Source organism: Lepisma saccharinum, chromosome 6 (genome assembly GCF_977018435.1).
Source record: "Lepisma saccharinum chromosome 6, izLepSacc3.1, whole genome shotgun sequence".
In the NCBI taxonomy this organism is placed as follows: Eukaryota; Metazoa; Arthropoda; class Insecta; order Zygentoma; family Lepismatidae; genus Lepisma; species Lepisma saccharinum.
This window is the reverse complement of record NC_139234.1, coordinates 7588228-7876585: the sequence shown is the minus strand read 5'-3', so window position 1 is coordinate 7876585 and position 288358 is coordinate 7588228. Positions and strand designations below refer to the sequence as shown.

The following is a 288358-nucleotide window of genomic DNA, read 5'->3' as shown; positions in this document are numbered from 1 at the left end:
ATTATTGCATTCAAGCTGTCAGGCGTGAAAATTGGAAGCCCATTAGCAGGAGTAGACTTCGCAGCAATGACAACGGATGTGCAGGAACCCAAAAAGTCGGGACCTGAAAAAAATCCCGTTCCGATGCAGACTTTGAAAAAAATGATAGTTTAAAAATAGTTTATTCCCTACATAATTTTTTGTACTAAATGTCCGAAATTTGATGAAATAAGCAGTTTTTATTCCAGAAATGCAAAATAAATCATCACCAAAGGGTGAAATTGTTTGTATAATTAACATTTTTTTTTTAGTATCGGGTAATGTCGAATATTTTCCGCCCCTGTAATTTCCAAATTTAGTCGTGAAATAACATTATTTTGCCCGTTTTGAACGTCAGGACTTTAAAAATACCTCGTCCTGTTTCCTTTCCAACCAAAAATTTTGCGTTCCGCACCACTTGCACTTCATTAAAAGTAGAAGAGAAATCTTTCAAATCTCGATTTTCTCTCTGTTTTGGTCATATGAGCAAAAATATTACTTTTCCTTTCAAAAGATGCTCGGTCATAGTCAGATGGGTTACACGTTACGTTCTTGAAGTACACACGAACTGTACTAAATTTTTGTGTGACCAGAAAATTAAGTGCGGGTACTATTATTATTTTGCAATGGAAATCTCTTCAACATTGATAGAGAAGAGGTCCTAGGTTTGAACACTGGTCAGGCAATGGTGTGTCATTGTGTTTGTTACATTATTATTTTTTCCAGTTTATTATTCATCTTCATCGTCATGTTCAACACAAATAGCAGAAAATTGACTTAAAATAACAATGGGCGTTTTGTATTTCTGCGTTCAAACGGGAACGAAACCAGCAAGTGTGCATTACCGCATCCCTCTGACTCGCCCTAACTGAAGAAAGAAGAAGAACAAAAAGCTTCTTTTTCCGTTTTTTATATGTCCGTACATCTCGCACTTTTTCACTTAAAACATAAATGTATGCATCCAAAGATTTACATGCTTTAAGCGCTCTCGCTGTGTAGGAAAAATTACTTTCTATTAAATATGTAGGCTACAAATATCACCAAATGCAACGACGATCAGCAAATGAATCTCATCCTGGAATAATGCCATATTACTTCCTAGTTTCTCATCCAATTGATATGCAAAGGCCTCTACTTTGCCCTGATATCTCTTATTCTCCTCGTCGTCAAGTGATTTTATATGATCCATTTCATCCGATATACAAAACGAGAAGAAAAATCACAAGTACGCACTGAATTACCCGGCCGCTGTCAACCGGAAGTTGCTGTGTATTATTTTTATTTAATACCGTTCCACAAGACGAAGCTTGTTCTTGAAGACGCAGTTCACCCCCCGCCCCTCCTCGTGCGAAACAGATGACTGACCGCCTGCTCGATTCTGAGAACCTGTTTACCCTGGCTGAAAATGAGGAAGAAGACGCAGCTATTAGGTTTCAGCAATTGAGACCATTTCACTCGCAGTTCTGCGCTGTTGCCAAACTTAATGTAAATAAAACCAAGTATCGAACCATTTGTGATACAAGAAATTTACATTTACGCACCATGAAATACACCTTTCAATAACGTCCGTTAAAAATTTGAAGGTCGCAAGTCCAATAGTTCAGGAGAAAACGTAAAATAGTTATTTTCTTCAATGTAAGTAAATGGGGGGAAACTCGTCTCTCTCTTCGCAAAAGGGTGGGGGGAAAGGGGAAACGGCCGCGCTTGAACGAGGGGCATGATTTCCGAAATTGTAAGTAATAAAATAATCCGTAATAACCAAATACATTAGGGTAGGCCCGGCCTCCAGGCCTATTATGAGGCTTCGCCACTGCTCATTTTGCAATTTTTTCCTACCTTTTGTTGTATCCTCGGAGAGTCGAAAGAGGTACTATCCAAAAAATTCACACTCACAAAAAGAAATTGTTCGTTGGTCCTGTAAAAGCTTTATAGCTACCACCAATTAAAATGCTAGATTGGAAGATTAAATTTTTCTTGATTGGTATATTCCTACAAAATCACAATTTTACATAAGATGAAGATATTTACAATAGATGATTAAGTTCTTCACAATTATATATATAAGTAAATTTCTAGTAGATAACAAAGACCAGACAAGTCACTGAAGCAAGAGTCGAAACGATGACTTTAAACTAAAGTCGCTTATGACAACTCCAGTAGCTAGAAAGTGGATGTTCAGCTGTGTAGCATTACCTTATTACCATCTTTTTATACAACCTCACACATGGGTGTCCTGACCAAGTGAACTTTATCTATTGTTTACAAATTTTGTCTCTACCACGATGTCCAGAGGACTACGTGCCAGGACGCTCAAACTCTTGCATATTTCGTTTGTTTCTTGAAAACTAGTCAAACTACAGTTACACTAGTTTTATCATAAAAGCTTTGTCACTCTGTTATGCTATTTTGTACAATGGTCTATTTACATGGTTACATCAACATACTCATTTACATTGTCTCGACTAACAGTTGTGTAGTATTTTGTTATCATGACTGGCAACTCACTATGTGTCACTGTCTTTGCTGACTAAGCAACTGCCCGTCTCGCAACTGATACAAACATTTCATAGGTCAGTTCTGATAAGCTACACAACACAGCTATGACCCAAAACGAAGCTTCAAAAGAATATATTTTTAACACAACCCAAATCACCTTTATAATAATTAATCTAAAATAAATCCGTTTATATTATTTATATGGCAGCTGTACCATCCACTTTCCTGTTATTCACAACAAAGGAGGAGGAGAAAAAATAAAATGTTGCGTTATACATAACACCTCCTCTCATTTTTGTGAATTTTCACTCACGTACAATTTTTATACAACCTGATGATTGAAAATTCAAAATGAAGAACAGTTTATCTTTCTTTTCGTACATTTGGACTTCTCTTAGAGATGCAACAGTTAATTCATCTGTTAGTTCAGATAGTTGAGCAGCTATTTTACTCATTACTGCTGGAGTGTCTGAACCTTCCTTTTTGCTATTTATCTTATTTTTTATCAAAGGTTTTTTGCGTATTTGTTTGCAACAAGAGCCTTTATCATTATACCATTTTTACATGATCTGATACATTCACCTTTATAGCAACAAGAACATATTATTAGTAGTTAGTACAATAATTAGAGTTAACCCTAAATACGTCATCCAGGATAAGTGTGAAATCTTTGAAGAGTGGAGGAGTTTCCACTGCTGTTCCTCTATTTTTCAGCTTCTTGAATTTTTGATCCTGCGAACCGTAATACAGAAGCAGAGTTTACTACTCGTTCTAATGGTAAATGTACTTGTACGTGTATTTGGTATTTGGTGAAAAGGAAGAGAACCTTTCTCGGATATACAACAATCTTCTGATAAGTTGAATTTTGGAATAATATCCTTATTAGTTACATTTCTGGGACACTGTCTGCTTCTGAGCTTCACTTATAGATTTCACACTAAATGCTTTACACATATTCTCTAAATGGATTATTCCGTAATCCTTGAGTACAACAATATCTACGGTTCAAGGTGTTCACAGAATATTGTCACCTTTTCATTAGAAGGTGTTACATATATCCAATCATTATTGTTTAATGGCAAAAAGATACAATAATTAATTTTTACAAGATGTCTATTAAAATCAGATGGCACCTTTAGTGGTACCTGAAGCAATTTTACTTCACACTCTATATTACTATGAGTGTTTTGAATAGAGTAAACCCTTTTTTACAAAGTTTCCAATATTATTTTAATTCCAGACACTTACTATACACTTTCTCGGTGATTTTGCATAATATTGTTTTGTATTTTCTATTCAAAGATAAGGTTTCTCTGGTTGTAGGAAAATGAATGTATTAGAAGTGTTTCTTAATTTACTAGGGAAAGGAATAAACGTTATATCGTACGTTATTATCGGTTAAGGGAATCTTAATTACATAAGCTAAAATATCTTTTCCAATGTCATAAGTCATAACCTTTAATAACAGATAACCTTGAGCCTTGCTAAGACTCGTTGGTAAAAATAGCCCATTACGAAAATTACCTTGACTTGCTGCTTTAAACTCTTTAAGATGGAGGTGGAGTTTGGCGAAGGTCGCCGTAGAAAGCGCTTATATTTAACATCGGCTCTTTTGGGGATGTTATATGCACTTGCAAGATGCCCTTTTGAGCATTTAGAATGGCTTGTAGTATAATTGCATATTTTTCTTCCAACTCATTCGAATAATAGTTAATGTTTTGTATGTGGTTATTAATAGCTATTGTCCTCCTCCGTAGCCGAGCTGGTTAAGGCGTTCACTCGTCTTGAGATCGTTCGCTGCGGGACGGCGTAGGTTCGAATCCGGCTCTGGTCTGAATATATTCGGCCTACGTATAGGGCCGGTGGCAACCCACCATCGTGAGGAAATTGGGGAGCTCCGAGTGAGTGAGCGTAATCCGGTCGCGAAGTCCTACAACGGCTGGGGGTCGGTCGGGCTGACTACCCGTCCCCCTAGTCTGGCTGCAGATCTCCACGCCCCCTTGGTGGCTCCCGTGGGAGGGAGGCCAGCAGTCGGTAGGTAAGCCTTGGCCCGATATTGGGCTGTTGCGCTATTGGATTATTATTATTATTATTATTAATAGCTATTCTTAATTCTAGTGAGAGAAATGCCTCTGATAATTTTCTTTCGTTTTCATTTACCTCTGTTGTTAGTTTCTCTAAACCGGAAGTTATAGATCTTTCATTTGTCTCAATTGAATTTAAGGTGGTATTTATACCTCTCAAAGTTGATTTTACTATGGATAACTCTTCCTTATTTAATCAAACATCTATTTGCTCTTTTTCTAGCTTGTGAACTGCTCAGAGTAATATTCTGCATCTTGTTCGTCAAGATACCTCCCCTTCAAAATTTAAAACACCTCTTTTGTTTCTCTTGTCGTTAGACATGTGGGTAATTTCTAATATTAATTGCTGGATCTCCTTAATACTTGAAATTCTTACTAGTACTCGATTGGAAAATACCGTTGTACACGGAGTTTTACTGTTTTTTACAATAAGATTAGTACACGTCACAATGCATGAGTGCGTTCTACATACTGTTGCACCTTGAAGAAGCTTAGATTTAACTCTGTAAGTTTTACAAAAGTCAGAAGTTTCCATTCAGTTGAGTATAACTGTACTTCCCCTCAATGGTCGTAATACAATCCTGACGTATCTCCCAATTGTACTGTCTTTCACCTAAACCATTTATGATTCTTGACACACACGTCAATAATAATATGCTTATTAGCACCATCCTGTAACAATGAAAAAATAATAATTGTAATTAGATATAGATTTTGTTTTATAGTAGTACAATTTCAATCTGTTATCATGTACTGTAGTGGCTTTCTTACCAATGTGTATAGTGCAGTTTACTCCTTTGATGGCCACTATCTCAAATGGACCTCTCCATTGTGAGTCAAATTTCTTTGATCTCCCACGTCTGACTGATTCATCAAATAGTAAGACGTTGTGTCCAATTTGAAAAATGTGTTCATTTTTGGTCTTATTATAAACTTACTTACTCCTTTTCTTAGAATGTTTTAGTTTTGAATTTGCCAAAGTATGCAGTTCCTGTAGTTTCTGTCGTAGGTTTTTTATGTAATCCTCATAGTTCACTTCTTTCGCTCTCTTTTGCTCTCTCCTTTGTCCTGATCTGCTAAATACATTCTGCCAAGACAATCTGCATTCGTGTTTTGTTTGCCCCTTTATGTATACTATTTCATAGTTATACAGTTCCAATAAGATTTTTCCCTTTTAGAAGCCTATAGCTGGGGTTCTTTTACACGAAAAATCGAAGTTAATGGTTTACAGCTTTGTTGAATTTTCGACTTGCATAAAAAAATGGGTAAATCTTTTCCTATTTCGCCCTGGGATAGAATTGCCCTACAAGCTGTGCCACTAGCATCTGTTGTTATAATGAATGGTTTACTAAAGTCTGGATACTGTAACACAGGAGGGTTAGTTCGTTTTTCTTTCAGTAATTGAAAGGCTACGTGTACTCTTGTACCCATTGAAAATACTCAGGGAGTCTAAAGAGATACTATTCAAAATATTCACAATCACAATGTAAAAGCTTTATAGCTACCTCCAATTAAAATGATAGACTTGAAGATTAGATTTTTCTTGATTGGTGTATTCCTACAAAATCACAATTTGACATGAATATGAAGATATTTACAATAGATGATTAAGTTCTTCATAATTATATTTATTTATTTATTTATTTATTTATTTATTAAACACTACAGGCAAATGCCCAGTTACAGTGCTTTGAGGTTAACTGAGTTCAGTTTACATACATATTGACAAAACAAGTAATTAAAAATTGGTAAGAGAAAACAACAAAGACAAGTAGAAAATAACTACGTATAAGACGGAACAGAATAATCATTACATAACAACAATATATAATACAAGGGTGGTATATCATAAAGTATACAACATATTTGGTTACAATGCTATTATATACAGGGTTCACATAATAAGTTTGCTTTTAGGTCTAAATAGATCAATGTCAGGGGTATTATTGGAGACTATATTGTACAACGCGCACATCCTCCTCATGGGATCCATTTCAGCCATCCTGGTTCTACCGCGTGAAATTTTAAAGAGGTAATTTCTGGGTCTTAATTTTGAGCATGGAACGTAAAAGTTTATTTTTGCGAGAAGTGCGGAGGAATCTGTTTTTCCATTGACAAGTTTCGAAAGGAATGTTAACTGGTGCATCTGTCTTCTTCTTTCAAGGGACGGGACACTCAGCATGTTGCGTAAGATGTCACCCGAAGTGAATTTTGGATAAATGCCATCTAATTTATATACTAAATACCTTAAGAATTTATTTTGGAGTTTTTCTATTTTTTAGATTTCCTTTATAAATAACGGGTCCCAAACGACTGAGGCATATTCAAGTTTTGATCTGACAAACGTATAGTAAAGTAGTAAAAAGGTATTTTTTTTCTTAAACTGGCTACACATTCTCATCACAAATCCTAGGTTCCTGTGCGCTTCACCGAGGATGCGCGCAGTGTGTTTCTGGAAATTTAAAACTTTGTCAAATGTGACTCCAAGATCAGTTACAGTATTCTCTCTTAGGATTTCTACGTCGGAAATGTTATATGAATATTGGATGGGATGTTTGTTACGTGTGAATGACACTACTTTGCATTTCTTGAGATTGAGATTAACCTTGTTGTTCTTGCACCAATCAAGTACTTCGTTAAGTTCGTCTTGTAATTTCGTACAGTCGTGATCACTTTTGATTTGTTTGAAAATTTTGACATCGTCAGCAAAGATGAATTTTTCGGAGTTCTTTAGTGCATCTGGTAAATCGTTAATGAAAATCAAGTACAGCAGGGGGCCTAGATTCGAACCTTGGGGGACACCGGAGCTGGCTACGTAATAGGAGGACCTTAGTCCTTGGTGCATGACATATTGTCGTCTATTCTGTAAATATGAAGCAAGTAGTTTTATAAGTTGCGGGGAGAGACAGATGTAAGCTAGTTTCTGAATTAAAGTATCGTGGTGTACAGTGTCAAAGGCCTTTTAAAAGTCCGTGTATATTACATCGACCTGTCCTTTATCGTCAATAGTTGACGCAACGTAATTTGTTAATTCGACGAGATTAGTCACAGTTGAACGGTTTTGTACAAATCCATGCTGGTGTGGAGAGAGGATAGGTTTGACATGAGAGTAAATATGATTATAAATTATTTGCTCAAAGAGTTTAGCTGGAGCTGACAGTTTCGCGATTGGTCTGTAGTTACTTATGTCTGTCTTATCTGCTGCTTTGGGGATTGGACAAATCTCCGTCGTTTTCCAACTTGCGGGGAATTTTTCTGTTTTCAAGATTAAATTAAAGAGGGTGTGGAGAGGGAACTTGAGTAAATTTCTAGCAGATAACAAAGACCAGACAAGTCACTGAAGCAAGAGTCGAAACGATGACTTTAAACTAAAGTCGCTTATGACAACTCCAGTAGCTAGAAAGTGGATGTTCAGCTGTGTAGCATTACCTTATTACCATCTTTTTATACAACCTCACACATGGGTGTCCTGACCAAGTGAACTTTATCTATTGTTTACAAATTTTGTCTCTACCACGATGTCCAGAGGACTACGTGCCAGGACGCTCAAACTCTTGCATATTTCGTTTGTTTCTTGAAAACTAGTCAAACTACAGTTACACTAGTTTTATCATAAAAGCTTTGTCACTCTGTTATGCTATTTTGTACAATGGTCTATTTACATGGTTACATCAACATACTCATTTACATTGTCTCGACTAACAGTTGTGTAGTATTTTGTTATCATGACTGGCAACTCACTATGTGTCACTGTCTTTGCTGACTAAGCAACTGCCCGTCTCGCAACTGATACAAACATTTCATAGGTCAGTTCTGGTAAGCTACACAACACAGCGATGACCCATAACGAAGCTTCAAAAGAATATATTTTTAGCACAACCCAAATCACCTTTACAATAATTAATCTAAAATAAATCCATTTATATTATTTATATGACAGCTGTACCATCCACTTTCCTGTTATTCACAACAAAGGAGGAGGAGAAAAAATAAAATGTTGCGTTATACATAACACATTGACGTTCTACTTTTAGGAACACTTGGCCGGGGAGTTTATGACTGACCCACACCATCCCCGCCTTGGACACACCACTAAGAAGCCTGTTTCTGTGATATACCTAGCGGTTGTTCGTATGGGGTGTTCCGTTTTATTGTAAGGGGTGAAATTGATTAATTGACCTTTAGGGATTACAGTAATCCATGGTTTCGTCAATGTTACATCAATTTTAAAATTTTTAAATACGATATAGTATCATTTTCTTACAATTGAAAGTTATTTTTACTTAGTGGCTTTTTAAGGCTATGTTGCCTAGATTTACGCACATACATACATACATAGATGGAATCTTTTAAACTGGGCACACATAGATGTACTACGTAGAACTTTCAGCGAAAAATGCAGGCACGACCAGGACTCGAACTCAGGTCTCTGGCATACCGTGCCATTGCTCTACCACTTTTTATTTTTTAAAGGTATACCCTTAAGCAGTAGTATCCCCCGTTTTTCACTTATTTCTCAATTTTTCATGTCTCGGTTTTTCTCAATTTTTCCATTTTCTCTTTGGACAAACATAAATGCCCATGCCTTATCCAGGACTCGAACCCGGAACCCCTTGTTGTCGTATTGCGCTGTGCTAACCACTCGGCCACGAAGGTCAGCTGGTTTTTTTTAAAAAGGGAATATCCCTAAACGGTAGTATTCCCCGTTTTTCACACATTTTTCTCAATTTTTACATTTCTCGGGTTTTCTTAATTTTCAGTTTTTCTCATTTAGACAAACAGAAATATCCATGTCTTACCCAGGATTTGAACCCGAGAGAAAGAGGTAATAAAGAGGCGAGAGATTATAGGTGCGAACACAAGAAAGGGAGAGAGTTGAAAAAAGGTGGATAGAAAGGTGTTTTTTGGTATTTATTCTGAGGGAGACACAGACACAGAGAGAGAGAGAGACAGAGAGATATGGAAAAGGGAGACCTACTGAGACACAGACAGAGATGGAGACACAGAGAGAGATGGAGAGACATAGAAAGGCAGACATAGAGAAATAGAAAGAAAGAGAGAGAGAGAGAGAGGGAGCTAGAAAAAGTGAAGAACAATGATTTTTGGACATATTTTTGTTATCTATCACTCAAACCACAAAAAAAAACAATTAGATATAGAGAGATAGAGAGGAAAAAGAGAGTGAGAGATCATAGGTGATGAACAGGAGAAAGAGAGAGAGCTGAAAATGGCGGAGAACAATGTTTTTTGGACATGCTCTTCACACCTACCACTCAAAAAAGAGGATAAAGAGAGAGAGAGAGAGAAGAATAAAATGAGAAAGAGGGTGAAAGAGAAAGAGAGAGAAATGAGAAAGAAATTTCCGTGAAGGTACATACATTTACATTGTTGACACAATATTATATTCCAATGCACATAACTTTATGCTAAAAGATCAGATTCCAAAATATCCTACGGCTTGGTGAAGTGGTTAGGACAGCGCCAGAGATCCTTGGTTCGATTCCGGCTTTCTGCATTGGCGTTCTTTCATCAATTGTATCATATCGTCATTTATCCTCACCGTCGCGGTTACCCAACGGTAGAAAAAGTGACATTAAATTACAAAAGTTATATTTTAAGAATTCTGGCGCGCCAAAGAGGTTCCTTGTTCGAATCTCGACTCAGAGAAAAATATTATATGTAAGTATCCCTTGATCACATCATCACTCATCGTCGCGTTTAGCCAAAAATAGCAGAAAAAATAACATAAAATAAGAAATAACATAAAATAAAAGAAAATCTTGGTGCACGTCAAAATAAAAATATATATTAGGTTCGAATCGTAAATGTGCCATTTTCTTCAAATTTCTCTGTTTTGCTAAATACAAATATCTATCGTTTTCAAATAACGCCTGCTTCTTGGGTAGTTAAGAAAAATCCTCACTGTAATACAAACTGTTCTATTGTGAATGTAATTAACACATTTCATCTTCCACCGACCCCTCAATACGCTCAATAGTAAACTCCGAAGCAACATCACTCGTTTTCATAGTAATAAAAATAATTATATGCACCACTCTGTAACTGAATCTATTAAAAAATAAAACAAAAAATATTGTTCTTGTTTAAAAATTACTTACCTCTTCGTATTATCAATTACACTTCAAACAAAATAGAAAAGTTGAACCGCACAAATAATCTGAAAAGAAAAAAATGATATTAGTGTTTTCGATACATTGTTGAATTAATTAAAACTCTAATAAATTTAAACAGATTATCGTATGCAACAAATTTTATTTGAAAATTATTTGCATGCATTGCCACCATTCTTCCAGGCGGGGAAGGTAGGTACAAAGCATAGAATTCAAAATCGTTGAAATATCGGACCCCGTGGCCGAGTGGTTAGCACATCGCGCTCCGACGCTAGGAGTCCCGTTTGGGCATAAATGTTTCTGAGTGTCCATTCGTCAGTTTTCATCCCATCATCACTCATCCCCATCATCGCAAATGAGGCAAAAAGCACAAAGTAAAATAAAGCAAATCAATCAATCAATGAAAATCAAAATCGAATGCTATAATGCCAAAAGAATCTAAGTTCGACTCTTGATACTCGATGATACAGTGATAGCCGTGATGTATCTTGGCGTAGAAACATTGCACACTAGTTACAATCTGCATTTAATATATATAGATCCAGTCACAATTAACCTATGCGAGCATAAAATAACCTTAATAAAGCAGTTTTCATATTGTTAACGTTCAGCCTCATGGATCGCGATGTATTCAAGGAAATCTCGGTCTAGAAAAATATTGCACACTGACTCGTTTCTTCAAGTTAGCAATAACCAATGCATAGAAATAATATAAATATATTCACTGCAATGTTCACTGATTCCTTAATTAAAAAAATAGTGTTCTTTTAAAATTTACTTACCGATTTTTTTATTTTCAATTATGCTTCTTCACACAAAGTAGATGGACGATTCTTCAGTGTTAATCTGAAAAAAAAAAATAATATTAGTGATTTCGGTAAATTTTTCAACTCATCTTTGCTCTAAAATAAAATCACAACAAATTTTATTTTGAAAGACATTCAGATGTCTTGCTACCATTCTCCGAGACAGTAGCTACAGAGCAAGAAGTTAAGAATCGTAGCGGTTGGTTAACATCATACAGTGCCAAAAAAATTCTAAGTTCGCATCTTAATTTAAACTATAAACCCAGTCCTGATTAACCTATCCGAGCATAAAATACACTCTAGAAGCCATTTTTCATTTTGTCATCATCATCATCATCGCGATTAGTATAATAAAACATTAACAAAATGCACAAAATTCGCATTAAACTTTTATCTCAAATACACAATGCAATGTTAATCACAGATACAATTTACAGATACAATCATCTAATTTTATACTGTTGTCGATACAGTAACTACTTCAACGTCATCGGTGCACAAAATTTTCCTCAAACACATTGTGCATGTTTGTCTCCAATTTTAATCCGACGACACCAAATTGCGGGAAGTCAATCTTCCGAAATAGTGCGTCCCCGTTAACACTTCAGGGTATTAACAGACAATCGACATCAAAATGTGAAATACACTTCCTGTCGATGAACGGTCATAGATCCAAGAAAGTGTGTCATTATACTACCTTTCAAATACCTTCCCGTTGGAAAACAGTTAATGTGCTGGATAAAAGGTGATTCATTCTTGTAGCATTTTCAAAACAACATCGGGAATTTCCTCCTTACTTTCAAAAATCCAGCACAACACAACAGTTCAACGGATGATCAGCAATGCCATTCTTCCTATATTTTCAATCAGCTCAGATTTCGTTCTCGCCTTAAACTGACCACCGGGTTCGACTCCCAAACAAAGCATGGCTGTTTTGTGTGAGTATTCTTCCATCAATTACTATTTTATTCAATTCTCTCTCTCTCTCTCTGTTTTGTGTGAATATTCTTCCATCAATTACCACTTATTCAACTCGCTCTCTTCACCCTCTTTCTCATTACCCTTTCTTTCTCTCTCACACTCTTTCTCATGTTCTTCTCTCTCTCTCTCTCTCTCTCTTTTTTTATCTTCTTTTTTTGAGTGGTACGTGCGAAAAGCATGTCCAAAAAACATTGTTCTCCGCCATTTTCAGCTCTCTCTCTCTCTTTCTCCTGTTCATCACCTATGATCTCTCACTCTCTTTTTCCTCTCTATATCTAATTTTTTTGTCTTTTTTGTGCTTTGAGTGACAGATAACAAAAATATGTCCAAAAAACGTTGTTCTCCACTTTTTCTAGCTCCCTCTCTCTCTCTCTTTCTATCTCTCTATGTCTGCCTTTCTATGTCTCTCTTTCTCTCTCCATCTCTCTCTCTGTGTCTCAGTAGGTCTCCCTTTTTCATCTCTCTCTGCCTGTGTCTCCCTCAGAATAAATACCAAAAAACACCTTTCTACCCACCTTTTTTCAACTCTCTCCCTTTCTTGTGTACGCACCTATAATCTCTCGCCTCTTTATTACCTCTTTCTCTCTTTGTCCACTTTCTATCGTCTCTTTTATTCTTTGAGTGTTAAATCTCAAAATAAACGCCTAAAAACACATTTCTACCCCTTTTTTCAAATCTTTCTCTCTCCATCTCTCTCTGTATCTTGGTTTCTCTCTCTCTCTCTCTCTCTCTCTCTCTCTCTCTCCCCCAATCTCTCGGATCCCACTTTAAACTGTAGGTTCAGTCTCGATTAGCCTTACTGTGCATAAAATGGACTTAAAACACAAACTCAATCAATCTTTACCACTATTCCTTTACAATCGCGATTATCTTAAAGTGGTAAAACATAGATCACACGACATCACAAAATACAGAAGGTTGATCCGTCTATCTGTGTCCGTTTTTGACGTCTCACCTACTTTAGGAAAAACCACGGGACCACCAGCGGTTGCCCTCCATGTGAGCACCATGGGTTCTGGCAATAGCCCTGCACCGTAACTTCCATTGTAAGAGGCTCCGTTGAAGTACAGGAACGGGAATATTGAGCCACTCCTCCTGGCAGGCTTTCCAGATGCCACGGACAGTGGTGACACGACGAGATGCAAGTGCTCTTGTCAATAGGCCAAACCCGCAAAAATCAATGGGAATGGCATCAGGTGACTTCACTGGTATGTCCTGGAAGGGAATAACCTGGATGCCGATGTCTGCCGCCATTTGTTGCAGAAATCTCTGTGCAGATCGAGATGTATGTGATGAGGCCTTATCCATATGCACACGGACCTGATTTATTGCATTTCCATACAAACGGGGCAGATCGTCTGTATAAATTGGTGTGAGGATATGTTGCTGATAAAATGCGGAGTTGATATAGCAGTTTTTAGGCACCTGCCGAAACGTTGACTTGCCTTCATAGCAGTATCCCGCGAACCAATTCTATGTTAATTCTCATTTTACATTTGCTTCTGTCTACCTGATCTCTGCTATTTCAACAGATATTGTCAAAGGAAAAAAAACTTTAATATTGAAGATGAAGGTAATTAAATAAATTAAAATTTGAACTAGAAATTCAAGAAATTACACCGACCTCCGTTGCGGAGTGTTAGCACAGCTGGATTCGACGCCAGAGCTCCAGGGTTCGAATACCGACCTGGGCATGGGTGTTCTTTGAAAATGTCCCTTGATCAATGTCATATCATCACTCGTAGTGATTAGTTAAAAGTGGCAGAAAAGCGACGTCAAATAACAATTTAGTCAATCGATTAATGAAGTAATTAAATTATTTATTTGCTTACTTTTTTTTCATTTTTGTATTTTAAAATGCGTGATTACTTTCTTTGTAGCCTTCAAAACCAGTGAGAGTACTTCTTTCACAGAAATGAATATTTTTAAAAGGAAAAGCTATCAGAAATAAATAATATATATACGTACACATATATTAGTTAATTTAAGTTGCTTTTTCCCCCACTTTAGATTAATAATGATCATAATGATAAAAGATGTTTGAATGTAAAATATATAAACAAAAAACGCAATGATTCCAATTTATAGAACCTCACGCATCGCAGGGAATATAAAGCTGGGAAAGGGAATTTTTCACCATCCATAGGGAATTTAATTCTGTGTCAAGCAGGAAGGAACCACAATACAAGATTGGCGCAGGGAATTGAATGCGTGTTGTAGCAATTCGAGAATTTAATATTTGTTTAGCTGTTAGTGGTTTAGTATTCGTGCTAGTACTGTGTTTACTGAAGTTAAAGGCAATGGATATAATACAATATTTGCGTGTGAAAATATTTGGAACGGGTTCTTTTCCGGAGAAATTGGAAATAGTTAATGTAGGTAGGACAGTATCATCTCTTGTACTGCAGGTCTTGAACTTAAACTTCCGTGTATAAAAAAAATCGGGAATGCACGAGTAACTGGGTACTGGGGTAACTTTGAATTTTACACTTCAATTATTGATTGATTGAGTTTATTTATCTTCGCGTTTTGTGCCTCTTGGCTAATTTGCGAAGATGGGGATGAGTGATGAAATTGATGAATGGACATTCACAAACAACGAAGCCCGACCGGGATTCGAACCCGGGACCCTTGGCGTCGTAGCGCGATGTGCTAACCACTCGGCCACAGGATCGGGCAACACTTCAATTAATATTGAGGGTTTTTATTTCACTACCGCATTCCTTTCATATTTTTTGTTACAGTTTTTTTCTAGGACAGGACTCTACAGGAACTTCGGGCAGGTATGATAAGTGTGGAGAGAGCATTCTCACTCACTTATAACTCATCTTTTCCTTCATGCCTGGGCGGGCCCTTTTACAATTCTTATGAACCGTATACCTCTCGCTTTATAATTTGATACATCCCGGTGACTCTTGATCCCTGATCTTGATTTGAGTTACACTTCAATATGTATGTCTATACACAATCAGTAGAGATTTGACACCCAACACTGAAAGAAAGAGGATAAAGAGAGAGAGAGAGAGCGGGGATCAAGAGTCACCGGGATGTTTCAAATTATAAAGCGAGAGGTATACGGTTCATAAGAATTGTAAAAGGGCCCGCCCAGTCATGAAGGAAAAGATGCGTTATAAGTGAGTGAGAATGCTCTCTCCACACTTATCATACCTGCCCGAAATTCCTGTAGAGTCCTGTCCTATAGTCGTTTTCACGTTCAGAAGAGACAACGGCGCTTATGGAGAAACCGCACAGTGTTGCCAATACAGAGCTAGCTCATGTCGCCGGGAAATGATGACCTTCCTTCACAATGAAGGTGTTACATATTTTGTATATATAATGATAATTATATGTAATTATTAATATTAATATTATACTGTGAACGTTACAGTTATCCATTGCGATCACTACACACGCGAGTGTAATGCACGAATATGACACTTCAGAAATTACTCAAAAAAGTAAAAATCACTGAGCGCTCACACAACTGAAAACACTTTTTCGAGAGAGGGAAAAAGTCTACTCTCACTCAAGTAAGGGGAACCTGGCAAATGGGTTTGATTCAAGTTGCAACCCAAACAAACAAATGAGTTATAGCCCACGTGAACTGAAAAGAAGTAAATGACTCAAGCAAGGCATGTCATATTTCTATCTTGAAGCCCCATATTTTGTCACGTGTTGGAAAGCCTTTCAAAGGTTAATATGTCGTCTATGAATTTCTGTGTACGTTGGAAACTGAAAGGTTTTCTTCATTTCAGTATTAATGTCGACAGTAATGTAAACAAAAACAACGTGTATTTGCGACAGCACTAATGTTGCTCACAACAGCAGCATTGGAAATAATTGTCAGTTATTAAATTTAAGTAATTTCAATTCTATTATAACAAACTGCATGAAGTTCATATTTTTACTGAATGGAAATAAAATAACAACTCGAAAAGTTGGTGGTGATTAGCCGGAATGCTGCGGTGAGCCAGCTCAAGATGACCAGACAACGTCTCCTTACTTCGCGCGCGGTTCGGGTTAAAAAGAAACTCCAAATGCATGGAAGTAATATTTCTGGGAACCTTTGAGTGGTTATAAAAAATAATTTCATTATTTTCTCCACAACTTTGTCGCTGGAAGTTTTTACTTGGAATTACAGAACAAGAAATGGCCAGCGACGACATTTTCTACTACACGAATATAAAAAATTTCTACATACTTTATTTGAATATTTTTTAATGCAAATATGGTTTAAAGTATTGATAAATTCTGAGTACCACCATCACCTACGACAATTAAAAAAACAGTGTCAATTTTTTTAATAATGAATGCTTCAATTTTACGGCATGTTTCAACGTTAGGAATGAAAACAATGTAAAAATTGTGTTTTCACAGAAAATTTGCGTTTTTAATTTATCTAAAATTATGTAAGCAAGTTACCAGTTTCTTGTGTTCACCATCGTATTCTCTACAAAATTTCCTGCAAATCTGCAGGTACCGATTTTACTTAAGCTAAATTTGTAAATCCAGAAATTTCACAACAGCGCGCTCGTATTTCCCATAAGAAAAGCATTGCCCATAAGAGCCCATTGTGTCTTCTGAACGTGAAAACGACTCTAGATAAATATGTATGCCGTGACCATAACGTGTCAAAGTCCGTGCTTCGACTCTGGCCAACTTGGCCTCTGTTATCCCGCGCCAAGTTTGTCGAAGAAGTATCTGAGTAAAACTGTGAGCGAATGAGAGCGATATCCTTCCGGACTTCGCATATATACTCCTGCCGGACTAGAAGTTGTTACTCCTCCAGTCCATGATACTAAGAGACATGGTAGGCTTATGCGCAACGCCGGGGGTTCCCCGGAGCCGCTGTGACGTCAACTGGTGAGCAACTCGAGATTTCGCCCGCTACATCTGGCAGTGATTCTTTGTCTCTCGCTAACAAAAAGACGTTTCTTTCTTTACTGAGAGTTTTCCTCAAAATGGCTTGTGCTGTGTTCGGATGTATAACTACAACCGTAAGACTAAAGGAGGAACTGTTAGGTATTTTAGATTTCCGAGAGATGAAAATGTACGAAAATAGTGGATTTCGCTTTGTAGAAGAGCCGACAAGATTGACACTAATACAGGTAATATACACTTTTTTCTTTAACTAATACATGTAAATAAAAAAACCAAATTATGTTTTTAGTGCATGGAAATATATTAACTACTTTGAGTTATACATTTATTGTAAATATACTATAAGTTTGTACAATTATAGAAAATGCACTAAAAATATAAATAATCTAAATTCTACACTTTACACCAACGTTAATATTTATCTTATAGTTTGTTTAGATCAATAATATACTATGTCCAACGTAAGTAAACATTTTTTTATCCATGTAGTTCATTATACTTTATATGTATTTCCTTTTTGCAGCTCGAGTGTGCTCGATCCACTTTTCTGAAGAGTGCTATCATAGAAATTTACAACAGCAGTTATTGAATTATTCGCCCACTAAAAGAAGACGACTCAAATCTAATGCAGTACCACCCTTAGTACTACCGAAATGCAACTTCAGTATCCTCTTTCATCTAATGCTACGATAAAAAGATGGTTGGGTAGGTTTGATTGCAGTCCAGGGATTTTGAATAACATTAATGAAATTTAAAGGTCAGAGCATGAGAGAAATGGAAAAAATGGTTGTTCTAAGCTACGACGGAATGAAAATTGAGAATAGAATATCTTTGGACATTAAGCAAGACATTATATTAGGGCCATTTGATTATGTTCAGATAGCAATGGTTCGTAGTGTCTTTTCTAAATGGAAGCAGCCGGTTTATTACGAATACGATACACCAATGACAGTTGGTACATTAAAAGAAATTATCAAAGCCGTGGAAGATGCTGGTTTCAAGGTTATGGCCCAAGTGAGTGACCTTGTGATGGCAGCGAAGTTAAAAAGGATTACATTCAACAAATTGTGAACATGTCGTCTGAATTAAATATTATTTCCAAAATTACAGATGGACATTTGTTAGTAAGTAACACAAAAAGACAGAAGGTGAGGTTAGCTGCTCAACTCCTCTCCAATACAGTTTCCAAAGCAATTCTTTATTGCATAGAAAGAAAACTTCTGTCAGATAATGGAATTGAAACAGCACAGTTTATACAAATTTTTAATGACTGGTTTGATATATTTAATTCATGTGTGTCCTTTGGACCTAATAAGAACAGATGTGGGTACGGAATAAATATTAATGATCAAAACACAGTGCTGGAGAATACATATACATTACTGAAAACTATGCGTGTAAACAAACTCAGAGGTAAAGTTTGTCTGGAATTATGGTCAGCATTGAATCCTTGCAAGGATTACATCAAGATTTCAGCGAACGATTGGGAACTAAATACATATTGACTACAAAATTAAATCAGAACGTCTTGGAATGTTCTTTTTCTTTCATCCGAGGATTGGGCTCCACGCACGAACACCCAGACGCTTTGAGATTTAAATTCAGGTTGGGTGCGTATGTTATGGGAAAACACACTGCAGCCGTGTTCTCTCAAAATATGAACGTCGCTGAAGAAGGTTCAGAAAATTGTTTGGTGACTGACGAAGTGTTTCATCATCCAGTGAACAATGACACTTGCTCCAGGAGGAACTTTGCGCCACTGCCCAACTACTGAGCACCATTCTCCCATAAAATGATGAAGATTTTACGGAAGCATTACCGAGGAAACTACAGATTTAATACACATTCCTGATTCTGTGAATCAAGAGCGTGATTTTTCACTTGAAGGACTGAGGTATATATGTGGATATGTAGCATATAGGTACAGAGAAAAATATCCTGAACTGCATTCTGCAGATGTAACATCGTCACGTGATTGGATTCAGGCTGTCTCGAGGGAAGGATTACTGCGACCATCACAAAACTTTCTGGCCTGCATGATGACTGCTGAACGATGTTTCCAAGAATTTCATGGAGAAGCATTGAGCAACAGGAAACACGTTCTTAAAAATCTAACCGATATTGTGTGCCGTGAAATAGGTGAAGGAGTTCCAATAAACGTTATTTCTTTCTTTGTAAGAACCAGAACATTCATAGAAATAAAACATCTAAACAGAAGCCTCATAAAAATTTCCGAACGAAGGAAACTAAAGAGAAAAATGGGTAAAATTGTAAATTAAACAAGTATCAACATAACTGAAGTTTCATAATTTTCTAGTGTCATAACTTCACAATTTCTTATTGCACTTGATTGATAGAATTGTTGTTTTAAGTCCACTCTATGCACAGAAAGGCTAATCGGGACTGGACCTACAGTTTAAAGTGGGTTTGATTGATTGATTGATTTAGTGTTTTAAGTCCACTTTATGCACAGTAAGGCTTATCGGGACTGGACCTACAGTTTAAAGTGGGATCCGAACCACTATGTGCCTCCACCGAGTATCGAACCCGGGACCCCTTGATTACAATGCGAGGACGCTACAACTGCGTTATTGCATTTGAGTAAGCCACATGTCATAAAGGTATTATTTTCTTAATGCAACGTGTAATATAATTATGTTTTGTGTGTGTATGTTAATTCTGTTATTCTGGTAATTTTGTACGTGTTATGTTTTTCTATGTAAATTAAGTTCTTATGTTCATTTGGACTATTTCAATTATGTACGTATCATTTTCCACTATGTTATGGTAAATGGAATATGTTATTATGTAAGTATATTAATTTCATATATTTTAGAGAATTGTGAACTCTAATATGTGTGTGTTATTTTAATTCAATGTTATTCTGGTAAATTATTGTGTGTTATGCTCAATTCCTTAGGTTCTTACGGGTTTGATTCTATGTTAAGAAGGATTACGTCAGCACTTGTGCTTGTACGTGTGGTACTGTAATGTTGTTTGTGTACTTTATAAAATTTGTGTTGAACTAAAATAAAATTGCAGTACAAACTTACATTAGAAATAATGTAACTAAACATTTGGCGTTTTGGAAATATCGTTTACAAAATAGAAAAAAAATGCACCATATAAAATTTTATATTTATATTCTTCATTCTTACATTAAAGAAAATAAAACATTGAATTTAAATTTTTGTTGTTTCATTGATACTTTTTCCACCCGACGAACTGTATTTTGGATGACTACCGTGACTACCTTCCTATGTACTATATTTAACTTATTTTTTTACTACTTTTCCCAAACACTAATATGGGTATATTAAACTAACTGAAATTAGTACAATGACACTGAAGGATCTTAGAATGTGTTTTAACACGTTACATTTTAGGAATTTAAGTATGTAGGCCTCATTTTAAATTTACGTATCATCAGACAATATGTCATTTAGTAAACGCAAGTAGTGTCTAGTGAGTTACGAAAGTTCGAATATCGGGTAAAGCATTTCTGTTACGTGGCTTTCCGAAATATAGAAGAAGAAAGCAACAGCCATGGTGAAAATGCGAAAATATTAACACAATGTCCAAACACTTACAAGGATCAATACCTGTTAACTTGAGGTACAGAGGAAAAAGCGACTAAATTAGCTACAGATTTTCTTCTGTATGTGGTGCCTCCCCTACGCTCTATTGATTCCTACTTTTACTGACTTTGTGCACAAAGAAATAGCGGTCCTTTTAAGCAGTAAATAAGGTCTTAAACCTTCCCCGGAAAACTTCATTCAATGAAAAAGAACTCCTGCTATGTGTTTTCTACCCGCTGGCTGCGACATTTGCTCACCAGATGACGTAATGCGCTGGAAGGGACGAAAGTCGTCCGCCGGATGAGCCAACCTACTCAGTGTTGCCACAATCTGTAAGCACAATTTCCCTTTTCAAGGGGTAAAATTTCCCTTTTTCGCCCATTTTTTCCCTTCATCTAAAGAATTATTATTATTACTAATAATAATAATAATTAAATATTATCGTTGACGTATGTTCGTATGTATGTATAAAATTTTAATCAATTTAACTTTTAAATGCTACGACGCCAGAACTACCGGGTTTGAATCCCGGCCTGGGCATGGCTGTTTGTGATTGTCCATTCATAAATTTCATCATATCATTACTCATCCCCATTTTTGCAATTAGCCAAAAGTGGCAGAAAAGCGAAATAAACCAAGTAAAATAAACCAAATCAATGAACAATAAAATCAATAACTTATAAATGTTTTTTTTTTGGAAGATTTAGATTTTTTCATAACCAAGCTAAATTTTTTGTTTTGAGATGAAAGCTAAAACTATGTTATAGTTGGCAACTGAAGATTTTCATCAGTAAAATGCAAAACACACAAACAGAGATTGGATTTAGGGAGGCTAATGCCCCTTGTCTTCATCACACCATCAGAGGAAAATTAAAAATATTCTACACAAAATGCTGTTCTAGTAAGGCGCACATATGAAGAGTTTGTGTGGAAAATCACATTTTTGCCTCCTCATAAAAATGTTAAGTTCGGCGCATGGATATACGCGTTTTATTAAAAAAGATACATAGTACATACCTGAGCAAATGTTTTATTCTGGTAAATTTCACATATTAGGTGGAAACTTCTAAAACAGAGCAAGTTTTTTATTAAAATTTAATCCATTTTTGGTCACTTCTTGCCACTCTGCACGGAATTTTTTAACTTGTTTCCGCGGTGTTTTTTCATCTTCCGATAATTCTCCACGACGTTTTCTAATATATTCTGGAGTTGCAGATAGTTTCCTTTGCTTCCCTTGTTCTCGCGTCGTCGAAGACGGGCACAGCCTTCCACCAGTTACCAGTTACCAGTTACGAGTCTTGGCTTGCTTTGCGCAATATGATGTGGAGTACCAGCGTCTGTGGACACCTTGCCTCCTCTTTGAATTGTTTTTGAAATGGCGTGCGATGTTTTCGGTGTTGAATTCCACTCCTGCAGCTGTCGCTTGGGGTGGGAAAGTGAGGGTGGCAGTGGCGGTTAGGCTGTGGTCACTTTTCACTTGTCGTGGCTGGTCGGCTCAGGGTCTTGGTAGACGATGAGTGTGTCTGTGTGGGTTGGCGGTACCAATGGCTCGTGCCGTTGGATTTGGGTTTTCCTGGAGTTTGGCCCACCAAACACTCGCACACGACGAATAACCCACCCACTGTCCAATGAAGACTGAAGTAAAGATAGGTTTGCGACAAAGATAACTTTATGGTTTGCACGTGTAGTGTTTCAGGCAAAATTCAGAGAACCAGGGAAGGCTTAAATAAACATTACTCTCGGACTCCCACTCCCATAAGGGTGAATGGCCAAAGACCTCCGGCCCCAAACGGTAGCCAGATGTGGGACAACCCAAATTCCACCCTTCCTCTCAGAACAAAGTATACTATAAAATAAAAAAAAATAATAAGTTCTCATTTTCGAAACTGGAATCTGTTATAATGTTTAATATAATTAATGTTTAGTCTGTCTTAAAATTTCCCTGAATATTCCTTATTTTTCATCGAATTTCCCTTTTCCCTTTCCACTTAAAATTAGCTCCAAATTTCCCTTCAAAAAGGGAAATTTCCCTTCATGTGGCAACACTGAACCTACTAGTCTTAGAACCATGCCTCCAGTCCTCTATCGGCGAGGCTACTTTCGTAACCTTCCGTATAACTTCAGTATTGAAGCAATATGAAATGCAGCGCATTCCTGGGATAACTTGGAAGCAATCGATGAAGGCGACAGGTTAATGAACAGAGTAAAGAGAGCATCTATGATCTTACACATCATATGTATGCTGATGATTTTCATTGTTATATATCAAGTTCATTGTCGAATTTATCACGTGGAATTGAGCTGATTAACATGGAACTGTCAAATATTAATAATTGGGCTGCCCGTCATGGGTTATATATAAATTCCAATAAATCAAAATGCATATGAATTGGATCACGTCAGCTTTTAGCACGTATAAATTCGGCTAATATCCCAACTGTACAACTAAACGGTGCATGCATACCATTTTCTAAATCTGGGGTGATTATAGATACAAACCTTACCTGGTCTGAACACATTAATAATATATGTAAGAAAGCCTATGCCTCCTTACATCTATTATACAAATAAAAAAAAATCTTCCGCCTGTTATTAAAGAACGACTTGTACAAGCTTTGGTCCTCTCACATCTTGAGTATTGCGATAGTGTATATGCTGATTGTAATGTAATGCTGGCAATGAGAATTCAAAAAATTCACAACTCATGCATAAGATATATATTTAACCTTAAGAAGTATGACCACTTAACTGAATATTATAATAAATTAGGCTGGATTAAAATGAAAGAAAGACGGAGGTACAGAAAACTAGTGTTGCTATATAAGTTACTTTATACAGGAAGTCCTTTATATCTCACAGACAGATTGCTTCCCTTAGGAAACTCAGAGTTATCACACACGAGGTCCCAAAGTTCCAATCTTCTGACAATTAAAACTCAAAAAATTGAATTTTTTAGTAACTCTCTTACTGTATCAGTAGTTAGCGACTGGAATGTACTTTCACATGAAATGAGAAAATCAATTTCCATAGGTATCTTCAAAAGAAGATTAAGAGAAAGTTTTATGGAGTGATTTTTTTTTGTTTTGTCAAATTAATACATGTTTAATAAATAGTTCTATTGACCTGTTGTGTATATGAACCTTTGTATGAGTGTGTGTCATGTCAAACCAATTTCTTTGAATTAATATTTTTACCGCTGTTGGTTTGACATGAAAGGTATATGTGTGATCGTTATTTGCAATGTTTATATATGAATCAATTTATAATATGTTCTATATTATGAAATTTTGTATGTGGTTGAGTGTAAGAAAAGGCATGAGCCTTAATCTCCGCCACAAATAAATAAGAGACAAATAAATAAATAAAACGAGCCTCTTCTCTAACTTCACTCATTATACCTCATCACAGTGGCGTGCTCAGGATTTTCTTAGTAGTCAGTCCTCATTTTACCATCTTTTCCTGCCTTTGATGTTCTTTGTTAGGAATTCTGGGTCAAAGGGGGGGTTATGACCCCCCACCAACCTCCCTTGGGCACGCCGCTGCCTCATCATTCCCCTCACTATACGCATCCATCCTCTTGATGGTTGTGACATGACCAAGGGAAGGTAAACTACTACTGTTATTAACAAGAAAGAAAAACACAAAAAATAAGAACCAATACATCGGTCACCTGCCAAAGTGACATAAAAATAAAAATCTTCACCAAAATATAAGAAATAAGCCACGCACCGTAGGAAAGTAAGCAAGTGTTCATTTGTCATTTAAAAGAATTGCCTACGCGCATTGGTAACGAAGATAAAAAACAGTCTATGGCAACATAATTCAGGTGCCATGGGTGGGTGTAAAAGAAAACACCACAAAAATTGAAAAATCATGGAATGGCTTTGCACATGAAAGTCCAAGTAGAAATCACAACAACGAAGTAAGAGAGACTGTGAGTAGTGTCTCATTAGTGAACGACGATAGAGAAGGACACTGCTCATCGACGAGTCTGATGACACAGTGTGTCGCACTGAGAAGCACAATCTGACGGTCACCGACACAATGGATTCCACTGTGACACACTACAGTCGGAGACGCACTGAAGAAGGGGAACACAACAATATGTAGATTCAAATAAAGTGCATGGTTCCCCTTATACATGCGCATGAACAATTCAGCTACGGAACAAAAATAATGTTTTGGTAAAAGTTCTTTAATGCTTTTCTTAAAATGTGTATATGACCTTCGCTGATTTATGAGGCAACTGCGATGTGTATTTAATTGGTAAAACACGATTATTGTTATTTTTTGTTACAATAACGATACACTTATGATTACAAAATTGATTCTGCATCTTATATTCCTAACGGAGCTAGTTTTCGGCTTCCTTATAATAACCCTGTGCGTAACAGCTCATGAAGGGCCTTGGCTTGGGCTTACCTACCCAGGGCCGTATCAAGGTTTGTGGAGGCCCCCATTTTTTATTATTTTTTACTAGGAGCTCAATATGCTAACCATTAATTTTCAGCAGTTGAAATGGTAGACCTGATTTTAGAATCAGTAGTCATTCACAGTCGAACATATCGCAGATAGGTTTGCAGGGAGAATGGCGCAGTAAAATCAAGTTACAGGACGAAAATTGTAGCGCTATAGCAGCAGTAAAATTCTGCGTCTAAATGTCTACAGTATATTATAAAGAGTGAACACCGTATAGTAAATACTAAGGGGTTCAGACGGAAACAGAGAAATGAGCAGTAGACTGTACTTACGTACATAATTTATTATAATGATACTACATATTTACAATTAAGAGTAAATATGTCACTACATATGCATTGAATAAGTGTGCCTTATTTCCACACCACAGCTCAGTATAATTTAATCCATGGTATAAAGTATACTGAGCTTCAGATATCTACAAAGAGATCGACTGAGAGCTGTGCTACAATTGGATCCAGAAGAGTGTACACATACAACAATATTGAAGTTTTTCTGATTTTCAAAATACAACTTCTTATGTAATTTTTCACAAGCATAGCCAGCTGGTTATAATTTTTTTTGGTGGAGGCCCTTCACAGCTTCCTTTTGGTGGGGGCCCCGGGGCAATTGCCCCAATTGCTCATAGGTTAATCCGGCCCTGTACCTACCGCTGCCGATCTCCCTCCCACGCTTTCCTTCGTCATCTCTAAGCGTGGAGATCTTCAGCCAGGATTGGAATAGTCGGGTGGTCAGCCCGACGTATCCTCAGTCGTTGTAGTAGGTCTACGCGACCGGATTACGCTTACTCATTCGAAGCTCCCCAATTTCCTCACGATGGTGGGTTGCCACCGGCCCTATACACAGGCCGAAAATTCCCGGAGACTGAACCCGGGATCGAACCCATGCTGTCCCGCAGCCGCCGTCCAAAGCAAGGTGCCTTAGACCACGGAGGAGGACTTCGGCTTCCTTATAAACATTACGGGAAATATAGCAATAGACACAGAAAAACGCATTAAATTAACAATTTCGTAAGTAGGCAACAAACTTTGAACAAAAAATGATAGTGACTGCTTTAAAATTATTTTTGAATTGTAGTAAAAATACGGTGTTACCTTTTGGTCACGTTGATCGCCACCGCAAATGGAGAAGCAAATAGCTTTGTTGGAATAATAAACTTACTTTCACATACATACGCTTTTTTTTTTAATCATGCACTGTCGAAATATAAATTGGAGGTGGGAAAGGGGCTACTTACGTGAAGGTTGATAAGGGGTCCGCAGGAATTTATCCAGAATTTTCCATTAGGGGGTGTAAATTGAAATTTAGGAGGGTTCAAGCTTAACCTTTTGTTTACCAAGCTCATTTTGCCAAGTAAACTCCCTGGTAGCGGGCCAATTTTAAGCAAAATGCAGAGTTTCATTTAGATGACTGTAGATCGGAGGCTAATTGCCCTAGACAGACGACTGATATATCGTTATACGCGGAATGAACCATAGGATCGGACTATATAAAATGTATGCACATTGAGTGTATATATGGATGCGGGGGGAGGGGAGAAACCGAAAAATTCCAAAATTTCTGAAGCAAAATGTCCCCTCCGCCCTTGGACAACAAAGTACAGGACATTGTCAAAATACACATGGAAATGATCGCTGGCATGTCTGGAACAAGAAAATAATTGCACTATTATCATACAAGCAATAGAACACGACTTGTGTATGCGCCACTGACTCAGTTTCAAAGGAAGCCGCCATTTTCTCGCCATTTCCCCTGCCTTTTTATAGAAGAACAAGACGTGCAAGAGTCTTTACGGTGCAGAATATGTGTTAACAATAATATAAAATAAGAAAATCGCAATTACAGCGAACAATAGCGACCTTATGAGGTAAATATCTCGATCGAGTTACGTATTTGGTAAACAAGAGGTTAAATTTAGAATCAAAATGATGACAAATCGAGCCCTTTCGCAGGGACGTCGTTAGGGGGGGGGGGCACTGGCTCCCGCAAACGTCCACGTGGCCCCGCCAAATGTTTCTGTATATTACTGGAAATTTTAATTTGATGGCAAAAAAATATTGCACAATTGTTCTCCAGTAAATGTATGTTGAGAAGGGTTAAATACTGGGCGACATTAATATCGAGAAGGGAGAACTCGGTAAAAGGGCAAGCGCTGATGCAACAGGTGCAACAGGTGCAAGGGGAGGAAATGGGAACATGGGCGAAAGAGATCAGAGGTAAACTATACGAAATTGGACTGGGATGGATCTGGGAGGGGGAACACGTCGACCAGGGGACATTGCAATTAGTGAAACAAAGATTAGAGGATATAGATAGGCAGGAAACAATAGCGGAATGTGAAACCAAGAGATCGCTCGAACTCCAAAGAAGGGGACCGCGGGAATGGGGACAGGTACCGTACATCAAGAAGGTGAGCATGGTGGCAAGAAAGGGGTTGGCATGGATCAGGCTAGGGGGATGGAGACACAACACAGTAAAAAATGAGGAAGGGATATATAAATGCGTATTATGCAATGGTGAGGATGGGACAGAACATTTATTCTTATGTCAGGACACGCGCGTTCTGCAGGAGGAGAAGCTACGCAACATCAGCTTGGAAACTGTGTTCAAATCAATCGTAGTGCAAAGAAACATGGAACTATTGGAAAAAGTGGGGGTATATTTACAAACAGTTAGGGGGAAAAGAAGTGTTGCACGGAGACGGGATAAGGAAGAGGAATAAGTGTTAGTTTAAGTGAGAACAGTTAAAACGACCAGAACTGCTATTTAATACATATACGGAATGTAATGGAAAGTGTAGTCTGTAAGGAAAATCATAGTTGTGTAATACAAATAGATGTAGTGCGTACAGCCGATGGCTCGCACATGAGATGAGCAATAAATACCTACTTACTTACTTAAATTATTAACAATGATCTACACGCTTTAGATACATTAGCTTTTCAAATTCTAAAGCGCTTTCTGTTATCATTTGTATAATTACTCAAGAAAGATGGCGGACTGGTCAGCACATCGCGCTACGACGCCAGGGGTCGAATTCTGGCCTGAGCATGGATGTTTGTCAGTGTCCATTCATCAATTTCATCATATCATCACTCATCCTCATCTTCGCAAATTATCCAAAAGTGGCAAAAAAAAAAAAAGCAAGTCAATGAATCATTACTCATAGAAGCGGAATTCTTCTTCCCATGGGGTAGTGTACTCAACTTGTGCAATTTCGAGAGAACGTTTTCTAATACCATTTCTAGGTTGGTTATTTTTCGTTGCTTTTCGTTAATCGCGGCGGTGAGGATGAATGATGAACTGAAGAAATGGTGATGGGACAAACATAGTACACCCATGCCTGACCAGAGTTAGAGCCTTGGGCGTCTGATTTAATAGCGTATTAGGCTTACACGTCGGAAGCGGAATTTTGTAAAAAACTGTAAAAGTGGGCTGAAGGAAAGTAACATCGCTGGGTGCATAAAAAGCCACGTTCGACTCACGCATACAAATAAAATTAGCCAATAACTGTGCGAAATCTGTGATGTCCAGTGCCATCAAATATTTAGTTTTGCACTAAGAATTTAAGAAATTATACCATAAACGTATGTAAAATTTGTTATCCAGCGTCATCATTCTTGAAGTTTACAAACAGTTGGAAAACAGACAGGGACCTCCACGAAGGGTAGTGGATGTGTTACCTCGAAATAAAAGGTGCTAGGTTCGATTCTGGTACAAACTACATACATAATCAATGTATATACTATTGTATACTATATACAATATCATCTCCGGTTAATGCTTCGGATTATAGACCAATTAGTATTCTGCCTGCCTTATCGAAAACCCTAGAGTATGTTGTCCATAGCCAAATAAACAAACATCTTGTGATAAATAATATGTTAAATCCTTTCCAATCAGGCTATAGAACTAACCATAGTACTTGTACAGCCCTCGTAAATGTGACAGATGATATCCGTGAAGCGATGGATAACCGCCAAATAACTACATTGGTGTTACTGGATTTTAGTAAAGTCTTTCAGACTGTGGATCATGATATACTTTTGAGTAAACTAGGATTACTACTTTAATTTTTCTGTGGGTGCAGTTGATTGATTGGGTTAAATCGTACTTATCTGGTAGAAGTCAATGCGTTGCATCATCGTCTGGAAAATCTGACTGGAAATCTTTAGACTCTGGTGTTCCTCAGGGTAGTGTATTGGGTCCTTTGTTATTTTCAATGTATGTAAACGATATAACAAGAACCATAAGAAATCTTACACATCTTATGTATGCTGATGTGTATATCAAGTTCATTGTCGAATTTATCACGTGGAATTGAGCTGATGAACATGGAACTGGCAAATATTAACAATTGGGCTGCCCGTCATGGGTTATATATAAATTTCAATAAATCAAAATGCATATGAATTGGATCACGTCAGCTTTTAGCGCGTATTCGGCTAATATCCCAATTGTACAACTAAACGGTGCGTGCATACCATTTTCTAAATCTGTAAATAATCTAGGGGTGATTATAGATACAAACCTTACCTGGTCTGAACACATTAATAATATATGTAAGAAAGCCTATGCCTCCTTACATCTATTATACAAATCAAAAAAAAAATCTTTCGCCTGTTATTAAAGAACGACTTGTACAAGCTTTGGTCCTCTCACATCTTGACTATTGCCATAGTCATGCTGATTGTAATGTAATGCTTGCAATGAGAATTCAAAAAATTCACAACTCATGCATAAGATATATATTTAACCTTAAGAAGTATGACCACTTAACTGAATATTATAATAAATTAGGCTGGATTAAAATGAAAGAAAGACGGAGGTACAGAAAACTATATAAGTTACTTTATACAGGAAGTCCTTTATATCTCACAGACAGATTGCTTCCCTTAGGAAACCAAGAGTTATCACTAGGGAACGGAACTTTATGTGCTAAAAAACTCAGAAATATTTATTTTTTATGTGTCATAAATGTTGAAAATATGTGATAAAAACAGGAAAATATGTGACAAAAATAAAAACATTTGGTAACAAAAACAAACTATAACATGCATTTTAAACACCTGAAATCAGTTTCTAAATGATTACCTCTTAGTGAGCTATTTTTAGGAAGAGTTGCAGTGGATCACCATAGTTTGTTTCCAAATTCTCCATTGTAAATCTGTCACGATTATCTCTAAATAGCATCTTATATTGTGAGAAAGATCGCTCCACGTCACAAGAAACAATTCTTGCATATTTGAAGCACGAAATGTCACTAACGCTGAAATTTTCCAAAGCTTCCTCTTCCTCTACTTCACTTTCCAAAACACGTGCAATTTGGCACAAAGTTTGAAAACCTTGTTTTTTCCCAAAAAATTCTGTACATTTAGACATTTGCACTCGTGCGTTAGATCCAGTGAATTCTTTCAGTTTCGTTTCTACTATACGCGGACGATTCAAGCTTTCATATGGAATTGGAGAGAAAGGACAGGTTTCTTGAGATGTATGCCAATTCGACTTTTAAGGAGGGCTCCATCAACAGTTCTTGCAGAATTCTTCTTTGTCGAGATCATTTACAACAGATACAATTTTTTTAAAGTTCTGGGCATAACATCTGCATCCAACCAAGTGCCCCATCGCGTAACTACAGGTGTAGGGGGAAGGGGAACTTCTGGACATTTTTGTTTAAAAATGTCTATTCTTCTAGGCGACTTGATAAAAACTTTCTTCCCATTTGAAACCAGTTCATCGACATTGGGATAAAGAGCTCTTATCTTTTCACATATTCTATGCAACGCATGAGCCACACATGTAACGTGCACCATTTTGGGGTAGCTAACAGCAAGGCCTACTGCATGTAAGCTGCAGCATCTGTCAAGAGAAGAACATTGTCAAATTTTATGCCTTCCGGCCACAATAGTTGCATTGCTTCATTAAAAAGCCTTGCTATCGTTACGTGTAGCCAGCCCCAGCTACTTACAGCTATTTTCTCCCAATAGGATCGTAGGCGAGGTGCCAGAAGTCTGCCAGCGAGGGTGCTTGAAGACAAAACAAACCTAACACTCTCGATATGAAAGAGGTGCGGAGAATAAACATTTTTCCTTCGAGGATTTCGAGGTAGATGAAGTCAATGAGCGATTTTATGCATTTAAAATGAAAATTCGCAAAATATGTATTTACATACGGAAAACTGGAAAATATGTGTTTTTATGTAAAATAAAATTTGCTGTGTTGACATATAAGGCTATGATCAGAATTTTGGCAAAAATGAGGGTCTCTATCTTATCGCAGAAAAAACATTTATTTACCTGAAGTTCCTTTCCCTAGTTATCACACACAATATCCCATAATTCCAATCTTCTGACAATTAAAACTCACAAAACTGAATTTTTTTAGTAACTCTTTTACTGTATCAGTGGTTAGGGACGGGAATGGAATTTCACATGAAATGAGAAAATCAAATTCCATAGGCATCTTCAAAAGAAGATTAAGAGAAAGTTTCATGGAGTGATTTTTTTGTAGTGGCCTGTTATGTATATAAACCTATGTATGAGTGTGTGTGTACATGTATATATATATATATATATATGTTTTATGTATTTCATTGAATTCTACATATTTTTACCGCTGTTGGTTTGACATGAAATGTATATGTGTGATCGTTATTTGGAATGTTTATATATGAATATGTTCTATACTATGAAATTTTGTATGTGGTTGAGTGTAAGAAAAGGTATTATACTTAATCTCCTCCACAAATAAACAAGAGACCAATAAATAAATAAATAAGATGCCCAGATGAGGATTTATTGGATTTAACTTCCCATATTACAGATCCATCAAAGCATGGAAGTGCCAGGGTGAAAGAAAGAGGAAGGGAAGTCTGTAGTTCCGATGTTTCAGTTATCTTGGCGGCGGCGCAACCGCTCAAGGCTTATGTCGGCGTCTATGTTACATTATGAAGACTTAAATAACAAACATCCATTTCTAGTAAAATTCTACTCTCAAAACCAACATGGTTATTAATATTGCGTAATGATTATTTTTTGTTACACTCACGCATTAGCCGCCCCCGTGACGGATTGGTTAGCAAATCGCGCTACGATCCATACATACATATATACCAGTGGCGGTCCCTCCATGGAACAGAGGGAACAGGGTGTTCCCTCCTACTTACTACGCTTTTGGGCTATTTAAATTATTTATATTAACATAATAAGAACACTTCTTTCTCTCGAAATCAACGTTTCCAAAAGTAACACTGAAGAAAATCTTTCACCGTGGCTGGACCTTTGTTGACGTCACCTACCCCCAACGCATCATGGTTCTCACCCCATGCTCTACCATGGTCTCTTAGTATCATGCCCTCCACTGTCTGAAGCCGAGTATTTCCGACCACGCGCGAAGGTAAACGATCCCCACAGCACCACGGAAGCTGAACACTCTAGCTGTTCCCTCAGAGAGATATTGCGGATTCACTTTTCTTCCAGTTTTTGCTATGTGCTGAAGTTTAATCGCGTCATAAGTGATACTTTTGAGTGTAGAAAGTCCATAACTTCCTAATCTCGTTGAGAACTTGCGTCTGACATTGATAACGAACTGAAAAAATCTTCTACAGTCTAAGCGTCTGCTTGGCTAAACTCTGCGAAATAGCTTCCGAGGGAACAGCTCACATCCACCTGTTCCACCAACCCCAAGACCAAAGTTCCAAGGCACGCAGCGGCAGGACAAGAAAGCGAATGTTGCGAGTGTTGTATGATCGACCGGTTGAGTACGAAAGCCTGTAGTTCATTGAACTTTGCAGAAAATACAACAAACCAACACACATCCTTCCTGAATTAAAAACTAAAACGAAATCATACACAAGGCATTTTCAAACGACTTACTAAAACTCTGTAAAATGATTAACTGGATATTCTTCCAGTGGCAAATTATATTGTTGTCCTTGTTTGATCCTGAGAAGGGAGTCTGGAACAGGTCGGGTTTTGTCACATTAACAACTTCTACAAACAGGGTGGTTACTCACCGGGAATTTCTTGAATTCCGGGAATTATGCGTGAATTATTGGCTCCGGGAATTGTGCGTGAATTCCGCTTGAAATTTTCTCCGTAGACATGAAAAATTGCAACTTTTTAAAATCCTATTCCATTGAATTTATACATATTTATTAATGACGTGAAACAAGTTTTTCACAGTTTAGATTTTATTTTTATCAAGGAAGAAAAAGAAAGCTGCGTGGAAAATGAAACAGAATTCTCCCAATCCGTTTACTTTGTTAGTGTTCTTTGCGGAACAATCCATCTGATGGACGGAAGATTATTGCAAGATAACATATCTTGAAGTTGATTAGGTAAATTTAAAATTCTTATAGAATTAACAATTTTTCGTAGATTACTATTTCCCGTAACATTTGTGACTTGTGTTTGTAGATGTACAGGGTTATTATAAATGATTGACCCGATTTCATAAATTCACTGTAACTTTATTATTTGACATATTGTCACAAAAACTTTGCAGACGTATAGGAAAACTCAAAACGTTTTTTTGTGTTGCAGGTTCGCTTCTGATTTCTGCCACGAGAGCACAGCGGTGAGCATTTATTCAATATGGCGACAGGCAGAGAGAAAGCTTATGTTGTGCTCGAGTTTCATTCACATCAGTCTGTCGTAACAGTGCAACGACACTTTCGTGAATTCCTAAATAGGAGATTGACAAACCGATGGATTGGTCGTGGTGGGGATGATGATCAGCAATTCCGGTCATGGCCTCCACGCTCTCCGGACCTAACCCCATGCGATTTTTTGTGTGGGGTTGTGAAGGATACATTGTTTACGCCTCAGCTACCAACAAACCTAACAGAACTGAGAGCTCACATCAACAGTGCTTTCCAACGGATTGATAGGGACATGCTGCACAGAGTGTGGGAAGAACTTGATTATCGACTTGATATTTGCAGAATTGCTAGGGGAGGACATATAGAGCACTTGTAATATGTCACAAAAAAACTTTTTGAGTTTTTCTAGACGTCTGCAAAGTTTTTTGACAATATGTCAAATAATAAAGCTACAGTGAATTTATGAAATCGGGTCAATCATTTATAATAACGCTGTATTTATAGTCCCGAGTAGCAGTGGCGTGCCCAGGATTTTTGTAAGGGAGGGGTTACCTATACTTTTTCTTGGTAGTCGGCCCTCATTCTGTCATATTTTCCTACCATTGACGTTCTTTTTTAGGAATATTGGGCCAAAGGGAGGGGGTATAACCCCTACCACCCCCCCTGGGCACGCCACTGCCGAGTAGCTATGTGAAATGACAAATGTAAACTCCGCGCCTTAAATTATATGTATGTACCGTTCAAGTGAATTAGAATTATTGGATTCATTGGAATCGCACAAACCATATATTGTTAATATAAGTATTTGTTTGTGTGTATGTGTGTGGGTGGTGAGAGACTGTAAAACCTTAGTTTGAAATAGAGAAAACATCTGCTTGAATTTTTGTAAAGTTCGCCTTGAAAACCGGGAATTATACTTGAATTTTATTATGGTCCTACCGTAGCCACCCTGACTAATCTAGCGAACGTCATGAAAAAACTCAACCATCTGTGTGCCATTATTGCATTGAGGAAGTTTGAATTACAAGAATACTCAACTCTATGAAAAAAACGTCAACTTAATCTACGAATGAAGAGATGAAACAGGTCACGACAAAATGTTATTTTCTTTCTCTGATGACTCATACATTTATATTATCAATTTTTTCTTTGTTGCGCATCAACAATTTTATTTTTAATGTTTTCTTTATATTATATCACATTTGCTTTAAAATTATTATTGTCATATAATTTTAACGTCCCTCATGTTTGTCACTTCTGACATTTCAATAAGGGTTGAATTTTACTTGATCTATTGTATTATATTAAGACACCCATGCGAGGGGGAGCAAGTGCAGGTGACCTGTTCCCCTGCCTGATTTATCACAGCACGCCACTGATATATACTCACATACATACATAATGTTGGTTGTTGTTAATTTTCTTAATGATTTGATCGAGAAATTTCTGACATTTGGGACCCCCCAAACTGATCAACCTTTCCTGAAAATTTAAAGGGGTATTGAGGAATTTTTAGGGTATTGGGTGTGCGTAGATAAATCACTGCCCTCGTGACCACTGCTGCCATCAATGTTTTGGTTTCATGTGAGAAGAATGTATTGTGAAATTCCCCCGTCCCGCCCTAGGCTTCCTTCTCGTTGCCGACACATCTCGCCAACTACGATTCAAGAGAGAACAATTGCAATGGCGCACCACGCCAGTGACCCACAATGCGCAATTAAAAGTGCGTAGAATGCATTCGGTACATTATATATACAACGTATATTGCTTGTTTTGCGTTGGCCTTATGTTGCCTGGTCACAAGGAGAAGGTAAAAGCAACGATTGCCTCTACCGCAGCCGCCCTTTGATTGAGCACGTGACGGATTCGAAAACAATGCCTGGTTGTCATTCCTCAAGCTGAAGACTTTATTTTTATAAAGCCAGAAGTGTTTCCAACATGGAAGAGAAAAGCCAAGCATGAGATTCGACATGTGTGCAAGGGCTTCCAAAAACAAATTTCAATACCATGGGTTCCAAAACATTTTGAATCGGGGGGGGGGGGGGGGGCGGAGAACTTTTCAGGTGAGAAGTTCTTCACGAAGCACTAGTCACCCTTACCCCAGTTGTTAGTCGATAATTTATATATCAAAAGATCCCCGGACCCTGTGGCTGAGTGGTGTCGACCTCCGTGGCCGAGTGGTTAGTACAGCGCGCTACAACGTCAGGGGTTCCGGGTTCGAGTCCCGGGTAAGGCATGGGTATTTGTGTTCGTCCAGATGATAAGAAACTGAGAAACTGTAACAAATGAAAAAGTGAAAAAGTGTGAATGGTGGGGGATACCTCCGTGTAAAGGGCATTTCCAAAAAAAAAAAAAAAAAGTGGTTAGTATATCGCGCTGCGACGCCAGGGGTCCCGGGGTCGAATCCCGCTCGGGCTTGGTTGTTTGTGAATGCCCATTCATCAATTTCATCATTTCATCCCTCATCCCCATCTTCGCAAATTAGCGAAGAGGCACAAAACGCGAAGTAAAATAAAATAAATCAATCAATCATGATCGAATTATTTTTAGATTTTTTAATAGATTAAATTTTGATCTAAATTTATATTCTCAAACATTTGCGCATGTTAAACATCACGTTTTATTTTTTCGAAACGTTATTTTCTCCACTAATTTCAGAGAAATGAGGAATGTACTTAACAAAAATACATTAATGAAAACACCAACAAAACTAAAGTATAGCAAAAACAATAAGTAATTGTTTGCAATTAAAAAAATAATACAATCCTCACAAAAAGTTTGGAATATTGATATATTAGGCAATAGGTGATAGGCACGGTGGCATATGTCGGCGAAAACACAGTAACGTCCAGTAGACAGACAGATACCATGTGTTCTGTGCCTATCACATAATATCTAACATGACAATATTCCAATCTTTCTATGATGAGCTTTAAAGCTTTCAGAAATAAATTTAGAATCGAGCAGAAATTTTCTAAATAATTCGGAGAGGTTTCGAAGATAGTAACTGGCGTACACAGGAGGGAGCTACTGGGCGACAGCCTTTCTCGAAAGTTTAACAAAATTAGCATTCTCAAATGAAGGCAGTATACCAAAGTGGTATATGAAAACCCCCTTAAAATGACCCCCTCAACAATTACTATTTGTTGTCCTTGAATAACTATTGAAACGAAGTTTAAAAATGATAATTACAAAATATTTTATTGTGTATTCCCCCCCCCCAATATGTAATATCCACCTTTAGAGAAATCTAGCCTTCCGAAAATAAATCCTGCGTGATCCAGTGAGGCTATCGGGGCAAAGGAAAATTCTCGCAGCAGAGGAAACTGACTCAGCCGTCGGGCAGGACCGGATTTACCTCTTTGTCGCCCCTAGGCCAAATAAGCTCTGCCACCCCCATACCGTTTATCGAGAATGAAAAAAAATATATATATATTTTCTATATTACTATTTTTACTATTAACGGCATGCAGTATTAATTAAATGATAGTTACATACAAAAAATGAAACAAAGCGATATGACATAAATTATATAAATTACATTTTAACATTTACCTTGTTTTTTCTTTGAGAAGACTTTCATTTTTACTTCATTTAAGTGATAGGACAGAACACGCACTGGGCTCATCAACGGCACTTTCTTCACCTTTTTCCTGATGACACTTCTGTATAAAAAAGAAGATCTGATTTTCGGAACATTCTTCAGAAATGCTTCCTGCTTTTCATCTTTCTCTTTTTGTATTGTGACCCACTGAGTCTTACTCTTTGTTCACTCGTAATGAGCCGTAATGACTTTTTAAACTTACCCCAACAAACGCACGTCGGACACTGACACACGGAAGACGCAACACACCACCTTCTTCTTGAATAATAATCTCGAGCAACTAAGAGTAGAATAGTACAATGCGAAACCCCTTGAATAATGCTTGCGCCGACAGTTTAATTCTCAACAATTCAACGCGAATCACATGCTTTTAATATGCGGCCAATGCCGGCAATAACAAGGAGCGGCGTTCCTGGAATGCAGCCAAGCCGGTGTTGTCTTTCAAAAGCAAACGGCAGGCTCCACGTTCTTCCCGTAATCGCCGACCCGGCTCAGCACAATACTGTACATTCGAATCAACAACGTCGGTAATTAAAACAACAAATTAGTAAACTAGTTCGAGCCCTGCTGGCCTATCTCTCTTAAGAAATATTCTTCGTTAACTTACATTTACGAGGGTTACTATTTATATTTTGAGCCTTGGCAACACTGATTGAAGTTAGGCACGATTTGACGTTTGAACGGAATCGTCTGGCATTATTGACCATAACGTACTTCAAATGTTTTGTCAATAGCTTCATTTGTGTTGTTTATGTCTTGGAGATTGCGCGACAACAATAAAATGGAATTTACTCGTGAACATTTTCGTGCGATGATTTTTTACGATTTTCGACGTGGATTATCAACACAAGAGTGCATCGATCAACTTACTTCCACATTTGGGGATGAAGCTCCATCCTTTGCCACTGTGAAACGCTGGTATAACGAATTTAATCGTGGCCGCCATTCGCTCACCGACGAGATTCGCGAAGGTCGTCCAAAATCGGTTGTTGTTCAAGAAAACATTGATGCTGTGCAAAACCTAATACTGCAAGATCGTCATGTGACATACTGGGAGATTGAGGCAACCATAGGCATTAGTTCCACCAGCATATATAAAATATTACATGATCATTTAGCTGTGAGAAAGGTATGTTCTCGTTGGATCCCACACAATTTGACAAAAACTCAAAAAGACGCTCGCGTCAATTGATGCAAACAAATGCTCAATAAATACAATCGTGGTGCTTCAAAAGACGTATATAAGATTGTAACAGGTGACGAATCATGGATATATGCATATGAGCCGGAACGTAAACAGTAGTCGACTGTGTGGGTGTTTCAAGATGAACCCAATCCAACAAAAGTTGTTCGCGCTCGAAGCACATCGAAACAAACGGTCGCCTGTTTTTTCGGGAAAACTGGTCATGTTGCAACTGTGTCTTTAAAGGAACGTAGAACGGTCAACTCTGAATGGTACACAACAATTTGTTTGCCAGAGGTCTTCGGTCAAATACGGAAAACAAACAAACGCCGTCGGATCATTCTTCATCAAGACAATGCCAGCTGTCACACATCTCGTCTAACAACCGACTTTATGAACAGTCAAAAAATCGAATTGATGGGACATCCTGATTTGGCACCCAATGACTTCTTCTTGTTCCCGTATGTCAAGAATAAATTGCGTGGACAACGATTTTCGTCGGCGGAAGACGCCGTTGATGTGTTCAAAAACCATATTATGGAGTTGTCTCAAGAAGATTGGAAAAACTGCTTTGACAAATGGTTCGAACGAATGTAAAAGTGTATTGACCATAAAGGAGAATACTTCGAAAAACAATAAAGCAGTTTTCAATGCCAAATTCCTGTTTTTTCATTGTTAGGCTCAAAATATAAATAGTGACCCTCGTACAATACAACTACTTAAGTCATTCCATTCGTGTGTCCGGAGATAAAAAAGAGGCAATCCGAGAATTAGGCATTCCTTATAAATTTAAAACAAAACAATCGTGCCGCCCCTGCCAAAGTGCCGCTCTAGGCCCGGGCCTATGAGGCCTATTGGGAAATCTGGGCCTGCATCTGGGGTATCTGCTTTCGTCGCGTGCAGTTTGTATGATTCGTCAACTTTCACTCTTAATATTTGTCCCCACTCCCAATTACGTTTGTTACATTTATTTAAGCAAAGAACAAGCGTAACCTCAGCGAACGCATCAATATGTATCTTACCTTAATTGCGCTAATGGGATTTTCGGGGGTGTCTAAAACATAGGCGTGCGCATGGGGTGGGGCAAGGGGCCCCCCTAATCACGGACGTTCCCAGATGTTTTCCACGAAGGGACAAGCAAGGTATTTTTCCATTGGGCATATTACCCGATAATAGTGTTGCCCTCAAAAAACATAATTTGAATTTGAAATGATCGTATCTCTGCGTCCCCATTACATAATAATTGTTGTAATTGATTGATTGATTTGATGTTTTAAGTCCACCTTATGCACACTAACGCTAATCGGGACTGGACATACAGTTTAAAGTGGGATCCGAACCCGGGACCCCTTGATTTCAAGGCGACGACGCTACCACTGCGCCATCGATGTAAATTACTATGATTGAAATCAAACTATACGTGTGAAAAATACGTTTTCGAAGGGGGAGGTGTGGCCATCCTAGCCCCCCTTCCATGCCCCTATATTATTATACTTTCACTTAGGAATTTAGGTGGAGGAATCTAACTAACTAACTTTCTAGCCTTCTTAAACCCGAAGATTCATGGCTGCAGCAACACAGGCCTTCCATCTGTCCCTATCTTCAGCAAGATCTATATACATACTTATGTCCATCCCTACCGATTTCCTTTAGGTCTATCTCAACGTTATCCCAACATCTTCGTCTTGGTCTTCCTACAGGTCTCTTACCATCAGGTTTCCCCACAAGTATCCTGTAAACTCCTCTTTCCTCTCCCATTCGTGCCACATGGCCTGCCCACTTAAGTCTTCTAGATTTAATCATTCTAATAATATCTGGACATGAACACAAATTATGTACTTCTAAATTATGTAACCTTCTCCACTCACCTGTCTCCTCATCTACAGGTAAAATTACTGTTTCGTATATTTTAACTTTTAGTTTCTTAGATATTAAACGAGAAGACAAAAGTTTATGAAGAGAGAAGTAACATGCATTTCCTGAATTAAGCCTACTTTTTATTTCCTCTTTAATATAATTTTCACATGTTAATATTACTCCTTAAGTATTTGAATTTGGAAACTGGTTCAAACGAGTTGTTATCAATAATTAGATTTTGATTATTACCTAACACTTGGTTTCGGCCTGTAAGCATATATTTAGTTTTCTCTTTGTTAACTTCGAAACCTATCTCTTTAGCAGTTTTGAAAAATATTTTAGCATTATTCTTAATTGTATTTATATAATCCCCTAATAAGTCTACATCATTTGCATATGCTAACAACTGAGTCGCACCATTTAATTTTAGTCCTTCGTTAGTTTCTTTTACCTTCCTTACAGCATATTCTAAGGCAAAATTAAAGAGCAATGGAGATAATGCATCTCCTTGTTTTAACCCATCATGAATTGTAAATTTGTCAGACACATTACGAATTTTACTTTCTGTTTCACTGGTGCATACTTTTATCATACTAACAAGCTTCTTAGGTATTCCAAACTCGACTAATATTCCCACTTTTTGGTGTCTGTCTGATGTGAAAAATTTGATCTGTAGTTGATCTGTTACGTTTAAATCCACATTGATAATCACCTATAATTTCATTAGCATATGGGGTTAGTCTTGTTAAAAGAATGTTAGATAATATTTTATATGTTGTTAAGAGTAGAGAAATTCCACGGTAATTATTGCAGTTCATTTTATCACATTTTTAAACACAGGAACAATTATGCATTCTTTCCACTGTTGATGGATTTCTTCTTTATTCCATATTAAACAAATTAATTTATGAATTTGACATATTAACAAATTTCCACCATATTTAATTAACTCAGCTGGTATTAAATCAATGCCAGGTGCTTTGTTATTCTTTAGCCTTTTAATAGCATCTTTAACTTCAGTCAAGTTAGGTTGTGGAACTAAAGGTTCTGCTGTGTGCACTTCATTTACTTCTTATTTATCTCCTACATGAACATTTAAAAGGTCATTAAAGTAGTTCTTCCATCTATTTAGAATATCGCTTGGGTCAGCTAGAAAATCACCGTCTTTATCTTTTATCAAGTTTACTTTAGGTTGCCACCCCTTTCTAAACTCATTTACACCTTTATATAAATCTCTGATATTTTTATTTTTGCTGTTTGTTTCAATTTCGTTAATTTTGCTTTTCAAGTAATCTCTTTTTTTACTTCTAAACGTGCGGTTAACTTCTCGCTTTATTCTATTATAATTGCTTAGATTTGTATCATCATTGTTATTTAACCACCTAAGTCTAGGCTGATTTCTTATTTCTATTAGATTATGACATTCATTATCAAACCATGGCTTACTTTTTCTCGGTTTATGGTATCCTATACTATCTTTAGCTGCTGATTCTATTGCATTCCGTATGTAGAGGAATCTAATCGCTATTATTAAACGATATTATACTCTTAAAGAAAATGATGTATTTTCAAGCCGATGAAAGTTCAAAGCAACTACCGGGAAAAGTGATGCAGTGGTGCAACCACAAGGGGGCAGAGGGGAATTGCCTGATCCAAACCTTGGACGGAAATCAATTGTAGGGGACAAACATAGAAGTAAAAGAAAGCAATACATAGGCGGTATTAGGTGGGTCGAAAGCCTTGATGAATGTTCAGTCGGGAAACAAAGACCTCATTTTACGAAGTGTATTTTTATTTGTATAAAATTTGATAACAAGGGGGCACTTGCCCCTCTGTGTCTCCCAGCAGGTGCTCTTGGCCGTCTGGAAGAAATAATGCAAGAAAGACGTGAAAACTAATTCCATCATGAGTAACCTTTTGTCCTGCTACTCTTATATTCTACTAGTCTTGCTTCCTTTAACTTCAATGTTTGCCCCGTAGAATTAACATCCGTCCAAGATTGAAGAGGGGCAATGCCCATTGCCCCCCTGTGGTTGCGTCACAGCACTACCCCCGTACTTGCTTTGAACTTTAATCGGCATAAAAATACTTAATATTGTTTAAGAGTATAATATCGTTTAATAACGGCGATGAAATTTCTCTCCACTAAATTTCTAGATGAAAGTGTAATAATGTAGGAGGGACGTGGACGTCTGGAATGGGGGGGGGCAAGGATGGCCACACCTCCCCCTTAGAAATCGAATGTCACCCTAAAAGTATACATTACATTAATGCGATAATTTCAAATTCAAGTGGTGTTTTTTGAGAGGGCAACAGTATTATCGGGGTAATATGCACCATGGGAAAATACGTTGTTTGTCTCTCTGTGAAAAAATCTACGGACGTTCATAATTAGAGGGGGCGATTGCCCCCCCCCCCTTGCCCTCCCCTTGCCCACGACTATGAATCAAGTCTAGCAGAATCTACGAGTATCAGGACAAAACGATACTCAAGATGCAATTAGATTTCACGTCTTTCTTGAATTATTTCTTCCAGACTGCCAGGAGCACCTGCAGGGGGCACAATGTGGCAATTGTCCCCTCGACTTCAAATGTTATACAATCTTAGTCTTGTCAAGTTCAGAGCTGTAGCTAGGCAGCGGCAGGAGTTGTCCCTAGAACCCGAACAATCTGATTGCGAAAAATTGTAAAAGATGATTTTTGCGCTCCATTAAATCAATACTTTTACTTGGAAAAATTTGGATCGAAAATTTTCTTGCTCGCTTCCCTCACAATTTATTTGTTTCTTTGCAGCAATGCATTGTAAATTATCAGAGAGAAAAGTAAAAACAACTAAGTGCTTCAGAAAGTTGCTGCTATAACAGCTTGGTTTGGAGGAAAAGGAGCGCGTTCATTTCAGACAATTTATATCATTTTTGCTGTTGGTTTGTTATGGGGCGGATGAATTGGTTATGTAATGTGTGTGTGTATATATGGCTTATTGCAGAAAGGGACCTGAGTCACTTTTGCACAATTCTGAGAAAAACAATGAAAAATCGTATAATATTAATAGTGTAAGAAAGAAATGCAACCCTCAATGCACCCCCCTGCAGTATGCTGCTAGACACAGTGGAGATGAAAAAATTAACTCCGATACCTCAAATATATATATACATATACATACACACACAAACATACACAGAGATACCCATTAATGCAATAAAACTAAAACAGAAAGATAAAATGAGGTTTTTCTTTCCCGACTGAACTTTCAAGGCTTTTGCCCCCCCCCCCCCCCAAATCAGAGGGTCTGGTCTGGCACGCCTATGGTGTAAACTCACTCTATACACGCCCCTGTTTCGTACCCATCAAGACAATAAAATAATGAGATCGAATGAGAATTTTTGCTACTTCCCCCCCCACCACCCCACCCACAATCGGAAAGTCTGAGCACGCGTATGACACCGCATACCCTCTGGTTAACCTTATGACTTCTACTTTCGATCTCTTTATATTTATTTATATAATTTGACAATTACTCCAGTCAAATTCTATGGTTTCACGTGATCGGGAAATTGTGAAGTGGAAAGGGGATGAATACACGTGACCAGACATACTCTTTTTAAGAGTATTATATTCTTTAAGAGGTTTATATACTCTATTTTCTTTTCAATTTGCAAAAATCCCCAAATATACTATTTTCCTTACTATTTAATTTCATTCATTATTTTACGCGTAAAAATTCGTTAAAATCCCTAGAACGGAAAACACATTGCAAGTGGTTGCAATTCCGCACCCTGTGTTGGGACCTCTCTCGCCCAGCAGACGAAAATCAAAGGAGTTGCTCTGTGCGTAAGACGCCCGGTGGGAGAAAATCTGGAAGATCTGGCATCGCTGTTCATCGGTGGGGGAATGGTCAGAAAATATTTTAAATAATTGTTTAAAAAAATCACCCTTCGTTGTCATTTCTTGTGATGCTTCTAATAGAAAAGCGACCAAACTTCTCCCTGTGTTGGTGCGGTACTGTGAAGTTGACACTGATATTCATATTAAAACATGCCTTTTGAAAATCCATAGCTTACCCGATGAAACCTCTGAAACTGTGTCAAGTGTATTGATGGATACAGAAAGTCAATATGGTTTGGAAAATAAGGTTGTTGGATTTGTAGCAGACAATGCACCATTAAATTTTGGTAGCATAAAAAATACAACATCAGGAAATAAAAATGTACACAGAGAGTTGGAGTGCAGTAGAAAAAAATATTTTGCCTATTGGTTGTGGGGCTCATATTCTACAGAATGCAATTTCTGTACCTTGTGCGAAAATAATACCCATAGATGTTGAGAACTTGGTTTTCAAAATATACAATCAGTTTAGTATTTTTACTGTCAGAACAGAAAATTTGAAACGTTTCTGTGAATTTATTGGGTGTCATTATGGGGGCCTTTTATACCACTCAAAGACAAGATTCCTCTCTTTACTTCCTCGTGTAGAAAAAATTATACGTCAATATGAAGCGATAAAGGCCTATTTTTTGAGTGAGGAAAATGCCTCAATTTCTATAGTCAATTTTTTACAGGATGATACAAGTGAACTGTGGCTATATTTCCTGCATGCACAGCTACTCCTGTTTAATGATACAATTTTAAAAATTGAAAAGGGTGATATAACAGCAATTTAAGTTTCTGTTCAATATTTTCAACTCCTACAGAAATACAGGGACAGAATAGAACAGAACTTTTTCCCATTCTCAGCAAAAAGTTTACTTATTAAACTTGTAAAAGAAGGGAGTATGGAGGAGGAATATGCATACTCTGTTTCAAATAGGTTTTATTGTGAAGTGGTAAAATACTTAGAAACAAGGTCACTTCGTTTTTTTGAAGATGTCAACAAACTGAGATATTTACTCCTTGACTCAAGAATTTCCTATGAACAATTTCAAGAGTCATTTTCATATTTCCATCAACAAACGAAACATATTTCAAATTCATTGAAATTTAATGATAATTATATTTTTGACATTTAGTGTGCAATTTCAAAAGCCGCTGAAAAACATCTTGAAGATTGGGAGGAAAGAAAAGAAACAATGATGGATAAGTGGAGGTCAGTGTACAAAGATTTAGTGCAGGCTGGGTCAAATTTAAAAGTTATTGTGCCTCTTATAAAATTCTTGTTTACTCTACCTGGTACAAATGTTGATTGTGAAAGACTCTTCAGTTTTATTAAAACTTATTGGCGAGAGGAAAAAAAGTACACTCCTGGTGTCAACACTCGAACAAGTAATGAAAGTGAAATTCAATGTGGACATGACCTGTGAAGAGATTGGACTGCCAATAAAGGACGATTTCAACATACCCAAGAAAGCAAAATCATCCCAGAAGTATGAATAATGGTGCCCATTGGTGAGGAAGTATTTGTAATTAGCTAATTACATTAGACCCATAAGTAATTTGAATCTGTAGAGTGTAGGCCTATTTTATAGGGGCTATAGGCCTAATAGAAGCAATAACAAATAGCCACCCTTATTTTCGTTTTCTTTTTATATTTTGTGCATGCGCACCTTCAACCTATAGACTATACTCTTTTTGGTCAACAAATATCTGGTCACCGATCACCATTTTTATCGCCATCATTTGACTGCTATAATTTTGTAAAAACGTGTACGGTTAAATTCAACAAAACCTTGGTTGGTCTCTTTGTGCAAGTTTTGAGTAATATGGGACCTGCATTTGGTTATAAAGTTGCAGAAGTTTGACTGACTTGAGACTTGAGATGAGATTTCGAAGTATGGAGTAAGCAGCATGCAAGTCTCAATATATTCTTACAACACTTGCGGCGGACTATAAAGACTGTCTGTTATCATTAAACACGACAATGGAGGTTTGTTGTATTTCAGTTTTAAAAACGGAGGGAGGAATAGGTGAGAATTATTGCTATATCTGTTTGTTGTTTCTCTTTTTCATGTTTTTCCAAGTTTTTAATTGTTACTGAAATTGACACTATTATTTAAGTTATCAGTATACAAACCGATAATTCACAAAAGCAATATTAACAAAGAGTAAAATACAATAACATAATGAATTATAGCGCATAAAATACTATAGTAACCTTCATGTTCAAATGCAATAATTAAAATACGCGTCTGGTATATATTTTTTAAAATACATTCTCTATTGTAATATGCCTTTTAAGTTCAATTATAGGTGTATAATCATCTTCAGTATTCTAACGTGCATGACATTTGTTGTAAAGTTAATTATTTCATCCATTTTAATCCAATCATAATCCAAAATTAATGGAAAACATCTCCAGTTAAACGTTTCACGAAATTTAGCGTATATCCTGTGAAAATTTGGGACTACACCACTGAAGTTTAGGTATAGCAATTTTTGTTCCATTTTTCTTACAACCCTTCGTCTATTTTTTCTTTCTTTCTCTTCCTCTCCGCTAAATCTTTTGCATAAAATAGCGAAACACAAGATCAGAAATTCACATCGCGCTGCGACGTCAAGGGTCCCGGGTTCGAATCTCGCTCGGGCTTGGTTGTTTGTGAATATTCCTCATTTCATCACTCATCCCCATCTTCTCATATTAGCCAAGAAGCACAAAACGCGAAGTAAAATAAGCTAAATCAGTCGATCAATCAAGATCAGAAATTGTATCACAGAAAAAGATGAAGGTTAGTATTTTCGCATTCAAATGCAAGTGATTTCTCCGAACAGTGAGTTGGCAACACTTGTTTATGACCGTCAAGATTGAGGGGTAAGCTGGTGCTAGGTAGTAGATCAGACGAGACTTGTGATTTGACATAATGAGTGCTTCTAGGCGTTGCATTTTTTGTGAAGATTGTTCGCTGGAAAAATCCTACAGGCGAGGATCAAGAAGAACCCGCGAGGTAATGTACACAACAAGCATGTGTTGCTCGCAGTTTAAGCTTCGTCTCAATAGTTTTGCCGCGTTAGAAGATATTTTCAAGCGTTATCGGTTAGCGATCAACATGTTCTTGCATGTTCTTGCGTTTTGCCACGTATCGTATCCGGTCAGTTCGAAACAAGTTTCACTTGTCGGACATATTTTTGAACACCGCACGTTGATAGGTTAGGTGTGGTTCTATTAGCATAAATAAACTGAAAATATATTATTTATGCTAAGAGAGCTAAACCTACATAGCATAACCTAACAACTTAGGCATTTAACCTAATAAAAGCATTGCCTAGTAAGGTCTGAATGCAATGTTGCTCTAGTGTTGCGCGATAAGGGAGACAAAAAAAAAGGTGTTTCCAAATACTAAATGTTTAGTGGCTGACAGTATTAGTTGAATTTCGTTTACAACTATTTCATAATTTTCTGTGTCATGTACTTACCAAAATTGATGGTATTGTACACTTCAAGTCATGGTGTCCGATGAGATTTAATAATATTGCGACTTTTATCTTGTTGGTTTTTCTGGCGCCATTAAATAAGTGTCCAGCTCATTTTTGACGTTTTTACCAGTAAACGTTTCCCTGTCTCCGAACACAACCAAGTATTTTCTCATTTCAACTCATCCACTTGTTTTCAACAGTCGATCCTTGAGCCTGACGCCATGTTTCGCGCTTTCAGTTTTTTTTATAATTAATAAATACATAGTTCACGCAACACGCAGTTCGCCATGTTCTGTGTATTCAGGTTTCAACTGCAGTCTAGTGGCCAGAGATGCCAACTTCTCAGCCACTTTCCTCCGGGGGAACATAAGACTTCCCGGGGTGAAATGTCAAAGGCAGTGGCGTGCCCAGGTGGGGTTGGTGGGGGTTAAACCCCCATTGGTGTAGTCATTTAAAAAAAATCAAAGCAAAAGTGAAATAAATTTTAATTCATAAATGTGTTAGAGTACCAAATCGCCAATATTGTAAAATGTTTACATTCGGCAATGAGAAATGTATTTGCTTCTTCAATTACTTTTGATATTATTGGAGTTGAGTGACAGCAAGGAGAATTCCCTTCTCAGTATGGTCAAGAAAAGAGCCGTAACCCTTGGAATGTGAACTGAAGGAATCCCTCTTCCCCCTTCTTTCACCCACGATGACCCTCTTAGGAGAATGACCCTCCCTTTCCTGTTACGACAGTGCTGCAATGGCACCAATTTATAATACTACTGTACGGACGCGATAAGAAGCGGCGTGCAATCAGAACGCAGAACGGCAGAACGTGACCAAATTCTGTCTCCTCGTTGGCTGCCATGTGGCTGGGGGATTTTCTACGTTGCCACGTTCGCACAAACACACGGACAGGCTAGTCAGCTGTTGGCAAGCTCGGGCATTCTGGCAAGCATGAAACATTTTATCTTCCTGTTCTACACAGCAACCGAAAACCTTCACCGAAAGAACCTTTGTTGTGTTTTTATTAAGGTACATTGAAAGCATCAGCTACCGGCATCTTTTTATTTATGTTGTATCGTATCACAATTACCAACAAAAGAAAATGCGTCTTGTGTTATGAACAACACTGTGGCAAATCGTTCTCCTTTGATTTCATGCCGCCTCTCTTTGCCTTCTTTGTCACGCCGCGATTGTTGAAGCTTCAGAACGTCCAATGAAATGTATTTCTTGAAAATTAGGGCAAATTACGTACAACTTCGTTTCGTTAACACGTTTTTAAATTATATTTTGAGGAACCTACAAAAATTCACGTCCAAAACAGAATTTTACAGAACTGAGTTACTGTATTACGGAGAAGAATTTATCAAGAACAAATCAATTGTGTGTGAATTGATTGATTGAGTTGGTGTTTTAAAGTCCACTTTATGCACCTTACGGCTAATCTGAAATGGACCTACAGTTGGAAGTGGGATCCGAACCACTATGTGCCTCGACAGGGTATCAAACCCAGGACTAATTGATTACAAGGCGACAACACTTACCCTACCACTGTGCCATCGGGGAGGCACATGTGGGTGCGTGAAGTGAGATAATTTGGAGCTATATGAGAATACAGGCTCTGGATACAGAGTTCAATAAATTACAACGAAACGCTTGGCAATTGCTCGATTTCCTTAACATTAATAGTAGTGGTAGTGGGCGGGTTCACAAACCTCTATTGGGGCTCGGTGGGGCTCGCCTTAATGGACTTGTCTCGTAAGGCATGAGCCCCAATAGAGGGCAGTGTTGCCAGGTGCTTACTCGAAAAAATCACCAAGAGTTTTTTTGGGTCTAACGTAGCCTCAAGCAAGGAGCTGGCAATCTTGCTTGAGGCTCGTCTTAATAGATTTTTCTCGTAAGGCATAAGTTTTATTTTCTCGCAGTGGTGCTAATATTTTACTCGAAAAAAATCACCAAGGTTTTTTTTGGGGGGGGGTAAACCTAGCCTAAAGCAAGGAGCTGGCAATTTTGCTTGAGGCTTGTTTTACAGTGCATAAAGCAAGAAGCTGGCAACCTTGCTTGAGGCTTGTCTTACAGTGCATAAAGCAAGGAGCTGGCAACCTACTGCTATTTTTGCCATAATTTTTTACAAAAAAAAAGAGAGGAGAGAGAGAGGGAAGAGTTAAACAACCGACAAGTACCAATACCCATCTACAGCTTTTTTGGTCTAACCTAACCTAAAGCAAGAAGCTGGCAATTTTACTTAAGACTTGGTTTACAGTGCATAAAGCACTGGTATTTTTGCCATGGCTTTTTACAAGAAAAAGAGAGGAGAGAGAGAGAGAGAAGAGTTAAACAACCGACAGCTGCCAACACCCACCCTAACCTACTCTAACCTAACCTAGCCTAACCTAACCTAACCTACTCTAACCTAACCTAACCTAACCTACTCTAACCTAACCTAACCTAACCTACTCTAACCTAACCTACTCCAACCTAAACTACTCCAACCTAACCTACTCTAACCTAACCTACTCTAACCTAACCTAACCTAACCTACTCTAACCTAACCTACTCTAACCCAACCTAACCTAACCTACTCTAACCTAACCTAACCTAACCTAACCTACTCTAACCTAACCTAACCTAACCTAACCTAACCTAAAGCAAGGAGCTGGCAACCTTGCTTGAGGCTTGCCTTACAGTGCATAAAGCAATTTGCCAACCTACTAGTACTTTTGCCATGGCTTTTTACAAAAAAAGAGAGAGAGGGGGGGAGTTAAACAACCGACAGCCCACCTACAGTTTTTTTTGTCTAACCTAACCTAAAGCAAGAAGCTGGCAACTTTGCTTGAGGCTTGCGTTACAGTGCATAAAGCAATTTTGCCAACCTACATATACTAAACAAGAAGATAGGTTAGGTTAGGTTAGGTTAGGCAACAAACATATATACTGCCGTAAAAGAGAGGGAGATATGGGTGGATGGTAATATAGTATGCGTGTGCGTGTGTGCGTATAATATGTAGCATTATTAACTAGAGTGTGTTGGCAATTTACTTACAACTAAAAAAAAATAGAGATGCCAATTTTGCTGTAAGATGAAGAGAGAGATTTATGGCTGGCAACAGTGGTGAGCGATGTTCTCTTATTGTAAATTTTTTCCAAGTCCCAAAAAAAAAGAGAGAGGCCAATGTTTATATATCGTGATTTTTGTAAACCTCTCTCGGAAAAACGATATACCACACACACGCGCGCGCGCTTATGTATTGTGACGCAAACAAACAAACAAAATAATAATTGTTGTTTTTTAGGATACCTGGCCCCTAACCCCGCCAGGGTGCGTGGTGCCCAACCCAAAAAGGTTCTAACGGCTACGGCTCTAGATAACCGCACCTCTGTAGGGTTTCACGTGTTTTTTTTTTCCCAAACTTCCATGAAACCCTACAGAGGACCTCCGTAATGCATGCAACGTGTACTAACGACTCTAGTGTTATTTGATGTTGTGATATTTTTGGATATAGAGTTTTATTGTGAGATATAGATAAAAATAATTATGTTTATTATAATATTTTCCTGATGAAGATGGAGAATATGTGTGTGTTACAAATAAAGTTGCATGCTTTTTTTTCTAGTGTGTGTGTATGTGTTTTTGATGTTTCGACAGCATCTGAAACGATAAAAAAAATTTTTATTGTTAATTTTCACGTGTAAAAAACAACAACAAATTTTTTTGTGCAAATTTTCTGATTGTCTCGTGCTATAGTGCAAAAAAAAAGATATTGTAACTGATAACTAACGAAATTGACATTTGTAACTGATCTGAACTAGTGAAATTCGTATTGTGCCATTGTAACTGATTGTGCCAGTGCAGAAAATTTCTTATTTGTGCAAGAAAAGATGTTAAAGAAACTTGTTAAAACTGCTCTGTGACCCTCTCGTTCTTCACGTCGTAGGCGAAGGACTTCTCTGCAATCAGGATGACACTGCATAGGGTATCCTCGGGCAAGGCATCGTGGAACTCGCAGACGACTTTGATGTTGGTTCGATCGTTGACCACAACCTTCTTTCTCTTAGATGTGTTGATGACGGTCATGGGTCTCCGTGCTTTGAACTCGCTGGGCGTGTAGAACATGTCCACGCTTTCCTCGGTCACACGTTTGTAAGCCGAAAACGCTTCGTAAAGTTTGAGGTAATCGTTTTTGGTCATGTCGAAGTTGTAATTCTCGCGCGGGAACACTTCGTTGCGTTCATTCTTTAGATAAATGTTCTTGATCTTGCAGTCGTCGAACTTGCTGGAATCTTTTTCCTGATTCTTGTCCCTCCCGGTCTGAAAAAGCACTACGACGAAATCTGGCATGTCGAACTGTATGTTGTTGAACTGCGTCGTCACGTCGAATTCCATGTGACTTCCCGACGCCATTTTCTGCACGCACTGGTAACCGTGAAAGTGAATCGGCACCTGCGGACTTTTCAAGATCTCCGCTTTGTACTTGAGGGCGTAGTTCGTTTCGTATTCCACCACCGGCATTCTCAATTCCATGCTCCGGATGACGCACTTGGCTGCTTCGGGTAAAGTGTTGGGCAGTGGCGTGGTGCCGTCCGGACCCAAAGTAGCGTATCGCATCAGTACGTCGTTGTCGTTGGCCGCTCTTCGAAACGTGACCCTCAGTCCTCCCTTCCACATGATCTCCTTGTAGTCCGAGAAGAAACCAGGCAGCAGACGCATGGGAAAGAGCACCGTGTGACTTCTCGTCGATATTTTGGTCCCGGCTTCGAATCCCCCGGCCTGGTAGTACGCTGCATCCGTTTTGGATAATTTCAACGTTCCCACTGCCGTCGACGTGATGCCTGGATAATCTATTCTGTCGATGACGGTGTTGTGTTTCCTCACCTCCACCTGCGAGAACAGGTGAGGCACGAAGTTGTCCACGAGTATCAAGTTTGCTGCTGCGGGAAACACGTCTCCGCTTTCCTTCTTCACCACGTCGAATTGAAGGTAGAGGTCCGCTCTGTGAGGATGAATGAACCCGTCGCCTACGTCCACGTCGTATTCGATCTCCCTGTTCGCTTCGTTCAGATTGGCGAACGTACGACGGTTGGGAGGGAAAGATTGCAATTCGTAACTTTCGATTTGCTCCATTTTACATGTATGGTTATTTATTATATGTTGATCTCCACGATGGCCGTCGTAGTGGCACCTGCGAAATCCACCACGTCTCCTTTCTCGTTCGTCACCACCAACTCTATGTCGTCTATGCGGTTGCGACATACTGGAAAATAGATCGGCGAAGAGGGTGTGTAGATGATCGGTTCCATGAACTCGGAACTTGGTTTGAAAGTGGCTATGATTCCCGTCTCCTTGTGACTTCCTAACAATCCGTCCGAAGATTTCGTGATCATGCCTTCCGCCACGTTGCAGTGTATGTTCAGAGTCTCTATGGCCAAGAATTTAGGAATGTTGGTTGCCACGTGCTTGATGCCAGCTTCGAGTTTGGTGTCGTTCTCGAATCCTAAAAGTTCTCCCATGGTGCCCAGGTCCACGGTCTCCGTCGCGGATAGGATTTCCACTCTGTGCGTGACCGAATTTTGAGAAAGGTATGTACCTTTGGGCAATTGGGCTTGCAAAGTGGAAAGATTGTATTGTCCTGGCGTGACGATGATGTGTTCGCTTCCGACGCTAATTTTGTTGTTGTGATGCGTAACATTGGGTATGAGGTACATGCTGTAGAATGCACGCAGAGCCACGGATTTAGGATAGACGATGTCGTCGTGCAGCGTGAGTTTCAAGATTGAAGATTCGCTCGTGAGATGGAACACGCCCATCCTAGTGATGCTGTTTGAGGTTCCACAATGCTTTCTGGAAATCCTCGATCGTAGGGTTATTTATTTTAGAGAGAAACGCGAGCACGGAGAGGCAGAGATGACCGCAGTTCACGTCTCCGAAATTTTGAATGCGTTCGTCGTTGTAGTATATAGAGGTTTTGCTCGTTTTCAGATAATGAACTAAATTTGTAGGTGGAACACCTCCGAAAGAATCGAAAACGAATGCTTTATCATCATTTTTGTGGTAACATATCCAATGCGTGCCTGGATTTTCTTGACCGTCCAAGTTGACTACTCCGCATTCTCTTCTTTTGACGGTTGAAGGTAACGAGTCGGATATGAAAACTCCTCTGAAGTGTTTGATTCGTAACGGTTCGATCAGAGATTCAATGTCTCGGTTGGTGAGTGCTTCTGTTTCTTTTTTTTAAACTTTTTCATCACGCCCTTCCCCTTCTTCTCCATGGCCAGGTTGTGACGTTTCTGTTCTTCCAATTCCGCCTTGTTCTTCTTCGAGTCGATGACGGATTTCGCGATGGCGGCACTTCCGCCGGCCAAACTTCCAACGGCCCCAATGCTGCCAGGATGGCCGGGATGCTGAATATGAAACCTCCGACCTTTTGCTGTTTCCGCGAACGCTGCAATTTTTTCAATTGAGGTGTGCTGAGCAGTAATTTCATTCCGTGTCCTTTCGACAAGCAAGAACGTTTCTTCTCACGTTGTTTCTTGGTGAGTAACCCATCGAGGGCACCTAGATTTTTAAGATTGGAGTATGGTATCTGGTACACGACACCCTTGGGCTTCATGTTGATGCTCTATGTGTTATTTTCACGGTATGTTATTTATATATATATTCTGAGATTTTTTCTTGTGTAGTTTTTTTACGGTATGTTATTTATATATTTTCAAGGCCTCGCAGTCGTTACACAAATTCTATTACGTGCTTCGTTTTCTTGCCAAGAAGTTCCTTTGTCCCCTTGTACACGATTCGAGTTTTGTTCTCGATTAAAATAGATAGCTTCTCGTCAGATAACATGTTAGCGTATCGATCTGGTAAAAATAGACTGTATTGTGCGTTGAGCAACAGGCGTACCTTGGGACCATACTGGGTAGAAACGATTGAACCGGAAGTTATCGTGTAAGGTTTGTCGACTTCCAATTCCTGAATTTTTACATACTCGACTGACAAATTTAGCATTTGTTTTAATGCTTGGAGATCACTTATTTTTTCAGTCGTCATATCAAAAAAAATTTCAGAGTGTTAGAGAGAAATTTAATTGTTTTTTTCACGTTGTGTGTTATTTATATATACCGAAGATTATTTATTTATATATCAAGTTTTTTTTGACACGTATATATATTATTATTTTTTTAACAGAGGAAGAAAGTCCGTGCTTCGGAAAACGCGATGATGTGCGTAATGATATCTTCCGTCTCCTGCATAGACTTGTACCAATCTACTGTGTACCGTCTTCTCCCCTGCCTTGCCTCGTGCAATTCATCGAACTTATTGTTTAATTTCTCCCCTGCAGCCAAAAGCAGAATGTTGAGATCACCGCACCTCAGGCCACTGATCTCCCGAAGACGGTCCTTGAGAACTATTTCACACGGAATTCGAAATGCCGGCGTCGTTCTTGCTATGATCACAAGTTTATTAACATCTCCGTTAACTACCTTTTTGAATATTTTAGATAGTAGTTCGTGCGGCAAATCAGTTATGCGAGACATGTTGTTATTATTATTATTTTTTACTCTATGTTATTTATATACCCCACCCCAATTTTTGTTTCGTGTTCATGGCGATGGTGGTGCCTAGTGCGGCGACCCGTTCACCCAACGATGCGTCTCTACTCACGAACCTTTCGAAAGCTGCGTGCTCTAACTTTCTGTCTGCTTCGTGACGTGCATCCAGATCCGTCTGCGTGGTGTTGTAGGCGATGTCGTGATCTTTGCATGCGGCATCCAATGGATTCACACCCTTGTCTCCTCTCTCCAATCTTTTCTCGAGTTTGGTGCCCGGTCCGCAGTACTGGTAGCCAGGTAGATGCATCTCGAAAGGTAGCTTGTTGATGATGTCGTTCACGAGTCCCTTTCCTTCGGCCACGTTCCAGAATTTCGGAGGCAGCGTGTTGATGATTTTGATCAGGTAACCTATGCCCTTGTCGTCGTTCACGATGAAGTTGGAAAGTTTCGTGCTGATCATGTCCACGATGCCAACCTTCTCGTTGTAGAAATTACGATTGCCTGCATTCTCTTCGCCGGCTATCACCAACAATCGGTCCACGAGTTTCCTAACGTCGTCCACCCAAACGAATTCTTTGGGTAACGTGTTGTAGCGTTTGACGCCGCTGCCTGTTTTGACCTGGTTCCAAATCGGTTTGATGAGATTCCTGTACTTCTCGCCGCTGCTCGATTTCACCCTATTCTGCGAGGCGTCGTTGTTCTGGTACAAGGCATCCGTCATGATCAGAATTTCCTTGTAACTTTGGTAATCTTCGTCGGTGTAATCTTTCGGCTGCTTTTTGGCAACGAGTTCCCACAGTCCCACCGTACCCGGATACCTGTTCCAACTATCCTTGTCGCCTAAATTGACTTTAATGTCGTTGCCTTCGAAGGTCACCTTCGATTTCCCAATCTTCCATACCACACCGCCGCCTTCGCTGGTTTCCATGCTGGGATACAATCCGAACACTTCATCCTTGTCGAATTTCCCCGTGCTCAGGTAGTCTCGTGCCAAAGGTCCCAACTCGATTTTATCCGAAGATGTGCTACCAATGGCTCGACGTCGTGCCGGTGCATCCTTCAGTTCGAACGGCGTCGAAGGAATGCTCGAAATAGGCGTGGGTACGGCGTAACTTTTAGCTGCGAGCGGTACGAGTTCATTAATCAAATTTTTATTTTGTTCCGTGACACTTTTAATTTCTTTACCTAGACTGCTGATGGCATCGATCACAGGTTGATCCTGACGTTTCTTCTCTTCGTAGAATCCGCGATTCTCGGATTTCCAACCTTTGAAGCGTTTCGCGAGGTAATCGCGAAGCTTGAGATTTTCGTCTTCGATTTTTCGTTTCGTCATGACGTTATTTATATACGTCGTTTTCTCACAACGTTGCAACGTTTAGAAAGTCGTTGATTTTGTTTCTGTATTTTCCGTCGTTGGGTTTCCTCGTTATGTCGATCGTCGCGAATCCGAAATCGTCACCGTTCCAGCAAGTAGAGCAGCAGCGTTCCGAAAATTGATTGTAGTTCATGTCTCCGCCTACGTAGTCATCGTACGCGTGCTTGAGGTTGGTGTGATCTTGACGAAACAAACATATGAAATTAGCGTTGTCGCGTACTAACTGTTTTGGAATTTTGGAAAACGTTTGAGCTAGGTAGAAGCAATCCATTCCTTTGTGACGACCTTGCGTGAAAAAGTTGCGAATTTCATTTTGATTTTCCAGGATGGCGTCGTCGAACACGACGACTGAATTTTCACGACAATCGTCGAGCGGTTTTATTTCCGAGGCGAATGTTGCAATGTCCAGACCATCGTACAGTTTCATCAGTTGCTGGTATTTGGATTGCTCCAAACTTTTCGAGAACACGTACAGGTGCCTGTTCTTCCAATTTAACCAATTCGGTGCGAGGAGAAAATTGTCCACGAGCAGTGTCGTTTTCCCACACCCCGAAGGACCTACGATCAGACAGCGGATGCTGTCGGGAAGCAACTCGCCGTTCTTTTTTTTTCTCGTTTGACTTTCCGGATCCGGTAGACGCTTCACCACGTTCCACGTACTCACAAGATCACTTCGTTCGCGTCGATCCAACTCTTTTCCGGAAGTCCCAGCCATTTGACAAACAGTTTGTCACCTTTCCTACGCAATATTTTCTCGATGAGGTACGTGTCGGGGTGTTTCGTTTTAGAGAGTTCCTCTTCGTAAAATCTCCCTTTCAAAATCTCGCCGCTACTATCTTTTATTATATACGTGTGTCGGTTTCCAGGTAAAACTCGAACCACCGTAAAGAGTTCCGTACTCCAATTTTTTGTGAATCCCTTCTCGAAGGTGCGTTTGAATTTGCTGATCCTCACCTGGTCTCCAATTTTGTATTTAGCTTTTTTTGTCGTGGGTGTGTACTTTGGACAGTAAACTGTAGAAATTAAACGCTGCTCGTCGGACTTGGTAACGTCGGCTGGCTTCATGCCTATCGTTCTGTGTGCCGTGTGATTATAGGTGTCGACGAGTTCCGGCAGGATGTCGACCCATTTGTAATTTCCCCGAAGCGTGAATCGTTTCCACATGTGTGTTTTCAAGGTTCGATTGAATCTTTCCACGATGCTGGCTTTGATGTGACTGAAGCTCGAATAATGTCGAATCTTGTGTTTTTGAATAAATTTTTGGAATACGGCGTTGTAAAATTCTTTACCGTTGTCCGTTTGCAGAAACCGTGGTCGTCTGCCACCGCTTTCGCGAAAAATTGTCTTGAATGCTTCCGTGACGCATGTTCCCGTTTTCGCCTTCAAAGGTAGAGCCCATGCGAATTTCGAAAACGTGTCTATGACGGTGAGAAGGTACTTGTTGCCCTTGTTCAATTTATGTACGTTTTTCAAATTGCCGCTACTTATCTCCACAAGGTCACTTTGCCAGAGGTCGTCGATGCCCTTGGTTACCACAGCCAAACGTTCGTAGTTACGGCGTGCAGGTTTATGCAATTCTTCGACGATGGCTTGCCTAGACATTTTTTTTTTAGAGATTACGTTTCAAGAGAAGCACAAGCGTGATGGGATTCAAAGAGGGTGGCACTTCGCTCGTGTTTTGAATGATCAGCTTATCGCCGGCACTCACGTCGAAAACGGTGAGATCTTCGTCTTCGTGTATTTCATATATGTTGCGCGTTTCGTTCCAACGTGCCAGAGGAATGTTTCCCGCTTTCTGGACACCACGATTCGATATCAAGGTCATGGTGGGAACGCTAGCTTTTCTGCCGTGAGACCAGTACGAAAATTCGTTTATCTGAATCGTGCCATCGAGGAGAAACTTGTAGTACGGATGATAAGGATGTAACATGTACAGTTTGTTACCTTCGACGAACGTGGAGATTCTCTGTTGATTGGGTACGCTGTTGATTTCGATGGCTTGCAGAGAATGCAGTTTAGCGAATTTAGTGTCGACGCCGAGCAGATTACTGTGAACTTGTCCGAGTTTATTTTCGATGGGCAGCAGATGCTCGACTATGGTATCCGTTACGGCAGAAAACGACGGTTTGACTTTCACTTCCACGTTCAACTGCTTGTAGTTTTCGTTGAGTTCTTGCAACTTGGCACCGAAAGAGGTCAGCGTCGATTCCTGCGTGGATTCCAGCACTCCAACTTGATCTCTGATGTTGACGACGATGTTCTGAAGGTTCTCGACTTGATTCAATTTCGAGCTCTTCTCGGTAAGATCGTTCACGATGCTTCGCATCTCTGTAAACTGCGTGTGAAGGTCGGCTACGCTCTGCGAAGTGGGCAGCGTCGACACCAGCGAACTGATTTCGTCTCGAATTTCTTCCACGTTCGCCGTTTCCGTTTCCAGTCGTTTCAGCATTCGAGATATGTTTCTTTTCAAAACGTGCAATTCTTTGGAGGTGGGGAGATTGGCCACCCTACTCTCGAGATCGCTCAATGAATTTTTGATGTCGCTCGAATCGGATAGTGCCGTCACCGCCGTTTTCAATTTTTCCAAATCTTCGCTCGAAGGCACGCTCGTCCGTAACGATTCCAAGTCACCCTGTATGTTGTCTAGTACGTGATGAAAATGAGCGAGATTCGTTTCGACGTTCAAATTTTCTAAATATTCGATCTTCTGCTGAACCGTGCTCAACGTGTCTTGAATGCTCGTCAGCGCGCTCGCTTCAGCGTGAATATTTTTAATTTCTTCGTTGATCAATTCCAAGGACGCCTGAAGCGTAGCGATGGTGGTTTGAATGTGTTCGAAATCTTGATAGGCCTCCAATTGAATTTTTATGTTCGCGACGCTTTTACCGATGACCTGCAGTTCGTCCGACGATGGTAGGTTCGTCATAGTATCTTCCAAAGTCTGCAACTTGGATTTAATTTCTTCCAACGTGCTGGTGAATTCTTCTTGTAATTTGGAAACAACAACATGCAAGCGTTCTGCGTCTATATCGTTCACGACGGTTTGAAGTTCGGAGAAATTCTTTTCTATTGCGGAAGTTCGTTCTTCGATTTCGAGTTTCAATTTTTCCAAATCTTCATTTTTCGATTGAAATTGCTGTAATTTGGCCAAATCATTTTGAAGCGAATCCACGCTCAACTGTATATTTTGAACGTTGTCGTAAGAAGGCACGTCGACATAATTTTTTATCAGCGTCTTCAGTTCGGAATCGATTTTCAGAATGGGGTCGAGACATTGCGTTTGGAGCGTAGCGATTTCCGACTCTAAACTTTTGTTTAAGGTTTCCTGCAAAGCAATCAAATCGGTCCTCAACTTCTTAACTCGAATATCCAACATGAGAATCTCTTCTGCGTGGTCTACACGCTTGGTGTTGCCGAAAATGTCGTTAGGCATTTTTGGTTAACGGTTATTTATAATAGGATAGACGATTCGTAATTCTACGAAGAGAGGAATAAGTTTGTCGTAATCTCCGAGGAGTTCCATGTAAAGATAATCTCCTGCGGAAACATCGTACGTAATGTTAGAAAGCATCTTGTCGTGCTTAATTCGAAAAATGTTCTTGCCGGTAGAAATTTTGATTTCGCCTGCGTTTTCCGGATTCACGGTGATTTGAAGTTTCCCGTCGATCGGAATTTCGTAGAAATGTAAATTGTTATTAAAAACATAAAACATCTTGCCCACATCGTCATCCAATTTCGTCCAAATGCTGTTGAGGTGAATGATCAACAGACCGTTGAGTTTAGGTAACACAGAAGGTAAGACTTCATGATCTGGTATGGTTTCCATAATGATCTGTTTTTTGAAACCGAACAAATTCATTGGCATGCTGGTTATTTAAGAATACGGTCAAAGTTTTTTGTAATAACAGTCAATGTTTTTTTTTGTAATAACAGTCAGTGTTTTTTTTTTGTAATGACAGTCAAAGTGTTTTTTTTGTTTTGTTTTGTTTTTTATGAATCTTCTGTTGAAGATGGGCATATGTTGCAGGTTTTGCTTTCTGCTAAGCGATAGTGCCCCCACGGCAATGTGTGAATACCACACTCGAGGACGCGCCTCTTATCGTCGTTGGGATCCAGCGCAATTTTTCTAACTTTGTTTGTGGTCAACACATGGTCGACGCTCTGGATGCGCTGTTCTGCTCTTAGAACCGACGACCTGGTCTTGACGCAATCGACAAAGTCCTCGAATGCGAGATGCTCCCGAACCACCTGTCTGCCGACACCCTTGGCCTTCTTGGTAACGCTGCCCTCGGCTTTGATGGCATAGGCCTTGGCGCGAAGACCTGCAAACTCGAGAATTACATCACCGTCCTTCTCGTCTTTGAGTTTGCCAGGCACTTTTTTGTTTCGGGGCAGGATGCCGTACTGGTTCGGCTGGGGATAGCCCGAGGTGTCGAAGAGGTTAACCAAAGCTGGTACCGTGACTATATCCCTGTATGCATCGGCTGAGTGGACGTGGTACACCAAGCTGTCCGTGTCCGTGTAGAGAAGCGAGATGTTGTGGCTATAATGTGGACGTAATATGTCGTAGTACGTCTCGAACATGTGCAGCTTGCTCAGGTCTAATACTGAGGCGCCAACATAAATTGGCTTGTCGAGTTTCACCTCGCTTTTCCTAATATGCACCAGAGCAAGCTGTTCATTATAAATGGTCCTCGATTTGAATAACGGGTTCGCTACGAGCCTGCGACATTGTGCTTTCCTCGTTACCATTTTTATGTCCATGCGATTCCGTACATTCTCCATAGTTTTGCCAAACACCGCATTATTCATTAACTTGAAGAAATCGCGATCAAAATCAGAAGTGGCGACTGTGCGATGTTCGGTGTTGAGCTCGATGTATGACTTCAACCACGGAGAATGCTCGAACTTGAGGATGCGGTGAACTGCGTGGACGGTAACCCCTTGCTTCATCAACCACCGGAGGTTTTGGTAGTGCAGGACATAACGCTCTTTGGACTCGAAGTCCATGACGAGCTTCTTCTGGTTGGAATAGGGTGGACACTTCTTCAACTCGGGTGCAGAGGGAAGATCGCTGAACAAATCCTGCAGCTTCTCGGAGAACTCAAGGTCCACCTCGGCGAAGAACCCATGTTCCGAATCGTCGAAGCTTTCGATGTCGAAGTTGGAAGGGTCAGCCCACTCGAAGCCTCTAAAGGGGAGTGGCTGCATCATGGAGTGTCCGTAGAGGTTATTGACGTCCGTGTACATGATGTAGCTGGACGGTTGTGAGGGGTCGTAACCGGTGGCCATGTGGTGATTGTTGGCGTGCGAGTGTCGCTGCGACACCTGGACCATTCCACCCCGCACGGCACGTTCCACAAACAGCATCATGTCCACGTTCGAAAGAAGCTCCAGCTCGATCTTCGTCACCAGAAACATGGCTGACCACGCCAGTCAAGGAAGACTGTAGAAGTAGGCAGGGTCCAGCTTGTAGATGGTCTTCGCAGTTGCACGGAACGTCTGGAACACGTCAGCGAGGAGCGTCACATCAAGTCTGAGGTAGGCGTCGTGGTAGTCCCCGAGAGTTCGACAGCCCAGCTTGCGCCACATGGACTGGGCATGGTGATAGTCATCCTCAGAGATGCCCGAGCCTCGCAGCTTGCTATAGAAGTTCGCCTGGGGAGGTAGCGACGTCTCTGCGAACTTGGAAGGGTCTGTAAGATATTCGTAGGGATAGACCCCCTTACGCTTGAAGAGGCCGGCGTCCAAGTTCGGAAAGTTTCCGGAGGTAATAAGCATTTGCTCGTCGCTAAGCTTCCCTGCGAGAGCATCGAGGCTGGCCGGGAGGAACCTCAGGGAGTCGAGGAAGCGAAGTTCGACGGTAGAGTGTGATCCTGGGATCGACACTCGTTTGCTCACACTGATGTAACGCTCCTCGTTCTGGGCGAGAACGTTGATTCCCTTGTTGTCGTATCCAAGATGCTTGACGAGGTGGTGGAAGTCGTACCCCGAGCCATTGTGAAAAAACACAGGGATGAAGCGCGGGTCCCGGGCCATGAGGTTGCATCCGTTGCACCAAGGACCAACATACCTACCGTTAAAGTGATCGTGGTGTTGGACTTTACGGTTGTTGGCGGTGTACTTCTTGTCGCAGACAGGGCAAGCGATGGCCTCGTCGTGTCTACGTTGATCGTCGGGGGACAGTGGGAGCATAGACTTGGGGGCCAACAGTACCTTCCCTATCTCGTTGGCCTCGACAACCATCCTCTCGAGGAAGTGTTTGGCTGCGTCGGGACCACGGTACACGTAGGGCTCGGGGGCGATGTGCCGGTCACGTCGCACCACAACGTATGCGAAACTGGATGCCTCGTGGAGTTGGTAAGGGGTGGTGGAGGAAACTTCGGGATCTGGATCGCAAGTGGACAGGGGTTTGAGGAAGGCCTCGAAATCCGCGATGATGATAGCGGGGTGCTCCACCATAGCACCGTGCATGTGGAAATGCTCCACGGTGCCAGGTTTGGGCAAGACTGCCACACCCGGCTCGTTGGCATTGCAGTAGATCTTGTGGCTGGCAAGCTTCTCTGCAGCGATGTTGGGACCTCTGATGCGCTGATAATCCTGCTGTTCTCGATTATGAAATATTGACAAGCACCTGCGACACACCTCGACGTGGTGACTATCACTGCTCCGCTGGCTCGAAACAAGTCTAGAAAGGGAACGGATAAGAGTCTAGTGGTGATGGGTCTCGTCCTTGATGAGCAGAAGGTGAATTTCCTGCGCACCATCAACGTTTACGTCGCTCACCCGGATGGGGTACACCATATTTTCGTCAGTGAGGCCATAAACGTTGATAGCCAACCGCGCACGAGCCTCGAACTTGCGAATGTCCTGGACCTCCACCGGGTAGTCGATCCCAACCATAGCATCTTCCAGTTCCGACTCGTAGGGTAGGTAGTGGTTAACTCGTTTTGGATTATTTTTTGGCTCAACTGGGTGCAACGCTGCAAGCACACACCATACGAAGCACTTGGCGTCTCCGTTCTGAATGTTCAGGACGGCCTTCTTTGCCGCAATAGTAGGTGGTAAGGGGACGTAGCTGGAGGCGGAGAGAGGCACGAACTTACAAATTTTGACGCACAGTTCGTGAGGCTCGCCACACAGCGAACCCCCCGAGCCTTTAGCTTGATGTTCTTCTTGTTTTGCCACCAGCTCATCGGCAAACTTGTTGTAGATGACCTTGAGGTTGTCAACATCCGCCAGATGCAACGTCTTCGCCTTGGTGTTGTGGCAGAAGCTGTAAATTTCATCGGACGGCTTCTTGTACTGGCAACGTAGCGATGCGTAGAATTTGGTGGAGTGCGTTGCAAGCGCATCACCGAGGATGGAAATAATCTCTGCTCGCTTCTCCTCCAAAAAGCTACGCACGTCGCATGAGCCCTCCGAAGTGATGACAAAATCTTCTAACAACCGCTCGAAAGCAGTCTGGTTCGCTTTCGCCACAGGCTTGACGCGTTTGGCGGATGGTGGCGAGTCGGCTTCCGCTTTCCTCTTGGTCGAGCTGGTCGACGGTTGTGGAACAGGTGCTCCGACGACAACTTTGCATGATGTTATATGCCTCTTCAAATTATTAATGGTAATATGTATACCGCACCTGGGACATGATTTTTTAGCGGTTACACGCTTACCAGGTGCGCAGGTACGACAATGTCTTGCAAAATTTTGGCTTGATATGGTTATCTTGCACACAGGGCAACTTTTCTCAGATTGCATCTTGTTGAAAATATTTGTGGGTATGTTATTATATATATATAGTGGAGTGCCACAAAATAAATACTGTGCAATAATTCACAATAGTGTTGGGTTTGATGGGAGTGTGTTATTTATGCTACTTCTTGCTTCTTAATAAATCCTGTAAATAATTGAAAAAAAATAATTAAGCTTGTGTATAGAAAACACAAAAATATTATGTGTGCATAATTCTACCAAACAATCTTTTTTTTCTAACCCTCAGCCCTCTTGGCGTATGAAGTATAAATCATAATTTCAGAAAACATAGTTATTTTCCGCTCGCCATTTTAAACATCAAACCATAAGCATTATTTATGTTTATAGTATTCGTCGAGCGATAGCAGATAGAGCAAGAATCGTTTTCCTACAACCCATAGTTGATGAATTACAAAACATCTTAGAAATTACATCTTGAAATTTTAATCCAAAATAACTCGAAAACAGTAGGCAGTAGTCATCATCCCTCCAATAAGTTGTAGAGTACTTCTAATTTTGTATCGAATGCTATTAAAATTTTCGAATTAGAGTAAAAACTAAGCCGGCAAATCAAGTTTCTCAAAAAAATAAAAAATTATCTGTATTTCCGAAACTTGAGGGGGTAGAAACGATTTTATTTGCTAGTCGAATAGTTCTCGTCGAATCCTATCCAACAAACCTAAAATCATCATCCTAGCTCAATTAGGAGCCGAGAAAATCAATATCTTGGAAAACGTCTTAAGATTTTTGTCTTAAGAAAATTTTCTTGACAGACCGGAAGTAACATCTTGAGATACCGGAAGTCGACTTTCTTAAAGATTGAGATATTTGTCTTAAGACGTTTTCCAAGACATTGATTTTCTCGGCTCCTATGGGGCCTAGAACCATGTAACTTTGGTCTATGTATATACCAACACTTGCCCGACCCTGTGGCCGAGTGGTTAGCACATCGCGCTGCGACGCCAAGGGTCCCGGGTTCGAATCCTGGTCGGGCTTGGTTGTTTGTGAATATCCATTTCATCACTCATCCCCAATCTTCGCAAATTAGCCAAGAGGTACAAAACGTAAAATAAAATAAACTAAATCAATCATTAAGTTCCGTGTTGCAATCATGAAATTAAATTTTAATTAACTTTTTTTTATCCATCTCTCTCTCTCAAATCTATATAGCCTGTTCATATTTGGCATGTCAGCCATTTTGTTTACGTAGCAAAAAAATCTCAATGCTCGTTGTAGCCATAAGTATAATTGGATATAATTGGCGGATTTTATTTAATTTTAGGTTTAAAATCAATAAGCGTGCATAAAAAAAAACTAAATATTTTAAATAAATAAGATTCGAATAACTATGTACTTCCACTAACCTCTGCGTTAGCACAGCAGTAGGCTTGTATTCAAGAGTTCGATACCCGTACAAGTAGTTCTTGAAACTGTAGGTCCAGCCCCGATTAGCCTTACTGTGCATAAAATAGACTTAAAACATCAAATCAATCAGTACTTCCACTAACCTCTGCGTTAGCACAGCAGTAGGCTTGTATTCAAGAGTTCGATACCCGTACAAGTGGTTCTTGAAACTATAGGTCCAGTCCCGATTAGTTTTACTGTGCATAAAATAGACTTAAAACATCAAATCAATCAATCAGTACTTCCACTAGCCTCTGCGTTAGCACAGCAATAGCCTTGTAATCAAGGGTTCGATACCCATACAAGTGGTTCTTGAAACTGTAGGTCCAGTCCCGATTAGTTTTACTGTACATAAAATGGACTTAAAACATCAAATCAATCAGTACTTCCACTAACCTCTGCGATGACGTAGCGATAACATCATTGTCTTGTAATCAAGAGTTCGATACCCGTACAAGTGGTTCTTGAAACTGTAGGTCCAGTCCCGATTAGCCTTACTGTGCATAAAATGGGCTTCAAAAAAAACGCCAACTCAATTAATTAATCAGTACTTCCACTAGATATCAAAAACACGCAACTCTTTTCTATTTTTTCTGTCTTTTTTCTAACAATTTAACACATTTATTTTTTGAAATATGCCCCGCACACATATTTCCTACCTACCAACAACGGCACACGGAAGAAAAAAAATATTCCAGCTACCAAGATGCATGCTTCAAATATATAAAAGCAGAGAGAGACATGAAACACCTTCTATATTCTCTCTCTTTTTGCATGTTTTGTAAGTATATTTTCTTCCACAAAAGCAGTGCCATACTTATAAATCAAAGCCAACTCATGCGAGCTAAGAAACAAAGTTACTTACTTTTAGAAATTCTGCGGAAATGCTCTTCACTGACGTTGAAAATAAAACAGAACTTTCTACACCAGCGCTTTAAGTTTTATACGGTTTTCTAATAACGTCAAAAATAATATGTTAGCCAACGCAACGTGGACCAATAGAAATCCAAGGGCAATTTTCTCTAGAACATTCCCCCCCCCACTACATTTCAGCCACATCATTTTAACTAGCGTCACTAAAGAAAAAACAGGAAGTATAACTTCCGTCGTCCCAAGACCTACGTATTGTTGAATTTGTATTATTGTGTTTACGAGCGACGGGTACAAGAAGCACGAGGTTGTTGCCTCGTGTAATTTTTGATTTCGGGATAACTACTTGGGCGGCGACTGCTGCAACAGGATGGGGGCCCATAAACATCCGGAGCACGTACGGATGTAATAGCAAGCAGGCATGACGGCGTCCTATTCTTCGAGTGGTTTGGAGCGGATGCTACTAGATGCGAAGCCGGATGGGTGTGTTCGACCGACAGTACGACTAGCTGCAAACAAAAGGTTTCGGAACAATCGGCGCGTCGTGGGAACCAGCGTGACTAGCCGGATGTAAACGAGGTACAAGAGTAGAATTACGCGTGGTACATTCGACTGAGAGGTGTTTGGAAAAATACGGGAGCCAGTGCAACTAGCTTAGATGCAATTCAAACAAACATATTTATTCAACGCGCGTGTTAGTTGAGGCTACACAGTATGTACAAAATTTAATAAACTCTAATCATCATCTCCCAATGTAAACGTTATTTTTATTTTCTACATTTGATGTTATATTGAGCAACCTGTTAGGTTTTAGCTAGTCAGCTGGCAGATTACTCGACGTTATGCATTGGTTTTAGCTAGTCAGCTGGCAGATTACTTGACGTTATACATTGAACAGTCTGTTGGGTTTTAGCCTCCGTCAGAATTATTCGACGTTATGCATTGGGTTTAGCTAGTCAGCTGGCAGAATTTGTTTTTACAGCTTTTTTTTTTAAACCTTGTGTTACCAAACCAATCTACCTCAAACTGGCACCTCTTCACTCACGCATACAAATATACAAAAAATGCACAGAAAATGTACAACATGCAGGTAGCGCTGTTGGACCATACATGATATGGTGCATCTACCGAGCGCATGCGATAGTGGGTGGCGTACGAAGCATTCATCCAAATGAAATATGTATTTTTGGGTGCGTTTTGTACTCCTCTCGTTATCGCATGCTCATCTTCATCTGCAAACTTCGAAGTTGTATGACAGTCGCTTTTCGATACCGAAAAACTAAATACAATAAGTATATATATATATTTACAATATTAATATTTATTTAACAATATCTACCTACGAATTTGCCTCGAACGAAAACATGTCATAGAAAAACATTTTTCCAGCCGTAAATTCAAAAATTTTGGCCCCGCGCGCGCGTGCGTGCGTGCGTGTGTGTGTGTGTGTGTGTGGCACATCGTTCCCCCGAGAGAGAGAGGTTTACAAAGGTCGCGATATACAAACATTGGCCCCCGGGAGTTGGAAAATTACGATATGGCGCATTCGCTCATTACTGTTCCCAGCTATAAGTTTTTCTCTCTCTCTCTAGCCCCTTGCCTTACAAGAGCAAACCATTAAAGCAAGCCCCACCGAGCTTTATTTTCGGGTGTAGTGTTGCCAACATCTTACTCGAAAAAATTGCCAGCCCCTTGCTTTAGGTTAGGTTAGACCAAAAACCTTGGTGATTTTTTCGAGTGAGGAGCTGGCAACACTGCGAGAAAAAGATTGCCAGCTCCTTGCTTTAGGTTAGGCTAGACCAAAAACCTTGGTAATTTTTTCGAGTAAGAAGCTGGCAACACTGCGCCATCAAATAGAGCTCATGCCTTACGAGAGAAATCCATTAAGGCGAGCTCCTCACTTCAGCTCCTCACAAGAGGACGTTCAACCGGGGCACTACCTCTACTATTAATGATACATTTGGTACATGTGTTATTAATGCTTTGAGCTACCTGTATGTAAAAACATAAAAAATGAATGAAAGAACAGAAATAGTAGTTAAAGAATCAGTTGTTTTTGCTTACTGACTACCATTGCAGTGGCGCTATCCCAAGATCATCTTCATTGTTGGTTGGTAAAGGAACATCTTCATCTGAGCTACTACTGTCACTGTTGTCTTCCCGCCCAAGTGAAATTACAAAATCCTCCATTTGCTGCTCTTCAACTCCCTCCTTTTCCCATGCTTCAGAAATAATCTTCCTTGCGTGTTCAATAGCCGAACGCCACCTATCTGCTGTCACATCCCCGATAGCCTGTTCTGACAATTGCAAAATTTTAGACGGTGTAAAAGGTGGCAAAGTGTTCTTCTGTGCTACCAGCCCTTTGACCTGTCCCCAAATAAGTTCGATTGCATTGTACATACAATGATAAGGCGGGAGACGGACCACCGTATGTCCCGCTTCTTCTGCAAGCTTGTCTATTCGATATATGGGGAACTGGGGTTTGTGTAATATAAGGAGCTGCAGTAGTTCAGCCTTTCTCATGTTTCTGTGGGCTCGCGAAAATCCTGAAGTAGGTCAATCCGGCAACAGCGCCTAGCTACCAGAGTGGGTGGTCCCACGCCGCTTGCTAGCGCGTCCCGACAATAATAAAAGCAATATTGATATTATTAAATTGGGCAAGAATTAACAATACCGAACCCTTCTGTAATTTCTATGCTACTGCTTATACTCACGAAATAATTAGTCGCGATGATTTATCTGAGGTTAATATGTTGGGGTGAGGTGTGCACATTGTTCATTAACGTGTAGAAGTTGTAAAATAAGCTTTTCTTTCTCGCAATGATTCTCCGTATACAAGTATCGTAAAATTGCAGGATTCGAAAATGGCGTCTTCGATGAAGAACGTTTGCTGTTAAAGTGCTACGAAAATAAGATTTTTTTATCGGTTCGTTATCACAATTAGCGCAAAACCATTCACGGATAGCTCCACTCACCATTCTCGGTAAGGTTAAGTTAGGTTAAGCAAACATGGTTAAAATTTAACATCGTAAAACCATGCACGGCCCACGAACCATTCACGGTAAGGTTAGGCAAATGTCAAAGCTTTTGCTGTTATAAGTTTCTTCTATACATATATAGACAGTGGCGCAACCACAGGGGGCAGGGGACAATGCCCCCCCCCCAACCTTGGATGAAATGAGTTCTAGGGGGGCAAACATTGAAGGCCAAGTGTACCTACAGGGGGCCAATTACCGCCCACAACTACACTATTCGTAAAATTTTCTTGCTCGCTCCACCTTCTTTTCTTGGTCTTTTCAAGTTCAGAAGTGTCGTTAGGGGGCGGCCTACCTTGAGAATGCTTCGCCCTACCTTGAGAATAGCGAAGAATGCAAAGAAGGTAAAGGAATACAGAGAAGAGGAAGAGGAAGGTATTATCTACGAAGTGAAGTGTAAAGAATGTCAGAGTGTGAAAAACAACATAGGGATAATGTAGGACATGACAGAGTGGGATGATGCTAAGTAGATAGGAAGCAGAAGAGATTGGCTATTAGTGAAAAAATGGAAGGAGGCCAAGGAAATAGACAAGAAAGGAGAAGAAGACACAATGAACTGGAATGCGGGACTCAAGATAAACAAAAAATGGAAGAAGGTGTTAGAAAGAGTGGAAAGGACAAGAGCGAAACAGGAGAGAAGATGGAAGAGGAATGAAGAAAGAAAGAAAAAAGAGCGTGAGATAAAGAGGAAATGTTTAGCTAAATCGCCTGTCAGGTGAAAGTACAGTTGACAAGGGAAGGCTACCTGCTGGAATGTTACAGAAAAAACAACTATCTAGTAAGCTTGTGTCTGGAGGGGAGTGATTTCTGTGTATATATATCTTCCCGTTTTGTATCTTTTTTCATTTGTACTTGGTACAGAGTCTGAATAAGACCTTGCTAGAAGTTTGAAACGTTACGTTTAGTTCATGTTTTAAAAAAAAATCAATTTCTGCCTTGGTCAGCATGTTTAGTTTTTCATATCATGGAGACAAGGCTTAATGGTGTTATGTGTATGGAGTACATGTGTAATACTATTCATCGCCAGGATAAGTGGAAGAAACACTTTCAACTTAAACATTTATTATATATATAAAACTAAAAATAATCTTCCCATAAAGTACAGAACTAACTAACAAACACTCTAGCCTTCTTAAACCCGAAGGTTAATGGCTGCACCAACACAGGCCTTCCATCTGTCCCTATCTTGAGCAAGATCTATATACTCTTTTCCATCCCTACCGATTTCCTTTAGGTCCATCTCAACGTTGTCCCTCCATCTTCGTCTTGGCCTTCCTACAGGTCTCTTACCATCAGGTTTCCCAACAAGAATCCTGTAAAGCCTTCTTTCCTTTCCCATTCGTGCCACATGGCCTGCCCACCTAAGTCTTCTTGATTTAATCATTCTAGTAATATCTGGACATGAATGCAAATTATGTAGTTCTAAATTATGTAACCTTCTCCACCCACCTGTCTCCTCATCCCTTTTAGGTCCAAATATTCTCCTAAGGATCTTATTTACAAATACTCTCAATTTATGTTCCTCTTTCAATGTAAGGGACCAAGTTTCACACCCATATAATACTACAGGCAAAATTACTGTTTTGTATATTTTAACTTTTAGCTTCTTAGATATTAAACGAGAAGACAAAAGTTTATGAAGAGAGAAGTAACATGCATTTCCTGAATTAAGCCTACTTTTTATTTCCTCTTTAATATCATTTTCACTTGTTAATATTACTCCTAAGTATTTGAATTTGGAAACTGGTTCAAACGAGTTGTAATCAATAATTAGATTTTGATTATTACCTAACACTTGGTTTTGGTCCTAAGCATATATTTAGTTTTCTCTTTGTTAACTTCCAAATCTATCTCTTTAGCAGTTTTGAAAAATATTTTAGCATTATTCTTAATTGTATTTATATCATCCCCTAATAAGTCTACATCATCTGCATATGCTAACAACTGCATCACACCGTTTAATTTTAGTCCTTCGTTAGTTTCTTTTACCTTCCTAACAGCATATTCCAAGGCAAAATTAAAGAGCAATGGAGATAATGCATCTCCTTGTTTTAACCCATCATGAATTGTAAATTTGTCAGACACATTAATACCCACACGAATTTTACTTTCTGTTTCACTGGTGCATACTTTTATCATGTTAACAAGCTTCTTAGGTATTCCAAACTCGACTAGTATATTATATAATTTATCTCTTTTGACCGAATCATGTGCTTTTTTTAAATCAATGAATAACTGATGGACATTTTGATTATATTTCCACTTTTTGGTGTCTGTCTGATGTGAAAAATTTGATCTGTAGTTGATCTGTTAAGTTTAAATCCACATTGATAATCACCTATAATTTCATTAGCATATGGGGTTAGTCTTGTTAAGAGAATATTAGATAATATTTTTATATGTTGTTGAGAGTAGAGAAATTCCACGGTAATTATTTCATTTTAGTTCATTTTATTAGTTCATTTTATCACCTTTTTTAAACACAGGAACATTTATGGATTCTTTCCACTGTTGATGGATTTCTTCTTTATTACATATTAAACAAATTAATTTATGAATTTGACATATTAACGAATTTTCACCATATTTAATTAACTCAGCTGGGATTAAATCAATGCCAGGTACTTTGTTATTCTTTAGCCTTTTAATAGCATCTTTAACTTCAATCAAGTTAGGTTCTGGAACTAAAGGTTCTGCTGTGTGTACTTCATTTACTTCTGATTTATCTCCTACATGAACATTTAAAAGGTCATTAGAGTAGTTCTTCCATCTATTTAGAATATTGCTTGGGTTAGGTAGAAAATCACCTTCTTTATCTTTTATCAAGTTTACTTTAGGTTGCCACCCCTTTCTAAATTCATTTACACCTTTATATAAATCTCTGATATTTTTGTTTTTGCTGTTTCTTTCAATTCGTTAATTTTCCTTTTCAAGTAATCTCTTTTTTTACTTCTAAACATGCGGTTAACTTCTCGCTTTATTCTATTATAATTGCTTAGATTTGTATCATCCGAGTTATTTAACCACCTAAGTCTAGCCTGATTTCTTATTTCTATTAGATTATGACATTCATTATCAAACCATGGCTTACTTTTTCTTGGTTTATGGTATCCTATAGTTTCTTTAGCTGCTGATTCTATTGCATTACGTATGTGCTCCCAATTCTTATTTACGTCTGTTTCATTTATATTTTCATCATCATTTAAATCCTGCAAAACCTCAAATCTATTTGACAGTTTAATTTGGTAATCTTTCTTAATTCTTTCATCAGCAAACTTTCCTGTATCAAATTTTATAACTTTTAGATTTTGTTGCTTATGATTTATCACTGAGAGTCTTTCTCTTAATTTAGCAATTACTAAATAATGGTCACTGGCACCTCTATGTGTACGAACATCAATTATAGTAGTATGCCTTCTCTTATCCATGAGAATATGATCTATCTGATTATGAGTTTTACCGTCTGGAGAAGACCATGTATATTTATGGATATCTTTATGTTTAAAAGTTGTACTTTTCACAATTAAATTATTCGAGGTTGCGAAAGTAATCAATCTTATACCATTATCATTACTTAATTCATGAAGACTTTCTTTACCAATCGTGGGTTCAAATGTCTCTTCTTTGCCAATCTGTGCATTACAGTCACCTAACATAATTTTCATATCATACTGAGAAAAATTATCAAAGACCTGTTCTAACTCTGTATAAAAATCATCTTTAGTATTATCATCTTTATCTTCCGTTGGTGCATGTATGTTTATTAAAATAATTTTACACCACCTACCCTGTAAAACTGCATATGAAATCCTATCATTAATAAATTCTACTGTTTTAAGAGCTGAGATAATTCTATTATTTATGAAAAAGCCTGTTCCAAAATTATGATTTTCAGTACCAGCATAGAAAAAAGTATAATTTTTAGTTTTACAATTCCTTTCTCCTGGCCACCTAACTTCCTGGACAGCTACTTCATCTAATTTATACTTAACTATCTCATTAACTGTACACTTAAATGACCCAGGCCGGTAAATGCTCAGAACATTCCAGGTGCCTAATTTAATATCCTTATTCCTAATGTAGATCTTATCCTTAGTCCAGGGACCTCCCAAAGTAGTCCCCGCCCGGAGATCCGATTGGAAGACTATTTTACCTCCGGAATATTTTACCTTGGGAACATCCATGGCCTCATATTGCTGTTTCTTGACATGTCTTTTTACAGTGCAGGGTTGTCAGCTCTACGCCTAACCCCCAATATGAATGGAGAACCGCACCTGTCGTTGGTCAGCGGATCCCTCAGATCTAGCTTGGAGGATCACATTGTAGTCCACCAACCATACCCCACTTCTGCCGATTGTGGGACGCTCATAGAGCCATGACAGGACAGCTCTGTAAATCCCAACAGAGCAAAATGTTGACCATTTCACTCTGTTGGTTGACTAACTGCAGTGAACAAGTCACTGGGCGTTGAGGTCGTCACATCCCTACGCCTATTTTAAAAAAATAAATTTTAAAAAGCCAATTTTTTTCACTTTTTCCCTCAAATCGGGTTACAACACACATGTCCTCTTGATCAAACTTTTGAAAGTATAAAACCGAGTATCATAATGAGTTTATCTAATTTTTGCCGATTTGGATAATGGTTCCAATATACCATATTGACAGATATGGTTGACAGAATCAAGGGGTTCGGGGTTCGATACCCGCTGGGGCACATAGTGGTTCGGATTCCACTTTAAAGTGTAGGTCCAGTCCCGATTAGCCTTACTGTGCATAAAGTGAACTTAAAAACTCCAAATCAACAAAAATTAATGCGCCCCCGAATCTCGGCCCCTCCCCCCGCACGATGGGGGTTGCGGGGGTGTTATTTAAGCCACTGGTTATGGCTTATACTTCTTAGCACACAGTCTAAAATTTTGCCATCTTCTCATATATTCGACTTCTTCAGAACTGTGGAAGTTAAATTTGGAAGTGGGCCTTGACAAAGTCACACCAGTGATGGAAGTGCTTCAAGTTCAGGTTCAGGACCAGTTTAACAAAATCAGCTTAGTGCAGTGGCGCAACCACAGGGGTGGCAGGTTAGCATTGCACCCCCCAACCTTTAATGGAAATGAGTTCAGTTAGGTTACGGCAGGAGTCGGCCCTGGGCGCCGAACGATCTAAATGAAAATAAGTAGTAAAATTGATTGATTGATTTGTGGTTTTAAGTCCACTTTACGCACAGAACGGCTAATTGGAACTGGACCTACAGTTCAAAGTGGGATCCGAACCACTGTGCCATGTTCCTCCACCGGGTATCGAACCCGGGACCCCTTGAATCACAAGGCTACGATGTTACCATTACACCATCAAGGAGGCACGAAAGTTGTAAAAGAGAGAATGCATTGGCGTCCCGTGAAATTATTTGCACCCTATTAAATCAATATTGATTTCAGCTTGCAAAAAAATTGGATCCAAAAATTTTCTTGTTCGCTTCGCTCGCATTACCAGACTGAGAAATAAGACTTGTGTCTTAATTGATTTTGTTTTAAATGCATGAACAATTTTTTTTGAGGAAAGGGAGCGTGTGCACATTTGAGAGTCAATTTATGTAATTTTTGCTGTTCGTTTATTGTGAGATGGATGAATTGGTTGTGTAATGTACAAAGGCTGTCGCAGAGAAGGTGAGACTAATTCCTGTATAGGAAAACAGCGACCTCCATTGTACTAGGGTCAAAATTTGGTTCATTAGCTGCCGATTGAGACCAAAATGAGCGCAATATGTCAAAAAGTCGTGACTTCGTAGCAGTTTAAAGACAAGCATGCACATGGACCCCTCCAAGAATCATTAAAATGAAAAAAATTACAAACCACAAATTTTTTATTCAGAATCTGCCATATCGAGTAGACGTACATCTTTTTCAAAATAGGCACCATTGACAGCTAAGCAAGCGTCCATACGCTCCTGCCACTTTGTGAATGTCTTTGAAAATTCGTCGTCAGGTAGCGAACTGAAGAAAACTTGCGCTGCAGTGATCACTTCTTCGTTCGTCATGAAATGACGACCACGTAAAGCGACCTTTAAAAGTGGAAATAGCCAAAGGCCGCAGGGTGCAAGGTCCGGGCTGTATGCTCTATTCTATGTGCACTTAGCTCTCACACAGACATATGCCTATCATCACGAATAAATGCTGCAACAGTATTCACTAGCGTCTCGTTAATCACGGGCGGTCTTTGTCCAGGATACGGAAGCAAAGCGCCTGATTCACACCCATCTTCGAACAACTTGTGCCATCGGTATACTGTGGCTCTACTCAGTCTATCTTGATCGGCATATGCCTGTTGAAACATTGCATATGTTTCCGCAACACTTTTCCCTAAACGCCAACAAACTTTTATGGCATGTCGTTGTTCATCTTGAATACTCATCGCGAAAAGCAATGTTAAACACAAAAACCTGGAGGGGTAAACGAAACACGTTCCACGTAAATCAACACAGCTGCTCACTAACGTGGTTTTGCAACATGTGACAACTTGCTACGGAAACAGAATGAGTCATCCTACACAACGCGACTAATGCCGAAACCATAGACAGTGTTGCCAAGCCAGGAAAAAATTTGTCTCACCTTCTCTGCGACAGCCTTTGTAGATGTTGTATATAATATGAATGTGTACACAATTTAGTGTCAACGTATCTCCATGTTGCATAATGTGAAACATATATCGTTCATGAATGTTATACGGGCGGGCCTCCCCGATGGCGCAGTGGTAGCGTCGTCGCCTTGTAATCAAGGGGTCCCGGGTTCGATACCCGGTGGAGGCATATAGTGCTTCGGATCCCACTTTAAACCGTAGGTCCAGTCCCGATTAGCCTTACTGTGCATAAAGTGGACTTAAAACACCAATTCAAACCAATTCAATGAAAGTTATACATGTTAATGTAAAAAATAATTATATTTGGAATTCATTTATCAATCATTTTCTGTCTTTCAAAACTAGTTTGTGTGCTTGCTTTCCATTATTAATGTGAAATTGAACTTGTTGATAAAATAATTCAAATCGTTTGTTCGAACACAAATGCTTTAGCACAAACTTCTACCCCCTCTGGCATAATTTACGAGGGTAATAACGTACTACTTTGGTACTACTACTACTACTAATAATAATGAGGTTGGTCCCGGGTTCGAATTCTGGCTTGGGCATGGATGTTTGTGAGTGTGCATTCATCAATTTCATCTCATCACTCATTCCCATCCTCGCAAACTAACCAAAAGTGGCATAAGAAGCGAAGTAAAATAAAGCAAATCAATAATAACAATAATAATAATGTTATTAACATTATTGTTATTATAAAAATATTATTATTATTATTGGTACGTTTATCCTGGTATTTGCCCCACCCCAGACAAAAATTCGTAGTTATGCCTCTGGCTTAGTGAGACGAGCCACGAGAAACATGATAGGTAATTATTTTAAAACTTGTTTTATACTATGCTTTCTATTCACATGATTTGATTTCTGAAGCTTTGCAATGGAACACATTATTCATCTTGAGTTATTTAACGTCGCTTTTCTACCTTGTGGTTAATCGCGATGGGATGATGGGATTCAGAAAGAAAGTGAGAAAGTTCCGGTACAGACGAAATGATGAATTCTGAGTAAGTTATGTATCAGCAGAAATGGCTTAGAATGAATGGATTTCTTAAACCATACCGCCCTGTTGTCCAGTTTTCGACATTTCCAAATTTGGAGGTATTATACAAAATAAGTGGACAAGTTGCTCTGCACAACGCACAATGAGTGTCATTAGAACCATTAAAAACAAACAACGTGTATGGCTGATGAGTGGTTAATGTTTACCTTACTTTCATCCTGTGAGTCCGATATTTTAGAAGTGGAGACAATTTAGAAACTTATCAATATGCTTTCTGCAACGAATTTGCCACGTCAGTTGTGTAAGACGTCCTTTCAATCAACGTCAAAGTAATATACAATATACATGCAATTGTCTACATTGTAAACAATACTTAAAGTAAACATTTAAACATTAAATTTTCTGACCAAAATAATTGGAGTAAATTTATCGGTATAAAGGGGGGGAAGTGCGTCATAGGCCTTGTGGGGGGCGATGGGCACCCCTGAATACATGAACAATTGTTTGGAGGAAAGGGAGCGTGCACATTTGAGAGACAATTTATGTAATTTTTAGTGTGAGATGGATGAATTGGTTGTGTAATATATTTAAATAATATGTGTTGTATATAATATGTATTAAACAACCTTTGAATACGCACACTTAGTGTCCACGTCGCTCCATGTTGCATATGTGTGAAACATATGCATGAAAGTTATACATGTTAATGTATTATATTTGGAATGCATTTATCAGGCATTTTCAGTCTTTCAAAAATAGTTTGTGTGCTTGTTTTCCATTATTAATGTGAAATTGAACGCGTTGAAAAAATAATTCAAATAGTTTGTTCGAACACAAATGCTTTTGCACCAACTCCTACCCCCTTTTTGCATAATTTACGATTGGTTTTGGGTTTGAATCCCGGCTTGGGCATGGATGTTTGTGATTCTCCATTCATCAATTTCATCATATCACCACTCATCCCCATCTTCGCAAATTGGCCAAAAGTGGCACAAAAGTGAATTGAAATAAAACATAATAATTACATTATTATTATTAACATCATTAATATTACCATTATTATTAAAATTATTATTAATATTATTATTGGTACGTTTATTCTGGTACTTGCCCCCCCCCAAACAAAAATGCGTGGTTGCGGCTCTGTATATAGACACATACACACAGCAGATAATGAGGAACAGCGAAAACTTTGATATACGTACACACACACACACACAGATTTGTCTACCCTACCATGCGAGGACATGAGCAGATCACATACAATACGAGGACATGGCTCAACTGCAATTAGTAGCGCTCAAGAAAGACGTTTTATTGAGATGAAACACCACGCGCGTCGGCATACTAAATGGCTAAATAATAACAAAGATATGACAACTTTTCTCCTTACAGGCATGTAACAGACATTACGAGGACGGTCCTCTAACTGTTGGTCATCTGTATAACCAAATGTACACCTGTGTTTTGTGTGCACAGGTCCTCGCATCGCACATAATTCTATCAACGATGCGAGGACATTGATGTCCTCGAACTGTAGATTCTGCAACAAACGAAATGAGGACCTGAGTGTATGTATGTTGCCGCAGCTGGTGCACCGCAGGGGGCAGGGAGAGGGTCGGATAAGGAGGGATGTGGCTATCGCGAAGGGAACTGTTCTAAATGAAAGCCACATGTTTCCTTCTTTGAAGTAAACCGTGTTGCGGTTAGCAAACTTACAACTTAAAAAGACTCCTGAGGGTCTGGGTTCCATTTTAGAAACAATGCCAGAAATGGAATTTCTGATAAAAGAAAAAAAAGTTGTCCAGGTAGTTTCACTGAACCTTCTCAGAATGTATAACGTGATACTGTTTCTAATTATAGTCTAATTTAATATAATTCATCTTATGTAATAAATTGTATCTCTCTTTTAATCGTACTTGCAAGCAGCTCCCTTTCTCTAGGGATGGCCAAAAAAATCCGCATTCGGAGAATTTCAAATCCGGATTCGGAAAATATAAAATCCGGATTTCGGAGAGAATCCTGATTTCAGAGCGAGAAGAATACCGGAAGCAAGACAGGTTCTGGAATGATAACGGATTACAGAGAGAAAGCTAATTTTGGAGGGAAACTGATTTCGACCCATATTTTCAATAATTGTCTCATGAATTTAACAATATACTCTAATCTACCAACCCAATATCAGACTGTCTTCCACGTAGTACACCATGGACTGCATTTAGCAGACTAACAAGACTATGGCGTCTGGACTCACAGCCAGTACAATCCTACGTGGAGCTTTTTTGTGGTTATGTGATTTGCCCATGTGTGTTTGTGATTGTCCTTTCGTCTGCTTCATCTTATCACAATTCATACTCAATGGAGCAATTGAAGGACATCAGGGAAGGGACACATAAATGAGAGAAGTAGGGAGGCCATATCAAGATTCACACAGGAAAGATAGATTGATTGAGTTGGTGTTTTAAGTCCACTTTATGCACAGTAAGGCCAATTGGGACTGGACCTACAGTTTAAAGTGTGATCCGACAGGAGAGATAGGAATGATAGCCAAGAGGCTTTACAACAGGTGACGGACGACATCGGTTACTTTTGAAATCTATCAAAATATCGCTCTTGTGCAACTGCTACGACAGATAAGGAGTCATCGAGCAATGTGGGCATGTTTGGCGGAAAGAAAGAACTGTTGTACAATACTACTGCACATTGCTTTTCAGTTAGCCAACTATTCCTCTTTCTCAGCTTGGAATTAGCTTCAAACATAGTCAGTAGACTTAGTTACGTATTATTTAAACATTTAAAATAAGCGTGAGAGAGGATGGATAGAATTCGAAATCTGGATTCCATTCAAAATCCGGATTCCCTCCGAAATCCGGATTCTCCGTTTTAACTATACGGATTCCGGATTTTTTTTTTTTAAAAAAAAAAACGGATTTGGCCATCTGTACTTTCTACATATGTATGACTTTTCCAAAAATATTACATGGAAACTTTCTTAGAAATATTAGCGAAAGTAGAAATCTTCCTTTCTACTTGTATTCCATTCATTTGCACTGTATGGATATTTTATTTCGTACTGACGTGTATGAGACTTTACGATCATCAGAAAATACATTGTAGTGCATGCCAGAAGGAAAATATATTTATTTCTAATTTATTTTTCTTATTTTACGTCGCCATTCTACCTTTTTGTTTAATCGCGACGATGATGATGAATGATGAAATTGTTATTTGAAAGGATTTATCAAATTACTGAAATCCGATAAAGTTAAAGATAGAACAACATAAATTTCATGAATAAAATTGTCCTTCATTGACATCTGACAAAATACAATTATGCCAGATATTAGCTCATCAGGTGTTTCGAGTGGATTGATTGATTGATTGATTTGCTTTATTTTACTTCGCCTTTAGTGCCACTTTTGCCTAATTTGCAAAGATGAGGATGAGTGATGATATGATGAAATTGATGAATGGACACTCACAAACATCCACGCCCAGGCCGGGATTTGAATCAGGGACGCCTGGCGCCGTAGCTCAATGTGCTAACCACTCCGCCACGGGGGCCGGCTGTTTCGAGTAGAGAAATGCACCAAGTTTATAATCATAACATTAATAATAATATATAAAAGTAATGGTTTCATTGCAAATGATGTATTTAGGGGGGGCAGGGGGTATTTTTTCCCCAAAGTTAAAACACCATCCCAGTTGTATTATTAAGACACAGAATGTCCACATGATTCTGATTCCGAAGCTTTTGGATATATTCATACAGTAGTTCCCAACCTTTTTTTACTGACCACACCCTTCACCAAACCCCTGCAATCACGACACACGTTCATTTGAATTTCTAATTATTATTTTTATTATTATTACATACAATTATATGTAGTATCAGATATTGAACTGAAATGAAGTACGCCCCAGTAGCCGAGCGCTTTGAGTATACTGATAAACAAACACTGTAAATTCAACTTACAGGGGTGACTGGTTTGTAACAAATAGACGTCCACAAAAGGCAAGTTTCCTCGTTCTAAACAAAGGTGAGTTTTCTTTCATGAACTTGGGAAGCGCATTTACCCGCCCGCGAAATGAGGGGTTGTTATACTCACCCGAGCTTAGGGGGTGCATTTGCACTGTATGCAGATGAAAGGGTGTAAATACACTCCTTTAACCAGGGCAAGCATGTTCACCACATACATTTGCTAGAGGAATAATTACAAAGCCTAGACTAGTGTGAGAAAACTCACCCCTGCTTAGAAAGTGGAAACTGGCTCTTTGGGGACTCCTATTTGTGACAAAACTCGCCTCAAAAGTCGTAAACTACTGACTCTTCATGCAGTTCATCAGATGATCATTCATCTTCATCGTCGCGATTAGTTAACATTGGTAGAAAATCGGCGTAAAAAAAGATCAAGTCCAAATTGAAATTAAACACTTTGGTAAAATAGTTGCACTGCTAGCACACGCATATGCCGAGTATAAACTGACTATTACAATCGCACGATAGCAGCAAGCAGGAAAATTAAACTTATCATTGCTACCGGTGTTGACCGTTTGGTATAGATATTCTCAAAATAAAACGACGTATTATAGGGTAGGTAGCAAATAGTAGAAAAGCAGTATGGAATATGGAACCATTCCAAATGAAATTATATGTATTTCGCCATACACTTACTGGGGTTTCTACACTTTTTTTTAATGTCGTGTTGTCAGACCCGTAGCTAGGCATGGGCGAGGGTGGCTTAGCCTAACCTGGATCGAGACCCCTTTCATCGTATTTCACAATGTCCTTCCATGCTTCTTCTTCACATGCATGTCAGAAAGAATTTATAAGTTTATTGATATCTAATAAATTTGCATCTCTTATATCGCAAACGGGAACATTTACTAGGGGCAAGTGAGACGGAACAATGCATTCCCTTCAATTTCAAAATTTTAACTAATAATTCAATTTAAATTATCGATTTCTTTTCAAAGAAAAAATAGTAATTTGTTCTTGCTCAATACGCTAGCACCACGTTGATTTGTATATTAGTCATATCAACTTCATACTTATTACTATGAAAACTAGCCCTCTCACCGGTAAAATTAATATTGTTGTTCATTTTTAAAAAATAGAAAGAAGAGTAAAAATCTTCTCACTTGCTCTCCTCGCAATGAAAGTGCTCTTGAAACCACCACAACAGCTTTTCTCAAAAGTAATACAATTCTGATAGAATAATTTAGTTATATGTATGAATTCAAGAAGCACCGAATTCTATTCTAACTTTGAACAAAAAAGAAATAAAAAACATCTCTAGTTGCAGTTCATGTTTCATTTCTGTTTAACTATTGAAAGTAAAAGTATCATGTTTTACATGTTTGAAACAAGCTCACCCCCACTCACCAATAACCCTTGAACGTCTCCTCAAGAGATCACTCCAAGCTACAGGCCTGCGTGTTGTCAGAGTTTGGCATCTACTTTACCAGAAACACGACCGAAGACACAATTTCCGTTTGCATATTCATATTGGTCTGAAAGAACTCTTTCACGATAATTTAAAAACGTCAGAAGGAAATATTCTGAACGTGCGAATTGAAAAAAAAAGACTAAATAAAAATAGCAATGAAAGCTAAGCAATTTGGAACAAGTAACATATGCACTGGAGTATATAAAAACATGAATATTTTCAGTGGTGGTTGTTCAAGAGAATACTCACCCTTCAGTACGTATGATTCTTCCGTCCTCTGAACACTCCAATGTGTGAGCAAATACTGATTAGTTTAAATAAATTCAGGCAAGAACTTTAGAAACTCTAGTGCAGTTTAGAGTCATGCGATTGGTCAGTGTAGGGACACTGAAGACAAACCTTTCAGCCTTATATTGTTTTTAGTGAAAAGCGTGGAACTACGGGGGAAAAAGGGTGCGACTCAACCGAAATGCGTTAGGGGTCAATCAAGTAATTTTCGAAAACTCACTAAAGATGGGGAAAGCTGTCATAAATTACCGATCTTTCGAACCAGAATGTCCAACCCTTCTGGTAAAATTGATGAGGCTGTGATAGGGATGAAAATGTTAAAACATTTAAGAGAGAAGGGTCGGCAGAGAAAGCGTGCAGAGGGATGGGGAACAAGAGGGGTGTTGCACATAAACTCTCAAAAACACAATAAAATGGAGCCTGCCTTTAAGAATTGGCCTCAATGAGAGAAACATCCCTCAGATGGTTAAGGGGTTACATAACGGCACGTGTGGAGTTAGCAGGCTGGGGCGCAAGAAGAGAAAGTGAAGAGATCTCCCTTTCAGAAAGTGAAAACCGTCACTCTCTTCACATTTATTGTACTTCCCTTGTTAGTTCTAACACTTTCCCTTCTTGGAGTAAGCACTCTACGAACAAAGGCGGTACCAACTTTACCCTGTGGGGGTACCACTTCGTGGGGCTTCTCTTAAGATATTCAACGATCTTCAAAGGGCCACAAAGATTATAGATTATATTGATATTGACGGTATTTATGTGCAACCTGATTATCTTTAACGATACAATAGTAAATCTAAATGTTGAATTGCATGATTTATTTATATTTCTGGCTATTTTACATCAACGTTTACAGGTTTCGCTTGACCATGAGAAAGAAAGATGTAGTAATAAATTACGGAAGTGCAATTACCGGAATTTGTTTCACGGCACAGAGAACGTCACTGGCATGAAATTTTAAGGGCCTTTGTTGGGTCACTTGCAGCAGAACATATAGTACGAGATTGCGACTATTTTAATCTACTTTATTTACTTGCTTTTCGATCGTTAGGGGTGAAATTTGAAAAGTCAATGAGGCAACGAACGAAATGATGAGTCTGAACCACTGTGCAACGTTCCTCCATCGGGATCAAACTCGATAAGCCTTGATTTAAAAGTCACAATGTTAGGTTCTTCATTAACATCGAGATCCATCGTGTACCTCCGTGTCAACCATAGCTTCTGAGACACTCATAAGTGAGTATCTCAGAAAATACAACAGCCAGAGAGAGAAAATTTGGGGATTGTTAAATTTAACACACAGCTAAAACACCACCACTAGACCCTGTGAAAGTTCGGCCCCCCAATCCCTGGTTTAACTCCGGCCCTCGGGATTACTTCCCTTCCCTTGCATTTTCCTTTCAATCTCTCCTTCCACCTCACCTTGCGTGCCAAGCGAGCAGATTATATTTGCGCCGGAATTACGAAGGGGGGGGGGGGGGGTTCACATAACATTTATATTTTTAGTCCCTGGTTCGTTACACATGTACAGAAAGTGAAAAAATATTTTGTTAAAAATGGACAGTAACTGTAGTTCTTGGAGTTACTTCAGCAAATCATAACATTTCTAGTAGGATTATATGGATTTATTATACGTTGCTATTATTTACATATTTACAAAGCGTTTCCATACTTATGTGCATTTACATAATCAATCAATTTCCTTAATTCAAGCAAAGGTGTACCTATGGCCTAACCATTGGTACTTTCATTAACACAGAGTTAGCCTAACTATCTCTGTAGCCTACCCTCGACTTACTTGATATTCCGACTAGTCTTGCGTTTCCTTACGCAGCATCCTCATTCAGCCCGCTAGGCATTATGATGCGACTCGGCAATATCGTACAAATGCAAATCTTTTGTAATTGGGAATCTTGTGGTTTTTCAAACAGGGGTTAGCTTTACCAAATGCTACATATATTTTCCATCATTAGTTTAGCCACCATAAGTGAATTAAACTTTCGAAGTAGGTTCCTTGGCCAAATGATACATTAATTTCAGTCACCAGTCTAGCCACCATAAGTGGACTAAGACTCTCGAAGCTGTTCATTTGCCAAGTATTACATTTTTTTCTCAATCATTCAGTCTAGCCACCCTGAGTGGACAAGACTTTCGAAGGGTCTTCGTCGTTGTGAAGGTAGTGAAGAACTGTTTTTTTTTCTAAAGCCCAACTGGCCCTTTTTCATAGTCGGGGTAAACGTCCGTGAACGTGAACCCCGTAGCTTCCCCCAAACCGGGAAGCTAAAAAACAGTGGAATCTAATATCCAGCACAAATCACAATTCATTAAGCACATACACTTACATGTAATAATATCATAGAAGTACACACATGGAAAACATATTACTTAACACTACACCTTGTAGCTGGCCGGCAATTAATTAATACAATAATACAAAACTAGTAATGGTCAACCCGACCATTACAACTCCTACTTCTTAATTTCTGTCTAGCTTGGGTATTGCTTGACCTTTTATTTGAAAGATTGGGGGGCTCCCCGATTTCGCAGTGGTAGTGTCGTCTCCTTGTAATCAAGGGGTCTCGTGTTCGATACCCGACGGAGGCTCATAGTGGTTCGGATCCCACTTTAAATTGTAGGTCCAGTCCCGATTAGCTTTACAGTGCATAAAGTGGACTTAAAACACCAAATCAATCAATCAATCTTCAAGGATATTCGAATTTCGAAGATTGCACCTGACAAGTTGGATTGTGGCACGTAATAATAATAAAATGTCACATTGACGAGTATGAAGTGGAACTCTAGAAGCTGTGAAAAACATCTGAATTTTTCAATCACATGTGATTACAAACGCATTTCAATGAGTGTACGTAACTATTAAAGACCGTACCAAAGATGTGAAAAATACTATACGGCCGTAGGACGGACTGGCTATTGGGACAAGCATGCATTTCTTCCCTTGCCCCAACACAATAATCGTCCCTTGTACTTGGCATCAGTCAAAAGAAGAGAAACGTAAACAAGGGGTCTCGTGTTCGATACCCGATGGAGGCACATAGTGGTTCGGATCCCACTATAAAACCAGTCCCAATTAGCCTTACTGTGCATAAAGTGGACTTAAGACACCAACTCAATCAAAACTCAAAAGAAGTGAAACGGAATTACTAAAACAAATGGGTTCTAAATCAAAATCTAATGTCCGTGTGCAAAGGCAACAGTTGTCGCTGAGGTTGTATTAACATGTTGCTAGAAAAATTCTGGATTCCTCCCTACTTACACGTTATTTTTTCTTTAAAAAAAACTGGTCACCGCACCACAATCCAAAGAAAACCAAGCGCATCTGGACTACGCAATTATGCTTGCAAGGTAAAGCACCCGAAAATATAAATTTGTGTCTGATATTTTTAAATTCCTTTGAAACAATGGCCATGATTATGACAAAAATAAATTGATTTTTTTGCAGGAACAATATTAAGATGATGGAAATAACCTAAACCTGCTTTTCCTAGACCTATTTGAGATTACTTGATACTAGGTTATTTACGTCGCCTTTCTGGCTCTTTTGGCTAATCAAGACGGTGAGTATGAGTGATGATTTATGAAATTGATGAAGGGACACTCACAAAGAACAATCAACACCAGACAGGGATCCGAACCCAGGACCCCTGGCATCGTAGCGTGCTCTGAAAACCACTACGCAAGGAAGTCCGCTCCTATGCCTACCTGAATTGATATTGGTTTATTTTGGGAATCTCTCACACAGTATGGTGTTACAAGTACAGACTTTTACAAGAAAGTTCTGTTCTCTTTGGTATAATGATACAGCATCTTTTACAAACATACTGTCATCGCATGAATTCCAAAAAAATATATAGTGGCGTGCAAAAATAGGGGCTGGAGGAGATTATTATCCCCCTTTGGCCCAGTAAAAAGAATGTCAAAGCAGAAAAAGGTAGCGAAATGATGACTGACTATTGTATAAATGTATAAGTGCCCCCATTTCGTAAATCCTTGTTACGTCACTGTATCTAGAGTTTTGTCTTTAAACCCAGTTTATACACAAGATGGCTAATCGGGACTGGCGATTTGCAATTTAAAGTGGAATCCGGACCACTTCTACCTCCACCCTGCATAAAACCCGGGACCCTTTGATTGCAAGGAGGTGACATTACCACTACGTTATCCATCAAAGAAATAAAAGCTAAAACTATCCCACAACTTTTCAAGACATGGAGTGTTCCATTTGGAACAAAGAAATGGAGGATAAATGGCCGTTCCACTTTCTGATAGGAGAGGAAGCGTGATAATTTACATTGACATTTCTTAACATTTTGAATTTTTTTTTCTCGAAAATGGGACGAGCCCCAATGATTTTATATTTCCGTGTGTTAGTACATGTATTCAGCTATAAGAAGGCATACTACGTTTTTTGCTACCCTTCCGCTGTTTTGAGATAAGCCTAAATCTAAAGTTCCCGATTTCGCAGTTTTTGAGTGTTTAAATCTGCGTCAATATCCAAGTAATGTGCTATATCAGGTAGCTTGCCCTAATAGTGAGTTTCCATGCCCAGTAAAAAAAAATGGGGTAGTGTTACTTAACCAAGATATTAAGGGCCGAAAACAGGCAAAAACTGCATTTTGGACCCTCTTTGTTGCCGCATAACAATGGAAAGCAACAATACCCCATCAAAACAATTGAATGTATACAAGCAGTCTTATACTAACAGTATATCAAAACAAAAGTTCGGGGTGTTGTTGCTTTTCAAAGATACAGCACTCCAAACGTACTCATGTTTCACTTTTCATGAATAGTGGACGGTTTGACCTTGAACTTTGACATTTTCTACAGGGTAGGGAAAATTTTTCCAGCGTCTGAAAATTCCACAAAATTCATTTCTCATGACCAACTTCAACATATAAAAAAATCACGGAGAACAAAAAATACAACTATCCAAATATAACTTTTTGGTTTGAATGTCAAAGTAATGGCTCTTAAACACATTAAAAAACGTTATGTTCTTTCCTATTTCCCTTTGACAACAGACACATTGCAGACATAAAAGAACGATAGATAATGCATTTATGCATTCTCACTTTCATTCAGCTATAATTCTCTTAGGTCACCTTTCGTTACACTTTTCATTGTATTTTATCTCCCTTTTAAAAACAAATAAGTTCCCTGAGTAATTTTGCAGCTGACTTGCTAATTAAGAAAGTCATAGAAGTTTTCTTCACTAGTTCGCACTAGAAACGTTTCTCTAAAAATCCCATCCCGACACCCTTCCTTCAAATACACTACTGTCAAGAGGAACTAATAAATCTTGTTTATGTTCCTAGACAGAAATTGAATAGTTTATTCCAGAAACCCCCCATTTCCACAAATATCGTTTGTGAGAAAACAAAAAAAATGCTATTGTCCCACATAATATTTGAGCGCAGTAAAACAAATTGGTCAAAATTAAGTCCCATTGTCCAAACACATTTACATGGTTTTTGAATGTTTCCGATATTAAGTAGTGGGGGAATAATTATTTTTCCAATTTCACAGTTTTTTTTTCAGTGAACCACTTCTGTACATTTATTTTGCGCCATTATCAGCGAGATTTTATAATGCTCCTTTATTATTATTTTTTGTTGATGGAGGGAGAAAATCGCAACGAATCACAATAAGACTTTATTTGATTCATGGAATAAATGAGCGTGAAGAAAAATGAAAAAGGTTGAAAACACAAATGTATTGTTTTCTTCATAATAATCATTAGCTATTCAAATTATTTGAGCTAAACTTAAGGGGAACAAAAGAAAAAAATCTTCTACGTAATCAGTTAAAAAATTCACATTTTCAGAGAACAAAATAGGTAGTAATCTAACGTACCTAATCTTTCTCCTAGACCAGTGGCGTAGCGCAGTTCTCTGCCCCCCCCCCCCCCGCAAGTAAAATATTGGGGCTCCCTCATTGGAAAAGAATGAACATCGAGATGATGCCAGAGTGGGACAAACCAAGCCCGTAGCCAGGCAGGGGCCAGGGGGGCTCAGCCCCCCTAACAGGGTCGCCACCCCCCCCCTTGGCACTGCCGCCAGTCCCTTGACATTAGGTAAAACTAAATTGTATTCTAATTTGAGGTGAAGAGCGAAAATTTAGACAGAATATATAATTTTGTTCATAACTTCGTTCGTTCATCTTGCTTATGAGCAGAAGTCTAAGCAGCGGCAAGTGTTTACAAGATTCTCAAGACTTTAGAATGTTCTTTCATAAGGAGCCTTCTTTATCTGTACCTTCCTTGCTCCTGTTGCAACCTCTCGTTTAACAGAAATCTGTGACTTTGATGTCATTATCCACATTCCTTCCGCATCTACGTCAAATGTCAACAGATCCCAAGTTTTATTGCTTTGGGCGGGGGTGGAATGTACGGTAGGCACTATGATTGAAGTGAATATTGTACATTTTAACATATGATAAATATGTTTGTATCATGAAAAATAGTATGGAGAGTGTGTTAAGGGATGGTGTCAGTGGCAGTCATTAGCACTTCAAGAGATGTTTAGAAGATATATAGAAAAAAACTGTAGTATTCGTATGATATTTCTAAATTTTATATTTTAATTTAACTTAATGACCCCCAACACACATAATTTACCTTCATTTAATACTATTGAACTTTTGAAAAATGGACTTGGTTCTCAAAGCCCCACCTGATACCCATAAGCCCCCCCTGGAGGTCAGTTCTAGCTACGGGCCTGGGACAGACGCACAATAGTTACCACCACCCCCCCCCAAAGTTGTAAAATGAATTAACCCTTCCTTCCAATTTTTCGACATCAACTTAGGCTATATATCAGTTTAGTAATTTGTCGAAACTAAATCAGGGTTGTCTGAATCTCTCATAAATAACTGGATGAAGAAATTAGAAATATTTTCTCTTACTTCAACGCGGTGGCAAGGCCAAGATTCTTTTTTTAAGGAGGGTGGAGGCTTCACATAGCCAACTATTTTGTTCGTGATCCTTTGTATTTTTTGTTCGAAGCTTTTTTTCTTTAATGTAGGTTACATATAATACACATATATTTAAAAAATACTTTTTGGGTAAATTGTTTAAAGGATAGTAAACACTCCTTTTTTGGACTTAGAGGTGGATGCACCTTCAGCCCAAAAAGCCATCCACTGGCTATGCCAGGCCAAGATTCAACGTAAGAGCCTTCACATTAAGCTTCTAATACTAATAGTGAGTTATATACTCAAGCAAACTTATCATTTCAGTTACGGGGATTGAACTGGACCTCTACATTGTCAATGGTGGCCTAATATCTTCGGGTCAATTGCAATCTGCTGCTAAGAAATAGAGGCGGACTCAAGTCTTGAGAGATAGAAAATTAAGCAGCGACTGGACTTATTCACTGAAAATTTGTCACTCAATGAAATGCCTATTGGAGCGATTGGAGCACTTCGAGTACTGTATACGTTGTATACCCTGCGTGGCGGAATTGGGGCTATCGGACCTAAGGGCAAAGGGAAAATTACCCCTGGGCTCAACATCCCGAGTTTTTGGGCCCCTTTGAAGTAAAATGTAATAGGTGTGGACAATGTGGGAAATTTATCTTATTTCAATCTCATACTGAGGCTTGGGGGCTTGAAAATATTTGGTGGGAAGTTACATTTTAAATATCACGTAATATTACTGGTAATAAAAATGTCATAAATTATCAAGTTTGCTTGTTTAGGTATTGTGTAACAATAAGACATCAACCGGTTGAGCAACTGAATCTTTCTACTCGATTCACAACTGTACTACACTACACTACACTACTATTACGAAAACCACGTAGGTATAAAGGTATGAGATGAGAGAATCTTCCTACCGATTGCCATCTATGAGCAAGTAACTTAATTCTGATTTTCGGAAGAGATCCATAATGTCAAGTTGCCCGGGCCCTTCTGCTTATTTCTGCTTATTATCGCAGACGTCGTCATATGATATGTTACTGGGAACCAACTTTCTGTTTCGTAAATCCATTCTTTAAATAAGCGACAGTAACTCTGAATTTCTGGGATTATATAAAATTTCAGGATGACAGAGAGATAACATAGTGGGACCCCTATAACTCCCCCCCCAGCATTGCGGGGTTTTTGCAGGGGCGGCTGCTACGCCACTGTCCTAGACCAAGTTGAAGCATTCAGCATGTGTTGTTATCCACAGAAGAATGTTGTCGTAGAAGTTGTCATATTCTCGTGTGTAATCCAGCAACTTACGAATATCGTCCAGTTTCTTCCTGATTATGGGAACCTTTCCTGTTGGCTTTTGGTGAATTTAGCTGAAGATGAACTTTGTCAGGCAACAATTCACGCAGTGGCGTGCTCAGGATTTTCTAAAGGGGGAGGGGTTTACGTATACATTTGTTTAGTCGCCAGCCTTCATTTTGCCATCTTTTCCTGCTTTTGATGTTCTTTTATTCTTCAATGCTGGGCCAAAGGGGGTGGGCATGACCTCCACCAACCCCCCCCCTTCCCCTTGGGCACGCCACTGAATTCACGACAATGTTAAACACACCACTCCACAGGAGAACACTTGTTCTTGGATACAATGTACGTAGTATTGCCAACTGTACGGAACGTCCGATTGAATCAGTTGGTACCAACTGAGTTACATCTTTACTGTAGAAACCCTCTATGTTGCGGCCCCTGAGGAGTTTCTGCAGTAAACGGATATTTCAAGGCCACTTGCCTTCGTTACGGATGCGGTTATATGAGCGGTTTCTACATCAAATGATGCATCTTGGTAAGGGCTAAATGAAACTGTAAAAATGTCGTTTTGGCCAAAAGTGGTACATAGGCGGTTTCTTAAATAAACGATTCAATTGTGTACTGAATGAGCTTTCAAATTGTTTTTTCTTTATATAATATTATGATATATTGCAAATGCAGGAAATCAGGTTCATGATTGATGACCATGACAGCAAGCGCACGCAGAAAACAGCAAAGGTGTTGTATATAGTATTTCGGCAATGGAAACCTGGGGCTGACGCGACCCTCATAAAACTGTCATCAGTAACCTTGTCCCTTTGCCAACCATTCCCCCCGAAAGACATCTCGTCTGTCCTTCCACTGCCTTTGTCGCCCGCTTCAGGCGAAAAAGGACTGGGATAATCGCAAGCTGAGGATGAATGATGAAGCGATGAAAAACATCATTAAATAGACACAAATCCAATACCTCCCCAGGATTCCAACATGACAGAGAACCTCTGGCGTCGAAGCCTGCTACACTCATGACATCGTAACGGAGGCGGAAAAGTAATCAACCTGTACAAATTTTATATTATAATTTTCAATGTATGTTGTATATTGTTTTGATCATTTAGAAACAATGCAAATTATTTTTTAAAAAATAACACACGGACTTCAGACGTTTCTGAAGCAATGGAACTACAGTACTTTTTCTTATTCGAAGTTTAGCATGTTGCTTGGAATATAAATTAGTAACAAACTTTGAGACGAAAATGCGTAGTTTAGAAGGGGAGAGAGGTAACAACATTTGTAACAACGAATGGTTTAAATGTACTGTAAGCACTGGCGTACGCAGGATTTGTTTTCGGGAGGGGCTGGAAATTAATAACTGGATGCTTTCAGTGGCGCAAACTTGTAGGGATAATTTGTCGTGTTATTACTATTATATTTGTTATTATGTATTTGCGTAATGAAATCAGTAAATAACAGATTGAAAATAGCGAGTATGGTGCATTAATATCATAATACATGGAAAGGAGAATTTCAGATATTTTCTTAACTTAGAACCCAATGTTATAAAGAATGGCAACTGGGGGTCATTTTATGGGGCTTGCATTTACCACTCTGGCTTTTCCCGAGTATTTACAGGGTGTCTACCAGTCAACAATGTCAAGAAAATCAAGAAAAAGTCAAGAAATCAAGAAGTAGGTCAAGAAAGTCCAGAAGAAATTATTCTTGTAGTCAAGAATTTTTGTCTATCACTAAGGACGAGAGGGACTCACTAGCGTCCTCGCCTTGTAATCAAGGGGTCCCGGGTTAGATATCCGGTGGAGGCACATAGTGGTTTGGATCCCACTTTAAACTGTAGGTCCAGTCCAGATTAGCCTTACTGTGCATAAAGTGGACTTAAAACACCGACTCAATCAATCTATCGTTCCTATGTGAATTTTGATATGGTCTCCCTACTTCTCACATTCATGAGTCCCTTCCCTGATGCCCTTCAATTGCTCACTATGTACTTCGCTTTGTACAGTCATGGACACTTCTGGGTTGTAACAATTGCATTGCAAGTTAATGGAATTGTTATAACCCGTGTCCGTAACTGTATCCCTTTAAATTAAGAAGAAATTTATCATTTCCCTCCAAAATTCGCTTTCTCTCTGTAATCCGCTATCCTTCCAGAACCTGTCTTGCCTCCGTAATTCTTCTCGCTCCGAAATCCGGATAGTATATTTTTCGAACCCGGATTCCGGATTTTTTTTGGCCATCCCTAGTTTGAAGACTCCTCTCGACGAGACTACCCAGGGGAGTTCCAGGCGGAACTAAATAATGTAAGGTGTTTACTTACTGACAGTGTTCGTTCGTCTACAGTGCACTGTCTCTCTCCGACGAGACTATTCGTTGAGTGAATGATTTCTGATAATTAACTGTCTATCACTAAGGACGAGAGGGCCTCTCAATGGCGCAGTGGTAGCGTCCTCGCCTTGTAATCAAGGGGTCCCGGGTTCGATATCCGGCGGAGGCACATAGTGGTTCGGATCCCATTTTAAACTGTAAGTCCAGTTCCGATTAGCCTTACTGTGCAAAAAGTGGACTTAAAACACCAAATCAATCCAATCCAAGTAGCTTTGTAATCAAGACGTCCCGGGTTCGATACCCACTGGAGGCACATAGTGGTTCGGATCCCATTTTAAACTTTAGGTCCAGTCTCGATTAACCTTACTGTGTATAAAGTGGACTTAAAAGACCAACCTAATCAATCAGTCAACTAAGGTCGGGAAAGGTCTAGTGCTAAAGTGTGGAAGAAAAGTTTCAGTGTGAAGAGTATTAATGTGCCTAATGTGTTGCTGAGAATTATGCTGTGCAACCTTGCATGACGCTCATCGCAAATGGTGTTACCTCGGGACGAAGTCCCTTTCTTTTATTTTGTTTCTTCCGAACCAGTGATGGATAATTTTGGATGAAATGCTCTGGTATTTTATTTACTTTTGGAGAAACGTTCCTTGTGCAATTTGTGATGTAAAATTACACTTCTTAACTGTATTTGCTACTTTGCTGGTGCATGAACGATGCGTAATGATAGCATGTTAAGTATGTGTATTCTCGGTGAGCGATAAGTGTGTTTGGGAGGGGTGGCGTAATGTTCATATCAGTGTCAACGCTAAGGGGTGGCCAGGGTTGGCCACAAACCGCCAGACACACGTCTACCTCCTCTCCCCACCCCCACACACACTTTTCCTGACTCAAAACTCGCAGCGTAGATCAAAGTAACTTTAAGAAAACCGTGGATGTAATTCCTACCATAGATTGGAAGCTCGGTATTTGATGTAGATATGATAGCAGATCAGTAATGTACTTTAAATTCAGCAAATTTGCTTGTGCTTACTCCTCTCGCAATACAAACCTTTGTAAGGGAACCTCCGATTACTTTGAAAGTATTAGTACATCAATACATTAATATTGTTGTCGCTTTGCTCGCTGCTCTCACAATACAAATGTTTCTGACTCATATCAACTTAATATGCATTACTTGCCCTATTATTGCTGAAACAAAGAATACCGTTATTTATTTATTTGTTCGTGCACGTACAATAATAATGATGGTGATCCTTAACCGGAGTATGTTTTTATGTATTATTTGCCTTGAACTCCCTGGAAATCAAAATAGATCGGCTAATATGTCTGATTGCCACGTTTCAATTCCATGGAAAAATGTATTCAGACCCCCTTCCCTCCCCTCCCGTCTATCGTTCGCATCAGTTACCTTTCGGTCCACCTAATGGATATGCAGTTCCTTCCAAATGAAGTAAAAAATAGCTAGTTTGAAATGGATGTCATGTTGTTGTTGCACTAAAAACAGTGGAAGCATATTAAATACAATTGTGAAAGTATGGAAAGATTAAATTCAAATAAATAATAAATTCTATGGAGCAAAAATGTCCACTGTGGCTATGGCCGAGAATATGTGGAGCCCTATCCTCTGTCTCATGTGCGTCTGGGGCACGTTGCAATGCACGGGGGATTTATTTACACATATCCCACAGTCCTGCATGAGGGTAGAGAAGCCAAAACAAATAGACTTTTTACTATATTTTTTGTGCCTCCTCTCCTTCACTTGCCGTTCTGGTCCTCTCTTGGCCGCTCTGGTAATTTATTCCTGACTTAGCCACTGGTTCATGTGGTTTGAAAACTGTTAGTCCTCTTTACAATTTTAATGTTTAACTACCAAAATTTAATTGAACCTTTCTCTTAGTCACTTTAATTACCTTGGTGGCTTGTTACAATTGTTACAATTGTTACAATTGTCTGTGCAATCATATCGATCACCCTTTGAGCCTCAGATACTCAAACAGGTATCTTCTTTCCTTTTATTATTTGAATTACCCTTAATACAAATAATGGGTACATTGTCTTAGACACCTGATATCATATTATTTTAATATGCTTCCGAATATTTGATTACATGACATTATGCCTTCTGGCATCAGTCCGGTTATTGATTTAAGAATTGGGGAGCGAGTGGGGGGGGGGACTTCGTAAGCTGACGCAACTAGCATCACAGTGTTTGCAATAGTTACTACAACTTGGAAAAATTGAATTCACATTATCGTATCATTGGACATGAATAGCGGACAATCCATGTGAAGGGGCTATAGGTAATATGAAATTACTTTCTCTTAGCGTAAACCAGTTTCAAGAAGACAGAATGAGAGTGTAAAATGAAGGCTTAATTTAAGATCTGTCATTGGTTCTCAGACAATGGTCCATAAGAAGGGATTTTCTTCTCATCGGACACCTTGAATAAAAGTAAAAAAAAAAAAAAGTAAAGTGCTCCCCTGTGCTTTGCACCACACCATGAAGGCGTATAGGGTGTGTGAAGAACAGAGTTTCAAGGAGAGATCTTTCAAGGAAAAGTAACGGCAGACAATTTTATATTTGAAAAAAATACAAGTTCTGAATTTAATGAATTTTCGTGCCATTACAAATAGATCACGTAAGATATATTATTGTCCCTTATGGACAGACGATGGAAGCTACAAGTCTTTCATATTCCAACGGACTACTAATTTGTTAATAAATCAGTATACTAAATTTCATCTTTGTAGGTGTGGTTTGTTTCTGAGATGCTGTTAGTTGATAGTAGAACGGATATGACCGTTGCCTATTCAGTTTTCCTGCTTATGCTGATTAGAGAAACGATTCAAAATCTATACTTGTGCAAGAAGAAGAAATTTGAAAACTTCCCTCGCAACATCCTTTGTAGGTAAAAATAAAATAAAACAAAACCATATCCACTGGAATTATATTCAGTCATATTTTTGCCTTCTTCCGACCGTTCATTATGCGTGGTATGGCCGTTGGCAGGCATGTATCCAGGAATTCCTTTCGGGGGGGGGGGGGCTCAACACCATTTTTTTAAAGGGGTATAGTAAGAACCTCACAATTGTATGTGGTGGCAATTGGGTTCCAAAACAGGTAGGGGGGGGCAGAGGGCGGTGCGAGGAAAGTTTACTTTCTCTTGGTAAACAAGGCTTAACATTAAGAGGCCATAATGTTGAGGCAAAAAAATGGGGAGCAACTATCCCTTAAATCGTCGCCACTGTGAGGCTGTCAATTTAATCAGAACGTGAAATCGGAACATTTTTTACCACTCGACTTCTCTGTTTCCATGCATTAACATTGTGTGCCGGAACCATCTCAGTATGTGCGTCTGTCCATTTCTTCTCATCAGGCATAAAAACATCTATGGTGTATTTGAGTGTTTTTACGAAGCTGTTACACATGCACGGGATGGACAATCCACTCGACAACGTGAGATTCAAATTGTGGGCTGCCAGCTGGACGCAGACAGCTCTCGAATATGTATCTCTGATTCGAGCCTGAACACCACTAACGTGTCTTGTCCTCCCATGTTTGCAGCTCTTATAAAAGCCGAAACCTACCAAATTGTTCAGATTCAGGCCTTAGCACTCACAAGGGTTCAAAAATGCCTGTCACAGCTTCCGCTGTCTTGTCATATATCGGCACGAAACAAAGGAAGTCTTCTCGAATACAGCTGGATCACGAAACAGTTAATGCACAGTGAAAACCCTTCCGTTCCCAACACATCTAATGTTTCGTCTCCCAGTATGATCAAATGCTTATTCATTTATCTCCAGTGAAAGACAGGAAAAAATGGCAAAATCAGGACTGACCACCAAAAATAGTATCCGTAACCCCTCTCCCTTCCGAAAATCCTGGGCACGCCACTCTTTATCTCGGACACATTCTTTTAAAATCAACTCACCAGAAGTTTTTATCATTCCGTTTTGGAGATTGAAGTAGATGCGTTCTTCCTACAGGTTTGGATATGATCCTTTAGGGTGCTGTCGTCTGCCTGCCTTCACACCTAACCTTAACAAGGCCCTAATATTCCATCCTTGTGACTTGGATTTTTAAGATTTACTTGGAAGGTTTCAGACCGAAAGGAACACGCGATACATGTCGATTGGAATGGGCCAATCAACAGCAACGTTTCACACCGCAGCGACACAAAAGGCCGCAAAAACCTAATTTCGACATGTGAAATCCTCAGGTGGCACGGTGTGAAATCTCCCTTATTAGGCCACTGTCATTGTCACCTCGAAGTAGTAGCTCTTGTTAACCACAGAAGAAAAAAATTCTCCTAAATCGGTGGGAATGCTCCTCAGTTTTCTTCTCTCTCCTATATTTTCTGTGCTTTTTCACTATACAGGCAACACCTTACGATTTGATATACGCAGGACATGTACTATGTAGACATTTTAACGAGAAATCGGTTGAAGTGAAGGATGGCTAGGTGGCTCAGTTGGTAGAGCCCTGATTCGGGTCCTGGTAGAGCCTGCAATTTCCGCCTAAAATGTCTACATATGGAACATCTTCTTGCTTTCTCTTCTCGACATTCATAAAATTTGTGGCTGTCTCTTTATGGTAGTTAAATGTTTGAATGTGTTTTGAACCCAGTAGGCTTAAACAAAAGTATTTTTTTATACCATGAAATTCTCGGACTGCATATACGAAATTTAGTTCTGGCAAAACTAAATCATCACTCAAAACTTTGATTTTCAGTTGATCTATGCAGCTGATTTCTGTTTTAATAAACCACTCCAATATCCGGTACTGCTGAAATATTCACTTTAGAGAGAGAGAGAGAGGCGCCTTGATCTCTTCGGTCCTCGACCCGAACTAGTCGAGGGCCGAACTAGTTCTAATGTCGTCAATGTCTTCATCATTAATCGATTCTTTGTAGAGATGAACCGAAAAACTGAATCCACGTATTTATATCCTAATTATATTGTAGAATGTTCTGCAGATAAAACGATTCGTTAATATTGCCAGTAGTTGACTTCTTCTCTCATTGAAGAACGTAGCCTCTCCCGCCTTCCAGAGATTAGAAATTACAAGAAATCGCCCTACGTGTGGCGCTACCTTTGTTGTGCAGCTTCCAAATGGTGACAAGTTTCTACATAGTGCTCAAGTGCGCTGCAACAACACCGAAAGCGCAAGAAAAGTTTACGTGCAATATTATCAACAACAGGGTTATAGAACATTCTCCGCCTTGCCTCGATAATTGTCTATCTCTTTAAATCATCGTCACATTATTCAAAAAGCCAAAAACCTAATTTTATCTAGTGAAAAATAAAAAAAAATCCTGGGGGGGGGGCTCGAGCCACCTCAACCCCACCTTGGATACGTGCTATTAACAATGACAGGATTATAGAATATTCTCCGTCTTGTCTCGATAATTATTTCTCCCAAATTATCATCACATTATTCAAGAAGCCAAAATCCTAATTTTATCAAGCGTAAACAGAAACATTACCTGAAGGGGGGCTCGAGCCTCCTGTTTCCCACCTTGGATACGTGCTATTGACAATAATAGGGTTATAGAACACTCTCCGTCTTGTCTCGATAATTATTTCTCTCAGATTTATAAATTTATTATCTTCACATTATTCAAGACGCCAAAATTCTAATTTTATCTAGTGTAAATTGAAAAATTTCCTGAGGGGGGGGGGCTCGAGCCATCTCATCCCCACCTTGGATACGTGATATTAACAATAATAGGGGTATAAAACATTCTCAGTCTTGCTTCGATAATTATTTCTCTCCTTAAATTGTTTTCACATTATTCAAGAAGCCAAAAACCTAATTTTAACTAACGTAAAGTGAAAAATTTCCTGGGGAGAGGGTCGAACCCCCTTTGCCCCATCTTGGATACGTGCGATTATCAATAACAGGGTTACGGAACATTCTCCATCTTGCCTCGATAATTATTTCTCTCCTTAAATTATTATCACATTATTTTATTTCACACCACAAGAAACAAAAAACCTCATTTTATCTAGTGTAAACCTAAAACTTTCGGGGGGGCTCGAGCCCCCTAAGCCCCCCTCTGGATACGTGCCTGGCCGTTGGCATGGGTGACATACTTTTTGAATCAACATGGATGGGTGGTCCACAGACCTTGGAATACTAGGCTCGTTGGGAAAACTCTTCTGGTAACCTTGAGCGCAATTGTTGTGCGAAGCCCCCATCGTAAAGCCAGGCCAATGTGTGTTGCTTTTCGGATTTCACCCTTGTCGAGGGTAACACATTGTTTGCTTCGACAGGGATGGCGAGGGTGAGGCCAGAGGCGAATCCACGAACAAAAGAGGAAAGAAGCTTTCACTTACATCAACCATGTGAAATTCAGTTTGTAAGTAGGGCCGCATATCTTGGAGGTTGGCCCAGGCGGGAGGATTCTAGTGATTACTGTTCCAGCATCGGTATATTATATAAAATATATAGAGAGTCCCCACCCACCCTCAGGTGCCAAAAAATTAGCAACCAGAGGAGGACGCAACAACCAGAAGAAAAAAATCCTCCTCATCCGCCTTCACAAATAACCCTGATTAGAACTGAATGACTCCATAATTACGCACGTATGTAATTGTAATGAAAAATATTTTAATTTTAGTTCTTATATATAATAAAAAGTAAAAAAAAGTAAAGTGCTCCCCCGTGCTTTGAACCACGCTATGAAGGCGTATAGGGGGTGTGGGGTTATATATTTTATGAAATAAAATCAAACTGAAGTATATTTTGGCAGTTAGTGAAAGTATTTTACATGTTTGTTTCAAGCGTACATCGGTTACAATTGCTGAAAACACAAACAAATAATAATAAAAACGGGGGGGGACAATTCTAGTTTCATGTCCCACACTGTTTTAGAAACCAGATTCTCAATGTCCCAATGTCCGTACTATTTTTTTTATTTTTTTTGTCAGTAAAAAAATTCTTAATGCAGACAACAAATGTGTATTAGTCATTGTTGATCGTTGGGCTCTTTCATTTATCTTCATAATGGAGAACAGGTGTTCACAAAGGAAAATGCTTCTAACATCACTAAAATTCCAGCACCAAAATGACTTTTTCGAGGATGCTGCTCTGGGAGATAAAGAAAAATCTAGAAACGCTAACCTTGTAATGATATTTCTCTCTCAATGCGGAGTTGCGTTGTATTTAAAAAAGTTCCATTTCAAGGTCGGACTTTCACACACACCATCAAAGGAAAAGGAATTAGCGAATAAGAAAATTCCCCTTAGAAGCCTTGAACCCTGTTTTCAAATTCATCAATGCCGATATCGGTGACAGAGTGGTTAGCACAGTGCGCTACGACGCTGGGAGTCCTGTGTTCGAATCTCGGCCTGGGCATCAATGTTTTTGTGAGAGTCCCTTTCATTATATCATCGCTCATCCCCATCTTCGTGTTTAACCAAAAGCAAAAAGCGAAGTAAAATAAAGCAAATATATAAACAATCAAATTAATCAAGTTTTAAGTTACTTATAACTTGTATGTGTAAATTATAAAATATATATGTTACTAACTTAGATAAAGGAATACTGTATCTTTGCTAAATGATCTCTACGTCAATATAAATATTTCTGTTGTGTCACGGAGGGAAATCATGACAAGCAGTTATTCTGTCACACTGAGATGAGACTCGCATCCACGAGTAAATACAGCTAACTGAGCAAGCCCACAGACGTTCATACTTTCATCTATTTGAAGCAAAAACGCAACAAATCCATAAAATTATGATTTCAATTATTCGTTTTGACATAGCTTGTTAAGTGACCAATCCTCTCCTCATCTGTAATTCTGATATTTTAACCTTTGATTTTATTTCGATTTTTGTTATCTAGCATCGCTTTTGTGTCACTTTTGTCTAACGGCGACGGCGATGATGCGTGACAATATGATGAAATGGAAGAAAGGGCACTCACAAAGAACACACATGTCCAGGCCGGGATTCGAACTTGAGAACATTCGAGTCGAGTCGCACCGCGGCACTGTCATAACATAACCACTCCACCAAGGCGGTCGACAACTTTATTTCGTAACAAAGAAATATTTTTGAGTGAATACACGTTATCAGGAAACAAAATATCAACACTTTTCACAACAAAAATACGCAATCTCCTATTTCGTTTGAAAATTTCTACATTCCTCTTCTATAGTCATTTTCTTACTACCGCAAGTATTACGCAGCGGCAAGGTTGTGTGAAACTTTTCCAGAAACTGAATTTTCTTCAAGGCAAAACCTTCGCAATTGACTCGTTGGCGACAGAAAGTATCCATGCTCGTCTCCACCAGCCAGCAAGATATTTCTATACTTCAGAACCAACCTGTCAATAAACTTGCTTAATAGGCAGCCTCCTTCCCCTTTTAATGGAATGCAAAAATGTAGGGAAATATGTTAATCTGGTGAAGTTTCGATGAGTCGACGCTTGTTTTAGGAGGAAAAAAAAGGGTAACTTCAATTGTACCGGTATATATAGTCCTCTATGCATGAAATGTAGGTAGGACCAAGGCGAGCCGCATCAAGAGATGCTGCGGGTCGCGAGCTTGACATGGCTGACTTACATCAGTGCCCGATGCCAGGGCCGCTGTTAGGAAGCGCGAGGCCCTTATATTTTGAAAAATGAATATGTATACACCTTCAATTCTTCGTAAAATTATACACTAAAACTCACATAATTATTAATAGGGTGCGGATATGTAGGCACTAGAAATATCTCAAATAGGCAGGCAAATAGGCGCCCAAAAGGATGAAAATACACTTAAAAAGTATTGAAGTAGGCACTTAAAAGGCATCCTAAAATTAAAAATTAAAAATTGCACTAAAATTGGCTAAAAATTCTGCCTTTAAAAAATTGTCACTCTTTGTGAACCGTTATTTCATATGCATCTTATCTTACGTTACTTTCCGCCATTTTACTGAATCGCGACGATGAGGATGGAGGATCATTAAATGAAATTGCTGAAATGCCGAGTACAGGAATCGCACGCGGAACCTTGGGCTGCCTAGTCCTTTGGTATTTTGAAACCAAGGATATCTTCACAAATTTGAAGCGCAGCCACCTTATATCCTTTTACAAGCACAACAAAACAAAGGAGTACGTACTTTGACTCCTACAAGCTTTCACTTGAAATAAAACAGGAGAAGAAGTGGTGGGCCAGCTTCGTTTTGTCGGAGTACGAGTCAACAACCTATTTCCAGTTTGCTTACCCTGATTAAGCGACATTTGGAATTTGCAAAGACCTGACATTCCCTCAAATCTGTCGAATATCAGATTTCAGTCAGTTCAAATTAAACAAAGGCTTGCCTTCTACAATGCAGGGTAAGTGAAAGGGGGGAAAAAAGCCGAAGTAAGCAGAAATTGCAGAATAGGCATTTCAGGCACGGTCAAGCAAAATAGGCACTAACCCAAAAAAATAGGCAATTATGGGCAGGATGAAAATGCGTTCTTGAACTCGAAACGCCATGAAACGAACTTAAAACATTGAAGCCTACGTTATGCTATAGAAGAATAGAAAAGGCAAATGGGCAAAAATCTGCACACTAGTTATTAATATTGCGTAATTATTATCCCCTTTCAATTTCCCTTCAACCATCAAAGAAATTTGGCTGCGTGTAGAGGATATCAAGACAAAAAATTTCCGTAATAACTATTGCTACTTTAGGACCTATTTCAGGTCCATCAACCCTCGAAAAACATAATATTCTTATCTTGTGTATATGTAACCATGCATTGCAGATTCATCGTTTCCAACATACTAAAGACATGAAGCGGGATCATAGGCCAGTCAACAAGGGATGATTTTAGGGTCCAATAAGAAAAGAAATCAGGGAAAACTGAAACAAATTTTATTGCTTTCCTGAAAGGGTTCTTAACAACATATTAATTTTGCACGCCTCTACAACCCGGATTTGGCCGCCATCTTGAAAAAATGGCGCCCAAAATAGGTTTTTTGCAAATATCTATCTCACTTGGAAAGCATTGCATAGCAAAAGAGGTTATGAGAAAAATTAATCTACATAAAATTCTCTACAAAAAGGTTCTGTGCATTTTTCTTCTAGGATGCGCCTTTTGGGTGCTAGATGAGAGAGAAATTTTACTTTTTTTTCCTCACTCCACTTTGCAAGAGAGAAAGACAAGGAAACGTTTTTGCACTGTAACTTGCATAGGTACTAAAATACCTATTCTAAATGTTCTAAGGACTTCCTTGAAAATGTATTTTCAAGTGGTAATATATGTATATTAATCACTCGTAAACAATAATTTTATAGTATTTAATACAAAACAAATGAATATAATGTCTGTATTTCTTGCTACTGTTAGAAACCAAACCATCCCTTGTCTTTTACCAGCAAGAATTCTTGTAATAAATATGAAAAATATCATCACAGTTGTCGTGAGCTTTCAGATCGAAGCAAAAGTTACAGACCATAAGCTACCCAGGGATTTCAAACAGAAGTGATGATGACATGTCCCCCGTTAGTCTATAATAAAACATTCCCCGTGCAAGCGCGAACAACAGACGTGCTAGGATGCACGGTATTGAGAACACAGTGCAGTTGGAGCGACACGTGCAGCTTGCTTCGAAAAGTTGCATTTATCTCTTAAGATTAGTTTCCAAGAGACACGTGCAGCTTCCGTCTCTTCTATACTCTGTCCCGGGAATCTATGGAGCCAGCGAATGAAAACAAGTCTCTGCGCAAATAGTAACTCGAGAGGGCTCGACGAATGAACACGCGAGAGGAAACGGGGTTGCGTGGCGTGGGAAAATAACTGAAAGGACTAGCCGTTTACAGGAGCGTGTACTGCTTCGCTCCGCCCACTCGCTTTCTTCTCTACTCTACTGTAATACACGACCTTGCTCCAGAGATTCCCAGGACAGAGGATAGAACAGTGTCGGATTTTGAACACATGAATATATTGCAATGTTCACAGATCATTGAACACTTTAGCCCAATTTTCCTACAGCTTCAAGCCCCCTTTTAAGGCTTTTACAGAATATAATGCGAAGAAGCTCAGACTGTGCAGTTTCTTGTCTGTTGTGATACTTTCAGAGAGTGCTACACAGAGATCATAAAGATAAGACTTCTTCGTTTTCCACATCCTTACCTCATCAGCTATAAGGGGTACGGGGCAAGTTTGTACTTAAAGTTTTCTCTGAATTGATCTTGATTTTTTAGTAAAATATTATTTAAATTAAAACTGGATACAACGCATCTCTGATTTTTACTTCAGAAGTGATCGCTTCTGTGAATCTCTCTCATTTTGTTCAAACTTGACATTTGCCAAATGCTCAACATTGAAGACATTCCAACATCGTGAGCATTGGAAGGATTGGTTTTCTTATTCCCTATTAATCTTGTAACTATTGGCTTTATACAATCAAAAGCAGGGATCCCCGATGGCGTAGTGGTAATGTTGTCGCCTTGTAATCAAAGGGTCCCCGGTTCGATACCCAGTGGAGGCACATAGTTGTTCGAATCCCACTTTAATCCAGTCCCGATTAGCCATATTGTGTATAAAGTGGACTTAAAACTCAAATGCAATCAAAACAATCAATCAAAAGCAGGGAATGGTGGCTAAGATGAGAATCACTGACAAAAGAACTGAGAGTCTTGTTTATCTCTTTATGTACGAGACTTTCGTGCATTGACATGCAGCTCATCCATTTTATCTGTGAACTGGTAACTAACTAACTAACTAACTCTCTAGCCTTCTTAAACCGGAAGGTTTATGGCTGCAGCAACACAAGCCTTCTGTCTGTCTCTATCCTGGGCAAGATCAATCTTTCCCATCCTTACCGATTTCCTTCAGGTCCATCGCAACGTTATCCCTCCATCTTCGTCTTGGCCTTCCTACTGGTCTCTTACCATCAGGTTTCCCAAACAGTTTCCCAATTGCCTATCTGTGAACTAGTAGACATGCCAAAAATCCACTTAGTTAGCATTGAGTTGATCATTCCTCTGCCATCCCCACAAGTGTTCTTGGAGCGCATCACGGACGGCTCCATCGTCATATCTGACAAGATCCCAGACCAAACCTTTTCTGATCGTGTTATTGTGGTTTGAATTGTTGTTTTAAGTTTACTTTATGCACAGATAGACAATCGGGACTGGACCTACAGTTTATAGTGGGCTCCAAACCACTGAGAAATGTGCCTCCACCGGGCATTGAATACAGAACCCCTTGATTACAAGGGCGTTTTATTGTGAAATAACCTTTTCGGACCAAGTCAATATGTTCCTTTGAAGTTATCTTCTATTTTTGACAAAATATATTATCTCCTGCACTCAGGGACGCTAAACTATATCCTGTAAGTACTGCATGCAGTGATAAAAGCAATTGAACCCATAAATGACATTCTATGAGAAAGAACAAATGTAAAAAATCTAGTATTATAGAAGAGAATTACCACAAAACTTCATGTAAAACATGTTTCCACGAGCTCCGCACTTCCAAATCGGGGCGGAAAAAAAATACTTAAAATTTCTAGCTCATCTAGCACCCAAACAGTGCATCCTAGAAGAAAAATGCACAGAACCTTTTTATAGAGATTTGTATGTAGATTAATTTTTGTTATAACCTCTTTTGCTCTAAATGCTTTCCAAGTTAGATATTTGGAAAAAAAAACTTATTTTGAGGGCCAATTTCCAAGATGGCGGCCAAATCTGGGGTGGTACAGGCGTGCAAAATTAATATATTGTTAAGAACCATTTTATGAAGATAATAAAATTTGTTCCAGCTTTCCCTGTTTTTTTCCTTATTGGACCCCCTTGTTGACTGTTGGTAGCAGAGAATCTGACAGAACGACATTCCTGATTTTAAATTTCGTTCAATTCACGTACGTTGCTTAACGTGTTTGATACCTTTACGTTACATATTTTATAAGTTTTATTAAGATATATTCATATCCTGGAGGCTATCCTTCCTTGTCTGTCAGTAGCGTATTAAACATTTTGTCGTTTTACAATAGAAAAAAATGTTAGTGGCATCGGCATGTGATTCATGGCTGTAAGCATACAGGATAAAAGTGGTATATTTTGAGGGCTCGTACTGTCAAAATAAGACCTCAACGAACAAAATGTTATCGAAAAATTTCGTTCACATTGATGTCGTTTACATGCTGTGGAAGGATGTCGGTGTTTCACAACGACACCCTGTGTTAGTGTATATCCATATACGTATATAAATATAAATGTGTTTGCTATTATATCTTTACCAATGCTCTAAGTATATTTGGGGAGTTGTATTCCCCTCCTCAATAGAATATTTTATGCAAAGAATACCCCCAAGGCTAGAACAACTTCTCTCACCTAACAATTTTCCAGTACGAGCGCTGATCTTTACACATGGTATCGAACAAATATGAATATTTCAGTTAGTATGGTATAGTTGCGTATTTGTAGAACACAATGTAGCTTAGCTCTCCTATAACATTTCTCTCTCACCTTTCTCGCTCACCAAGGCCGATGACCCCCCCCCCCCCGAAAATCAACAACTGTTATTTTTAACGTTTGAATATCGCGGAAACTATTAGTTTTCTGATTTTGAAATTTAGAATACTGAAACACCTCCTGAACACGAACATGATGCATTATATATTCGTATATTCTCGATTGACCCTTGATAATCTTCATTAGATAACATGTCCTCGTTGGCACGCCCGATCCTTCTTTCAGGTAAATAACGGAATCAATTACAGATACAGAGATAACATTCTATGAACTAAAAATAGTATCACTTTCTACAATAGGATATAATATATCGACCTGCTCGTCTGTCTATCTGAAATGACAGTTATATATTGATATTTCCAATTGATAAAGGCCTGTGGAGTATCGCGTTTACCTTGTAAATGCTGCTGCAACTTGTTTAGCTTCTACTGTCACAGTAGGGCGTAATTTTTAGAATTACTAAAAATATATGCTTTTGGCTTCCTGATTTGTCGGCAGAATAGTAAGAACAATTAAATCCTAAACACGAAAACGATATAGAACACGAAGAAATGGAAGTGTACAGTGTACGAGTTACAGAGGCTTAACTACAAACTTAGAGACCCCTGCCAATATTTCAAGATAGGTCCCCAATTGATTTGTACAAATTGTTCGCAAATTGAAAGATCGTTGAATTTTCAACACTTACGTGCAAAAGAGATGTTCTGAATTGATTTCTATGCCACGCATATGAAAAATACATTACTGAAAATATAATATATCCAAAAATAGATTATATTAATTAATTTCAATTTTCCGGAAAACTGGATGAAGGAAAGTGATTTTCCTCTGTAAGATATTAGAACTCATGCGCTATGTATTTAATTGAATGGTTAAAAATGGTTTATTGGAAGGAAGGGAGGGAAGAAAGAAACATAAATAGCGAGAGAAAAGCGGGTTGGCTCACTTCATATCACGACCCCTGACTCTTGTCATTCCATCCATCCTGCATTTACGCCCCTAATGAGCTACGAATCAAGCGTTGAAACCACTGGTAAGTAATGTTTTTGTCCTCTTTGGTGTGTCATCCAATTGAATAATTCATATGCGTCTGAGTGAAAAGCAAAGAAAAACAAAGAAGGGTATAAAAGGGAAAATGATTTTTAAAATCATGGTACAGATTACAAAGAGAAGTAAAACTGGAAAATTGTCATTCTTAGTGGTTTCGTCGACATGAACAAAAGGCAAACCTGAAAGGGCATGGACTCGGTGGAAGCTTTCTTCCCAGAAGCGAGGCGAAATTATAGTAAACACATGTCCACGGTGCACCCTGGGAGGTCTTTGTCCCCTGCGTGGAGAGGAGGTGGGGGCGGTAGAGAAGTACTGTGACGAGCACGCGACATTCAGTCCGAGGACTTCACCCCCTCTCGCCCCGGACCCTTGGCGGGCTTTCGTGACCTTGAGGAGAGCCGAGTGTGAAATCCGAGATGTGTTACTTATGCCTACAGACCGTTAATATAGGGACATTTGTGTGAGTGTGTATATCGCTACTGGCACCAGACCTACGTTCCGAGCCACGCCTGGGAAAAGGACCACAGACTGAGAAAGCATTGGAATGCTTGAATATATTGTCGAGACGATCCGAGGACGTCCTCGCATCTACGGTCGGCAAAAAATGTCCTCGGACTGCTGATGTGTTAACACATGGAAGTCCTCGTTTACACGGGTAAACCAACGCATACACACACACACACACACACACACACACACACACACACACACACACACATACACACACTGATATGGAAGTATGGAAGGAAAGGAATTACTTTCAGGCGTAAGTAAGATAAGATTAGGAAGTAAAACAGGTAAGATTTTAAATGAGATCCACACAGCACACAATCTTTTGGATATTTGTGTCCAAGTTCTGGATATCCAATAGATATCCATGAATATACAAAAGACATCCATTGGATATCTCCTGGATATGCATTTGTCCGCATACGTGATATCCAAAAGATATCCAGAAATGGATATGTTTTGGACATTTCCGGATCACTTTTGGACATGTTTTGGACATCAAGTGGGACGTAATCTGGTCATTATGTTTTGACTTTTTTGTACGTACTTTGGATATTGTATGGACACGAAAAGAACAATTTTTGGATCTCATCTGGATATTATTTCGATATGAGAGGATGCATGCAATAGTCAGCCACCAATGTTTGTTGTTGATTTGCTTGCTCCCCCTTAAAATAGTCACTAGTCAAGTTGGATAGTTGAATGAACTAACCGATATGTAACTACGCACCTATAATGAGAAGACTGGAAAGTTCATATGAACTAACGGAACTATGAGTAAGTGTGTGGATAATAAACCTTTTCAAGCAAGGATCATCTCCAGGAAGCTATCATATCGCGGCAAGCCACAGCACCTAGCGACCTATTGATTGAGATGAGTCAAGGCAAAATGGATAATAAACCTTTTCCTGCTCCCACAAAAATAGGCAATAATTAGGCTGGAGAGTTCAATGAACTAACCGATCTCTGACTACACACTGGCAATGATCAGGCTGGAAAGTTCATACGAACTAACCAATCTCTGATCCATAAAAAAGCTTAGTTGTTTTTTTTTCACCACACATAGCTCCTGATTATATAGTCATGAATCAGAAGGGTTGGTCATGGGAGATTCACTTTTATTCACTGCATTACATTTTCTTCTCATCCTTGTACGTAGCTTATTGTTCACACATCTTTCGAAGAGTGTTAAAACACAATTTTCATTATATTTATAATCAAACATACCATTATTTGTGTTACGAAAATGTAAGTTTCTTTTATACATTTTGCCAGTGCCATCTAGCGACGACAGGTAACATCATCATCATAATGTATCCACATTTCACTTCATAACGCTGTATTTCGGTTTTATTTCATTTTGTCATTATTGTTTATGTCTAATGAGTATCTCTATTGTTATATTAAATGGGTGTGTCTATTGTTATATTTTTAAAAAATGTACCCACCCACGCTAAGTAATAATTACTTCAAGCTTGCGTCCAGCTTGCCATAACAAGCTTGCTATCGTAAGCTTTCCTCAAGCTTGTGTGTTATCTGGGAATATTCCTTGAAGGTTTGTGATGCTATAAGCGAGCATTGGCCCGATTCTTGTATGCAGTGTATTGTAGCGTTTCTGATTCTAAGATTTTAAAAAGTTTCAATCGCTAATAGTAGCAAATAACAAGACGCTCACCAACAAGGAAAACAGTCACAAGCTTCTCATTCACTCAGGCCTCAGGCGTAAAACACACGAACTGAAAATGATGTGTATAGTTACTGTCTATGCTAAATATATATATATATATAAGGAACCGGTTTTCCCGGTTGAGCTAAGTAGGATTTACTCGGTTTTAGTCTCAATTGTATTGTAGCGGTTAGTAAGACTAAATCGAATATTTCTGGTTCTAAGAAGGAAAAATATTAAATCACTAAATATAACAAGTAAATAAGTTTAGAAACGCTAATGCTTCAATGCAATTGTTTCAATTTCAAGATAAAATATACAGAACGGGAATACTACGAGCATTTTATAAGGGTGTGCGGGACAGAATATTGTGGGTGGGGACGGGTATATTTTTTTAATCCCGACATTCGGGACGGAAGAAGATCGCAATTTCCCGAAGCTCTGAAAATCTCGAATTCTACACGTCATTTTCACTTTAAGTGATTGTTTTCGCATTTTTGGTACAAAAACTAACAATTTTCGATAAGTTCCAGACATTTACAATGCAGTCTAGAATTAACGACATTTAAAAATGACCATTGTGTATTTTCCGCCTGCTCGGGATCCCAAAAAGTCGGGAATTCATTTCCCGAAGTCGGGATCGGGACGGGAAATTTTTTTACCCGATCCCGGTCCCGACTTTTCGGGATCCCGCACACCCCTACCATTTTCTAATATTCGAAACATAGCCTATCCTATTTATGTTCATTGTTGGATAACAAGTTCTGGATCAGTTCTAGACTTGTATTAGATATCCAGAATTGTATGTATTTTGGATATCCAATTTTGGACAAGATCTTGATATGTTTTGGATATCCAAAATTGGATGCGTTTTGGATATTCATTTTTGGAAGAGATCTGGCGACGTATTTGATATTCGGAATTGGACAATGTTTCTTACAACCAGTTCTACACACGTTTAGGTTGTATATTAGATATCAAGAATTTGTCGATTTTTAGATGTCCAGTTCTGGATATCCTATAGACGTCCAATGGATATCTAATGGATATCCCTGGTAGATTTGTGCTGAATGGGTACTTAGTAATATTTTATAATACCGGTATAGCAATCTCAGTTTGAAAATTAATGCATAAAGCATTATGTTGTTTCAGCAGTTTTACTTTGGATTGATCCGTCTCATTTTTTCTTGTTTTTTCTACTATTACATCACACAAAAATACAAAAGCAAAGCTTTAAGTACTATATAGATAAAAAAACAAATCAATTGACTTCTTGTAATACATTTAAAATGTCTTCTTTCTTATATCATGATGACAAAGTCAAATATAAATTATGTTTTTATTCAAAGCAATTGCTTCTTCGTTATTTTTTGTTAATAATATCAGATTAGGTCACTGGTGGTGGTTAGGCAAGCAAATTAGGTTTCATGGACCCTAAAATAATAGTAATTTCATTCCACCCACGGGTTTTTCGTCCCTTGTTCCATAGTGTTGAACTTCTAGGAAGACCTGTTTCACTTCTTAAGTCAATTATATTTACATTCTCAACTAGTGGCAGCGCACCAGAGCTTGGGAAGAAAAACTAGAAGTTAGAAAGTAACAACTGCCTGTTAGGCAACCTGAAATGAGTAACAAATTCTTTCACCTTAGAGTATCTAGGTGCTCTTCCTTTGCTTTGCGGTGATGGACAAATTATTACGTTCTTTGTTTTACATATACATATTCGAGTAAGAATCCTATATTACATGCAAGGCCAAGGTCCCCTATAGGTAGGGATATTGAATTTTCGCGATGCGCGAAATCGCGAAATGAGAAAAAAATATGCAATTTTTTGAACATTCTGCACGTAACTACACCCCCAATGATGAAATATGTATGAGTTTTATTCGCGAAGTAATGCGAAATGTGTGCTTTCTCACGAAACGAACGCTTTTTCGCGAAATAACCGTGAAATATCATCAAATTAAGTAGAAAACACGCAAAAACCGGCAATAGAGGTTGTGCGCGCAAACTGTCGATTTGTAACGATACGTTTGCGTAAAGTTTCCTACCACTTGCAGCTGAAGAACGTTTTATCTTCGATCACATCAGGAAGACGCTGCAAATTGGGATTTCCCATGGACACACATAATCTCAGTTCGAAAACTTCGCTCTCTGTCAAGTTGTATTCCTTCCTTCCCCCGAATGTCTACTCAACTTCCAGTTTCATTGAACTTGCTAGCTGTAGCAGCGATAAGATTAGTCTGTTCCCGCACATCAAGGGAAACAATGGTGTGATTTGTGTTCAGTCATGAATTAATTTTGTTTATCATCACGTGATTTTCAACATGTGTTTTTTGTGTATGTGCAGTAGTGATTATTTTATTTGTTGGACAGCAAGACTATCCTTTAAATACATACAATGAATAAATCACTTGAGATATGCAATTTAGAAATGAAGTGACTTTGTGTTGATGTTTTCTTTTTGGTTGGACAGCTAAGTACTTGTGTATGTGTACAGTATATAAAAATGAAGTACTTTATCAATTTATAGCTCTTTTGTATGTTGTTTCCTCTCATAATAAAAAAGTGTGTGCCAATTTTTTTTTTTCACCGCTGGTATATACCGCTGATCTAACATTTTATTTACCGCTCTCCTCAGTTTTTATTGACCATAAATATGCCTCCCTACCTATAGGATTGCTCATCCCGTGCAATATTCTGCCATTTTATTCTTGAATTAGTTTTGTTATTGGTATCAGAAATTGAACCGATATTTTTTTTTTGTCAAAACTGATAAACTACTGACATAAAATTTACTGTCACTGATAACTAGAATTCTACTGATGCAATATAATATTGCAAATGCTCATTGAAGAACATTAATAGTTCATTCACCTCCTTAATGCACGTGACTTAATGATTGCAATAGGAGTTTTGCCTTTGAAAAACTAAGTGCGTATTTAACAGTTTACTTTATAAAACTATGACAAATGATTGGTATGTTTTATTCATAAAAAATAATAATAATAAAATGACCGACTGTTTGATTCATTTGCGCTACTTTTGGCTAATTTGCGAAGCTGGGGATGAGTGATGAAATTGATGAAGATACACTCACAAACATTCATACCCAGGCCAGGATTCGAACCCGAGACCTCTGGCGTCGTAGCGCAATGTTCTAACCACTCCGCCACCGGGGCCGGCACACTGTATATACGTACACACACACACACACACACACACACACACACACACGTGTGTGTATGTATGTGTGTGTGTGTGTGTATATATATATATATATATATATATATATATATATATATATAATAGGGTGACTGGTAATTAGATGTATTCCCTGAAAGGGGTTAAAGTAGAGGAAATTTGCAATAAATTTGACCATATGATATCCCGTCCGAAAATTAGTAGTTTACGAGATAATCGAATTTCTATCGTTTTTTTTTTTTTAAAAAAAATGACAATTTTCCACAGAAAAATATGAATTGAGAAAAAACTGCTCATTGTATTGAACTTATTTCAGCGTTTTCTGATAGCTAACAAATAAGTGGTTCGTTGAAAAAAAAAGTTTTTCCCAAATAACAATCACATGTAAGTAACGGGTGGGTCTAAACTTACAAGTGATAATAAAAAAATACACTCTCAGTTTACTTGGCAACATATTAACAACAAAAATGGTATGACACGAAGCGTACAAATTACTTAAATTTCTTCCTTGAGTCATGAGCTATCCAACAAGTTACAAATGTTGCTAACATTCACATTTGTGTACAAGAAATAATATTTCATTCATCTTCATGTGAATGGAATCAATGAACAATACAATTAAAGAACATTACACGTCTTGCTCAAAGTGGGCACCTCCGTTACGAATGCAGGCACGCAGGTTTTTACGGACATTTGGTTTGTTAACTCGTGATGTGATGGTGTCCTTGATGTGTTGACCAGCTGTTAAGATCCTCTCCCTGAGCTTTTCTTGCGAGTTTACCGGCGTCTTGTAAACTAAGTGTTTCATGTGGCTCCAAATGTAATAGTCGCAAGGCGTCAAATCGATCGGGGGATCGAACTGGGCAGTCATCATGCTGATAAATCATGTCACGTCTTGTAGCTAGAGGCACATCCTCCAACAACATTGCCATCCCGTTCCTCAAAAAATGTTCATAAGTGATACTACATATTTACTATTTTAGGCAGGAAAAATGACTCGATCAAATGATTGTTGATGACACCCATCCATACTTCTGCCTGGGCGTGCGACAGTGGCTGGATGAAAATTACCCAAAGAAATGGATTGGCCGATGCGGCCCGATTCCCCTGCCGGCTCGATCCCCCGATTTCCGATTTGATGCCTTGCGACTTTTACATTTGGAGCCTCATGAAAGACTTAGTTTCAAAGACACCAGTAAACTCGCAAGAAGAGCTCAGGGAGAGGATCTCAACAGCTGGTCAACACATCAAGGACACCATCACATCACGAGTTAAGAGACCAAATGTCCGTACGGGGATCGATGCCCCGCACCTCCACCATGTAGCGTGACGTCGGGTAAGGTACGGGATCGAGTCACGCCGGGACGTAGCTCAGATAAATACGATAGGTCTTAAGTTTGACTTGGCTAACCACCTCTACCCTTAAGGGAGCTGATGAAGGATTGTTGGGAGCCTGTGATGTTGAACGCTACTCACCCCTTGCTGTAGGTCTGGCCCTCGGCTTCTGGCGTCGGCGACGGTGACAGGTGATAGGTGCCCGCTGGAGAGATCGAAGATGACGATAAGAGACGGCAGGCAATTCGGCGACTTGAATTGTAAATGAACTGCAGATTCTTCGGCTGGCTTAATCCGGACTGCTTATGGACTTCTCGCTTGTTGCCGCCTCGTAACGTAGGGATCTCTGAGCAGGCCGTCGTCGTCTTCTCGTCGATCAGTTTGGTGGTGATATTGGAGCGAAGTGAGAGATCGATTTACCGTCTCCAGGGGTTTTATACATTGGATTTGAGTCATAGGTTGGTGGACTTTGCACCTCCACTGTACACCTGGGGTATCCCTGGATGCAGATGGAAATTTACAGTGGAGGTGCACTCACCGCTGGCGAGGGCCGTTGCCTTGCTGACTGTGCAGAGCCAAGTGGAAAATTCTTGTTGCTCGGCTCTGCATCCGGTGGAATGTGGGGTGAATGAGCGTTCAACTTGAGAGCTTCTGAGCGATGTTTGAGGCAAATTAATGTTTCTACTTTTATGCTCATCATTATTTATTTGAGGACATGATTGTTGGTGGGGAAAGTACCCTCTCCCATCAGGATTTCGCACCCTGCCTTTCTACCTACTTGTTTTGTTCCTAAAATATTTATTTCGTCCCTCTCCTTACAGGAACCGAAGGAGGAAACCTGTGAAGGTGGCACCTCGGAGGATGATTTCCAGGGATTCCGGGAGAGGGACACGGAACTGGCCGTGGAGAACCAGCGGGTGGTAGACAGCGTTCTGCATGTTCAGGAAGCTATGGCCGACGAGAAGGTAGGTGACGAGGGCGAAAGGGATTGTGGGTATTCCTTGTAACTCACATGTTTCATTCTTGCAGCTTGATAAGACTTAAATGATAAAACAGCTAAATTACAGAGCGAAATTGTAAATGCAGATATCCCGATTTGGTTTTAAACGAATAAGCAAATTATATTGTTTTATTGTTTTATTATTGGCGGAGCACAGGGACGTCGTTAGGGGGGGGGGCACTGGCCCCGGCAAACGTCCACGTGGCCCCGGGAAACTGTCCTGTATTTGCTGGAAATTTTACTTTGATGACAAATATTGCAAAATTATTCTTCAGTAAATTTTGCTTGCAGTTTGGAACACTTCTTCAATTTCAAGCAAGGCATTTCTTTATTTCCCTGTTTCTTGCTTGTTGAACACAAACAGATGTATTAGCAGATAGCAGAGGATGCAGTTAATGGCTTTGTGGTTCGCCCCGGTCAGGGAAGTCTGACACCTATTGAAAATGCACTTTTCCTCCCTGCTGCACACCAGATCCAGGTTCCCTCCACAACCCGCACTTTGTCTTCATCTGGCTCTGCACTGGCACCATGGGTGCCGAAAGGACTACACAAACAGGAAGATTTAGCTGCGGGTGGCTAGAACGTTCTGGGTTTTTTTATTTTATGGTTCAGAAAAGATATCCCCATGCGTTTCAAATTCCAAGAACAGAATTCTATTGCTTGTCACTTTTTCGGCGCGGGAATGATTGACAGCGGTTCTTCTCACATGCACTCAACACTCTACTTTCTGAAAATTCGGAGAAACGTCGAAGCAGTCGTGACATTCGGGAACAAGAAGAAGTAATTGGGTGCCAAATCAGGACTGTACGGCAGATGACCCATCAATTCGATTTTTTTACTGTTCACAAAGTCGGTTGTTAGACGAGATGTGTGACAGCTGGCATTGTCTTGATGAAGAATGATCCGACGGCGTTTGTTTGTTTTCCGTATTTGACCGAAGACCTCTGGCAAACAAATTGTTGTGTACCATTCAGAGTTGACCGTTCTACGTTCCTTTAAAGGCACAGTTGCCACATGACCAGTTTTCCCGAAAAAAAAACAGGCGACCATTTGTTTCGATGTGCTTCGAGCGCGAACAACTTTTGTTGGATTGGGTTCATCTTTAGTGTTGCCCACGAGACGAGACGAGACGAGACTTTGGTCTGTTCCGTCCCGTCTCGTGAAAATGCTGTCCCGTCTCGTGTCTCGTCTCGAAAATATTTGTTTGTCCCGTCTCGTGTCCCGTCTCAAGGGTTCTGTCTCATCTCGTCTCGTCCCGTCTCGTTTTGACTCGTCTCGTCTCGTAAAAGTGATCCGGGATATCATGCCAACAAAAGTCAAAAGTAGCAGAAACACGAAATGCGTGGTGAGAATAAATAAGGTTCGTTAATCATGAAGACATTAATATTAAAAATGCAGTTTGTTGGTTACTGATTGCTAGGTATCTTATGAAATCTACCTTGTGGTTTTTCTCGCTTCCATACAACTGTCTGTCTGTCATTACTGCTATACCTTTTGGAAGTCTTGAAATGTTTTCCAATAGACCTTCTTTCTTTCTGAATGTCGAACTTCCGTGCACTATGAAAATGTACATTTTTTCTTTCAATTCTAAGCTTGGCGCTGGGGAGCAAAAAAAAAGTTTTTAAATGTGTAGTACGAACACAAAAGACTATTTAAAATTTCAATATTTAGTATATTACAAATAGAAAGCATTTATTGTTCTTAATATTGTTAAACATCTTCTATGACATAAGTTTCAAAGTGTTTCTTTGTGATATTGTGCTGTTTCTTATACTCAGCTTATGACGCACATACTTCTTTGTATGATCCCAATAGAATCCTTGTTTTCTAGTAAGTTCGGCAGGAATATGTAACCCTCGGTTATGCTAAACAAATATATTTTTTGTTTAGCTAGAGCAAGGCCCCAGGAGGATGCAAGAAGCCGTTCCTGCAAAAGTGTATGTTTTACGAAGCGAAGAAACGTGACAAAACCACCACGTATGAAAGGCAAACCTGCATTTATTTTATATCGCACATTTACAGAGCCGTGCCTCCTAAAGTTATAAAAATCCCAACTTCAATGATTCTTTTAGACATGCTATAGTTGAAAAAAATATGTTTAGATGCACCAAAAGTGCATCATTATCAGATTATGCATATAACGTGTTATTGGAATCAACATATTTGTGTAAATTGGGTGCCTCCCCGATGGCGTAGTAATAACGTTGAGGTCTTGTAATGCCTCGCGTCGATACTCGCGTCGAGGCACAAAGTGGATCGGTTCGCACTTTAAACTGTAGGTCGGTTCGCGATTTAGCCTATTTGTGAATTAAGTGGACAAAAAAAAAAAACTTAAGAATATTAGAATCCACTAATTCACCCCTCTTCATACTCGTTCATAGACTTCCTGCAATACTCTTGTGCATGTGTGTTGCATCCCACGAGGTTCGAGAAATGTGAAGTTATTATTTCCCTGTACATACTGCGTTATTTCTTTTCATAACAGTAAGGCTAAATTCTCGTTTTATCTGAACTTTTAAAAAATGTGCAAAATACGTCTCTATCTTTAAACAACCACCCTTTCTCATGTATGTGTAAAATAATTCCACTCTGTCTCAGAAAACCTCTTCCTACGATCAAATGAAGGAAACAGCTCTTAAGTCTCAACAATTATAAATTTTTGCTAAAATTTCCTATCATTTATACAAACAGTAGCACATATCACGTCCTGTGGTGCAACACTGTCAACAGCTAATGTTACTTTCCTCGTCCTAATAAATTTACTTCCAACCAGTGACGGAGCCAGGGAAATATGACTGGGGGGGGGGGGGCTGGCAACAAAATATTGTAAGAGGGCAGTCACATTAAAACGCCCGAAAACACTACACATATATATACATATATAATAATACTTATAATAATAATAATTATTATTATTATTATATTCATGTATGGTGTTTTGTGTTTGTCTTTTATTTAGAGTGGACGTTTACTGCCTAAATTTACTTCTTGATTACGAGTTTATCTCCACATGATTCGTTTTAATAAAGACATTAATTCTTTTTACTGGTAAGTTGCGTTGTCTCTAGTGGCCTATTTCAGTAGTATTGAAAGACATTCATAATTTTATAATTCATCGTCTTTCTTGAGATGAAACTACTGATATAAATATTTAAGTTATAAGATAATAATATAAATGACGAAAAAAATGCTTGGAAGAGTTTAATTTTCTTGCAAAATAAACGTGACGTTGGAAGAAATTAATCTTCTTAAGTATTAGAAACAATGTGAGGCACTTAGTAAAGTGCAATTCTCCTGTAGGAGAATTCTGCTGTATGAGCTTTGGAGAACACATTGCCCACCTTTGGTACGCCCAGGACTTGACATTTCTTCTCATTTTGCATCCAGCATCCTGTTTCGAGCAAGCCTTTTCAAAGATTTTAAGGACAACCATCTTCGTAACGCTGAAGAGTTTTGGGCAAAATTTGTGTTTCACCTTTGAGGGAAATGTTATCACAGGATAAAAAATCAGACAAAGGTTACAGTTATCTCATAATTCAAGAAATATTCTGACCCTGACATTACTTACTCTTACTCTACCACTCTAACGTATGTCTGTGCTACACAATTACAGGCACCTATGGAGTTCGTGGGAAGACGTTCTTTGATTTTGATATGTACGAGAAAGAGCGAACCTGCATCTAATGATTGAAGAGTGGCAAATCCTAATTCTTTTACCTGCCCGCGATTAGTTTTGAATTGAATTTTAAGTGTAATTTGCATTTTAAGGTTCACGTTCAATACATTTCCAAATAATATCCCCTCATTAGCTTCAAGAGTATCGAAGAAATCCCCTTTGTTAAGGTTTCCTCAGAGTCATCATCTCGAAACTCAAGTCCCTGAATAGTAAGAAACCGCGATGAAGCCACAACAACTGACATGTAGTGTCGGGTTTTCTTAGATCATTTTTTGATCACCCAGTGGAGGCACTTTAAACTATAAGTCCAGTCCCGATTAGCCTTACTGTGCATAAAGTGGACTTAAAACACCAAATCAACCAATAACCAAATCTTGAATCAACTTTGAATGTCTTTTAATAATTAGCGTTGTCACTAACAACCACGATTAGAATAATTTGCCCGTACTACAGATGATGTCTTGTGGTCCTGAAAATATTCGTGATGTTTTAAAACCATCCACATTCAACACTTTTTCCCAGTTCTTAAGACTGGTTAAAACTTAGGTTAATCTCGGCTATTACAGGACATAAATGAATGAGAAATCACCTATGCCCAGGTCGGCGCTCGAATCTTGGACGAAAGTCACACACACATAGCTATATATATACTAAACAAATTAATATTTGTTAATCATGTTGGTATTATAAGCAGAATACACTACTTTGAAAAGGTCATACTCTTATAAATGAACTCTCTTATTATTCGATATTTAATTAACTTCAGTTGCGTGGCCCGGGGGGGGGGACGAAGTGTCTGACATGGGGCATCCCCCTACCCCCCTCTGGCGTCGTTACTGATTCCAACCCTCTAATAACTTCACTGCTGATAGCCTCACCTTCGAAATGGAAGCTTGTGTGTCGGCGAATAATACAAAGAACTTGTGTTCTTTCATTCAAAGTCTGCCGTTTTCCTTTTCAGCTTTTCCTGCAAAACTTCCTGTCAGCAAGCAAACCAAATTACAGAATTTTTATTGCCCCTCCCTTGCATGAACTTTCATTCCTACTTTAGGCCTGGATTTATGGCACTTACCCGCTACTGCAGGTCAACCTCGCCCTATGTTTGGGCAGGTCAACCTCGCCCCCTGAAGCAACGGTGTCCATTGTTCAAAGCAAAACCTCTGTCAGTGTGGAACGGCGAAAAATAGTCTCGGAATACACCCTGGTCGTAAACAAGCTCCCGCCACCCTGATATTGCTGTCAGCTTCCCTCTGAATTTCGATAAAACTACTTTGTGAAATGTGTTTAGTAACGAGTGAAAATGTAGACAGTAGATACTACATATATTTTGATCATAAACCTGAAGGCTAAATTTACAGAATAAAAAGAACAGCTACAACATTCCTTCATCTGATTTACAGAAAGGCTAATCGGGACTGGACCCACAGTTTAAAGTGGGATTCAAATCACCATGTGCCTTCACCGGGTATCGAAAACGGGACCCCTTGATTACAAGGCGACGACGCTACCACTGTACCATCGGGGAGCCCCCTCATAGAACAAAGTTTCCTTCTACGACGATTATACAGAACTTAGTGCACTTCCTTCATTTGAAATCTATTCTATATCAGCCTCAGTATTTCGTTATTACAATCCAAGGAATAGTATTCTCCCTAAATAAGAAATACATAAATAAAAAAAAACATTGGAAATAATCTTCAAACGGACGTAAAAAAATCTAATCCAACCACCTGTAGAATGCCTGAGGGAAACAACAAGAATTTTCTCAACAAAGACATATCCGAAATTTCCATAACATTCTAATAATTTCGTAACCTGTGCAAATAATCATGTGGTAAAAATCTTGTCGTGGTTCCCCGTAAACACTAAAAATCACCAAATTACTTCTTTCCATATTTCCCGTATTTTCTCCTCCTCTTTAGCTCTCAGCTGTTCGGAGTGGGATAATTCAAGATTATTTGTACCTAATTATCTCCTTCTCTTAGTCTTGCTAATATCTTGGACTCCTTAATAACTTTCCCAACAACTCCTTATCAATTTGTACTGCCATGTTTCCTACAATGCTTTTCATACTTCCTAATAACAATCACTTCTGTACACCCTTTGATGTAAAAATTAAATAATAATAATAAACCATATCTGTCGGTCCGTTTATCTTTCCAACCTATAGAGCTGAGACTATTTTTACAAGATAAACCTCGGACGCAGACATTCCACGATGTTTTGGACCCTCCTTCCACGTTCTCTACCTGCGCTTTTACTTGATGTTATTCAGAATTGTATTAGTATCTGGAGTACTATCGTACTCGTAACATAAAGTTATTAACCTGGAATAAATTGAAAAACAAAAATGGGGAGTAATGCTGTGTTTTGAAAGAGTATTGAAAATAAGTTTAGGTATTCAATTCATTCATTACTCTCTCTAGAATAGCCTTCTTTTGACTTAATACACGCTTATCAACGTTTCTAATTGAACTACTTTATTCCAAGCAAACAAGCATTTGCAACTGATTAAAAAGTTTGCTTGTATTTTTTCGAGACATTCGAGACGAGACGAGACTTTTCAAAAGCCGTCCCGTCCCGTCTCGTGTCTCGTCTCGAAAACGAGACGAGAAAGGCATTCCCGTGAGCAACACTATTCATTTTGAAACACCCATACAGTCGACTGCTGTTTACGTTCCGGCTCATATGCATATATCCATGATTCGTCACCTGTTACAATCTTATATACGTCTTTTGAAGCACCACGATTGTATTTATTGAGCATTTGTTTGCACCAATTGACGCGAGCGTCTTTTTGAGTTTTTGTCAAATTGTGTGGGATCCAACGAGAACATACCTTTCTCACAGCTAAATGATCATGTAATATTTTATATATGCTGGTGGAACTAATGCCTATGGTTGCCTCAATCTCACAGTATGTCACATGACGATCTTGCAGTATTAGGTTTTGCACAGCATCAATGTTTTCTTGAACAACAACTGATTTTGGACGACCTTCGCGAATCTCGTCGGTGAGCGAATGGCGGCCACGATTAAATTCGTTATACCAGCGTTTCACAGTGGCAAAGGATGGGGCTTCATCGCCAAATATGGAAGTAAGTTGATCGATGCACTCTTGTCTTGATAATCTACGTCGAAAATCGTAAAAAATCATCGCACGAAAATGTTCGAGTTAATTCCATTTTATTGTTTTAATTCCATTTTATTGTTGTCGCGCAATCTCCAAGGCAACATAAACAACACAAATGAAGCTATTGACAAAACATTTGAAGTATGTTATGGTCAATAATGCCAGCGATTTCGTGCAAACGTCAAATCGCGCCTAACTTCAATCAGTGTTGCCAAGGCTCAAAATATAAATAGTGACCCTCGTAGAGAGAGGGAGTGGATATTTGATTTTTGTTACTTAGCGTTGCCTTTCTGCCACATCTAGCTAATCGTGACAATGAGTGATGACTTGAAATTGATGAAGAGACACTCGTGAAAAGTGTTGCAACCACAGGGGGGCAGGGGCATTGTCCCCCCCCCCCAATCTCGGACAGAAGTCCAATCTAGGGGTGCAAACATCGAAGTAAAGAAACATGACTAGCAGAATCTAAGAACAGCAGGACAAATGGATACTCGAGATGGAATTAATTTTCAAGTGTTTCTTGCATTTGTCTTCCAGACGACTAAGGGCACTTGCAGGGGGCACAGAGGGGCAATTGCACTTTCGATTTCAAATTTTATACAAATAAAAGTACATTTCGTAGAATTTCCTTGCTCGCTTCGCTTGCAAGCTAAATGTCTCCTATTCTTATAGTCCAAGTTCAGAGCCATAGCTAGGGGGTGGCGGAAGTCAGCCTTGAGAGCCAAAACGATCTTTAAAAAAATGTTAAAGATAATGCCATGGCGCCCCGTGATATTATTTGTGCCCTATTAAATAAATATTGTTTTCAGTTTGCAAATATTTGGATCTAAAGATTTTCCTGCTCGCTTCGATCCCAATATGATTATTTTCTGTAATACATTCTAAATTACCCGAGAGAGAAGTAAGGCCAGATATATACTTCAGATTGTTGCTGCTTAAATGAATGAACAATTGAAAAAGGAGCGCTCACATTTGAGAGACAATTTGGCGGAGGAATTGATCATGTAGCCTAATGTATTTAAATAATATATATATATAACATTAAAGAAACTTTGAATACGTACACAATTTAGTATTAACATGTTGCATATGTATTTTCTTATTTTACGTTGCTCCATGTTGCATATGTGTAAAATATATGTTCTACATGGAAGTTATACGTGTCATATGTACAAAAAGAATAATGTTCGTCATGCATATTCTGTCTTTCAAAAATACAGTTTGTGTGCTCGTTTTTCATTATTAGCTAATATGAAATTGAACGTGTTGGAAAAATATTTCAAATCATTTGTTCAAACACAAATGCTTTAGCACCGACTTCTACCACCTTTTGCATGATTTACAATGATAATAACGTATTTTAATGCTACTATTATTACTACCACTATCACCACTATATTAATATTATTATTATTGGCACGTTTGTCCTGGCACTTGACCCCCATTCCAGATAAAAGTTTGTGGTTTCGCCTCTGCTCACAAAGAATACTCATGCCCAGGCTCGAACCTGGAACCCCTGGCTTCGTAGTGTGTTATGTAACCATCCCACCAAGGAGGTCGGCTAGTGAATGATGTAGGGCTGCTTACTGGCTCAAATTAATATCAAACACGATGAAAATGTGATAATGTTTCACATTTATTACTTCGGTTAGAAAGCGATAAAATTTGTAGTTTGATACAGGTTACACTAAGCATCTGATGGAGTGTAAATATCAATTTCAAATCTTATGAATCATTTCTCTATGCAAACGCATCAAATATGATAAGCAACATAGGTGTGTGTTATGATATCCATTTTATAAAGAAAAAGTTAAGTTTTTTAACCCTTACTGTTTGCATGATATCGTTTCCATAGCATGTTATATATTGCTCTCAGAATTTTAAACGGCAGTAAAAATTAATGCCATTTGCAACTGCGAAGCTATCAATGGGATTGCATACATTAAGGTCAGAAGATGCCATATTTCGATTGCTTGTAACATCGAAAGTAGAATTAGACAAGTAAATAGTGACTGAGAAGAGTTGCTTTCCTTGATGTCCTGTACACACTGTGAAAGTTGTCTGAGTTATCAGGCGGCACCCTATGAATATAGGTTCAAGAAAATTACAAATAGAAAAAAGCTGCAGTGAAATAAATACGATTGATTGATTGAATTGGTGTTTTAAGTCCACTTTAAGTAAGTGCACAGTAAGGCTAATCGGGACTGAACTTACAGTTTTAAAGTGGAATCCGAACCACTATGTACCTCCACCGAGTATCGAACCTGGGACCCCTTGATTACAAGGCAACGACTCTACCACTGCGCCATCGGGGAGGCCCTAAATACGATTGAAAATCTCTCAAATTATATTCTATTTACATTGTGTCTGTTGTAGACGTTGTCTGTTAAAGTACCTCAGGCACAACCTAATTTTTTGGACAAATTATTATGTCAACTCTTGTGCTAAGGAGTGGATTCTCCTAATTTTATTCATTCTATCTTAAGCCATTCTGTGACTGGCAGAAATCAGTATCAGCATTAAAAGAAACTGATATTTGGGGTTTGCACGCTTCTGCTCAAATAGTGGTGGCGATAAGCGGCCCAGAGACCTCGTGTCGCGGAAATGGGGTAAGGCGAAGGAGGCCTCTTACATCGTTCGGTTTCGTACCATAGTCATTAAGGAAGGTATTTTTCATAATGTAAAGAGGATACATAATTTCCCTCTATAAAACTTGATATGAAATATTAATGATGACACTGTCATCCAAGAAGTCATTGATCAATCAAGGGATTTCTATTTGTTTGTCAGGTGTCAAACACATGTATTTCAACAACACAATATTTTGCAAAATGGATATCGTAACCAGTAGGAAAACATTGTCTGTAGTGATGCAAGAGTCTTTCATTTGAAACAAATAGAATCTGTGATGGAGTAAGGGACCCATGTTTTAATGTTTTAGGAAGTAGGCCTACAAAAAATGTATTACAAATTTTTACACAATTCATCAAAGTCTAGATAATATGTAACCATTATTATTTAATTAATTCAATTTTTCTTGCATAACACAACACAATGGTGTTGTTGGATTTTCGTTAGATTCCTTTGTGCGTAAAAATCTTGCATGCTGGAAACTAGAGGGAAACATTATGAAGCACAATTTATAAATGACTTCCTTAATCAGTTCTGCAGAGAAGCCCAAAGCTGTTGGTACATATTAATCGTCTATTAACATTATTGACCTGTAAATATAAAGTAGATACAACCTTGATTAGCCTATTTATGTTAAACTTTATCTTTGTATTCTTTGGTAGTCCGAAAGGTTATTATCGAAATATTGTTATTTGATGTTGCTCGAACTTTTATTGTTCGTTCGAGTTTCAAGATATCATCCCTTTCCTGTTACTTATTACTTTTGGAGGAGGGGGGAAAGTGCCTCTCTGTACCTTGCTATATCTGTCAATTCAACACAATATATTAAAAATTTGCCCCCTCTAGGATTGACTTCGCCCCCCTCCCTATTAACAATTCCTGGCTACGGGCCTGCATCAAGGACACCTTCACATCATGAGGTAAGAGACCAAATGTCCGTAAAAACCTGCGTGCCTGCTTTCGTAACGGAGGTGCCCACTTTGAGCAAGACGTGCAATGTTCTTCAATTGTATTGTTCATTGATTCCATTCACATGAAGATGAATGAAATATTATTTCTTGTACACAAATGTGAATGTTAGCAACATTTGTAACTTGTTGGATAGCTGATGACTCAAGGAAGAAATTTAAGTAATTTGTACGCTTCGTGTCATACCATTTTTGTTGTTAATATGTTGCCAAGTAAACTAAGAGTGCATTTTTTTATCATCACTTGTAAGTTTAGACCCACCCGTTACTTACATGTGATTGTTATTTGGGAAAAACTTTTTTTTTCAACGAACCACTTATTTGTTAGCTATCAGAAAACGCTGAAATAAGTTCAATGCAATGAGCAGTTTTTTTTCAATTCATATTTTTCTGTGGAAAATTGTCATTTTTTTAAAAAAAACAACAGATATTCGATTATCTCGAAAACTACTAATTTTTGGACGGGATATCATATGGTCAAATTTATTGAAAATTGTCTCTACTTTAACACCTTTCAGGGAATACATCTAATTACCATTCACCCTGTATATATATATATATATATTTGAGGACATGATTGTTGGTGGGGAAAGTACCCTCTCCCATCAGGATTTCGCACCCTGCCTTTCTACCTACTTGTTTTGTTCCTAAAATATTTATTTCGTCCCTCTCCTTACAGGAACCGAAGGAGGAAACCTGTGAAGGTGGCACCTCGGAGGATGATTTCCAGGGATTCCGGGAGAGGGACACGGAACTGGCCGTGGAGAACCAGCGGGTGGTAGACAGCGTTCTGCATGTTCAGGAAGCTATGGCCGACGAGAAGGTAGGTGACGAGGGCGAAAGGGATTGTGGGTATTCCTTGTAACTCACATGTTTCTTTCTTGCAGCTTGATAAGACTTAAATGATAAAACAGCTAAATTACAGAGCGAAATTGTAAATGCAGATATCCCGATTTGGTTTTAAACGAATAAGCAAATTATATTGTTTTATTGTTTTATTATTGGCGGAGCACAGGGACGTCGTTAGGGGGGGGGCACTGGCCCCGGCAAACGTCCACGTGGCCCCGGGAAACTGTCCTGTATTTGCTGGAAATTTTACTTTGATGACAAATATTGCAAAATTATTCTTCAGTAAATTTTGCTTGCAGTTTGGAACACTTCTTCAATTTTCAGTAGCACGAACTCAAGCAAGGCATTTCTTTATTTCCCTGTTTCTTGCTTGTTGAACACAAACAGATGTATTAGCAGATAGCAGAGGATGCAGTTAATGGCTTTGTGGTTCGCCCCGGTCAGGGAAGTCTGACACCTATTGAAAATGCACTTTTCCTCCCTGCTGCACACCAGATCCAGGTTCCCTCCACAACCCGCACTTTGTCTTCATCTGGCTCTGCACTGGCACCATGGGTGCCGAAAGGACTACACAAACAGGAAGATTTAGCTGCGGGTGGCTAGAACGTTCTGGGTTTTTTTATTTTATGGTTCAGAAAAGATATCCCCATGCGTTTCAAATTCCAAGAACAGAATTCTATTGCTTGTCACTTTTTCGGCGCGGGAATGATTGACAGCGGTTCTTCTCACATGCACTCAACACTCTACTTTCTGAAAATTCGGAGAATCGTGGAAGCAGTCGGTTCATCTGTTGATTTGGTTGACAATTTATGTCTGTCAGTGGTCCGAGCGGTGGTTAACTTCTGTAAACGCGAGAAGATAGAATCACGAAGTGTTTGTGATCTCGTTTTCCTACATCGCGAGTGAAATGTCTATTGATAATCTGCCAGATTGTCTTCCTCTGGATACAATAGATCAGGATCGACTGATCGACCAAATTTCTAACATATTGACGTTCTAAAAAAAAATGAGACTACCACACAAGATCCTGGGTTCGACTCCCAGGGTGGTTGATCTCATGTATAATGAAGAATAAACCACTTTTCAATAATGGAAGAAAACTAGGTATGTAGCAATTTATTTTACAGCCGTCTGCATGCTCTATATTTATTATGTTCCAAAATTTCTGTATCTTCCTGACTTTCTGTAATTTTTCTTCATTTAGCCTCCACCTGCAAATGCAGAAGCTGTTGCTGCTTAGGTGGCAAGGTTGACTAGACATACAAATATAATTATCTCTAGTCATACAGCGAATAATAGTTATATAATATAAACATGAGTAATGGAGAAGCAAATAACTTATCAAGCATTTTCTGTTTCTATTTGTTGTGCAGTGGTTAACAAGGTGCATTACGATGCCAAGGGTCTTGGGTTCGAATCCCGGACTGGACGTGTGTGTTCTTTATGATGGTCCTCTCATCAATTTCACATCAGTCATTTTCATCTTCATCTTCACGATTAGCCAAAAAGTGTCAGAAATGCGATGTAAAATAAACCAAATCAATCATTTATATATTTCTATATTACGCCGCTTTTCTACCTCTTGGGTTGAATGCGACGATGAGGATGAATGATAAGCCGAAGGAATGGCGATGGGACAGACATGATACAACCATATCTGTCCAAAGTCCGAACCTTGGACTTCTGGTTTCGTAGCGTGTTATACTTAGTGGAATTCTTAGGAAGAAAAACTGTAAAAGTAAGGTGAAAAAAATCCATGTTTCGTTCTTCTAAAACCTTCCAATTATCGAGTTCGTGTTTTAAGTCCATTGTATGCATAGTAAGGCTAATCGGGGATCCGAACCACTATGTGCCTCCACCGGGTATCAAACCCGGGACTCCTTGATTACAAGGCGGCGACGCTACCACTGCGTCATCGAGTAGGCCCAGAAAAACTTACAATTAGTCAGTAAAATTAATATTGAGAGACAAGGTCTGCGAAGGGTTCTTTCATTCGGTTGCGCGTGGTCATCGCATCGAGTCCCAATTGTTTCGAGAGCAGAATTTGCTTCCATATCGCTTTCAAGTACTTTGCAAATTGTCCTCACGATGTTGGAACAGCACAGAAATTTTGGAACTAATACAAGCAGGCACATACCCAGGGAAGGGGCTCGGGGGCTGCAGTCCTTTCCCGAAATCCTACAAATATCTGATTTTAATAATGTGTAGTAGTAATTAATTTACTTCATTAACAGGATTAAACATCTTGTATATGGTAAGTTGCAATATATCAAGAAATTGATCTTCAGCGCATTTACTCTTCCCCCCAACCTTTTCGTCTTTAGATGGCGGCTGCCGATAAGGGATAAGCCCCTTCCGAAATCAAATTCTGGTTACCGGCCTGACCACCAGGGATCGAACCTTGAACCTTTCGATTGACTGATTAATTGAACTGGTGTTTTAAGTCCACTTTCTGCACAGTAAGGCTAATCGGGAAGGGACCTACAGTTTAAAGTGAGATCCGAGCCTCTGTGTCTCCGTCGGGAATCGAACCCGGGACCTTTTGTTGAACCTGCCGAACCAAAATACGAGAGTGTAATTATTTGAGCGTGTGAGAACTTTGTTTTATCCAGTGCCAGTTTTCCACACACAAATAAGATTCATTTTAAGAAATTAGACGTCTGCATAAAATTTCTTATCGTCATCATTTCCCAAGTGAACAATCAGATGCCATAGAAGACTCGGGCCCGCCCTTGAACTAAGAGAAACAATTGTCCGGATGCAATTCATATATAAAAGTCATTGTTGTCCGCATTCCCTAATGTCGGAAGAAAGGGATACAGTCCGGTTTCCATATTTACGGAGTACAGGTATAAAACAGATGTTCGGATCTACGTGGCATAGTGGTAAGCGCAGCGCGAAACGACGCCAGGAGTTCCGAGTTAGAATCCCAGTACAGCCATGGATGTTTGTCTTCCTCTGTCCTGAATGCTGAATGAATAAGAGAAATGAGATTAATTGATTGATATGAGTTTGATGTTTGAGAAAGGTTGCCGCGTAGGGGTCTTCCAAAAAAAGAAAAAAATGCGCTACAACGCCAGGGGTCTCGGGTTCGAATTCCGGCCTGGGCATGGGTGTACTTTGTGTGTCCCTTCATCAATTTCACCATTCACTCATCCTCATCTTCGCGGTTAGCCAAAAAGTGGCAAAAAATGCGAAGTAAAATAACCCATATCAATCAATTTTTCAATGCATATGCAGATTTTAATGCTGTCCGGATTCCCTATTGACGTAGCGTAGGGATATAAGATTTCAGTTCACATGCAGACACCAGTCGTCCGGTTTTCCCATTAACACAGCAAGGGATAACACAGCGACCGAGTATGAATTTTCAGTCCACTTGCAAGATTGTCCTGTTTCCGTATTGCGAGAACCATATACACCAGCTGTCCGTGTATGGATTATGCTTATGGAAATTTCTATTGTCGTCTGCTCCCTACTGACGGAGTACACAACTGTCCGAATACGTATTTTCCGTTCATGTAAAATTAGATTCTTGTCCGGGTTTTTGTTCATAGAGTAAAAGGATAGGAAAGAGCCTATTCAGGGTTTCCAGTTCACATGTTAAGCACATTGTTCTTCAGATCCTGTATTGTCGGAATAAAACAGGTGTCCGAATACGGACTTTAAATTATCCAAATTCTTTTGTTGTCCAGATTCCTTATTGACGGAATAATCCGTATATGGATTTTCAGTCAATTTGTAAATTGTTTTCATGATTGAATACTGACGTAGTAAAGAAATAAATGAACTGTCCAGATCTGGATTTTCCTTCTGTTTGCAAATTCCATTATTGTCCGGATTCCCCATTGATTGGGTTCCAAAACGGGGGGGGGGGGGGGGGCAAGTAGCCAAAACTTGTTACAACCTGTCCCGGTTCCCGCGCCAGCTGATCGCTGGCTTTTCTCCGTGCTGGGGAAAGTCAAAGCCAGGCAGCCAATTAAAATACGCAACATGGCAACAGCGTCTACGTAAGCGCTTCTCTGCTGGCTTCCATTCGCTCCTCGCTGCCCAGCAGACGATTTTTTTCCTAATTTCTCATTGGCACCAAAACTGTCGAGCGATCCCTAGCGCGGGAAACGGGACAGGTTCTAACAAACGTGGTATAGGGGGGCAAAGACAGTATATTTCCCTTCGTAGATAAGATTTAGCATAGTGCGGGGGCATAAGTGGCGGAAACTGGGGGGGGGGGTGGGCAACTGCCCCCCTCGCCTTCCCCCTTATCGCCGCCACTGAGCGGAGGAATAAAGCAGCTGTCCTAATATGAATATTCAGTTCACATATAAGATTCGAGTGTTGTCCGGGATTCCTATTGACAGAGTAAAGGGCATTTAACATCTGCCCGAATGTGGGTTTTGAGTGAATTAGTAAATTGCATTGTTGTCCATATTTTGTACAATGTAAGTGAAGGGAAAAACAGCTCTTCCTGTATGTTTTTTCAGTACATGTACACAGTGGCGCAACCACAGAGGTATACACAGTATACTGTGTCGGAAATGAGTTCTGGGGGGGGGGGGCAAGGGGTCAAACATTGACTGCCAAGTGTACCTGAAGGGGACAATTACCGCAAGTTCAAATTTTATGCAAATAAAAATAATTTTCGTAAAATGTTCTTGCTCGTTTCGCTCGCAATACCTGCTTTTTTTAGTCTTATGACGCTGAGGATCGTAGCTAGGTGACGGCGGGAGACGGCCCTGGGTGCGACCCAAATTACAGAAAGTTGTCAAATTGATTGATTGATTGATTTGTGTGTTTTTAAAGTCTACTTTATGCACAGTAAGGCTAATTGAGGCTGGGCCTATAATTTAAAGTGGGATCCGAATCACCATGTGCCTCCACCGGGTATCGAACCCAGAACCCCTTGATCAGAAGGCGACGATGTTACCACTACACCATCGGGGAGGCACAAAAGTTGATATAATGCCATGGCGTTCCATGAAATTATTTGCGCCCTATTCAATTAATATTGATTTCAGCCTGCAATAAAATTGTATCCAAAAAATGTATTGCTTGCTTCGCTCGCAATTTATGTTATGTTTGATCACTGTAATGTATTGTAAATCACCAGACAGAGAAATAAGACTTGTCTTCATTGATTTTCTTTTAAGTACATGAACAATTGTTTTGCGGAAAGGGAGCGTGCACATTTGTAGACAATTTATGTAATTATTGCTGTTGGTTTATTGTGAATTGGTTGTGTAATATATTTAAATAATATATGCTGTATATACTATTTATTAAAGAAATTTTGAATACGTACACAATTTAGTGTTCACGTCACTCCACGTTGCATATATGTGAAACATACATCGTGCATGAAAGTTATATTAATGTAGGAAAGAATTATACTTGGAATGCATTTATGAAGCATTTTCTGTCTTTAAAAAATAGTTTATGTGGTTGTTTTCCGTTATTAATGTGAAATTGAACGTGTTAAAAAATAATTCAAATCGTTTGTTCGAACACAAATGCTTTAGCACAAACTTCTACCCCTTTTTTGTGTAATGTATGAGGATAATAACGTCTTTGATAGTACCACTACTAATAGTAATAAAATGTTGGTCCTGGGTTCGAATCCCGGTTTAGGCATGGATGTTTGTGAGTATCCATTCATCATTTCCATCATGCCATGGCCATCACTCAACCCCATCTTCGCAAATTAGCCAAAAATGGCACAAGAAGCGAAGTAAAATAAAGCAAATTCAATTCAATTCAATTTTCCTTTATTAAAGGGCGAGGTTCAGCCTGTGGCTGTTTTACCACCTAACCCCGATGGATACATATACATACTAAATACATTCTACCTACTAAATGTTTGTACAATAACAAACAAAGAAGAAAGAGAGAAACATAAAGAAGACACAAAAAGAATAACAATAATAATAATGTTATAATAACATTATTATTTTTAGCATTATTCTTATTCACATTTTTATTAAAATTATTATTATTATTATTATTATTATTATTATTATTATTATTATTGGTACGTTTATCCTGGTACTTGCCCCCCCAGACATAAATTCGTGGTTGCGCCTCTGCATGTACCTATTGTTGTCTGCGTCCCCTACTGACGAAGTAAGGGAATTAAACAACTGTCCGATCACGAATTTCCCGTCCAGGCGCAAAATTCTGTCGTCCGGATTCTCTCTTTGCGGAGTATAGGGTTATAAAAAGCAGCCCGCATATAGATTTCCAGTCTATTTGCTAAGTCCATTTTTGTCCAGTTTGCCTGTTGTCTTAATAAAGAAACAAAGCGGTTGTCTAAATATGGATTTTCAGTATGTACAAATTCTATTGATGTCCAAGTTCTTTATTGACGGAACATAGCAATAGAACAACTGTCCGCATCTGGATCTTGAATTCATATGCTATAAAGATTATTGTTCACATTTCCTATTCATTGAATAAATTGATAAAACGGTTGTCTGTAAATGTATTTTCAGCCATTTTGTAAATTGCGTTGAATTCTGGAATCCATATTGACGAAGTAAAAAGGTATGAAACAGATGTCAGGTAATTCAATTCGCATACAATAGGTGTCCGGACATGTTACTTGTAACCCATTTGCAATTACCAAATTGTCCGTATTGCCTAGACAGATGAATGATATAAAACAACTGTCCGGTTATAGATTTCCAGTCCATGAAAATTGCAATGCTGTCCGGTTTACCTAATCCGAAAATAAAGTGATTGAAACAGCTGTCCGGATATGGATCTGCAGTCCACATGGAAAAACTCATTGTTGCCTCTTTCCCTGTTGAAGGAGTAAAAGCATAAATCAACTGTCCGGATTTGGATTTTCAATTTACATGAAATGTCCATAGTTGTTCAGATTCTCAATAGTCGGAATAAGACAATAAAATGGCTGGCCGTATACGTATGTATTTTCAGTTTATATGTCCGGATTCCTTATTGATGTATTAATAGAACAAACGACTGTCCGAATATTTACTTTTACTGAATAATTATGCTAATTGGATTGTTGTCCGGATTCCGAATTACCGTAATATGGGCATAAGGAAGCCGTCCGGATATGGATTTCAGTCAATTTGTAAATTGTATCGTTGCCCGATTCCCTATTAGCAGAGAAAAGGAAGAAAACATCTTTCCGAACACGGAATTTCTACATGGAAATTCTATTGTTGTCCACGTTCGCTATTGGAGCACATGGAAAAAAACTGTCCCTATGGGATTTTGCACATATAAAGATCAATGTTGTTCGCATCCCCTGTTGAAAGATTACAGGAATAAAACAGCTGTCCGGATATAGATTAGCACCCCAAACAGTGGTGGCGATTAGGAGGGGCAAGGGGGGGCAGTAGCACCCCTACTTTTTGCCACTTTTGCCCCCGCACTATGCTGAACATTATGTACCAAGGGAAAGTAAACTGTCCTTGCCCCTCTAGTTTTGGCAGTTTGCCCCCTCAGTTTTGGAGGCCAATCGCCGCCACTGAGCCCATACAATAATTGCATCATTATCCAACTCCCTATTGATAGAGTAGAGAAATAAAACAGCTGTCCGAATATGGATTCTTAGTCTGTGCAAATTCTATTGTTGTCCGGGGCTCTCCCTGTTTCTACCCAACATTCCGTCCCCCTTTCCTCTCTTTCTCCCTCTCCCCCCTCTCTTCTTCTCTTTCTCCGAGGGGGACCTTCCAAATGGGGGCTAACTCACTCTCTTTCTCTCTTGCACACACCCGCCGGCCCCCTTGCCGGACCTGTTAGCACATCGCTCTACGACGCTAGGGATCCCGGATTCGAATCCCGGACTGGGCGTGGATATTTGTGAGTGTCAAATTAGCCAAAAGTGGCACAAAAAGCGAAGTAAAATAAACTAAATCAATTAATCTTGCACACAGAGAGAGAGAGACACAGAGAGAGAGGGGGGAGAAAGATGTAGACACTTCTTGATATTACAACACCATTAATGCGGAGAAAATGTTGACCCGGTGTTCAATTCATTTCATTTTCTGTGAGGGCAGTGTCCGCTTTTCAGATTCTGAATTTTTTAGTGTCATGATGTGATTTGGCTTCATAAATTAAAAAAAATATATATTATTTGAGAGAGATAAAACTTGTTTGGGTGACTTAAAGCATTAGCATAAGCTGCAGGTCTAGTGCCGTTTAACCTTTGTACACAAAGTACATTTACACTTGCACCATAAGTTTTTTCATACATATACACATACTTCCATTCGTGTCCAGATAAGCAAAAAGCTGGTTGTAAACAGCTACTTTGTTCTAACTTGTCTTTTGTTGTCATGCCGTTTCATGTTAATTTCACAGAAACGATTACATGTTCTAGAAAACGTCGCAGTAGGAGATACTTATCAAACTGGTTTTCCGGTGCGTCAGTGTCGAGTGGGGGCCAAACGAGTTTTCCCCTTCCACTTCTTCCTCCGCGGCAAGTTGCCAGCATTTTATTATCTCTCCCATATATCACAGCTATCCGTTGGCCCTTATCCGTAAAGCATGAACCATGCCCTCCCTGTTCCCAGATGGCATTTCCTGTGAGACCTCTTTTAGGCTCTCCCAAGGCTTTCAACATTCTGGCGCCAAGGCGGGGCAGAGCGCAGGCACGCAGAACTTTCTCTTCCCTGATTGGTCGAGCACGAGGTGGCGTGATGCATAATCAGCTTCCCCCTTCCCGCTCTGACCCGTCTCGGCATGATAATGATTGTTTACAGCAGCTGCTTGCGCAATGGGAGAGGAAGCCGAACCTTTATAAAGGCGAGTTCGGTCGACATCTAAGTCAGATGTACAACAGGAGAAACAGAGTACGTATCTCTTCTGCAAGAACTAGTAGATCCGTACGGAAATAAATCAAGGAACCAAGCGGTCTACCCAACCTGATATTGAACCATATATACGAGGTGTGATCGACAACATTTGCACAGAACAGATGGATCCTGTGTTGTTTAACACCCGTTTTAGGTGCTACTAGTCAGTACTCGATATCATAGCTACAGTGCCAGATAGCTTAACACTTAAGTATGTATATATTAACTGTGTAATAAGTTTCCGCGTGTAAAGAAGTAGTGCAATTTGTGACTTGTGTATATATAGAAGTCGCGTGCTCGTGTCGTGTATTTCAAGAGATGTAGCTGTGGCTGTTAAAAGGTAAGGGCCTGTTTTATTTCCCAGTAAAGCTTACTTTTTCACGAGTGACAGTGCAAAGATTTCGTATTGAGGTCAAATTGCGAAGAAAAAAAGACCCTCACTTGTTATGTGAAGTGCTATAAAGTGACTGCCAGTGTAGTGCATGGTTAAAAAGCATGGCGGGCCTTATCGATGTGTCTGTGCAATCTAATAGGTTTCTCTTGTTTTGTTCTTCATTTTTAATTGTGCGTTGTGCGATACTACTTCCAATAACTTTTTAAGTCGTGTAGCATTAGAATTTTGTTAAACGCATGTTCAGTGACTAGGAACTTGAGGACAAAGCTTTAATTTTGCATTTACGATTTTCAGTAGTTAACCCGTAAGTAGTATGAAGTGGCATGTTTTAGGCCAAGTATCTTGTCGAATAGTTTCAACGTTTTTCCGTATACGAAGAGTGTTTCATACGTTTATTGTGCTATAAGCGGACACTCGAACAAAACTAATGTCTTTAGAGTATGGTAGTGATAATTAATAATTCCGGTTTCATTTACGATTAAGCATAGTTCTTTTTGTTAATTTATCTTCCATCATCTATCGACAATTTAATCATTCGGTAAACTTTCCGTATCCGGAAAACTAATTTCATAAAATTTACAGGAGAAATTACTTACCGAATGCAGTTTCTTTAGATTTATGGATGTTCGGGGAAGTGTTTTCTCGCATCGTTCATTGAATTTTGCCGATAAATCATGGTATTTTTCGATATAAATGTGCTGTTGCATCATTTCCTTAAGCCGGATGTTGCGTGTGTGTGATGACGTAATCCCGGTTAGTGTTTCCAAACTTGTTTTTGTAACTGAAGAAGGTACGTTTCCGCAAATGGTTTGTGGGGCTCTGTGTCATTGGTTTGTGGGGCTCTGTGTCATTGGTTTGTGGGGCTCTGTGTCATTGGTTTGTGGGGCTCTGTGTCATTGGTTTGTGGGGCTCTGTGTCAATGGTTTGTGGGGTTATGTGTCAATGGTTTGTGGGGTTGTGTGTCAATGGTTTGTGGGGCTATGTGTCAATGGTTTGTGGGGCTATGTGTCAGAGGTTTGTGGGGCTATGCGAGAATTGTGTGGGGCTACGCATTTTTTTCTAATCCATTTTTTTACTATTCTACTAACGTAAACGTGACCCAACCTAACCTAGCCTTACCGGAAATGGTTCGTGGGGCTATGTGTCAATGGTTTGTGGAGCTACGTAGGGATTTTTTGGTGTAGTGGGGTGGGAACACTGCATGCGGACTACGGTAGTGAAACTGACCGCCATTTATCGTGTTACCGAAGGGAAAAAGAAAATATCAAAACTTACATCGTACGTCGGAAATATACATTGTTTCCGTGAAAAAAGCGAAATGCCACCTTCAGCAATGTTTCTCAATACAGAATACGTAAGTAGGATTATGGAAAGTTACGCAAATAGCGAGTTTCAGGCGTTTTCCGGATACTAAAAGTTTACAAACAATTCTCATATTTTGATACCTTTCAACCCACTCGAAAACCCAGTGCACATGTACTTGAACAACTAGACAACAAGTTCAAAGTTGATTTGTTGTGAAGATAACGATATCGTTCGAGCTTCGACTCCTTTTAAGTGCATTATTACACAATAATTTATTAATAAATTCGTGACTAGTATAAATGTGATCTCTCTTACAAACATCGGTTCTCTGGCACTGTAGATATCTATGTGTTACGTCTAACTAACTGTGAATGGAACTTACTTTGCTTTTTGCCTGAGGAGTCCCTAAAAGATGAGAGCTCCACACCTCAACAGTTTTAAACATCTCTTCAAATAATAAATGAATAAAAGAAAAATGATAAATATGCGAAATAAAAATTGTTCCTTATAATTTTTTCTTCCACAAACCTCGCGCCACCACTGTTGACAGTGTCGCCATCTATGCGGGCAGACGATTACGTGTCAATACTATGGGGATCCAAGGTCCTAGATTAAAGTCCAGGCATTGGATTTCCGTGTTTGCTCAACAGCTTCATGTGATCACTTTGAATTAACATCATTGTTGTAATGCAATTCGAGTAAAATTTGAGAAACTCCCAAAGAAAGAAACGGTGTTGCTGTTTTTCTTTTATACAAGGCTAGTAATTTTCTATCATTTTAGCGTTAAAATTCTGAATACGATGTCTGCCCAAAAAGAAACCGAAGTCAATTGACATTCTCTTTATTAACATCTCATTCAATTTAATCAGATATATCCCCTTGAAAGTAGTCCTCCTTCACTGTAAATACACTATTCTATGAAAAAGGGCTTCTTTGGAAACAATAAATTAGCATGTCCCAAATTAGGCAAAAGGGGGTGGTGGGGTACGGCACTTGTATTATACCTCACCAAACTCGAATAAGGAGCGCCGAATGCGCTGGACGATTGTCGTGATGTAGCATTGTTTTTCTTTTTGCTCATATTTCTGGCCTTCAAACGTCGTATCACTGTCAACAGTTGTTTGATCACGTGAGACGTAATGAACAACACCATTCCATTCGAAAAATACGACAAACATCGTATTAACTTGCGAGTGACTCCACACGCTTAACTCTACCATCAGCTATTAAAACTTCTTCAATAAGCTGTCGTCATTTGCCCGGTTCAAAAGTTCTTCACTTATTTCAACATTATTTTCCTTTTTGATCTGTCAGCAACCATGAACGACATTTTCCGGCGACACAAAGCATGTTGAATTTTCTCCTTAAAGTCGTATGGCACGAACCTTGACTTCTGGTATTTCACGGACCGTCAAATCGACCTATTTTTGAGCACGAAAACGCACGCAAGCTTGTCGTCACATGGTGTTGACTCCGACCATTTTGCATCAGCTGCAATGGGAATTTTGCCTGATTACCGTTCATGACACTGCATCCGACTCGTACATCTTATTGCAACAATAGCGTCTTTAGCCTTACTGTGCATAAAGTGGACTTAAAACACTAAATTAATCCATCTATAGCGTCTTTCTCAATTTGAAAAAAAAAATCACATTAGCACGTTGTTCTTCAACCTGAAAAATCGAGGCATGGACGAAACTCATACTCTAACCTCTTGCAGATTGAAAACAAATCAACGTAGTGACTCGGGAAACGGCACGCCATTATATAACTTCCCACGACGTGGCGCCACTAACCGGAGTAGCGAGTATGGATACATTGGTGGCCTATTTCAAAGGTTCCTTTTTTTTTTAATTATTTTACAAATGTACAATTTCTTTCCCGTATACGTCGTGTTCTCTTGAAACAATTATAGGAACAGTTAGGACACGATAACATTTGCTATGGCACTCAATCCTAAATTTTGACAACACTACTTTTCCATGGCCGTACCCATGATTTTTTTAAAGGGCTCGGTCGTAACCGAAAATCTGGACCAGAAAGATGATCCCACATGCTGTTACAGTATTAGGTGAGACGGTATTGCTTGTTGTTTACAACAAATTCTCAGAAGTGGTCGAATAATAGAGTATTCCGCTAATTAACAATGTTTTCATTTCAAATATTATGGTAGCACGATTGAACAGCCATGATAATTATATTTATAAAATAATATTTATGCAAATTAAATACATTAGCAACGATGTTTGTTATGAATAACATATCTAAATGTGGGTAAAAAAAAAAACATTTTTCTCATCATCAGTAAAGTTCCAAAAATTTTCGGGAGGGATTAAAGAGAATCGACTATCCTAAATCTGCCAGCTTTACATCAATACCAAATATTGTAGACTCCTGACTTATGGAGCCTGTCTCTCCACAAACAACCCATTAATTTAAGCAAGGATACTATCGAAATTCTTGCAAAATTTGAAAAATTGTCCAACTTATTTTCGTAGGCTTTTATTGGCTCACATTAAAATATTGAGCTCGAGGAGGGACATGCCTCTCTCTGGGTACGGGCTACAGTTGCAGGGTCAGCCAAGTATCGAACTGAAACTCTTTTGCAGTTGGGAGTTCTGGTTCAGGTCGAACTGAAATCAAGTATCCCATATCAGTTCAAGGTGGAGTGACTAGCACCTTAGCAAGTGTTAAGAGTTGCGAGAAACTGTTTATGTACGTCCGTGACATGTCCTGAATATATATTTTTTACGCATTCGAAATCGCTAAATAATGCGAATTGTGCCCTTTTTAGCAACTTGGAACCTTTTCTGTGCTTTAAAAAAATCCGCAAAAATTGAACACTCCTTATTTAAGCTAAACAAATAATACTCCACGATGACTCGTGTATAACGCGCACGGTTTCTAAAATTTTATCCCACAAATATCTGTGGTACATGTTAAATATGGAATAATTCCGATAGCTACATGAAACCGTGTGCAAGTGGATGTTATACTCCTCGTCCTGATTCCAACCTCAATTTACATCAAAGAAAGTTCCGAAAGATCAGTTTTCCCCCCTAACAACCACATGTCAGGTCCACATGGAGTCCAATAAATCGTCCCCTGAAACCTTTCCCACCAATGGCGTTCATCCAAGAAATGACAGCACTCCACCTGGACTAAATGAGATGTTGCTAATTCAGTTTCTTTAGAGATTTCTAAACGCGAAGTTGCGGTTCTCTATATTTGCTAGGTTGTGTTATTGTGTTTTGCTATTTTTTTATACAATATAAAGACATTGGGAGTAAAACGTCACAGTGAATGAATGGATGTCTAAACACTGCAGGTAAAAGTGACAACAGCACTTCGCCGAAAAACAGGTGGTGGCTTCAAACCAGATACGGGTCCGGTCAGCTTCCTCTGGGGTTCTGTCCAAGATGCGAACTGGTGATACGTTCAAGACCAGCACTATACCCACCATTTTGCACCTTCTATCGGAACGTTTTTCAACACTGAGCAAAGTGGTGGAGTTCTGTTGAGGGACCAATTGCGCACAGGAGCCACATCATTTGTATTTTGCGCACCAGAAACTTTTTGCATTAATGAGCACATTGATGCGGTTTTTTTGGCGAATATCGAGTGCGCACTAGAAAAATTAATACATATATCCTGCACGTTTCTATTATCAGCGCAAAACTTAATGTTTTCTTTTAATTGCCCTTCGTTTAGTCTTGAGCTGCTTTAGGGCCGGTTTTTCAATGTACAGTTAGCTCGTAACTGGAACTCTGGTGGGGATTATCTTTACCGCTATTCCTTCTTTCAGTTACCAGCCTAACTGCATGTGGAACAAAATGTGCAGACGGTACTGACCATGGCTTACGTTTTCGGTGACGACTTTATCGTTCTTAAGGTTCAGCTTGGGTAGTGACCTAGAGTGCGACGTCGAGCCATATCTTAATGCATACGCTAACGTTATCTTGTTGTTCTAATTGCAAGGGTTGGATCCTCTAATTTGTTCTCACGTGACGTCATTAAAGTGTGCCACAGTTTCAACTATGTGTTGATGGGAAATTGTTTGCTGGATCTATTTTTGGTGGCAAAATATCCAACATCTTTTCTTCCAGCAATTACGCTGGTGTTTGGTAGAGTACCATGTTCCCAATTTCTGAATACTCTATTATAGTTGTCCTAAATGATAATTGATGTGTGGTTTTGGGTGAATTTTAACATTTTTTCCAATTATGGTAGCAGAGCAAATGCTGGTGTTCTATTTCATTCTTATGGTAAGACTGTGTTAATTATAATCTACTTCTTACAATCTCTTTAATAAAACACTTAAATTGAAATCAATAAAATCTTCTTCCCAAACTATTCTAATGTAGCACTACCTTGATACTACCTTGACGTAAATTTATTACACTAAACAATATTATTTCTGCACTTCGTTAGAGTAAAGCTTTTTTTTTAAAAAAAAATCTACTTGTGTGTTTAAGTATTAATATAATTCTCAAAACTGTTGTTTGACCAATCTTGGACGTTGTTTCTTTGACAATTCAATTAGCAGACAACTACTTGTCCATCCTGTAGCATTGCGCATGTATTTTCCTTGTCTCACTGTGAGTGATACTTCAAGGTGATCTTTCTCTCTTCAGTTATAACTGAACTTGGAACTCGAAGGTCTCAGGCCGTCGCTATTGTATTATCGCAGGAGAAAACCGTAACTGACTGGTTGCAAATGAAAGCCCAGTCTGAGCTCACTCCCCTTCAAACATTTTTTTTGTCCCTGGGGCATGAAAATTGCGAAGCACGACTGGACTTCGAAAGATTGAAGACGCGGATATTCTCCAGCGTACTTTTCCATTCCCCATGTCCCAATTTCTGTTGCCTTCGTGCTGTACCAACTGTTTGCCTTCTTATAAGGGGAGTGGAGAAACTATAGGACCATTGTGCAGAGTTAGACACACCATTTTAACATTAACATTGATATTGGTTTGCAGCGCTGCCGTCTCGATGTAATATATTAAACTGGAATGGTATCACGTGATGTATGGAATAATTAGAATTGCACAAGGAATGCAATGGTGTGCTTGTTTCGACCTGAATTGTAACCTGGCAGAGGTTATGAACTGACGAAAATAGTGTTACATCTGTAGATCGTAGAAATCACATTCAGAGTAATCCATATACTGAAAAAATGAAGATTATCTAAGTGTTCTGTTAATGTGCTGGTGCCCCATTCCACTGAAGAAAATGGATATAACATTAGAATGACAAAGGTCGTTCATGTAACATTCATAACTTCTGATCACCAAAGATTCGAAGGAGCGATCGATACCAACACTTGGTAAATTAAACCAACTGTACTGCCACTGCTTTCTCATCAGAACAATTTGTCGGGTGTTTGAGTTGGGTTAAAAACAAAAATACTTTTGTATTACATGTGGAATTCTAACGGAAGTTTATGTATCGCATGATCCCATTTCCATTTTTTTTTAATGGAATTGAATTCAAGTTTGCGGTTTTCGAATTGACGAAGAGAGTTGCTTCGACTTCTATAGGAAAGTTTCATACGTAGTGTTGCATTGCCATTATATTGAACCTGCTTCGTTTATAAGTATCAGCGAATACACTTGCAGTTACTAGCCGTTAGCAAATTGATATGTACGAGTACGCGAGTAATGGTCGGTCTGAACACACTCTCAGAGTTGTACCTTACATAGTCCTTTGGGAGGCTTTATAGTTTTTCGGGAGATATTCCCAAAAGAAATGAAACCCACAAAGTTCAGGGTAATGTTTACTGGTACACATCGAACTCTTACATGATGAAAATATACTTTCATGTTGATGGTGCATGGTGCCTCCTGCTGCTTCCATGCTAACTCACGCTAACACAGCTACGGATCCACAATAATTGTCAACTGTACTCGCCTATCTACGTCTCACCTTTTCATTCACTGTTACTCATGGAAGTAGGGGACCATGCACCGTCGGATCTGCTCGTAACATGAGGCAGGAAGGGATCTAGGGCAGCATCCTGGCAAATCATGACGCACACTACTTCAAAAATTGTGGATTTAATATTTGTTGTTTTGTAACTTTTGTTTTTGCTAATTTTTATTGGTGGTTATAATGCCATCTTACTGTTAAAGTAGTATTGTAGTACTTCAACTAACACAACATTTATCATGCACTGGTATTTTGTAGAGCTGTATTTTTAATTTTGTATTATTTGATTTTATTGCATGTTATACTGTATTTGTTACTAAAATTTTATGTTAACCATGTAGAATGAATAAAAGCATGATTTGATTGCTAATTATGCAGTTTTTATTCTGAAATACGGGTTAATAAAAATCTCACATTCATGAGGTATCCAGCAGCTTTACTCATTCATTTAACAAATTAAAAAGCATGTACTCGAATCGAATTAAAATAGTTTTTTTTATTTGTATGAGATCGAAAATTTGTAGTGTTCTTTGTGAACTGATATGCATTCTTCTTTTCATTTTTTGTAATTATATACCTACACTTTTATACATATCAAAATGGATATTTTTCTGTCCACCTTTGTATATCTGAAGAAATGTGTTTGATTTTTCGTCTTAACGCATTTCATGTTTGAATAATAAATATCTTTAGTCGGACGTCCTTTCTGTGAGCCTAAACCTCACTCTGTAGGAAATAAAGAAACTATTCTATCTATGTCATGTATTCTTTATTCTTCCTCAGTGTTGCTACTAACTTAGAAAAGTTGACAAACTGTTTGAAAGACAAGTATATAATGCACTACTTTGTGTACTTTGCAATACTTCAATATGAAATCTGTGTACTATACTCGTGTATATTTTGTTGGTTATATGTTCAGTGATCAGAAGATTGGAGATAAACTACCTCTTACTAAGACTCCTCAAGGTAAGCAAGTATGAGATGGTGCTATATTGTGTGTTATGTATTCAGGGTGGATGAAAATATCTTGATTCACATTACTTAAAATTATAGAGTAACGAATGTTTACCCCATCGCAGTTCAGCACTCGAAGAACCCTCGGATTCCCTTCTGTGGCAAACCTCCTGTTTCTATCATTTCATTCCGCTCCTGCTTTCTTCAGTCATCCATCTCTTTGAGACCTCTTTGAGCCGTGTTAATGTTCGTGTTGGGCCTTTCGCTTACACCAGCATAGCAGTTTTAGAAAAATTGCTCTCCTTTTGAAAAACCGCTACGATTTTCCAAATTCTAGAAAGGTAGGGTAAACCGACATAATATCGGATACTTTTTGAAATCACCATAATTAACCCAGCATAATTTTTGGTAATATGAACTATTGGTACCTTACCTTTTGCCTTGTGATGTGTTTATCTCCCTTATTGTTAAATTATTTGTTGTACAGTACAAAATAAAAAAATGCAAATTTGGGGAATCGGAAAAAAAGCCGTCCGAATATCGGATAGTGGGTATGCCTAATATCGAATAGGAATTTAACATTATATAATATATATATTAACATTGTATTTGAACTAAAATTACATCTTATGATAGAAGCAACCTATTATTTATTTTCAAAGTAGTGTCAGATTCTTCCGAGTCAGATTGCTCTGACATATTTTGTGCCGCAATTTGGTCTAGGGGAATGTCAATTTCACCAATTTGATATCCGATATTTGCAGGCCTCCCTATCCGATATTAGGCCGAACACCTCGTGGGAAATATAACCTTAATCTCAAACAAGACATTTACCCGAATAGGACTAGTATATCAACATACTCTAATATTCCATCTTTCTATGAAATATAAGTAAGCTATAGTTTCTCCTTACCTTCAATGTGAAAACCTTTGATGATGAAATGCTTCCAAAAACTCAGAAACTGAAAATTTCTGTTTTCGTCGATCGTGCACGCACAGTGTGCTCAACAGTGATCCCACTCACGAAGTATTGGCAGCAATCGACGAACGTAGTTCAGTGGATTGTGGCAGATGGCAGCACCCACGAGCCGAGAAATGATGATATCCGATATTGGGTGGGTATCCGATTTATGGCAGTTTACCTTACATCATCTACAATTCCTTCTAGAATATTTAGGTGAATCTTTGTTGGTACGCTATTTTGTAAAAATCTTGAATAGCTTCGTGGCACCTACTATTTTACAGATATCTAGTCAGCAGGGAAAGGAGACCACAAGTAGATTATATTGAACGCTCTGGAAGGAATTCTAAACAAGTGAGAAATCTTGAAGATTTTTCGAGGGAAGAAATTTGGAAAACTGCTCTGTTGCCATGGGTCCATCATGGCGTTAAAATGGTGTATTCCAACATGAATGTGTTAAGATAGTGAAAGTAGAAGTTAAATCTTCGGAATTAGTGGAACGTATGCATTCCAGAATGTTATTTTACTGTTAACACATAATGTTATGTCATTCTTGTAAGAGGTTTGGTATTCTAAATGTATGTTTATAATTGCTCTCGTTATACCCATGTTCAATAGCTATTTGATTTAACGGGAATGAGTCAAGTACAGGAAGAATTCACATAGTACTGGCTAAAGGGCTCATATACCACAAAAGATCGTTTTATTTATTCGTTATTTCTCTAATGTTCAAGGAACCCTAAAGAAACTAATATTCCTATTGAGCAATTACAATGTTCGTTACATATCTGTAGCCCTGACCTTGACGAAAGAAACAGAAAATCCTGTCTCGCTCAGGAAAAGGGTCATGGTATTTCTGTTTCCAGATGTCGCAGAGGATGTAGTATCATACACCATATTGCACTCTTAACTGTTTCAAGCCAGAAAAGCTTCCTCGCGGACTGCTCGTAAGTTCCGTGGCAAACAGCAGAGCACGTTTTTTAACTTGTGCGAATGGGCCGTCTACACGGAAGAATTACAGACGCTGGTAAAGCAAAGCAAGTGGCAGTTGATGCGTCGTCGGAAGATTTGATCTTTGAAAGAGAGAATAAAAGAGAATTGCATTACTGATTTATTTTGGGTGTGAACGTGCGAATAGGCAAAAGCCGCTACTGCCGATGGCGTATTCTTGAAAACTTGTACAAAAATATGGGCGGTAGTGTTACTACACTATGCACATGTCATAAGCATAACTGAATCGCTTGCAGAAGTGCTCATTTCTCGACGTCATTTACATTTTTCGTCATCCTACTATGTACAAAAAGTATTTATTTGTGAATAAAACCCAAAATACGTTGTTAATCATCAACATTTATTTTGTCTCCTTCAAAATAGGCCCCATCAGATGCAACACACATATGCCAACGCTTTACCCAGTCTTCAAGTTTAAACGCAGAAGACTGTTTCGCCCTGAGTTTTTTCTGCGAATTTCCTTTAATGGATTCAATTGATTCTAAACGCCTTCCCCAAAGTGGTAGCTTGAGTCGCGGAAAGAGAAAAAATCACACAGCCATATCTGGAGAATATGGTGCTCGGGCGAGGACATGTGTTGAGTTTTTGGCCAAAAACTAGCGAACAATAGTCGACGTGTGCGACGACACATTATCGTGGTGCAAAATCCAAGAATTGTTTTTCCATAATTCTGGTCTTTTCCGGCGAACATCTCACGCAGACGCCTCATAACATTCACATAAAACTCTTTATTCACAGTTTGTTCCGCTGGAAGGATTTCTGAGTGCACAACACCACGATAATCCAAGTGCAATAAATTTGAACTTTGTGTCTTGCCGCAAGATGAAAGAAGGTGTTCTTTACTAAATCAAATACGCTGATTACGAAAATGAAATCATAAATGTTCCATGACGTACCAATTTTTCTGGAAAATATATGCCACATGTACCACATGTAGGCTATATTTCATGTAGTTAGCAATATATTGTAATTCATGAAAAACAAAGTAGCAACTTTCCAAACACTTGGAAACTACTCCATTACAGTACAGGAGGATCCTGTAGCTAGAATAAATACAGATCATGGAACATAATTGTTTGTATTACAAAACTTTAAAAAAGGTACGAGAAAGCTGCAAGAAGCTTGAAATGTACCTACAAGTTAGAAACGTGTCCTGGAAACTTTCCGTTTGTGGGTGGATGGTGAAACTTCTTGTAGGTGTCCAGCAGTAATCTGCCAAAATGTTTGGTGACCATCTACCCATATATCGTCTTTCCATGTCAGCGATATCTTGGTGAAATCGCTCACCATGTTGGTCACTCGCATCTCCGAGATTAGGCGGGAAAAAATCCAAATGAGAATGCAGGAAATGTACGTATTTTCAAAGACATGTTGCACCCCATAGCCTTGTACAGTCCAGCATGTGTTCCGTGCGTTCCCTGTAATTGTCAGACCTGACGTTACCCAGGAAATTGTGCATACATCTTTGAAGACAAGACAAGCTGCCTTCTCAGTATCTGTCAGCAACTCTTCAAAGGTTACGTCTTTCATCAAGTCAGGAATCTGAGGCCCAACGTAAATACCTTCTTTAATTTTTGCAGTACTAATCGCAGGAAATTTGGACATTATAAACATTGAAAACCCCTGCCATGTTTGTCCATTGCTTTCACAAAATTCTTCATGAAGCCCAATTTCAGATGGAGCGGTGGTATCAGCACACTGTCTTTGTCAACAAGGGGTTCATGCGACACATTGATTGATTTTCACCCTGATTGAAGCTTTCTCTCAATGGCCACTGTTTCACTTCATAATGGTCTTTCCTTGCCCTACTGTCCCAATGGCACAAGAAACAGCAATATTTTGTGTAACCAGTCTGCATCCCCAGCACAAGCCCCAGAACTTTGAGATCACCACAGATTTTCCATTTGTGGTTCGAATAGCCAATATACTTCAGAAGTAGTGACATGTTCTCGTAGGTTTCTTTTAACTGAACGGAATGGGCAGGTTTATCGTTTCCGTTATGCAAGAGAACAGATTTGAGACTAGTTTTTGAGGAATCTATGAATAGGCGCCATTTTTCCGGATTGTGAATCATTACAAATTCTGTAAACAGCCCATTTATGTCATTACAATATACTAGACACTATGCCATTGATAAAAAAGTGGATAGACCAAGCTGTCGTGTACGGAATGATATACTAGTGTTTGGTTGTAGCAGATTTTTTCTTGAAGACGAGACCCAAGTAAGTCTGCTTGCCTTTCTGAAATATTCCAATCTCTTACAAGATCGTTCAATTCTGCCTGTGACAATGGCTGTGGTGTAGATGGCGTGTAGTCAAGATCTTCGTGATCACTACCATCGTCTGTTTCATCTTCCAGTGTCCATTCCACTGGTGGTTTTGGAACTGGGAGAGAATCAGAATGCAGAACTGTGCACATTGCAGATTCCAAATTTGGATATGAAACTGTGTGTTTTGATTTACTTGAGATTTCTGTTACTTTCGTTAAACAATCTGTTATGTGGTCTCTAGGTTTCTTCCACAACTGTGGTACGGCAAATGGCATAGATGGGTGGGTTCCATGCAACCAGCCTCTTAAATAGCGGGAGCAACAGTTCTGTCGTGCCCAACACTTACCCTCATCTACCTTTGATTCAAAATACAACTCGTATGCCTTTTCGACGAGCAGAGAAATGGGATGGATGTCTTTGCGAGTCGCAAATTGCGACTTCGTCGTATAGTCACCACAGACATAACAGAAATGGTTTGGTGAATTAACACATATCCTAGACATCGCTGAACACAAGAAACACGTATAAACAGTGTTCTTCACGTTAGGGGATTTGCACGACACACACTGCAGGAACAGACGCTGCTTTATCCCACTAGCAACTGACTGATGCAAATAACTGCAACTCCACTATACCACAACCAAGTGGCTATCTATCCCTTCCCTCTCCAACCCATCTTCTATGCAATGTCGAGCCCTAGTAACAGGCTGGGTTGATAAGCGCCGCGACAACAAAAACATGCAGTCGTGCGCTGATAAATTTGTGTTTCCAGAGAAAAGTTTAGGTGATAGTGAAAAACAGTTTTCACTATCGTCATCAGGGCACTAAACTCCATAGGAATCACATGCTTTTGTTCTGCGGCAATTTTCATTGTCGCACAGATAATCAAAGAAAACAATGAGCACGACCCTAATTTTTGAGCGACTTTGGCGTGGTTTTTTGGTTTTTATTCATTTTCGAAGCGCCATTCCGAAGATTGTTGACCTGTTTGTATGTCATACTAATACACCCATGTCTCATCACCAGTTATGATGCTTTTCATGAAGGTTGAGTGACTAGAGGCTCGCGAAATCATGTCTTCAGCAACATCCCTGCGATGTGCTTTTTGCAGGAAATTAAGCTCCTTCGGAACAAGTCGTGCCGCGACGCGTTTTATGCCTAACACATCAGTCAAAATGTTACGAACGGACATGTCTTATATGCCAAGCTCACGAGCCACCTCTCTCACAATCACACGCCAGTTTTCATGCACCATTGTCCTGATTTTTCCGACGTGGAAGTTCGACCAGAACAGGGCAAATCAGCAACAACTTCTCTGCCTTCTTTGAAGCCTCGTACCACGCATACGCTTGTGTTTTCGACACACACGAATCACCAAAGGCCTTTTGTAGCATTTTCAACGATTCAGCACACGACAGTCCGTTGGCAACACAACATTTCAAACAAATTCTTTGCTCGATATTTGTCTCCATTCTGCAAATCGTAGGACACTCGTCAACACAACTAACGTTTTTGGTACGAGTGGTTGCTCCAAAATTTCGATATTAGTGACGACAATTACTGTCTGATTAAAAATTATAGATACTCGAGTTCGGACTGCAATTAATAATTAACCAGTAGACATACATATAAACGAGTTACATCAAAATTTAGCTTATTCAATTCTGCGTTAATGTACCCTAAGCAATTTTTTTTTTTCGGGTTGCCATATATTTTTGTTGTGAAAACGACACTTTCGGCGGACAGCTTTACTCCGCTGTATGAAAATCTGTATAAAATCTGTTTCGCAACCGATTGACAATAAAATGGATTTTAATAACACAATACGAAGAAAAAGTTTTTTCACAAAATTGATGGTAACTGTTTTTTGACAAATTATAGAAATCTGAATATAAATATTTGTGTTTAATACCTTTGTGCCTGCACCATACAAAAATTTCATCACGATTGAACAACCCGTTTTTTATTTATAAAATTTCAAAGAGAGCGATCTTTTGCAAAACTAAAAAAACGTTTTTTTTTTGTTTTCACGACGATAAAAAATATGGCATACCCGAAAAAAATTGGTTAGCATAGATTAACGCTGAATTGAATAAGTTAAATTTTGATGTAATTCGTTTTTCCCTAGGTCTACTGGTTAATTTTTAATTGCAGTATAAATTCTAGTATCTATAATTTTTAATCCGGCCAGTAGCCACGCGGAAGCAATAGTAGCGGTCTCGAAAGCCAAAGAAAGCAGCGGCGATGGGATGCGTTGGCTACGTGTCACCCAATGAAAAGCTGCTCTTGGCCTTTAGAGGACTGTTGCTTCACACAGTTTAAGAATATATATTTTTCCGAAGGGTTTATCTAGCTTTGTCCAGTCCTTGTATTTGAGATGTTCAAACAACCGTCGTGTTAACATAAAGCTTGTAGAATGAATGAGTCCTCCCTATTTGGCATATTACTAATAAAAAGGATGACTTAAGATTTTTTTGATTTGATTTATTTTATTTTACTTCGCGTTTTGTGCCTCTTTGCTAATTTGCGAAGATGGGGATTAATGATGAAATGATGGAATTGATGAATGGACATTCACAAACAACCATACCCCGAGCGGGATTTGAACCCGGGACCCTTGGCGACGCATCGCGATGTGCTAACCACTCAACCACAGGGTCCGGCGGATGACTAAGAGATAAGAGTATGTGTACAGTGACTTCAGTAGGAAAGACTTGTATTACGCATGGGATTAGTCATGTTAGCATCGCGCGAGATGCAAACAGTGATGGATTGACGACTCTGGCTCTGTCCGAAAGGTACAAAGTACAGACTTGAAGTATGGTCTTGGCGGAAGTGACGTCACCTAGTACAGTTCGAAAGCGCCAAGAACAGAAGTACGCAAGTGCACAGCTTGCAGTACAGATGGTTGGTGACTAGGTCACGTGGTTTCCGCACTCGTTGTTCATTTGTTTAAAATCGCGGAGGTAGAAGGCGAGCGACATAGGTAGATATACTTTATGGGCCAGCAAGTTGTTGGTTATAGTTCTTCTGATGTGTGGAAATGTATGTGTACGAACATTTGAAAATGCTATGTGATTTTTATGGTGAACAAATAAGTGTTTAAAACGCGAGGAAAAAACTAGTATTCAGTTTTATCTACTGATCGTATTTGGCGCTGCAGTCGAAGTGCAATTCGAAAGACAAGACTTCCAGTCCACAACTTGAAGACCGCACGCCAAGACCATGCTCAGGGGATGCTCGCTTCAAGTACGGTCTTGCACCTTTCAGACACGGCCATAGTTGAGCCTTTGTTGTCACTGCTCTGGACTGGTAGCACCATAGGACGGTCGATTTTCATTAGCACGACTCTTCGTAAACCCCCTCCCCCCGTCAGTGTTTCTTTATTTGTGGCATATTTTATGTCTCTTCTCTTTATCCCTTTAAGTGTGCATAAAATGGCGTATTCTTGAAATTCGATCTGATTTTCCCCAACAATTCGTTTTCATTCTACATATTTATTATGTATTAATTGGATGCAATACAAATAAAATATCAATACAGGCATGCAAGTAAAAGAAAAACAGAAATCCGACAACATAAGTTTTAACTGGATAGGCATTTTTTTTACACCTCATGGATTCACCACAGTTCCCTTCTTGTGCTCGAGTGCCCCCCCTCCCCCTGCCGCCAAATGTATGTGTGTATTGTTTTCCCCTTCATAATGGTACGGTACTATCGTAACTGTAGATAATGCAACAGTAACATGGGCGTCCGGAAGGGGGGCCGTGGCCCCCCCTGGAAAATGAAAGTCAACCAAAATATATGTATTGCACACACATAATTTCATTTTAGCCACAATAATATGTGTTAATTATAGCATGAACACCATAAATTCAAATTCAAGCAATGTTTTTTAGGGAACAACACTATTTTTGGGGAAGATTTTCCTTCGTTTGCCCCCCCCCCCCTGGAAAAAAAAATACCTTCCTTGCCCCTCCCTGGAAAAAATCCTGCGGACGTCCATGAACAGTAACATTCCTTTCAATTGTGGAGGACAAAGAAAAAGGAAGAAATAGATAGACCAAGGATTTGTTGTAAAAGCTTTCTCCTTGGCAGGTACACTCTCTCTTTTGTTCGAAACATGTCTGCTTGTGACGAGGAAATGGACGTAATTTTATTTCCTCAGAATATCTTCAATTTAACTCAAATTTCTCCGTACCAGGGATGCGCTTGCAGATTATGCTATAGATTTTGCCATTAACGACCTACGATATGAAGGAGCAGACGCAGGCATTTGGGATCAGTGTTGCCACACGAAGGGAAATTCGGACCGAAATTTTAGCCAAAAGGGAAAAGGGAATTTTTGATTAAAAATACCACAATTTCAGGGAAATTTTAAGACATCTGACTACATTATTACAGTTTATGTTAAGTTCTAGTTTCATATTCACATTTTCATTTTTTCTGTTCTTTTTTCTGCTCCCTTGAATATAGCCTGCATCTATTTATATTTCTGTTACGTACATCGCTTTTCTGCATCCTCGATAATAGTAACGATGATGATTAACGATTAAATGGATTCCTGACCAGGATCTCAGCCCTCACCTTGTACTTCAAATCATTCATCTCCCCAATAATAGAATACTGCTCTCTCGCCTGGTCCATGGCATGTCACACTCAGTTCTCTAGAATCGATTCTGTTAAATTTTTCTTTGCTATAGTTCATTACAGGGTTCCCTCATTACGCAATTTTCCAACACCACATCTCCTGTCCTTTCTAAACCTACAGACTCCCTGTCAGCGCCGGTTACTGAATGATTTTAGGTATCTTGAAAAAATTGTCAATGGCAAAATCCGTTGCAACACGCTCCTCCAGGAATTCCACTTTCGAGTGCCTATGCGCACAACACGCAACACAAATCTATTTTACACAAAAAAGCCTAGACTGGAAATTCAAAAAAGATTGCTCTTCCACAGACTTCCCACTCAATATAACGACCTCCCATCAAGTGCTCATGTATTTTCCACAGAGTACGCTTTTCGGTCAATCATCGGAACATATGTTGCTAAATAATATTTAATTGTGCTATCTTGACTTATTTATATTAATATTTTGTCTTATTTTGTTATTTTTATTTTTGTTCTTTTTTGTTCTTTTCATTGTTACCGATTTCAGTGCAACATCGCTACGTGCTGTATCTGAAATTTTCTCAATAAATAAATAAATATACGAACGAAAATGCTGCTGCTGTTAATACTACTACTAATACTAACTACTACCACTTTCGATTCCCGGGATAGTAATTTTTCTGACCTTGTCCCCGCTTAAGGCGGGGGGGGGGGCGCATCCGGAATCAAATCAATGCGTACCTTGAGGAGGGTAACCCTGGAGGGTAAAAGCGGCCGGAGCTTGGTGCTGATCACATTGCTTCCAAAATTGTCGGGATCGAGAGTGTGTGGGGCTCTCTCTAGCCCTACATCCCCTAAAATATGCCCTTCATAGCACAATGCGACATGCTTTTACTTATTATTATTTCATGTTTTTCTTAGATGAAGTGCAAAATTGGGTGAAAAAGGGAACTTTTTTGCCTTTTGCAAAAGAAAATTGTCTCGGACTGTGGCAACGAAGTTCATGCGCTGTGTTCAGTACCATTATGTTAGGGTTGGGATCGCTGGAGCTGTCACTCAAGCTATGTGGGCTATATTGTATATTCCTCCCTTTGTTTCTTGAAGCCAGCATGTGCCTCCGCGATGGCGTAGTGCTAACGTCGTCTTGTAATGAAGGAGTCCCGGGTTTATCCAGGTGGAGGCGGCACAAGTGGTACGGATCCCACTTAAAACTGTAGGTCCAGTCCCGATTAACCTTCCTGTGCATAAAGTGCACTTAAAACCAAAACTGGAAACTTGAAGCCATGCACGGCCGGGTATAACGACCACTTTCGATCGCTCAAACTCGATCGAATCTGCCCCGCTCGAGCGTGATTCGCTCGAATATATAGAATTTAGTGTCCGAAGACTAGGCCCATCATAATATATGTTAATTTTGGGTCATTGTAGGTCAGAAAAAGGTGGGTTTTCTTTGTCCAATTTTGCCTATTTCGGTGTTATTTGGCTTATTTTCCTTTTTTAGCCTTTTTTTTTAGGTCTTAACGGCTTTTTTTTGCAACTTCACCTTCTTTCGACTACGTTTTTACTGCCCATTCTCAATTCGAATCATCATCAGTTCGTCACCTCTTAAACATCCTTTCTGTAGTAAAGACATAAAATAAATAAATATATTTTGGATGACTGAAGCAGGTACGGTACAAGATTCTTTAACCGTAACTTGTGTGGAAGGTCGCGCTGTAAGTGGCAACTTTCTCTTATTTTGAAGCTTTGTTTCTCGCACTGTGTGTTCCATACCACCAGAATTGTGCATTTTTTAAAAAAATTCATTAAATATGTAATTAAAACTGGTTATTAATTAATTTGGATCACATTTATACGTCCTTTATTCGGTTTTTAGGTGTTTTTAAAAAATATTTTTAACTTTTTTTTTTTTGGCTACTTTAAGGTCTTCAAATTCCGAGCCCTACTTATGACTATTTAAAATTTCACACGTAACGCATTTTCATGCAATCTGAGTACAGTAATAATGGAAATGCATATTTTTTTAGGTGCTTCTCGTCAATTACACCTCATTTGACATATATTCATTCTGTAAAGACCAGCGCAAAAATGTTCTGCTATGTGAGTTTACTGTTTCCGATAACATTCGGGCAAAACAATAATTACAATCAATAGGCATAGGAACAGGTAGATTGCAAGTTGTCATGTCATATCAGTATTAATTTTCGGAGCACCGCCTGCTGGAACCCGGTCGATCGTTTCGGACAGTGTTGCCACAATATGAGGGCACAATTTCTCTTTCCAAGGGGCAAAATGTCCCTTTTTTGGGCCAATTTTTCCCTTCACTTAAGCAAATCATACAATAATAATAAGTAGTAGCAGTAGCTGTAATTATTATTATTAGTGGTGGTGGAAGCAGTAGTAGTATTTCCGTTAGTCCATGTCCGTGTGAATAAAAAATGTTAAATTTTTCACATACATGTCACTTTCATCGCTTCCTGACCAGATGTCGCAGGTTTGGATGGTCAGGAATCTATATAATCGTTAATCCTCATCGTCACTATTATCCGAACGTGCAGAAAAGCGATGTACTTAACAGAAGTATAAATTGATACAGGCTATATTCAAGGGAGCAGAAAAAACGAACTGAAAAAATGAAAATGTGAATATGAAACGGGAACTTAACATAAACTGTAATAATACAGTCAGATGTCTTAAAAGTTACCTGCAATTGTGGTATTTTTCATCGAAATTCCCTTTTTCCCTTTTGGCTAAAATTTCGGTACGAATATCCCTGCATGTGGCAACACTGGTTTCGGACACACTTTCCACTAAAAAAAAAAAAAAGAAAGAAAATCCTGGCCAAGCTCAGAACAACCCTCTTCAAAAATTCCTAAGTCAGCGGGCTCTGAGGGTAGGAACAAAGCAACGTTTGTGTGGAGACGACTCCCGGCTAGCTTACCTTCCCCCGGGGGGTCCGGAGGGGAGACGGGTTCATTGCACTTTCTCTTCCAGACATGTAAAGCTCCGTTGCACAAAAATCCAAAATAGCAGTGCTGCCACACTAAGGGAAACTTCCTTTGGTGGAGATAAATGGGCAGACGACGGAGCACGTGTTGAGTCGAAACAAAGCGCCAACGTGTCGTTGTCCTATTCAAATCCAATGAATAATGAATTTTCCATCGGAAGTGGTAGCTTTAATTATTGTGATAGCAGATATGGAAAAGAAATAATTGTGATGCGTATCGTACATCAATGTAAAGAGAGATTTCGGAGAATACGTCACACGTTACACCGCATACATGACTCGCATACAGTTACAATGGACCCCTTGCCTCCTCATCGTTGCTTTTAATCGAAGATACAGGAAAGCGTCGTAAAAGAAACTGAAGTAGGTTGAAAAACGAAGTCAGATTTTGTATTTAATCGAATTTCCTTTACGGGTGAGGGGGTGTTGCAAGGCAAGGCACTTTCTGCTTCTCCAAAATTCATAGACAGATACACACACACACACACATTTACATATATAAAATATATTTATGCCAACTTTGCCCCTCCTCCAAAAAAAATATTTTAAGTTGTCAACATTACGAACTTTTGACGTAGATAAAGGGAAGAACTTTCATGACATTTTCATCTAACGTCTCCCTTCAGTGCGGCCTGGATGTTCTTCGTGAGTGTTGCTTCATCAGTTTTATCATAGTATCACTTACCTGCGCGATTAATCAAAAGTGGCAGGAAAGCGTGGTAAAATAAACCAAATCAATCAATCAAAAAGTCTTCCTTCGATGCTACGAACCCTCGAAAAACCGGTATGGTATCCTGAATGTATGCAACCAAACTTTGCAACCACCCTAAACGAAGTATTATAAGAAATTATAAATCGCTTGGTATGTCTGCATAGGTCGCACAGTAAAGTAAATTTCGTTTAGGTAAATGTTTCAAATATCGTATCAGTCTCTCAAATGTGACCAAGCAAAATTGTGTCTGTTCGTCCGTTTGTATGAGTGTTCATCCTCACTGGTTTTTGTTTGTATATTTCGTGTTTTTTGTTTTTTGTGTGTGTGTGCGTGCGTGTGTTAGTATGTTGTGGGGTGGGGTTAAGTGGGAGAACAGCCACAGGTCGATAGTGATTTTGTTTTCATGCACGTCTCCTCAACCCCTGTCCCTCGGAGCGTAATAACATTGACAGACACCGCTTCTCGGAACTACATTCCTGCCAACATCCAAAGATCTACTGATGTAGCAGAAGATAAAATGTGAGAACGTCTACCTTGTCTTCCTGTATTGAAGTTTCCTGTAGTCCACAAGCGTAACTCTATAATATTCGGGCTGGTCCAAGTTGATCGATGAAATGGCAGTGAGAACGCATTACATGTATATGTGTGTTGGGGGCGTGTGTGTGTGTATATGTGTGTGTGTATATATATATATATATATATATATACACACACACACACACACACACACACATACACATATGTATATTTGTTCCCCCCCAATGTCGTAGTAGTAGCGGCGTCGGATTGTAATCAAGGGGTCCGTAGTTCGATACCCGTTGGAGGCGCAAATACAGTACTCTTTCCCGTTCTCGGGAATATCTGTAGCGAGAGCAAGTCTCTGCGCAAGTAGTGACTCGAGAGAACTCGACCAGTAACACGTGCAAGGGAGCAGGATTGCGTGGAGGAGGAAAACGACTGCAGATCCCAGCCTTTGCAGCGCTCCGTCTACTCACTTTCACCCCTTCTCTGCCTTTATGCGCGGCCTTTATAGAGTATAGTGTGTCTGATCCCACTTTAAACTGCAAATCCAGTCCCGCTTAACGTATCAGTGCATAGAAACAAACTTGAAACGTTGTCTCAAAAATTCTTACGCCAGTCCATGAGAGTTCTTTCACATTCTAAATTTTTGTCTCTGAGGTGTCCAGACAGAAAATTCCGGGGATTTAATCTTACCAGTTCAGACGTTCAATTCCACCCAAAGTATCCTCAACCATCCCCCTTCCCCCGGGGTGTGAAAGTCTTGGGAGAAACTGTCGGAACTGTCAAGCGTTCTCATACCCTCTGAGTTCCTATCCTGTCAGACGAGGATCTGCCTGATGTACAGGAAGATAATTCCTGCCGAGCGACGCCCAGTAACCCTGCCTATTCTTCCCGTGTTGCACTTTCCCGCAATCTATCAAGGCGCGCGTGTGTTTGTTACAGTGTGCCCACAGGAAGATGGAGAATTCTTCTGTGTTTCAGAGTGAGTATTTCTTTATTGTTGTTGTTGTAGTATCATATTTGACCGAGCCCCGCTTCCCAGTCCTGAATTAAATATCAAACTTAGTCTGAAGCGTGTGAACGATATTTTCCCACCCTGTCCTGATCCTGAAGATGCTGTTAAGACAGAATCTTTGTTTTATCCAATAGTGAAACTTCACTATGAGAGTTCTTGCATTTCCAGTTGAATTTGATTTGATTTGATTTAGTTTATTTTACTTCGCGTTTTGTGCCTCTTGGCTAATGCATTTCCAGTTGAAGATTTTGTTCTCCTAATTTCAGGACTGAAATTTCCACATGATTTTCCATTTTCAGTTGACGAGATCATTAATTCAGTCATTAAATCCGTACTGAAATTTCCATATGTAGAGTATTTCCAGGTTCAGTTGATCTTTGTTTTAAACATTCTTGCTTCAATCTCTAATTCAGGACTGAAACGCCACTTAGTTTCCATGTTAAGTTAATTTTTTTTTTGTTCTTAATTCAGGGCAGCAATCTCAGAAAATTCCGTGCAATTTTTTCCATCCTCACTTCAGATGTTCACTCAGTTTTCACTACCTTAATTCAAGACTGGAGGCCAAACTGAAACTACTGTGCGCGTTTTAATTTCTTCCGAGTCCTTCATTCTGATGGTATCTCTCCACCCCCAAGGTAGCAAAGTATGTCGATGAAGGCTCACGAGAAAAAAAGTCAGATTAACATGACCCAATTTCCGGGTTTCTGTGCAACATGTATTGTCCCAAGTAATTCACAATGTTTTATTTCATAATCCATCAAAATTATCTGTAGCATATTCGATTATTTTGACTTGAAACTAATTTATATACATCCGTGTTCGAATCGAAGGATAATATCCAGGACCTTTTTTTTTAATGATTGTCATACGAAACTACATTTCCGTTCTCATACTAAAGGTCCCGGGTTCGATCCCCGGCCGGTTAAAATCCGGGAACTTTTCTAACGATGGAAGCGGTCCCGGCGCCCACCCAGCGTCGAATAACATGGGTACCTGGGGGAAACCCTGGGGGGTAAAGGCGGTCAGGGGCGTGATGCTGATCACATCACCCCCACTCACGACCGGATCAAGAAAGTGTGGGGCGTTACCCCCACACCCCCTATACGTCTTCATGGCGTGGTGCTAAGCACAGGGGAGCACTTTACCATTTTTACCTTTATCCACTGTAAAAACGAAAGTAATGTAAACAAAACCACGTGACTCCTAGAGAAACAGTTCTGCTGTGTGTAACTCTGGTGATATTTTATCCATGTATGTATTATTGGTCGTACCTACACAGCTCATAATATAAGGTCCCACAGCTTCAGTGCAGCAACCATGTCGAGTGGCGTGACTTTATCACACGCACTATATTCGTACGCACTGGGGTATCTGCGTAGGGGGTGGGGGTGTTGAAGGCGCTACAGACACCTCCGAATTTTTGAAAATATTAACATTTTTAAACGAAAGTCGGGAAGAAACAGAGTTTGAGTTTCGGTTTTAAGTCCACTTTATGCACAGGAAGGCTAATCGGGACTGGACTTACAGGTTACATTTGGATCCGAACCACTGTGCAAAATGCCTCCAAAGGAGATCGAACCCGAAACCCCTTGATAATAGTTTTCCCCCCTTGTTTATCCACTTTACTCCTCATATATGATCGTTCAGTTTACCGTGGCAATGATAGCATTTATGATATTCAATAGTAACCATCAATTCCAGTCGTAGACCTCTTAATTTTACAAAACCATAATCTCTAAAATATAGAAGTCAACTCAATTCTTGTTCAGTGTCATTTATTGTTTACAAGAAAACAGGCAAGCGTAGGTTGGAACTGATTTTTCGGTGAGGTGAAGCACCCGACTGAAATTCGCCCCCTCCCAACTGCAACTTCTGGATCCGCCACTGCTCCCGAAATAACATCCTGCGGACGCCAGTGTATCGTACGAACTGATGTGGAACTGACGCCGTGCATGATGAACTCCCTTTTCGTGTGTTAACCTCGAACAGCGTGCATATGGCGTGGTAGGAAGTCGAGTGACTGAGCCATGCAGCAGTTTATGATTTGTTTCTCTCATCTGTTGCTATGGGAACCGAGGTGACTTATGATGGAATTTCAGTATCGATATTGATTACTTTAGCGGCTGTTCTACCTCAGGCATCTGATCATAGATCTATCTGGTGTGTAGACGCGTGCTGAGTGTCCTGATTTTTGCTAACGTTGCTGTTCTTCGGATTCTTGCGTTGCAGTATTTCCACATCGTCGTCATTGGCTCCAGTGGCTTGTAAGACGACCTGTTTCCAGCCCTATCATAGCACAACTTATCAGTCTGCATGGAGCAGTGTTGCCACATGAAGCAAAATTTTGTTTTTTGTAGGGAAATTGGGAGCGAATTGTTAGGGAAAAAAATCGACGGAAAATATAATATTTCATGGAATAGTTGAGACTCAACTCATATTATTTTTCCATTTTCATGTGTATGTCTATTTTTATTGTGTTATTTTATGTAGCTTTTCTACACCTTCGGCTAACAGTGACGATGAAGATGAATGATGAACTTTTGAAGTACTTCGGTCTCCCTGACGGCGCACCGGCAACGTCGTCTCTTTGTAGTCAAGAGGTTCTGCCTTCGATACCCGGTGGAAGCACACATTGGTTCGGATTCCACTGTAAACTGTAGGTCCAGTCTCCCATTAGCCTATCTGTGGACTTTAAACAAAATAATTGTATATTCGTGCCTTACAAGGTTCGAACCTGGAACATCTGCCCGGCATCGGGGGATGGGTATAACCATGTATACCATTACAGTGTCATAACATTTTTCTTAACATACGAAGGGGAAAAGGGAAGAGAAGTTGTGCCCTGAAGATTGTGGCAACATCTCCAATCGCATTTCTCCGAGAGGTAAAAGTTAGGGCTGTCGATTTGATCGATAAATCGAACAGCTTAACCGATCAAATTTGTTTAATCGATAGTGATTCAAATGTTGCAGGGAACAATTGCTCTTTGAATCCCGTGAAGGGCAAAATCTGACCATTTGGTGATGTAGAGTTATAGCAATTCTACATATATTGCTTCATGTTAAATATACTTTCCTTCGGAAAGATGTGAACTGCGTTTCTTCCCTCCCCAGCCAGGGACCAGGACGAAGGAATGCGAGGAGTGACACATGAGCCCTGTATCCCTTCGACTGGACACTGTCCATCGCTAGTGTAACTAATTTCGGGAACATGTGGCAGAAATTGGAGGATCCAGGGAATGACCAGGGGATGCTGTTCCACGGGTTTAGTAAAAAAAAACAAAAAAAACGGACGATTTCATTGGCCCAGGGAGACACGTGATCCACCGAAAACTGAAAGTTTGGGAAAACAGTTGGAAGACAAAGCAGTACCCGCCAAGAGTTTTTACAGATCAGTGTGCGACGAGGCTCGAAAAGCATTGTGCGCGTTTGGAACTTCTAGCAGACAGTGTGCGCCAAGATTTTTTTAGATAGACAAGTGTGTGAAAGAACCCGATACTAGTTTAGATGGTATTAAAACTCGTGTGATAATAGAGTTTGAACCATGGACAGTGCGGTACTATGTCTGTACAGGCGTGGGTGGCAAGAAGTGCCAGTTGGAGAGAATTGTAGAGAGAAGTTTCTGTTTACCAGTATGTCCTTCTTGTGTAAGTATGCCAAGATCATATTTTATTAATTAAATATTTGGAAATCCATAATCTGTTTCCCTTGTGAAGAATATACGAGGATACTGACTAGTGGTAAGTGCAACGGGTCAGCAACACTAGGTGCAGTTAGGTCAAGCCTGAGGCTTATTAATTCCGCTAACTTTCCTGGCCCAATCCTGGAACTAACCGTTGTAGAGTGTAGACTCTTCAGCTGTGAGTGATAGGTCCTTGGCGTGAACTAGTGCTTCTTCCCTTCTTGCACGGATGGGAACTCCACCCCCCCCCCCTACCACCGATGGTATAAGAAAACTCAGTATTCACTATGGCTTCACGGTGTTTCTTATCACGTCTGAAGAAACGATGCCTTTTGTTCACTGCTATTTAAGTATTTCTTGGAATCTTAAATTTTAGACATGTTTAGTCCACATGAACCTGACTGCCAATTATTTGTTAGCAGAAAACGAAACTGTCTGAGCTCAACTTTCAGTGACCACGAGGGGAGCTGCCCTTGTTGTAAGTATGTAGACGCATTGTTGCCACAATCTGAGGGTACAATTTCCCTTTTGTCCCAATTTTTCCCCTTTTTGGACCAAATTTTCCCTTCACCTAAACAAATATAATAATAATAATAATTATTATTATTATTATTATTATTAGCAGTGGTGGTAGTAGTAGCAGAAGCAGTAGTAGTAGTAGTAGTAGTAATATTTCCGTTATTCCATGCTCGTATAAATAAAAAATGAAACAAAATTTTCACATACATGTGAGCATCATCGCTTTCTGGTCAGATGCCCCAGGTTTAAATCTTGGTCAGGAATCCACTAAATCGTTAATTCTCATCGTTACAATTATCCGAAGGTATACAGAAAAGCAATAAACATAAAAGAAATATAAGTAAATACAGGCTTGTGTTCAAGGGAGCAGAAATAAGAAGGAACAGAAAAAAATAAAATGTGGATATGAAACTGGAACTTAACATATAATGTTATAATGTAGAGTGAGATATCTTAAAATTTCCCTGAAATTGTGGAATTTTTCATCGAAATTCCCTTTTCCCTTTTAGTAGTAGCAGTGTGTAGACGTTGACGCCTTTGAAATCTTGGGGCAAGAGATGTGATCAGTGTTGCGACAATATGAGGGCACAATTTTCCTTTCCAAGGGGCAAAGTTTCCCTTTTAGGACCAATTTTTAACTTCACCTTAGCAAATCATACAATAATAATAATAAGCATTAGTAGTGGTAGTAGGAGTAGCTGTAATTATTATTATTATTATTAGTGGTGGTGGTGGAAGTAGCATTAGTAGTATTTCTGTTGCATTTCTAGTCTTGTGTTCATCGCTCCTGACCAGATGTCCCAGGTTTGGATCTTGGTAAGGAATCCATTCAATCGTTAATCCTCATCGTTACCCGAAGGTACAGGAAAGCGATGTACTTAACAGGAATATAAATAGATACAGGCTATATTCAAGGGAGCAGGAAAAAGAACAGAAAATGTGAATATGAAACTGGAACTTAACATATACTGTAATAATGTAGTCAGATGTCTTACAATTTCCCTGAAATTGTGGTATTTGTCATCGAAATTCCCTTTTGGCTAAAATTTCGGTCCGAATTTCCCTTCATGTGGCAACACTGGATGTGATTGTGAGATGGTTGTCCCTCCACCAGGCACCTCAACAACCGCCCACCCTCTTGCTTTCATTTTTCCCGCCATTTTGGAGGAAGGGGGTGGGGTGGGGTCACTTTTCTCAGCGCCGCCACAAGAGTTGGCCACGTAGGGTACCTGTATTTTCGCCAGGAACATTTTATGACATGAAATCCTAGAAAGTTGGCCTCACAAATAAGACTAATGTCCTGCCCAGTTTTCAAGTCAAATTTTCTGCTGGTGTCCCGTTCGGTTTCCGTCCGTCGGAAGACGTTGCATTTGCCGAAGAAAGAAGCGTATGAATAATACGGTATATACTTTTGACCCATGTAATTATAATTTTTCGTGCGTCTCTCTGAATTTTTGAGCTTGTGTTCGTGTGCGTGTTTCTCTTGAAATTCTGATATTTGTGTTTGTACATGCCAACTCCGGTACCATACAGCAACTGCGTTATTACTGCAGACAAAAAAAAATGTAAGGGGGGAAACTTGTTCAAGATAAGTGATTTTCAGTGTAATAAATTTTCAACGTAGAATTCACCGTTTTGGCTGTACTCTCTCATTGACAACGGAATATGCCTTATTGCCTCATGTTCCGTCATTAAAGGGCTATTTTAACCCTTTTTTTACTTTACTTCTCACCAACAACGCCTGGGAGGGGAGGGGGGGCTATCCTCCAGTTAGGGACATTATCGTAAGGCAAGGTAAAGTTTCGTAAAGCATTCCTACACCTAGGAATTTTCACTTCCAGTACTGGTTTATATTCCTGTATGGGACGGCTCTGGGGTTCACCAAGCCTTTAATAAATGGGTAGTGGAAATAAAGGCGACCGGAGCGTAGTGCCGATCACATCACTATCACAAATGGCCCGAGAGTAGAGTGTGGATGTGGTTTCGTTTCAGTTGTTTCAGACGATTTCATAGTATTGTGAATCTTCCACATGTGGTGAAAGTCAATGGACAGCTTACCTCGGGTGAAGAAAAAAATCTCAATTTGTTTATAATTTGGAGACGGAGTGACGCAGAGTGGACGATTTGTTGTTTCATTCCCACCAATACGTTGATAGGATCTTCTCTTTGCAAGAGGCTGACACATAAAAAAATCACGATCAGATCTATGTTGCACTTTATGCGGGAAGATAGGATGGCAGCACTGTTACCATTTGACGGTACGAACGGCAATCCCGCGCGTGTAACATTAATCTATACTCTATCCCCGGAATCTGTGGAGTAAGGTCACGCATGGCGACAGGGAAGGGGAGGAAATCGAGTGCGAAGGCTGGTATCTCTACGCAATCCCGTTCCCTGTCTCGTGTTAATTGGTGGAGCGGACTCGCGTTACTACTTGCGCAGAGACTTGATTTCGTTCTACAAAACTCGTGGCTGTCCATTTGATGGCAGTTCCTCCAAATCGCCTACAGTTCAAAATGACGTTGGCAGTTCGTAATCAAGAGGCCATTTAGCTTTTCCACAGCCAAACGATCCGTCTTTACTTCCAAGTAAAATAGAACCTATTTTGGTGAAACGATAACTCCACACGATTTCCAGGAACAATGCGTTTCTTTGTTCGCACTTCTGCGAAAGGATTCTGTCATGTTTCTGGAATGCTCTGTTGAGCGACCCCGGTGACTCCGCACGTAGTAGTCACCCAGCCATGTCTTTCTCGTTGAAAGAGCCACAATCCGAACCCCACACGCATGGTGTTTCCGCCGCTACTCCAGGCAAATTCTGATATTGTATCACTGACAAAGGCCACGAATGATTTTTTCCCATCATCTTCTCGCCTTTCACTTCGCAACAGAGCCGAGAAAATCCCTTACGTTTGCAGAACAGTGATTTGACGCGACGATTCCGCCAAGATAACACTGCTGACAGCTCTTGTTTCATTCAAATTTCACACTTGGGGATGATACCTTGGACAGGATATGTGAAACTGTGAAGCGAGTCGTGAATGTCGACAAGATAAAATGACCAAAGACCGGAAGGAACCCTCATCTGCCTCGTTCGTTACCTCGGCTCGTTCAGAGTTGCTAGACACCTGGCTTCTTGTACTGCAAAAATAATTTGGCAGAACTAAATCTCAATCTTTGTTTTGCTTTATTTCTATCTCAACATTTCCAAAACCTTGGTTATAGCATTTATGAAGGTAATGCAATCCCATTTATATTTAATACAAGCTGCTTCAATGTCTTGTCTGTGTTTACTAACAAACATGACCAATTTCTTTTCAATGCTTTACCTCTCTATTTACAATGAAAAAGAATCATATTTTGTAATTGTCTTATGCAAATGTGTACTTTGTATAAACATCACCAATTTCTTATTATTTTTATTTGAAAAGCTGTATTTTAATTTTTACTGTTGCTTGCTGTTCATGTAAATCAACGATATATTATTTTACGTTTAACAACATGCACAACTTTTTTTCATCTTGTATCTAAATGTATTTTTCTAAGATTGTTTCTATTATTAAAACACGGTATACTTACATTTCACAATACCACACATATATAGCAACAAAGTCAAAACACAAGTTGCAATGTGATTGTTACGTAAAATATGGAGTGATGGACGCTTATTTGCCCTCATGCTTAACTTAATTGTGACTCCAATTTTTACTTACATAAAGTGATTCTCTGTCGTAGTAATACCTAGAATTTTATTTTCAGACCAAAGGCAATGCAATTGAATCAAATTAAAGTAATAAAATCCATAAATATACAAATATATTAAGTATGCATTTAAAAACCTGGAAAAGTCGGTGAAAAATTATCAAAAAATAACGACCTGAAAAAATTAACTATAGTCACTGCCATGAAAATAGGCAACTGGGCAGAAGCTGGTGCCACATGTGGGAAAAGCAAACCGAGAGCGGCTGGTTCCCGCGCACTGTTTCGCAACCAACCGGGCTGCATTGCCTAGTTCGAGGATCAGATCGACCTCTCCGGGGCACTTTTGTGTCATCCCTGACCTTTCGAACAAACAGTGTCAGTTTGTATCACATGGATTGCAGAGACCAACTCTACAACGAGATCCTTCAATCTCTTAAACCTTCGAACACAGGGAGTTGTGCTCCGACGTGGCAGTAGCGCGAACTTCTGCCACCCGCCTAATTTCATTGCCGTGCGTTTAGTGGTCGGTACTCGTTAGAGCATGGCTTGCACATCAACACAGCAAAAATCCAGCGTATCTTCGTTGGTTGCTCCATGATATTGAACAAAATAGACAAAATAAAACTCCCTAAGCTCACAATCAATGAATCACATTTGCCTCTTTCAGATACAGTTAATAACCTAAAATCATCATCATCTTACCTGGACAGAGCACGTTAACTCACTGTGTAAAAGAGCTTTCGGCGCATTACACTCTCCTCTCTCTACCGGCTGAAAATAACTTCTTCCCGAACGTATAAAAGCGAAACCTCTCCAGTCTCTTTGTTTTCCGCATCATTGGCCACTACTGTGACACGGTTTATTTGGACCCGCATCGAATCCAGAGCGTTTGTGTTAGTTTCGTTTTTAATATAGAATATTCCGAACACTTTACACCGTAGTATGCGAAAGTTCAGTGTCTTGAGTTAATAGAAGATTCAAAATACTTCTCCAGGCGTTTCCTACTTTCACCGCCGCAACACGAGATCACGCGGAAAATCTGGCAAGACATTTCTCTCCGCAGCTTCATCTTCTAGGCCAGTGGCGCCTGGTGGTCTGGCTTCATGGGCGTGCACTTCAGCCTCGTGACTGAAAGTAGTGTTATCATTCCTCTCAATTGCTCACACTCGTTCTTGCGTACCTAATTGTTAAATGTATTGGCAACCCAAGTTGATAACCCACCGATAATGAAACTATGGCAAGGTCGATTTTTTTTTAAATTTTGATTTTTTAGCAAATTGAAATAAATACCTCTTGTGATTTTCCTGTCGGTCACCGGGAGAAAAATATTATTTGACGAGTGAGTTTCGTTTGAACTCCACTTGCACAGAAAGGCTAATCGGGACTGGTCCTATAGTTTAAAATGGGATCCGAACCACTGTGTGCCTGTACCGGGACTTTTAACAATTTAGCATTCTGACAATTCTGGCCGCGGTGGCTCAGTCGGTAACGCGTCTGACTACCATGCTAAAGGTCCCGGGTTCGATCCCCGGCCGGTTCAAATCCGGGAACTTTTCTAACGTTGGAAGCGGCCCCGGCGCCCACCCAGCATCGAATAACATGGCTACCTGGGGGAAACCCTGGGGGGTAAAGGCTGTCAGGGGCGTGATGCTGATCACATCACCCCCACTCACGACCGGATCAAGAAAGTGTGGGGCGTTACCCCCACACCCCTATACACCTTTATGGCATTGTGCTAAACACAGGGGAACACTTTTACTTTTACCTTTAGCATTCTGACAAGATCACTCAAAACAAAGAAATACCGATCTACAATAACAATATTATTGTCGATTTGCAAAATATTTAGTAAAAACTTTCCACCTCGCTCCACTAGATAATAGTGAACAAGGAGATTAATAACATTTGCATACGCCAAACAAAGAAGCCGATCAGACTACTACATGCAGAAAATCAATTGTAATCTAATCTAGCAGTTGTTTATTTCTAATGACCGACAGACTGCCACCCCACACACATTATATACAGGGTGACTTGTAATAGATGTATTCCCTGAAAGGGGTTAAAGTAGAGGCAATTTGCAATAAATTTGACTATATGATACCCCGTCCGAAAATTAGTAGTTTTCGAGATAATCAAATTTCTATTGTTTTTTTTTTTTAAAAAAATGACAATTTTCCACATAAAAAGATGAGAAAAAACTGCTCATTGTATGGAACTTATTTCAGCGTTTTCTGATAGCTAACAAATAAGTGGTTCGTTGAAAAAAGAGTTTTTCCCAAATAACAATCACATGTAAGTAACGGGTGGGTCTAAAGTTACAAGTGATGATAAAAAAAATGCACTTTTAGTTTATTTGGCAACGTATTAATAACAAAAATGGTATGAGACGAAGCGTACAAATTACTTTAATTACTTCCTTGTGTCATCTGCTATCCAACAAGGTACAAATGTTGCTAACATTTACATTTGTGTACAAGAAATAATACTTCATTCATCTTCATGTGAATGGAATGAATGAATAATACAATTAAAGAACATTACACGTCTTGCTCAAAGTGGGCACCTCCGTTACGAATGCAGAATGTTTTTACGGACATTTGATCTCATAACTCGTGATGTGATGGTGTCCTTGATGTGTTGACCAGTTGTTAATTATATACACACACGCTGGTCTGCCACTTTATAATTTGCCTTTCCCTTCCGTCGTATCCTTATTATTATTATTATTATTGCAGTCGTTGCATGCTGTGTAGCTAACTTTCTTTCCTTGGTTCACTCCGTCTACAATGCAAGACAGGCTTCGCTTTTAGTTATCCCCCCCCCTTTCATGATACCACGTGGATCTTCGTCTGGTTTGCTTTCACCTTTGTCTAGATATTATTAAGTTTTACGCAACCAGGAAACTATGCCACCGAAGTTCACGGGTTCGAGTCCCGACCTGGGTGTACTCTTCATCAACGTCATCACTAGACCTCTGATTTTTAGGTTCTAAAAACTGTGCTTTTAGGTTTCTAAAATAGGTTCTAAAAATCCTAAAAATCTTAAGTTAGGCTCGAATTCAAAATTCCTGAAAAATGCTGATTAGATATAGTCACCGGGAATGAACATGCTGCACCTGTATCTCGAAATACGCACTATTTTGCATAACGTTATGTGTTTTGCCTAACCCTACAGCGATGGCAGAAGTTACCATTGGAAATTTACTATTAAAATCTACTCTTCGCCGTATAGTTAGGCAACAGTGTTTTTCATTTTATCCACAGTCATACTCCGAAATTTTGTCTGTGAGTGTCATCTTCGTTTCAACAAAAACATAGTCAGTGGTGCAAACTTCAATGCCGAAATGTTAGTTTGGAACACGTGAATGCCGCAAAGCACCGATGACGCGAAATTGAGCAAGACCACACGGATCAGAAGTATGAACTTTGGACAGGTAACAGTGGCGCCAGACATTTTGCCTTGTTTAGAGGTTTAAAAAAATATCGTGAACCTGGAGGAAGGGAAATTGACAGAGAGTATGTTTCAAACACGTTCGTAATTGAATTTTTTCGTGACCAAACAAAGCAAATGCCTCTGTGTGACATAAAAATCCTGTAAAGCCTTTAAAAATATATAAAAACATTAAAAAGGGCTTGATTTAGGGGCATAAATAGCTTCTAACAAGCAAAATAGTTTTATAGGCACTATAAAACTCCATTAGTTGTGTTTATAAACGAAACGCTGACATAACTTACTATTTCTTACATACCTGTAAAGGAAAAAATGGGTAAAAAAACCTAAAATCCGACGTCTAGTCATCACATCAATCATGCATCCATCCTCGTCGCAGCGACGAGCGAGAAGGGGCAGAAAAAACAACTAAAATAACGAGATGCATCGTTCAATAAAATTGTCACAATTTTCGGTTTGTGAGAGAACGAGATGTGAACCTCTCTTACACGTAGTACATCTTGGATTGCATTTTAAAGGCTAACGAGGTGTCTGGACTCGCAGCCAGTGTAATTCTCTGTGGGATTTATCTTAGCCATACCATCTTATCACCCATCGTCACGATTAACCAATAGTGGAGGATATGCGACGTTAAATAAACTAAATCAATCAATCTGTAATTTTCATAAAAATCTTGATTTTGTCCATCAAAAACTCTGTTTTTTTTTTCCATGTGTCGAGGAAAACTTCCCATATGTGGTAATACTGCCTTGGTATCTATAGTGGAACCACAAGGAAAGAAACCTGCGCAGACCCCATCGCGCTGGCGGGTGGGGGAAAAAGACGGGAGGAAGGAGCCTTCAGAGCGGCCAACGTCAGTGTTGCCAGACCTATTGATTTCTAGGTAGGATTCCATAATAAACTATTGCTATGGCACCTCCGACGGCCTGCTCAAAAACAAGTTTCCTGGTCACCTTACTTGAACATGGAAGGGAGAGTGGAACTCCACTCAGCCATGAAAAGTGCTGTTTGAACTGTGAAATTATGCCAAACTATGTGCTAGGACATTATTATTATTTTATTACTATTATTACATTACCATGGGCGTCCGGAGGGGGGGGCGTGGCCCCCCCTGGAAAATGAAAGTCAACCAAAAATTATATATTTTTCACATATAATTTCATTTCAGCTGCAATAATGTGTGTCAATTATTGCATGAATATGATACATTGAAATTTAAGCAATGTTTTTTGAGGGAACAACACTATTATTGGAGAAAATGTGCCTTCTTTGCCCCCCCTGGAAAAAAAATATCTTCCTTGCCCCTGCCTGGAAAAAATCCTGCAGACGTCCATGTACATTACTATTTTTAGATGGTTGTATTTTATCCCACCCGAAAATCTATTTCTATTTTAGTTATTTTACGTCGCTTTTGTGCCTCTACGGGTAAGTACGACAATATGGATGAATGAAAAATTGATGAAATGGATGAAGTGATGCAAACACAGTGAAACGTCCTTGCCTTACTAAGTAGAAATACTGACTTCGTAGCGTGGGCAAATTATTTTATAAATGTATGTGTGTGTGTGTGTGTGTGTGTGTGTGTGTCTATTATATATTAAATGCAGCAACATAGAGGCAGCATAACTGACGAATAAAGCATGTGAGTGTTAATAACAAGAAATTTGCTAGAGAACGAAGCGGCATAGTTCAATTACGAAGGAAATAATGCACCCCCTCCCCCGTAGTTGCTTGGAACTTTCATCGGCTTGAAAATACTTAATTTTCTATCCTTAATATACTATTCTATACTTAAATACTTAATTTTCTACAAAATTATAAAGCGGTATGGACGTCCAGAAGGAAGTGCAAGGATGGTCGCCACCCCCTCCCCTTCTGGAAAATGAATGTTGACATAAAAGTACTTATTATTTCAGACGTATGAGTTGATTTCAGTCACATTAATTTACATCCATTATTATAATAGGGATGTAGGAACGTGATAATTTCAAACTCAAGTGGTGTTTTCTGAGAGGGCAACATTATGCTGGGTAATATGCCTCGTTTACCCGCCTGATAAAAATACATTGTTTCCCCCTCGCTGGAAAAAATCTGCAGACATCCTCTTGTCCCCCAGTGCGCACGCCTATGCCGCCCCCGAGAAGGTCGTTCATCCGCTACAATTAGATCATCGGATTTTGTAGCAGATCTTCTGGTTTCCCAAGGAACAATCCTCGATTTTTTCAAGTCTGACCTGGCAACACTGCCCCGAGCACCGATAACGGCAGGGAATATGCGCGAACGCTTTTGAGGGAAGGTTTTTTCCCTTGTGGTCGAGCTATACTTACATTGCTTTGCAGAAACTAGGAGAGTTATTTCTTGTGAGACAATACTCGTTTTGCCGCTGCACCTGCATCTTTGAACGCACGTGTTGTAGCTTCTACACAATCAGTCTAAGTGATTTGTTTCCGTGAAAATAGAAGGACCATGTGTGGCTGTCAATAAATCAATGGGGTGCTTCGACGCCCGGCGGGGGAAGAGGGTGGGGGAGAAACTGGCCTCAAAGTTCATGGCCATGCTAATGGCATTCTTTGCACCAGTCGCAGTGGTTTGTCTTGTCGTGGTAGCTTGTAGTTTGTGAAACGCAGTGGTCCTGGGTGAGCGTACAGATAGCCGTGAAGATACGCGAATTGTGAACGTGGCGCGAGGAATACATTGTGTGAAAATGGTTGGTGTTCCGTGCTGTGTACATGGTAAGTATTTGTTTGCACTTCCTCTCCTTGTTGCGAAATTAGAGTATTGTGTTCGGGAATGTTGTAAATGAGTAGGTGCATTCTATTTTGCCTATTTTCTGTCGTTACTCGTATCCATATGGGTAAAGGTTATCATAAATGTCCTTCGGATTTACTAGAAAATTTCATTCGGGGGAGAGGGGTATTTTCAGGTGGGCTCTGCTTCAGTGGTCATGGTTGCATATATTCTCTTTCCGTATCACTTCTCTCTTTGTTATTGTGTTGCTCTGTCCATCTTTCTTTGTCTTTGTTCAAACAAGATTTCATTCCCGGTGGAGGCACATAGTGGTGCGGATCCCACTTTAAACTTTAGGTCCTGTCACTATTAGCCTTACTGTATGTAATATGGCCAATATGTTTAACTTTAATTTGTCCTTGTTTTGTTACGTGGAAAACAGTGTGTGTAATAAGTAATAACGCACTAATCCGAATCATCTCTACTCACTATCCTATCTTTTATACACAATAGGACACTTCCCTAAGAACACAACAATTACAAGAGGAAAAGGAAAACGAATCCTCTTCCCTTCTCTCCTATGCACACGTATTCCAACTGGACGTCGAACATATTCTAGATATTTGTTGTAAAAGAAATTGTCGAAATGTCAAAGGAAACTCGCATCGCCATAGGATTGTTACTTTTAGAAAAATATAAAAGTCTGTATGGCCTTTTAGACGAATCTAATATCTAAATGTTCATTTAGCTTTGCATAATTACTGCGTTCGTTCTTCCAAAAGTGGGCAGAAAAGTAGATAGTATACTTGTCCTGATTCCAACCTCACTTTACTTCAAAGAAAGTTCCGAAAGATCAGTTTTCCCCCTAACAACCACATGTCAGGTCCACGTGGAGTACAATAAATCGTCCCCTGAAACCTTTCCCACCAATAGCGTTCGTCCAAGAAATGACAGCTCTCGTCAAGTCCACGTGGACTAAATGAGATGTTGCTAATTCAGTTCCTTTAGAGATTTTTGAACGCGAAGTTGCGGTTGCGTTATCTTTGCTAGGTTGTGTTATGGTATTGTGCTACTTTTTTATACAATATAAAGACCTTGGGAGTATAACGTCACAGAGTGAATGGATGTCTAAACACTGCAGGCAAAAGTGACAACATCACTTTACAGAGAAATAGGTGGTGGCTCGAAACCAGATACGTTTCTGGTCAGCTTCCTCTGGGGTGGAGTCAAAGATGCCGAACTGGCACTATGTTCAAGACTTCAGCTATACCTTTCTCACGAATTACTTCCCAACCGGTCTTTCAAATCAGTCATATTTAGTGACTTATCTGTAAAGGTGGCAACTTGTTTTTCGTCGCGCCAAGCGAAAACGGGCTCGGCTGGTGTCTTATAACCCCCACCACCTTTTTAGCCTCCCCGCTGAGACTTCTTCAACCCTCTGCACGTGTGTCAAATTGGTTAGTCCAGCTCTTGGACGGCTCGGACCATTGCCTCGCGAGGGGACGAAACAGGTGGCTATGCCGCGAGGGGGTTGACCCAAGTCTCCCACCATGAACTTGACCGATTGCGATTCGAATCTCCCTTGTTTGTAAATTATAAATGTATTAATTTAACAATACTTTGGCGAGGTATGCGTTTCTTCCGAGGTCAATCAATTTGTCTTTGCGTCTCTATTTCATTCTTACCTCTTTCTTTTGCTTTCTTTCTGTTCCCTATGTCTTTCTTTATCTCTCTTTTTACACTTGTTTATTTCTCTCTACCTTCCGCTCTTTCTCTATTCATTTGTTTCCTTTTTTCTGTTTCCCGGTCGGTTGCTTTTCTTCTCTTTCTCGCTCTTATGTTTTCCTTCTCTCTCTTCCTCAATTTATCTTCTTTCATCCTTTATGTGCTTCGTTCCCTTTTATCTATTGCACATTTCCGTCCCACTCTTTCCTTTCCTAGGCCTACTTTTTATCATAAATGCTTCCAAAAAACTTGTAGCATTTTTTATAGCAGACAATTCAGCAACATTATGTTGATTTTGTAATTTATTAAAATGGAGGTGATGGAGGTAATAATATAAGGTTGGTAGTGACATACTGATTAGAACGGTAATTATTAGTAATTGTTTGTGATGCGAAGTGTGCAGAGAACGTTAAATAATATATATATAGCACGAAAGGCACACGGGAAAAGCCAGTGACCGGTGTTCAGCAGTGGCGCCAGGATTAACCATCTAGGGGTGCTGAGGGGGTGCGGAAGGAAATGTAGATGGTGCGATGTTGAAAGTAAGGAAAACATGAAACGCGCATGCAACCTTTCAAAACGGGGGGGGGGGGGTGGGAGGGGCAAGGACAGTTTACTTTCCCTTGGTAGATAAGATTTAGCACAGTGCGGGGGCAGAAATAGTAAAAAGGGGGTGGGGCAACTGCACCCCTAATCGCCGCCACTGATTAACATAAATTACTGACTGAAATTAAAATATAGGTGTGTGAAACATATAACTTTAGATTGACATTCATTTTCCAGGGAGGCTGTGCCCCCCTTGCCCTCCCCTTGGACGTCCATGATGATATGTATTATGTCTTCTACTCCAACAAAGTGGTCAGGTCATACAGTATAAACATTCAGATACACATTGCAGTCTTATTGAACTATGTTGTGAAATACAAAATAAAATCATCCTGTCCTTAAAAACACAATTTTTGAACCTTTTCAAAGTAACCAATGGAGGTACAAACCGCGAAGAGAAAACCACAACTGTGTCATCTTTAAAATCCCTTCTGCCTCACTATCCCCAACAACGAACTGGCAGCCGCCAGTACAGAAAAATATCGGCATCTCCTTCAGTGCTTGCCTGTTGCATACAATAATAACGGTCTTACTTCAGTACCTATCATTCGGCGCTCAATATGACGACATTATTAAAGTTAGTATTTTCAGTTGAACGTAGGGGGTGCGGAAGAAAATTAAGGGGCGCGCAACCACCCCCTCGCGCCCTCTTCGCGCCGCCCCTGTCGGTGTTTACAATTGAAATAACTAATTTATTCTTCCATACGTGTACTGCATACATTGTAAAGTATGTATTTAAGCAGCGCCATTGATTTGTACCTAATACCTTTAAAAATGTGGAGTGATACATTATCTACGTCTCACTCGGCCGCCATTACATCTGCACTCGTGACCCATAGTTTACTTCTGATTGGCAATGCTACGAAAATAGGACCGATTCTATCCTTGAGAAATGCCATAGTATCTGATTTTTCACTTACACGGTAACATTTTGGTCATTGCATAAAATGTTAAGAAAGATGGTTCCATCTAAAGCGTGGGGTCTTGTTGGCTGAAGAGCCCCCCCCCCACCCTTTCCCGCCCGATCGGAACTTCCCTGGCCTTGGTCCTTCTTTCGTGCTGTCAGCGTGGACCAACCTGAAGATGACAACCTGGGAAATAAAACATTGTTGTGGACTAGGGATAGCCGAATACTAAAACCTAGAGATAGCAAAACCGACTAGGCTACTAGGTCTCTCGCTTGTTGGCATCTCTCCGTGTATTTGCCGGACACCACCAGTGTTGCCACAATATGAGGGCACAATTTCCCTTTCCAAGGAACAAAAGTTCCCTTTTTGGACCATTTTTTCCTTCACCTAAACAAATAATATAATAATAATAATAACAACAATAAGTAATATTAGTAGTAGCACAAGTAGCCGTAATTATTATTATTATTATTATTAGTGGTGGTGGTGGTAGTAGTAATAGTATTTCCGTTGGTCCATGTTAGTATGAAAAAAACAAATTTTTCACTTTCCTGGTCAGATGTCTTAGGTTTGAATCCTGGTCAGGAATCCACTTAATCGTTAATCCTCATCGTTGCTATTATCCGAAGATGCATAAAAGCAACGTACAATAAACGTAACACACATATAAATAGATGTGGACTTATGTTGGTTGGTTGAAAGTGGACTTATATTGAAAGAAGCAGAGATAAGAAGAAACAAAATATAAATAAATAAAATGTGGATATGAAATTGAAAATTAACATGAACTGTAATAATGTGGAGTTAGATGTCTTTAAAATTTTTCTGAAATTGTGGTATTTTTCATCGAAATTCCCTTTTCTCTTTTGGCTAAAAATTGGTGGGTGCGAATTTCCCTGCGAAAGCGAAATTTCCCTTCATGTGGCAACACTGGACACCACACGATATCACCAAGAATTCGTGGCGTCAGAATCTTGACCCAGCTCTCTCTGCTTGAAATGCTCCAACCCGGTGATAACGATCGAAGGGCTTTGAAGGGCACGCTCATTACTGAAAGCTCAGCGACCGGACGGCATGTACCCTTCTGGAGTGAACTCGTCCAGTAAACATGCAACCGTGCCAACTTTATTGAATAAAATTACGGAAGATCTTTAGATTAAAATGTTTTGAATGTCAGCTATTATCGTGGACGTCCTGGACGACAGGGAGGTGAGGGGGAACAAGGGGGTCGGTAGCCAACCTCACACAGACAGTCATTTATGTTTATTATTAAAAGTGCGTTGCAGAAACATGATGACTTGAAATTGACGGGTTTTTATTTCAGGGAGCGACGCTATTATGGGGAAATATGCCTGGTTTGCTCCCCCATGAAGAAAAAGTACCTTGCTTGTCCTTCTCTGAAAAGATCCTGCAGACGTCCGTGGCTGTTATCGGTTTTGTGTTCTTGCTACTCGGAAAATAAAATTCAATCAACTTGATCAAAACACCCAGCAACGACAATGGTTAATTAGACAAAGCAAAATCAATATGCAGGTACATGGACTCCTCTGAAGCCGCAATACTACAACAAAATTCTTCATAATGAAGTACTATGAAAAGATAATAATAAAGAACAACACTAAATCTCGCCATTCCCGAAGATAACATTCCGGGAGAGTGAGTTCGATTCCAGGAGACTCCCGGCTATTCCGGGAGGGTTGACAAGCCTATAAAACATGCCGGAGAGGAAGAACGCCAAATCCACGATATCCTACTAATTTCTGGATGCAAGTACACCGTCACAGCTAATTTTTAAAGAACAGAAAAAGGGGGAACCCCCTGCATAAAGCCCGCCTACTTTGAGGGGTAGGCGCTTATGTCCTGCAACCAGGACATCAGTTCCATTGAATGACGGTTTCCCCGTATTTCTGTGTTAATTACAGTGGGATAATGGAAAAATCCAAGTTGTGTTTAGTATTTATTAAAAATGAAGTGCTACTCTCAAGTTTTACTTTATAAAAATTAGTCCCGATTCGCTTCAGATATGTTGGTTCGATACCTGGTGGTGGCACATATTGGTTCGGATCCCACTTTAAACTCTTTATGTCCAGTTCCCAGTAAGGTTTAAACAAGAACTACATATCCATTTCATATCTGGCCAATTCATTCCTTTCCGCAAGTTGGTTGGAGCTTATTCTGGGCTGTTTGCCAAAGAAAAATAGAGATTTTATTGTCTTGATACTAATGGGTGTATCGTAGATTTGGATACACACGTCAATAGACACTATTTTATCAGCTGTTATAGAAGAAAGGAAGACATTGTTTACTGTATTCCGAAGGATTTGACAGTTCTTTAAACGGAGGCAGCCTCAAAGTGAAATAATAATAATATCTTTATTCAGGGAGCGAGCTTCAGCATATGCTGTTCTCCCACCACACATGGGCTGAAAATTATGTTTACTGGCTTCTGTTACACATAGTGGTAAGCATATCGCACTCTGACGCTAGAGGTCTTAGATTCGAAACTGAAGCTTATGGATATGTATTTGCTCCATCGTTTATTACATCGTCGCCAGTTAACGTAGGTAAGTATCTAAAGTTTTAAGGCTAATTGGTATTGGGGACATACACCCCATGTCCCTTTCCACGGTAGTGGGGGAGATAGAAAGTAGCGATATTACGATACATAATATAACTGGCTTTTCAATTACATTTATAAGTATGTCCTAATGCAAACATTCTAAATAAATCATAACAAAAATATCGCATGAGAATGTGGTTGCCACACAATTATGTTTATTTTCCTTTTTTTTATAAACATTATTGTCCAAAACTTGCGGAAAGTTAAGTAATTGATTGATTGGGTTTTATTGTACTTCGTTTTTTGGCCACCTTTGGCTAATCGCAAACGCGAGGATGCTGGAATTGATGAAGGGACACACAAAGAACACGGAAGTCGGCTGAAGGCTAAGTAAAAATGATGGCTCAGTTAAGCATCGAACATGGTTCTTTGGTAGTCAAGTGCCAGTGTTTTACCATTACAACGTCAAAAATCCGGTTCGATATCGGTTTGAATTTCAATTTTGACAGTTTTCAGTAATTTTTACATTGGTATGTAACCGAATTGTTTATCTCCATTGTCGCTATTCATTCTGAAATGGTTCTGGTATTCATAGATTCATTTGGGCTTGTAAGTTCAAAATAGTTTTCATTTCGTACTGGGTCTCTTTCATCTGGCACGTTTATTCTTAAATTGGGCATGGTAGCATTTAATACGAATTTATATCCAACCCACCAATCAGTGACGGAGATTGGGTTCCAAAACTAGGGGACAAGGGGGCAAGGACAGTTTACTTTCCCTTGCTAGAAAAGGTTTAGTATAGTGCGGGGGCAAGGGGGGCAACTGCCCACCATCAAAAAACTGTAAAAGATTCGAGAAAAATATGGTTATCCATTACAAACTTCAACATCACAGCTTTCTGTCCAGCACGACGTCCTCCAAAACAGTATGGTAAATAAAGGGTGTTTTTTTTAAGAGTGATAGAACTTTCGATAGGGATAGCTGTCATTTGTTTTGTTTTGATGACATGTTGTTTTATCATTTCATATCAGTGAGCATTGGCAAATTATCATGGAAAGACTGACGCCGCAACAACGTTTACAAATTGTGGAAATATATTTCCAAAATCAATGTTCTGTTCGACAAACGTATAGACCACTTCGGAAATATCGGTGCTGTCAGTGAATTGGCCTCCCAAGATCATGGGACCTAACGCCACTGGATTATTTTCTTTGGGATATCTAAAGTCTCTGGTTTATGCTGATAAACCAGCAACAATTGACGCTTTGGAAGCCAACATAACTCGTGTTATTAACGACATACGTCCCCAATTACTTGAAAAAGTGGTTCAAAATTGGACTGATCGAATATTTTACCTTGAGGGAGGTGTTTGGGAGAATGGACGTTCTTCCCAGTAGCAATGCTTTTTGTAAAGGAATCTTTATAGTGTCCAATAAAAACCGGGGAAAGGTTAACCATGTGTTCTCGCCAGGAGCGGGGCTTTACTATGCCCCCCCCCCCAACCTGGAACTCGTCCCCGCGAATTTCAGAGGATGTGCAAAAGTCCTTGTTCCACCTCCATGTTTTTACCCTGAAGAAAGCTTCCGACAAAATACTTTGGGTGTTTCAAGGCCATTACTTTCGTTGTGATAAACATTTCATGAACAGAAGGTACCATTTTGGAAGCGGTGGTAAATAGCAGTAATAAAACCATCGAAGTAAAGTGATGAATTGGCGTAGACAGCGGCAAGATGTCTACATAACGGTTAGTCCACCAGCAGTGTTGCAAATTGAAGGGGGATATAGACGTTTTCTGAAATTTGGGGAACTGTGGGTAACTTTGTTTCTCTGAGGGAAGACAAGGTATTTTTTGTTATCTAAAACTTGCATAAAGGTGAAATAGAATTTCAAGGAAAACGGTTCAGCGTGACTGTCTTCGTTTCTTAATTTACGTCGTCCCTTTGTCGTTTGTGCTAATCTTGGCGATAAGGATGGATGATGATTAGATGAAATGTATGAAAGGACATCCATGCCAGGCCTGGACTCAAATCCGGAACATTTGGCGGAGGGTTCGTATTTGGAAGGTCAACCGATTATACCGTAGTGGGCTATCGTGATTGAAGGCTTCCCGTGAAACCTGGAATGTTACATTTCAAGCTAAAATAATTATATGCTTATCGTTGGTTACTGCCTCCTTACTCAAAGTAAAAACTTACAGCCCATTTTTTATGTTCCATTATTTTATTATAAAATTAATGGTGGTTTGACGCCTTAAACCCTTCCCTTACATATCGCCATTATTACAGTGATCTCGCTCAAGAAGTAACACAGTTAAATTACCGTTAATGTAAAGGTAATTTTCCTTTATAGTTACTGTATTCCAGAGAAGTTAATACTGGTATAACGCTTTTCATGCATCAGTTGCAATGTAAATTTAAAATATTTTTTTTCATTATGTTATAAACAACCTCATTTCTAAATATGAAAATACAGAGGTAAGGAAAATCAAGAGTAACATAAAACAAAGTAACTGTAAAGTGAAGTGTTTATTTCGTTACTTGGCAAAAGTAACTGAATTATAGTTACTGACCGTTCCCCGAAAGAAGTAACCGTTGCTCTTCTTCCAAAGGCTGTTTCATTGCTCTGTGGAATTGTCTTCCGGCCGCCAGTTGGTTCTGTAGATCAAATCATAATATTAGCACGCTTATGCTAAAAAAAAGTGAGCTGTCCCATCCTGACATAAGTGGTAGTTTCTGTTGTGACGTTCAGCATATTTTCCATGTTGAAAAGGAGGAATGTCCGACGTGTTAAAACGGAAACGGTAGGACACGGACCTCTTCACACGAAAGTGATGAATAAGGGAGAAAAAAACGAATGCATTTGCATGGCAGACTCTTCTAGGTGGACAGTGGACGTGGAAGCATGTGAACAACATGTCGTGCGCATTTGGGGTGTGTTGGTGGACTTGTGTTTTCGAAATGTGTTGGACTGGGAAACCGGATGTTGTGTTTATGAAAGGTAAGGCAATGTAGGTTTGCTTTGAATTGGGCTAGTTTACGTCGCTTTTCGTCCACTTTGGCTAATCGCGACTATGAAGATGAGTGGTGATATTATGGAATTGACGAAGGGACACTCGCAGAATGCCCAGACCGGGATTCGAACTAGGAACCCTTGGTGTCGAAGCGCGTCGTGCAAAGCACTCCACCACGGAGGTCGGCTGTGGAAGTTTAGCATCTGCGGTACCAGGACATACGAGTCTTAAGTTCACTTCGTGCACAGAAAGGCAAATTGGGACTGGAACTACAATTGAAAATGGGATCCGAACCACCATGTGCCTCCACGAGGAATCGAAAGAAATGCGGGTAGAAAATGAATGTCTTAATTATCGGTGTAAAGTCTGAAGCTACGATGGAATTTTGCCAATTGAAAGATTCAAATTATCAGTCTAGTCCGTTTTGTCGGTCCGTGACTACCAATTTTATGCGACTCACATTTTTATAATAACTACAGTCACCGGCAATAAAGAAAATGGGACACCTAGATATATTCTGCTCCCTGCAAGATGTTGTGTGTTGCCTATGTCTAGGGCGATAAATGGACTTTCTTAGCAAAATTCCAATGGCAACTTCTACCACCGCCGTCGAGTTAGGCAACACACATAACTCTTTGCAGGGAACCGAGTATTTCAGGATCTAGGTGTCCCATTTTCTATTGCTGGTGAGTGTACACACACATACACATGTGTGTGTGTATATATATATATAGTTTATTTTTATTCGCTTTTGTACTTCTCTGTTTGATCGTTACCATTACGATGAAGAATGCACCGACAAGATTCAGAATGAGACAACACAATGCTACAGCTATGCCTTACGGTGGTTTGAACTGGGGCCCTTGGCTTCCTATAATGACACCACAAGGGAAAAAAACCTTGGACGAAAAGTCCCCACGCAGCTTTCCCTTCTTCCCTCCACCTCGGGCCATAAGGAAGCATAGTCCGCTCTCCCCCTCCCCTCCTCGCGGGAGTATGGTGCACAGGAGTCGCGGGTCTGCGCAGGTTTCTTTGCTTGTGGTTCCACTATAGCACGTTACTCACCACTACCATGGAGGCCGGTTATATACGTACACTCACCTCAGTTAGTATTCCGGCAGTTTGTTTCTTTAAACAGCATATTTGCACAAGATACAATTCAATCTACAGGTGTATCAACATACGCTGTAAACTTATTACTAACTTCGATGACCCGTACGTACATATGTGATGATTTCCTCGGTGACTTCTGGTGATTGCAGGCGGTGAGCTTTTACTTCTGACTTACACTTCACCCTTTCCATTCATCTCTCGATCCTGTTGCGGTTAACTTCATGTATAGCTGTCTCAGCCACTGTCACACCTCACGTTCAACCTCTTTATCATCCGCGAAACATTTGCCGCCACCGTGCGCACACTTTTCGGAAATTCAAACGATCATGCATTATTCTGTAGGCTAAACCATTAGAGCACCCTATTACAGTTGCTATAGTGTCCATCATCACTCGCCTGCCAGCTCCAATCACCTCCTCCATCCGTAGCTACTGCTAACCGAATATCATCAAGCTGGATTGTGCCGCCATCTAATGGCACATTTAGTAACTACCCAGTACTATTTTCAGATATTACCAAGGTTAAGGCTCGGCTGGACCTTTGGCATGCGAATGGGCGATTTTTTTCAAAATTTCCTCTCCATTCGAAAAACCACTTGGATGAAAAATTACATCAGCTTAGAATTCCTTCTAGAGCATTGACGTGAATTTTCGTGTAGTTTTCTTTCACTGTTGTCGAGATATTGTCAATAGTTTCGTGATTACGTAAGTCTATTAAACTATTAATAATATCTAGACAACAGTGAAAGAAAACTACACGAAAATTCACGTCAATGCTCTAGAAGGAATCCTAAGCGTATGTAATTTTTCATATTTTGAAATATCCAAGAGGTTTTTCGAATGGATTTGAAACAATTCGTCCATTTGCAGCCAGCCGAGCCTTAAGTTGATAAGAAACAGACGCGTTTAGGCTACTTGTTCGTTTTCAAGCGACCCGCACTTGAGGTAGCATCGAGGTACAAGGTTTGCAGTCATGCAGGTTCTGTTCGATCGCTGAGGCGGTGTTGCCACGTCCATGGGCGTAGGCAGAAAAACTCGGGGGGTTCATTCATAAATGACAATACTTATATAATAATTAAAATTTCATAATAATAAACCAACTTTATTCCAAAAATAATAATTATTATTATTATTGTTGTTGATGTTATATCCTTGAGGAGGCTTACTCAATCCAGGAGATGAGTGAATATCCAACACAAGTTTTTATTTTTCTTAACATTTCATTCAGTGTGTACTGAAACTCACAATTATTATATTTTGTTATTGCATTTAAAATACCTTCAAGATAGAGCTTTAAAAGTAAGATTGAAATCTTAGTCATAAAGTTCTTGTTGTTTGACATTAAAACTTAACTTTTTGAATTTTGAAAACTGTGTGTAGTAGCCTGGTGCAAGATCATCTTAGAGGCTCCAGTTTGAGAAGGTGATGCCTGGTGCATGTACTGTAACCTCAATCGCGAACGTAACTGGAGATCCTAGGTTTGAACTCCCTGTCAAGGGGGAATTTCAACTTTATCGAACAGGGAATTTAAAACTTGGAAAGAACATTATTTATACAATCATAAGAGAATGTTCAGTCTTGACTCAGGAGCAACACTGGAAAGAGGACAGCAGGTGTGCAAATGGAGGGGTCGCGAGTGGGTTGCGATTCCCAGAATAAATCCTGTTTGGATCACAGAATTCCAATGCCTGAAAATTCTAGCTCGATCGGTTCGGTTCAGCATTGTCTCCCTGTTGTATTTTTGTGATGCTTCGAATAAATTTTTGAAAATGGGTTACAGATTTTGGTTTCTGAACTTCCATTAATCCAACGTGCGAAAAGTTTCGGGGGTGTTTCAACCGTAGAAACCCCCACACCCCTCTAAATACGGCCAGGGCCACGTGTTAACTCTTCGTCCTTTCCAGCATTGTACAGCCAACAGCAAAGATAATATACTAATAGGCAAATTATCCATCCCTATTTTTATTCTTTTCTATTGTACATCCTGTGTTCTTATAAAGAATGAAATTTTGTTGGCCTCTGCTAATTAACGTTTTTATTTCAATTCATGATCAGCATATTGTGAAAAACAAATTGTAGGAAAATGTTGATGGACAGTTCGCATATCATTACTTTTGCCGTTGGGTGTACGTACAGCTAACAACAAGGATAACAGCAAATTGTTCATTGCAAACTATTTTTTATTGTACATCCTGGCGTTGTATACAGGAATGAAGGATGCAAAGCAGATGTCCTCTGGTTATTGACGTTTTACATATTTATTTCAATTTGTGTCATTGTGAAAAGGTGTGAATGAAAATTATAGCCATTTCGTCTACAATCAACTTTTGCGTGTCGTTCTAGAGTTTGGTTTGTATTTGTATTACTTTACTGTCACTTTCGATGAACCCGGTTGAAGGCTCTACTTTTTACTTTCGTCGCATTTTTTGCTACTTTTGTGCTAATCGCGACGATGGTGTTGAATGATAGTGAGTGAGAATAAAGTAACGCAAAGACCATACCAAGACCGGGACTCGAACTGGGCAACTTCGGTGGAGAGATATCCGAGTCGACCACTTATCGATCTAGGTCACTCAGGACTGAGAAGACTACAGACTCTATTCCAATGTTGATCGCACCCCTGATTGTGTTAGAGTCTCGGACAAGACGTACGCTTTCCATCTGGTGTTTCATGTCTTATCTCTAACAACCACTCACCCTCATCCTTGCACGTCGCGCTGCGCCGATCTTTCGGAAAACGAGCTGGCAACGCTGCACCGCGCTCCAGGCCCCAAAGACTTGTCCTCGAATGCAGACTCAACCAGGTCCAGCTGTCTCCCAGTTCCAGTTTCATCGCTCCTCCATTGCTGTGCATGTGTATGTGGTGTCCATTGTGCTGTTACATAAGTGCCATTGTGTTATGCGTGTGTGTGTGTGTGTGTTGTGAGTCAAAGGGATAAAAGACTGCCGAAGTTGTGCATATAGTGTAACATTGTGCTCGTAGTGGAAGACCGCGTTCCAGTTTCTGGAAAGAAGTTGACCTTGTACTAGTCACAGTAATGCAGAGAATGAATAAGGTAAATGTACCCTTTTACTCACTTATTTTGCCCCCACAGGTAAATTTTTATTCTGTCTGTATCCTGCAGGGAGTACCATATGTGACAGTTCTATACGTGCCAACCGTCGGTACGTCTTTGAATTATAGCAGTGTTGCCACCAATTGGAACGCGGAAAAAGCTACTAAAACTGGACTAAAGAAAATCGTGAAATGGATTTGTTATGCAGGCAGTGGCGTGCCCAGGATTTTCGAAATGGAGGGGTTATGTGTACATTTTTTAAGTAGTCTGTCCTCATTTCGTCATATTTTCCTGCCTTTGACTTTCTTTTTTTTTTTAGAAATACTGGACCAAAGGGGGGTTATAACCCCTACCAACCCCCCCCCCCTTTTGGGCACCCCACTGTATGCAGGGGATTATTCCTTGCAAATTTTAAAAGCCACAGTACCACAGTAGACAGTTTGTTCTAAAACATGAGGATTATTTTACACGCAGTTAATGCAACCAGTAAATTAAATTACGTAGTTAGTGTTTACGTGCATATCTTCTATTTTTCTAAAATGCTACTTACGCATAATATTTTTTTTATATTTCTATCTTCGACAAATAATGTGTTAAATCTAGTGACCATGCATTTCCACTTTTCTGAAAGTTTATGGACGGTTATTTTGAATTAGCGATCCCCTTCATAGCGAAGTGGTTAGCAACCGTGCTTTCGGTGCAAACTGTTCAGGTTTCGATTCGGTGCGTTCTTCAAAATTTCGGTGTTGAACCATCATCGTAGTGACAGGGGGGGGGGCACTGGAAGAAGTAGCAACTCCCTATCTCATAATGATAATAATAATAATAATAATCAGCAGCTACGGGACGTGTTGCACTGACCACACGTAACCCAACGAAAATTATTGGTGGCGAGGGGTCGCGTCCAAACTTCTAAGTTGAGGACAGGAACCTTTTTCTTTTTTTTAACCGCCATAATTTCATAAGAGTTCCAATTGTCAGCTTTTCGCGAATAGTGATAAAACGTGTATTTGCATTTTTAAATAGTTTGTTTTTCATTGTATTTGGCAACATGTTAAGGCCAAGGTTACATGTTCTTTCACTAATCCACAGGAAAGGGGAGCTAGCTCCACGTTCTGGAGGGGGGTTTAAAGAACAACCGGTTCTGACGAAAAACGCCAAAGTATATTTCTGGTTAGCGAAAACTGAAGTTGAAGAGTGTTTTACGATCCATAAGATGTAAGAGTCTTAACAGATTTAATAATTACGTATTTAATAATCTTTACGTGGATTATAATGGACCCCTGTAACATGGGGTCACAAAGGTCTTGAGGGAAAGTGTTCTACCAGACACATGAGGATTTCGAGGTACCTGTCCTGTCGAAATGGGTACTTGCTTAAAAGTGACCCTGCAAGATAGAAAATAAAAATCAAACGTAATGGCCTATCACAATTTGATGAAAAATAGATATAAATCACGGTGAAAATGTCGGTGACCCTCTTGTCACCTTTCTGGGCAGTTCTTTGTGCCTAGAAATCTGTTCTCCAGTTATAGTAACATCCTTCTTGACGTGGTTTCTCGGAAACCAGCCAGTTTCACTGCCAGTCATTGACCCACCTGTAGCAGATAAGCTACAAGTGCAAATCTCTGCTGATAACGGATTTTTTCCTTGGCAGACAGTTTGCAGCTTTGAAGACCAGTCCCCTGGAGCTATTAACGAACGGTAACATACCATTGCAGCAATAAATTCTTCCAAACTTTCTGCAGCCTTCTTCAAACATTCATTCAACTTGACCGCCTAATGAATTCGCAAAGGTTCAGAATTTTGTTCACACGAGACTTCAGTAGTAACACTGTTAAGCCTTGTTTCCATGTTAATAAAACATTCACAGAGCAATTCTAGAAGATATTATACTGTTGCACAACACACTTTACCGTCAGAAAATATATTACTTACCCAAATTTTATAGCACCTCTGCTCGTGGCAGAAAAGCTTTTACCTACCCAAATTTAACAGCACATCTGCCCGTAACAGAAAAGCTTAAATACAGAAATATTGCAATGATTATTCTGTTGCGACAAGACCAAACCTAAATGCAATTCAATTTGCATGACAATATCCGAGAAGGCAAATACTAGGAATTTCCTCAATATGATGGATGGCCCCTGAAAAAGGCAGAGTGTAGATAAGAATTTCTCTTTGAGTCCCATGATAAATGACATGTAATTTCCCTCGGAAAAGGTACAGTGCAAATTATGCCAGCAGATAAAATCTCCCAGGCATACAGAAAGAAGGCAATTACTCTTTGATGATGAATAACTCTGAAAAGACGCAGTGTAGATTATATCTGCTGGCATTAATTTCCCGGGCAAGCATAATTTGTTGCTGGCCGAAACATAGGACTGATCAAAAGATTAGAAGAACATGCAAGCGGTTAATTATGTTTGCTTGACCTCTCTTCCAGTGTATTGATCAGGGAGTTTTGCCTCATAAAAATATAACAGCAGTTAATATGATTTTATACCCAGACAACAGCTATTAAAATATAAAATAATAAAATAATTTTGCTCTGTTGTAAAACACTTTTTACTAGGTTTAAGATCTGGGAGTTGTATATCAACTATCTCAAAATCTCACGTGTGGAGTGCCACACATATTTCAATCTATCAGGACTCGAACCCAGAGCCCCTTGTTTGCAAGACATTTTGCCATCAGGGGAGGCTTCACATTTTACCAGGATTCAAACCCAAAAACCTCCTGATTACAAGGCAATGCACCACACTCCACTGGGTCTCAGAACCCAATAAATATCAATTCAAGATTTTGACAGAAACAATAAGATGATAAGAGAAGTTGCCATAGTTTTAAGTATAGACAAATCAATCTGAGGGAGCTCTTCTTTTCTGAAAAATTCCCGAGGGAATTTTTACAAAACTCTTGGTTTAGACAGGGTTCCACACTAGAGCAAAAAGCTCATATGGCCATGTTGAGCTTGTTTTAAGTGTAACAAATCTGCTGGAGAGGAGCTCTTCCTTTCGTGGGTTTATAGTAGCATCAATCCCACTACTGCTGACAAAGGCAAAATTTATTGTATAAGAAATATTCTGCACCAAAAACGTGGATCATTTTCTGAAGAAGATCCCTGTTAGAGGGTGGAAATGTTAAGTTTTTAGTGTATATAGTTTTTGTTCTTTTCTTCTGTTTTTGAAGCAGAAAACCACTTCTTAGAAGTCACGTGACTTCTGCTATGTCCGGAGTGGATACTTTTAATTTTAAATAGAAGTAACTTAAAGGGAAAAAGCGATTGGTGCATCCAGTAGGGTTCCCAGAAAATCAGGAAAGCATGCCATGGAGGAAGGGGTGGTGATACTCGTTTGTGCCTATTATTATTTCAGCACCAACAATCCTTGACATGCACATATGCAGAAATCTCGAATTCTGTTCGAATTTCCCCTGTTTGTTTCGAATTTCTAGAATAAAAAATGTATATTTCTAATCATTGTGCAACACTTTACCACCTATACGCAACCAATGATATTTTCCGTCACTTGCAGTGCAAGACCAATTTAAGCTTTCGCTTCATTGCATGAGAACTAATGTGCTTTCAGAGCCGAATTTTATTTCTCTCTCTCATTACAACTTAGTGCAGACAGTTCATAACCATTCTTCCCCATTTGTGAATATTAAAATGAGTCTATTTGTATGTACATACAAATCCAAAGCCATATGAAGTGGGCAAAGAGAGCTAATTTTAATGCTTTATTGTTAGCACTACTATTTAAAAAACGAATACGCGACAAAACGTACCTACCACCTAGGTGGCTGGTGGCTACCTGCGAAGGGTTTTCCAATGAGTCTTAAAATATTTGCGATGCGACAAAACGTACCACTTGATGGGTCGGCATCAAAAACCATTTACCGAAATTACGATTGTCTGTAGTTTTGCTGATTTCCATTACACTTTATCCACGCTTTGGACTGAGCTATTTTGGCGAGTTTAAATTCAGCTGTGGTTAAGCTGTCGTCCACATTTTTTTCCTTTTGTTTTATCTTTTATCGTTTTTTTTTCCGATTTTAATTTTAGTTATGTGAGCAACAAGAATATTGTATTTTGTCATGTTGGAGAATCGTTCTGTTTCATTCCAATTTCTGCGTGTAAGCTATTGCCTTCAAACAAGATCTAAGGGGTTTGTATTTGTTTCTTAGCCGTGCTTCCACCTAACCTAACCACTTTATTCTCTTTCGATTTTGTGAAAACGCAAAACTTATCAGATTGGCGCCTTACGCAAATCCACGTGATAGTATTTTTGTGTTACCATCCTTCGCTTCTCTTTTCTTCCTGTAAGCGTGTCCCTCGAAATGAGCACACAAACCGCCCTTCTTAGTAACACTTAACTCTTATTTCCATGTTCATGCTCCCAACTGAATATACCACCTAAGAGATCAAAGTCGTAATTACTAATTGAGTAAAACGAATAACGTAGCTGGGTGCTAGATAGCGCACGGTGTTGTAATCTCTGACATGTCGAGGTCAAGTTAGCTGGGTACTGATTCGGGTGGCAGATAGCGCACCATATTGGAATGTCTGACATGTCAAGGGCAAGTTCAAGCGTTTTCCTTGAAGTGGTACGTTTTGTCTCGGAGTAAATATTTTGAAGTTATTTGTGGATCCTTCACAGGTAGCTGTTTATCTGAGTGGTACGTTTCGTCGCGAAAACCCAAGTGGTACGTTTTGTTGGGACACCTAAAAACATTTGGGTTCAACCCCCTCCCCTCCCCCCACCTCTCGACACGCTTTTGGAGTACGCGTATGTCAGTGACCTGGAGTTAACTGTAGTTTATAAATACACCTTGAAATGTGTTTTCTGCTTAAATTTTCCACACTGGACCGGTCTTTCAATGTTCAGTTAAGATTCATATTAGCACGTAACTGGAAGTTTGTGAAAATTTCGGTTTTTCAATGTACAGTTAGCACGTAACTGGAACTCTGGTGGCGATTATCTTTACTGCTACTCCTTCTTGCAGTTACCAGCCTAACTGGAAGTTACGAAGCAACATGGCTGCCTCGTGCAGCAATCGGAAGTTCCACACTCGCAACTTCACTGCCAGATTAGACAAGATATAATTCATAAAAATGTTAAATTTTTACGGAAGGAGACTTGTTTTGTTTGTCAGAGCTTACCAATGTCCATACACATATGGAAATTAAGCAGCGTAGTTGCTAGAGTTCACTTGGCAAGGTTATGTTGGAGAATTTGTGGCCAGGATATCGAAACAGTAATTTGGTGCAACCTTTCTAAGCGTGTTGTGTTCTGTAATACGAGTCCTGGTCACGGATCTTTTATTTTTTCCTTGCCAATTATGTATTACTTGTGTACCCTTCAATTCATGCTTTATTGTCGAATGATCTTATCGGAGAAATATTACAGTGAATTTTAAAATTATTTTTACCCGTACCTTCATGTTTTTAAAACTACCTACAAAACATGCAGTCAAATGTACAATATTTACATATTAATAGTGTTTATATCAACAGACAGGTATTATTAATGTTTCGACTTTCGAGTTCTTCACGCTTCTTCTGCAAGAAAGTATCTGCGCTTGCGCCTCATAACAGCATTTCTCCCACGTGGAATTGACCTTTATTAGAGGAAAGTCAAGTCTGTAGTGCTGGTTGGCTATCGTTAATTTATTTCCTAATCATACAGAATGGATACGCAGCCATCGTTACAATCGTTTCCAATACAATAACGTGCTTTCGAAGGCAGCGCGCTTGTAGTTCTATATTTAAACGCCAGGAACGGCCGTAAGACGCATGTGGATAAATAAGATATGTTAAGAATTGAAACGTACTTGTAAATAACCAATAGAGCAAAAAGTTTAAAAATGTTTTATCTTTGTAACTAAAGAGAAGCAGGCTGCTATTATGTTCAACATGGTCTTTATGTCCCGACAAAATATACACATTTAAAAAAGGATGCCTTTTCATCAACGCGCAAGCACCGACGATAACATATTGCCGGAAATACACATTCCATTGTATTCATCAGTGAGGAAGCAGTATGGGTGGGGGAAGGGGGGGGGGTTGTGGAGGTTGTGCGTTGCGGGACAGAAAATAGGAAGTGATGTTACACAGGAATGTTATTTTGATGCATTTAAGAAGCCATCCGCGAAGAGAGTTTTTGCGCAGTTGGCATTATTTTCATTTGTTGTATAGTAACAACATTAATAGTGTTCTTATCTTCCATGACGCCTTAGTATATCAAAGGAAGTTAACAAAGTGACCAAGGTAAATTTTCCCTTCTGGCTGATGTTTTTCTTACTTTTACGTCGATTTTCTGTCTCTGTAGGGTAAACGCGACGATGAGGATAAGTAATTTAACTAAGTCTTTTGTTATCCTGTTATTCTTTTGATTTCATGACACACTCCATGGGAATTCGCTACTTTTGAGCACTTACCATAATAGTCAGTCTGCATTACTCGCGACCATCGACATCAGTGCGCATGCGCCGACAGGGCGAATCCAGTGGTGAAGTAGGGGTGGCGGCTGCAAGTGAACGCATACCGGGAAGCAGGTTCCGTGAAGATCGTCGTCCGTTTAGAAAAGTTCGAAACTTAGAACGTCGCCGTAGCTAAGAAATAGAACCGCATTGATCTGATCTGAAACTCCGAGCCTAGTTTCGTGTCTAACAAACTTCACCAATCGCGTTTGGATTCGCCCACTCGAGCTACGGTCTTCAGAGGCCAAATAGTATTTCAGTTCTACTTGGTTGCAAATATCTTGAGGAGAAAATTGGCGTGTACAAAATGTAAGCTTCAATCAAACAGTACACTAAACTATATATACAGGGTGTTTCCGGGCTGATGATACAAACTTTCAGGGATGATGGAGAAGGGCACATGTATCAATTTGAGATAAAGAACCCTGGTCCGGAAACGACTTAGTCGAAAGTGTTAAGCGAAAATCAGTGTATGATGATGTAATACCTTTATTACCTGTACAAGTTTCACAAGCTGCTACATTCAGAACAGTTGTTCAAAGTTCCGTCCCCAGCTTCGCTGCAGGCATGACATCGTCGCACAAAGTTCTGGCGTACCCGTTGGAACAACCCTGGGGTCGTTCGAACAATTTCACAGGCAGCGAGAATTCTTGCCAGGAGATCCCCTTCAGTCTCGACAGGTGTCTCGTACACAAGACTTTTCACATGACACCACAAGAAGAAATCAAGTGGAACAACTGTTGTGAATGTAGCAGCTTGTGAAACTTCTGCAGGTAATAAAAGTATTACATCTTCATCCACCGATTTTCACTTATAACTTTCGACTAAGTTGTTTCCGGACCAGGGTTCCTTATCTCAAATTGATACATGTGCCCTTCTCCATCATCCCTGCAAGTTTGTATCATCAGCCCGGAAACACCCTGTACATAAACACAAAAAAAAAACACCCCGAGGAATATTAAGTCCAGGACTGACACCGCGAACTGGAGCACTTCTACCCCCCCCCCAAATGCGCACAGATTATTCTCTAATCATCTCTAGCCGAGTGCGTGAATCTAACTAACGAACCTATCTACAGCGTCTCACTTGCTTATTGGAGGCTTCCTGAGTTATGACTCGCCTCAGGCTGCTAATGCATAACGGAAATAATCTCCTGTAACAGTGTTTATTTCAAAAGCTTAGAGAGAGAAAATGTATCAAACAGTGGCAAAGCTTTTCCCTCTAAACCAAGATTCGTTTAGTAGAGGCTAACTCGTGCAAAGGGTAGATTACAATAGCAAATAAGCCAAGAGCGCGGCTTTTTTATGCACCGACCCTTATATCTTTAGTATATGCATATATTCGTATTCACAGAAATGTTTTACCTGCTTTTGTGACTGAGTGGTTAGCACAGCGCGGTAAGATGGTAGGAGTCTCGGCTTCGATTTCCGGTCTGGGCATGAGTGTTCTTTGTGAGTGACCGGTCATCGATTCCATATAATCACTCATCGTCGTGATTAACCGGACGCGGGAGAAACGCGACGTCTAATTAATTCAATGCTTCCATTAATTGCATGTGTTTCCGTGTGTGCGACGCGGACATAATTTACAAGGAAAACATATCGTGATCAGTTGCCACACACACTATATGTATAGAAAGTTAGGTGAAAATATAGACTCGCATAAAACTCTTTCTGGTGTGCTGTGCCATTTCTGTATCAACTGAGGTACCCCAGTCAGCCCCGTTTCCGTGTTCGCTGTTTTACCTGTGCTACTGCAGCGGAATGTGTCGGCTTTGAAACACTGGTGATGTCGACTGTCAAGTATCTGTTTAATTCGAGGCAGTACATCATCTGTGCGTTTTTGAGGCCTCCGTTTCACCCCTAGTTGTACGAGAAATGGAACATGTAATATACAGCTTCACGCTCGGATTTCCTTAGCACGTGTGTGTATGCGTAGTTCGTCATCCTCACCGCCCATGGTCTCGTGCAGGACCATCTGTTGACCCAAAGACGCTCGTGGGAACTCCATTTTTTGGACTGTCTCAGAAAAGCCGAGCAACCGCATCGGAGTCACAGGGCGCGTGTTGTCGCCAACACCTGCTTTTTTAGTTTCACCCGTTCATCTGTGGAGGATGGGAGATCTTTCACAGGCTGCAAAGTATTTTGCGCCGGGATGTCTGTGCCTTTGGAAAATATAATCTGACCTCCGTGGCTGAGTGGTTATCTTAGCGCGTTACGACGCCACGGGCCCCGGATTCAGATCCCGTCCTGGGCATGAGTGTTCGTTGGGAGTGTCTCTTCGTCAATTTCGTCCATCCTCGTCGTCGCGATTAGTCAAATTGGCAGAAAAGCGACGCAAATTCAAAATCCGTGAAGTACAGGTTTTCCCGTGCCTTGACATCCAACGTTAGCTCCATTATTTTCAGACCACTTTTGTCGATGATATTTCATTCATTTATTTAACGTTGGGAATGAATGGTGATATGATGAAATGGGTGAAGGGACACACACACACATGTGGACGAGACAACATATAAGCCCCACAGAGGAATGTATTGGCCGTGTGCCCAGGCGCCAGACCCTCGTTAGCCTTAATGATATTTGAATTTTACTTTGCAACTGATCGTTCATACAGAGCATTTGCATAGTTGAAGACATAAATTAGATACCACCACAAGTTTAGGTCTGTGCGTGCCCCCCCCCCCCCACACACACACACGCAAAGAGAGAAGGTTTTTTAGGAGTAACTAACAAAATAGTTTCTGATAACGAAATATTTGTTTAAATATGCAACCAAGAAATGATTGTCCCACGTTTGTTTACAATTAACAAACATTTTGGCCAAAATTATAAAATTTAGTAAAGCCTACCATTTTTTTTTCATGTCTATTAAGAAACCTAACCAAATGTTTTGTTAATTAAAACAAATCAGTTTCTTGTGTACTTAGCGGTAGTTAAATAAAAATGTGCTACTGTTCCATTTCTCGTACAACTAGGGGTGAAATGCACCCTTGAAGAACAGAAAGGAAGTAGAGGGTTTGATTTATCTGGTATCGTCAGACAAGACAACGCAGAACATAACAACACGCACTCTTAGCAAAACTGGAAGTCTACGTATGCATAAATTAGTTACAATGTACGTCCGGAAAGTAAAGATATAAAGGCGAATAAGTATTCAATCACGTAATCTTTATTTCCGAAACTTCCACTTGAATTACCTGTACGTGCTTACTTATCAACATAGTTATATCCAAATGGTTAATTCAGGAAATCACGTGCTGTATCCCAGAGAAATAGAAGAAGAATGTCACCTGCTTGTTGAACGTCGTCGTGACTTCTTTCACTTCATCATCGACCCCTCTCTTGGGGAAGAAACACTGACAATGGAGTCCAGAAACTTACCTCCTTCCTCTGCTAAATTCATCCGTTTCGTGTTGTTTCTGTCCGTTAACCCCAAATTTCACAGCCACAGCGTCATGAATCGTAGTGTTAAGACACTTGGGATATGAGGTCGTGAATCCTTTTGGCGAGTAGCGTGAGTTTCTTCTCCAGTTTTGTGAAGGCCAGAGATCAAAGTTGCCCGACCGTTCCTTTCTTTGTCATCAAACATCGACCCTGCCTCCCGAGAATTCACTACAACACTTCGTTAGTTCTTGTCGATTCATAATGTTTCCATAAACCAACGACAATATGTCTTGTGAATTTCTGAAGGACATTAATTAGCCTTTTGTGATGAGAAGCTGCATTTCACGGGGTTCTGGATCGCCGAACGGCGAGGACAAAGTGTGCAAGTCGCATTCGCGTACGCATAACCAAATTTAGCTTCGGCCTACATGCGTTGTGTCTTTACTTTCCAGACACACCTTGTGCATTGCTCCACTTGTTGAGATGAAATCATCTTGCAACTTGGAAGTATGCAACCTTTCCGTACTGAACACAACCTTTGGAGAGGGAAACCGTACTGGAGGGATATGTGAGTGTGTTAGGGGGGGCAGGAAGAACCTTGCCTCCTCGTGCACCGCTGAATATGCGATATGATGTTTGCGTTTGTCAGAACGGACTGCTGACAGATTCAGAACGAAGGAAACTTCGAATCTGCGAAACTATTTCCGATTTTCTCCCTCTCTGCTACCACAAGTAGTACTGCAAGTAGATTTTTGTTTACCAGAATTTCCCAGTTTCTTGGTTGCGGGGGTGCAGCCATTTCGTGGTTGGCTTGCCTGACTATATGCATTAATCAATCACTCATCAATCATAATTATGTACCAGAATGAAACTACGCGGCAAGCTCTGTACAGACCCCCCCCCCCTTACAGTTTGTTGTTATGTTCCATCTAATCAGCTAATCTCCCTCCCCTCTTTCTTGAGTCGGGAATCGATGAAGACGTACAGATTCAGGCATGCAATCTTTGTGACCCTATTGTCACTTCTATTTTGGCGACTCGAAAAATAAATATACCATGATCAGAAAATCGTAATGTAAAACTATACGCTCTCGGAGAACTCCCAAGTCATGGTGCTGTGGTTCTAATCGCAGGTAAAACTCTAACAACAGGTTCATTTGCAATGAACAGCAAAGCTTACTCTTTGAGACTTCTCAAGGCGTGGTAGGCATTAGGCGTTTATTTATCTTTCTCTTTTTATTCCATTATCGCGCTTGTTGTTTTGGCTTCTACCCGACTCCTCCCTTAACGTATTTTGCAAACGACGTTACTATGTGAGAAACTTGAATGCTGGCTCAGCAGCAGGCGATTTTTCACGGAGCCTGGTTCCCGTCTAGGTAGCGTTCCCGCACTTCTTCAATGGTCGTATCGCAAGTAACACTGACCGACTGTACAGCTTAACCAAGATGTGCCTTCGGCTAACTAAAGTGCACAGTTGTTGGTTTTATGATTTCGCTTCCCCTGCTCTTGTCTTCTTGTACAGTGCTGCAAAATTTGTCAACGCAACGAACAATGCAAGTAGCTGATTGCATCGCCCACGCTCGCTTACGGTTGGAACTTGGATTACAACGCGCCACAGGGGCATTCTTATCAGGGTGCGAAATCACTGCAGATTGGTGGCGGGGGGAAGGAGCAGACAGACACAGATACACACACACACACTATGTGTGTGTGTTATATATTGATATCATCTCGCTCCCCGTTGCTTAGACTTACTTCATGATAAATAAGTCATTAAGTACAACACCGAACGATGATAACACCTGTTTAATTGTGTAAAACTAACACATAATATATCACAATAAAAACTTATTCATGTATACATTACTCCATGTCCGTCCCTCCATATAACCCAAGTCATGTAGTCATGGTAACCCACACACACTATACACTTGGTTACCTTCTCTTTATAATTTACATCTATCATATATATATCATAGGGTATTTAAATATTTATGTGTCAATTATTAAGTAATCAAATTATATTATAAAATATAGAATATATTATATCAACTGTCCTTCACTCAAAATTTCATTGTAAATTCAAGATTTTAATATGCTATGATGATTTGCGTGACTAAGGGGCGAGGGGCAAAAATTTAGAGAGATTAAAAAATAATAGTAGATTTATATTTTTTGCGGTAACTGACGAAAGACGATGAGAAATGGAGAAGAAATAACAAGTCCAACTAATTTGCTAGGTTCAGTGTCTTTAGATATGATGCTATGTAGTCCGTTCTTTGCGTATGTCTTCGATATTTCCAATAAAGTATATTCGACTCCCAAACTAATTGTTTATGTTTGTTGTGAGAACAAAACTCTCCCCCCCCGGAAAAGTTTTTTGGGGGGAATTTCAAGACAAAATCGTTGGTGGGGGGGGGGAGAGTTATCATTTACACTTGCTTCCTACTTTTAACAAGAATCGGCATCCATTGTTACCTTATCCCTTCGGAACAATGCCGCTCAATGTTGTTTATTGTGTTTTTTATTATTTTTTACCGGCTGTCTGGCAAAAAAAATGTGCAAAGGAGCAACCGGAAGGAAGAAAAATATATATATATATATATAGATGGAGGTATACACGACTAAATATTCTTAAAAAAGCAACATGTGGCACGGTGGTAACGTCATCGCTTCGTAATCAAGGGATCCCGGATTCTATACCCGTTGGAGGCACATAGTTATTAGGAAGCCTATTTTAAACTGTAGGACCAGTCCTAATTAGCCCATTTTGTTCCTAATGGTGTTGGATGTTTGATTTTTTTTTTAACAAAAACCTTTAAAAAAAAACTGTACACGCCAAACCCCTTATCATTAGATCTTGTGCGCCGCGTAACAGGGATTGAGCAAAAATGGTAGTGATGTGAAATTCTATGGCAACAACCTCCGGAAATCATTTGGTTGTGGTTGTACAATTTAAACACCGGCACTATGCTGCTGGCAACACTGCAGCCAGGCCTTTGTGTTCAGTGGAGAGTAGAGAATGGTGTCCGGTTGACGTTTGAACTCTAGTCGCATTGACTCGGGTATAACACGGTAAGAATCGCATTGTGTCGTACTCACGAAAGGCCACACATGCCCGCGTGAGGGTTCGAACCTGAAAAGTTTAGTGGTGAGATCGTGAGAATAAAAACTCTTTCATTTCTGTGGTCAAGGATTGGGCCATGTCACACGGATAGGCGTGGCTTTGGAATCTCGCAACGAAGCAGGAAGTTCACTCCATACTGCATCGTCAGGAACCTAACTTCCGCTCACAACTTTCAAATCAGATTGTCGCGCTGCGGAAGTGTCAACTCTGATACAGGATGACAGCAATCCTATCATTCTAACCCAGTGTTTCCTGAAGCGCGCGTAGGTATTTTAAAATAAACATCAGCTAAGAGATGGCGCTTATGGTTCTAGTCTACTTGATTGAATGCTGAATGACCGAGCAGTCGAACATCTGAGAGTAAGAGCACAGACTAGCAACTTGATAAGTCTGAGAAGGCAATTTTGTCTGAATTTTCAGGAACGACAGTAATGTGTGTGAACATAACTGGTTACATTTACTGTTGTATACAGCATAATGCGATTAGATATACGAGGGCATATCGTCAAGTCCTTGCCCTAGTTTCTTTCAGCCGAAATGTAAGTGTGATTGAGAAACCGAGATATACATTCAATGCGATAGGATTTTCTAGGAACGGTCCAGCGTTAACTCTCGGTTCCTCCGCGGCACGGCGCTGCTGTCAGTTTGCAAAGATGGCTGTATAGTACTCAACACTTCCACGTCGTATGAGCAGCGAAGTGTTATTCGTTTTCTATGGAGCAAGAAGATACTTCAGCCATTCGAATGGGAGATTCTGGAGCATGCACGCAGTTGAGTTAGCAACGTCGTCATAGGCAAGAGCGGCAGGTTTTCGACCATGAAACAATTGTTGTAAGGTAATAATTGTGCATGTTTCTGATGCATTATTAGTTTTATTAGCAACACAAAGTAACGTGTTCTCGAAAGTACTCAGATGAGAAAATGTCTGCTGGTGGCAATATGGAACACTTTGAATTTGTAAGAAATACCTGTTCCATATTACAACCCCGGTTTCCTTGTTTCAGGTACATGATGCCACGAACACAACTTGGTCCTAAGAAGAACAAAAACATGTAGCGCTATGTAATTATCCTAGAGTACACTTTATTTTGACCAATCAATCAGTCGATCGGCTTTTATTTTGAACCTTACCATTATTTCATATTAACACTCCATTTTCCAAGCCCTCATTTTGACACCTTTTTCTTTAAAATGGTATATTTCCAAAATGAGTGAACAGTTTTGAATATACGTTTGGTAATACCAATATCAAAGAGTATATTTACCTCTGCAATACGTGAAAATAATCCGTCAGCAACTTCTTCCCTATAGTCCAGACCTCGCCCCCCAGTGATTTCCACGTGTTCGGTCCACTGAAGAAGTTCCTGGCAGGACAGGTTCATTTGCGACGACGAAGGGAAGACAGCTGTCTGGTGGTGGTTCCACGATCAACCGGCCGAATTCTACAACAGCATTATCTCCAAACTAGTGGTGCGATGGGTCAAATGCCTGAACCGCTGTGGTGACTATGTGGAAAAATAGTGCAAGGTACATAGAACAATTCCTGCATGTTTATTATTTCGGCTGAAAAAAAAAATTGTTGCAAGGACTTTTCGATTTGCCGTAGTAGGTTACAAGGCAAACAAAGAGATGTAATTATACTGCTGTTTACATTGCTGGAATCATCGTAGCAGCAGCTCAGGAGAAGGGTAGAAAAGTCTGGTGGTGAAACATCCATGTAGAAGCATGCGATGTTCCTGCATATAAAATCAAGTAGCAATGTTTTACTTTAAGAAGCTGGATGTATGATAATTTCACCCAAGTTGGCAGCAGAGTGTACAAACCTCACAGCGAACTATGGTTCTTGATGAAGCTGCAACTTTACTGGCCTCTCATGCAAGCATTTTTCTTTCCCCCCAACTGCAAAAGGGGCCTTCTTTTGTAAGCTTATTTTGTGCACGCCGGATTTGCCTTCGAAGAAAGAAGTAGATGTCTGGTGTAGACATATGGTAACAGCACTGCCGTCCCATGTGTTTTTTTGCGCACAGAGTGAGAGATGGATCAGTGCCTGATTTTTTTTTGGTGTCGGCGAGTGGGAGAGAAAAAAAATGGAAAAGAAGATGTGGGCTGTTTATCCCATCAGAAAGTATTACTGGGAATGAAATGTAACAGATTGTCGCAAGTTACGCGTATAAGCAAATTGAACATTCTTTTTAATTGCTGATTGCCTTTGATCACGTGTACTAGGGTGAATCAAATATAAATGGGAATTTATTTTTCATAATTTATTGAAACAAAATACAAATACAAAACGAAGTACTTACTTTTCTACATAGCTCCCTTGAACTGAAATGAACTTTTGCCAGCGAATATGGAGTTTGGCAATCCCTTTGCCCCAGAAAGTTCTCGGTCGTGTGTGCAGCCAGTTGCACACGAACTCTTCCACTTCTGCGTCATCCTGAAAACCCTTACCTCCGAGTGCTTCTTTCAGGGGTCCAAACAAGTGATAATCACAAGGGGATAAGTGTGGACTGTATGGAGGATGTTCAAGTAATGTCCAATGAATTTCGTCCAGTTTGTCACGTGTTGCACCAGCTGTGCGAGGTCTGGCGTTGTCATGAAGCAGAAGAACACTTCTCATGGGTGTCGTTTGGTCCGACATGCAGATCTGTTTACTAGGAAAGGAAATGGAAAACTTTGTCCAAATTGTTCTCTGCTTCACCTCGTCTATAAACTGTTCGGTAGTTGGGACTTCATCATCCATCTTCAGCTCTTAAAAATCTGAGTTGCATCAGAAGTTCCAAGCGACTGATTCAAGTGATCCGATTCGACCGTGGAGGCGGAGTGGTTAGCAAAGCGCACTACGAAGCCAGGGGTCACGAGTTCGAGTCTCGGCCTGGGCGTGGGTATCGTTTGTTACTGTCCATTCAACAATCATCGTCATCGTCGCGATTGGTCAAAAGTGGCAGAAAACCGAAGTAAAATAAAACCAATCAGCACTGGTGTCGTTAGAGAAGAGAAAAAGGGGGACGCGACCCCGAATAATCTGTGAAATGTAGCATGCAGGTATATGTCGGGCACTGACGGCACGTTCTCTGTAACTCCCAATGTAACGATAATTATGCCTTAAACGCCTCATAATAGGGAGGATAAAGATATTGCATGATGAAAAGACATTCATAAAAATGTCCGTCGAAGGGGCGCCAGTGGTACTGGTAAGTGACTAAATGGCGTGATGTTCATCATTCCATGCCACAAATCAATGTTATACGTTCGTTTCTGTTTCTAATAGGAGGGCGGGATCCCACTCTATACTATATCAATCGATCCAAATTGAGGAAAGGAAATGCAGTTTCGTTATAACAACAAACATAAATGCCCAAGCGATGACTAGAACCCCAAAGTCAACCACTTACTGGTTGGGTATATCACATGTAACGTCGTTATTATTCGCCAATGATTTCCAGCCTTAGGCTTCCCAGATGACATAGTTGAAACACAGTTCCCTTGTAATGGAGGCGTCCCGGGTTAGATACCAAGTGGAGGCACATAATGGTTCGGATTGCACTTTAAACTGTAGGTCCAGTCTCGATTAGCCTTACTGTGCATGAAGTGGACTTCAAACAATCTATAATTTTCAGCATTAGAACCTGATTCTAAAGGGAAAGGGTGGTGATTGTAGTACTGGGATATTAAATGTTGTTGAAAGCATTACAATTTTCCTTAAAAATAGCCTATGGGATTTTGCAGATGCAAAGTGGATAAATAAACTGAGAGGGGAAAGAGAAGGTGGAATGAAATAAGAGTAAGATAGGTAGATTTGAGAAGAGAAAAGAAAAGTAATGAGTGTCGAGAAATTAAATATTGAGATTGGGAGAGAGAGAGAGAGAGAGAGATCTTGATCATGATCTTGTCTAGTTTCTCTGTTGGAAGTTTCATACCGAAGTGGCACGTGGCACGAATCCCTTCAGTGAATGTTTTGCTTTAGGCTGAAATGACCCGTGTCGCTTGGCTACCAACAGACCGAGGCGACACGGTGCATTTCGTTGAGAAAACCAGAGGCGGTCAAATAACCAAGAAGGGCTATTCAATCTAAAATTTGAGCCAGTGTATGTCAATAGTGTTAACTTTAAGCCGCAAGTTGGAGGTTTTCAAATAACAGAACATAGCTCTTTTGAATACTACTTAACTCGAGAAATGAAGCCCTAATAGCAAAATAACAAATCAGTAACAACTATAAGTTTAAAATGTTATGGTTAACCCTTTTAACTCTTGGCATAACAATGATTGTATGAATTCAATAATCTCAAGATACTTTCGATTCCCGTTCTATCTGACCTAACAAGATTCATCATTACTATTCTTAGACTAACTTAATGAAAATTAGCAAAGGACGTAGCTGTAAGTAGACCTAAACTATGCTACTAAAATTATAACTTCTACAAATCTGCCACAAAATCCTTTGCCTTTGTTTCATTTTGCTAGTGCTATTCAACACATAGGTGAAACAAATCCATATGTGTGTGTGTACCAATGAAGTTCCTTCCTGTGGCCCTCTCTCTGGATCTTCCTTACATCATGGTCAGGTAACAACCCCATCTATCAGGAAAACAACATAACAAATCCTTGCTACAGGCAATGTATATGGTTATGCAACGTAAAATTGTTTTATCCTCAGGGAGCTCAATGAGGAAAATACAATCATTCGAAGAACGTGTCGTTGGTCCGGTTAAAGCTTATTAGCAAACTTCAGATGTTTGCACTTGAGGTTCGTTTAAACACACATTCACAAATCACAGGAGAGACTACGTTTTACGGGTCCTTGCGAGACGTACCCGGCAGCTCCTTTTTTATTATTCAGTCAATATTTAATTCTTTATCTATTTGACATTAATTTCCTTTCCAGGGCAGTTGTACAATTTTTTGGCGATCTTAGCTACACGTAAGCTAGATAATGAATACATGCTATTATATATCTATTCTTTTTACTTATTCATGTAAAAATAACAATACAATATTAATTTTTAATTTACATATTTAATATTATTGTAATTTATTATTATTATTACTATTATTATTGAGACACTTGGTCAAACCCCCCTTGGCCACCTGAAATGTATTTCTAGATACGTGCAATTTGAATACCCATATGATGTCTGCTGTATCTCTTTCGGCTTACGTAATACGAAGAATGTGTACATGTGAATCTCGCGTGGCTGTAGCCATTCCTCTTGACCCTCACCTCACCTTAGAGTGACGGTCTGGTCGATCATGATTGCCTCTGCGAACGGAGTTGTTTGTTTGCGCTTTGAAAATCCTACCTTAGTTTCCAAGATACTGGCCGAAGAGTGCACACTTATCGGCAGGATAGCGGATGCAATAAGTACATCCGCGCAAAAGGGAAATCCGACGACATCCACCCTTACGTTTTGTAATTGGAAACTTCCGTTTGTTTCAAGCCTGATAAATAGTGCTCGTAAGTGTGTCTGTTTTGCAAAATATCGAGTAAAAGATAGCGTTCGCTTTCTGATTCTCTTCGCAGTGCACGGCCGAAGATAATCTCTTGTGTATGTTGAACTGAAACTGATATTGGCTAGATTTCAAATTCGCAAGGCATGTCACATCCTGGTGACTCATGCCACACATTCATATTTTCATGGATATCATCATTCGTGTTTATTATTTCTGGGCCTTCGGGATGTATCCAATGAAAATCGTGTGCAGTGGCATGAGAACTTCTCTCCCTAGACGTCACTTTGATCTCGATGCGTTACTGACGCGCTCAAGACATTTTAATGTTAATTTCTGACACCTTGAAAAGGAGCAAATTGGTACAAGAATTAAGTCATAACGTTCTACTGGTTGAAGATACGTCGAAAAGACCTTCACCATTGCATTTCTCGTGAAATTCTAGCCTGATTTGGTATATCGTATCTTCCCCTTCCTATTTGAAATGTTGAAGTTGAATCCAAGATGGCGGATTTCAAGATGGCCGCCGGAAACGCGGTTCCCCCTCGCCTGTATCATGTGTAGGGACATTTCATTCCTGTCTGTCGCGTATTTTTTATTTTATTCGACTGTCCTAAGACGTTTGGCCCACCCTATATATAGAGAGAGAGAGAAAGAGAGAGTATAGAGAGAGAGAGAGAGAGATACATACATACATATCAATTAACATATTTATAAAGTAGCAAACTTTTCCCTGTAGTAACTGGTAATAAATTACATAATAGTTTAAATGGTCTTATTGTGTCAGTTTTTGTTTGTTTTTGCCTTCTATTAATATAACTCAATTATATCTGTTAATGATCTCTTGAAATATAGTGTTAGCCTTAGCAAAAAGAATGTCTGAAGTCGAAACTTTTGTTGTTATGACAAAATACTCCTCCCCGCCCCCCCCCCCCCCGGATTTCGCACCCTGACGTGTTGGTAACGTCGCATCCTTGCAATCAAAGGGCACCTGGTTCGATACCCGGCGGATGCACAAAATAGTTTGGATTCCACTTTAAACTGTAGGTTCCAGTCCCGATTAGTTGCATAAAGCGGACTTGGAAACAAACACATTATTTATTTATTTATTTATTTAGCGATAGACCCTATCACCACAGGAATTTTACCAAATGACACTGCTGCTCTACAATGGTGGAGGTGCTCTTTGTAGATTTCACTGTTTCAAAAATAACGTTAACTTTTTCCTCTCTTGTTTCAGTGTAATATAGGAGGAAACGCAACAGGAACTTAATTTTTAGCAATCGGGCAACACTGAAATGCCCTAACTATTGTGAGAAATTGCTTGTAGGTGGGTTGAAATGACCATTTAAACACGTTTTTCACACATACCAAGTTACGAAATAATGCAAATTTAGTATTCCGTGATTTTCAGAGTTTCTCGCAAATTTTACATTTTGCACCCATTGATTGATTTTTATATTATGTGCATATCAGTACATAGAAAATTAAATATGTCGGTTATAATAAACTCACTCATTCAATTTTTAAAACTAATTCATTCATTCATAACTAACAAAAACTAAAACTATACTGTTTCCGAGGATAAAATCTTTTTACGTATTAAAAGCTGAGGTAAATGGACACTCAGAACACACGAGAGGACAACTCGAGTCCACAGAGGATTACCATGGCCACGTATTTTAGGCGCCAGAGCCTTGTTTGCCTGCGAGAAGCCAGGGTGTACTACGGGAAAATGTGCGGAGCAGACGAAGGGAATAGTAAATTTTCTGCAAGTATTAGCTAATATTCTGACAGAATCAGTACTTAAGAAAAACGGCAATGAACAATTCATTTATGTGGTAACAGCTACATTATAATTAGTCCAGGACTATTATTTTTCACCAACGAAATTCGAACACACTGGTTTCTTGTGGAACGTTGGCCTCAACCAAAAAATATTCTCTATGCCCGTGTCAGTTTACTTCTATCATGCACAGATGTAATGGGTCGCGGAAGTCGTGGAGAAGAAACATGTTGAAAGTGAAAGTGCACACACTTGGACATGTGTGTGCAAGTGGCGCCTTCATTAAGATGAAAAACAAAACAAAAACGAATTGAGTTACGTACTGCTGTAGCGCGCGAGCTTTATTCCAGTAGCCAGACGAGATGCTGTAATCATGACCACTGACAGTGTGACGCCAACCAGACACACAATAAACTTTCCTTCTTCGAACTGCAAGCTTGTAGGAGTTTCACTTGTTTTATGGTACAGTAGGTGCGAAAGCAACACGAAATCGGCCTGCCCCCATTTCCCCCGCTGGAACGTAGGAAAAAGAAACGTCAGTTTTTCCATTAACTTTCTGTGAGGTAGAAATAAACTTTTCGTAATGTAAACACTTCAGAAAACATTAGAATTCCTTTTATTCTGGGTTCGAATCCTGGCCTGGGCATGGCTATTCTTTGTGAGTATACCATCACTCATCCTCATCCTCGCGATTAGCCTAAAGTGGAAGGAAAGCGAAGTAAAATGAATCTAATCAATCAAGTCAAGCCTAATCCTTCATCATCCTCGTCGCGATTAGCCCAACATTGAAAAAAAATCATGTTACTCAGGGTACAATTGACAAGGAGAATGGAAATAAGTTCGTGTCCACTGCCTGTTTTAGTTCGTTTATTATTATTATTATTATAATTGGCTGGACTTGCTTCACTATTAATGAAATGTAATATTCATTCAGTCTCTATCGATTATCAACACCCCTAGCTTCTTCGGCAGAGTATTGGGTTGAGCTGTGTGCAGATCGAAGCAGCAGGCTTAACCGAGCACCTACTGCCATCTGTTGTAGTCTCCTAGAAACGCGTGACCTCGTTCAGTTTGAGATAGGAATTTGCGTGCGTAACCAACCAATTATGATGGCAGGCGGGAAAGCGATCTCCCCTTTCCCCGTCGTATATCCTTTGTTCTCATCTTGCCAGCAGGGGGGGGGGGGAATCTGGGTGGGGGCTTCCTTTTATCTGTTCTGAACCTACAGCGTTGAACATCCGGTCTGGAGAAGAGGGAGAGGGGAGAGGATGTTATTACCTCCCACCGTAGAGCGTTACCCACAATGCCCGTGCCTTTGCCATGGCAACGGCCCCATGTAATGGGTTCAAAAAGGTCGTCGCCATGGCAACCGACGTCGGTGAATCATTGGCTGGCGCCGTGCGTGACTCAGTTGCGTGGGAAAGTGCGGGGACGGAGCTCGCATCCAGCTGCTCTTTGGGTTTCATTTGCAATTCAATAGTGCTGGGCGGATATTTTTACCTGACCATTCAATGGTAATTTATTGTGTACGTGACGGGCCTACATAACAGGTTTTCTAACAAGACTTCTTTTGTACGTGACAGACCAGGTGTTCTAACAAAGCTTGGCTGCACCATGTTGAAAACAAAAGACTACAGGGTGCTTCGAGAGTAGCTGAAGTCTGTTTTTATTCGTAAATAACACGAAAACAGAGATATCGACACCGGATTTCTTGCATTGTGAATCGGTATGTTTCTTAATATTTTATTTTCCCAGACAGTAACGTTATATGTGTTTAAAAAATAACGTGTACAGCATGTAGAACCGATATTTGTTTCGTCCCTCACAGTTTGCGTTCAGAAATTATCGTTGCAACATAATTTGAAGTTATTGTAAGTGCCTTGTGGAAAGTAGTGTATTAAAATATAATATGGGTTGGATACACTAGAGCTATCCGAAATTATTCGAATCACGTGGCATGAAGTGAACATAATTTTCTCAATGTTTTTCAAATAAAAATTTCGTTTTACCGACCAACATTACTATAACGTCATTATGTTTCTATATCGCAAGAAATTTTGTTTGCTAGGTAGGTAGGTAGTGTCGGGCCTAGAAACCTAGCTTGCAAATGTTTAGTAAGATTTCAGTAATATACTAACGTAAATTGAGGGATTTCATTTAGTTATTGTGCAATCCAAGTGTATTCTTATTTAAATGTCTAATTATAATGTATTTCATTCTAGGTGAGCGCTGTCTACCAGATGGTCCTTACAGTAAGTTGCATTCTTTAGTTTACCCCTGAGAACCTAAGTAGTATTGAAGCATGTTAAGTACGGAATTGTAGATTAGTAATACTGGCCGCCTTCCCAGCTGTCATATGACCTTGGAGGCTATTTCTATTTGTCAGTCTGCAAAGGTGGGAGCGTGGCAGTGTCAGCTTCAAAGTGGAAGAACATCTGCTGTTGCGCTTTGAAACAAGTGCAATGAGCAAAGATTCTTCGATCACTATTTCCACCGAGATCTCGTGAGGTCAGCCGCACACCGGATCTGACACGACGAGTCACTTTGCTTCCGACAAAACGAAACCAATATTAATTATTGTTATCAGTGTTTTTTTCTGGAAATAAAGTTTTAGCAGGAACCGAGTTTTGCCAGAATGGAGTTCCGGTGCATTCCGGCTCATTTTAAACGCTGCTCCCCACCAAAAAAGGAAAAACTTTAATTCGCGTACTGCAACCACATAGTTATTCGAGCAATAAGTATCAAACTGGCCTGAAGCTTGTTTTTCTTGTACAATTTACGATATGTTTTGTACATTACAAGATAATTTCTGAAAATACTATTTTTTTTCACGTAACGTAATTGTAATGTAATTTATCTCCTGTGCCACTTCATTCCATAGCGCATGGATTTTGTCATTATTGTGCTCAGCTGATGAATAATCGTACAGCGGAGGCTTCGCTTGCAGAAGAACGATTTGCTGCTGTATTTTTATCCCTGACCGTACTGTCAAATTTACATATATATGTGCTGTCAGACAATACAGTGATGAAACACATGCAGGTGGTGCGCCGAGAAGAAAGGATTCGCACATGCGCAGAACGTTTTGTCGCATCGTTCTTCTCAGAGATCGAATAACCGGGACCTTCATTGTTTTGTCGCAAACTGTCGCAACGTGACTCGAGTCTGATGTTTCGTCCGGTGTGCGGCTGCTCATAAGAGCCCCATGTTAAACGTTCCCCGAGTCGGTTCGCAACAAAAATGACTCGTTGTGTCGGATCCGGAGTGCGGCTGGCCTGAGGGTCTACTCGTAACACTCGCGTTTGCAACCGCACAAGGTAGTAAAAGGTGGCCAAGTAGTAGAAAATGGGAATTCTCTTCAAATCCAAAAATTTAGAAGTCATTTCAGCACATTTGTTCTGATTCATGTGCAACCGTCTCTTCAAGATCAGATTCCGATCTGCGAAAAATTGAAAGTAAAAATGTGCGTGGCTAGCTTTTATTGCTTCCGTTGCAAGGGGAAGGGCGTGGCTCCGACGCTGATTGGCTTCTCACTAGCGCCACACTCTGGATTGGCAGGTCTGAACGTTGAATTGAGTAGGAACGGTTTATCTTCGACGCTGAACTGGCTGCGTCATCGCCACGCAGAGGACTCTATGACTCTGTCCCAGTTCTAATTATTGAATTGCGCAACATCATGAAAAACTAATAGAACCCAATTAGGATGACGCAATCTTAAGACTGCGCAAAATCATGCAACTCACGTCACAGACATTGGTTGCGCAATGCCATGTAACCCTCGACGAGAACCGGCACGAAGTTGGATGACGCAATATTAGACTTTTATTGTGCAATATAATGCAAACTCTCTTCCGCTAGCGGCTAGAACATGCAGGGCTGCATAAATTTAGTTATGCTGGATCTGGGAGAAGACAGACGTGTTGTTTAACTGTGTTTGTGCTTTTAACTTTGATACGTGTCAATGTGTAAACACCAGAACTAGGCAATACACATTGTTCCTTGTATTAAGTGCGCTAGTTTCAGGCTCTCGCATGTTTAACATGCAGACTTCTCTTGAGTTGAATTATCCGACATGTGCAATTCCAACTGAAAATTGGAGATATTTTACCAGACTTTTACGTTTTCGGGAAGTTTCTTGTTCGTCGGATAACATTTGAGTAAGACATTCCTACGTATATGGACATTTCCAAGTTGACGTCACTCTTCTTTGTCACTCAACGAAGCTGGCCATAATGGGGTCGAAGGCGCACTACAGGCAGGTGGGTGTTACACTCCGTAACAGACGTAGGTAACAGTTAACTATGGGGGTGACGGATTTCTTCAAATTTACAGGAGAAAGTACTTACGGAAATCATTTTCTGTAGCGCTGTGGAAGGTCTTGAATGTAGTTTTGATCCATTTTAATAAGAATACATGTTGTTTTCTGCGAAAATTTCTGTCCGATACGCTGTTTCTGCTGCCTCCATATGCTTTCTGCACAACAGTACAATGTTCCGTGTGTTAGATGACGTAAACCCCGTAATCAGTGTTTCAAACTCGCCGTGTTTTCACTAGAACATGACGTGTCGAGATTTTTTTTAAAACTATGCTTGCCTAACCTAACCGTACGGAAAATGTTTTGTGGGGCTAATGTGAATGGTTTTAGGGGCTAACGTCAATGGTTTGTGAAACTAATGTCAATGGTTTTCGAGGTATTAGCATAATTTCAAATCCGGGCACGAAAATAGGTATTTTCCGGTGAACAAGGTTGCAACACTGCATAAATCGACAAAACACTCGCACAACTCGCGATGAACCAGTACACTATCGCCATAATGTGTGTTGCAGAATGGAATTAACAAGTAACAGTAAGTACTCGTAAATGTAAGAAATAGACATTATCTTAGTTAGAAATGCATTATTTCACCTTAGGAAATGTTCCGCATTCCAAAATAGTACGTTAGCAATGTAAGAAAGTGCGAAATAAGTGATTTGTAGGTGTCGCCCACATAGTGAACTAGTACCCAGACGTATCCAGCCTAGAGGCCAAATTAGCTTTAGCAGTGCCATTATACGAAGATATAAAGTTTGGGAAAATGTTTTTACCCCAGCTGCGATCGAATTATATTCCGTGTCGTGGACTGCTGCCACTGTTGGCAGCTCCCACTCTCATCACTCTTCCAACTTAATAATATGTACTTTGCTAATATGTTATACTTCAAGGTAGTTCTAATGTTCATGTTATAGACATAGTTTTGACCACCGAATCGAATGGTATTGGCGGAATCATTGTATAGAGCACACATATCTCGTTTGTTTAGTCTTGCGATGCATTTTACGTATCGCTTGTGTATTAGAGAAATTATCGTATCTGTGTCGGTAGTTTGTATTTCCGAGCTGGTGCAAAAGCGAATATTTTAAATTAACCCATAACTCACTGCTATGTACACTAACTACGGTGTATTTTAGCGATTATCTGTTGTATTCCTAAGCAGTTATAGCAGTTAACATCGGGAAATAATACATTTTTAACCTCACTCTGGAGGAAACAATACAAAATATGATGTATTTTAGACACCTATCTATTGTATTCATATCGCGTTTGAACTAATTGCAAGGGGCATAGGCATAACACTGAGAATAACGCATCGTGGGTAGCTAACTGTTCCAACTGTGATGAAAAGCTTATCTTGAGTTTTCAATGTAACTTTGAAAGACAACGAACCATTGCACTAGATAATGCAGTTCCACTTCCTCAGTGAATTGCATGGCGTTACGTATAAACTGTCCACATGCTTTGCAAGTTCCGTACACGTGCATGTTAAATGTAATGCCAACTGATAATTTATCGTAAATCAAATCTTGCACTAAAGCCACGGGTTTGCTAGCTTACGCTGATGGAACTGGGGAACCATCAACTTCGAGATTGTTGTCCCTTTCTACCACGAAAAAACGACGGTAGGCGAGCATGCCGTTCGTTAAACTCTGGTGCGAGAGAATCTCACGTAGGCTTTCGTATACGTGGCTTTGCACTGAAAGACCCATGTTACTCATGACCCATAATAACTTGGCCTTCAGATCTAAGGTAAATTTCCATGCGCGCGTATTCACTTTTGCAAGGCAAGCGAATCCTTCAGTGCCTATGCCAAGTTTTGTTGGCAACGAATATACCAGCTGCGGTAAAGGATTATCTCCTGTGCTCTCAAGTGGAGTCGCCATACTTCGCCGCGTCCATGTTGACATCTTTTTCAAAGGACGAAAATCCACTTACATCCCTTTTCAATATATACTCCAAGCATTCCACCGTACTCCGTCGATTAGGCCATTTCTGTGACGCAATGGCTCTTTTCATCTTGGCAAAGAGATCGAATGAGCCCCTATCGGATAGACTGTGGAAGGCGTTCCAGTATCTCCAACTTTCAGAAGATTCTTGATGGACTCTGTCAGGGAGGAGAAAAGCTATGCTGAACGGTTTCCTACCAACATGGACGCTGCTTCGCCACCTGCTTCTGGTAGTGCCTGACATCTTTGGCAAGCTCAGTTTTCTTACACGGATGCCTGCTCCATTCTCTAAAATATTTTTAGGCTGCTTGGACATACATTTGACCACCTCTCGTTTAACTGGGAGGAAAGTACTATGTCGACAAGAGCGTTGAAGATCATGTTCCCTTATTACAGAATGGCTAAAGTGAAAATCCAGCATCTGTTTTCTACTGGTGGAACCCCCTCCATGCAGGTCCCCCATTTCTCAGGACGAGGCTTAGAGCATTCATCCTCATGCTCAACACTCTCATGCATCGTATCATCGTTATTCCTTGTTCGACCAAGGGTCCTGCTGTTTTAACATTTTGAGTTCTTGTTCACTTTTTCATTTTTATCCTTCACATAGCGCTTCAAACTTGCGGTTCCTGAGTGTACTGTCACCTGGACTCCAGAACAGTCTAATCCTCTGGACGTTTCTCCCGACTCTTGCTTGTTCCTTGTGTGTTGCGCCATTCACAGGCACAGCATTATCCCCGCATGCCCATGGTCTGTGCCTGACAATTTTCTTCCAAAGCGATTTCGTCTTTGATACAACACTGATCCCTTTAACGAAATTTTGCCACCAGTAACAAAACAGTCCTACATTAATGCTTAATGAAATATCCGGAGTTGTAATTTCCAACGATATTTAACCCAAGCACTTCACCTGTCCATAACCGTATGTTGTCCTCTGTGTGATTTGTCTTCATATAACTATCAAGAGAGGAAGAAACTGCCTCTCGCAAAACCGGTCGAGAAACGACCACTTGTTTGAGGTATGTACTCTGTTTGGTAATTTGTGTGTGAAGTGAAATTGGTATAGTGAAGTTATTTTGGAAGAGCTATCTAGCGGCAATTGATTGAAACTTGAAACTAGACAACATAATCTTCCACCAGGGAGTGCTGTGCTGTTCAGTGCAGTGCGCTTTGTTGGTGGGGTTTTCTGGAACTCTTGTTCGAGTAAATTCTGCACATGTTTCAAACTAGCGCCGCCATACCTACCATTTCCGTATGAGCGGAAATAATGCTTGGAAACGATCACCTCGCGAATACTCAAGGCCATTGCTGATCGCCCTTCACCATAACTGTTCTCGGTAAGATATAATGTTACCCTGCAGTTGTACTTCCTCGCTTCCCACACCATACCACATAGTGTTGCCAACTTTCGGTATGCTTTATTTCCGGTCATCTTCCAACTTCGCAGTTATGGTTAAGGCTGTTCGATAGGCTGTTACGTTGTGTATCCGGATGACCACATCCTATGCAAGGAGAACTTTCCATTTGCATTGCAGGAGACTTGATCCTTTCCATTTGACAATCATCTACCCCTGAACTTCTCTGTTCGTGCCCTTGTCTTTTCAACACCATATACTTCTCAAGTGTGACTTCCCAGTTAAAAGAGGATTGTAGCAAGAAGTCACATTCTTGCACTGTTTCTGCACGTATCTTTTGAAATTAATTAATTTGTCGAAAGCTTAGGCATGCACTAGCGTGCACAATATAAACAGTCAAAAAAGTTTTACATCAGGATGGAAAATGACAAAATATATATGTAGCACAAAGTTTATTGACAATGACAATGAGAATACAAAAGAAAAGATGAAGAACAAGACATGTTGAATGAAAAGGGAACAAAAAACGTACATTTTTCTCAGAAATGTGTTTAAAACGAAAATGGCAAAATTCATGATGGAGGCGAAAAAACAAAGAACTGTCACATAAAGACTGTTCGTCATAGCGGATCCATCAGAAACATTGCCTACCACTTGGTGTGCCCCCCCCCTGGCTGCAAGAAGGTCTTGAACACACTGTGGCATAGTGAGGATGAGATGATCAAGGTGATCTTGCGGTAAATGATCCCATTCGTCCTGTGCCGCAAGATGAACTTCACGAAGATTGGTGGGAGCCACAGGACGGTTTGCAATGGCATTTTTTAGCATTGCCCATGCATGTTCGTTGCAATTCATGTCGGGACTTTGCGCTGGCCAGAGCATGCGACGGATATTCGCCGCCTGCAGATAATCGTGCACCACCTGTGTGCGGTGTGGACGGTCATTGTCATCCACCAAGACAAATTCGTCACCAATTTCCTGATGAAATGGTTCGACAGTCGTCTGGAGAATGTCCCTGACATAACGAACAGCTGTTTGTGTCCCTCTAATTGGAATTAGGGGCGTTCGACGTCCGAGGATGATCCCTGCCCACACCATGATTCCTCCTGCTTGGCATGGATGGACCCCCTGGACACCACGAAGCCGCTCCTGCAGTCCAGGGCCTCGCCACACCCGTCCTCTTCGTGAATCTGGTCTTAGACAGAGCCTACATTCATCGGTGAGGAGCACATGAGCCCAATGATCGGGTCCCCAATTTCGATGTGCACGGGCCCAATGCACACGGTCGCGCCGATGTCGCGGCAATAGGTACTGGCACCGGAGAGGTCTTCTGGAAGGTAAACCACTTCCTCGGAGTGTGTTACAGACAGTTTGGTTTGACACACGCACAGCAGAGGCTGCCTGGAGGGCATGAGTGATGTTCCTTGCCGTCATGGTATTCTGTCGCCGAGCTGAGAGTCGTACATAGCGGTATTGTGCTGGTGGTGTCACCCGTGGACGACCTGTCCGTTGACTATCTGCTACTGTTCCTGTGTCTGTATACCGCCTCCAGGTCCTACAGACATCGCTTTGCGCCACTCCAACAGCCCATTGTGACATGCCAGTCGCGATGATCCGGACCGGATCAAACTGCACTATTGTACGCCTAGGCATGCCTTGCACACATCTGCACTCGCTCGCCTTCGCTAACTGGACACAAGGACCACCTAACTAACCTTTGCCGACTACCGTGCTGCTACGCTGGAACACACGCATGCGCTTGCTGACTCCGGTAGTCGTCTGTGGTGATCGGTATTGCACGTTGACCGCGTTACTTCTCACAATGAGCTCTGCTTCATCTGTTCTTGTCCGCTTCGGCATGTTGCGGATGATATTTTCATCACTTCTCGGGTGATGCAAAACTTTTTTGACTGTGTTTAGTTGGTTACAAATCACACTCAAACTCAGGTCTCGCTGTCGCAAACCAATTCCAGCATGTTTGACCTGACAGTAAAAACATCACCAAACGTAACATCCAGAACATACTCACCTATCCATTATTAGGACTGGTAATAATGTACTTATTAATCATTTGCACTAAAACAATGCTGTAATGTTATATCACTGATCACTCATTTTAGTGTATATTCTGCTTAATGTTGCATAAAAATGCCTGTTTTTGAACCTCTCTTCCGCCTTTTTTGGGCTACTTTGGCTGTCTGTAGCCGAACAAGCGGTGCACAATCCAAGAGGATATGTCTTCCTGGCGCATAAAGCTCCCATTTTCAAAGCTTTGCAGTCCAAATTACAGCTTTGATGCAAAGGAAACCACTAGTGGGATTAAAGGCACAATGTGAGTGGTGTGGTCAAATGCGTCGAGCATGTTGCCTGTGAAGCATTATCTGACAAATTCTAACGGGTACTAGAGCGCAACACTGGACGGAATTTATTTTGGACGTTACCAATGTCTCAAAAGGGATCAATTCAACGATATAGGAAGTAATACTGTCTCAGTGATCTTACTGCCTTCAAATATTGTTCACTGTGTAGTAGAGAAAACTTTACTAGGAACTAGTCTTTCTCCACCGCAACTTCCACACCTTTTGGATAGAGAAAGGAACTTTCTCCCCGCCTATTTCCATTGAAGAGTGTTCCACAGGCGGCCACTGCCTTTTCACTCATTCACAAGTTCTTATACAGGATGATGCAAAGTCTGGAACCACCGATGTAATCTCTACAGTTACGTGATTGTATCCATGTGCAATATGTAGGAGGCCGAGTGCTGCATCTTTGATACATGTTACACACCCCGTCCGCCATATTGAATTGAAGTTATTTTTTTCAAGAGGGAATTGCGGCATGTGACATATCGAAATCATGTGAAATTTCCTGGCAATTCCAATGGTGAAATCAATTTTATACTATCTGGAATCGTTTTCAAGGTATTCAGGATAAAGAATGCCGTTAATTTCATGGTATTCCATCATTGTTCCTTTTCATGCAGTGAAATGAGATGCCATTGATCAAAGATAACAATAGCTTACATTGTGGTGGACGGAATGAAAGGAAAGTTACAGATAACTTCAACCGCAAGACGCCCTGAGAGAAGCGACCAATTTTTCATAGGGCAGTGGTGCTATTCAAACTCGTCCAGAAATTGATTCATACAAATAGTTTGTGTGACAAAGCATACATGGTGGTCCCGAAACAGCAATCTTGGATTTTATCTGCTCTTAAATGAAGCTGGTGGTTCCCCAAACTTCTTCCAGATGGATGGTATGTCCCCTTATTACTCTGCACCTGTGTGCGCATGTGAGTCTGCACTTCCCTTGTCATTTGATTGGTTGGTGACTAGACCACCCTGAGCACAGAATTTAACTCGGTTAAACATCTTTTGGGGGCATGTAAAATGTCACGTTTATGCAACTCTTGCTAGATATGGTGACATTTGTGGAAAATCATTATTCTTTTGTGCGACACCATTTCACCTCACGTGCTCGTCCGGGAACGACGTTTGCGGATGTGTGTAGCTGAAAAAAACGACACATACTGAGTACGTTCTGATCGTACATAATGTAACATCACATGCAATAACTTGAATACAATTCAAGATATCTTAAAATAGATATGATCAATCGATTTGGCAGAAAATTTCACAGGATTTATAGTGTCGCATGCCCCTATTACCTCTTGAAAAATTAATCCAATATGGCGGACGAGTATGTAACATCATGCATCAAGGATGCAGTACTTGGCCTCCTAGATATTGCATATGGTTACATTCATGTCCAATAATATCTAGAAATTTTATGGGTTCCAAAGTTTTGAATCGACCTTTAAGTTCCTATGCACTACTTTTGTGTAAACCAATAGCCAGTCTCGGAACTAACCGTCCTTCTTACAGTTGTATGGCTTACTGCGATGAGCACGTCGCGTCTACTGGTGCCAATTAATATTGTGTGCTCATAACAGCAAATTTAAGCTGTATCGACCTTACATAGCGGTATGTTAAACACGACTGTATATTGACTTGTAGTACACTTAAACTCTGTGCCTATTTTGCAGGGTCGTTCCAATTGGTAACTGCTGTGCTGTTCCAAACGATATCCATTGTATAGTCAGTGCGTACTATTTAGACCTGAGTTCTGTACTTTAAATACGGCACTTTTGATTGTAGTCTGTTTCTTCTTACTCGCTGTTCCAGTTTGTCTACTCTAACAGACTTCAGATTACTGAGTCAGCTCCTCAAAATGCTCTCGCCCTCCTCGGAGCTGCTCACGTGTACAAAATGAGAGTTTTCCGAAAATTCCCACCTGACTGATTCATATTCCAGTAATAGTTGCGTTATTCAGGAGTGCTGTCTGTGCTACCGCGTTTTCCATGGGATTAAGTTGGGGAGTGTGTGATGTGATCGGTGGCAAGCCGGACGGTAGCGGTATTGTCGACGTACTAGCAGTGTCCGTTGTCTGGTGAGTTTGGTATGCTTGTACTGCGCTGTGTAGCTCCATACAGGTGAAACGACATATTGTTTGGTTCTGGGCGGGTTATTTTGCATTGCCATCCTCACTTGCGACGTCCGATTATTTTTCGGGCGTCGAGGGTTTAAGTTTTCTTGCCGTCCTTCGCCACCAGTTATATCATACGGTTGCCAACCCATCGGCTCCTCAAACACACCTCATAGCTTTCAAGGAACGTTGTCAGTTCACGAATAGTTCTAGGAGAGTTGGTGAGTCACAAATATCTCACTGGAAAAGGAGGCTCTTCAACCTTACCGCCTCGTTTTCCCGCAAGCGGAAATTCTTGAGAGCAACGTAGGCATTCCAGGCGTAACTTTCCATTGTCTAGTGAGCTTGTCCAGAATTCCGACGTCGACGCAAAACAGCAAGCTTGAATTGTTTCGCTTCGGAAAGCAAATTTGACGTTGAATTTTTTCACAAAAGTTATCGTAGCTTCCGAACTTGTCTCGGTTATTAGAAAAGCATTGTACCGCTGTTCCCTGAAAGATGAGTGTGTGACAGTAAGCCTACATGATACTCGTATTCAACGTGCTACAGTGGAAAATAGGTTTAAGTCTCTGAAGTACTTTTTGGCGGAATACGCTTCAATGTTCCCGTCAAACTGTCACAGTGTGGTCTCTTCTGGGAGCACTTTCCAGATCAAACGTCACCTCCTTGTATGTTGTCATGGTGAATCAGTCCAACATGAACATTCTCTCGCTCAGACATAAAAAGTAATTTCCCCGCACAGGCTATGGCATCGGTTGTTTCACTGTGTGGTATGCATTTGTTTCTTCAAGCTACTGAGGTGCTCGATCTACATCTCTGTATAGCCTTTTCCTAACGTGCTCGTAACTTCGCCACATACTGTCTTATGTCTAATGGAATTTTGCCTGCTGGCGCGTGTCTCCTTCACCGTTGCATGCAACCTCGTTCGCACACTTGGTCTTTTACAGCACCTACTTCCGCCTCCAAGGCAGACTCTTTTGCCACTAGGTGTTGATGCGCCCGTACCACTTATCCAAGGTCAACTGAATTTGTACAGGAAGAACGTCAAGTGCTGCACAATATCAGAAAACCTTTCCGCTATCTGTTCGTTACGTCCTCTTTGCTTCTCAGTTTTTGTGAAGACAAACTGCTCTTGTCGTTCCTTGCTGTTATCCGATCTTGCTTTTATCAATCAGACACCACTAACACCGTACTTGCCACAGGTCCGCTGACTGCATTCTCATTGACACAGCACCTCCTTGTCACAGTCACTCAGGACAGTCTCTGATCTTGCAACGCACAACTACAGCACGCCGCTGTCGTCTTCTATAGTCTGCTGAACGTTTGAGTCGTCAAGGACCACGTACCATCTCCAGGGCAATACGCATTGGTTTAGGGGAGCAAAACACTAGGGGCTACAATAAAGAAGGGGCGGACTACCGTCACTCTTTTTGAGCCTCCTGCCAGGGTCTTCGGATTATCCATTATTATCACCATTACTCTCTTCCTTGTCGCTAACGGCAGAAATTCTCGCCAATAACAAACAAAATTGTCATAAGAGGTGAAGAGCTGTGCCCCAAAAGTTAATTTGAGATCTATGATTACATCTAAATAGGATTTCAAATATTAAATTGTAATTATTTCGTTTCTCCATTTATACCGCGTTTGTTACAACCTGTCCCGGTTCCCGCGCTAGCTGGTCGTTGGCTTTTCTCTGTGCTGGTGAAAGTCAAAGCCAGGCAGCCAATTAAAATACGCAACGTCTCAACAGCGTCGACGTAAGCGCTTCTCTTCTGGCTTCCATTCGCTCCTCGCTGCCCAGCAGACGATTTTTTCCTCGTTTCTCATTGGCACCGAAACTGTCGAGCGATCGCTAACGCGGGAAACGGGACAGGTTCTAACAAACGCGGTATACTTGGTGGCATTGCTGCGGCCGATGGAATATCTGTAATACTCGAGTGGATGGGGGAAAATGGAAACTTGCAGTTTCTTCTGTTTACAGACCACCCTTACCCGGGTCGCTTCTGGTAGGAATAATACAACTACTTCAGCTCGCTAGTCCTAGTTCCCATCCTGTTCCTCACCAGAGCGCTCAGAGCCCAAGAATAAAAGGACATAAGCAAAGAACTGTCATTACTAACGTTTCGGGGTGTTGCTGAAAAGTCGCAGAAATGGGCTTTATACATTTGTTTACTACATAAACAAGTCTCGGGTTCTTTCATTTGAGTGCTCAATTTACCTCATAGCTCTATCCAATGCGACTCCACAACGCAGCCGTCTCCTGCTTTTTATACTGCTCGGAGGCCGTTGAACACACTCCACACTCGTTTCTCTGAACCCCTTCGCTGTCGAGTGGGGGAGTGCTAGAAGTTCAAATTCTATTGCCTGCTTTGAAAGCTACACTCTTGAGAACTCGTGGAAGAACCAATAAATTATAGAATATATTTACAATTGGAAGTAAACTAATTGTAATTTACACACGCCCATTCACACACAGAATACAAAGACTGAGCTGTACATAATTATATACATAAAAACGAATACTATTTGCAACAAGCTGCACAGACCGACGGCGCTTGCTATGAACGAATTTCCCCTCAATTTGTCTCAACAAAATGTATGTCCAGCTTCCCACCTTTCTACCCAAGTATTTTCTACCCGTTGAGTGGAACGGTGTTTTGGAGGGTTGCAGTTTCACATTCATGCACTGCCTTGGAGGGTGAGAGCTGTGGATTCTTATGCAGTCCCGTACGGCAATTTGCAAAAAGATACGGTGTACCCTCACTGTCCGGAGAACACAGCTTTACGAAAAGTTTCTTTATTCATTCTTTTCATAGAATGATATATCCTCATTCGTGCAAAGAGTTGTAAAAATAGTTCCTTCTGGAAACTTGGACATGGAAGCTCAAATGGTATTTGCCTAATTATATCCAGCAATAAATCGCACCACGGCAACTGTTCGGTAGATTTCGTTTCGTCGAATTTGTGCAATATAAAATATCAATATACACTTCTGGATGCGATATTTATTAATTAGTTGACGACATTATATGGCAGTGACAAACAAGTAAGGGAAATTTAATTTAATAATACCCCAGTGGACTGATCTTTATAATATATATTTAAAAAAAAAAAGTGAGGATATTTGTAACAGGTTCCATGTTATTGACGATCAAAATTAAGCGTTGTGCGACTTTAAAGACATTACGTTCTGCGAATTAATATACAATGAAAACACCTTTCTGGTTCTTTTGGGAAGCGGAAGAAACTTATATGTTTTCCTTGTTCTTTTCTTCTCCCATTGTTCTTGCAATTTATGGCAGAACAAGTCACCCTCTTCTCAGCATTGCGCTGCTTCAAACAACGCTTTCACCGCAGCCACTTCGAAAAGTGCACGCGCCAAACAGTGGGAAAACCTGCATCCAGCGGTGCAGGCGCGCTGCGCTCAAAATTCGTCCACCAATGAGCTTGCCCGCCAGGCGAAGGACACGAACATCAAAGGAACCGATCCTTCATAATCCGTCTCGCTATATACACTCTTTGGCTTTATATATCTGAATGGCTTTATCTCTTTACCATGGTCGAGCACTTCCTCCCTTGATGGCGGTCGGATGGACAATTTCCGCGGGAAGTCTTTGCAAGAAGAAGCCTTTCACGAGCTGCCAATGAGGCGATAAATCAACACTATAATTTGTGATATTATTTCAAGTTTACCGTTTTCAATCTGTAGTGTCGTAATAATTAGCCTCTGTGCTTATCCACTTCACGCGTAATTAAAAAGAGAAAGTGCAAGAAACAAATAGTTTCGACTGTAGTTAGCTTCTACACTAATATTAACTGAGATACCTGATCAAATTCGTTTTTTCAATAGGCATTCATTAAGAGCCCGTATCACCGCTGGTGACGATACCTAAAAAATAGGTTCTTGCGTCGACCTTCTGTGCTCGAACAGTCAAGTGTGTGGCATTTAAATTTTACTGAGTTAAAGATCAAATATGAAATTTGTTATGTCGTTAAGCCTTTTTTTAAATACATTATTTATTACGTAGTTTTCCTTATCTCAATTTCGTAAAATTCACTTGCTCGCCAATTATATGTAATAACTTAAATCAACATTTTAAACAACAAGAAAGCTTCTACTGTTCTTCTACAGCAAAGAAATGAAACTGATCTTACATAATTTTCTTTAGAATGTCTGTAGTTTTTCGACGTACAGAGCAATGTATGTAAATTTTAACTTCGTCTTTTCTCAGCTGGTCGCGCTAGCCGTTTCCCCCTCTGTACCGCTCGCGCCCCTCATGAACTCCCCTCCTCTCCCGTTCCTTTTTTCTTTCACAATCGGCCAGTCTTCCTCAAGTGGCAAGAAAACCGCATGCTGAGAGCTAGGAAAAGAAAAAAGAAGGCAGGGAAAGGTTTTGGGGGGAGAATCAATGGTTTGGGCGATGCTTGTAAACAGTTCTTCACTACGCGATATCCTCATACTAAATCACGATGGGGTTGTAGTGCAATGACAACAGTGAAGGAGGGTGGATTTCCCCAGTATATTGTTCACAAATGGGAAGGGCTGATTGCACAGACTGAAGTATACCTTTACAAAAGGTTTGCCCGCGAAAGAAAAATTGTGCCAAATTATAACTTTTTTTTGTTGTGAGAACACGAAAGTTCATTACCAAGGAATTTTTTTTTAGGGTGAAGGTGACTTTACCCAAAGTTTTTAGGTAAATATTGTGTAAATTCTATCTGGTGGTGGATTATCATCCAGTCATGCAAATGAATGACTTTTTAGCTGTCGAACATAAATAAGTTCAATGAACGTTCATTGTAAGTTTGAGATATTCCTGAGGGTCAATGGTAAAAAATACTTGATGACCTGTTATGGTAATAGTGCTATTTTTAAAAATTTTGAACGTCCGTTCAATTTAATTTCGAATTTGACTCTCTTCATGATTTGTAAGTAGGGGGATAAAATATATTTACTTAATACTTTACTGCGTTATTTTATCACCAATTACATATATATATATATATATATATATATATATATATATATATATATATATATATATATATATATATATTACAGTCAGACCCAAAGAAGTCACAACATAAGATAGTTCTGTGTCATCATATACAAAAATACTTTTAGGCATAGGTCTTATGTAAAATAAAATACATTAATTATATGTTGTTTTTTCTTTCCCAAAGACATTATTTAGTGGAATAATATGACAGACTTACTATTGATAATGACCATACAACCCACACCATAAAAATTTCATTCACTTCAACTTTCTGGGGCCGGCCACCGTGGGGGAGTGGTTAGCACATCGCGCTACGACACCAGGGGGTCCCGGGTTCGAATTCCGGCTTGGCCGCGGATGTTTGTGAGTGTCCATTCATCAATTTCATCATATCATCACTCATCCGCATCTTCGCAAATTGGCCAAAAGTGGCACAAAAAGCGAAGTAAAATAAAGCAAATCAATCAACTTTCTGGATATACGACAGATCCTCCGATTATGGGGAGCAAGGGCCTTGATAAGAGTTCAGCTGACGAAATAAAGCCCTCATTCCATCTCACTGTTTTTATTACATTGATGGGAACAAAATAGGGTCGTGTGTGTTCCGACGCACCTAAAATCACTTTATTAGATGAATTTCAACTTCAGTCGCACCATTGTTCTCTGCTGGCGCATTATTTTCCATCTCTGCCGTTCAAAGACTATTGTACGTGTAAACGTGGTTTAGTACCGCAAATTCAAAAGAACTACACATGATTTATTCATGTGCAATATATGGGCAATTTATTCTGCAGACACATACAGATAATACAACTAAAGAATAAAATATGTGGAGGTGTTAATAAGAAATTTGCTAGTGGGAGAGTCCAATTACATAGGAAGTAATACACTACCCTTTCCTTACGTAGTTACTTGGAACTTTCGTAGGTCTGAAAATAGTATTTACTTTTATTTCTATAAAAGCATAATGTTGTTTAAGAACGGTTATTAGATTCCTCTGCACTAAATTTCTAAGTGAGGCTATTAAGGGGCAACTTCTCCCTTCCCCCCATTTACTCACCGTATGCAAACAGTGTGAATACGTTTTTGATGAAATGGGAAAATGAACCACAGCAAGAAACTAATAAAATACGTCTGTTTTTATGAACAGCTGCAGAATTATCTACAAACTTGTTGAAATTCACAGTTTTGCTAGCTTGTACTCATTGGACGAAATACATACAGCCAGGGACGGAGCTACAAGGAGGTTAGGGGGGATGAAACCCCAACAACATATCTAAGCTCCCTGTAGCCCCCAGATTTTTATAGTACGGTAGACGCCTTTCGATCGAAAATTAAAGAAGTAGAAGCTATCTTACGTAATATTTTCCATTATAAAACTTCCCTTAGGGCAAGGCCATTGCAATGTTCAAGTACATTTCCTGCTTTTATAAGATCGCAAGATTATTACAACGTGTTGTACGTAAAATCGTGGTTGGAGGTGGCAGCTGCAGATCTGCATGGATCAACAACGGACATTGATTATTTAATACGTACTAAGTAATTGTTAAATCACAAGTCTCCAAAATTGCCAAAAAAGATTTACAGATACTCTGCTGCCTATCTGGTAGGTGGATGTGTTCAGTGGCTGTGGGATTGCTGTTTGGTTGTTGGAGGGTCAAACGATGATAATACGATGCCTACGAAGCTAAATGATAACAATTATTATCCTATGTAAATCATGTCACTATTTTTGGAACGAGTGTTAAAAATTAATTTTTATAAGTTGGAGGATGTTACCAATTGTATTGTGAAGGTAACACTGAGAGAACAAACATATTTTCAGTGCAAATTCACCTACACTAGGAGACAAAAGCATTGACTATCAATATAATTGACATAAATCAATGGATACAGTTGCAGGTCTCGCACTGGGCAGATGTGATTAGTAGTGAAAATAACTACCAATAGTTTTATGTGTGTTTCACATCCGATTCTTCTCCATGGAATAGAAATTGGCCACTCGGCATAAATTATTTTCCAACGTCATAAATAATAATTTATTAACATGTAGACCTAGGCTTACAAGGAATAAAACTGACCAAGCTTGCTGATTTTTGCACTAAATTGCAATGTTTAGTTGCACAAAGGCTAATCGGGACAAAACCTACAGCCTATAGTGGAATCCGGGCCACTTAATTAAATGTGCCTAACCGTGGATCGAACTCGTGACCCGTCCATTACAAAGCATCATTATTACCGCTAACCGAGGCGGGAAGGTTCACTCATAATCTTTCTAATTATTAACATTTAAGAGTTAGTTAGTTTCTTTAGTCTTTTAATTCCTTAAAAATTTTTGCCTCTCGGATGTTTTCAATAACAAAAATAGATGTAACGATGAAAGGATTGAGAAAACATCGCTGACAATTATGTTCATTGCAAATACTCGAATGATAAACTACAATCAAAAAAGCTGCCCCCCGTGGCGGAGTGATTAGCACATCGCGCTTCGACGCCAGAGGTCCTGGGTTCGAATCCCAGCTTGGGTATGGGTGTCCATTCATCAATTTCATCATATCATCACTCATCCCCCATATTCGCAATTAGCCAAAAGTGACGGAAAAGCCATGTAAAGTAAACTAAATCAATCAATCACTACAAACAGAAAATAAACTTGACGGTTCTTGAGATGTTGAACGTCCTCCAACTTTCAAAAAATCATTTTTCACACCTATTCCGGAAATTGGAAACACCATTTGTAGAGGATAATAATTTTACACATTTAACTCTATGTATAACCTATAGAACCAAATAACAATCTCACAGCTACTGAATAAATCCACTTAGGCAGCAGAATATCATGTCAATTTCGTGACAAGTTTGGCGACTCATGATTTAACAATTTCTTAGTATCAAATGATCAGTGGCCATTGTTGATCCAGGCAGATAAGATGTTGCCCTGCCCTTCCACGATTTTAGAACACATGGTAATAAGGTAACATCTTCCTGAAGTAGGAAATGTACTTGAGCATTGTAATGACCTTTTATGAAAGTTTTAGTTTTATAATGAAAAAAAAAATATCTTGTTTCGGTCGAAATGCTTCTACTGTACAATACAAATCTGAGGGCTAAGAACTATTTTGACGGACGGACTCCAACCCTCACTACCCCCTCACCTAGGATAATCCACAAACTGCAGAAAACACAAAAGAATGTCTTCCGCCTGTTCTGCACATGTGTCGCAACAGGGTGAATAGCTATGCACTACTACAAAACATCGTCATTATTTCCCTAGTTTACAGCACCATACAAAGGTAAAATGCTCCCCTGTGCATAGCACCACTTTCTTGATCCCGGTCGTGAGTGGGGGTGATGTGATCAGCATCACGCCCCTGACCGCCTTTACCCCCCAGGGTTTCCCCCAGGTACCCATGTTATTCGACGCTGGGTGGGCGCCGGGGCCGTTTCCATCGTTAGAAAAGTTCCCGGATTTGAACCGGCCGGGGATCGAACCCGGGACCTTGAACATGGTAGTCAGACGCGTTACCGACTGAGCCACCGCGGCACCATACAGGAGAGATATCCTGCTACTCGATGTTATAAACTATTCCATATATGTTGGTCAGAGGCGTGCGCACGGGCGGGGGGGGGGATTGTCCCCCCTTATCAGAGGGTCTGCGCACGCCTATGATGTTGGTACCTTCTTCTAATAATAAAAAGAAATTAAAATAACTGTAATATTAAATTAATAATTAAAATATTAATTAATATTGTTATTACATGAATGGGAAAAAGACGGTATATGAATAGGAATATAGCCGCACATATTCATTATCTAGCTCATGAATAGTTCAGATCGCTTCAATTTGTATAAAAACAACTGCCCTGGCAAGGTGTTTGTGAAACAGATAAGGAATTGAATATTTATTGAATAACGAAAAAGGATGTTAGATCCATTTGACGAAAAGTAAAGCTCTTAATTTAATATTTAAGCATATTACTTAGGTAGTAGTGTGTATAAATCTTCTTTGATACAGTCATCCAAAGTTGTATGACCCCAATGTAATCCTTCCCTTACAATAAGTTTGACGGAAATACACCTATCTCGATTATACGACAGATGCTAAACAAAACAAGCATATTTACATAATTTAATTTTAGTAAGTCTCTCGTGGAAGATTCGGACTCCCTGGACACCCCGCCTCCCCTAAATAGTCCTTGGCTCTATTACATGTAAGTTGTATTGCGATGTTCGTCAATGTGTGTTTTTCTTCTTTCAGACACTCGGAAAAAGTGTTGTCCTGTCACAGAAACCCTCTCGGCTCGGAGTTATAAACGTTCGGGCTCAAAAGAAAGGTCTATTATGGTCAGAGCCTGACCTTCCCCGGGGGGGGGGGGGAGTAGCGGACAGGGAACCTTGTCTTCTGTTTCTTTCGACACAGCAACCCTCCCACCAGTAAAGTCTCAAACGGTCTACCATGCAATGGATTTGCGTTCGAAGGGGGAAATGGAATTAATATTGGCAAGACTAGGAAGAAAATTTGACATCTGTCCGGTGCGTTTTTCGAGTGACGCTGATACGGGCTCTTAAAGTTGGTTTTAACTAGCTTATTTTTTCATGAATCAAAATTACCATATTATTTCGAAGGTATTTCAAGGAGATTTTGTGCCCCCCCCCCCCCCGGCAGATCCTTGAGGCTGATAATGATAAACTGTTTCCAGAATATACAAACAATATCCTAAAAAAAAAAATATATATTTTAATACTGATTTTCTGTAAAGTTTCTGTAGGTGAGAAATTGGCTAATATACATATTGGGAAAATGCAATACCAGTTCATGTAATTTGAAAAATTACAGTGTAAAGTTGTATGTTTTGGAAAAATGTTTGTGCAAAGGAATTAATATGTTGCTTACATATTGTTTTAATTTATAATTAATAATAATAATTAGAAGTGTGCGGAACGGAAACATTGGGCGGGACATTTTCAACATTTCGACCTTCGAATTCGAAATTTTACATGTAAAAATCTCGAATTCTTCACATTTCATCTACACCTTTTTTTTTTTTCTGGAATGAAAACTGCTACATTCAATAAATGTGTGCGCTTGTAGTGCAGAAAACACCGAGTAGAGAATATCACTAATATTTGTAATTTCCTTAATGTTCTGGATCCCAAAAGGTCGAGAAATTTGCTTCCCGCTTGTAATGATGCGATCATTACTGGATCCTTTTTTATGTTATAAATTGTGTATGTCTATGTCCTGTACGTTTGAGTTCTTGGCCGTTGGGGAGCGGTAAGTTTCCAGTAAGGGTTTAGGTGATTAGCGGGGCCTATAAAAGGAAGGGAAGGGAGCAGTCACTCTCAGATGTTTCCGTGCAATTCGGCGAGGTAAAGAGGTGTCGTTTCTCTATGGGGCGAAACGAAGAATCTTTCTTGATAATATGAATAGGCGGATACTTTAACCTTCTTTCTTTCTTCTTTCTTTCTTTTAATACACACACTTGCTCTTTTCACATTATTCCAATAGTTTATTTCATGTGGGAAACCGGGTACACAACACACATACCTTCAGCCACCTTTTTTGGTACTGAGGGTTATATTTTTTTTTTACTCGTGGAGCCAGTGGCTACGCGAGCCTACACACTCTCTTCGGGAAGGGGGGACAGGGTACACCGGAATGTAATTTTGTGAATAACGGCCAAGAATTAACTTCTGTAAATATAATATGAATAAACCTATATATATATATCTAAAAGGAAATGGGCGTTAAGTTGTAATTTGAAGAGGTACGTGTCTATTGCCTAAACTAGCATCCACAGAACTTCAGGTACTGCAAGTTTTGAACCTCGGGACAAGGATTCAAAATGTATGGTAGTGTATATTGTGTATGTTGCTGAGAATCAGCTTAAAAGCACAAAATATACCGTTACACGCTATCCCGGTACCGACTTTTCGGGATCCCGCACATTGCTATATTATGATGCAAGTATACCCCCACCCCCACCCCCAAAAAAGTGAAAGAAATTGTATTCATTTCTTACGTTGGATTCACAGCGGGCGGCAAATGTAATAAAGGCAAATTGCTTATCATCAGGTTTAACCTCTTTGCTTACCAATATGAAGGTCGAGAATTGAAAAGAAGGCAGCAAAGCAAACGTTTGTTTCAGTACCGGTGTTCAATTGTAGTTTTTTAATTTGTGAACACGCATGAAAAATGAAGAAATAAACAAGATAAACACGGCAATTGTTTCAGTTCATGATTTCGGCACACTACAAAACTCATTCGCCCCACGAATTGAAAAACTTTTGGTTTGAAGCTGACCATGGCAACTATTCGTCAGTTTGTTGTTTTAGTTGATATTTGTAAGTTATTCTCACTCTTTGTGGAGAAATCACTGGTGAAGTCAAGTGTATTATAAACTGTCAGTTGCAAGAAGGACATACATTGTTACGTTTTGTAGTGCAATGCAATATGATGAAAAAATCGAAAGCAAGTGTACAGAAATATTATGTAAATGGATTGAGGGTAAACGTAAGAAAACCAAGGAATAATAGTATTTAGGGGTAGCAAAAATAAGTTTGATTGGGGGGGGGGGCAAGCGGACAATTCCTCCCGGAATAAGAATGGTGAAAATTTTCATTGTGCTTTTTTTACATTGGAAAGTAAAATAAATATTCCCTTCTCAAATGATTCAAAATAAAGCATTGCCACAATTTCTAAGTATATATTCCAAACCCTCCTTGTGAAGTGTTGTTGCTTCCTTGGAAAAAAAAATATTTTTGTTATCCCTAGAAAGTCTGGTATGTCAATGCTTAGAAGTAGTGAAATTTGTGGTTGTTGTGCTGGAGGAAGGAATGTGGTTTTATTGCTGGGTCAGCTAACACTAGGTGGAATCATATGTTTATATTTTCGTGCCTGCAAATTTTCAAGTCTCTGCACTCACTAGCCTAGTGTGATGGCTTAAAATTTATTATTCATAACACTTAACCTGCATGTAATGTATTGTTTCACTGGTTCAGGCATACATATTGTACATTTAATCCAGTTGTCTTTTGTTTAAGTGTTGATTGATTTGGTATTTTAAAATCCACTTTATGCACAGAAAGGCTAATCGGGACTGGACCTACAGTTTAAAGTGGGATCCGAACCACTATGTGCCTCCACCGGGTATCGAACCCGGGACTCCTTGATTACAAGACAACGACGCTACCACTACACCACCGGGGAGGCCCGCTTAGGTGTTACATAATATGATAGGCTAGTATCATTTTACGCTATGGTATTTTCATTTATCCTTGCACATATTGATGTACAGTTTTTCGGTACTACTTTACTATATCAGAGACACCTATCAATGATTTATTTCGCAATTTTTTTACATTGCTAACGTACTCTTCTGCATTGCGGAACATTTCTTTAGGTGAAATAATGAATTTATAACGAAAATAATGTCTATTTCTTACATTAACGAGTACTTACTGTTGTTCCTTATTTCCCACAAACCATCCACGGGTATCCCCAAAAACCATTGACGTTAGCCCAAAAATTCACGATAGCCCCACGAACCATCATGGGGACGAGGTATGCCTACTAGGTTAGGTTAGGCCTGTTAGGTTAGGTTCCATTAGCACTCCTTTCGTTCAATTTAGCATATACGGACAACATCTAGGTGGCAGCAGCAATAACGCATCGGAAATAGATTTTCGTAGAAAACCACATGCATTCGCATTAAAATGGATCAAAACTACATTCCCGAACATCAACAACACTACAGAAAATGATTTGCGTAAGTACTTTCTCCTGTAAATTTGAAGAAATCCGTCTCCAGTATAGTAAAGTGTTACCAGTTGTTCTATTAGTTTTTGTGCTCCTAGAAAATAAGTGGAACAGAAACGAGCCAGAATAGATATGAAACCATAGAGAATGATGATGCTGTTTACACTGTATTTAACAGCATTACATAAAAATTAATTGTTGCACTTGACAATGTATCATCTGTGCGCAGAGATAATTTTGTTATAGACATTCGCTTTAAGCAAGCTATTACGTTCCATATTTTTTTGCTTACTTACCCAAGGGTATAGGGACAGACTGTAGGTCATGCAATGCCTAGTTTGATTAGCACAGCTTAACTCAAAAATTCTAGTCATTCAGTGAAAAGTAGTGGCAACGAGTACATGTGTACTTACACAGCTGTTTATTAAAATTGGCATATTGTATGTATGTAGTAATGTGATAGCTGTCACCAACTTCCCTGGTAATTCGGATTGGTGAAGTATTGAAACGTTGGTGTGTTGAACCTAATTGGGAAGATCATTTAGTACTTTGGACTTGAAAATCATTTTGGAAAGATGGAAGAGGTGGTGTGTCAAACTGCATTTGTTATCCATCTCTCATGGTGTACATTCTCTCTGTATAAACAGTTATTCACTAAAAGTAACTAGCTTGAAGATCTGTTCACACAAATAATATGCATATTTAGCATAAAAAATGTGAATAAACCATCAGGTTTGTATTTTGACTTCATGTTTTTGTTGGGTGAGACTTACCTTTAAGTTAGGTTGGGTCAGAACCTTAATTATTGTTCCATAATTAAAGAAGCATCAAAGTACATTAACAGTTGTTTGAAGTAAGTAATCCCTTTTTGTAGAGGGGAGAACACATTTTCCCTTCATAAGACATTTCTTATAAATTTATCATTGATGAAATTGCAAGTAGTCTGAGGGAGCATGTTTTCTGAAATGTTGGAGGGCTTGGTATGTTGATATCTTTGATATTTACACACAAAAGTTAAAATTCTAGACATGTGATTGGATTAATAAAATTTTGAATTACTTTGTGGTGTTGGCTAACAAATGAAAAACTTGCGTATGGTGGCATAGCCTCCTGAATGCATAAAAAGCATTAACGGAAATGTATGACGTGTGTGACACTAAAACTCCTGTAAAGTTGGACTTCATTTGTCACAAACATCTAAACCTAAATGCAATTAAAAACAATAATTTCCACATTGATTCACTTTATTATAATTACATGTAGCAGGATCACTTTTTGTATAATGCCAATACATAAAAAAAAACATTGATATTTGCCTGTAACAACTATAAATGAAAAGATAAATTCTAGACTGGAATCAGTGTGAACACATTAAAAAGGAAATGTGTTAATTTTATGTTTACTGAAGAAAAAATATGTTAAAAGAAACATTTTATTTTTTGTCCGTGTCAAAATGCACAGTGCTCTTGTTTGCATTTATAAAATTATATATTGTGCTGGTCCATGCAGTAGATGTTACATGCATACTTTTGTGTTGCAGGCTGTGCAATCAATGAGCGACGTCGACATGAACTTGGCCCTGCAGAAGCTCTCGATGAAATGTGTCGTTGAGCTCCAAAGGCTGACGACCAAGGAGCTGGAAATGTACAACAGAAGGTAATGTGTGCATAGATATTTTTTTCTTTCTTCTTTTCTTGTTACACAGGTTTTCACTCAGTGGGACTGTGCAGATGTAGAAAATTTGCTAGGACTTTGGGTGAGGAATTTTATGTGAATTAGCAAAGTTTCCTGCAGTCGGACATATTTATCATAATGTTGTTACTGGGCTGGGTAAATTTCTCGTAAGTGACAGACAACTGAAATTTGCTAGTTCATTTAATTTGAATATTCGTACTTACGTATTCTGCATTGAGAACATTACTGAAACTGCATTTCACTTATTTTATGGAAATAAACTCCATTTGTGACATATCTAGTAATTTATCTTAATTTCTTTTTGCCTTTGGTAACACACAAAATGGCAGTCACAGTTTCACTACCGTACTTGGCATTCAGAGTTTCCACCCCACTGCACCCAAAATACCTGCGTAGCCCCACAAACCATTGATGCATAGCCCCAAGAACAATTTCCGGTAAGGTTAGATAGGGTCACGTATAGGTTACAATAGTTAAAAATTGGTTTCGAAAAAAAAATTGCGTAGCCCCACACACCATTCTCGCATAGCCCCACAAACCATTTGTGGAAACGTACCTTATTCCGTTACAAAAACACATGTTTGGAAAACTACCGGGATTACGTCATCACACACAGGCTGCATCCACCTGGAAGTAAATGGATGCAAGAGCTTTCGTGCATCTGTGACACATTTATATCGAAAAATAGATGATTTACTGTCAAAATTCAATGAACAATGCGAGAAAACACTTCCCCGAACTTACAGAAGTATAATGAAACTACATCCGGTAAGTAATTTCTCCTGTAAATTTGATGAAATCCGTCTGTCCCTTGCGAGAAATTTACCCTGGGCTGTGTTCTGTCATGGTGTACCTTGCTAAGTTATACACGTCACACATTTGTGGAGCTAATTAGATTGACTGCTGTAACAATTTAACTACCCTTATCAGCAATCAGGATAATATAAACCATTGGATATTATTTAAACACTCACTCTCACACATACTCCTATCGTTTTGTATTTGCTCTGTAGTGAATAGTCTGTGTAGAATGCTCTCGAAGAGATTGTTGTTTTCACCGCGTCACAGTCGGTCACGTTGGACATTAATAAAGTGTCACATGTTGTTACTCTTTTGAAAACCAACTTCTCTAAATCTTCTGCGCTGAGGTTCAACAATTACAAATATGAAACTGCATGCATATAATTAATATTTTCATTGATTGGGAAAAAATTAGGCCTAATAAAAATAAAGTTGTCTACAACATATGTTACCTTATGTTACACTTTTGTTCTCAGCAATGTTTGAGGTTAGTTCCTCATTTCTAATTTCTGGCACTTATTTTGTATCTTATCTACTCAGTTGCATATCTGATATCTGCCATGCCCACATATCAAAGTCTTAGGTCTGTGTTTTCGTTAGTCATCTGCAACTGCAATTTCTGATTGCATATAATATATATGTGTGAGTCAACATGACACAACTTATGCTAGGTTGTTATTATTTTTACATTAAATATAATGATTGTTGTGTTCTGAAACAATTTTTTGTACTGAAAGTATAATCTGTTCAGGGTGACAAAGTAGGAATTTAGGGCAAAACCAAAGTTATATTATGTATTGTACTAACTCAGGTCTGTGACAAGTAGAATAATACATTTTTTTATTGTTAGGCCTGTGGTTTTTTCCTAAGTTTTTGCAGTAATACATACCCAACGTGTGCAAAAACATAATGTAATAACTTGGCCATTTGTAGTAAATGAACAGTACTGTGATATGACAAACATGCACTCTCTCGTAACTTCATCCATTCATTCTTTTCTCTTTTGTTTTAGAAGTAGCAGGTGCACCAGTGATGATGTGGACTACAACAAGAACCACTATGTGTCTGACAGCGAGGCTATAGGATGGAGCCTTAGCAGGTAATTATTACTTGCTAACCTTTAGCGAACAGCCAGTTTCGAATGAAACCACCCAAATTATGGAATTCTGGATGGTTGGTTTCGGTTGGTTTCGATCGAAACCACCTCCAAATGGCACATCTCGAAAACTACACATGATATTTCAGTTCTGTCTTTTTCTGTTCGTTAGTATACAAATGCATGAATGATATACTCAAATTACAAAACAATACATCCATTGTTACTGTTACTAACAAGCAAAAATTAACAAGCGGAGATTGCAAGTCCCTTCGTTATCCCTCTTAATTAAATGGAATAGTTTCTTTTAGAGAGAAATGACGAGAGTAGTACACTTTTCAGGATGTAATGTGAGGTCCCATGTCAGACACCATGAAGTAAATGTTCTTATGTTATTCTGGAGAAGATGAGTATCGTTGGAGCTGGAGATTTCTCTGAAAGTTTTACAGTCATCTGCGAAAAGAAGGTAATTACTAGAGGGAACTGTGAGATGGTTGGCAAGGTCGTCGACAAATAATATGAATGAGAGGTCCTAGAACACTACCCTGTGGGAGTCAAGAGAGGACAGGCAGCAAGTTAGATACAGTTCCTGTGGCAATTTTGAAAAGCACGCACTTGAAAAGTTCCTGCCCGTAGAGGCTTACACCGAGGAGAGGTTAATAATTACTTGGAGTTAGTTCAGTACGGTCACGGTGGCTCAGTCAGCAACGTGTCTGACTACCATGCTAAAGATCCCGGCTTCGATTCTCGGCGGGTTCAAATCTGGAAACTTTTCTAACATTGGAAGTGGCCCCGGCCCCCACCCAGTGTCGAATGACATGGGAACCTGGGGGAAACCCTGGGGAGTAAAGGTGGTCAGGGCCGTGATGCTGATCACATGCCGGATCAAGAAAGTTAACCCCACACCCCCTATACACCTTCATGCCGTGGTGCTAAGCACAGGGGAGCACTTTACCTTTTTTGGAGTTTGTTCAGAATGCACTGTAACCTTTTTGGTTTTGCCAATTATTTGAATTCCTGAGTTAAATTGATTTCAAATCCTTGTAGATTACAGCATTGGTGCCATTGATAAACCACTAAAACATATAATAATCATTGTTGTTATTATTGTCATCATTAACATTATTAATATTATTATATTCTTAGAGAAACCCTTACTTACTTACTTGGTACATCAGATGAGTAAACATGTAGCTGCTGCTTCTTCCCCCCCCCCCCCCCACACACACACACTTATACAGTTCATGCACTGACATCCATAGTTACTCAAGTTAATGTTATTAACTTTTACATACCTCCTTCAATAAACGGGTCTGCTGGGTGAAGTAGTGTTGTCACCTTGTAATCATTGGGTGCCAGGTTTGATACCCTGTGGAGGCACACAGTGGTTCGGATCCCACGTTAAACTATATGTCCAGTACTGATGAGCCTATTTGTGCATAAAGTGGACTTCAAAGGAAAGCTCAAAACATTTGTTCAAGAAGAAGCTTTGAAAGCAGAGGAAGAATTTTTGTCATAAAGTTTATGTTGTGTGACCTCAAGATGATAAAATTTGAAAGTGTGGAACCATTTGTTTTTTGTTTTTTTTTGCATTAAATGGTAGAGTATGAAAACATAATATGGTTCCTGTATCACACACTCAATATTTTCGATGTAATGCATTTTTTACTTCACGTTATTCTTTGTAAATACCAACTAAGTAAACTTTATTTCTGTTATTAATAGAGAGTGAATTTTTAGGTAAAAACATTTTTTCCGTGCTTCAGAAGTCAGCCATACTCGGTAGGAGTGCCGACTGTATGGCTGCCAGAGACGAGGCATCCAGTCATCGGGAGATGCGGCAATAACAAAGCAAAATAATAGAGAAGAAGTAAAAAAACAAGTCAGAATATTCCCATATTTGAGCAAAATTAATCACTTGACACCCCCGTGCCCAACCATCTCGCTATGTTTCCTATTGAGTGCAATGGTGTCAGGTGGGCCAGGTCATCGCAGCAGGTCTGTGAATCCAAGGTCCTTCAACCACTTTTGCCCCACTCATGAAGGTCGGGTCATAGGAGACCTTTTTCTCACCCCCCTTGTTCACAAACACGGCAGGGGTTCTGCGACATCATCAAGATGAAACTTCTCAGAATGTCCAGCATTGTAAAGCATGCAAAGCTCTTTGTTTTTAAGAGAAGAACACATATTGAAGAGCATTGCAATTACACAGTATACGTGAAAGTAATGGTGCTAGATAGAACAGGAAAAAAGCAGTTCTGGGTCCATTGTATTTCTCTCATAGTATTTCTCCTTTTATTTTTTTAGGATCCTGCTGTTAAAATATAGATTTCGGGAAAAAAATGTTCTTGCTTTACAAAAACACAAAGTACTTCATGTTGTTTTGTGTTTACTATGCTTACAAATAACAAGTCTGATCAAGATTTTTGTTCTCGAAGTGACAGACATACTTACTCAGATAGAATCATTTTTACTAGCACACTAGGGATGGTTAAAATATCAGGATTCCGGAAAATTTAAAAATCTCTATTCTGAAATTTTACTACCTGGATTTTGGAGAGCGAGGTTGAACAATTTTTTCCATTTTTTCGGATAGAATTTATTAAGAAAGTTTTGTCTTCCTTATTTTACGATCATACTCCGTAGAAAAGAATGGATACGTCATGTACGAACACTGTTACCATCATTATCAGTGTAGGAATTCCTCCCCCCCCCCCCCCGGTTGAAAGATTGACCCTGATGTTTGGCAAGCTTTGCGATGACTACATAAAAATGTCATGCTTCGCCACTGATGGCTGCATTGTATTCTGTAAAGTCTTCTTTCTCATAAAATGCACAATTTTACCTTTAGTACATAAAACACATTTCAAGGGAGAGAACATAAAATGTACATATTTTAGACATTCTAGACAAAATAAAGTTTACAAATTCTTTGGATCAATCCACATTTTTCAGTTAATGGATAAAATAAATAATTTGCTATACTTCAAGAGTTATTGAAAGTTGGGTGTATACAAAAAGATTTGGGGTTCCTATCTGCAAATCTACGCTTTTGTGTGGCATGATAGAAAAAACTGGAAACTTCCACACAACTGCATTATGAAACAGTGAAGGACGTTAGTGCAGTTCAAAGTCTCTATTGCAGACTGCATGCAAGTGCTAAAGACAAATTCCAAAGTCTGAATGGAAAAAAAAATACCAAAAACTGTGTAAAGTTGCTCAGGTTCTGGAGAGAGAATGTGAATGGAAATATTTTTTTACTTTTTGCCACATATTTCCACTGTTTTTAGAACATAAAAGAATATTTTTTTTCAGTTATTTAGCATCTAAAAATCTGCTCCTTAGTTATTAACAATAATAAGCGTTCTCAGTTTTTGTAACTTGAAATGATCGATGCAAATTACATAGTGGGGGAGTGAGTGGACTTACCCCTCTCCTGATGCTCATGAATCAGGACTGTTACAGACTGTATGCTACATACAGCCTGCCATGTTGTTGTTTTTTATATGAGGCAAAGCATGCTATCACGTGTTCGTACCATTGTGTTTTTCAGGTTGCGTCCCAGAACCAAACCAGACAGGTGAGAGAGCCTCAGAAATGCAAAAACTAAAGTAAAAGAACATTTTTAGAGAGTATTTGAAGGAAGCTAGAGTACTTGAATAGTCGTATAGATAGAGATGTTATAGGCGCTTACATATAAGTAACAACCAGTTGATCAGTATTGTAATGGTTCATATAGTACCTATAGCATAGAGATGTATTTGCAGTAGTACAAGTTAATCCAACCATGTTCCTGTGGATATATGATGTACGAGGGTTATTTTTTAAGTAAGGTCCATTTTGCAATAAAAATGAACTAAGTAAATGTTTTTTTAAAAAAACATTTATTTTCTGAATTTACATACACTTCTCTATTTGCTACATAATTTCCTCGCCAGTTTAAACATTTATCGTAACAAACTACAAGTTTTTGGTTACCCTCCTCCTAGAACTCTGCCGCCTGTAAGATAGCCAGATACTCACGGTCGTTTTCACTTTTTCATCAGTGTCTAAACGCTTGCTGCCCAGGAAGGTCTTCTGATGGCGGAAGAGGCGGTAGGTGCTAGGTGCAAGGTCTGGACTGTATGCGGATGATGATCTGTTCGAATCTTTTGGCTGGGAGGTATTCGATCAGATCATCATCCGCATACAGTCCAGACCTTGCACCTAGCACCTACCGCCTCTTCCGCCATCAGAAGACCTTCCTGGGCAGCAAGCGTTTGATGAAAAAGTGAAAACGACTGTGAGTAACTGGCTATCATCACAGGCGGCAGAGCTTCTTTTTTTTTATTTTAAACTGTAATTATACAAGTATCAGTATCTGTAGGAATCGATCATAGTATTGGTATTCGAAAATCGAGGTATCTGCTCAGCCCTGATTATCACCCTTCATCATTGGAGCAATAGTCCAAACTGGCATGCAAGTGGTGCTAATTAGCAAAAATCAAATCAAACCAATCGTGTTCATCCATCTGTGCATTTATCAGTATCTCAGTAAGTACCATAGCTGAAAATATTAGTTTTGTTGGAATCAGTAGGGCCGATTGGGTGTCAAAACCGCAGGGGCAAGGACAGTTTACTTTTGCTTGGTAGACAAGGCCTAGCATTAAGGCGAGGAGGGACAATTACACACCAGGCATGCATTTATTTAAATATCGTCTGAATGGGCACTGCTATTAAAGAAAATCCACGCATAATTTGAGAGTATGAATTTCTCCCCATGTTGCAAGTAGAAGCGGCTTTTGAAGTTGATTATTAAGCTAGATACCATGTTTGAAAAATATGATGAATAAATATTTACAGAATCCTGTGTATCCCTTATGGAGAGACAACTTCAAATTCAAGTTACGGCTAATCAAATGGGAGTTTTTCTAGTGCAAATATGATCTTCAATGGATCCTCTACCCGATCATATATATTTTTTCCACCATTGGAAGTTTGATATCCCCAAGAAAATGAATAAAATGATTCTCCCATAAGCGTAATGCATTTTTCCTTTCCTCCTATGGCCATCATGGCAGTGTTGCCAAACCTGATGTGCATAAGAGAGCTTAAGTTTCACCTTAAATTGAGCTAAGTTGACTTTCAAGGAGCTAGATTTACGAAGACTGGATAAAGTGCCTCCCATGATAATTTTATTTGGGGGGGGGGGCTACTATTACTGTTAACTTTAAATTAATGACAATCTATTCTTAGTTTTCATCGTCTAGATCTGACGGCATCACACATCTCAATAATCCACTGATGGTTTTATGAATCGAATAAGGGATTACTGGATAACAAGATTGTCATGTTCACCTCAGTCAAGGCGCTGTATAAAAGTAGCTGGGGAGGTAAGAAGGGGTGGGACGATGCAGCCAGTATAATAATATCACGTCATGTGCAAAATGTATGCGCATGGCAAAAGTTGGTCTATGTGGGCCAGGGCTAGTGCATGATGGCATCATAATGGAGTATGGGTTGGGTGCCACAGTTCAAGTACATCGCCTTGAATAACATAGTGTGGAAAACGGCACAGTTCTGCGCGCTCTGGCTGGTTCCACTCGAAAATGATCCGCTAGAGGCGCTGGTGTTGAACCCGGTGCTTGGTATTTGTCTGGAAGTAATTGGAGTTTTCGCTGCAACGTCTGATTCTTCTACATGAAGCATTTCTATGAATGTGATAATTGCTATGATATTTGGTACAGTGGTCGCGAAGATATTAACGAACATTCTAGACAGTTGACCACGTCCTGTTATCGTCATACTTTTGTTAATAATACGGGAGAAAAAATACGCGTGGAATGCTCTTGGCAATTTTTGTGTATTAATTAGGTTCATTATTATTATCATCATCATCATCATTTCTTTTAAAGATATACACACTTAAGCATTTGTATTTTGGATATTTACTGTCTCTTTTCTAACTAATCGCGGCGATGATGATAATGATGATTCCATGAAACGACAAGGGGAACCCCACAAAACTTTCTTAGTGCCATCGACATGAGTGTAAGGAAACTTTCAAACCAATGGAACAAGCGACACGGGATGTTCACACTGTCACACTAGTGACACACACTTCCAGACTGTAAAATAGCATTCATTGCACATGAGGGTCCAAACAGCAAACAACACGTTCACATGGCGTATTCGCGTGCTACTTGTTACTTCGGTCGGAAAGCTCCTTAAAGGAAGGGTGCTGAGACCGAAGCGACGCGCTACAGGGGGAGTTCCCAACTAAGTGACAAGCGACATCGTGACTTCAGTCTATTGGCAAGTGTTCGCTGCTAATTGTGCGAACAACAGATAGGCGACACGAAAAACCACACATTACAACAACAGATCTAGGCGACACGATAAGTCACACGTGTTGCTTGTGCATCGCTGAAACTGGGCCATTTCGTCAATAGCTTGCAACATGTTGCCGTGGTTTGTTGTTCGCGCATGCGCGATGCAATGAGTGTCTTGCTTTAGGGAGATTGTGCACCAAAGCGACAAGGGGCACGCAACACTTGCCGCTTAAGGATTTCACCAACCAAACGCTGGCCTGTGCTTCCCATCATGCCGCTACGATGTGAAATGTTGCTCTTGATTGTCTCGTTTCCAGCAACATGTGTCGCTTCGGTGTGAAAGTTGCCTTGGACCGAAGGACCCATGTCGCTTTGGTGTGAAATCTTCGTATCGTTTGTCGCGTGTCGCTTTGGTGTAAAATCTCCTTGAGGAAACGGTGCAGTCAGAGCTTGTTCCTACGGTTCGAAAGGCTGCATTGATTACGGACTGCTCGCTTCCAAGCAACACTTGTGGTTTGTCGCCTCGGTATGAAATATCTCTCAGGATACTATTTAGCAAAGTGCGGGGGAAAAATAGCAAAAAGCAGCCCTAATCGCCGCCACTGATTAACATAAATTACTCACTGAAATGAAATTATATGTGTGAAACATATAAATTGTGATTGACATTCATTTTCCAGGGTGGCTGTGCCCCCTTGCCCTCCCCCTGGATGTCCATGCTGAAGTGCATTAAGTCTTATACTCCCAAGAAAGTGCTCATACAGTGTAAACGTTCAGATGCACGTTGCAGTCTTATAGTCTATGGTCTTATTGAACTATGTACTGAAATACAAATTGATATTATCCTTGCCATTAAACACACATTTTTTGAACTTTTCAATGTAACCAAGGAGAGATACAAAATACGTAGTACATTGTACCTTCTGCTTGTTACTTCAGGACAAAACTCGAAGTCCACAGCAACTTTGCCTTCGTTAAAATCCCTTCTGCCACACTATCACCACCAAAGAACTGTAAAATTTATTTTTGAACATTGGGCCTCTTCCTAATAGTTTTTGAAAAAGCCTGAAATCGTGCGTTTACTAGATATGTTACGTGGAAGAAATACATACAACGTATTAACAAGAAAACTACCCTTCACATTACAACTTGCATTAAATCGATCACAGCTTGGTGATACCTTGAAAGCAGCTGAAATTTTTGGTCCAGTGTGAGGAAGAACAAGCAGGCAGAAAAAAGGAACCGCTGATCTTTATAGAGGCTGCCTGCGACCAGTACAGGAAAGTATGTACTCTTACATCGGCATCTCTTTCAGTGCTTGTCGCATACAATAATAACGGTCATACAATAATAACGGTCGTACTTCAGTACCTAACATTCTATGCTCAATATGACATGACATAATATGACACACTAATCGTCAGTGCTTTCAGTTGAACGTAAGGGGTGCAGAAGAAAATTAAGGTGTGCGCAAGCACCCCCCTCGTGTCCTCCTGGCGCCACCCCTGCTCTCCCCCTTAAGAGTCCATAGTGCAGGGACAAATAGTACCCCTCCCCCCTAATCAGCACCACTTGTTGGAATAATAGACCTACTAAATAGTAGCAAATGAAATGGCAACATTCAGGAACCTAGCAATTTCTAAGTCCTTGTGTTTTGCATGTAAGGCCACAATCACAGCACTTCTTTTCATTTCTTGAGTTAATATAGGTTCAGTCTTTGTATATCTGCAGCAGAAGCTACACATTAATAAGGTATAAGATTTTTATACATTGAAAATGTGGTGTCCTCAAATAGCCTATGCACCCTGTACTTTCACCAAGGTATAACGTCCTTCGTTTTCCCAATCTGAGAGAAAACCACAGCCATAAATGTAGGGTTGTAGTGTGCACCGACAAAGGAAGGCAAGTTCGGAGTTGCCAAACATCTTGCCACTCTCACCCCTGCCCCTGAAACAGAACAGGGAGAGGGTGGGGTTGGTGGATGTTCCTCCCTTGCTCGCTTGATTACTTTGCGAAAGTTGGTAAAGATTCAGTTCAGTCCCTTTCTTTTTTTAACATTAGCATCTTCATTCCTCCCTCACATACATGCCCTGGGTGACCATACCCAGAAGAGGGTTGTCTTCTGATAGACGAGAAGACAGAAAAGACGTGGCAATGCTTTCAAATGTCAACTGTGGCACAAGTGGTTACAGCAAGAAGAGGGTTGTGGTAAGGATACTATACCGTGGTGAAGTCTGTAAAGAAGTTTCAATCTGCTGTCTGAATATTTTCATAACTTCCTGATAAGAATAGGCGAGTTGTTGACAAGTGCCATTAACTTGATGATGTTCACACAAATCCAAGCAAAGGCAGCGAAGATACTAATGAAACCATTTTTTCCCCCAATTGTGTTGTGATTATCAATGCATTTATACAAAACTCTTGTCCATAGTTTAAAAAGAAATATATTTTTTATCTTTTCCAGGTTGAATGATCTTCCATTGCACAACAGCAGCCATGATATAAGACACAAGGATCTGGGATCACATTATTCCGCAAGCAATAAGCAAAGAAGACATGAGTCCGGGAGTTCCCAAGATAGTTGGTCGTCCAGTGGGCATGATGGAAGGGAGAAGAAAAGAGAGCATGCGTCATCACCTTCCAGAAGATCAACAAAGAAACCAAAGTCTACTGAAAGTTGGTCCAGACATAAAGCAAACGTGCATAAGAGATCAAAGGATTACAGTGATAGGGACAAGTGTAAGGAACTATCAAAGGAGTACGGAAGTGATTACAGTTTTGGTGCAAGTGTGAATGAAGTTAGTGACTTGTGCTGGATAGATCAAATTCATACCCAGAGTTACAATTCATTCTGTAGTGAAATTCCTGATATAGCAGAAAGAAAGGATATCTCGAAGCATGCGGACAAGAATGCGAAACGTGAGAAGGACAGGGAGAGGAATACAGACATAAAATCTGTGTACAAAGAGAAGGATAATAGTGGAATGAAAGGTGAAGGGTGGTTGTCAGGTGAAAGTAATGAAAACGAGAAAGTTATTGTTACAAGTGACTCTGCTTGGAAGCAGATTCGTGATAAATGCACCTCTGTTGTGGAAGAAGAATGGTGTCGGTCTTCAACTGTGAATAAGTCTGTTGATATGCTTAAAAGTACCAGGAGTACATACTTTTCTGAGAGCAATATTGCTAAGTCATCCTTCGTGAAAGAAAAGACTGCTACTCCCGATAGCCAACATTTAAGTGCCTCTTCTAATAGTAACTGTGTTAGTGCTAGTGTAGTAACTACTTCCAACAGTAGGACAATCGATAGTGGTATAGGAAAAAGTACAAGTGCAATAAAAGGAAAAAGCCAGAACAAAAATATCACTGAACAAATTGGCGTTAAAACCTTGAGGATGAAAAGAAGGGTGTGTTCTCTAGAGGATAATGACATTCTTTTTCAGAATCCTCATTTTATCTCCACCAGCAGTTCTCCCAAGTCAAGTAAGAACACTCCTCAGAGTGTGAATTCTGTGTCTTCTCAGGTTATCATTGAAACAGATAGCAGTGACACTTGCTCGAGAAAGTCGAGCACTACCCTGCCTACTACAGAAGATAGAAATCAGTCACATGCCAATGAGAGTATTAAGAGTCTCAAACTTGAGTCTCTTGATCTAACTGAGCTGAAACTAAAATTAACTGATAAAATGCTCAGTGTAAATCAAAATGCAATAAAATTATCCGAGATTGAAGTTCGTAATAAGAATAGGCGAGTTATTGTTGACAAGTTCTGTAAACATGATGGTTTAAGTGCATCACAAAAATCCAAGTCCAAAAGCAGTGAAGATACTAATAAACCAACTGTTTTACAGAAAGAAACTGATTGTGCTACCAAAACAGCAAAGAAAACTCCAGAAGTTGATCTGCTAAGTCATACTAAGGCAGTAACTTGTAAGAAAATAACAGGCAATACTTCCAAGCCAAGTTCGGATGTTGCTGTGAAGTTGTCCAATCGTAGTGAAGAGAGCTCTGGCAATGCAAGCAGAGTCATGCAACAGAGCAGTGACAAAAGAACTCTAAATGTTTACAAGCAGAAAAATAATACAAGAAATGAACATCCTGCAGTTTCTACAGATAGCTCACAAGAGAAGAATGCTAAGAAAGAAACAGAGAATCCTCCTTCAAAGCAGAAACTTCCAATAGCAATAACAGGGAATACTCACCATAAATGCAATGCCAAAGATGCTATTAGTAGCAGTGTGCCAAACATAGAAAGGAGCAGCGATTCCAAAGTTAATCTGCCATTGAAGCCTAGCCTAGGAGGATCTTCAACTTTAAAAATTGAATCTTGGGACAAATGCCATGAAGAACATAAGTCAGATGGTGAACTCTGTATGGAAAGTAACAAGTTGTCCGAAAAGAAAGAAACTGCTCCAAGGAATAAGAAAGATAAGTTGCCAGTAACAGTGGAAGAGAAGGTGCATGATGGTAGTGTTCATTATACTCAGGCTAAGGTACAGAGTATCACTAAGCAATCAGAGAATGATAAAAATAGATCTGAGGATTCTGCAATCCATAAGACACTTGTGGATGAAACTAAGAAGCAGGACGAAGCATGCAAAAGTGAGCAAATTGTGTGCAAAGGCATGAAGCGAAGGAAAAATAAAAATGAGAGTGATACCACTGAAGTCTCGAAGAAATGCAAAAATGCTGAAGTAGAAGAAACAAACATATTGCCAACCCGTAGTGAACCACAAAATAAAACCAGAAACAATACCATACTAGAATCTCTGTGTGAACCACCTAGTTTGGAAGAAGGGAAAGGAAGTAGCAATACCGATGCTAGTATTAAAGATAATGCAGAAACAGGTGGCAAAGATATTAGTACAATGATAGACATCTACACTGCCAAAACCCCAGAACTCTCTGATTGGCAAACAGATGATGGTGAAATGGATAGTGATGTACCTGAAAGTCCCAGAATTCATAGTCTACCCACAGATGTCACTAATGAGCCATATAGTAATTATGCAAAGCATGTAGAGAGCAATACCACAAAGGCTGTGAACATAACTGATGATATTAGTACTGATAGTCATACCAGCAATAGTAACACTAGCAGTAATATTTCTAAGAGGTCTCTAATCAAACACTCACCCTCAAAAGCCCAATTGTCTACCGTAGAAGTTAGGGCAAGGAGCAGTAATGGAAGGCCTATTGAAATTCATACTGAAAGTAAGGCATTGAGTATTCTCAAACAAATAGCAGTTGAAGTTACCAACAATGTTATTTCCAGAAAAAGGCCTTTGGTGGATAGTTGTAAAAGTGATTCACACAGGAGAGGCAAAAGTGGAGGAAAAGTAGATGAAGGTGAATCAAGCATAAAGAGTACCAAAGAGGAAATACTTGATTCTCACTGTGAGAAACAGAAAGCTGAGAAAAGTACTGCTGAGAATGTATTGATAAATGGCAAGAGTGACAATGTTATTCCCAATAGAAAGTCCTTGGTGAATAGTTGTGAAAGTGATTTACACAGGAGAGGCAAAAGTGAAGAAAAAGTAAGTGAAGATGAATCAAGCATAAAGAGGACCAAAGTGGAAACTCCTGATTCTCACTGCAAGAAACAGAAAGCTGAGAAAAGTACTGCTGGGAATGAATTGTTAAATGGCAAGAGCAACAATGTTATTCCCAATAGAAAGTCCTTGGCAAATAGTTGTGAAAGTGATTCACACAGGAGAGGCAAAAGTGAAGATGAATCAAGCATAAAGAGAACCAAAGTGGAAACTCCTGATTCTCACTGTGAGAAACAGAAAGCTGAGAAAAGTACTGCTGGGAATGAATTGATAAATGGCAAGAGTAACAGTGTTATTCCCAATAGAAAGTCCTTGGTGAATAGTTGTGAAAGTGATTCACACAGCAGAGGCAAAAGTGAAGAAAAAGTAAGTGAAGATGAATCAAGCATAAAGAGGACCAAAGTGGAAACTCCTGATTCTCACTGTGAGAAACAGAAATCTGAGAAAAGTACTGCAGGGAATGAATTGATAAATGCCAAGAGTAACAGTGTTATTCCCAATAGAAAGTCCTTGGTGAATAGTTGTGAAAGTGATTCACACAGGAGAGGCAAAAGTGAAGAAAATGTAGGTGATGATGAACCAAGCATAAAGGGTGCCAAAGAGGAAAGACTTGATTCTCACTGTGAGAAATGGAAAGCTGAGAAAAGTACTGCTGGGAATGAATTGATAAATGGTAAGAGTAACAGTGTTATTCCCAATAGAAAGTCCTTGGTGAATAGTTGTGAAAGTGATTCACACAGCAGAGGCAAAAGTGAAGAAAAAGTAAGTGAAGATGAATCAAGCATAAAGAGGACCAAAGTGGAAACTCCTGATTCTCACTGTGAGAAACAGAAAGCTGAGAAAAGTACTGCTGGGAATGAATTGATAAATGGCAAGAGTGACAACGTTATTCCCAAAGGAAATCCTTTGACAAACAGTTCTGAAAGTGATCCACACAATACAGGCAAAAATGGAGAAGAAGTGAGTGACGATGAACCAAGCATAAAGGGTGCCAAAGAGGAAAGACTTGATTCTCACTGTGAAAAACAGAAAGCTGAGAAAAGTACTGCTGGGAATGAATTGATAAATGGCAAGAGCGACAATGTTATTCCCAAAATAAATCCTTTGACGAGCAGTTCTGAAAGTGATTCACACAGTGCAGGCAAACATGGAAAAAAAGTAGGTAAAGATGAACCAAGCATAAAGAGTACCATAGAGGAAGGACTTGATTTTCAATGTCAGAAACAGAAAGTTGAAAAAAATACTGTTCAGATTGAATTGATAAAGGGTAAGAGCGAAATGGTCACCACTAAAGTTCCAGCTTCAGATATCAGTCCCATTAATTCTAGAAGCCAGGAAGACAAGACCGAAGGTACAAATGAGAAAGGAAGTGAAGTGACTCGAGAAAAAGTAGTAGATAAGATCATCATGGAACTGGAAGCCAAAGACAATCCCAAGGGTGTATACTGTATTGATCTCAAGTCAAAGTCTGTAATCAGTGAACTACTGACACAGAGTGAATTAGAAAGTACCCACTCAGTTGCTTCAGATAGTCCGATTGGAGATGTGTGTACCATACTGTCAAAGTCGTTGCCAGAGAGGGAGGGAAAGGAAGTGGCACACCCTAAAGACAGTAGCAGCCACATGTCTCAACTAACTAGTGTGACTTCTGCTAATGATGATTCTAAGTTATCAGAGAAACCTACTAAGCAAAGAGACGGTGGTAAAGATTCAAGGAAATGTTCAGGACATGTTGTTACAGAAATGAAACCGAAAGAAAGTGCATGTGCCAATGAATCTCATAAGTGCAGTAGTAATCAGAGCTCTTCACAGCCAGTTGTAAATAGCACTGAAGGGGTCATCATTGACCAGATTGGTCATGTGTTGAATTCACCAAAACTGAGCATGACTCCTGATGCATCCAAGCAGCCAGTACAAGAAGACAATACTGCATCTATGAAATCTGAGAAAAGGAAATCATTACCTTCATCTGCAAATGAATTTCTGGAGGAGCGACTGCCTTCCCAAATTACACAAACTTTGAATCTCGGAAAGAAAGAAAAATTATCTGTTGGTGCAGCTTGTGCTTCCGAAGATACACCAGTTATTGAAGAAAGGAAGGATGTAGTGCCAACTGCAGATGCTGATAAGAAAATTGTGGATATTGAAGCAAAGAATGAGCAGATCAATACCAACTTGCAGGATATCGCTAGTAATGCTGAAAATGCAGTAAAGATATTAAGGGAATATACATTGAAGATGGATATGGAGCTACAACAGAAACAAGGCATGCAGCCCTCTTGTGAACAGAAATCAAACCATAAGGATAATCAACCTAACTGCACTACAAATCCAACAAGCAGTCCGAGAATGCAACCACTTAGACATGATAGTTCTTCTGATGAGTTAACATCAGAGTGCAAGGTGGGTAACGTAAGTCCAAAGCAATCAAACAACAGGCTACTGCAAGATTTGCAAAAGCCTAGTACTCATTGCATCAGAAGAAACAGTGATCGAATAGTTCCCAGTGTGTATTGTGGAAGACGAAACTCAACTGCAGAAGATGCCACAAAGGAATCGGATAAAGCATCAGCCAATCCAATAAGTAATAGAGGAGGTGAATTGAGTAAAAGTCCTAATAAAGTAGAGAGTGCCGATAAAGCAAAACTAGGTGAATTGAGTAGAAGTCCTAATAAAGTAGAGAGTAATAAGAGTTTGAAAGGAAGGGAGAAAGTTCAAGCAAACTGGAACAGATTTCACCAGATGCCAAAGTTACTGGCTAAAAGTAAGCAGCAAGCCTCAGAAATATATAAATGCATGGGGGGAGGTTTCAAACCATCTGAGAGTAAGGCAAAGAATGTTCTTCCTACGGAGGTAAATACTCCGAAGCTTACTAAGGAAAGTGCAGGTAGCGAGGATGCAAGTATATGTGCTTCTTCAGATAAATTGAAACTTAGTGTGGAGAACCAAATTCACCCAGAGGTGCAAGCTGAAAAAGTTGGAACGATATCTGCGAGTGATGCAAATAATACTGTTGCAGCAAGTGGTTGTTCTGTGAGAATCTTGCCCGCACCCAATCAAAGCACAGATGCTACCCAGAAAAGCTTGGAAACTTCTAGTAATGTGCTTGTTGCACAGCCTGTTTGTCAAGCTTCTGAAGAGGGTGTTTTGATAAGCATACCAGAATTAGTAGCTGCTCCCTCGAGCACAGATGCTACGCAGAGAAGCTTGGAAACTTCTAGTAATGTGCTCGTTGCACAGCCTGTTTGTCAAGCTTCTGAAGAGGGTGTTTTGATAAGCATACCAAAATTAGTAGCTGCTCCCTCGAGTGAAGATGTTGGCTTGTTAATGGAAAAAGAATTAAGATCTCTAGAGTCTCAATTCAGTAGATCCGAGAATGAGAATGTAAGTGGACCAGTCACTTCCAAAAGCACTGAAAACACATTGGATCATTCTCAAAGTGTAACTACGGGCACTGATGACAAAGCTGATATTTCAAAACTGCCAAGCTCAGATTTAAGCAACGCACTCGGAGTTCCTTCAGTTGAGGAAATAAAGAAGAAACTTGACGAACTAAATCACATGATGCAAAGATATGAAGAAAGCAGAGAGGGAATTTTAGTATTAGGGGAACATGTGGTGAAGAAGGAACTCAAAAAAGAAAAAGACTCTGGTGTAATAGAAAATGCTCAGCAAACTGAAGCAAATGATAGTGTTACTGATAGGCCAAATGCAAGCAATTTCCCAAGGATAAGAGTAAAGGACATAAAATCATTAACAAACTCAAATTCGCCTGCAAAAGAGAACCCTCCTACAGGTAACAATGATCCTGTAGCAACTGTAACTCCAACAATGCAACCTGCAGAAAAACCAGAACAAGATGAAAACATGCAGATGATAATGAAATTAATATTGGGGAATTTTTATGCAGTTTTAAGTTATGAACTGCTTATTAAGGAGCTTGTTAATAATGCCTGTGTCATTTATGTGAGCAAGCAAGCACAGATTGAACCACTGGAAAGGAATTGCATCCAATTGGTTGACTGCTACAAAAAAGAACTAAGCAAGCCTGGACGTTCTGAGGCAGCAATTGTAACTGAGCTAGAGGAAATGCTCGCAAAAGTTATGATTCCACCACTGACTTCCGAAAAAATTGCACTGTGGTTAACAAATATGTGCAGACTTCGAGCCATCATACCTCTAAGAGAGTTTGTTGACAATAGTGGATTCATTGTGGGGAAGAGAGTAATTGAGGTCCTTAAGAGGAACATAAGAAGAGATGGAGAAGCAGCTAATTCTTCAGCTAGTGCACCAAATACACAGGTACGAAACTCTGAGAATTGTGCACCGCTTGCAACCTCAAGTGCACCTCGTACAGCAGCCAGTGCCATGACAAGTGCAACGACTAGTGATAACCAGCAAAAGGTTGTACCGCATGTGTCTCCATCAAGTGGGTCTACACAAGTACCACAGCACAACATTCCATTGCAGCAAACCACTCTAACATCTCCACCAAATGTTAGTCTTGTCTATTCAGGCCAGCCTTGTTGTGAACAACCTGCTTACACTGGATGTCCAAATGTAACTATAGGCGAAACACCCAGAGTCAGTGCAGTTCATGCAGATCGAAACCAAGCTGTGTACCAAGGACCACCTTACCAAGCCACACAGCAACTTGTAAATATGAACAACAGACGGCGAAGCATTGAGAACAGTCGAGCAATGAACACTACCGCCAACCAACAAGCCAATCCTGGTGTCCCTGCAGCTGCAAACAGATTCTTGAACAGCCAAGACACTACTTCAGTGCAACTTCAGAACAACCATCCAAATGCAAACCAACAGTTTCACTCAAATCCCATGGCTCAACAGAATGGTTATCCAAGTGTTCTGTACCAAAGTGCTCATAAGCCTCCCCAGCAACAGCAGCCATATCAGGTGGTTCCACGTACTAATAACATCTATCAAAACCAAAGATCGATACAGCAGATGCATTCAGGACACATGAACAATACAAACCAAAGTCAGCAGCCATTACCGCAATCGTCTTTCATATGTTCAAATCCATTCCAGGAAAACTTAGGCTATGGCTTTGTCAATCAACCACCACCCTATGTTTCTCATAACATGCAAGTACCTCAGCCACAGTACAAACAGAACCCCCAATTTCCACCGCAGAAGAGTTCTCAATATTCACTGCAACATAATCCTCAATTTCGAATGCAACAGAATCCTCAATTTCGAATGCAACAGAATCCCCAGTTTTCACAACAAAAAAATCCGGCACTGGCAGGACTGTTGAGGAACACTACATCATACCAAGGATCCTCAACATCTTTAACTACTACTCAGATGGGACAAGGAAATAGCCAGTTAAGATCCCAACTAACGTGCAACCTACAGAAACCACAGGAAGTTCTCCAAACTCAATCAAATATGCAAACCAACCAGCTGACATTGCCTAACCTTCTTGCTTCTCAACGTGTTCTCATGCAGTCTGGCCAACCAACCAATCAATCAAGGCATCAGCCACCAGCTCAAGGACACACAAGAATGGATGGAACATCAGTACCACTCACGAATTCACAACAAACTACTCATGTACAAACCACGGTAGTTCAGATGAAAATTCAAGAAGTACAAACTCAAATGCATCTAGAGAATCAAAACCAACAAGGGCTGGCTCCAGTGCAAAACCAACAGCAACTAGACCAGGCACATAGAGAACAGGTAGCCCAAGCACAAAAGGAAAAACATCAAGCTGAGAAACAACAGGCTGTATTACGTCAACAACAGGAAGCTGCATTACGGGAAGCTCGGGAACAACAGAAAGCTGCATTACGTCAGAAACAGGAAGCTGCATTACGTCAGAAACAGGAAGCTGCATTACGTCAACAACAGGAAGCTGCTGCATTACGTCAACAACAGGAAGCTGCTGCATTACGTCAACAACAGGAAGCTGCTGCATTACGTCAACAACAGGAAGCTGCTGCATTACGTCAACAACAGGAAGCTGCTGCATTACGTCAACAACAGGAAGCTGCTGCATTACGTCAACAACAGGAAGCTGCTGCATTACGTCAACAACAGGAAGCTGCTGCATTACGTCAACAACAGGAAGCTGCATTACATCAGCAACAGCAAGTTCCTGCAATAAAAGAAGAACAGCTACCTCGGTCATGTCTGCAACAACCAGCTGAAGCACACAAAGGACAGGCAGAGGCTCGAAAACCACCCCAAGTTGTTCAGCATCCACAATTTCAACCAGCACAGTCTTCTAGAGAGCATCCTCTCTTTAATCAAGTATCCAATGACATAGAACACCATATAAATGAACTTTATGAAAGGAGGAGGTCCGTAATTAGTGTCCCGAAGCAAACGCCCAGTGACAGTGTACATAATAGAGTTGCAAACCAGAGTTCACAGAGGGTGGAGAATGGCAAGGATCAACTCTGTTCAGGTGTTACAGCAAGCAGTAACCCAATAGGAAGTATTGTGTCAAGTGCTGTGGGATCTTCGGCCAATGGGGTTTCAAATGCAGCCATAAAACAAGAAGAATCTGAACCAGATATAATTGAGGTGAGTTGCAGTGTGTATAAAAATGTAGTATTTTATTAAGATTGCAACACTGATTGTATATATATTTTTAATATGTATTTAGCATTTGTGCCTTATAGATCAGATTTTCTTTGCACAGCAAATCATGCTGAAGAAAGTTTTGACTTTACATGGCCTGGCAGCTTGAAGAGAGTTCGGCCCAGTGGTGTATTCTGAAAATTCAACTGGTTTACCAAAATAATTCTTATTTATTGTATATATTTATTATACAGGGTGTTTCAGAGCGACCCAGACATTACCTTTTTCTCGAACAGCAGATCTCGGAGTTGAAACAAAAAAAATGCACCACTAAGTTGGGCCCAAAGAATCCGTAGAAAGTATTTGCAACAGCCCGAAAGCCACCCTTTGTGGTTTTAGTTAAGGGGAGGGCACATGCCCCGTTCGTGCGATTTTCAAATGGGAAGGGTATGTTTGGAATGCAGATTCGGAAAGGCGGGGAAAAAATACGATTGTCATATGAAACATTTGTCTGTACTACCTACCGTTTTCAGTGTAGAAAATGGTTTTGCAAAAAAAGGAAGGTGAGCCAAATCAAGTATACCGAGCTTAACAATTAAGATAAGTGCAGCACAAAAGCTTTCCAACGATATGTCACATGATGACTGCGGGACTAAAAAAGGATGAAACTGGGTGATCCAAAAAGGGGGTCTAAAGTTAGGGAAGAACTCGAAAATTTCAAATGGCAAAGGGGGTTGAGTAATACCTCGTTGTAAAGGTCACAGAAATGCGAACATGATTTTGTAATCCACTGACTGGTTTCAAAATGGTGACCAAAACAATTCCGACCCCTGAAGTTGGTGTTCCAAAGTGAGGAATTACGTATGTAAATAGCAAAACACAAACACTGGACAGAGTACATAAGATCCTGTACAAAGAATGCCAGCGGAACAGCTGTTTATTCGTGTTGGGTAGGCTGTAGTACACAACACAGCATGCAACACACATATCCAGGAAATAACCTCCCTATTTATATATTTGTAGTTGCACTTGCGTGGTTGCATTGGTGCTTTATTTCAATTATATATAATTAATATACAGGGTGTTTCAGAGTGACCCAGACATTACCTTCTTCTCGCGAACGGGAAATCGTATCATGTTGAAACAAAAAAATGCACCACTAAGTTGGGACCAAAGAATCCGTAGAAAGTATTTGCAACAGGCCGAAATCCACCCTTTGTGAAATGTGATAGTGGGGGGCAAAATGTGAATATCTACTGCCCTCTTTGTGTATTCATGAGAACCTTATATAGCAGTAGCAGACTGAACCAGTGGAGCGTATTCTCTCTCATTTTATCTGGTTTACTGCCCGTAAACCAACTTTTCTTTTATATATATATATATATATATATATATATATATATATATATATATATATATATATATACAGGGAGGTTATTTCAGTTGTTTACCGCCAGCGTGTCGGTGGCCCCTTCATGCAACAGGTCCTGGCAAATTGCGTTAGAGGAAGTCCGTAACAGAAACAGTTTGTTTTGTAATGTTTCCACTTTTCACAATTACAGTTACAATTACAATTGAAATAAGCACGTACCTCGTCGCAAGGATGCTGGAAAAGGTGTCCTCCCAAATACAAATATTTCTGGCACCTTATTTCTGACATCTAATCTTAAATTAGACATCGCTACTTTATCCTCAGTTGTCGCGAGAGCACCGGCAGCTTATCGGGGGAGTTGTTCGACGCGAGAGGGCGCTTCATACTGCAGCTGTTTTCAGTGATGCCAACCGTAGGGACATGTACCTAAACATAGGGGCTTTTCACTATATTTCGCCCGCGTAGGGACAGATTTGCCAAATGAGGGAAAACGTAGGGACTTTTTTCAATCTTGGAAAATAACATTTATTGTGCAAAGGTGCAAAGCTTACTCGCCAGTCAGTTGCACTTTCTTCGTTCTCGGTTTGGAATGAATAGATTAGTTTATCTGGATACTTTAGCGAGGAGGAAAAAAAGAACTAACTAACAAATCTCCATCAGAATTTTGGAACATGTTATCGCTTACCAAGAACTTTCAAGGCAAGTTCGTTTTTGAAAACATTTCCACTCTCGCGAAAATAGTGCTAACATTGCCACATTCTAACGTGGAAATGTAAAGAATATTTTCAATGTTAAGTGATACAAAAACAAAAAAGAGAAATAGAATGGGACCACAATTGTTAAAGACTGCAGGAAGTACAGCATCACCAACCAACATCTATCTCTTCACAGCAGTAGCAGCATGTATGACTTCAAATAACATAATCAACAGTAAACGACTCAACGTTATTCATTAGGGGTGTCCGGATCCCGAAAAGTCAGGATCGGGAAAAAAAATTTCCCGTCCCGATCCCGAGAAATGACTTCCCGACTTTTCAGGATACCGAATGGTCACTTTAAAAAGTCATTAATTCTTGAAGTTTTCTGCATTGTAAGTTTCTGGAACTTATCAGAAATTTTAAGTTTTTATTCTACAAATGCAAAAACAAACAATTAAAGTGAAAATGACGTGTAGAATTCGAGATTTCCAGAGCTTTGGAAATTTCCCATCCCGAAAATTTCCAGATTTGGTCGGGAAATTGCAAATTTTTCCAGTCGCGAATTTCAGGATTTAAAAAATTCCCATCCGGGCCCAAAAAATTCTGTCCCGCACACCCCTATTATTCATTAAGGCAAGAATTTACAATACCGGACCATTCTGTAATTTCTATGCTATGTCTTATACTCACGAAATAATTAATCGTGATGATTTATCTCAAGTTAACATGTTGGGGTGTTGTGAAAAAATTGTGTAGAATTTGTAAAATAAGCTTTTCAATTCTCGCAATGATTCTCCGTATACAAGTATGGTAGCCATATTTGTTGATATGAACAATTGACGTTCGCAATTACTTATGCTGCCTACAGCATTGCCACACTGTTGATTTCATACTTGGAGAGCATCGATCGTGTAAGAATGGCGGAAGAAAACAGTAAAAAAGTTGTTAATGTTGTACAGATTGTTAGGTGGAGTGTGCAGGAGGATGGCCGTGGGCTAATTAATATACTTATGGATTTCGGTATATTGCCCAAAGAAGGTGCTTACATGTGACAGCGACAGTCACAATGTAGAAGATCATGTGGAGTGTGGACTGATTTGATTACAGGTAAGTTTGGCAACGGTGCATCGATCGTAAATTGCAGGATACGAAAATGGAGTCTTCAATGATGAACGTTTGCCGTTAAAGTGCTACGAAAATAAGATTTTTTTAATCGGTTTGTAATCACAATTAGCACAAAACCATTCACGGATAGCACCACTGACCATTCTCGGTAAGGTTAGGTTAAGTTAGATTAGGCAAGGCAAACATAGTTAAAATTTGGGGTTGAAAAACCATACACGGGTAGCCCCACAAACCATTGACGGATAGCCCCACAACCATTCAGGTAAGGTTAAGTTAGGATAGGCAAACATAGTTAACATTTTAGGTCTTAGTAATATCAGGAATGTATATTTCGTTTTTTAGGTATTAGAAACACAAAATCTTCCGGTAAATAATGAGCAATTGTGCCGATCGCGGGCCACTCAATTTAACTTATTTTGCAATTTCTACACGTGACCCACAAATTTTAACTTCAAATTCGTGATTAGGAGGCCTCAATTAGCGAGTATGTGAAATATTACAAAAATCGGGGAGGGGTCCTGTATTGGTTCCTTCATTAATTGTGAAAGCACCGAGCAGAAAGATTTGGTAAGTAAATGTGTATATTTTAACTTCTGTTTTGCATGCTCATGAGGTGATGTTTTTTTTAGTCGCTTTACTTGGCGTAGGGACATTGCTGAAAAATGGTTAGCAACACTGTTGGCTACCAGACGTAGTGAGTGTACCATACCCTCATGTTCACTTCTGTTTGAGTTTATCAGTACGCGTGTTTTTTATACTGTGTTATTGCTAGTGCTTTATTGAGTGTTAATTGTTATTCATTCATTAGTTATGCCGCTAAACAAATATAGTCTTGAACAAAGAGTTTTTATGTACGATAATTACGTGAAAACAAATTCTTGCAGAAAAGTGGTCAGGCAATTACGAGAGACAGGATCTCTTGAACCTAAGAAACGTGTTGTATTGCTGTTCAAGGAGGTCATTTTCAACATCTCTTATAACAGAGGAGGTTTAGTGATCATCATTATTATTACTTTTTACGTTTCGGTTTGCTTTACGCGCCGGGATGCTGTCTTCCCTTTCTGTCAACTGAGGATAAAGTAGCGATGTGTAATCTAAGATTAGATGTCAGAAATAAGGTGCCAGAAATATTTGTATTTGGGAGGACACCTTTTCCAGCATCCTTGCGACAAGGTACGGGCTTATTTAAATTGTAATTGTAACTGTAATTGTGAAAAGTGGAAACATTACAAAACAAACTGTTTCTGTTACGGACTTCCTCTAACGCAATTTGCCAGGACCTGTTGCATGAAGGGGCCGCCGACACGCTGGCAGTAAACGACTGAAATAACCTCCCTGTATGTATGTATGTATGTATGTATGTATGTATGTGTGTGTGTCTGTCTGTCTGTCTGTGTGTCTCTGTCTGTGTGTCTCTGTCTGTCTGTCTGTCTCTGTCTGTCTGTCTGTGTGTCTGTGTCTGTCTCTGTCTGTCTGTCTGTCTGTCTGTCTGTCTGTGTCTCTGTCTGTCTGTCTGTCTGTCCGTCCGTCCGTGCGCGGGCGCGCGCGTGCGTGCGTGTGTGTGTATATATATATATAAAAGTGAAAGAGGAGAGAGAAAAAATAACCGGACAAAGAAAAAATTCATATATATATATAAAAGAAAAGTTGGTTTACGGGCAGTAAACCAGATAAAATGAGAGAGAATACGCTCCACTGGTTCAGTCTGCTACTGCTATATAAGGTTCTCATGAATACACAAAGAGGGCAGTAGATATTCACATTTTGCATTTGTTGCACTCATTTATATTCCATCAAAATGCTTGCAAGTATTAGAGAAACAGAACACGTTGAGTTGTAGGTTCTGAATTTCTACCCACATTGCAGTCTTATGAAGTTGTCCATTAAACTTCAGGGCTGCCACGAATTATGGGGCACCTTTTGTCTCACTGTAAGTTTTGTATTAATTAAGCTAGTATTTTTCTTTCCTATTTATCTTTCTTTACACTTATGTAAAATGTAACCAACATAGCGGAAGAAGTGGACGTTGTTTAGAATGGAAGGAAGTCGTCCAAGTATTGAGCAGCGTGTCATATGTGTATGTGTACAGGTTGATCTGTCTATATGTGTCCGATTTTAAACCTTCACCCCTGTTCACAGAATCGACCGATCTGAATGATTCAAACAGCAGGAGAAAGCCAAATGCCTCTAGTATCGCACAAAGTTCGCATGTGTGTGGTATGTGCATCATGGCTCCCAAGGTGAACCCCGGTTTTGAGAAGGCTACGTCGTAGCACTTTTCCACGCCAAGTTTTCCGTTACACAGATTCAGAAAAACAGTGCAGGGAAAATGGATGTGCATTGGGTTTAACAACCAGCAAGAACATAATTAATCGACATAAACACCACGACGTTCCAGCACTTCGTTCACCCACAAAGGGGAGTAGAAAGGGACCGTTTACTGCGTTGACTCCACCTGTAGCTCGGAAGTTGCGCCGAAGGGCCCTACAGGAAAACCCTCCTACGCAACGTGTGATGGCAAGACGAGTGCACGTGGCACAGTCAACTGTGAACCGCAAGCTACGTGACAAATTAAAGCTCCGGATGGTGTTTAAAAGTCGTGGACACTTCCTCACTGCGGCCCATCGGAGGGGGAGAAAGACTTACTGCATGCGCCTCTACAAATGCCATCTATCTGGGGAAAAGTTGAAGTTTGTTGCCACACTCGATGAAGCATGGATTTATCTATCCGATTGTGGCAAAATTCGACCCGTAACGTTTGTACACCCCACGGGATGTAAAAACCCGTTCTGACTTCATCCGTCAGTGCAAAAGTAAGTTTCGCGAAGGGATTTGTTGTCGCAGGATACTGCTATGAAGGCAAGTAAACGATTTGGCAGTTGCCTAAAAACTGCAAAATCAACTCCACATTTTATCAGCAACATATTCTTACACCAATTTATAGAGACGATCTGCCCAGGATACTGCTATGAAGGCAAGTAAACGATTTGGCAGTTGCCTAAAAACTGCAAAATCAACTCCACATTTTATCAGCAACATATTCTTACACCAATTTCTAGAGACGATCTGCCCCGTTTGTATGGAAATGGAATAAATCAGGCCCGTGTGCATATGGATAAGGCCTCATGACATAAATCCCGTTCTACACAGAGATTTCTGCAACAAATAGCGGCAGACACCTGTATCCAGGCTATTCCCTCCCAGGCCATACCAGTGAAGTCACCTGATGCCAGTCCCATGGATTTTTGCGGGTTTGGCCTATTGAAAAGAGCACTTGCATCTCGTCGTGTCACCACTGACAGTGGTCTCTGGAAAGCCTGCCAGGAGGAGTGGCTCAAGATTCCCGATCCTGTACTTCAACGGAGCCTCCTACAATGGAAGTTACGGTGCAGGGCTATTGCCAGAACCCATGGTGCTCACATCAAGGGCAACCGCTGGTGGTCCCGTGGTTTTTCCTAAAGTAGGTGAGACGTCAAAATTGGACACATATAGACGGATCAACCTTCTGTATTTTTCATTACCAATAATGTGTATAACACGTATTTTTAAAATATTCAAAGAACACAAAAATGGTACTTTATGAGTATGTTATTTACAAAACAACGTTTTGAGAATCTATTCTCTTCTTCAGGTCCAAAACTTCGACTATGAAAAACTTTTCATAGCCACGTGAAGATATTTTAAAAACCAGGAATAAGGGTGTGATTTCAAAAACTATGCCTAAAAGTGTTGTAGCCTCCATATTCTGTTACGAATTAACAGTCCCTGAAGTTAAAAGATTTCTTTCCATCTAAAACATGTATTTTAACATTGAACAATTTAAAAAAGGGGTTACTACGTGTAGTCAAATGACGCGGGCCAATTATAAACTTTAAAAACTATGAAAAGTTTTTTGTAGTGGAAGTTTTGGACCTGAAGAAGAAAACAGTAGATTCTCGAAACGTCGCTTTGTAAATAACATACTCATAAAACGTAAGTACCATTTTTTGTGTTTTTTTGAATGTTTTTAAATATTTTTAAAATACTTGTTATATTGGTATTGTGAGTAATTCGAACATTCATAATGAATAATGTGTAGCTGAAGTTCAGCGACGAATGCTGCAGGAATGTGGATCTCTAGCACTTAAAAGTGACATTATCTCAAGAATCAACAAGTTATTTAATGCAACTGGAAATGTTTCAGACTTAAAAATCTGGTAAGCTACAAACAGGTAGAAGGAATCCAATTACGTCTCCAAGCTTGCATTGATTTAAATGGAGCTCAGATTGATAATTATGTGGAAAACAGATAAAATTGTCATTGTGATGTCTAATTTACTCTTTATTTGCAGAAAATATAAAGTTGCCAATATTATAAATATGTTCTCATTGTTAAACATAATTGATGATCAAAAGGTTCCCCCTTAATTCGTGGCCACCTCGTATGTTGAAAAATGTAAAATACCTGAAAAGTATAACAATTTAGAGGTGTCACTGTACTTCCATAAGTACACTCTTCAAATTCTAGCTTCATCAGATACCACTCCTTGTTGATCGCCCTTTTATTCAGTATTCCTCATCTCCTCTGCATTCTGGGCTGTAAGGGGTGGTAAGGCACCCAGCGTCAACCTCAGTTCCACATAGTACGCCCCGGTAACTGCTTTGTGCAGGCCAACAAGACACTGACGCCTGGACCCATGACCTGGATGTTGGATTGTGTTGTCCTGTGTTTGTCCCTCTGTGCGCTGAGTGCATCTACACTAAGAGATTTTATTCCTCAGAGACTGTATAGTTTTACTTCTAATTCGCGAATGAATTAGAAATTGAGTGAGGAAGTTCTCAACACAGATTATTTTCGTGTTAGGGGTCTGTCTCAACTGTCCACTGGTTCCTTTAGTTAATTGGCTTATCTTCGTATTGCATCATGGGCAAATATAGTCTATGTGCTGGTTGACGTGCACGTACTATAAAAATCAATCACCTTTAATCGTTATTGAAAGATAGTGAGCAACATTACCTTTGTGTTGCAGACAGTGTCCTAGGTGAATCCCGACAAATAAATTGCACAGGTACAATTAATTACTTACGTGAAATTTAGAAAATTTCGCACTTCCGCGTTGCACAATTTAATGGTTAAATCCTATTAATTTCGAAGATCCACTGTCTTCATTCACAAAAGGGTACGGCGTGCAAGGCAGAAGTGCGAAATTTTCTAAATTCCTCGTAAGTAATTTTAAACCGCGTTTACCGCAACCATCATGAGGTACAATTAATCTCATTCCACTGGTTAGCCACTAAGTATCAACCAATATCGGTGGTTGTCTGTGTGTGCAGCAACAGGATATATTTCCTTTGAAACACCAATGACTGATGGTTCCGTGTATCTCCAAGATATTACCTTGGTATATATCTCAGCTGGTAGAACAATGGCAAGGTATGCCAGAGACCCAGAATTTAAATCCTGATTGATTCTGCCTTTCTTTGTTTAAATTTCTGTGTTGTTCATCTCCTGTGTGTGCCTAATTAAAAACTTCAGCTCCGTGCTGGGAGAGAATCAATTCAGATTTAATTGCCAATACTGGCTGATATTTTCCTGGAGTCCAGGACCCTCATAAAGTCTGCAAAAATTCCACGTGACACTTTTGCCAACTCTAAATATCCTGGAAATGGTGAAATATGCATATTTTCATTATTTTTACAAGAGAATTGTGAGGAAAATGAATTTTATGATTGAACAAACTCTGATAAGTTGATATGGTATAATTCCAATGGAAAAACTATGTATTAAAATTTATAAATATTCTTGAACTACTGAGAGTTGTTTCAATTTTCAAGTATCAGTACAGGTAGATAGGTTTTAAAGTTCAACCACTCGTGAAAAGATTTTTACTTGATTTGTTTAAGGTTGTGCCTCCCAGATGACATAGTGTTCCCTTGCGACACATTGCATAGTGATTACGATCTCACTACAAACTAAAGGTCCAGTTCCTGAGAACAAAGCAATTTCAAATATTTTTTTGGGTGTATTTTCTCTCGCTTATATTAACAGTTAGTGGTTATGCAAGCATACAAGAAAGTGCACAATTCAATGGAACTCTGTTTCTTTGTAGGTGTATGCTTCTGTGGATCCTCCTCGAACTACCTCTCGAGACAGCGGCTACAAAACACCATCACCAGCAGTGGTGAAGGAGGACATGAAAACTGAAGACGAGGTTTGTATTTTATTTGTAGCATATTGTGATATAATGATCGCCTCCTCCTCGGATACAATTTGGAAATGTCTAGAAGGAATCCTTGCATAGTATTTTAAGGACAGGTTGTCTCACGCTTTCTCTACATTTTTCCCTCTCTGCCCTTCGGCCCATGTCTATAATTTCTCTTGTGAGAAGAACCTCCATGATTTGTCAAATTTTGGGAAAATTGCCATCATTTAGAATTTGTTCTGTTGCATTTTTGTCTAGATATCCGTGATAGATAATACTGCTGAAGTCCCCACACAACTATACCAAATGTCTGAACAATAGTGCAAGCAAAAAAATTACACTTCTTCTTGAGCATTCATAATGAATGAACAATATATTTTATAAATATGAAGTGACATAAATTAGCAAGTATTTTTAACGGACATGTGTGAGGGTTCCAGAAAATAAGTAAAATGAAGAATGTATGTACAAACCATTTACATTACGGTTATGGTACGGTAAGATCGAACATAGTTACCACCATTGTTGAGATACTTGATGTAGTGGGACACTAGTTTTTGCAGTAAAATGATTCAGACCATGTGGTTAAGGCTACTTGAACCATGATGTTGTGGAACTGCTTGCCAGCAAGGGAACTTTCAGATGCAAGAACACTGAAATGCAGGCAAACTAACAGTGATGAATTATCTCTTGCACCAAATCTTCATGCACTGCAGAGGGTTGGCTGCTCTGCAAATCACCATGCTCATTTCCACACCCTTTATTGAAGAGTGCCAGCCAGCTCTGTGCCATTGAATCATTTGTGGCATGTTCGCCATACACTCACAAAGTTGGTGGTAAATTAAAGTTGGTTTCGCATTTCCTGCATTCGCAAGAAACTGATTTCAGATATTTGACAGTCTTACGAAGGAGGCAAGCAATGTTTCAGTACAACAAAACATGTAGTACAACAACATGCCGAGGGGAAAGATTCAAGGTTTATAGCCTCATTTACCCAGTCGCTGGATTTGTCAAAATATCGTAATAAAGTGACTGTACTAAAAATAAACCATATGATCCGCAAACGTCACATTTACTTTTTTAAAAAAATCCAGGTAACGTTATTCATATGATATTAAACGTTTTGCATATGCGAACTTTCCGCATACGACTAAAGGGAGACGGAATTTCTTACTTATTAGTACCTTTATTTGTTCATTATTATTTAATATGGTCAAACGGTGACCAAACCGATTTAGATAAAAAAAATGGGAATCATTTGTTTATTTTACGCTGCATGATGTAATTTAGTATTTTTGGGCACCCTAAAAACCGCATTGGAGTAACTTAAACACTAAATAAAAAGTTAAACACAAACAATAAAAAATTCATTTCAAAGCAAAGAAACACATGCATAGACGATGTACTCACCACAATAAATTTCAAACTCTTGGTCCATTGGATGCCACCCTTAGTGACGATATTCATGCTCCATTCTTCTCTAGAAAATGTTTAAGCACACAATCGTAACATTTAGTTTCATCCATTTTGAGTTCCTTTAATAGTTCCTTCTCAATGGACAAATGAGCAAGGGCTGACAACCTTTCCTGACCCATGCTGTTCCTGGCGAATGTCTTGATACGTTTCAGCGTTGAAAACGATCTTTCAACTGACGCTGTTGTGGCTGGTATAGTCAGTACTAGCAGACGCAGTCTGTGGAGTTCGGGCATCACATGTTGTAATTCGTTGTTTACAATGTACTTCAAGATGTCCTTTACACTCTTATTGCAGAAACAATCCCGAGAATGATATTTCTTGACTACCAAGAAAGGTTGTTACACTTGCAAGACGCTTTAAAATATCGCGATTTTGATGAACAACTTTGTTATGGCGCCCGATTGTTACTAGTCTGTGGTGATCCAGAGCAAAATCCACACGAGATTTTCCGAATTCCTTCAGAGTTAAAAATGCCCTTATGTGAGATTCTGCTTTTTCATGTCTCTGTAATGCATTGTGCACGTTATTCAGATCACAGTATCCCTCACTTGACCACACGGAGTTCGTCTTGTGCACGGCGAACAATACGCATGGCCAACAGTACAACCTACTGCGTGCTTCACAACCTGCTAGCCAAATAAACTTGTGGTACAAATTGCTTTGGAAATGTCGCACAAAGCCCCTTGGGCTAACTTGTTTTAAGTCCGGTAAATGCGGTGTTGGTCGACCCCCTTCCACGATTTTCATTTTAACACTTATCTCTCTCGATCTAAACGAAGCAATTTTCAATTGCTCAATAATACACCCGCACTTCACATCAACCGTTCCTAAATACGCGTTCATTCCGATAAATTCACAGCACAAAACACGAAGCAACAAACGCTCACACTATCCCATGCCCTTTCCACAACTGTAAATGCAAGCATCCACACAAGATCACTTTGAAAATCTCTGAAACAACAGAAAGTGATACCAACCTATTTCCTTAATTTTATCCGTCACAAAGGAAAGATACATCAGTTTGGAGATAAAAATTACGCGGAGGAATCAGAATCATTTCAGCAGAACGAGTATGTACATTAATATTTAAGTAATAAAGTGTCATTCAATGGTGTGCCCGGGGTGAAGGGGGGGGGGGGTGGATGGTAGACATAACCCCCTCTTGGCCCAGTATATCTAAGAAAAAACATCAAAGGAAGGAAAAGATGACAAAATGGGGACCGTAAAAAGACCCTGGGAACACCACTTGCGTCATAATAATAGAACTTAAAACATATTCGGGCCTCCCCGATGGCGCAGTGGTAGTGTCGTCGCTTTGTAATCAAGGGGTTCCGGGTTCGATACCCGGTGGAGGCACAAGTGTTTCAGATCCCATTTTAAACTGTAGGTCCAGTCCCGATTAGCCTTACTGTGCATAAAGTGGACTTAAAATCAATCATTAAAACATATTCTTGTGCTCATAATATGCAGAATGTATACGATTTACTTCTATGCCATGTACAAATATCAGTAGATAGTTCTTTCTCAGATAGCTTTATTTTCACCCCAAGTTTTATTCAAAAGCAGTCAATTTATTGATTGTAAAATTTGTGAAAGAGCTCACTTGAATTACTGCGTAAATAATTTGGCAGTTGCGAACACTGGTAGCGGTCAACACTTCTGGCGTAATTTGAGCTGGACCGACCAGGAAGCAGGGTGCAGGACCAAGGTCCGTCCAATCTTCCCTCCCTCCCTGAGAAAACTCTTCACGGGGGTGCAGAAATTCCACTGCCCCAACTCCCAATGTCAACTTTTTTTACGCGTTTTACATTTCGCGAAATCTAAAATAATTTGTAATATAATATGATATATATGGAATTTAGAACAGTGATAATAACTTCTTTTAGTTATTTTATGACTAACAATTATTATTATATTTGCGATCTTGTTTACGTGTTCATGAAGACAAATATTCGTTACTAGTTTTTGCTGGCAACGTACCCATAGATGAATCCTTCTGCTTTCGGTTGAACTTGGCTATTTTCGCGAATCACACAAGCTCGGAGAGCACAGCTTTTTGTAGAAGCTTTGTGGACGGGTTCCACCAGAATTTCACGCTTCGCCATGTGACTCCTTCGGAGGCCTTATTTTCCTGCAGAACGGCTGCAAGCATTGAGGCTGGTGCTTGCTACAGAGCTGCTGGGGGAGTTTGCGGCCGCATTTTTTCGCGAAATCGAGTGCGATGGAAACTAAATATGGTTAGAACATTAAGTACATTAAATGATATTTGAATTATGCAAGCAGTGCTTGCATTGCTTGTACTATATCTTCGCCTCTGGTTCAAATATCTGCAAATGGTGTATGTGCCTTAGGAAATAATCAGCAAACCATATGCATGCACACAGGGGCAATATTTGCAAACAGAACTAACTATGTTAAAACTGTAATGTTCCAAATATACATGAACGCATGGGACACTACAGGACACTTTATCTCCATCCCGATTATCCAAACTCTCGTGTACATTTTCATTGAAAGGGAATTCCACTAATTTAATACTGGACAGACATTTTTTCCATGTTTTTCCCCCCCTTCTTTTACGCTCCTTTACGTCATTGCTGTATTAAATATGCCATGGTGACTGAGCATCGCAAGTGTTCGATTCACAGATTTGCCTCTGTGGGTTCCAGGTTTTAGTACCAGCCTAAACATGCTTTGTGTGTGTGCGTCTTTTGCTAATAAGTTTCTTCTTCTCATTCAATCTCATTCTTCTAATTAGCATAAAGAGGCTTTGAGTTGTAGTTTTATGTCCATGTTATGCACAGATAATTCAGGCTAATCTGGACTGTACATACAGTGTAAAGTGAGATTCAAACCACCATGTGCTTTCACTGGGTATCGAACCTAGGGGCCCCCTTAATTACAAGGTGACAATGTTACCACTGTTCCATGGTGCATAAAAAGACAGGAAAGCTATGCACAATAAGAAAAAAATACAAAAATCTACAAACGCTCTGTCAATCTGCTCACTATTGTTAAATGTGAATAATTAGCATTTACTAAATATATGTGTACCCTACGATTGCTGTAAAATCAATACAAGATAAGAGAACCAGTTTTAAAATTTGATTAACGATGGCATGCTTGAGTTTGCACATAATTTGTTTTGTCCTAGTTGTGCCTACAATGTGTAGCAAAGGTCATCCAGCAATTCCGAACCATCGTTCATCATATTTTCTCATCTTTTCCAGTTCATTGACTTCTCTCTGTTATCATGGTTCTAAATGGAGGCAAATAATGTGTATCGGACAGGTAGGGCTTTTTTCACACACACTAGTTAACACTGGTGCAGGGGTGTGGATGACCTTCGCATGCTGCGCTATTAATATAACCAATAACAGGTCATGTAAATAGCATATGGTAATGGTACAATGCAGTCAAGATTAATCAGACGTTTTATTATTTGTCTTAATCTTGGACGAAATTTACATTAGACATTACATTTTTCATTTACTTAACTATGTTTTTTATACTCTTATTCTTTGCATAATGTCCACTATGATGGCATTGTATTTTCTCCATGTGCGTGTTTTTTGGAATTGGGAAGCAGTCTATTCAAAAAACTCTTAAACGATAGAATCATTACAATCTTATCATTGCTTCTTCAAATAGTAATAGGTCATTCAAATATGACCGGGACTGAATCCTTTATTGTCAAATACTTATTTGCACATGTCACCCTTCAAAGTACTCCGCTCCAGAGTCCATACATTTTTTCCAACGTTCTGGAAGCATCTGAATGCCCCTTTCATAAAAGTTTTTCTGTTGGCTGCGTGTCCACTCCCAAACACGTCGTCTGCAAACCGCATGCCTTCTTAAGCCTTTCAAACAGGTAGAAATCACTTGGGGCCAAGTCGGGACTGTATGGCGGGTGTGGCAGAAGGTCCCATTTGAATTTGCTCAGAGTTGCCATAGTTGTTTTGGCTGTATGAGACCACCTGATTTCCACCTCTCTTTCGCTTGGATCGGATCTTTTCCTTCACCTCTGTTGTCAAGAGTTCTGAGTAATAAGCTGCAGTGACTGTTCTGGCATCTGTAAGAAAGTCTACATGGATAACCCCCTGCCAGTCCCAAAAAAACGTTGCCATCACTTATCCTACCTCTTGTGCTTTCTTGGGTCTGGGAGAACCGGTATGCTGCCACTCACGTGATGACTGCTGGGAATCATTCTCCATTCACACTCTTCCCTCTCTGAAGTCCTTACAATTCTCAAACACAGGTTTGTGAGAGACACTCTTCCCCATATTGTTGTTTGAGTCTCTGCAAAATTTCAGAGAAATTTGATCACAATGCGTTGTTCCACGCTCTGCGGCACCTTCTGTTTGCTCATCACTGTAGCAACACTCAGACACGACTGAGCAGGTTCTAACCTGCATGGGAGGGAGGGTGGGGATTGTGGCTCTATTCTCCCAAGGACGCACAACTGCTGCGCATGGCAGGTTTTTTGAAAAAAAAATATATCAGTCCCAGTTATGTTTGAATGACCTAGTACCATCTCAGTATCTATCTGACAAGACTGAGGAAAAGCATGTCATTCAGTATGGTTCACTATGAGATGTGAACATGTCAACTCCTGAATTTGTATTCTTCATCCAACTCGTTTTCATCACCACCTACATCACATGTATGGAGGTTAATGTATTTTTGTTAAACATGAATTTCATCCAGTCATCATTCATTCCCATTATGACTAAAAATGGCAGTAACAGAAGACAAATACACGTACAAAAGATCTTTTTAACGTTAATTTTTAAGTGACTGCTTGCAATATATATATATATATATATATATATATATATATATATATCTTGTACTGTCAATAATTGTTATTTTGTCCTTAGCTCTGTAATTTGTCAGTTTTTTTAAAGATTGGTCTGTAAAGTCAGTACTTTTTGTGTTGATTACTGTAGTGTGATTTTTTTTGTTGTTGTTTTGTTCTGTTACTGTATTTTAAGGGATACATGGCAACTTTCCAGTAAGATGGTAGATTTTTTTTTCAGTTCTTTAAAGACATTCTTATGTAATTTTTCCTAACCTAGTAATAACGATTATTGTTGCATAGTTATGAAAACTTTTATTGAGCACTCACTGCCATAATTGCTGAAGAGCTCATATATTCTGGTTTCTTCTTTAGTTCCAATCTTATTCACCAAAGGGTGTCTACTAAAATAACAACTCCAAAATTCTTGCATATTTCTTGACCTTTTTTGCTTTTCTTGACCCGTTTCCCCACTTTTTCTTAACATTTATTTAATTGCCCCCACCCTACTTAGGAATAGTTGGAAATTGAAAACATATATTTTTATTCAATGAAAAACCCCAACCACAAGGCTGGTTAAGATGAGAACTGAAGCTGTACGTTAACAAGAGATTTAGGCTTGCTCTAATTATTATTAATGCATGAGACTTCATCCTGGATGGGGCATGGCCACATTACTTTATTTAATATTTTTACAAACTCCACACATACAAGAATGTAATTTTTAAGGCGAGGAGTTACAGTTGTGCATTTATTTCAGTATCGTCCGAATTGGTTGGAAGTGGAAGCATTTTTTTATGTTGAATAAGTCTCTTGATTTTTTTGCATAACATGATTGAATTTCTCATTTTAATGCAAATGTGCAAGGGTGTAACAAGCTACAAGAATGTTATTTTGTGATTAATACTCTAGTCTTCCTCGTATCATCTTTTCTGTACCTTTTTGCGTACCCCATATTGGTGGAGCATTTTATAGATGAAACAAAGGTATGGTGAATACCGTATTTGCCGGTGTACACATTTCTTGAGGAAAAAGCTTTTATCACTGAATATAATTAATTGACACATATTTCAAATATAAAGTAACATGTAGGTCTACTTTTAACAAACAACTTACCTAATCTAACTAGGAAACAATACATTTTAATCTTCTTCATCACACACCACAAGGAAATCATCTAAATCAGAACTGAGAAAATTTCCAGAAATGAATGCAATCACAAACTGAATATCAGCGTATTAGACACACACCCTGTTTTTCAGACCTATTTTTAAAGGGAAAAACTGCATCTTGTATGTTGGCAAATATGGTAATTACTGTACTTTTTTGTGAGCATTGTGTTCATGTTCGTGTTAGTGCCAAAATGTATGCTCGCATTGACAATGGATGTAATTTTCTTTGCAGAATCGAGTGCCAACTGCAGCGAGGTGCATCCTGTGTGAAGAACCAGCAGAGCTGATCTGTTCTTCATGTCTGCATGTGTGCTACTGTTCCGAAGAATGTCAGGTGAGTTGGTGATAGTTTGAAGGATTTAATGCCAGTCTGACTGACTAGATTGAGAATTTATATGCACCAAAATCTAAAATATTGTGCCATAAAAACATACAAAAATATGTAATATACAAATGAACATTAAAAGTAATTATGAATGCAATTCTACTGGTATTCTCCAGAATATGAAGAAAGAGTAACAACTGCGAACACAATATGTAAATATTGTAATTGTGTTGGTTCCATTATTTTGTTGCGTAGTTAACTAAGCATGTTTTACCTTCTTGTAACAAAGATTACAAAATAAGTTTTTTCTAGTCTATAACATAGCACTTCTAGTATCCATATCAACAGTGAGGATGCCAGAAGGGAGGAGGAATGGATATCCATTACCCTTCCTTCATTCTCATACCTCTTTCCCAGCATTCAAGGAAAAACTTTTTAAAAAAAGTATTTTTACCTCGAGTATGACATGTTGCCAGAAGCATGCATTCATCTCCCAGACACTCTGCATTAAGAGTGGCTCGGTGACATTCATTTTGATCCACTTGGAGAATGGACGCTGCAGGTCTGTTGAGGAGACTCACCTTTCAATTGTTAGACCATTTTGTAATTCTGCAGTTCATATGCAAAATCAAATCAAATCTGGATTTATAGCCAGAAAGTGCCAAAATATGTAATATAAGTGCAGTTTCATTTACTAACTAACTAACTCTCTAGCCTACTTAAACCCGAAGGTTCATGGCTGCAGCAACACAGGCCTTCCATCTTTCCCTATCTTGAGCAAGTTCTATATACTCTTTTCCATCCCTACCGATTTCCCTTAGGTCCATCTCAACGTTGTCCCTCCATCTTCGTCTTGGCCTTCCTACAGGTCTCTTACCATCTGGTTTCCCAACAAGAATCCTGTAAACTCCTCTTTCCTCTCCCATTCGTGCCACATGGCCTGCCCACCTAAGTCTTCTTGATTTAATTATTATAATAATATCTGGACATGAATACAAATTATGTAACCTTCTCCACTCACCTGTCTCCTCATCCCTTTTAGGTCCAAAGATTTTCCTAAGGATCTTATTTTCAAATACTCTCAATTTATGTTCTTCTTTCAATGTAAGGGACCAAGTTTCACACCCATATAATACTACAGGCAAAATTACTGTTTTGTATATTTTAACTTTTAATTTCTTAGATATTAAACGAGAAGACAAAAGTTTATGAAGAGAGAAATAACATGCATTTCCTGAATTGAGCCTACTTTTTATTTCCTCTTTAATATAATTTTCATTTGTTAATATTACTCCTAAGTATTTGAATTTGGAAACTGGTTCAAACGAGTTGTTATCAATAATTATATTTTGATTATTACCTAACACTTGGTTTCGGCCTGTAAGCATATATTTAGTTTTCTCTTTGTTAACTTCCAAACCTATCTCTTTAGCAGTTTTGAAAAATATTTTAGCATTATTCTTAATTGTATTCACATCATCCCCCAGTAAGTCTACATCATCTGCATATGCTAACAACTGAGTCACACCATTTAATTTTAGTCCTTCTCTAGTTTCTTTTACCTTCCTAACAGCATATTCTAAGGCAAAATTAAAGAGCAATGGAGATAATGCATCTCCTTGTTTTAACCCATCATGAATTGTAAATTTGTCAGACGTATTAATACCCACACGAATTTTACTTTCTGTTTCACTGGTGCATATTTTTATCATACTAACAAGCTTCTTAGGTATTCCAAACTCTACTAATATATTATATAATTTATCTCTCTTGACCGAATCATATGCTTTTTTGAAATCAATGAATAGCTGATGGACATTTTGATTATATTCCCACTTTTTTTCAAGTGTCTGTCTGATGTGAAAAATTTGATCTGTAGTTGATCTGTTACGTTTAAATCCACATTGATAATCACCTATAATTTCATTAGCATATGGGGTTAGTCTTGTTAAAAGAATGTTAGGTAATATTTTATATGTTGTTGAGAGTAGAGAAATTCCACGGTAATTATTGCAGTTCATTTTATCACCTTTTTTAAACACAGGAACAATTATGGATTCTTTCCACTGTTGAGGGATTTCTTCTTTATTCCATATTAAACAAATTAATTTATGAATTTGACATATTAATGAATTTCCACCATATTTAATTAACTCAGCTGGTATTAAATCAATGCCAGGTGCTTTGTTATTCTTTAGCCTTTTAATAGCATCTTTAACTTCAGTCAAGTTAGGTTCTGGAACTAAAGGTTCTGCTGTGTGCACTTCATTTACTTCTGATTTATCTCCTACATGAACATTTAAAAGGTCATTAAAGTAGTTCTTCCATCTATTTAGAATATTGCTTGGGTTAGGTAGAAAATCACCTTCTTTATCTTTTATCAAGTTTACTTTAGGTTGCCACCCCTTTCTAAATACATTTACACCTTTATATAAATCTCTGATATTTTTGTTTTTGCTGTTTCTTTCAATTCGTTAATTTTCCTTTTCAAGTAATCTCTTTTTTTACTTCTAAACGTGGGGTTAACTTCTCGCTTTATTCTACGGTATTATAATTGCTTAGATTTGTATCATCAGAGTCTCAACCACCTAAGTCTAGCCTGATTTCTTATTTCTATTAGATTATGACATTCGTCATCAAACCATGCCAGACTTTTTCTTGGTTTATGGTATCCTATACTATCTTTGCATCTGATTCTATTTCATTACGTATGTGCTCCCAATTCTTATTTACGTCTGTTTCATTTATATTTTCATCATCATTTAAATCCTGCAAAACATCAAATCTATTTGACAATTTAATTTGGTAATCTTTCTTAATTCTTTCATCAGTAAACTTTTCTGTATCAAATTTTAGAACTTTTAGATTTTGTTGCTTATGATTTATCACTGAGAGTCTTTCTCTTAATTTAGCAATTACTAAATAATGGTCACTGGCACAGTCAGCACCTCTATGTGTACGAACGTCAATTATACTAGTATGCCTTCTCTTATCAATGAGAATATGATCTATCTGATTATGAGTTTTACCATCTGGAGAAGACCAGGTATATTTATGGATATCTTTATGTTTAAAAGTGGTACTTTTCACAATTAAATTCTTTGAGGTTGCAAAAGTAATCAATCTTATACCATTATCATTACTTAAATGATGAAGACTTTCTTTACCAATCGTGGGTTTAAATGTCTCTTCTTTCCCAATCTGTGCATTACAGTCACCTAACAGAATTTTCATATCATACTGAGAAAATTTATCAAAGACCTGTTCTAACTCTGTATAAAAATCATCTTTAGTATTATCATCTTTATCTTCCGTTGGTGCATGTATGTTTATTAAAATAATTTTACACCACCTACCCTGTAAAACTGCATATGATATCCTGTCATTAATAAATTCTACTGTTTTAAGAGCCGAGATAATTCTATTATTTATGAAAAAGCCTGTTCCAAAATTATGATTTTCAGTACCACCATAGAAAAAAGTATAATTTTTAGTTTTACAATTCCCTTCTCCTGGCCATCTAACTTCCTGGACAGCTACTACATCTAATTTATACTTGACTATCTCATTAACTGTACACTGAAATGCCCCAGGCCGGTAAAGGCTCAGAACATTCCAGGTGCCTAATTTAATATCCGTATTCCTAACGTAGATCTTATCCTTAGTCCAGGGACCTCCCAAAGTAGTCCCCACCCGGAGATCCGAACGGGGGACTATTTTACATCCGGAATATTTTACCTTGGGAACATCCATGGCCTTATATTGCTGATTCTTGACATGGCTTTTTACAGTGCAGAGTTGTCAGCTCTACGCCTAACCCCCAATATGAATGGAGGAACTACTACACAAGACAAACACAAACACATTAGACAGCACACCTAATACACAAGACATACACAAAAAACAAACACACATACACACACACAAACACACAAACACACACATTTCATTCTTATACGATGAACCAGAGACCCATTGACCAGGGTTCGAAACTCTGACATCTGACTCGCTAGCTATAACGATAGCGTTATACGAACGTACACAAGCTAGTGGCAAGCTTACGGATAGCTTCCTTATAGCTTGTCAAAGCAATCTTGATATGGCAAGCTGGAGCAAGTTTCAAGTATGTGGTAAATAGCGTGGGCGGCTGCATTTTCCCTTCCCATCATTTAATATAACGATACACACACCCATTTAATATAACAAAAAACAATAGTGACAAAATGAAATAAAACTCAAATACAGTAGAGTGAAGTACAGCAGACGCTAGATGGCAGTGTCAAACAAGTGTACAACACACATGAGTTTCATTTACTTACATTTTTATCAAAACGCACAAGAAAGAACTATTATTTTTAAGTAGTACACTGTTCGAACAAAAACATTTATTTGCATATAAATTTTCAGTCTGATCTTTTCTGGCAGGAAACCCACAAAAGAAATGAAAGGATTTTGTCCCATTATAGTCCTGGTGGCTCTAAATTAGGTGAACAGCTAGTAGGGAGAAAATGGAGTACAGTAACCCCTGACTTACGTAATACGTGACTTACGTAAATGCGACAACTACTAGCACGTATGAACATGTTTGCGGCTGTTGCATGTTTGACATCCATTGCAGTGTGCAATGACATACTGCAATGGATGTAAGTTTGTTTTTATATTTTGTATATTTTTCATGCTTATATAGTTTATATCCGAGTAAATACTGCTGCATGATTTTTCATTTATAAAATAATACTGTGTAAATAATACATATATTTACGTACGTATAATAACAATAAATATTGCAATTTCTTACTAAGTTACACTTAAGCAATTTACAAATTCGACTTACGTAAAATTCAAGTGACGTAAAGGTTTACGGAATGCATTACTTACGTAACTCGCGGGTGGGGGGTTTTGTATAATAGAGAAAATTAGATGAGCAGTTATACATACGGTGGAACCCTGATTTTACGTTCGTAGATTTTACATTTTCCCACATTTTAAGTAAAATCATAAACTTCAAATGGAGGTTCCACTGTGCTTATTAGAAAATGAAGTGCTAAAATGTAGTATGTGTAACTATTGATCTAATTTTCTCTATTACACCCCTTTTCTTCTACTAGCTCTTCACCTAATTCAGAGCCGCCAGCTGCCGCTGAGTTCTGATCCCATTTTTACCCAGAAACTCGCCACTTACCAAGAATTAACAGTAAATAGGCCTGCCTAGAACTTTGTGATGTAACAGAGCTTTGAGAGCCTTAATCCTTCCCACTCATAAGTTGGACCTCGTCCGATATGGGCAACCAATGTGTGTGAAGCTCATTTGTTGGACTGAGCCCAAAAACCAGGGAACCTAACACTTTGTATCAGTACTGCGTGAAACGAAACTCAAATTTGGCAGGGTTGGATATATTCACCAGCAGCATGAAAGTGTATTGTTTTTGTTAGTTTTCCATTGTTGCTTTGATCTAATTGTTGTAAATAAATTAGGACTTTGCTCGTTGTAGCAATTCAAATGTACCTAGCCAACACAGAGAGAGGCACTTTATATTTTTGTAAAACTTGGTCAAAATATCTTGCACTACATCCTGTTGTATGTTTAAGTGTTTTGTAAACCTTTTAGTGACTTAGGAAGGTGTAAGTTTCCGAAAATGACATCCTTATCAAGCAAGAATTGATACATTGAAGCACAACTGCGAAGTAGCTCAAATGGTCTAAATGCCACATATTTGTTCACAAACACCACCAGTCATTGTTCAATTTGGGTTCTTCCTAGCTAGCAAACACTGCATGAGGTTTAATGTCCTTTTGTGGTTTGCAAATATGTGTAATTCAACATAGGAGTCATTCCATGCGAAATCAACACAGCCCCCAACCTGACCATCACAGATTTTCATGAAATTTGGGGAGTTGAAACTATGCATGGAACTTTGTAACTATGGAAATTTTGAGTCTCATTTGTCTTGTAATTGTTAAATTATTCAAGGTCAAAGTTCGCATAAGTTGCTCTTTTTGAGCCTGCTTAGCTGTACTAAATATGCTGTAACGCCGCCCCTATTTCACCTAGGAAGATCAAATAAAGCTTATTGTACAGGGAATTGAACAAGCTTTCCAGTGATATTTAACAATCCTACCTTTGGATAAAAATATAATTTTGTCATTTGACCTTGACCTTTGACCTTGAATATCTCAAGACACGTCATCACCAAAAATCATGAAAAAGATATATTTGGTCCCTCATGCCATACTCTAAAACATATCAAAATATGATTCTGGGACTGCAATGGGATGAGGAGATACAAAATAATATGTGTAACTATGTGACTGAAAAAGCCTCATTATATGAACTATGACGAGTCAAATCTCCCTTAACACCCCCTACAAAATGTAAAGGAGTTATCCTGGGTATAATTGGTCATGAAAGAAATAGGTTAGCCACAGGGAGATCCTTAGCCGTGTGTGTCAAGCGCAGGTCCAGCATATTGTTGACTGCCATATTTAATTCAACAAAAAATTTAAAAGAAAAGGGGGCTGATGTGATATATCAAATCAGGCTAGAATTTCACGAGAAATGAAAATCTGAGATGGTCAGGTTAGAAATTGCACATATCTGTGTTGATTTGGCATGGAATGACTCATAGGTGTCTGAATCTGAGAAACCCAAAAACTTCAGCAATCTTGCTGATGATCATCTTTCTGTAAGCCTGCCTTGTCTTTGCTTGAATTGCTACATCTCAATGTTAATAATGCACTGTTAGATAACATAACTTCCTACACTGAATCCCCCATGTATTTTAAGTCGAAGAACAATTGCTTGTATGAAGTGCGCATGTTGCAACATAATTTCTCAAGTTCAAATCAAATTGTCAACCTACAATATAGTTTTAATATGATGACAGTGGAAAACTTATCTCTGAATCATAATTATAGTTTTCAATGTAAATATTGTATATAAATATGAGCGTGCAAAAAAAATCCCAATGCTTAAGATGGAAAATTTTCCTGACGTGAAAATGTCTAATTCTGCACACATCATTTCTGTCTGAAAAAAAAAACAGTTTTTAACATTTCTGGATGAGATTTGCCATTCCCAGAAAATATCTTGACAGTACAGTAGAGAAACCAGAATTAAGCACTTTAATACAATACTGTTTACAAATTTGATGTCCCAAAAATTCTGAATTATTTTCGTAACTTCCAAAACATCAGAACATATCAGCAGCATCAAGATTGTATGCATGTTTTGACAGACAAATCCAATGTGTTATCAAATAAAGTTATGTAATTCTTCACAGCAGGTCAAGTCTGAACACAGACCACATACAATTCCACTAACTGTAGCAACCAATTTTAAAGAAAGTAGAGAAGAAAAGTAAATACAAATTTCATTACTGAACCAACTTTGAATCAGTAGCCACAACTATAAGCAAAATTGACCATACACTTGAAATGAAATCCAAATCTATGTGCTAGCATTGCATAATGCAGATAGGAAAACATGTCCGAAACTCCACACATGAAATCAAGAACATAAATGCCTATTTCCTGAAGTAAGATGCTTTCTCTCTCCTTTATAAGCAATAAACCCATTTAGTTTCTGACTTCAGATACATTGAATATACTGACAGATAGTCGGTCGCGGTCCATCGCTTTGTAACAAGCAGCTAGAGACAGCTACAGCAACTTGGACGATACATGCAAACAACACTAAACCTGGCTTGCATGTTTATCCGTGCTGTTCTATTATTACATGAGTAGGTTAGACAGGTCAGGTTTGATTCTGTTAGTAGATATCAACAAGGTACTATATTGGTTGCCCATAACTTTGTAAATTCAAATTTTCGTCCAACCATTGACGGAGCTAGTGCCTACAGCATTTCCACTGGCCATGGTAAACACTAAATGTTCCTACCTAGAGATTGCTCTTGTTCTGGTGTTCAATATTTCGATATTGCAACACTGTGTTCTGTCGTTTCACATTCAATTAACCCATCCGCATACCATTTAAATGCCAAATTTTTGTCAAATATTGTGAAAACTATCCAAGCAATTTACGTGAAAATTTTATATATTGAAGTGGAAGTATAGTAATAAGTATGCACATATGCAGTTTACTTGAAAGATAATTAGAAACTCACCTAATAATTTTCATCACACACATCTTTGCATTCCATTTCCATTCCTCAACCTTTTATTTTTTTCCTGCCACAGCCACCTCTTCCTCACTTTCACTACATTCTTCAATTTCACTAACACAAAATGAACCCCCCGTGTTCATCTCCACTTCCAAAATCCACATTTTCCTCTTCATCGCTATCGAAAAGCAACTTTTCAGAATCTTCTACAACATTTTTACGCAACATGTTTGCAAGACATAACAAATGAAGGTTTGTTTACATGAGAAATTACTGAACAAAACACGCTTGAAATGGTATGAAGAACTTAGCTGCACAAACATACACGTCATAGAATCGAAAGATCATACAACCTCTGCCATCTATTGAATTAAAAAGAAACTACGTGATGAAAATCTGGAACCCGTCGATTCGCTGGTACGGCAAGCGAACGTTCAGACAGGCCGTCGATTTGACGACTAGGTAAGTGGATGGGTTAATACCTTCACTTGGCCGTTAACATGTCATTGCACACCAAATCATGTAGAGTTAGTTACCTTGGAGATGGGCCCTGGTTGGTATAATCATTATGTTCTCTTTTGTATTGCAGTATCAACATTGGGAAGAGTCGCACCATGAAACATGCCAAGAGAATGTACAAGAAGACAATTGTCAAGACTGAAGCTCTTTTTGAGGTTTTTTTTTTTTTTTGGCACACGGTGAATTAAGAAAACATTATATTTGTTACCTACCTCATTTATAAATGATTTATAAACAAAATCAAAAGTGAATTATTTGTATTTGAAGATGTTCCTAGAGAAGTTACATGCGTAATTAGGGATGGGAGGGATCTTTTTATGAAGAAATTGCTGTGATTAATGATATTGATAGTTTTTCCATTTCTGCTTGGAATAAATAGAAAAATTAGAATTGAAACTATGTCGCTGTTTTTATATGAAGAAATTTTTTGTGTATATTCATTATATTGAGACTGGTTGATGATAGATCCTTGAGACACAGGGAATCAAAAGCATTTATGTTCTAATTGTTAATACACGATGTGGGGTGATCTCGTTGCATTCATTTGTGTGTGATTTGCTCTGGTCAGTAAGTATTTAGTTTATTTAGTTCATATCTTCCATCCAGACTCATCTAATGGAAGATTTTGTTCGTGTGTGATTTCATTCCATAAATGTTTTTTTTAGTTATGCATTTAAATACACAAAAAGCAATTTTATCCTTTTTTTCCTGTGACCTGATGTATATGCTTTAAGAAGTCTTTCATGCAAAAAAATGTTTAAATAAAAAAGTAGTTTTTTGTTGGAGGTTCAGAGATTTGTGTATAGTATTACAAGATACGTAAGATGATGATATATTTGTGTGCAAGGAGTTCCAGCACTATGTTAAAATGATTATAAATGGTAGAATTACTTAGTCTGCATTTGCAGTTGTACAAAATTAGAATAACATCAATTTTGTATGTTTTTATTGAAAACATTTTATATTAAAAATAATTGATTCAAACTATATAAACCTGGTTTCAATTAATTTATTTTATATAACTGTAAACCAGCCATACCGAACCTAACCTCATAGTCCAGGCAAACTAAAGCAGTTTTACCTCAGACCTGGGCAAAGGTTGCAAATTAAGCAATTTCTGGCTCAAGAATCATTGCTGAATAACATATCCAAAATCCAAATAAATCGGACCACGGGAAAACCTCCAAAAATGGTTTTCAAAATGGCAGACTGGCTATTGTGAATTTCTTAACATTTTATGTTTATTTGTGAATAATTTTTAATGTTTTGTGTATTATTACTCATAATTTGTCTTTTCTTGTTGTGTCAAATTATATTTTCCCTGTTAAAAATGAATCTCTGAATTGTGTGCAATTTGTGAGAGAAAATTTGACAATGGGCAAGATGTAGTTATAATAATATCACCACGAATGATCAGCATTGCATGCAACTTGATAAATGCCCATAATAGAACCGGGTTGTAATGATTTCAAGTTGCAATCTGTGGTGTAGATTCTCTCCCATCATTGCAGAAGTGGGACGTCACAATTACCCCAAGCCTCTACACCTGTAATTGCAGAAAATGATGTTTGTCGTCTGAAAATCCAGCTGTGAGTTTATGTTTGAAGTCCACTTTATGCAGAGAAAGTCTATAGTTTAAAGTGCGGTCTGCACCACTATGTTCCTCCACCGATATCGAATCCAGGTGGGTCCAACTCGGATCAGACCTCGTAATACAAGTACTAATTAATGCATTCCCTGCAAAGCAGGGGAGGACTGACAGGAGGAAACGGGATTTACAGAAATCCAGAAGGCAACATGGCTGTTTTCCATACACCTGTGTTCCACTTACAACTTAGCAATGTAATGTATACCAGAGTTTTGTTGAAGGGTGGTGAGCGACACAATGAAGTGCAAGAAAGTAGACAAACGGGGACCGTAATGATATTTAATAAGGAATAGAAAGACTGGAATCCATATCCTCATTCCATTTTGACTCAAGTTTCTGCAACACTAGTACAGTAGTTAATTTTGATGAATTGCATTACACGGGTACGGACATAATCTTCAAAATGATTGAGAAAGAGATGTTCAAATATTTTGCCAAAAGGTTGACAAAGTGAAAACTGCTGCTGTTGTGAGCCCTGTCAGAAATGATATACAAGTAGATGCAGCACTCTTTCAGAGAATGACACCTTTTGCTGCTGGCAGTGCCACTGGAAGATGTCATGTCTTATGAACTTTGTGTGTATCCTCGTGCATTATTCGAATGATAAAGTATGTTCAGGAGAGCCGACAAGTCGCAGTTAGGTCATGCAATACTCAAATACACCCAACAAGTTACAAAGTTACAAATGGAAGAAGCTGAAGAAATCCAGTGTACAAGTCAGTGCATTTTGGATAAGATCTTTCCAACATTCCGTTCCCATGGCGTAACAATGAAACGCACAAGAATATTGCAATCCCCTGTATAGATTTCACTCTGAAAACAAATGGAAGGGCTATCATTGTTTTTGATAGCTACAGAGGCTTTCCTATGCTCAAGGGCATAATTCTCAGAAGATTCTACATGAAGACCAGTAGGAATTATTTCAGCGCCGACAAGAAAGAACTCTCCAAAGCTAATGAAAACAACCACCAAGCCATTATAGGTGAGACGTTGATGAAGCACCGGTGTGTACAACACAGGTGAGGATGCTCATGTGAACATTGTTCATACTGCAGTCTCATCATCACAAAATGTACAACATTCATAGAGGGAAGAGGCAGACTTGATTCTGTGCCAGGCCAAGGACAATAGTTTCAAGTTGTACTATTGCAGTGACATAAGGCAGGGACCATCTCCCAATACTGTGTATGATACCCTCGGAATTCAATCATTGTTGGATCGTGACATCCGCAAGTTGCTCCTGTTTCTGTATGTTTTCACGAACTGTAATATCATACCGAGAATTTTTCTGGTCTCCCTGATGGCGTAGTGATAATGTCCGTCGCATTGTATTCAATGTGCTCAATTGGGAAATCCTCAGCATTAGACACACTGATGAAGGTAACTGAACTCTGCTCAGCTGCAAATTCATTTTGTTTACATTCCTGCCAACATTCAGATATTTAAGCCGTTTGAATGAAAGAAATGCTTCTGTTGTATGACTGAGATTGTTGTTGGAATCCACAAATGAACTATGTCGTTGAATGTTAATTCAAAACATAGCTGCAGCGTTTGTTACACTTGAGTGTTTGTCACCTACCGATTAGTCCACAAAACTTTTGCACACACTTTCAAATAAGAATCTGGAAGTGTACAGTGAAGACCAGGAATGAAATTCAGTGCAGAAAAGAGCCAAGTGCTAATAACAGCAAGAAACAGAGCCAGAAATGAACCAAGAATAAAGATGGACACGGAAGTGCTGAGGGTAGTGGAGGCTTCCAATATCTAGGAAGCATAATTGAGAGAAGTTGAAGAATAGATGAGGAAAACAGAAGAGGACAAATGAGAGGTGGAATCTATCAAAGCGTTCAAAGATTAATATGGAACAGGGATTTACCAATGAAATGCAAGGAAATAATACATAACACATACTATGTGCCAATAATTATGTATGGAGCAGAGACTTGAACAAAAGAGAAAAGAGAGACAAGAAAGATCCAGGCGGTGGAGATGAAACTTTTAAATATTGGAGAAGACTACCAGGTAACCAAGAAAGTTCATGTGGTTTTTACAACTGCCCGTAGTTTTCGTGGGGTAGTACGCAGTTCAGCCACCAGGGGTACATGTATGTGTGATTGGCGGAAAGCTCATTCCTTGGCACGTCGGCTAACGTAGATAACAGGTCGCAGTCAATAGTTCGGGAGCAAGTATTCGCAGTGAACCATGGCTGTGTCGAATGCAGTAATCAGGGCGTGTTTACTGAATGAGTACAAGTTGGGCACAAAAGGAGCGGAAGCAGCAAGAAAAATATGTGCAGCGTTTGGAGAAGGTACAATTAGTGAACGGACAGCGCAAAAGTGGTTTCAGACCTTCTCGAGTGGCGATGAGACACTGGCAGACAAACCTCGATCGGGCAGACCGAAATCTCTCGATGTGGACCAACTGAAGGCAGCAATTGAAGAGGATTCAAGTCAAACGTGTCAAGAACTCGCTCAACGATTTGCGGTAAGTGCTGAAACAATTCGTGTGCACTTGCATGAGCTTGGCAAATCATGGAAACTGAGTAAGTGGGTCCCGCACGAGCTGACTGCTGCGAACCATCTCCAACGACTGAACATTTGCGCTTCCTTGCTCACTAGGAACAACAACTGTCCAATTTTGGACCGCATTTTGACGTGTGATGAAAAGTGGGTAATGTACGATAACAAGAAACGCATGAGGGGGTTCTTGCGCACTCCCTACGTTCAACTGAAAACAGTAACTCGTACAGTGTCATATTATGTCTTGTCGTGATATCGAGCGCCGAATGTTAGGTGTTAGGTACTGAAGTAAGACTCTTATTATTGCAACACGAAAGCACTGAAAGAGATTCCGATATACATACTTTCCTGTACTGGCAGCGCATGGACATCTGCAGGATTTTTTCCAGGGGAGAGCAAACAAGGCACATTTTCCCCCAAAATAGTGTTGTTCCCTAAAAAAACATTGCTTAATTTTGAATTTATGGTGTTCATACAATAATTAACACATATTATTGTGGCTAGAATGCAATTATATATGTGAGATACAAAATTTTTGGTTGACTTTCATTTTCCACAGCTCCCCCTTTGCCCCTCTTCCGGACGCCCATGGAGCAGCCTCTATAAAGGTCAGCATCAGTTTTTTTTAATTTCGTCACTATTGTTGTTTTGAATATTTCTTAGTTTCTTTCTTCAAGTGGTCTGTTTGGTTTTCGATAAATGTCTATAACTTAATGCGAGTTCTGTTTTGTTTTTTTTCTTTTTTGCATTGTTGATAAACTGTTTATTTATCGCCTCATTGTTCTTCCTCGCACTGAAGCAAAAATTTCAGCTGCTTTAAAAGGTATCACCAGGTAGTACTCAGGAAATGTATTTAATGCAAGTTCTAACGTGAAGCGTAGTTTTCTTGTTAATACATTCTATGTATTTTTTCCATGTAACTAACATGTCTAATGAACGTACAATTTCAGGCTTTTTACAAATACTGTTAGGAAGAGGCCCAATGGTCACGAAGAAATTTTACAGTTCGTTGGGATAGTGCAACAAGGAATTTTAACGAATACAAAGTTGCTGTGCACTTCGCGTTTTGTCCTGAAGTGGCAGACGGAAGGTACATATTCATGTCCTTTGTATTTTGTACCTCCGGTGGTTACACTGAAAAGGTTCAAAAATTGTTTTTTAAAGACAAGGAGAATTTCATTTTGTATTTCACTACATAGTTCAATAAGACTGCAACATACGTGCATCTGAATATTTGCACTGTATGACCATTTTCTTGAAGTAGAAGACTTAATACATATCATCATGAACGTTCCATATTCTGTATAGCCTATCTATGTACGATTTGCATAACGGTATACTTAACATTAATTCATGTAGGACAAAAAGCTTTTTTGTATAGTTACATAGTGTAAAAATAGACTGGAAGCTTAAATGTAACCCTATTTCAAATAATAATAATAGTTGCTGTAGCTTACAGCCTGTAAGTCACAGAAAACAATATTTTTTGTTATAAAATATTTCTACAATTTCACGATTCGAATTTCACCATTCCAGAAATATCAGGGCCGGCAAGTGCCCCTGCGGCTGCCCATGTTGGTGCACAGAACTTTTGTATGAGGGTAAGATTCAAATCGATGTTGAACTTTTCATTTTTTAAGTCCACTTTGTGCTCAGGTAGGGGACTGGGCCTATAGTTTAAAATGGAATCCAAACAACTACGTGCCTGCTGAGTATCAAACCCGGGATTCCTTAATTTCAAGGCAATATCGTTACCACTACGCCAACGAGGAAGCCCGAAGCTTCAAATCTTGAAGATAGGTAGAGCTGTCACTCAAAAAGAAGTATACAAGATAAGAAGCTTATATATTTTATTCTCATGTCTAGGTCTTCATAAATATTCACGTATGGGCCTCTTGCTTTTTTCAAAATGAGCATGAAATTCTTAAAATCCTCTCCTTCCAGTTTTTCTTTTAATAATGTAGGGTATATTTTCTAATTTTATTTATGAAGTATGTATTTTTAATCACAATGTCGCATCACTTCAATATCTCAAAAAATTAACACCACCAGCAAATGTTTGTCCATTCGAACACTATGATATGGTGAGAGAATCCTTATTTTGAACCCAGTATACGCCACTGTTTTACATTCCACGGGCCCCCCCCCCCCCCCTGGCCCGTCCCTTGCAATTGACTTGGGCACCTTTGCACATGGCCCCCCTTGTGGGCGCGGCACGTGACCACTACAAAGCCGGCTATTGGCTACATGCACAAATTGATGCCCCTAAATTAAATAAGGTCCCTAATACCCCCCCCCCCCAGCACCTCACTGGGAGGAACAAATGAATGGTCCCTGACCTCTCTTATCTTCTAGACCTTCAGAGCAGTGATGACATCTGGTCTAAGTGTGCTAAACAGGTAATTTACAGGTGTGGGTAAAGATAAGAATAAAGTTTTACTGGTTGACCTTTCCTTGCTAAACCCCGCAAGCCCTGAGGTACTTAGAGGACATGTCTACTGCTTGTTACCAGGTGTGTCGTCTGACAATGTTCACATGAGCACGTGAACACTCATGTGTTTGTCTTAAATTACATACATATTAAATGCACACACACACACACACGTATATTTATTCGAAAAAATACTATGTTTGATGTGCGAGTATATACACACAATTTACTCTGATACTTCTTTCACGTCTGATATTTTTTTTAGATAGTTGGTAACACTGACTCCTACAGTGTTCCAAGGAGGGCGTTGAACACAATTGCTGTGTGTGTTGCATAGAGCTGACAGCTAAGGGGCTGTTGGCCACTATACCCCGAAGATGTTCACTTCGCTGTGCGAATACTGATGCAAGCGGCAATACTTCTTACATTCGGCACCAGAGTGCAGCATATACAAGGCATGTATAGGGGGACTCGAAAAGGTCTGTGCTACATAGTTGCAAACTTTAGCGACAATTCGGTAAACCTGGCGGATTTTAAGGGGGAGAGGGATAATTTCCCCTAGGTCCTTCTTGAATTACTTCAAGCATGATTTTTGGGGGAAATTGTTGAAAATGAATTGAACTGTTATTACTTTTCCAATTGAATATGAAGTTAACAAGGGAGATGACGTAGGGCTCGGAAGTTGAGGAAAAATCTTTTTTTTCCTAGTGTCCGAAGACGAGGCCCAATATATGTTCATTTTGGGTCATTGTAGGCCAGAAAAAGGTGGGTTTTATTTGTCGTTTTTTGCGTTTTTTGGCTTATTGGTCCTTTTTTAGCTCTTAACGGCTTTTCTTGCAACTTCACCTTCTTTCCACTACGTTTTTACTGCCCATTCATCACCTCTTAACATCCTTTCTGTAGTAAGGAAATAAAAAAATAATAAATAAATATATTTGAACCATCCCTGAAACGAGAGAAAAACATTTTTGGACTGAAAGAAGATGCATTTCATTCATATAGTTTTTCGCACTTTGTGTTCCATACCACCAGAATTTTTTATTTTTTTATTCATTAAATATGTAATTGAAACTGAAGTTATTAATTCATTTGGATCACATTTATACGTCCTTTTTTTATATTTTTGTGTCTTTTATAGGTTTTCTTTTGGCAATTTATAGGTGTTCAACTTCCGAACTCTAGAGATGATTAAATCTGCATTCAGTACAAAAACATTATTGTGAACACTCGTATGCGAACCGCACGCGACGCCACTGCTGGTTACAAGCTAGCGTACATGGGTACACTTTTGCATCGCCTACTGGTGTAGTGTGTAGCGTTGCAACGGTGACGGAGGCAAACTGTGGAATTCTAGAAAATCTAGGTTCTTCATTTTGGCTTTTGGCTACATTTAGGTCATTTTGGCTCTTTTCGATGTGTGTGGGTCGGCAACATTGGTCGTTTGTTGGATTATAATATGTGAGTTGCATGTAGGTTCGTTCACTTTGGAGATTCGTTCTTATAGTTCAAGCATGCGATCTGTTAAGAAAGGAGCGGGTTGGAAGTTTTGTTTTCTTCTCGGCTACAGGAGCCAATCAAAAGCTAAAAATCATTTCATACCTAACGGGACTTTGCTTTTAAAAATGAAAAGAGAAGAACTTGCTTTGCTTCCATTAATGTTGCCACATTGTGACTGTCATCTTTTTATAACATTCACAATTAAGTTGCATTAATGATAAAAATCTTTGATAAGAAGAAAGACATTTCATTATCACTGTTACTGTTCTAATTATGTATTATGGGATATAGTGTAATATACCAATTCGTAAGTAGATTTCAGTATTTTTCTTTCTTAAAACAAATAATATATTTGTTTTAGTTGCTAATACAAAACTAACAGCAACAATTATGGCGACCTTCAGCCAGGATTCGTGAATATATAGTGTGGAAGTTATCTTCTGATTACTTTAAATAATGGATCGGAAACAACATTCTTACAACTTAAGAACGGGAGTTTTCTTAAGATCCGATGTCGTCGATAGTTTCAGGGAAAATGAAACTATTGAAGAAAATGGTGACCCAATTAAGAATATTATTTGTTGCAGTAACATTGAAGCAGATTCTCGTCTTGTGAAGTGCAATAGCTGCAATAAATGGGAACATTTGGAGTGCAGAGGTTTGACTGTAATGCACTGGGTAATATTTAGTTCTTCTAATGAAAGCTATTTTTGTAAATCTTGTAAACCAGATTTTGATCCTTTTTTGTTAAAGTCTTATACAAGTACAGTGAATCCAAACTTGGACAAGATTATTGCTGCATTTCAAGTTACGGTTACCCAAAGTTTGCAGCAAAATAATGAAAATCTTCAAGAAAAGTTGCAACAGAATATTCGCTGTGAATTACAACAAAATAATGAAATGTTGCAAAAGGAGTTGCAAAAGGATATGCAACAAAATAATGAAATGTTGCAAAAGGAGTTGCAAAAGGATATGCAACAAAATAATGAAATGTTACAAAGGGAATTGCAACAAAGTAATGAAAATCTGGAACAGAAGTTTCAAGCCATTCAAAATGAATTACAGCAGCATAATGTTTGGTTTTAACGGCCGGCTTGATCATATTGAACATTCGTTACAAGATGTTGCCCAAACTTGTCAAAATGTTAGCAGTGAGTTGAGGTGTAAATTGGATGAAGGTATTAGTACAATGCATGTCGAAGTTTCAGTTATTCAAGAACAAATGAAGAGTCATGATGGAAAGTTGGCAAGGTTGGAAGTCTGCAATGAGGAAATTATGGAGAAATTTACTCAACATGAGGTTAGGTTTGAAACATTAAATGCCGAATTAGATAGAATGAAGGTAGTTCAGACTGCTACATGTAGCTCTGAAACCTTGGTAAAT

The 288358-nt window shown here is 39.4% G+C and overlaps 1 protein-coding gene and 1 pseudogene across 6 annotated transcripts; both read left to right on the top strand.

The window, feature by feature from the left end:
* Positions 1-47467: 47467 nt before the first annotated feature.
* LOC145988536 (uncharacterized) lies at positions 47468-279862 on the top strand. 6 transcript variants are annotated; one of them, XM_083123439.1, is made up of 11 exons: positions 47468-47574; positions 115996-116139; positions 127262-127405; positions 208451-208480; positions 232626-232741; positions 234594-234680; positions 238231-238257; positions 243453-253095; positions 262377-262478; positions 270148-270249; positions 278950-279862. In XM_083123439.1, exons 1-11 carry the CDS (start codon positions 47491-47493, stop codon positions 279019-279021), a joined length of 10551 nt encoding a protein of 3516 aa, XP_082979565.1. In that variant the 5' UTR covers positions 47468-47490; the 3' UTR covers positions 279022-279862. The 6 variants fall into 6 exon arrangements, with proteins under 6 accessions (XP_082979565.1, XP_082979566.1, XP_082979570.1 ...); XM_083123440.1 differs by lacking the exon at positions 238231-238257; XM_083123443.1 differs by lacking the exons at positions 47468-47574; positions 115996-116139; positions 127262-127405 and adding an exon at positions 207660-207954.
* A 2867-nt stretch (positions 279863-282729) lies between these two features.
* LOC145988979 (histone-lysine N-methyltransferase SETMAR pseudogene) lies at positions 282730-283299 on the top strand (annotated as a pseudogene).
* The last annotated feature ends 5059 nt before the right edge of the window (positions 283300-288358 follow it).

Bases quoted from the DNA above. Each gene is read 5' to 3' on its own strand.
- LOC145988536 (XM_083123439.1), top strand. From the start codon at position 47,491: ATGAGTGCTTCTAGGCGTTGCATTTTTTGTGAAGATTGTTCGCTGGAA. The intron at 47,575-115,995 runs GTAATGTACACA...CTCTCCTTACAG, and splicing joins GATCAAGAAGAACCCGCGAG to GAACCGAAGGAGGAAACCTG. The intron at 238,258-243,452 runs GTGAGAGAGCCT...TATCTTTTCCAG, and splicing joins CCCAGAACCAAACCAGACAG to GTTGAATGATCTTCCATTGC.